The sequence below is a fragment of the Papio anubis genome, chromosome 6 (assembly GCF_008728515.1).
Source record: "Papio anubis isolate 15944 chromosome 6, Panubis1.0, whole genome shotgun sequence".
Taxonomy (NCBI): domain Eukaryota; kingdom Metazoa; phylum Chordata; class Mammalia; order Primates; family Cercopithecidae; genus Papio; species Papio anubis.
This window is the reverse complement of record NC_044981.1, coordinates 154,258,109-154,546,466: the sequence shown is the minus strand read 5'-3', so window position 1 is coordinate 154,546,466 and position 288,358 is coordinate 154,258,109. Positions and strand designations below refer to the sequence as shown.

Sequence of the window (288,358 nt, the reverse complement as noted above, 5' to 3'; positions counted from 1 at the left end):
TTTTATATTACTGCATAACAAATTACCATAAATTTAGTGGATTAACACAATACCTATGTATTAGCTCTCAGTTCTGTGGGTAAGAAGTCCCAACACAGCAAGACCGGGTTCTCAGCTCAGGGTCTAATGAGGCTGAAATCCAGATGTCAGCCACGCTGCGTATTATCTGGAGAAGGGACTGCGGGAGAATCAGCCTCCAGTTTCATTGAGCGTGTTAGCCAAATTTAATTCCTTGTGGTTCTAGGATTGAGGACCCAGTTTCCTTGCTGACTGTCAGCCAGGGGCTCTCAGCTCCCCAGAGGCCTCCCTCATTCCTTGCCACACAGCCCCCTCCATTTTTGAAGCCAACCAGAGAGAATTTCCCTCATACTGATTTCCTTTCATGTGTTGAATCTACGTCTCCAGGAAAAGCTCTTTCTATTTTAAGGTCTCATCTGGGTCAGGTCTACTCAGCATAATCTCTCTTTTTTAAAGTCAGCTGTGCCAAAGAACATAACTTAATCGTGGAGTAACTATCCTGTCATTCACAAATTCCAGGGATTATAAAAGATGTTTATACCCGGGAGGGGGAACGTTGGGGATCAACTTAGAATTCTGCTTACCACAGTGGGTAATAGCCTTACTATTACTATTACTAATATTAAAACATACTAGAAGATAACAGTTAAAACAGTAAGACACTCCAAGGTGAGTGGATTGCTTGAGCCCAGGAGTTTGAGACCAGCGTGGGCGACATGGAGAAACCCCGTCTCTACTAAACATAAAAAAATAAAATATTAGCTGGGCATGGTGGCGCACACCCATAGTCTCAGCTACTTGTGAGGCTGAGGCAGGAGGATCACTTGAGCCCAGGGAAGTTGAAGCTACAATGAGCTCTGATCGTGCCACTGCACTCCAACCTGGGTGACAGAATGAGACCCTGTCTCAAAAAACAAAACCAGTATGACACTGATGAACAAATAGGTCAATATTTATTGATCAATAAATAATAGATTCAGGGCTGGGTGCAGTGACTCACATCTATAGGAGTTTGAGACCAGCCTGGCCAACATGGTGAATCCCTGTCTCTACTAAAAATTGAACAAGACTGGGCACGGTGGCTCACACCTGTAATCCCAGCACTTTGGGAGGCCAAGGTGGGCGGATCACGAGGTCAGGAAATCGAGACCATCCTGGCTAACACAGTGAAACCCCAATCTCTACTAACAATACAAAAAATAAGCCAGGCATGGTGGCGGGCGCCTGTAGTCCCAGCTACTTGGGGAGGCTGAGGCAGGAGAATGGCGTGAACTTGGGAGGCGGAGCTTGCAGTGAGCCGAGATCGTGCCACTGCACTCCAGCCTGGGCGACAGAGTGAGACTCTGTCTCAAAAAAAAAAAATTGAACAAAAAAATTAGCTGTGCATGGTGGTACGTGCCTGTAGTCTCAGATACTTGGAAGGCTGAGGCAGGAGAATCTCTTGAACCCGGGAGGGGGAGGTTGCAGTGAGCCAAGATCGCACCACTACACTCCTGACTGGGCAACAGAGTGAGACCCTGTCTCAAAATAATAATAGTTTCTATAGATAAGTAGGTCTAAATTGAAAGTCAAGGAATAAATCCAAAAGCATATAGAGATATAGAACCTGAGAAAGATGATTTTCAAATTATTGGTGAAAAAGATAAATTATCAATTATTTCATAAGTGACAGCCATCTGGAAAAAGTAGAGTATGATCTCATGTTAATTATATAAAATCACATAACTGCTATAACAAAGCCCAGGTTCTCAATGGTTTCACATAATTGAAGTTCTTCCTTATGTATGTCATGTACAGTTGGCTGTTACCAGGTTGTATAGTCTCTCTTCCGGTCATTCAGGGAGCCAAGCTCTATTCATCTGGACACTCTCTAGAGCTGTGCTGTCCATTGTGTTGGTTACTAGCCCCAGTCCAAAGTGAGATGTGCTGTGAGTATAAAATACACATCAGATTTTGAAGATATAGTATGAGGAAAAGAATGTAAAATATCTCACTGATACATTTTACACTGATTACTTGTTGAAGTGGTAATATTTTTGATATATTGGGCTTAATAAAATATATTTTGACAATTCCACTTTTTTCTTTTTTTTTTTTTTTTGAGATGGAGTCTCACTCTCCATCTTCAAGTCTTCACCTCCATGGTGAAGATTTGAAATACCTAAATGTTGACAAACCTAAATGTTTGTCAATGTGGAAACAGTTAAATGCAATGGAATACTGTGGAGCCATATAAAGAATGGGGCCTAATATATATGTATGGTATGTATGGTCATGACTAGTATTCCATACTCTAGTCACAAAAGCAATGTAAAATAGTGGATAGTGTGGAAGGGTAGACAGAGATTGACTTCTGAGAGAGGAAGGAGAATATTTAGAAGGTAATCAGGGGCCAGAGGAAAGAGATGAGAGAGCAACTTTCCAGCCAGGGATGGTGGCTCCCACCTGTAATCCCAGTACTTTGGGAGGCCACGGCGAGCAGATCACCTGAGGTTAGGAGTTCGAGACCAGCCTGGCCAACACGGTGAGACCCTGTCTCTAATAAAAGTACAAAAATTAGCTGGCACATGCCTGTAGTCCAAGTTACTTGGGGGGCTGAGGCAGAAGAATCACTTGAACCCAGAAGGTGGAGGTTGCAGTGAGCCAAGATCGCGCCACTGCAATCCAGACTGAGCAACAGAACGAGACTCTGTCTCAAAAAAAAAAAAAAAAAGCAACTTTCCTTTTATAATATATCCACTTCAAAAACTTTTTGCTGTTCAAATTTCCTACAATGTGCATGTATTGGCCATTTTTAAAAGTAGATAATATATATTTAAATTTTGGAAGCAATGTTCTTCTTTGTGTTATTTGTGTCCTCTGAGATGCAAGTAATTTATTGGGGAACACACCTGTAATGGAAAATGAGGATGGAGCCAGAGGCGATGGGGAGAACACACAGAGTGTAATGAAGGTCTGATCCTGGAGAAGACAGGAGAGAGGGAAGGAAATTTTGACAAGGTCAATGAACATCCTTGAGCCAAAACTGCCCATCAGAAGAAGTGCCATCTCTCCCAGGAGAAGGCGTGCCTTCCTATTCCTGCTACACTGAGAGGTTGACTGGGGGCAGCCCCTGGGAAGCTCAGCCTCAGATGTGTTGATAGATTCAGAGCACAGCAGCTGGGGCCCTTGATCAGCGGCACTCCCTGCCGCAGATCTCATGGCTGTAGCCCCTCCAAAATCTGTGCTGATCACCTCTTTACTGAAGTTTGCAAATATTGCTCTTATGACTTCCTTGATTTTATAGTTACAGTGACTTGGATTCTTCTGATTCTAGGAAGTAACTTTTTTCTTTAATCATGTATTCATCCATTCATTTAACCAGTCTTTATTAAATACTTACCACACGCTATGTACTGAGCTAAGTGCTGGGGACACAAAAGTGAGCAAAACAGACCTGGGTCCCAGATTCATGGACTTGAGGATCTGCTGAGCAGGCAGAAATGAATCAAACAACCAGCCATATAACTTCCCACTCTAATGAATACGGCAGAGAAAAAGTGTAGAAAGTCATGATGCATCTGACACCAGTCTGGGAGTTTGGGGAAGGCTCCACAAAAGACATGAAATATTAGAAATAAATGCTCATTGAGAAAACAGTGTACAGAAGAGTGTAAAGTACAAAACTAGGCTAGGTGGTGGCTCATGCCTGTAATCCCAGCACTTTGGGCAGCTGAGGCAGGAGGATTGCTTGAGCTCAGGAGTTCAAGACCAGCCTGGGCAACATAACAACATCCTGTTTCCACAAAAAAATTTTAAAAATGAGCCAGGTGTGGTGGCACGTGCCTCCCATAGTCCCAGCTACTCAGGAGGCTTTGGTGGGAGGATCTCTTGAGCCAGAAGGTCAAGGGTGCAGTGAGCTGAGATTGCGCCACAGCACTCCAGCCAGGGGGACAGAGTGAGACCATGTATCAAAAAAATTTAAAAAAAGAACAAAACTAAAATCATTCATAATTCTAGAACCAGAAATAACCTCACCTAGCAGCTTTCTTTGTCTTTTACAAAAAAAAATGCAGTTGTCTAATACAGTACTGTTCAATAGAACAGAATGTGAGCCACATATGTAATTAAAAATTTTTAAGACTCTTGAGACATTTTATAAAACTTTTGGAGAAGTACTGTTCTCATTTGCATTGCTGGCAGTCCTCAGAGTTCGTGTCTCACTGTGACTCTGGCAGTGGTGACCAATGTAATTTCCTCTAAATTTGTTAATTTGATTTGTCAAATTTGGCATTTCCTTATTTTCACAAACAATTCTGAAGTCTTCGCATTCTAGAGAGACTGAACATTCTTTGTCCCTCTGCTCATTAGCTAATTCATTTCTAGTTTTACATTACTAATTTTCTTCTCTTAGAAGCGAATGAATGGTGCCTCTTACATTGAATGGAGTCAGATGAGGCCTGATACTTGTATTTATTTTCATATGCTAATATGGTTTGATTTCAAATCTCACCAACAAAGGTTCAGCTTTGCCGACTGGAAGACGCAGTGCTGAGTATTAGGGGAAATGCACTGAAAGCTGGAGGGTGCTCACAGGAAACATATGAGTCCTGGAGGAAAACGGCAGGTTGGGCACAGCAGCCGAACCATGAGGCTGTGCACACTCGGATGCCATGGGACATCTGGGTGCCCACGAGAGCAAGAGTGGGGCTGGGTAGTCGACTCTGGAGGGATCAGGTTCGTGGAAGCAGTGAGATTTGAAACAGACCTGGGGGAGAAGATCTCCAAGAGCAGGGTGGGGCGAGAGGAGCTGAGGGCTGGGCTGGAACAGTGAGTGTCTAACAGCAGGTGTGGGAGACAAAGCAGGAAGGTCTGCTGGGCCCCTGTTCCAGCAGAGTTTAAACACCCCCCTGAGGCTTTATTTTATAGATTTTGAGAACCTGGCCAGGCGTAGTGCTCATGCCTCTAATCCCAGCACTTTGGGAGGCTGAGGTGGGTAGATCACTTGAGGTCAGGAGTTCGAGACCAGCCTGACCAACATGGTAAAACCCTGTCTCTACTAAAAATGCAAAATTAGCTGGGCTTGGTGGTGCACACCTGTAATCCCAGCAACTTGGGAGGCTGAAGCTAATTTTGCATTTTTTAGTAGAGACAGGGTTTTACCATGTTGGCCAGGCTGGTCTCGAACTCCTGACCTCAAGTGACTTACCCACCTCAGCCTAAATCCCCACCTACCCTGGGGGGGAACATGAACTTGGCCTTCTTTAGAGCAGGCTGACCAATGGCTACCTCCATTCAGAAATGCTTGCTGTAACTCAGGACATCCTGTGTTGGCTTTGTCCCAAAGCCCAGGTGAAAATCTCCAAGCCCTCTGCCAATCTTAGGAAGGAAGAGGGACCAAGCATCGAATGAGGTCTCTGATCTGGGGAGGAGAAGCACCTTGAGGCAGGGAAAGCCTCCTTCCAGCACAGACAAGGCAGCCCTTTCTTTAGGGGGGTGTCCTTTTCAGAACCAGGTGCTGCTAAGATTTAAAAAGTATTCTGTTTGCTGATTCAACTGAAATCCACAAAATCTGCCCCCAGTGCTGGGTTCAACCTCTTTTTGCCAAGGCGGTTTTTACAAATGCTGATGGATCACTCCTTGTGGCTTCCTAGGCAAGCACATTCCTCCAGCATTTTGACACCTGCTAGTGATTTAAAGTCCGTTTGGTGCCATAAACAGTGGGGGCCGGCCCAAAGTGTTGACTGATTAGAAACCCATTGGGAAGGCTCGCCCAAAAGGGCCTGGGACTGGATTAGCGCTCCACCTGCCTTCCCTCCTTGGGTGAGGAGGAGTGGGGTGGAAGGAAGGTGAGAAGGTGGTGCCCCTTTTCTGGATCTCTTGATTTCCCTTTGACTCTCCATCTAGTATTGTCTGCATACACACACACTCGCACACACACACGCGCACACTCATACACGCATGCACACTCGTCTCTGCCTATGGCCGTTTGATATCTTGTTGAATAGGCTCTGTGAGGGGCTGGAGGAAGGGCACATGTTGGAGAGAATGCCTCCTTTTACTTCACTTGCAAAGATTCATCCCAAATTCTGTGGGGGTGTGTTGGCAGGGAGGGGAGGCAAGGCTAAACAGAGGGGATAAAAACTTGCATCAGCATGATTGCTTTTAAAAAATATGACAACTTGTGAAAGCTTTATTTTCTGTTTATAGCGAAAGGCATTTCTTCTTGCCATTTACAGAGCAATTCTGCAAGAGAGCTTCAGCAAAATTCCAAAACAATCGCATTGAGAGTCGGCACAACCCAGGTCTCCCGACTTTGGTTCCAAGCGAAGTTTCTTTTGTCGTTTGCTCGCCTCCAGGGATGCAGTCTCTACACTCTCTGTGGGACGGAGGGGGAACTTCAGTGGAGGGAACATTAAATATTAGGAAACCCGAAGAAAAAGCAAAAGCAACTGCTGTCTCAGGCTGCCCTTCCGAGGTTCGTAGTCCGGGATCGATGAAGGGAGACTGCCACCTATGGGCCAGGTTCCAGGGACGCCCGCACGTGGGGTTCTGTGGGACAGACGCAGTCTTAAGGTAGAAGGGAAGGCGTCTTCGTGGGACGGTGAGTCATCGCACACTCTGCTTGCAGGCAGAAGCACTCTTAACTCATTCAGGACAGATGAGATGAGCATTTTCTCAATTTAAAGGGCACACTTTTTTTTTTTTTTTTAAACAGGAGTGTGATCTTGTTAGCCAAATTCTATAATGCAAACAAAATAATGGAACTGACGCCCCAGGACCCACCATCAAAAATAAACAGATGTTCAGTTCACATTGTTTGGCTGCTAGGTTCCACAGTGGGATCCACTCCGGTACTACACCTGAAGTTGTATGGCTGCTTAATGAAAAGAATCAGCATAATGAATCAGAAACAAACATCCTCATGCCATGCCGTCCCAGTAGAAAAGCAACAGGATAAATAACAATTAGGCAACTATCAAACCCATTCCAGCAGATGCCTGTGAGTGGGACCACGGGAAATGAAAGTGGAATCAGGCACAAAGGGGAATATAAAAGGAAGCACAGTTGTAAAACTAGAGAGGGACCTCACACACAGTCATGGTAATGGGATAGGAACCGAAGAGTATAATTCAATCAACTCTGCTCCCAACGTGAAAAAGAAAAGTCCCATGCTCTGAGCTTGGCGAGTGGGAGACGGCTATTGTGTTATAATGGTTCCAATGGTATCATACAGTTGTCCTTTGATATTTGAGATCTATGTGTTCGTGAATAGCAAATCCTATTATTCCCATTGTCTTCCATTATAAAATCATATCTGCCACAGAATACCTATACAATACTGGATTTAGAGTAACCAAGCAGTCCCGACTCCTATTGCAGAGAAGGGAGTGGTGTAGGTATTTGTGTGTGCATTTTTTTGTCTGAGTTCGTGCATATGTGTGTTTGTACATGTGCATGTATATGAAAGCATGTGTGTGTATATGTGTGTTTAAACACGGAGCTCAGGAGGGATTATGGTTCTGTCATTCCAAACCAAAGGGGATTTAAAGACCCTTTGCCCAGCATTGTAGCACCTAGAGAAAAGCTAACCCTGTCCAGGGAGGCAGCTCCCCTGAACAGGCACATGTACTGAATAGGCACAGGTCCAGACCCATCAGAAAGGTAGAGTTGAGCTGTAGAGTCTTCAACAGAAATCAGCAGGTAAAATTTGGGATGCTAGAACGGTACTGTACTTTCAGCAACTGGCAAAGGAAACACAGGAAAGAATCCAACAGAAGCAGGATGGGAATTTTCTGGGCAAACTTGTAGGCTGGGTGAGGGAGAATAACCCAGTGTTGTATTGTGCGAATAATCCACATTTTGTTTGCCCATTTTGCTCCTGAAGGACCTGTAGGAGACAGGAGCTAGGCCAGAACTGTTCTCTTAGCCCCACTGACTGAGGGTTAGTAGCATCAGTTCCTAAGTGAAGAAGAACTGATACCAGAACCCATCAAATATCCTTTAGGGTTCTTTGTACATAAAAACATAAATAGTGCCAAATTCTCATTAGTAGCTCAGTTGCTCTTTTAAAAAACACTCTTTTTCTCTTTTGTGAAGTGTAAGTTCAAGGGTCTTTCTAGATGTTGTAACATTCAGACACCTGGCTTAGGAGGCTTCTCTCTCCCCTCTTCATAGATCTGAGCGATAACCAGGAAGATGTGGGTATCTTTAACATATTAGTAAATTATATATACTATCATTTCATACACTTTACATTTTATGTAAATTATATTGTATAAATATTTATGTTGCATCTTTCTAGTTTATCATTACACGTTTTAGATGTATCCACGTAGGTGATAAGGATCTAGTTCACTCATTTTAATGGCTGTGCAGCATTGCATTGCATGAATAATCCACATTTGATTTGCCCATTTTGCTCCTGAAGGTCAGGTAGCTTGTTTCCACTTTTAAGCTATTACCCAGAGTGCTGAAAGAATGTGCTTTTGTTCATATCTCCTTGGACCCATGTGTCTCTTGGGAACTTCTAGACATATAGTGGCAGAATTTTTGGTCATAGGTTATGCATTAACTTTACCGGGTGTTGCCAAATCACTCTCTACACTGGGTCTGTCATTTTACACACCCACAAGCAGTGAATGTAAGTATCCATTTCTCCATTCTCATCAACTCTTTGTATTGTCAGAGATTTTTCAAGAAATTCCCAGTCTAATAGGCATGAAATAGTATCTATTTGTTTTAATTTACATCTCCTTGACTACTAATAAAGGCGAGCACATTTTCATGCATCTATAGACCATTAAATGGCCTCTTTTGCCAGTTGCTTATTGACATCCTTAAGCTTTTTTGATGTTTGGTTGTTTCTCTTTTTCTTGCTTATTTGTAGGAACTAGCTATATATTTTGGATAGTAATCCTTGGTTGGAAATGTGGGATGTAACTATTTTCTCCAAGTCTGTGTTTGTCTTCTTGCTTTGCTATTAGTGCCATTTGTTGTTAAGAAGTTTTTTAAAAATTATATACTTCAACTTCTCACTTTTCCATGATAATTTTTTGCTTTGTATTGTTTAAGAAACCCTGTCCTCCTTGGATATCATAGAAATATTTTCCTATAGTTCTGTCTAAATGTTTACTTCTTTTCCTTAACACATCTGAAATTTATTGTTGTTCATGCAGTGAGGTATGAATCTAATTTTTCCCTTAGAAAATATTATTAGCCAATAGTCCTAGTGCCATTTATTGAATAGTCATCCTTTCCCTGCTAATTTGCAGTGTCACCTCTTATATCTTAAGTTCCTACTTATGTGTGTTTCCAACTTTTTCAGAAAATTTGCCCCATTGATCTATTTAGCCAAATGCCGATACCAGAATATTTTATTTTATTTTATTTTCCAGGTGTAATTTTATTCCACCTTCTCCAACTTCAGAGTTCCAACCTTAGAGGCAGAGCATTATGTGGAAGGAGGGTAAGGACTTGATATGAAAAAAGTGATAATGACATACCCCTGTCCAAGTTCATTTCTGGATTTCTTCCTAGGCCAATTCAAAACCTCCAGAATAACGTCAAGTAACACAATAGGCTCACACTTGCATCACAAGCTGTTTAGAAAATGTGCCTAGATCTCTGACTCAGACCAGATGTCCTCCCCACCATGGGCAAGGGCTGGTGGGGAAGACACTTCCAGCCTCCTTCCAGTGCTAATAAATAGCCTGCAGAATGAGCAGCGCTGGAGAGCTGGCCCTTGGCCCACCCATGCTACTGTTGTGGAGCCAGGCCTGCTTCATAGCCCTCTGTCTTTATGTCACTGAGCTCTAGCTCCTCATTTTGGTCAGAGGTGCGCTTGTAATGCTCCACCTTCATCTCAGGATCATCTTCAGGTGCATACACATTTTACAAGTAACTGTTTCCTGCTGGATCATCCATAATAAAGTGGGTCTTCGTGTTACCTTCAATGATCTGGTCCATCTTCTGGCTAAACTCCTGCAGTCTCTCCGTCTGGCCAGGATTGGAACTGTCGCCCAGTGTGAAAGGGCTTTTGGTCACCAGTTCCCACATATCTTTCAGTGGCCCTTCCAATGTGATGAACTTGCCCCCGAGGATGGCCATTCCCAGTCAAATTCTAGCTCTGGGATTTCCACACTACAAACCTCACACTTGAGGAGGTCTCTGGTCATATCTGAGGGAACTGTGATGTGGAGGGTGATCCTGGTGCCCAAGGATTCTACTGCTTCTCCAGATTTCACCTCATTGGTCTGATGCCTACAGTTCTTGCAGTTGGTAGCCATGATGATAACCTCCTTAAAGGGAGGGATTTGTACTAGCTTCATGTTGGTCTGAGCGGGGGCATTTCATTCTGGGCCGTTTGTGTTAAACTGGAGCACTTCATTTCTGACATCTTCCTCCTCTGGCTTCTCTGGGGGTGCTCTGCCTGGAGCCCCAGCATCTCTTCCTGCTGTCGGGTCCAGTTGTAGTGTGTGATCACCAGGGCATCATCTTTCTGAGCGGCACGTGGGTTTTCCACGGAGCTGTTCCCTGAGGGATCATCAATGATCAGAGTGAAAGGGGAGACTGCTTGCTTTAGCTCCTCCAGTTTGACAACGAACTCATCAATTCTTTCAGCTGTGGCATCTTTGTTTGCCCTTCGTGCAGGCTGGTCCTGCTCCAGGCCAGAGATAGCATGGGTGATCAATCCTTCAACAGTGGACAGAGCTCCTTTCTGGCTAAGGGCAGGAATTTGAAAATCTAGCTCAGGAATCCTTGTGGTAGCAGAGTCAGTCTTCACCATTTCTCTGTCATGTCCTACAGAGCCCTGAAGGTCCAAGTGTAGCGCACTCCCTGGTCCTGGCTCCTGCCTGCCGACCGGATCTCTGTGTTGTTCCAGCCACAGTGGTGGCAGGAAAAGGAGCTCACGATTATTTCTCAGAAGAAGGGATCTTGGTGAGCAGGAGGTGTATCATGCCATTGCGGTAACAGTTCATGCACAGACTCGATCTGAGTGGGATGCTGCTCCTCATCCTTGGCGCTGATGGGCCAGAACAGATGACCCAGGACAGGCGGTGAGGCTGGGGTGGGCAAGGGGGCGACGGCCGACCCCGGGACCCCACTTCCACAGCCCCAGTGGTCGCCGTCACCACCCCGTGCCCAGAATATTTTAATTACTGTAAGCTTGTCATAAGTTTTGCTATCTGTTGGGGTGAATCCTTTCTCTTTATACTGTCTCAAAATTGTGGCCTGGCACCGTGGCTCATACCTGGAATCCCAACACTTTGGGAGACTAAGGCAGGAGGATCACTTGGGCCTAGGAGTTTGAGACTGCAGTGAGCTATGATCATACTACTGCACTCCAGCCTGCGCGACAGAGCAAGATCCTGTCACTTTAAAAAAAAATTGTTTTGGCTGTTCTTAACCCCTCTATTTTTCTGGATGGATATTCTGATCTGCTTATCAAGGTCAGTGAAAACAGTTCTCCAGGGATTTTGAACAGAAGTTATGAAATTAGTAGTATAAATTTAGGAAAGCTGCTACTATTAAGCTGTTGTCTTTCCATACATAAACAGGGTATATCTCATCATTTTTTCAGGTTTTCTATCTTTCAACGAGATTTTAGAGCGTTCTTTGTAAAAGTTTCATGTCATTTGTTAGATTTATTTCTAGGTAACTTATAGTTTTTAAAAAACTATAAATGTAAATGGCATGTCTTTTTATTTCATCCTCATTCTTGAATGATAGCTTAGCTCTGTATAGAATTCTAAGTTAGCTATTTTCCCTCAACACTCTAAATAGAACTTCTCTCAGATAACTAGGAACATTCCTTGCTGAGCACAGCAGCTCACGTCTATAATTCCAGCACTTTGGGAGGCCAAGGCTGAAAGATTGCTTGAGCCCAGGAGTTTGAGGACAGCCTGGGCAACATGATGAGATCCCATTTCTAAAAAAACTTTTAAAACTTAGCTGGGCATAGTGATGTATGCCTGTAGTCCTAGCTACTCGGGAGACTGAGATGGGAGGATTGCTTGAGCCCTGGAGGTTGAGACTGCCGTGAGCCATGGTCACACCACTGCCCTCCAACCTGGGTGACAGAGCAAGATCCAGTCTCAAAAAACAACAACAAAAAAGAACGTTCTTTAACCTGAAAAATGGCATCTACCAAACCCTAAAGCAAATATTATTCTCAGTGGTGAAATCCTAAAAACATCCCATTTAAAGTCAGGAACAAGACACGGAAAATACTGGAATGCAACATCATTCTAATTATCAGGAACAAACAAGACACAGTTTTTTAAAAACATGACATATAGCTGGATTTATTTAAATTAACTAAGTCCTTTACCTATGAAGTTAGTCCATTTACATTATTGTGATTCTATACTGTGGTGGATTTATTCTTTAATCTTGCTTTGTGCTTCTGTTCATTTTTTTCTCCCTTTTTTTTGCCGTTTATAGAAGTGATCAATATTATCTTTCAAATGATTATATTTCTGTTTTTTCATATTTACTTTAAAATTGAACATACTGTTCAACAATTTTGTAGGCTAATCAATATCCCTTGGTTTCCTTTCAAGCAAAATAAGGACCTTAGGTTGTTTTCTCTCTTCTTCTTCTTTTCTTCTCGCACATTATTGTTCCTAGTATTTTAATTACATGTTTTTATGGAACCTCCATTAGTACTTTTGTTACTATTGTTTCATATAGTCAATGCTTGTTTAGATTTGACTATATATTTTTCAACTTTTTAATTCTCCACTGCTTTTCTAAAAACTTTTGAGGTGTAATTTATATATAATTCCTCCATTTAAAGTATACAATTCAATGGTTTTTAGTGTATTGACAGTTGTACAACTATCAGCACAGTCAATCTTAGTACATTTTTATGAACCTCAAAAGAAACCTCATAACCATTAGCAGTCACTCTCCATTTTCCCCCCAACCCAACCAGCCCTAGGCAACCACTAATCTGCTTTCTGTCTCTATAGATTTGCCTATTCTAGATATTTTGGAGCAATGGAATCATACGCTATATGGTCTTTTGTGACTGGATTTTTCACACAGCATATTTTCTATTTTTTTATTATACTTTAAGTTCTAGGGTACATGTGCACAACGTGCAGGTTTGTTGCATATGTATACATGTGCCATGTTGGTGTGCTGCACCCATTAACTTGTCATTTACATTAGGTATTTCTCCTAAAGCTATCCCTCCCCCAGTCCCCCACCCACAACAGGCCCCAGTGTGTGATATTCTCCTCCCTGTGTCCTTGTGTTCTTATTGTTCAATTCCCACCTATGAGTGAGAACATCACACAGCATATTTTCAAAGTTCATCCATGTTGTAGTGTGTGTCAGTACTTCATTATTTTTATGGCTAAATGATATTCCACTGTATGGATATACCACATTTTATTTATCTATTCATCAATTAAGGGACATTTGTATTGTTTCTACTTTTGGGCTACTATGAATAATGCTGCTATGAACATTCATTTGTAAGTTTTTGTGTGGACATATACATTTCATTTCTCTTGGATATATCTAGGAATGGAATTAGAGGGTCAAAGGGTAACTTTCAATTTAGCTTTTTGAAAAACTGCCAAACTGTTTTCCAAAGGGGCTGTGACATTTTATATTCCCACCAGCAATGTATGAGGGTTCCACTTTCTCTATATCCTTGCCAAAACACACCTGCCTTTTTCGTTATAGCCTTTCACCTGTGTGTAAGTGGTATTTCATTGAGGTTTTGGTTTCCATTTCTCTAATGACTAATGATGTTTAGCATCTTTTCATGTATTTATTGTCCATTTGCATATTTTCTTTGGAGATTCATATCCTTTTCCTCCCCTGCTGTTTTTCGAGACAGGGTCTCACTTTGTCACCCAGGCTGGAGTGCAGTGGCACAATCATGGCTTACTGCAGCCTCAAACTCCTGTGCTCAAACGATCCTCCTGCCTCAGCCCAACAAATAGCTGGGACTACAGGCATGTGCCACCATGCCCACCTTTGTCCATTTTTAAATTGTGTTATTTGCCTTTTTATTATTGAGTTGTAAGAGTTACGTTTTTATTGAGTTGTAAGAATTACATAGGCGATTATAGGTGTAAGCCACTGCACCTGGTTCCTACAACTATATACTTCTTAGAAGAAACATGGGCTTAAATCTTCATGGCCTTGGTTAGGTAAAGCCTTCTTAGATATGCCACCAAAAGCATAAGCAACAAAAGAAAAATATATGTAAATTGAACCTCATCAAAATTGAAAAATTTTGTGGTTCAAAGAACATCATGAAGAAAATGAAAAGACAACTCACAGAATGGGAAAAAAATATTTGCAATCATATATTAGATAAAATACTTGTATTTACTTACTATTATTGAGTTGTAATTCTTACAACTCCTGAGGTCAGGAGTTCGAGACCAGCCTGGCCAATATGGTGAAACCCCATCTCCACTAAAATACAAAACTTAGCCAGGCGTGGTGGCGCACACCTGTAGTCCTAGCTACTCTGGAGGCTGAGGCAGGAAAATCACTTGAACTTGGGAGGCAGAGGTTGCAGTGAGCCAAGATCACACCACTGCACTCCAACCTGGGCGACAGAGCAAGACTCCATGTCAAAACAAAAAACAAAAAACAAAAAAAAAACCAGGATATAGTTGTAGGTCTTACATTTAGGTCTGTGATCCATTTTTAGTTAATTTTTTTTTTTTTTTTTTTTGAGAAGGAGTCTCACTCTGCAGCCCAGGCTGGAGTGCAGTGGCACCATCTCAGCTCACGGCAAGCTCCGCCTCCCGGGTTCACTCCATTCTCCTGCCTCAGCCCCCCGAGTGGCTGGGACTACAGGTGCCCGCCACCATGCCTGGCTAATTTTTTTTGTATTTTTAGTAGAGACGGGGTTTCACCATGCTAGCCAGGATGGTCTCGATCTCCTGACCTCATGATCCACCCGCCTCGGCCTCCCAAAGTGCAGGGATTACAGGTGTAAGCCACTGTGCCCGGCCCATTTTTAGTTAATTTTATAAATGAAGTGACAAGGGGGTGCAAATTCATTCTTCTGCATATGTCTATCCAGTTATCTCAATATCATTTGTTGAAAAAGAGTCATGTTTCCTCATTTAATGTCTTGTACCCTTGTTATATTGAGAGTAAATGTGGGGCAAATAAAATATATTTAACAAAAATGAACTTATTATTTTATTAAAATAATAAAATTAAAATTAAATTTTATTTAAATTTTTTGTATATACATATATACACATATATATACACACATTTACATATATATATATATTTTTTTCCTTTTGAGATAAGGTCTCTCTCTGTCACTCAGGCTGAAGGCTGAAGTGCAGTGGTTCAATCATGGCTCATTGCAGCCTCAACCTCCCGGGCCCAAGCAATCCTCCTATCTCAGCCTCTCAAGTAGCTAGGACCACAGAAATGCACCACCACACCCAGCTAATTTTTAAAAAATCGTTTTAGAGACAGGGTCTCCCTACATTGCCCAGGCTGGTTTGGAACTCCTGGCTTCAAATGATCCTTGTATCTCAGCCTCCTAAAGTGCTGGGATTGAATGAATGAGTCACCACACCCAGCCTGTTATTTTTATATTTCTTAAATAAAAATATTATTTCAAAATAAAATATTTTGGACTAGGTCTATTTTATTAATCTATGTCTATTCTTAAGCAAGTACCACAGTGTCTTCACTACTGTAACTTTGTAGTAAGTTTGGAAATGAGCAGGACATGTGAATCCTCCAACATGGTTCTTCTTTTGAAACATTGTTTTGACTATTTTGGGTCACTTGCATTTACATATTAATTTTAGTATCATTTTCTGCAAAGGAAAGCCAACTAGGATTTTGATAGAGATGAACTCTGTAGATGAATATGGGAGTATGGCCATTTTAACAATATTAAATATTTGAATCCATGAACATGGGATGTCTTTCCATTTATTTTGGAATTCTTTAATTTATTTTAACAATGTCATAGTTTGCAGAGTACAAGTTTTATAGTTCTTTTGTTAAATTTATTCCTAAGTAGTTTGTTCTTTTTAATTCTATTATAAATGGAATTGCTTTCTTAATTTCTTTTTCAGATTGCTCACGGATAATTTATTGCTTCTTGACCCTTTTCTCATGGGTTCATATTTCCTAGTCCCTGGAGTATATCCTCGATTAATTCATAAAATAAATCTGCAAATACAATTCTCTTACTTTCCATCTGAAAATGTCTTTATTTCACTCTCACTCTTGAATGATAATTTAATTAGCTATAGAATTCTAGGTCAGTAGTTTAGAAGATATTTTCCTATTTTATTTTGGCCTTACTTCTTGTTACTGAGATGTCAACTCTCAGTCTAATTGTTTCTTTGCAGACAAAGTGCCTTTTTTTCCTGGTTGTTTTTAACTTGTCTTAGTTTATTTTTGAGGTTCCACAGTTTTATTTTATATATATATCAAAATGGAGCTTATTTTATTTATTCTATTCAATGTTTGTTGTACGTCTTCAACCTAAGGATTTGTGTTTTAATTCTAGAACATTCTCAGTGATTAATTTTTTTGAATATTGCATTCTCCCTAGTATCTCTTTCTAGAACTCTCAGGGATATACTTTCTCATTTTGTTCTCCCAGTGTCTATTTTTGTCATTTAAAATATCTCATTCTGGTTGGATGTGGTGGCTGACACCTGTAATCCCAATACTTTGAGATGCTGAGGTGGGGAGATCACTGGAGCCCAGGAGTTCAAGACCAGCCTGTGTGACATGCTGAAACCCTATGTCTACCAAAAAATACAAAAATTAGCCAGCCATGGTGGTGTGTGCCTATAGTCCAGCTACTTGGGAGGTTGAGGTGGGAGGGTCACCTGAGCCCAGGAGGTCGAGGTTGCAATGAAAAAAAAAAAAAAATATATATATATATATAAAAATTCTGAACTATATTTTTAGTACTTTTCAATTCTATATTCTAGTTCTTTTTAATGCAAAAGTAAAGGTTCCTTTCCTCCTCAAAAAAAAAAAAAAAAAAAAAAAAAACTTTAAAAGGGAGAGGACAGGAATTTCATCCAGGGGAAAAAACAATTTCCATAAAAGACATTATACTTCTTCCAATCATACTCCTTCAAAATAGCGAATGGCCCTAAGATGGCTGTTTTTTTAAACATAAATATTTGTGAGATGATTGTAGATTCATTACTAGGAAATATGTCCCTTGAGGGTAATGGTGGGGAAAGGACTGTATTTCACGATTATGATTTACTGTCCTGGTTTTGCCTGTTGAATCTGACAGTGTGGCAGGATGCAGAAGAGCATGTGCTTTGAGGTCAACCAGACTTGGGTTCAGGTGCCAGCTTTGCTAATAGCCAGTTATAGGACTTGGGCAGCTTATTTTAACCTCACTGAGTTTTTCTGAATCTTAATTTCATCATCTGTAAAATAAACCCATCAGTGTTGTTATGAAGTACCAATGACATGGCAGATATAAAGTGCCTTGTGCAAAGCCTGGCCAACAGCAGGTGTTTCATGCAAGCTTATCATTATTTCTGGTAGAAGAATCTTAATTAGAATTGGTGCCATCATGTAGGTTATCCTCATTTAGTATTTGAGACATTCTCATTAGTCATGTCCCATTGTAACCTGTTTGTTGTGATCTGACCTTCCTAGGATATACAGATTAATAATTAATCCAAGTAAGAGATGGAATCATTGCTTGTGGAAATGTTTGTACTGATATTTCCCACACTTTTCTTCTGCGGCAGTCCCCTTAGATAGCTATTGAAGACCCCAAGTAAAACATTCTGGGGTTCTTTCCTGCAGATGGTGTAATGCAAAGTCCATCTGGGAGGCACACCCCGTAAGAAAGACCTCTAGGACTCTTAAAAGATAAATGCTTAGAAAATTGATCCAATCAAAATGGAACTGTTATAAATACGCTTTCCCTGTAATTTTTCAAACTAATATATTTAATTCTGTCTGGCAGCATCCTCTAAATTGAATCCACGTGAGATAGATGAGACCATTGGAAGAATATAATATACTGACGCAGGAATTACTCAGCCTTTGGTGGGGGCAGTCGGTGTTTCCTGACTGCCTTCATGCTTGGCGTGAAGCTGCCTCATGCTTGGGGTATGATGGCAAATATTGCCTTCAGTAGGCTCCTCATGAATTCTTTCTGTTGTGAGATTCATGACAGGAAATGGGATTTTTCTGTAAGCACATTTTAATGACTAACATTCCTATATATGCAGTACAATCAGGTCTTTTCCTTGGGTGGGCTTCTTGATTGTACAACCACCTGAATGTCCACTTTTATTAAACAACATCAATTAACCTTACCCTGCAATGTAATATTGCACTTACCATCATTACCCAGAGCACAGAGAACACGTGAGCCACTAGGAGAATGGTGATGTCATTGTTAACGTCACTAAGCTATTTAAGGTGGGGAAAACCTCGATAATTTAGTGATATTAATAATTGCAATAGTTCATAGTTATATAGTCTCTGTGTGGCTGATACTATGCTAAGTGGACACCTCTATTAATCTGTGTTTATATTTATATGTGTTAAAGTTAGTCTTCACAATAGCCTTGTGAGAGGGGTACTGTGATTAGCCGCATGTTCTAGATGAGGAAAATGAAGCATGAGGCATGAAGTTACCTTGCTCAGGGTGGCACAGCGAGGCAGTGGGGGAGCTCGATCCGTATCCGGGTGGGCTGGCACCAAGAGGAGAGTGGCCTTACCTTCACCACATGAACACGAGGCCTGGAAGGTTCAGAGGGCCGCCCTCTCTGTGCTCAGAGATACCTGGACTCACTGATGTGCGAAAGCCATGCTTCGACTCCCCAGTGAGTGTAACCCCTCTAGATAGACTGTCCAAAAGGCTACATATAATTCAGAACATTTAGCTCCTCTTTAAATTGTATACTTGCCTTACCAACTCCACTGCCATTAGGGATTCTTTTTGTTCATCATTCCTTCCTTTCTCTGTCTTCACATTTGCTGGGTGTTTTGGGAACAAAAGGAGGAGGAGGAGAAACAGGAGGAAGCAGAGGAGAAAAAATTCTCTTTGCTTGGGAAGTTTGCATTTCAGCTCCGGCAGTGGACTCCATAACTGTGAAATAACTGCAGAGTGACATGACGGGGTTTGGTAACAAGTCGTTCACTCCTTAGATAGCTCAGGCGGGACCAGGTGAACATCTCCAGACTCTTCCCCACTCATTCAGCCTCTGCCTCACCTCTCCCTGGTGGGGTTAATTCACTATGTCCCTACTCTGTGGCCTTCCCAGCCAATTGCCCTGACTCTGTCATGATCCTCTTTACTTTGCCACCTCATAGGGCCTTCCTGATAGAGCAGGAGGCCAAAGTCCTCTGACCAAGTTTACAGAGTAAATTTGAGATGAAATGAAATTCCACCTCCTAAGGTGACAGAAGTCACAGTCAGAACATTAAATTGGCTTTAGCACATAGAATAATTCTTATATATTTTGAGAGGTCTGGAAACGTTTGCTTATAAGCAAGTGTTTCAGAAAGACCTCCTTATACTTTGATATGGTGATTATAAAATAAAAATATTTCTAGTCCATCCTCTGTCCAGGGAGAGGTGCTTTTAGCTCTTAGAAGCAGGAAGAACCACATGGTTCGTCTCCTGGTCAGCTTTCCTCTCTCCCAACACCTATCTCAGGTAAGTCAATGCTGTAAACAATATTTACCTTTAAGATCAGAATAACTGATCTTTCCAAAGTGATCACCTCTTACTTCTAATTTATGGAGCAAAGAAGGTATCTGAGATAAGCATTTATTCTATAAAACTTCTGAAGAATCTAGCTCAAACGTATGTTTCCTTAAAATTATTTTTTGTAATACATGCACAAAGCAAGAGCATAAAAGAACATAACATTTGTTTGTCAAAAACTCATTGAATAATATATATCAACAAAGTTGATTTAAATGGGAAAAAAACCCAGTCATGACATTAAAACTTAGTTTTTCTCACTTCCCTGTCCCCTAACCACCCTACCCCTCCCCAGAGATTACTGGAGTAATTGCTGTGATATTTTTTGAAGAGGGTGGCATATTGACTTCTAGAGAAGTTCCCTGCATGTATGCATTTATAATCTTTGTTTTGTTGTTGTTGTTGTTGTTTGTTTTTGTTTGAGACGAAGTCTTGCTCTTGTCCCCCAGGCTGGAGTGTGATGGCGCAATCTTGGCTCACTGCAACCTCCGCCTCCCGCGTTCAAGCAATTCTCCTGCCTCAGCTTCCCAAGTAGCTGAGATTACAGACGCCTGCCACCACGCCCGGCTAATTATTGTACTTTTAGTAGAGACGGGGTTTCACCACGTTGGCCAGGCTGGTCTAGAACTCCTCACCTCAGGTGATGCACCTGCCTCGGCCTCCCAAAGTGCTGGGATTACAGGCATGAGCCACCGTGCCCAGCTACATTTATAATCTTTTTAAACAACCTGCACATGGCAGCATTTTCTACACTCAGTTCTTGCTTTTGTCTCTTACTACTGTATAATGGAGACGGTTCCATATCAGTACAGTCAGTGCTGCTTCATTCTTTTGGTGGGCAACACAGTTCCCCCCTGCAAGGCTATAGCCTAATATCCATACCAGTTCTTTTTGAATAACTTTTAAGTTGTTTAAAATCCCTTGTTATTACAAGCAATGCTTATGTATAAGCATATCTATAGAATAAACCCCTATGCATAGAATTACTAGGTCAAATGGTATATAGACTTTATGAAATAGTTTAAATACAAAAAAAGTATAAAAAATAATGCAACTAACAATGTACCCAGCATTATTACATCTCAACAAGGAAAATCACATTTCATTTAGGAAGCACTGAAGTGTGAGGTCACTGAAGTCATGAGTTATTGCTAATTTATTTGGAATAAGGGAGTTATCTAATTTTGCTTTGAAATCTGGAAGGCTGCACTCCAATGCTGCTAGGGTTGTAAATGTATTCCATCTAGCGGGCTCAGCTGTGTCCAGAGTGGATTGTTTTTTCTAACCAATCACCTGTGTGTTCCTAAATTTAGTTCTTTGCTGTGTTTGACCCTGATCAATGAGATACACAGGCCTGGCCTGGCAAAAGGCCTGAATTAGCTCGAAGGTAACTGCTTAGATCATGTAGCCTACCCCAAGTATCCTGTCATACAAGTGACTTTACAGGGATTTGTTTTATTCCTCATTAGATGGAATGAGCTTTCCGTTTCATTCTTATCATTTAAGTGAATTGTGGCTTAATGTATTTGTGAAGGCATACCGTGCATCTATGCATATGTGTTATTTCCATTATGCTTTATCTCAGGCCTCATACCTTCTGCAAGGATTTTCATAATGTTTTTCTGAATGGGAAGCCAGGAGTTCTCTCTGTGCCTCAACCCCCTGCTCCCACAGCATTCATTCTCTTTGGGGGTTGCACATAGGGTTAAGGATTTCCAGTTTTCCTTTGAACAATGATTGCAGATTTAAACACAGCTTGGTAACTTTCAGCCTATTATTTGTGTAAATGGCTCTCTAGTGCTTTTAAATTTACTTAATTAAAATTCTAGAATGATATGATTCCAGTGGGTTACATTAGTCTCACCCTTAACTTCTTCAATCAGTTTTCTCTTCTAGCCTTTTTTTTGCAAGAGTTCTTATTGAAGACAACAACAGCTTAGCAGACTGCTCAACTCACAATTCATTACTTAAAAAAAAGTTAAAATAATTAAAAGCATTTGTTGTTGAGCACAGTGGAGTTAAACTCAGCTTGATATTCATGCAACATTGCACTGCCGCAAGAATGTAGCTAACATATCCTTAAAATGAAAAGGGAAAGGTTGCAGTTCCCAGAGATTTTCTATCCATCTTTTGAGCTGAAATTATTTCATAAGTTAACCACTGAGTTTGAATGTATCATCTAGGTATAGTCTAATAGGAGGGAACAAAGGATGCACATTATCTTTTCCCTTTATAGGCAGGACATAGTAAGATTCACACACCACAACTCATTGTCCAGGCATGCAAGTATTCCCATGCACGAACAGACCTCTTGTGTGTCTGTGTTTTTCCCTCCCTTAGTGACAGAAAATCCACTGGACTTCAGCAAGCGTTGAGCTCTGGCAGCCATTGGCCCCAGAGCTCTACCTCCTGCCTCTCAGTAGGTAGAGGCTAGCTAGGGAGGTGGCCAATCCGGTGGTTTGTATCCGGGAGAACATGGCACAGTTAGCTATTTAAATCCAACCAGGATGATGTAAGCGAGCGGGCTGAAAGGGTTAGGCGAAAGGCGAAAGGAAAGGAGAAATCTTGTCAGGCTGCATTATTTACAGTGAACTGGGCTGAGACTAACATGCCCGCCACCTGTACACTGAGCCAAACTCCTGGCACCTCCATGCTGCCTCCTTGCAGCCCTCGAGAAAGAAGGAATCACAGCAGAAAATTATCTGATGCTAAACTATGTGGGGCGAGGGAATGGTTTAATTTTTAATATTTTTTTTTAACTGGAAGAGCAGGTCTCTCTACTTAGATAAAAGCACACAGACCTGCTCAGGTTTGCAAATTACTGGAGTGTCACAGCAAAGCTGGGCTCTCTGTCTCTCTTGCTGATAAGAGAATAGTGTTTACTCTTGCCTCTGTGGTCCCAATAATCCCGAGTGAAACTTTGCAAAATGAGTTCTTGTTTTGCAGCATGAGCAAATGTTCAGGCTCAGGAAATGATGCTAAAGGCACTTTGAAAAATGTAAGATGGGCTTGACACAGCATTGGCACAGGATACGTGACAGGAAGCAACGTGGAGAGCGGTGATAACAGTCCCTGCGGCAGGCGGAGGGTTGGTTTCACACTCCAGCCTGGGTCCCCACAGCAGGAGCAGGCTCAGTGCACTGAGGCGAGAGCCTTGTTGCACTGCAGAATGAGGGGGGAAATCTGGCTGTGCTCCTAGGGGCCTTGGTGGGGGGAGTCCTGAAGAAGCAGGGGAGGGCCCTGAGAGCACCTTCTTACCACTAAGGGCTTGACATTCACCTGCACACACACCACACTTTTAAAAATCGTGTTGACTTTGGTTGGTTTTGGCCCTGCTCACACTACTTTTCCAAAGCACCTCCTGTTGACAAAGCTGGCTTTGGGACAAGAGAGGATGCATTTGTCCTTAGGGTCTCTCAGGGACAGGCCATGCAACACCACATACCCAGGTGCTCAGTAAGAATTAGATAGAGCGGACAATGCTGATTACTGTTAATGACGGGGTAAGTTAATAAAGGCAAGAAGCCTGTTTCCGGGCAAATCCGCCCCAGTGCGATGGAACCTGCAGCTGATCTGCTTAGGAGGGTGGCTTTTCTTCCAGATGGCCATGGCCTTTGTGTCAGGGAAGGGCTTTTTTTCGACGCATGGAGCACCCTGGTTGTGATGCAGATTAGAAATTCATTTTCATTTGCCACTCTTAAAAAAAAATAAACATTCTGGGTGCATGAAAGGGAGCTTTTGAACCCCGAGAGTGTGCTGTGTGTTTGAGTGCATGTGGCGGGACCCTCTCTTAGATCATTAGCAAGTGCGCCTGGCTCTGCGGCTTTATTCAGGCTTCAGCCCTGGCGTCGTTCCGACAGCTCTGTTCTTAAAGATGAACTCCCGTGCAGCCAGTAACTTTTGCTGTAGAGAGGGGAGAGGAAAACTTGATGGTATGGATTTAGAGCAATTATTTTACTAGGTTTGTGTTTCTCCTGTGCTATATTCTTCTTTTAAAGAGTCAGAAGGGAGAGATTGATGCCTATTTGCCATTGTTTCTTTAATGTTGTCATTGCTGGTGTAATTTGATGAATACTGGAAAGCAGAACTATTCAAACTGTGTGAGTTCTGAAGGGGTCACCAAATTTAAATGATACAAAAGGACCAGCGCAGGCAATGAAGTGACAGGGATGGCACGGAGGATAATTCCACAGTATTGCAAAACCAACAAACAGCATCTCATCTCTGTTGAGCACAGCCAAGCATAGGAAGATAGCAATCTTTATCTATGTCTAGAATATGATTCTTGCTTCCACGTGCTTAAAATCAAGTGAGGTAAACAGATATGTATACAAAGAACTCTAAGACAAGGCATGCATGTGACCAAAGTGAAGTGTAAACCCAATACTGCCCACATGCTGAAAAAGTATGACTTGTTCTGGTGGGTGAGGTCCCTGAGTTGAACTTGAATGAATGAGAAGGATCTCAATAGGCAGAATGGGGGATACCGTATCTGAAACTCTATAGCCTTGAAAAAAGAATATGCAAAGTCTATATGAACAAATATAACAAGATGTCTGAGACTGATCAGATGATAAAGGAGTTTACCCAGCAATATGTGTAGAACTCCTACTTTTAGGGTTAAAATACACACAGTATATGAAGAGTAGTTAAGCTTTTAAGCTCTAAAGACAGGCTGGTTAAAATCCCAGCTCAGGACTTTCAGTGGATTGTGTTACTGCTGAAAAATATTTACTGTCTCTCCCTGGGGGAAGGTTATTCGTTCCTGTTCATTAATAGCAGGCTGGTCCTAGAACCTGCTTTGGCTAAGAAATGAGAGCAGAAGTGATATATGACCCTTCTAAGTAGATGCTTCAGGAGCCACTGTTTGCTTCTGCTGTATTATGATGATCAGCTAAGTCCCAGATAGAGGGTGCTCCTTCAGCTTCATCCTGGGTCCTGGAACAAAGACAGCATGGAGCAGAGCCACAGCTGACTCTTAGTCGACATGATTCATTAGCATAAGCAAGAAATAAACCTTTGTTATTGTCAGCCACTGAGATTTTGAAGATTCTTGTTGGCTGGTCATGGTTGCTCATGCCTATAATCCCAGCCCTTTGGGAGGCTGAGGCAGGCAGATCACTGGAGGTCAGGAATTTGAGACCAGTCTGGCCAACATAGTGAAACCCTGTCTCTCCTTAAATAATACAAAAATCAGCTGGGTGTGGTGGCATATGCCTGTAATCCCAGCTACTTGGGAGGCTGAGGCAGGAGAATCGCTTGAACCTGGGGGGTACAGGTTGCAGTGAGCTGAGATCACACCACTGCACTGTCTCAAAAAAAAAAAAAAAGAAAAGAAAAAAAAGAAAAAGAAAGAAAGAAAAGAAAATGCTTGTTACCAGAACATAACTCAGCCTAAGTTGACTGAGAGTCATTTTACCACCTATGGGATCTTATTTGACCTCATTAAACCTCAGTTTCCTTGTCCATAAAATGGGGATAATAAAATACCTACCTCAGAGGATCATTGCGATGTTAAAATGAGTTAATATTAAAGTGCACAGCATAAAGGTTTGTAATCCATGCTAAGAATTCAGTAAGTATTAGCTATCTTTAAATACACATAGAAAAATCTCTGGAGGGATATATGCTGTCTTAGTCCGTTTGTGTTGCTATAAAGGAACACCTGAGGCTGGGTAATTTACAAAGAAAAGAGATTTATTTGACTCATGCTTCTGCAGGCTGCACAAGAAGCATGGCACCAGCAACTGCCTCTGCTGAGGCCATAGGAAGCTCCTACTCATGGCAGAAGGGAAAGGGGAACAGGTATCCCATGCTAGGAGAAGAAAGAAGGAAGACAGATAGGGGAGAGGTGCCATGCTCTTTTAAATAACTAGCCTCCATGTGAACTAATCGAGCAAGAACTCACTCCTCACCAGAGAGAGGGCACCAAACCATTCATAAGGGATCTGCCTTTATGACCCAAACACCTCCTGCTAGGCCCCACTTCCAACGCTGGGGATCACATTTCAGCATTGAGATCTGGAGGAAACTGTATCATATACCAACCTATTAACAGCAGTGCTCTGTTGAATGTGAGATTACAGGTGACTTTCATTTTCTATTTTATTTCTGCAATCAAACTGTTTATAAGAGGCATATGCTATTTTAATCATAAAAAGTAGGTAGTTTCACTTTGGAAAAATGAACAAAAGCACCTTGTACATTTCTCTATCACAATGCCTACTGCACCAAACTCAACTCCTTGAAAGAGGGAGCTGTGTGCGTTGCCCTGTGCTGCTAGTGGCTGGGTGGCAGAGAGTAGATACTCAGTAGATGTTTGCACAAGTGTAATTGATCAGCTTCTCATCTGGATGACTGAGTGAATGGCAGGTAATGACCTGCTCTGAGATGAGAAACACAAAAAGAATACTACACGAGGTACGAACTCAGAATGTTCACACTCTGAGTTTCTCATAGAAACAGTAATCAGGCAGCTAGAAATAGGAATTTGGATATCAGAGATATAAAGGTGGGGTTTATCAAATAGAGGCGATTACAGATTGAGCATCCCAAATCCGAAATCTAAAATGCTCCAAGATTTGAAATTTTCTGAGTACTGACATGATGGGCAAAGAAAATGCTCAATGGACCTTTTTGGGGTTTGGGTTTTCAGATTTGGGTTTCTCAATCAGCAAGTATAATGCAAATATTCCAAAATCCGAAACACTTGTGGTTGCAAGCATTTGGGATAAGAGATACTCAGCCTGTAGTCGAATCTGTGGATGTAGAGTGGAAGCGTGAGCTCTCTGCTTCGCTCTAGCCCTGTCACCCTAATTGTTCTCTCAAGACCAAGTCCAAGGAATTTTTAACAACAATATTCAGCCTATCATTTTTATTGAGTACCTACCACCTGCCAGGCACTGATGGTACAGAGGTGAACTATAAAATCAAATGTCTCTACCCTCAACCAGTTTCTGTTCTACAGTGGGGGCAGACAATAACCAATAACTAAATGAGTAAGATATAGAGTGTATTCTGTAGTGATAGAGAGAATGATAAAACAGGGAAGAAGGAAAGGGAATGCTGGGTGGGGAGTGTTACCATTTTCAATAGGGTAAGTCAAGGTAGGCCTTGCTGAAGAGATGACATTGGAGCATAAAGCTTTAAAAAAGCACAAGATATCTGTGAATCCTGAGAGAATGATCCAGATAGAGAGAACAGAAAGGACAGAGGCCTTGAGGTGGAAACATGCCCGTGCTCAGAGGAATAGCAAGGAGGTCGGTGTGGCTGGAGCAGAATGAGTAAAGGGGTCAGTGGTAAAAGAGTTCAGAGAAATAGTGAGGGGTGGGAGTGCGGATGGAGCAGTGGATAGCTCATGGAAGACCTTATCCCCAGGCTACTGAAGGCACTTTGACTTTTATTCTAAGCAATATGGAGGGGAAGCTAATGAAGTTTGATTAGAGGAACAATCTGACTTATGTTCTAAACTGACCAGCCTGGTGAGTATATTGAGAACAGACTGATGGAGGGGAAGGGTAGAAGCTGGGAGAACAGTAAGGAAGTTATTGCAGTCATAGGTGATGGGTGGCTTGGGCTAAAGTGGAGGTGATGAGAAGAGGTTGGATCCTGGATACATGTTGCAAGTGCAGCCACTGTAATATGCTCATGGATTTGATGTGGCACATGACAGGAAGAGAGGAATCAAGGATAAGTGCATGGTTTTTGTCAGTAGCAATTGGGAAGATGGAGTTGCTGAGACGGGAAGACTTCAAGAGGTGCAGTATTGGTGGGAAGTTAGGAGTTCAGTTTTAGACACGCTCATTTTGAGATGCCCTTTGACATCCAAGTGGAGAAGTAGGTGGATGGACATGTGAGCCTTCAGCCTAGGGGAGGGATTCGTGCTGGCTCAGGACATTTGGGGTTCTTGGTGTATAGGCAGTATTTACGCTGTGAGAAGGGTGAGATCCCTTAGGGAGTAAGCGCAGGGAGAAAAGGAGTCTGGGGACTGAGCTCTGGGTTCCCCCACATTTAGAGCAGGAGAGAAGAAGCAACCAGCCAAGAAGACTGAGTGAGTAGTCAGTGAGGGCAGAGGAGAATCAGAGGTGAGTAGTGTCCCAGAGATACATGAAGAAAGTGTTGGAAGGAGGTGGGCATGCTACTGCCAGGCCAGCTGAGATGGGGACTCAGCACTGTCCATTGGGTTGGGCCAGATGGAGGTCACTGGTGACCTAGCAAGAGCAAGGGAATGGGTGGTGGGGAGTGAGTGGAGAAGCCTGGCAGAAGGAGGTTTGAAAGAGAATTCTAAGAGAGGAATCAGAGAGAGAACATTTAAACAACTCTTTGGAGGAATTTTGCTGCAAAGGAGAGTAGGAAAATGGAGTGATAGAAAGAGGGAAAGATAGATATGAGCCCAAGAAAGTATTTTCTTTCTTTTGTTTTTCTTTAAGATGGGAGAAATCACAGTAGTTGGTATAACTCATGGAAAGACTCCGTTAGACGGGGACAAATTGCTGATGCAGAAGAAATAAAGAGGACGTTTTGTGCTATGGACTTGGATAGGTGAAAGGAGGTAGGGTCTATTGCACAGATGGAGAGACTGGCCTTAGGCAAGGTTCCAGCTCACAGTTCAGAGAAACAGAAGGCGGAGGCAGGGTGGCTGGACACAGGTGCAGGTAAGTTGGCAGATGCAGTGGTGGCAGTGTGGGGGTGGCAAGGGTGCACGTTCCCTATTGATTGCTCCTTTTTTCTCTGGGAAACGGCAAGCAAAGTCAGCAGCTTAATGACAAGATAGGTAAAGGGGTGTTGGAGATTTGAGAATGGAGGCAAAGGTATAATCTGGTGACCTAGGGGGGAGACAGTCCTGGGTGGTCTAGGGAGTATCAGGACAGCCCTTAAGGACCCCCAAGTTCAGTGGCCCTGAAGTCCAGTGAAATGGTCATCAGGGGTATGCATTAATTTCCACTGTGGATATGCAGTTACAGCATGGGTGGACAGGTGGATTTAACTAACTCCGAAGCTGAAGAAATAACCTGAAAGAGAGAGGAAGGAATGGGATCAAAAGCAGATGTGGATGGGCTAGGGAGTTGGAAAGGAACTGGGGAAGCATCTATTAGTTTGAGAAAGGAGGAAAAATAGTTATCTACTGCTATGTAACAAAATCATTACAAACTTGGCAACTTGAAACACACATTAATTATCTGACAGTTTCTGTGAGTCAGGAATCTGGGAACAGCTTAGCTCAGTCCTGTTTCAGAGTCTCTCAGAAGGCTGCAATCAAGGTGTCAGCCAAGGTGTCACCTCAGCTGGGGTCTCGTCTGAGGCTTGACTAGGGAAGGATTCCCTTCCAAGCTTATGTGGTTGTTGGCAGGTTGCAATTTCTTGTGGATTCTCAAAGGGCCTTACTTCCCTGCTGCGGTTAGCTGAGGGCTGCTCTCAGTTCTTGCCATGTGGGCCTCTCCATATGGTGCGTTACTTCAACAAAGCTAGCAAGGGGGAAACTCGATGGAGACAGTCTGCTAGCCAGATGGAAGCTACAATCTTATGTAACGTCATCACAGGAGCGACATCACCTCGCCCTGTTCTATTGCTGGAGACAGTCACAGGCGCCCTCATACTCCAAGAGGAGGAGATCCACAAGGGTGCAAACACCGGGAGGCAGGGATCATTGGGAGCCATCTTGGAGTCTGCCTGCCACAGGGAGAAATACACAACATGGCGGATTTTGCATAGCGAGAAGGGAAACTGAGGGAGCTGAAACACAGCAGGCAGCCTGTCTTCTAATGAAAAAGGGGACGGACTCACCCTTGAGAAAGAAAGGACCATGGGGGAATGTATGGCAGGTGTAGGGAAAAATATGTTTGCGATGAGGAGAGGGAGCCCAGGGGGTAAGTAGAAGGTTTCTGAGCAACACGGAGGGCCCACAAAGGTTATTATAGAAAGCACGGATTTGCTGCAGAGACAGCGGGCAGTGAAGCGATTTGCTGCAACAATAGATGGCACCCTGTTTTCAGCCAGAGAACAAATGGATGGAGCGATTGGCCCAAGGTTGGGTGTGTTAAAAGGTCAGGGTCAGGTCAGGTGTGGTGGCTCACACCTGTTATCCCAGCACTTTGGGAGGCTGAGGCAAGGAGATTACTGAAGGCCAGGAGTTCAAAGCTGTAGTGAGCTAGGATCACACCACTGCGCACCACTGGACCACAGAGGGAGACCCTGTCTCTGAAACAATGAAAAAAAAATTAAAAAAAAAAAAAAGATTAAACAAAAGGTCAGGGTCAAGAGAATCTACAGTGCTGGGTAAAAACAACAACAACAACAACAACAACAACAACAACAAAAACCCAAGTGACTCAGAGTCATTTTTCTACTTCCCACTTCCTCATTTCTACTTCGCCAATGATTCTAAACTAAGTGTGAGCCCCAGGCTGGCCTGGCTCTGTGAGGGTAGCAGTCCATCACGATGCAGACTCAGGCTCTGGCAGGAATTCCAGACGACCCCACTGGGGACCTTGCAGAACAGAATCTGTTTCTGTGGAGCGAGGATCCCCACTGGAGACCTCCGTGTCTCTCCCTGTCTCCAGGCACTTCCTGGCACTTCCGCTGGCTCTCACCAACACTCTCCCTAGGACCAGATCTTTCTCACCTGCACCCCCATGACCCTCTTCCTCTGCCTCCACACAGCGTTTGGCAAGCTCATCCTGGTGTTTAGCTCCTTTCCAGAAAGAGCTTTGAGTGAGTTATTGGTGCAGTCAATACACTGACCTCAAGTTCACAGCTGGTCCAGGAGGTTAAAATGCTGAAGTAAGTAGAACACACTGTGATGACTTTGTTAAGAAATTTGACTCTCAATTTCCAGGATAAACTGTTTTCTTCTTTACCATGTCACAACTTCAGTCTTGTTATTGTGTTGTAGAATAGGGCGGGACCAACAAATGACAAGAATCCAATGGCCCCTGAAGGTCATCCTGTCCAGCCTCCTGCCTTTGAGCAAGGATGGCGCCTGAAATAAGAATCCCTGTGGGAAGAGTTCAGGAGGAAGACATAAGGCCTTAGCTGCATGGAATTGTGATGACTGAGAAGTATTTTGTTTAAAGCTGAGAGTCAATGCAAATGTTTTCTTGCTTTAGAAAATTCTTAGAGAAAGGATAATTATTTCCCACATGAATTGAGCTATGTTGTGTCTCACTCATCTCGGACCCAGCCCATTGTGAGTCCATAATACTTGTTGGATAAACATTTGTTGAACTGAAATGAGTGGATCCAAGGGTGAGGCATTAGCAAATATGAGTCATCCCTGAATGATATGAAGTGAAAATTAGAAGAAATTCAGGTGCTTCTAATAGGATACTGAATATGAACACTTGGAGACTCACTCCTATGCAGACTCCTTCAGTCTTCCTGCATAAGACACTTTTTAAAAACAAAAGGTCCAGAACTATTTTTAAAAGAAAGCTTTGGGTTGAAATGTTTTCAATGCACATACATCTAGAGAAGAAAATAGCAATCACCCACACTCCCACTATGCAGAATTAAGTACTATTAACATTTTGGAATATTTGCTTCCAGCCTTTTTAGTCAGTACTCTATTTTTAAAACCTTTACTAGTGCAATTATGTGCTGAAAAATATGAGTGTGTCTGTGCATGTGCAGATGTGTGTATACTGTGAACTCACATGTCTCTGCTCACACATCTGTGACCTGTTGCTTGCTCTTCCCCAGAGTTTCTGCACTGGGAGGTGCTACATTGCACACTGCTATGGCAATAGTGGAATAATGAAGCCATGAATTTACATGTCAGTGTACAGATGCACAATCTGAATTACACATTTTTAAAGCATAAAAGCTATAAGGAATGCACACACACAGTTAAAAAAAAAAAAAAAAATTCTAACCTGACTCCCTGGCCTTCAGTCGTTCAGTTTTTCTCTCCAGGGGCAACCAGCATTGCCAATTCCTTGCAAATGTTTCCAGAAATATCATTTGCATATACAAACATGTATTTTCTATTTTCCTATACAGATGGTGGCATACAATGTATACTGTTTTGTACCTTAGCATAGGGTTTTGGAAATTTTGCAAATGCTTCTTAACAGTAAGCTTTCTGAATGTGCAAATTAGCAAGCAAGGCCTTCCTTTTTTCCTTAGTCTCAGACAGTGAACTTGGTGGTCAAAAAAATGTCCTTCACTTGCCAGACAGGTACCTTGAAATCACAAATTTCCACGTCATGGTTAGATGGCGTGTTCTTGCCCACTCCTGTTGAACTTACTTATTTAAACATCCACAAGAAAATCCTGTATATTTTTGGTAGCTAAAGCAAAATCCTGCAGAACACAACAAAACCAAACAGAGAGAAATTTGGGGCTCAGCTTAAAATACAGCTGGGCAAGCCTACACTTAGTTGCTGGAATAACAACCAGCTGGGAGGACTAAATTTAGCTTGGAGCCTTAAACACGGTCAGCCCTAAAGCCCACAACCCCCACACAGAGAACTTGGGCCCCATCTCCCAAGTTGGGAGACAAGAAGAAACAACAATGTTGGCCTAAAAGGCTGACTTTGCAAAAACCACCTAGTCAATCTGCTGTGATTTAATAGGCTGTAAAAGGTTTGATTTACAGCCAGTCAATAGGCAAGCAGCATGATTTGTTGTTAGGGGTATATAGAGCACAAGGACTAGGATGATGCCAAACAGTGAAAGAGGTTAATTAAAATGGTAATATTATTTTAAAACAATTTTTTAAAAATAATAGAACAAACTGGAACTAGAAGTGGGTCCCACTCTCGGGGCTGGCTTGCAGGGAAATGAAAGGCAAGTGGGACCGGTCTCCCACATGGAGCCTTCCTGGGACCCCCTTACCTGTGCACCACCCTCTCCTCCAGGGGAGGGCTGCAAAGGACAGAGACCCCCAAACACAGGCTCTTGTCTTGATATTATGACTTGGTTAGCCTCAGTTTCCTGGTTTGGTCAAGTAAGGTGGTTGGACAGATGCGCTCTGAGCCCCAATCCTCCAGGTCTGCAGTTTTCATTTTCTTGTGTCTCCTACAACTGCCTGGAGCCCCTTGGTTCTTTGAGTCTCCTCCTACAATCTGGGGGTGCCTTACACCACCCCCCATAGCCCTCTCCAAACCCAACCGGTGGTCTTGGTGCCTCAGGGTGAGACCACGTGTTGAAAATATATTAATAACTTGGTAAAGGAGGAACATGAGGGAGCTGGAAGCGTCTGGCGTCTCCCCTGAGCCTGAAGATGGCACCATGGAGAGCCTGACAACGCACACAGCATCACAGGCATCAGCTGGGCTCCACTGGAGAGGCCTGGGACGTAGTTTACTGAAAATAAACAGGACGAGGATGTCCCGTTTAGCTCAGGTGGTACCCAGGGAGTAGCGGGACTTCTGACTGATCATGCTCACATGTGCGAAGAAAATGTCTATTGGGGTTCTCACGAGTCCCCCACCCACTGGGTAGCAACAGAAATAAACTAGACAGAGTCCAAGCAGTTCAAGACTTAGATGCCATGATTTAAATACTGTGCCTTTAGGGTGACTTTGGTCTCCACGGTTGAATTGTTGTCTTCCAGATTCTTCTCCTGCCCTGCTCCTTTCTTAGAAGGTATTTGTGTGGGGTGTGAGGAGCAGGCTTTCAGGATGTCATGGCAGGCCTGTGTGTGAGAACACCCTTGGTGACCCCCATGCTGTGTGTGGGCTGGTTTGGTGTGCTACTGGTCTCAGCTGTCTGCAAACTCTTGCTGTGGTCTTTCTCAGCCCACTGGCCCTCCCTACGGATATGGCCTCCCCTTGCCTCACTCTATCATCACAGACATTTCTGAGTCCCTGCCACACTGTCCCTCTGGGTCCTGGCCCAGGTGGCCACCCACAGTCTGGGCTGTAGGGTTATTTTGCTCCCAGCCACATTAGGGCCTTGGCAAATCTCCTGGCTTGTGGGAGAAAACGTGTTCAAGAGTACACACTAGACCGCTCTCTGCGCTCCTAGCAATGCAAGGCTGCCTATCTTGACCTTCACAGCAGTCCCCACCAAGATCCCAGATGGGAAACGGGGCACAGCCCTGCCACTCGCAATGTTTCCTTCAACCTGATCTAAATGTCTCCTCCTTCAGGCCTAGAACAGAGAGTGGTGATCAGGTCCCAGAGCTGACTGATGGAGCACCTTTCACTGCCCAACGCTATTTAAGGTCTGAGGGACGGGACTGAAAACAAAAATTCCCATTCCTGTCTACCTGCAATTTCCCTCCCTCCCTCCCTCCCTCCCTCCCTCCCTCCCTCCCTCCCTTCCTTCCTTCCTTCCTTCCTTCCTTCCTTCCTTCCTTCCTTCCTTCCTTCCTTCCTTCCTTCCTTTTTTGACACAGGGTCTCTCTTTGTTGCCCAGGCTGGAGTGCAGTGGCATGATCATGGCTCACTGCAGCCTCAACGTCCCAGGCTCAAGCGATCCTCCCACCTCAGCCTCCTGAATAGTTGGTACTGTAGGCATGCACCACCACACCTGGCTGATTTAAAAAATTTTGTGGAGATAAGGTCTCACTATGTTTCCCAGGCTGGTCTCAAATTCCTGAGCTCAAGCGATTCTCGTACCCTGGCCTCCCTAAGTGCTGGGGTTACAGGCTTGAACTGTGCTTGGCCATGCAATTTCTGTGCTTGCCATGCAATTTCCATCTTGTAAAAAGTTCCATGATCTAATACTTCACCACACAGAGCCCTTAATATGTTACACAAGAACTAACGTTTTAGAAAACCTTTATTTATTTATTTTTTAATTTAACGGCCAACTTTCAAGGTTACTGTTTTGCTTCAAATCTTATTTTAGATACCAGAAGCTGAATATTAACTTTTTTTCTGTTTGCATTATTTCTGAAATAATCCTAATCCTCTGCTTCAGTAAGACCGGGGAGAAGGTCATGAGCTCATAAAAAGCAAACAAAAAGTAATGCCTGGTAATAATTTTCAAAATAGTATTCTGCATTAAATTTTTGTGTGCTTATTTACAACGTCTCCCCTGTTGAAAGGCATACTACCTGAGGTGGGGATGGAGGGACAACGCTTTAATAAATTGGTCTCATAAATTGCCGCCCTAAGGAACGTAGGACAGCAGAGTGTTGACAAGGGAAAATTCCAGGGCAGAGGCGTGACTGGGAGAGGGTGCAGGTCTAGCAGCTGACAGGACACTTAGGTTTATCCATCTAGGAGTCCAAAACTCACATAGGATCTGAGTCTATCAGTATGAGGGTTTAAGTAGAACACGAGTTAATTTGTCATTTATAGTCTCCTGAAACAGTGCTTCCCAGCTTCTAGCTGCATCAGAATCACCTGGAATGCTTGCCGAACCCGACCAGGCCTGACTCCCCAGTCTCTGATTCAGTAAGTCTCGGGTGAGACCTGAGGATCTGCATCTGTTACAAACTCCCAGGTGCCCATGATGATTGATGTCGGCCTTTCTACCACTGTTTGAGTGGCACTGTTCCCAAGAAAATGGCACAGGGACCAAGATAGAGACTACAAATGACCGCTAGGATCAGCAGCAAGCTGTATGACTTGCCTTAAGATTTTGTTCTGACAATTATAGGCAGTCGTTCGATTCAGACACATTATAAAGAAAAATAAGACAGGATCTAGGAGGTGATTTTCACACCTCTAGAAAGGAGGAAAATCATCATGCTAGAGCGTCTTAGTTAAGCTCCAGGTCAAGGATTTTCTCTTTATTTTATTTTAATTAATTAATTAATTAATTTAGAGACAGGGTCTCACTCTGTTGCCCAGGCTGAGGTGCAGTGGCACGATCTCAGCTCACTGCAACCTCCATTTCCTGGGTTCAGGTGATTCTCCTTCCTCAGCCTCCCAAGTCACTGGGACCACAGGTGTGAGCCACCACGCCCAGCTAGAGAGGATTTTCTTCTTACAGCCTTTATCAATCTGAGCTGCCCTTGGATGGGAGGAAAGGCAGGGCAGAAAGCCCCTTTCTTCATCCTGACTAATCTCCAGTGAACTAAGGGCACTTTTGGAAATACTTGCAGAGTGCCCGGGCTGTGGATAGGTGCCCTGTGCATTATGGAGGTGGCTGTGTGGCTGCCTCCCAGGCCCTGGGTGAGCAGCGGAGCCCCTGGAGGCCATGCACACTGTGCTCAGGAGTGCAGGCTCCACACCCAAGCCTCCCTTCAACCCTAGCTTTGGACTTGCCAATGCTGTGGCTTCAAGTGCAGGCCTTAACTGCTGCCCAATGAGAGAATAATATGCCCCTCACAGGGATGAATGCCGTGAGAGTCAATCTGACATTTTCTGTAAAGCAGTAGCTCCTGTTTTGAGGCAGGAAAGCTGGTGCATAGAGGAAAGTGTTTTTCCGGCTAGCAAAGCAGGGTCTGTGGGATTGTGTCCTAGCAATCCTTATTTTGACCTAGACCCTGCCCCTATACAGCTCCCTGCACTGGAGTGTGCCAAGGTTTTGCTTTTTCTGAGTCTATTAATGTTTCCATGGTTGAAATACCACTCTCTGATTATCTCAATAAGTCATTTTAAAAACAGCAAATTTTTTAATGATACCTAAAATGTTTTTTATTTTACTTTAAGTTCTGGGATACATGTGCAGGACGTGCAGTTTTGTTACATAGGTATGCACGTGCCATGGTGGTTTGCTGTACCCATGAACCTGTCACCTGCATTAGGTATTTATCCTAATGCTATCCTTCCCCTAGACCCCCATCCCCACAGTATGTGATGTTCCTCTCCCTGTGTCCATGTGTTCTTCTTGTTCAGCTCCCACTTAAGAGTGAGAACATGCAGTGTTTGGTTTTCTGTTCTTGTGTTAGTTTGCTGAGAATGATGGTTTCCAGCTTCATCCAAGTCCCTGCAAAGAACATGAACTTACCCTTTTTCATGGCTGCATAGTATTCCATGGTGTATATGTGCCACATTTTCCTTATCCAGTCTATCATTGATGGGCATTTGGGTTGGTTCCAAATCTTTGCTATTGTAAATAGTGCCACAATAAACATACATGTGCATGTGTCTTTATAGCAGAATGATTTATAATCCTTTGGGTATATATCAGTAATGGGATGGCTGGGTCAAATGGTATTTCTAGTTCTAGATCCTTGAGGAATTGCCACACTGTCTTCCACAATGGTTGGACTAATTTACACTCCTATCAACAGTGTAAAAGTGTTCCTATTTCTCCACATCCTCTCCAGCATCTGTTGTTTCCTGACTTTGTAATAATTGCCACTCTAACTGGCATGAGATGGTATCTCATTGTGGTATTGATTTGCATTTCTCTAATGACCAGTGATGATGAGCTATTTTTCGTATGTTTGTTGGCTGCATAAATGTCTTCTTTTGAGAAGTGTCTGTTCATATCCTTCACCCACTTTTTGATGGGGTTGATTGTTTTTTTTCTTGTAAATTTATTTAAGTTCTTTGTAGATTCTGGATATTAGCCCTTTGTCAGATGGATAGATCGCAAAAATTTCCTCCCATTCTGTAGGTTGCCTGTTCACTGTGCAAAAGGTCTTTAGTTTAATTAGATCCCATCTGTCAATTATGGCTTTTGCTGCCATTGCTTTTGGTATTTTAGACATGAAGTCTTTGCCCATGCCTATGTCCTGAATGGTATGCCTAGGTTTTCTTCTAGGATTTTTATGGTTTTAGGTCTTACATTTAAGTCCTTAATCCATCTTGAGTTAATTTTTGTATAAGGTGTAAGGAAGGGGTCCAGTTTCAGTTTTCTGCATATGGCTAGCCAGTTTTCTCAACACCATTTATTAAATAGGGAATCCTTTCCCTAGTGCTTGTTTTTGTCAGGTTTGTCAAAGATCAGATGGTTGTAGATGTGTGGTGTTATTTCTGAGGTCTCTGTTCTGTTCCATTGGTCTATATATCTGTTTTGATATCAGACCATGCTGTTTTTCTTACTGTAGCCTTGTAGTATAGTTTGAACTCAGGTGGCATGATGCCTCCAGCTTCGTTCTTTTTGCTTAGGATTGTCTTAGCTATGTGGGCTCCTTTTTGGTTCCATATGAAGTTTAAAATAGTTTTTTCCAATTTTGTGAAGAAAGTCAGTGGTAGCTTGATGGGGATAGCATTGACTCTATAAATTACTTTGGTCAGTATGGCCATTTTCATGATATTGATTCTTCATATCCATAAGCATGGAATGCTTTTCCATTTATTTGTGCCCTGTCTTATTTCCTTGAGCAGTGGTTTGTAGTTCTCCTTGAAGAGGTCCTTCACATCCTTTGTAAGTTGGATTCCTAGGTATTTTATTCTCTTTGTAGCAATTGTGAATGGGAGTTCATTCATGATTTGGCTCTCTGTTTGTCTACTATTGGTGTATGGGAGTGCTTGTGATTCTTGTGCACTGATTTTGTATCCTGAGACTTTGCTGAAGTTGCTCATCAGCTTAAGGAGATTTTGGACTGAGATGATGGGGTTTTCTAAATATACAATCATGTCATCTGCAAACAGGGACAATTTGACTTCCTGTTTTCCTAACTGAATACCCTTTATTTCTTTCTCCTGCCTGATTGCCCTGGCCAGAACTTCCAAAACTATGTTGAAAAGGAGTGGTGAGAGAAGGCATCCTTGTCTTGTGCCAGTTTTCAAAGGGAATGCTTCCAGTTTTTGCCCATTCAGTATGATATTGGCTGTGGGTTGGTCATAAATAACTCTTATTATTTTGAGATATGTTCCGTCAACACCTAGTTTATTGAGAGTTTTTAGCATGAAGAGCTGTTGAATTTTGTCAAAGACCTTTTTTGTATCTATTAAGATAATAATGTGGTTTTTGTCATTGGTTCTGTTTATGTGATAGATTCCATTTATTGATTTGTTGAACCAGCCTTGCATCCCAGGGATGAAGCAGACTTGATCATGGTGGACAAGCTTTTTGATGTGCTGCTGGATTGGGTTTGCCAGTATTTTACTGAGGATTTTCACATCGATGTTCATCAGGGATATTGGCCCGAAATTTTCTTTTTGCTGTGTCTCTGCCAGGTTTTGGTTTCAGGATGATGCTGGCCTCATAAAACGAGTTAGGGAGAATTCCCTCTTTTTCTGTTGTTTGGAATAGTTTCAGAAGGAATGGTACCAAACAGCTCCTCTTTGTACCTCTGGTAGAATTTGGCTGTGAATCCATCTGGTCCTGGGCTTTTTTTTTTTTTTGGTTGGTAGGCTATTAATTACTGCCTCAATTTCAGAACCTGCTATTGGTCTATTCAGGGATTTAGCTTCTTCCTGGTTTAGTCTTGGGAGGGTGTATGTGTCCAGGAATTTATCCATTTCTTCTAGATTTTCTAGTTTATTTGCATAGAGTTGTTTATAGTTTTCTGTGATGGTAGGTTCATTTCTGTATCAGTGTTGATATTCCCTTTATCATTTTTTATTGCATCCACTTGATTCTTCTCTCTTCTTTATTAGTCTGTCTAGTGGTCTATCTATTTTGTTGATCTTTTCAACAAACCAACTTGTGGATTCATTGATTTTTTTTAACGGTTTATCATGTCTCTATCTCTTTCAGTTCTGCTCTCATCTTAGTTATTTCTTGCCTTCTGCTAGCTTTTGAATGTGTTTGCTCTTGCTTCTCTAGTTCTTTTCATTGTGATGTTAGGGTGTCAATTTTAGATCTTTCCTGCTTTCTCTTGTGGGCATTTAGTGCTATAAATTTCCCTCTACACACTGCTTTAAATGCGTCCCAGAGATTCTGGTACGTTGTGTCTTTGTTCTATTGGTTTCAAATAACATCTTTATTTCTGCCTTCATTTTGTTATGTACCCAGTAGTCATTCAGGAGCAGGTTGTTCAGTTTCCATGTAGTTGTGTGGTTTTGAGTGAGTTTCTTAATCCTGAGTTCTGATTTGATTGCACTGTGGTGTGAGAGACTATTTGTTATGATTTCCATTCTTTTGCATTTGCTGAGGAGTGTTTTACTTCCAATTATGTGGTCAATTTTAGAATAATTGTGATGAGGTGCTGAGCAGAGTGTATATTCTGTTGATTTGGGGTGGAGAGTTCTGTAGATGTCTATTAGGTTCGCTTGGTCCAGAGCTGAGTTCAAGTCCTGGGTATCCTTGTTAATTTTCTATCTCGTTGATCTGTCTAATACTGACAGTGGGGTGTTAAAGTCTCCGACTATTATTGTGTGGGAGTCTAAGTCTCTTTGTAGGTCTCTAAGAACTTGCATTATGAATCTGGGTGCTCCTGTATTGGGTGCACATATATTTAGGATAGTTAGCTTTTCTTGTTGCATTGATCCCTTTACCACTATGTAATGCCCTTCTTTGCCTCTTTTGATCTTTGTTGGTTTAAAGTCTGTTTTATCAGAGACTAGGATTGCAACTCCTGCTTTTTTTTGCTTCCATTTCCTTGGTAAGTATTCCTCTATCCCTTTATTTTGAGCCTATGTGTGTCTGCACGTGAGGTGGGTCTCCTGAATACAGCACACTGATGGGTCTTGACTCTATCCAATTTGCCAGTCTGTGTCTTGTAATTGAAGCATTTAGTCCATTTACATTTAAGGTTAATATTGTTATGTGTGAATTTGATCCTGTCATTATGATGCTAGCTTGTTATTTTGCCCATTAGTTGATGCAGAGAAACAGCAAATTTTATGTTACTTCAATTAACAAATCTTCTGGTGATGAGGTTCATTTATACAGTAATTAGCAGACATTAAAATAAAGGAGGTGGTTTCCTCACTGGGCTCCGAGGTGGTGTATTAATCTGTTTTCATGTTGCAGACAAAGACATATCCAAGACAGGGTAATTTACAATTTAATCAGACTCACAGTTCTACATGGCTGGGGAGGCCTCACAATCATGGTAGAAGGCAAGGAGGAGCAAGTCACATTTTACATGGATGGCAGCAGGCAAAGAGAGCTTGTACAGAGGAACGCCTGTTTTAAAAACCATCAAATCTCATGAGACTCATTCACTATTGCAAGAACAGCACAGTAAAGGCCTGCCCCCATAATTAAATCACCTCCCACTGCGTTCCTCCCACAACATGTGGGAATTGTGGGAGTTACAATTCAAGATGAGATTTGGGTGGGGACACAGCCAAACCATAACAGGTGGATGGCAGAGGTATGGCTAAATACATCAAGAAGGTAGGAGTCATTGGTAAATATGGGACCCAGTATGGTGCCTTTCTCAGAAAAATGAAGAAAATTGAAATTAGCCTGCAAGTAACATTTTGCTCCTTCTGTGGCAAAACCAAGATGAAGGGGTGATGTGGCACTGTGGCTCCAGCATGAAAATGGTAGCAGTGGTGCCTGGACCTACAACCCCAAAGTAAAGTCAGCTATCAGAAGAATGGGATTGGAAGACCGGTAGAGGCTCCATCTCGAACATTACTGGCCTATAACAAATAGGTTAACTTATGTGATTATTTTTAAGGGATCATGTGACCCAGCATTGCCTTCCTTGGGCCACGATGCCCCAGGGCACAGCTTCTTCTGCCTTCGGTCCACTGAAGGTGAACACAGCAACTCCCCAAAGCTGTGCCTCCCAGGTCCCTCTTCTGTCACAGACTCTCCACTTTCCAAACCCTCCTTCCTCTCTTGAAGGAGGGAGCCTCCAGTCCCCCGCCAGCCATGTAGCCTTTGGCTCTATGAAAGGAGAAAGTAACCAACTTATTTACACAAAGTGCTACCTAGCCAATCTTTTGACTTTTATCTTTAACTGGAATGTGTCTTTTATCATCAACTGCTTAAAGGAGTTTCAGGCCTCAGTAGGAAGAGGTGGAGATGTTCCATTTTCAGGACATGGGCTCTGGGTCAGTGCACCTGGAATTGTCCCAGGCCTATCTGCTGATCTTGGGGTTTTAGGGAACCCTGGGGTAGGGAGCCAGAAGCCTAATGGTTCCCTGCTTCTTCCAACGGGGGTAGCCCAGCAGGATTGGGCCTGGTACCAAAAGAGCCTGTGGGAGGAGGAACTCCTGCCTCTTTTTGCCAGTCTTTCATATTCACTTCCCTACCTAAAGACAGATCTATCTGCTTCCTGTCTCCTTAAATGAGTCCTTGCCTTGCCTGTCCTTGACCCCAAGACTCTTAGCTACATATATTATCATACCACAGTATTTTAGATCATATTTAATCATTTCTTTGTACCAAACTTCCTGGCTGATATGGTTTGGATATTTTTCCTGTCCAAATCTCATGTTGAAATGTGATCCCCACTGTGGAAGGTGGTCCTAGTGAGAGGTGTTTGGGTCATGGGGGTGGATCCCTCATGAATGGCTTGATGCCCTCCCCACGGTAACAAGTTTATGGGAGATCTGATTGTTAAAACAATCTCAGCACTTTGGGAGGCTGAGGTGGGCAGATCATCTGAGGTCAGGAGTTTGAGACCAGCCTGGTCAACATGATGAAACCCCATCTCTACTAAAAATACAAAAATTAGTTGGGCGTGGTGGTGCATGCCTGTAATCCCAGCTACTTGAGAGGCTGAGGCAGGAGAATCATTTGAACCCTGGAGGCAGAGGTTTCAGTGAGCTGAGATCGGGCCACCACTGCACTCTATCGTGGGTGCCAGAGCAACTCTGTCTCAAAAAAAAAAAAAGAGTCTGGGACCTCACCCTTCTCTCTCTTGCTTCTTCTCTCACCATGTGACGCATCTGCTTCCCCTTCACCCTCTGCCAGGAGTAAAAGCTCCCTGAGGCCTCACCAGAAGCTGAGCAGATGCTGGCGGCATGCTTGTACAGCCTGCAGAGCCATGAACCAAATAAACCCCTTTTCTTTATAAATTACCCAGCCTCAGGTATTCCTTTATAGCAATGCAAAATGGACTAATACACTGGCCTTATTTCCTATCTCTTACCTCCCCTCTACCCCTGTGTTTTCTCTTCTCTTCTCTTCTCTTCTCTTTTCTTTCTTTCCCAGGTCTCTCACTGTGTTGCCTATGCTGGAGTGAGTGCAGTAGCATGATCTCAGCTCACTGCAACCTCTGCCTCCCAGGTTCAAACAATTCTCCTCTCTCAGCCTCCCAAGTAGCTGGGATTACAGGTGCCTGCTATCATGCCCAGCTAATTTTTATATTTTTAGTAGAGATGGAGTTTCACTTGTTGGCCAGGCTGGTTTCGAACTCCTGACCTCAAGTGATCCGCCTGTCTTGGCCTCCCAAAATGCTGGGATTACAGGTGTGAGGCATCATCCCCAGCACCCTCTGTTATTTTTACCTCTACTAATAAGATGTCTGCCAAGGAAATGTGTCACTGAAATTATTCTTTTTGACTTTGTAGGAAAGCCATGGCAGGCATTTTGAGACATAAAATGCAGCATCAGTAACATAACCAGAGCAAAAGTTCTGACTTGAGCATAAGAACTTGAAAGAGAACTAGAAACATATTGTTTCCTTAACTTTAAACTCTGATGACGTCAAGGAGGCAACTTAATTTAAGGGCTATTTCTGTCAGGGAATTTGGTAGTGTCAGAAAAGCTGCAAGTCTGAGGGAAAATTCAGTAAAATAAAAGGAAGCTTGTTGTGTAACAATACTATTAAAATGTCAGCACGCTTCTTGGAGGTGGACCCAGGCAGTCCAAATGAAAGCAGGGAGGTTCAAATGTCACATTGCTCCGCTAAAGGGAACTGCCCTCCCAAACGTGCTATTTGACTTCTGGTTACTTCTCTCCATAATTCAAGTTATTTATGTACCTTGTAGAATCAAAACAAGGCCGTGATGGCCCAAGAATAGACTGGCTCATTTTCAGTTTGCAGGAATATAAGTTGGTACTTAGACTTTTCATTTGATTTCTTATTTTTATTTTCATTCTTTCTTTTCTTTTCTTTTTTTCCTTTGGGTTTTTTTGTTTTGTTTTGTTTGTTTTGTTTTTTGAGACAAGGTCTTGCTCTTTTGCCCAGGCTGGAGTGCAGTGGCATGATTGTAGCTCACTGTAGCTGCCACTGCAGCCTCAACCTCTGGGTTCAAGCCATCCTCCCAGCTCAGCCTTTTGAATAGCTGAGACTATAGGCATGTGCCACCATGCCTAGCTAATTTTAAACATTTTTTGCAGATGAGGTCTCCCTGTGTTGCTTAGGCTGGTCTTGAACACCTAGGCTCAAGCCATCCCCCTGCTTCAGCCTGCCAACGTGCTGAGATTACAGGTATGAACCTCCATGCCTGGCTTCCATTTCATTTCTTTTTTAAAAAAGAGTTTAATGATTAGTTCAAATCCTAATCTGAAACCACGTGGTGTCTAAATAAAATTAAATAAAAATGCCATTGCTGTCAGATTAAACACACCACTCTCCAGCAGCTAATCCTGCAGTGGCTTCCCCTTATTGCAAAGTCGAGAACCAGTGCCTCTGTCCTGAATTCAAGGACCTCTATATTGGGTCTCTACAGCTGCCTTGGTTCTGTCTCACTGTTCTCCATTTGAAAATAACAACCTTGGCAAACACTGCTTCTCCCAAGAAGACTGCACCACTCTCAGCCCCCAAACCAGACCCTCTCCTGTTCTGCATTCACAGGAGTTCATCTGCCTTCCGGGTATCCCTCTCATTTTGTCTTGCAATATATGCATTTACTTATCTTTCAATCCACCTTCCAATCCTCACAGTGTAGGCCCTTGGAGCACAAGAACTGGGGTTACTTACCTTTTTCTTTTTTTTTTTTTTTTTTGAGACAGAGTCTTGCTCTGTCGCCCAGGCTGGAGTACAATGGTGCCATCTCAGCTCACTGTAACCTCTGCCTTCCAGGTTCAAACAATTCCCCTGCCTTACTCTCCCGAGTAGCTGGGATTCCAGGCACCTGCCACCACACCCAGCTAATTTTTGTATTTTTAGTAGAGACGGGGTTTTGCCACATTGGCCAGGCTGGTCTCGAACTCCTAGCCTCAAGTGATCTGCTCGCCTTGGCCTCCCAAAGCACTGAGATTACAGGCATGAGCCACCACACCTGGCCAGGGTTACTTATCTTTGTAATCCCCTGAGTGCTTGAGCAGAGATAACACTCAGTAAATGTTTGTTGATTGATGGCAAGTCACAAAAAATAATTTTTGTAAGGATATTATTAAGAGATTTGTACTCAGCCAGGCGCGGTGGCTCAGGCTTGTAATCCCAGCACTTTGGGAAACGAGACGGGCGGATCATGAGGTCAGGAGATCGAAACTATCTTGGCTAACATGGTGAAACCCCGTCTCTGCTAAAAATACAAAAAATTAGCCAGGCATGGTGGCAGGAGCCTGTAGTCCCAGCTGCTCGGGAGGCCTGAGGCAGGAGAATGGTGTGAACCCGGTAGGCAGAGCTTGCAGTGAGCGAAGATCATGCCACTGCACTCCAGCCTGGACGACGAGCGAGACTCCGTCTCAAAAAAAAAAAAAAAAAAAAAAAAGATTTGTGCTCAAACCATTCATGGAAGTTGTCTGTGCAAATTGTTTAAGCTGTTAGGGATAGGAATTCTGTAGCCTAACCAAGTGAGCCTACTTTTTATTTTAACCATGTTTCAGGACAAAACTTTCATTATTTTGGCAAACCAAAGTATGATTTTTCTGCAATATTACTCATTTTCTCTAATTTTAGCTTTAACAAAGTTAGAAGCTAGTTGAACAATTAAATCAGAATAAAAAGGCTAGTAGAGCAATTTGGTCTGGACAGGAAAGAATCCAAAGAAAACAAAGGAGACTCGGCTTTGGGGCAGGCAGGACATCCCTGGGTCAACATTGTTTTCCTACTTAAAAGCAAGCTCGTAGGCCAGGCGAGGAGGCTCATGCCTGTAATCCCAGCACTTTGGGAGGCCAAGGCAGGCGGATCACCTGAGGCCAGGAGTTGGAGACCAGCCTGGCCGACATGATGAAACCCTGTCTCTTCTAAAAATATAAAAATTAGCCGGGTGTGGTGGCAGGTGCCTGTAATCCCAGCTTGGGAGGCTGAGGTAGGAGAGTTGCTTGAATCTGGGAGGTAGGGGTTGCAGTGAGCCAAGATCATGCCATTGCACTCCAACCTGGGCAAGAGAGCAAGACTCCGTCTCTAAAAGAAAAAAAAAGAAAAAAAAAAGCAAGTTCATGGTTTACTCCACAACTCATTTGACAAAGGCTACCAAACAACTTCTTATCAGATAGAGATGCATACTCAGGCTGTTAAAAGACCATTTAAGAAGGTCTTCCTTATTTATTTCCCCCAACTTACTCCCAAAAGGATTTGAGTTGGCTTTATACAAATGCACACAATATATCAAACTGAAACAGACAAACAGATAGGGCAAGGGGAAGATAAAAGTGGAATAGTAAGATAAAGACAACAGTGAAGTTAGTTCACAGAAATGTCTGCCAGTAATTCTTGAGCTTCTAGATTTGGTTCTGAGCTTCCTGGGCACCAAGGCAAAGAAGGGAACACATTGGCTACACATTTCACAGAGTGTTTAAAATCAAAACCTAGTTCCCTAGCACCTGTGTGCCAGAGACTGCACCCCACCTCTCAGCGGTTCTCTTTACTTAGGATCAGTTATCTGGTGCCTGCTGAGGTGGGCCACATGTGTTTGAAACCATAGAGTAGCAGGGGAACCCTCAGATAAGCCTGTGGTCCATCTGTCTTTAGGTACAATGCCTATTCTTGACGTGAGTCAAGCCAGCAAGGCTAGCTTCAAGAAAGAACTCTTTCCCCAGGGCAGCATCACATACAAGATCTTCAGCAGTGGTCATGGTAGTGAGAGTTGCCACCAATAATGACCTTAGAAAAGTCAAAAGTGGAAAAACAGTCTTTAACCTCTTCTTGGCAATTGACATCTTCCTTGTTTCTGCCCTGCAAGAAACCAAGATACTCTCTGGTACCGAAAGCCCCACCCTGCTTCCCCCAGAGTCCTCTGCCAAGTGACCCTGGCTCCACATTGCTTCTCTTCTTCCCCACACCCTCCCAAAGATGACACATTTCTTTTTCAGATAGCTATTAGGAGGAAACTCATGTAAGTAAAATCATTAATACAATGATGTACATGACCGATATATAAGCCTCCCAGGAATGGATTTTATTTTTTGAGAGTAGCTTTTTAACCCACTTAAAACTCTAATTAACTGACTAGAGGATTGATTGAGTAATAGATTGTGGGTGTGGGTAGCACAGAGCCAGAGATTTTTTAACAATGGCACTTCCTCTGGTGTCTCTTGAATGCCTTTAAGGACAACTTTGTCATCCATCAAAGGCCAAGGATCTGGCAATTTGACATTGAACTTCTAAAAATTTACAACCATTGCCCTAGTGGTATGTGCAACAGACTGGAGTCACTTAAGCCAGTGACCTCTCTAAACCTCAACCTTAATTCATAAAGGGGAATAACAATAGAAGTTACTTGAGGAAATTTGGATATGAAAGTCATTGGCATATACTTTCTCTTCCCTCTTTTTCTATCATTCATCCTCCTTCGTTCACACTCTTGTTCAATGTAACAACCGGTTTCATGCTTGAAACTGAACCTCCTTAGCTGGGCACAGTGGCTCATGCCTGTAATCCCAGCACTTTGAGAGGCTGAGGTGGGCGGATCACAAGATCAGGAGATCGAGACCATCATGGCTAACACAGTGAAACCCCGTCTCTACTAAAAATACAAAAATTAGCTGGGTGTGGTGGCGGGCGCCTGTAGGCCCAGTTACTCGGGAGGCTGAAGCAGGAGAAGGGCGTCAACTTGGGAGACGGAGCTTGCAGTGAGCCAAGATCGCGCCACTGCACTCCAGCCTGGGTGACAGAGCAAGACGCTGTCTCAAAAAAAAAAAAAAAAAAGAAAAGAAATCGAACATCCTTAAAAGCACTTTTCATCCTACACTGCCTGCAGTTGCTGTGTTTCTGGACAGTACAGAGCATTGTCTTATGTATCATTCTACTGTCCACCTTCCATACAAATCTTTCCCATTGGTATTGTCTCATAATTAAGGCTATCAGTCTGCTGGTAGGCTAGTTTTGCCAAGAAATTACATGTGGGGTACTCACTGCTCATCGCTTAAGAGTTATTAGGTTGGTGCCATTAAAAGTAATGGCAAAACCGCAATTACTTTTGCACCAACTTAATACATGGCACATGCCACCTGCTCCAGACTGCTTTGTCCTACATCACCTTGCCAATAGGAATAGAATTGTCAGCAGCATTCATCAAGGGGAAACACCTTGTGATTATTTAAATAGGTTCTATATACTTTGTGTATTAAGGCCCAAATTATGCTTTACTTTCTCTTATGTATAGTTGGGTTTCAGAGTTGAGCATTTGGGTAATTTTGAGCTTCTCAATAAATAATTTCCAAATTTTGAATATATTTAAAAATAATATACAATAGTGACAGAGTACTTTGGTTGGACTAACCCTCCCAAACAATAATTATGACATCTGGGAAACATTATTTATAAAAACAACTATGAGAAAGCTCTGAAAAAGAACCCAAAGCTTCGAGAAATTAGACAGAGATCTGCTGTGGTAAGACTCACTCATTTGCAGGAGCTTTTTGCTTTCATTCACTTCCCAATCTGTGCACAGCTTAAGGACAGCAGAAATTCACAGCGTCAGTGGGTTGACTAGTCAGATGCAAACAACACATTTTATACAGGGGAAGAACAATACATATAACACCTTCTAATAATTGCAGAGGCCATGCTGGGCATGGTGGCTAATGCCTGTAATCCCAGCATTTTGGGAGGCCAAGACAGGTGGATTACCTGAGGTCAGGAGTTCAAGACCAACCTGGCCCAAATGGTGAAACCCTGTCTCTACTAAAAATACAAAAATTAGCTGGATGTGGTGGCATGTGCCTATAATCCCAGCTACTTGGGAGACTGAGGCATGAGAATCACTTGAACCTGGGAGGTAGAGGTTGCAGTGAACCGAGATGGTGCCACTGGACTCCAGCCTGCGTGACAGAGTGAGATTCCATATCAAAAAAAATTATTAATAACAGTACAGGCCAGAATAAAATGGAATAACATCTTTAAAGAACAGAAAGGAAAAAAATAATTCATTCACTGGAGAATTCTATCCAACATTTAACAAAGTAATAATACCAGCTTTAGACAAAATCCTTTATAAAACAGAGGGAGGAGAAATATTCTTCTTTTAGTAGGCCACATCTTCTTTTAGTAGGCCAGTAAAACCTTGATACCAAAATCTGACAAAAGCATTAAATGAAAAGAAAATTAAAGATCACTATATGTCATCAATAAGACACAATAATTCTGAACAAAATGATACATCATGATAAAGGAGGTTTTCTCCAAGAATGCAAGGTTGGTTTAATATTTAAAAATCAAACAGATCTTGGTTCCAAGATGGCCGAATAGGAACAGCTCCAGGCTACAGCTCCCAGTGTGAGTGACACAGAAGACGGGTAATTTCTGCATTTCCAACTGAGGTACCAGGTTCATCTCACTGGGGCATGGCGGACAGTGGGGGCAGGACAGTGGGTACAGCCCACCGAGCGAGAGCTGAAGCAGAGCAAGGCATCACCTCACCTGGGAAGCACAAGGGGTAAGGGAATTCCCTTCCCTAGCCAAGGGAAACTGTGACACACAGCACCTGGAAAATCAGGTCACTCCCACCCTAATACGGCACTTTTCCAAGGATCTTAGCAAATAGCACACCACGAGATTATCTCCTTCACCTGGCTCGGAGGGTCCCACACCCTCGGGGCCTCCCTCATTGCTAGCACAGCAGTCTGAGATCTAGCTGCAAGGCAACAGCGAGGCTGGGGAAGGGGCGTCCACCATTGCTGAGACTTGAGTAGGTAAACAAAATGGCTGGAAAGCTCGAACTGGGGGGAGCCCACCGCAGCTCAAGGAGGCCTGCCTGCCTCTGTAGACTCCACCTCTGGGGACAGGGCATAGCCAAACAAAAGGCAGTAGAAATCTCTGCAGATTTAAATGTCCCTGTCTGACAGCTTTGAAGAGAGTAGTGGTTCTCCCAGCATGGAGTTTGAGATCTGAGAACGGACAGACTGCCTCCTCAGGTGGTTCCCTTGCCCCCGACTAGGCTAACTGAGAGGCACACCCCAGTAGGGGCAGACTGACACCTCACATGGCCAGGTACCCCTCTGAGACAAAGCTTCCAGAGAAACAATCAGGTGGCAACATTTGCTGTTCAGCAATATTCACTCTTCTGCAGCCTCCACTGCTGATACCCAGGCAAACAGGGGCTGGAGTGGACCTCCAGCAAAAACTCCAACAGACCTGCAGCTAAGGGTCCTGACTGTTGGAAGGAAAACTAACAAACAGAAAGGACATCCACACCAAAACCCCATCTGTATGTCACCATCATCAAAGACCAAACGTAGGTAAAACCACAAAGATGGGGAAAACACAGAGCAGAAAAGCTGAAAATTCTAAAAATCAGAGCGCCTCTCCCCCTCCAAAGAAACGCAGCTCCTTGCCAGCAACAGAAGGAGAATGACTTTGACGAGTTGAGAGAAGGTTTCAGATGATCAAACTTCTCCGAGCTAAAGGAGGAAGTTCAAACCCATCACAAAGAAGCTAAAAACCTTGAAAAAAGATTAGACGAATGGCTAACTAGAATAACCAGCATAGAGAAGTCCTTAAATGACCTGATAGAGCTGAAAACTGTGGCACGAGATCTACATGACAAATGCACAAGCTGCAGTAACTGATTCCATCAACTGGAAGAAAGGGTATCAGTGATTGAAGATCAAATGAATGAAATGAAGCGAGAAGAGAAGTTTAGAGAAAAAAGAGTAAAAAGAAACGAACAAAGCCTCCAAGAAATATGGGACTATGTGAAAAGACCAAATCTACATCTGATTGGTGTACCTGAAAGTGATGGGGAGAATGGAACCAAGTTGGAAAACACTCTTCAGCATATTATCCAGGAGAACTTCCCCAACCTAGTGAGGCAGGCCAACATTCAAATTCAGGAAATATAGAGAAGGCCACAAAGATACTCCTCGAGAAGAACAACTCCAAGACACGTAATTGTCAGATTCACCAAAGTTGAAATGAAGGAAAAAATGTTAAAGGCAGCCAGAGATAAAGGTCAGGTTACCCATAAAGGGAAGCCCATCAGACTAACAGTGGATCTCTCAGCAGAAACTCTATAAGCCAGAAAAGAGTGGGGACCAATATTCAACATACTTAAAGAAAAGAATTTTCAACCCAGAATTTCATATCCAGCCAAAGTAAGTTTCATAAGTGAAGGAGAAATAAAATCCTTTACGGACAAACAAATGCTGAGAGATTTTGTCACCACCAGGCCTGCCCTACAAGAGCTCCTGAAGGAAGCACTAAACATGGAAAGGAACAACCGGTACCAGCCACTGCAAAAACATGCCAAAATGTAAAGACCGTCGATGCTAGGAAGAAACTGTATCAGCTAAAGAGCAAAATAGCCAGCTAACATCATAACGACAGGATCAAATTCACACATAACAATATTAACCTTAAATGTAAATGGGCTAAATGCTTCAATGAAAAGACACAGACTGGCAAATTGAATAAAGAGTCAAGACCCATTGGTGTGCTGTATTCAGGAGACCCATCTCACGTGCAGACACACATAGGCTCAAAATAAAGGGATGGAGGATGCTCTACCAAGCAAATGGAAAGCAAAAAAAGGCAGGGGTTGCAATCCTAGTCTCTGATAAAACAGACTTCAAACCAACAAAGATCAAAAGAGGCAAAGAAGTCCATTACATAATGGTAAAGGGATCAATTCAACAAGAAGAGCTAACTATCCTAAATATATATGCACCCAATACAGGAGCACCCAGATTCATAAAGCAAGTCCTTAGAGACTTACAAAGGGGCTTAGACGCCCACACAATAATAGTGGGAGACTTTACTACCCCACTGTCAACATTAGACAGATCAACGAGACAGAAAGTTAACAAGGATATCCAGAAATTGAACTCAGTTCTGCACCAAGCAGACCTAATAGACATCTACAGAACTCTCCACCCCAAATCAACAGAATATACATTCTTCTCAGCACCACATTACACTTATTCCAAAAATGACCACATAGTTGGAAGTAAAGCACTCCTCAGAAAATATAAAAGAACAGAAATTATAACAAACAGTCTTTCAGACCACAGTGCAATCAAACTAGAACTCAGGATTAAGAAACTCACTCAAAACCACACAACTACATGGAAACAGAACAACCTGCTTCTGAATAACTACTGGGTACATAATGAAATGAAGGCAGAAATAAAGATGTTCTTTGAAACCAATGAGAACAAAGATACAACATACCAGAATCTCTGGGACACATTTAAAGCAGTGTGTAGAGGGAAATTTATAGCACTAAATGCCCACAAGAGAAAGCAGGAAAGATCTATAATTGATACCCTAACATCACAATGAAAAGAACTAGAGAAGCAAGAGCAAACACATTCAAAGGCTAGCAGAAGGCAAGAAATAACTAAGATCAGAGCAGAACTGAAGGAGATAGAGGCACAAAATATCCTTCAAAAAAATCAATGAATCCAGAAGCTGTTTTTTTGAAAACATCAACAAAATTGATAGACCGCCAGCAAGACTAATAAAAAAGAAAAGAGAAGAATCAAATAGACAGAATAAAAAATGATAAAGGGGATATCACCACCAACCCCACAGAAATACAAACTACCATCAGAGAATACTATAAACACCTCTACACAAATAAACTAGAAAACCTAGAAGAAATGGATAATTTCCTGAACACATACACTCTCCCAAGACGAAACCAGGAAGAAGTTGAATCCCTGAATAGACCAATAGCAGGTTCTGAAATTGAGGCAATAATAGCCTACCAACCAAAAAAAGCCCAGGACCAGATGGATTCACAGCCGAATTCTACCAGAGATACCAGAGGTGCTGGTACCATTACTTCTGAAACTACTCCAATCAATAGAAAAAGAGGGAATCCTCCCTAACCCATTTTATGAGGCCAACATCATCTTGATACCAAAACCTGACAGAGACACAACAAAAAAAGAGAATTTTAGACCAATATCCTTGATGAACATCGATACAAAAATCCTCAGTGAAATACTGGCAGACCAAATCCCCAAATCCATCAAAAAGTGTATCCACCATGATCAAGTCTGCTTCATCCCTGGGATGCAAGGCTGGTTCAACATATACAAATCAATAAATGTAATCCAGCATATAAACAGAACCAAAGACGAAAACCAAATGATTATCTCAATAAATGCACAAAAGGCCTTTGACAAAATTCAACAGCCCTTCATGCTAAAAACTCTCAATAAATTCGGTATTGATGGAATATATCTCAAAATAGTAAATTACTATTTATGACAAACCTACCTTCAATACCATACTGAATGGGCAAAACTGGGGCATTCCCTTTGAAAACTGGCATAAGACAGGATGCCCTCTCTCACCACTCTATTCAACATAGTGTTGGAAGTTCTGGCCAGGGCAGTGAGGCAGGAGAAAGAAAGGGTATTCAATTAGGAAAAAGAGGAAGTCAAATTGTCCCTGTTTGCAGATGACATGATTGTATATTTAGAAGAGGCCCATTGTCTCAGCCCAAATTCTCCTTAAGCTGATAAGCAACTTCAGCAAGAATCTCAGGATACAAATCAATGTGCAAAAAATCACAAGCATTCCTCTACACAATAACAGACAAACAGAGAGCCAAATGATGAGTGAACTCCCATTCACAATTGCTTCAAAGAGAATAAAATACCTAGGAATCCAACTTACAAGGGATGTGAAAGACCTCTTCAAGGAGAACTACAAGCCACTGCTCAAGGAAATAAAAGAGGACACAAACAAATGGAAGAACATTCCATGCTCATGGACAGGAAGAATCAATATCGTGAAAATGGCCATACTGCCCAAGGTAATTTCTAGATTCAATGTCATCCCTATTAAGCTACCAATGACTTTCTTCACAGAATTGGAAAAAAACTACTTTAAAGTTCATATGGAACCAAAAAGAGCCCGCATTGCCAAGACAATCCTAAGCCAAAAGAACAAAGCTGGAGGCATCATGCTACTTGACTTCAAACTATACTACAAGGCTACAGTAACCAAAATAGCATAGTACTGTTACCAAAACAGAGATATAGACCAATGGAACAGAACAGAGCCCTCAGAAATAATACCACACATCTACAACCATCTGATCTTTGGCAAACCTGACAAAAACAAAAAATGGGGAAAGGATTCCCTATTTAATAAATGGTGCTGGGAAAGCTGGCTAGCCATAAGTAGAAAGCTGAAACTGGATCCCTTCCTTACACCTTATATGAAAATTAATTCAAGATGGATTAGAGGCTTAAATGTTAGACCTAAAACCATAAAAACCCTAGAAGAAAACCTAGGTAATACCATTCAGGACATAGGCATGGGCAAGGACTTCATGTCTAAAATACCAAAAACAATGGCAACAAAAGCTAAAATTGACAAATGGGATCTAATTAAACTAAAGAGCTTCTGAACAGCAAAAGAAACTACCATCAGAGTGAACAGGCAACCTACAGAATGGGAGAAAATATTTGCAAACTACTCATCTGACAAAGGGCTAATATCCAGAACCTACAAAGAACTCAAACAAATTTACAAGAAAAAAACAAACAACCCCATCAAAAAGTGGGTGAAGGTATGAACAGACACTTCTCAAAAGAAGACATTTATGCAGCCAACAGACACATGAAAAAATGCAAATCAAAACTACAATGAGATACCATCTCACACCAGTTAGAATGGTGATCATTAAAAAGTCAGGAAACAACAGGTGCTGGAGAAGATATGGAGAAATAGGAACACTTTTACACTGTTGGTGGGACTGTAAACTAGTTCAACCGTTATGGAAGACAGTGTGGCGATTCCTCAAGGATCTAGAGCTAGAAATACCATTTGACCCAGCCATCCCACTACTGGGTATATACCCAAAAGATTATAAATCATGCTGCTATAAAGACACATGCACACGTATGTTTACTGCAGCACTATTCACAGTAGCAAAGGCTATTGGAACCAACCCAAATGTCCATCAATGACAGACTGGGTTAAGAAAATGTGGCACATATACACCATGGAATACTATGCAGCCATAAAAAAGGATGAATTCATGTCCTTTGTAGAGACATGGATGCAACTGGAAACCATCATTCTCAGCAAACTATCGCAAGAACAGAAAAGCAAACACCACATGTTCTCACTCATAGGTGGGAATTGAACAATGAGAACACTTGGACACAGGAAGGGGAACATCACACACCGGGGCCTGTCATGGGGTGGGGGGAGGGGGGAGGAATAGCATTAGGAGGAATACCTAATGTAAATGACGAGTTAATGGGTGCAGCACACCAACATGGCACATGTATACATATGTAACAAACCTGCACATTGTTTACATGTACCCTAGAACTTAAAGTATAATAAAAAATAAAAATAAAATAAATAAAAATCCAACAAATGCATTCCTCCCAAGTAACAGAATAACAACACAGATTATCACAGTAGATACAGGAAAAGCATTTGACAGAACTTGACACTCATTCATAGTTTTTAAAAAAAACTCTGGAAACTTGGAATAGAAGATAACATCCTCAATCCGATAAAGGGCACCTATAAAAAATTTATAACTAATACCTATATCTATTGTTGTAAAGATAAATACTCTAAGATTAGGGAATATCTGCTCTCACCATTTTTAGTCAATATGTACTGGAGGTGTTAACCATTGTTCTAATTGTTAAATAAAAATTAGAAAAATTAGAAACAAAGTAAACCTGTCTCTATTTGCAGATGTCATGATTGTTTACTTAAAAAAACCCAAGGAATCAACAATAATAACAGCAAATATCTAAAACTAGAAAGAGAATTCAGCAAGACCTGAAGAAACAAAATCTATAAAGATATATAAGCATAAAAATTTATATTTCTGTATACTAGCAGGAAATAATTGGAAAATAACATAATAGCCCCAAATAATTTTATTTATAACAGCAACAAATTATAAACTACTTAGGACTAAATTTAATGAAAGATCTCTACATGAATGTAAAACCTCTACGCTGAAAACTGTAAAATATTGCTGAAGGAAATTAAGGAACCCCTAAATGAATGGTGAGTTATACTATGTTTATATACAAGATGACTTAATATTTTTAAGATGTTAATTCTCCCACATTCTCAAATGTACATAAAAATGCAAAAGACCTAAAATAGCCAAAACATTAATGAATAAGAACAAAGGGCTTACCTACTGTGGCAGGCTGAATAATGGCTCCCTAAAGATGTTCATGTCCTAATACCCAGAACCTGTGACTATGTTACATTAATAGGCAAAAGACATTTTACAGATGCATTGAGAATCTTAAGATAGGAGAATACCCTGGGAGAACATGCTAGATTACTTGGGTAGAACAAATTCAAGTGTCTTTATAAGAGAGAAGCACTAAGAGTAGAGTCAGAGATGGAAATAAGATGACAGAAGCAGAGCTTGGAATGATGTAGTCACAAGCCAAGGAATGCAGGCAATCTTTAGAAACGGAAAGAAGCCTCAAGAAGGAACCAGTCCTGCCAACACCTTGGTTTTTGCCCCTAACACTCATCTCAGACTTCTGACCTCCAGAACCTTAAGTGAATATGTTGGTATTGTTTTAAGCCACAAAGTTTGTAATAGTTTGTACTAGCAAGTTACAATACTGATATGGTTTTGATTTGTGTCCCCACCCAAATTGCATGTTGAATTTTAATCTCCAATGTTGGAGGAGGGGCCTTGTGACTGGACCATGGGGGTGGATTTCCAGTGGTTTAGCATCATCCCCCAGTGGTGTCTCATGATAGAGGTCTCATGAGATCTGGTTGCTTAAAAGTGTGTGGCACCTTCCCCCCATCTCTTCTCTTCCTCTTGCTCCAGCCATGTAAGATGTGCCTGTTTCCCCTTCTGCCATGATTGTAAGTTTCCTGAGGCCTCCCCAGTCATGCTTCTTGTACAGCCTGCAGAACTGTGAGCCAATTAAACCTCTCTTCTTTATAAATGACCCAGTCTCAGGTATTTGTTTACAGCAGTGTGAGAACAGACTAATACAGAAACTAACTCTTCTAACATATAAGACATATACTCTAATAGTAATATAGACAGTGTGATATTGGCAAAGAGATAGTCATATCAATCAACGAAAAATAATAGAATTCAGACATACAGCCTCACAAATACGGTCTATTGACTTTTCACAAAGGTGCCAAATAAATTAATGGGGAAAAAAAGTATTTTCAAAATGATGGTGGGATAACTGGATATCCACATTTAAGAAATAAACCCTGACCTCGGATAATACACAAAAGTTATTTTGAGATGAATTATAGATATAAACATAAAGGCAAAAACTGCAAAGTATGTACAAGAAAACACAGGAAAATATCTTTACATCTTTGGAGTTGGCAAAAAATTGCTCAGACAGGCTAAGGAAAGTGAAAACCACAAAAAAATTAACAAATTAGTCTTCACCAAAATTAAGATATTCTGCCTGTCAAAAGACACAAGATAGTTAATAGACAAACCACAGACTGAAAAATATTCATAAAACATGTATCTGACAAAGATCTTGTATCAGGATATATAAAAGAACTCCTAAAATACAATAATAATAAAAAAGAACAGCCCAGTTTTTAAAAAAGGAAAACTGTTTGAACAGACACTTCACAGATGAAGATATACACACATAACTAATAGCACATGACAAAGCGATCAGCCTCATTACTCACCAGGGGAATGCCAATGGAAAGAGCAATGAGGTGCTACTATATATCCACCAGAGTGGCTACAATGTAAAAGGCAGATAAAATGGAGTAACTGGAATTTTCATATGTTGATGTATAATGTGGAAGTTATATGTTGGACTATAAAATGGTTCAACCACTTTGGAAAATGGTCTGACAGTGTCTTATGCACAGCATAGAGTTACCCTTTGACTTAGAAATTCCATTCCTAAGTATTTATTGAAAAGAAATGAAAACATGTCCACAAAAGGGCTTGTACAGAAGTGTTCATAGCAACTTTTCTTCACAACAGCCAAAAGCTGGAAGCAACTCAATGTCCATCAACCAGAGGATAGATGAGCAAAGTGCAGTATTTGCTTGTCTAGTCCATTGTATTCTATAATGGAATACAACTCAGCAATGATAAAGGAGGAACTACGCAACAGCACCGACAACCCTCACAAATATTATGCTACGTGAAATTAGATTCAAAAAGTACACAGATAGTTCCATTTTGGTGAAGTTCTACAATAGGCCAAAATAATCAAGGTGAAAAAATGAAAGCAGTGACTTCCTCTGAATGGGGGACGATATAAAGGAGACATGAGGAAACTTTCTGGGGAAACAGAAATGTTCTCTATTGTAATGGGGTGTAGGCTACATGTCAGTATTCATTTGTCAGAATTGTACAGTTAAGATTTGTGCACCCTCTTGGGTAGAAATTTTACCCAAAAGGACTAAGTAAAAATTATTTATTTGAGACGGAGTCTTGCTCTGTCACCCAGGCTAGAGTGCAGCGGTGCAATCTCAGCTCACTGCAACCTCCGCCTCCTGGGTTCAGGTGATTCTCCTGCCTCAGCCTCCCGAGTAGCTGGGATTATAGGTGCCCACCACCGCACCTGGCTAATTTTTGTATTTTTAGTAGAGACAGGGTTTCACCATCTTGGCCAGGCTGGTTTCCAACTCCTGACCTCATTATCCACCCACCTTGGCCTCCCAAAATGCTGGGATTACAGGCATGAGCCACCGCACCCGGCCTATTTATTTTTTTGAGACGGAGTCTCACTCTGTCACCCAGGCTGGAGCTTACTGCAACCTCCGCCTCCTGGGTTCAAGCAATTCTCCTGTCTCAGCCTCCTGAGTAGCTAGGACTACAGGCATGTGCCAACACACTGGCTAATTTTTGTATTTTTAGTACAGACCAGGTTTTACCATGTTGGTCAGGCTGGTCTTGAACTCCTGACCTCAGGGGATCCACCCACCTCGGCCTCCCAAAGTGCTGGGATTACAGGCGTGAGCCACCATGCCCGGCCTAAGTAAAACTTATAATAACTGGATGTAAATGTGGGAGGGTGAAGGCGAGAGCTATAGATCAAAGAAGAATGGCAGAATATTGATAATTGTTGAGACTGAGGGTTGGCTAATGGGGGTTTATTCTACTCTTGTCCGCTTTGTAGGCACCGGAAATTTTTCCTAATAAATGTGTTTTAATAGTGATGTAGGCCAGGCCCAGTGGCTCACGCCTGTAATCCCAGCACTTTGGGAGGCCAAGGCGGGCAGATCACAAGGTCAGGAGATTGAGACCATCCTGGCCAACATGGTGAAACCCTGTCTCTATGCATGCCTGTAGTCCCAGCTACTCAGGAGGCTGAGGCAGGAGAATCGCTTGAACCCAGGAGGTGGAGGCTGCAGTAAGCCGAGATTGCACCACTGCACTCCAGCCTGGGCGACAGAGCGAAAAAAAAAAAAGTTATGTATAATTCCTTTTGACTACTATAAGACCCACTGAACATTATCTAGTATTTCTAATTAGCTGGAGGTTTAAAATGAGAAATTAAATGACTTACAGCATGAATATGTCTCTCTTTATTTCTTTGATCATTTTCATTTGTTTCAATGTACAGAAACAGAATAGAAGTCATTACTGCAATGTGGTCTTGAACTTTACAACTAACATTTCTTCAGAGAGTAGACAAAAGAATTTTAGTTTTGGCCGGGTGCAGTGGCTCACGCCTGTAATCCCAGCACTTTGGGAGGCCGAGGCGGGCGGATCACGAGGTCAGGAGATCGAGACCATCCTGGCTAACCCGGTGAAACCCTGTCTCTACTGAAAACTACAAAAAACTAGCCGGGTGTGGTGACGGCACCTGCAGTCCCAGCTACTCGGGAGGCTGAGGCAGGAGAATGGTGTAAACCCGGAAGGCGGAGCTTGCAGTGAGCTGAGATCCGGCCACTGCACTCCAGCCCGGGCGACAGAGCGAGACTCCGTCTCAAAAAAAAAAAAAAGAATTTTGGTTATACTTGAAAATTCACAAGCCTTCACATTAGCAAATTGTATAAGAATATGTTTAGTAAACTCAAAATATTAAACTAACTTAAAAAAAATTCAACGAAATATAATACTTAAAAGTTTAAGATGGATGGCTGATTGCAGTGGCTCATGCCTGTAATCCCAGCACTCTGGGAGGCCAAGGTGGGCAGATTGCTTGAGTCCAGGAGTTTGAGACCAGCCTGGGCAACATAGCGAAACCGCATTTCTACTAAAAATACAAAAAATTAGCTGGGTGTGGGGGTGCACGCCTGTAGTCCCAGCTACTCAGGAGGCTGAGGTGGGAGAAGCACCTGAGCCCAGGAGGTCAAGGCTGCAGTGAGCCAAGATCATGCCACTGCACTCCAGCCTAGGCAACTGGACTGAGACCCTGTCTCAAAAACAAACAAAAAAAAAGTGTTTAAGATGGAAATTTTATGTGTATTTTATCACAGTTTAAAAAAATTATGTAAGTTAAAAAAAATCCAAATGAAGGCTGAAATGGTTTTTTCTTTCATATCCTCAATATTTACTTTTCTTGCTTTTTGAGGTCACATGGTATTCACTATTATAGTTCCTAGAAATAAAATACTTTGAAAAATATTTCATATAATTGTCCTCAAGTTCCCGAGAAGCAAAGATCTGGGATACCAATATTCCCTTAAATTTTAAAACATAAACGTTCCATGAACAGTTGATTCATCCATAAACTTCTTCGTGAGTTTAATTTTAGCAGCTTGTTTTCTATCAGTCTTTTTATTTCATAACTTAAACACCCCAATTTTGACAGGGGAACAAGAAGAATAAATAGGATGAGTTACATGTATAAAGTTACATGTATAAATTCACTAACACAGTCTTTAGAGAAAGAGGTAGAATTGTAAAACCGGACTTTCATAACGTTCTGATTTGGATTTTCTTCAAGTGTGTACGCTTTCGTGCCGCAATGTCTCTAGCTGAGCTATTGGGGATGTTTTGTAATCTGTTTTCCGAGAACATGGTGGTTTTAGAAAGAGAACAGATATTCCTCCAGGGCAGCTTTGGGCAACCAGGCAGCTGGAACAACTTGGCAGTCTTGGCCAGATACCAGGGCTACAGTGGGAGTTTCTGGGATGAATGAACACCCACCACTATTTTCTATCCTTGAATCACTTGGTTGGAGACATAAAGTCTTGAGAGAAAGCGTCTGATTGACTGAGCTTAGGTGTGAGCCTGCTCCTGGCTGCGTGGGGTGATAGGAAGTATCTGCCAGAAAGAACCTTCAGGAACCCTTTCAGCCTCCTTGGTGGCAGGTCAGATTATTTCCATTTACTGAACATAATGGAGGAAAGGAAATTCCACAAAATGAAATCGGCTGCTATTGTAGAGGGAGAATGGATGCTGGGTCCACTTCTGAGAGGGACAGTTGTTCAGAAGGGACTTTCTGAATATGGCCATGCTTTGTATCCATTTTATTTTCATGGATACACATCCACAGGCTGCTCAGGTCCAAGGAGGTGGCCACGCCTTATGTTCCTGTCTATCACAATCATTTTTATAGGGCTGGACACGGAAGTAGATCACAATGCTTTGGGTGGCACGTAATAGGAAAACTTCAACTTAACTGGCCTAATCATTACAGAAATGTAATGTATGTTCCGGTGAAGGTGGAGGAGTATTTCACATAAGAAGTAATTCTGAGATGGAACAAACACAGGGTGGTTAATTCAGTGGCCAAGTAATGTTATCAAGGATCCAGATTGATTCCATCTTTCTGCTCTGCCATTCTAAGCGTGTCAGTCACTGGATGGCTGCGGCAGCTCTGGGCTTCAAATCCCCACACACCACTCTCCAGCGGCAGAACAAAGGAAGTACTGTGTCTTTGTGTCACTTTATAAGAACTAAGAAATTTTTCCTGGAAATCCCTCAGCAAATGTGTCTTCATGAATCATTGGTCACACTGAGTCACATGCCTCTTCCATGAGGTAACATTAAGGAAATGGAATGTCACAACTGGCTTAATCAGGGTAGCTGGGAAGGGGGCAACCTTCCCGAAAGCTCATGGCCACAAAGAGTCAAATGGACAGCTGGACAAAGTTAGGTAAGATTTTGTTAGCAAATAGTGAACATTTGTCACATTTGCGGCTGACTATATTTGAGAAATTTCCCACTTTAGGAGTCCTGCCCACCAAAGAGGAAAACAGAATTCACCTTCCCAGTCAGCAGGCATGTTTGGATAGAGGTATGTCACCTGGACTCCTCCAATCAGACACACCTGCATAATGCTTGAATTCAGAACAGAGAAAAGCATGGAATTAGGTGCCAGGCAGAATCCATGTTCCGGTGAAGGTGGAGAAGCACTGCAGAAAGACAGTCGACTTTTCGGAGACAGCTGAGTGGTAGCATCCTGTGCATAGCATCTGCGCTGTAGGCGGCAGCGGATGCAGGCCTCCGCTGGAGCAGCTTGGTAGGATAATTTGGGTATTGTTCCAGGTTATGTAGCCTTCCAGCCTTTATTTTCCAGCCTTCCTGGAAATTCTATGAGCTCCCTATGTTTCTGAAACAATTCCTTTCTGGCCTAAACTAGCTTGAGTGGGTTTTGTCGTTCATTACCAGGAATTCTGCAAGGAAGAAGTAGGCAAAACTGTGTCCACTACAGTAGGGGATCAATAGATACTTGACATTGCAAAACACCAGGGGGTTGTATGCTCTGTGGAGCACCACAATGTAGCACTCACAGACGATAAAGTATGAAGATGCCCCAGACGTTATACCCTGATGCCAAAGTCGGCTTCCTTTCTGCCATTGTCTTCCTTGTGATGCCCACTCACCAAGCTTTCCGTGGAAGTCTGCCTGGTCTCTCCCCTTGAGCCTTGCCACCAAATGGCTTGACACCCTGAGAGTTCCTCCCACCCCTGCCTAATGGGTAGCTATAACTTAATACAGTGTGGAAGTAATCATAGACCAGCCCAACCAAGACAAGCCAAGCATAAATGTAAAAGTTTTTAAAAACAAAACGCTATAATGTGACATATATGGGTGACACAATGGGTTACGGAGACACAGAAGGGGGTGGGTGGAGGGTGCCGAGGGATAAAAAACGATATATTGGGTAGAACGTACACTACTCAGGTGACAGGTGCACCAAAGTCTCAGACTTCACCACTATACAATTCATTCATGTAACCAAAAGCCACTTGTACTCTAAAAACTACTGAAATAAAAAAATTTTAAAAACATGAAATGCTATGTATGCTTAACTTTGTATCCTCTTACATACAACCAAAAGGTAATGTACCTACCCTGCAATTAATTTAACATTTTTATAAAACAAAAAACATTGTGGCAACATGAATGATACTTTAAATAGCAGAAGGAAAAACTGCATTTACAATTATGCTCCTCCCCCTGCCTCAACAGAACTATTTGTGCCTGTTAACATTGTGTCATTTGTATATCTCAATGCTTCTATTTTACCCTTACATTCATTAAATGGTTACAATGTATTTTACCTAACCACTACCACCCTCACTGGATGGTCAAGAAGCTTCCTGCTTGCAAATGTTCTTAGAGTAATTTTGTATTAAACAGGTGTAAAAGATTATGCTTCTTTGGATAATGCAAATCACTGAACCATGTAAATATTTCTAATAGCTTTGCATTGCTATTGGCAATGTAGGTGTGGATGAGTTTCACTACACCATCGCCAGCAATGGGTATGTTTCTAATATTCAATAGAAGCAAAATGGAAACTTATGCTGTTTTGTTCTGTAGATTTTAATATTATTGTTTTCCTGTGATTGTAAAGATGCCCTCATTCAGCATTGTCACAGAATCTTCGAAGACACAGGGTGAGCACCAGGCTCACGGGTTGTAACTGTGATAAAGATGTGCACATTATCAAGAACGTTTCAGAAAGTGCCATGTGGTTTTCTTCAGGAGCTGGTTTTAGGCAGAATTAATCCTTTTAGAGGGTTATTATATTGGATTGTCCTAGTTATGTCAAAGGATGGCCTGGGGGAGGGGATTTCTTCATTTGTCTGAACTTTCAAATTTTCTGCTTAGTGCATAATGAAGAATGTTCACCAAATTTGTGGCAGTAAATGTAAACTGCATTCTTCACATTTGAAAAATCTGAAATAGATTAATGTTACAGAACTATAGCAGTTCTCTGTGACATCCCTTCCCAAAAATAGAATTGCTATTTTTTAGATAAATTATTCCTCCTTTTCCCTCTTATTTTATCTGCTACAAATATAAGCAGTGACTTTAAAACAAATAGCCATGAAAGAAATTTACATTTTGGCAAACATGACTTAATTTTGAATGCTAGGATAGGCTTTCTCACAGAAAGCCAGGGTCCTGAAAAGCAATGTTCTTTTTTGAACTGCATTTTGAAAAGGGAAATTAATTGTAATTCTTGCTTTTCCAGGCCGTGCCATCCCTGGGGAGGACAAACAAAAAGTAACAAAAATAATTTTTGGCTTCAAGCACCCAACAATGGAAATGCTGAAACCCATGTCCTCTAAGTCCTTTTCTTCCCCTAGCAGAGGGCCCTCTGCCTACACGGTGCACCGTGGTGGCCATTTAATGTACTCCTGCTTGGTACCCACCTCTGCTCTGCCCCCTGGTGGTCACAGACACCATTGCTGCTGCCTCAGCACAGTTTGACCTTGCTGCTGCCAGGAGCCACCTCTCCTCTCATCACTGTCCCCACTCTCCTGCCATGCCTCAGGGGACTGCTGAAGCTGTGCTGGCAGAAGAGCAGTGGGCTTTGTTTCCTCAGCACATCATAGCAACCACTGTCTAATAAGCTCACATCCTCAGGATCTTACCGCCCCTTTTCCTGAAAAGCTCCACTCCGGCAACCCTGGCCCTGCATCATCGAAGGACATTTAAGTGACATAACATATTGTTACCTCAAAAAAGTTTCTCCCTCTTCAACAACTGGGACAACTGGATAACCACATGCAAGAGAATGATGTTTGGCCATTAACCACACCATACATAAGACTTAACTCAAAATGAATCAAAGACTTAAATGTAAAAGCTAAAACTCTTAGAAAAAAACAGGAGAAAATCTTCGCGACCTTGGATTTGGCAATGGATTCCTAGATAAGACAGCAAAAGCACAAGCAACACGTGGAAAAAAGAGACACATTAGACTTCATCAAAATCAGAAACTCTTTTTGTGCATCAAAGGACCCTATCAAGAAAATAAAAAGAAAAACTACAGAATGGGAGAAAACGTTTACAAATCATATATGAAAGGATCTAATATCCAGAATATTTAAGAAGTCTATGACTCCCCAACAAAAAGACAACCCAATTTAAAAATGGCCACAGGACTTGAATTGATATTTTTCCAAGAAGATACGCAAATGACCAACACACACTTGAAAAGATGCCCAGAGCTGGACATGGTGGTATGTGCCTGTGGTCCCAGTTACTCAGGAGCTGAGGCAGGAGGATCACTTGAGCCCAGGAGTTCAAGCCTGGAGTGAGCTATGATATCACCACTGCATTCCAGCCCAAGCAACATATGGAGACCTGGTCTCCAATATATATATATATATACACACACACTCAATAGTCACTAGTGAAATGCAAACTGAAACCACATTGAAATAGTACTTAACACTCCCTAGAAGGACTATAATTAAAAACACAGACAATAGCAAGTATTGGCTAGAATGGGGAGAAATTGGAATCTTCATACTTTGCTAATGGGAATGTAAAATGGTGCAGCAACTGTGGAAGACAGTTTGATGGTTCCTCAAAATTTTAAACAGAATTACTGTATGACCCGGTAACTCCACTCCTGGATGGAATAAAAACTTTGTCCACACAAAAACCTGTACGCAAATAGCAGCACTATTCATAATAGCTAAAAGGTGAAACAATCTGAATGCTCCATCGGCTGATAAATGGATAAACAAAATGTGATCTATCTGTAGAAAAGAGCACTACTCAGCCCTAAAAAGACAAAGGGAGTACTGATACATGCTGTAACATGGATAAGCCTTGAAAACATTATACTAAATAAAAGAAGCCAGACATGAAAGGCCATGTATTATATGATTCCATTAATACAGAGTGTTCAGAATAGGTAAATCATACAGACAGAAAGCAGGTGAATGGTTGCCAGGGGCTGAGGGGAAGGAGAAATTGGAAGTGGTTGCTTAATGAGTCCTTTAGGGGTGATGAAAGTGTTTCGGAACTAAATAGGGATAGTGGTTTTACAGCATTGTGAATGTACTAAATGCCACAGAACTGTGTACTTTAAAGTGGTTAATTTTATGTTACGTTAATTCCATCTTAACAAAAATACGAAAAGTTTAAAATTTGTTAAACGGTCTCCTCCAACACTGATGCGTATCCCCCAGAACAGAAACCTTCTGTGTCGGGTCTCCCAAGGCCCGAACATCAGTCCCAGGGGCCGTCTATCATTTTCTTCCAGAAATCTCACTGGGGCCTCACGTAAATGGAACTGGGAAGGGGGAGGGGAAAAAATGTCCCTTGGGCCACCTAGGTCTTACTATATAATGAAAGAAATGATTTCCAAATATGCCAAAACTGGAGAGCTTGTGTAACCAAGAAAACCCGTAAGGATGAAGGAGCAGAACAGAAAGTCAGTGGTTTGGGGTTGGTTACATTTGTGGTTAAGGAAGGGCAGGGAGAGGGGAGGAGAGGACTGTGGGAGGGGAGTAAAAAGAAGAAACAGAAACAGAAAAAGGAGACAGACAGGAAGGCAGACAGGAAGGCAGGAAGGAAGGAGGAAAAGAGAGAGAAAAGGAGGAGGCAAGAGAAGAGAACTCAAGATCCCTTTTCAAACTTTGAGACCCTGACAACTTTGCCTGTGGCATCTGTCCTGCTGTGAGGGAGGACTCCAAACTCAGTTTCATTTCCCCCCAGTGCAAGTGCATCTAAGTCCCTATTCTGTGGTTAAAGCTTGAAAAAAATGCAGAAACCCACATGTTGCTTTTTATTACAGCATTAATGCCGGTAGAAGATAATGAGTGATGCCAGCGCCTTTTCTGTCTACAACCTGGACTAGGAGTATGACCAGCCCCAGATAGGAGAGGTGCCTTTTACCTCTTTACTTACAGAGGCTGCCCTCTTTGGTGCTGAGGGTGGGCTGTGTCCTCCCAGTGCCAGGGTATCACTCCCTTGCAAGCCTTTCTTGGCTAAACTGATTTCCTCACCCCCTCCCCCGCTTCCTTCCTGCACCCCTTGTCTTCACTTTCTTCTCTCAATATCTCTTGGTACCACATAGATCCACTTATTTCACAGACCCAGAAACTGGGGCCACGAGCTCCCATGATTTCTGCCCCCATCACAAGTGGTTAGGAGCAGCAGCTGCCGTGTGAGCATTCATGTGAGTGGCCGTGTGAGACTTCACCAGACTCCGGGTCCTTAGCCGGGAGCTCCTTCCCAATCATTCACACCTGGCCTTGCTGCCTTTACATCTGGGAGGCTGGTGACCCCTGCAGGTGCCTGCAAAAGGAAGGAGTTTGTTGGTGCCAGAGGAAGAAATGGAGAGACCAGAAGCGAGGGGGCTAGCAGAGGTCTGTCCCTTGGCCAGGCCTGAGTGAGGGAGGTGTGGGAGGGAGTCTGAGGGCGTTTGTGACCAGCCATGTGAGAGTCTGGGTGGACGCAGTGCAGCTGTGCCCAGAGACAAGGGAGGCACGGATCTGGAGAGCCCACCCTGCCACTCCCACCTCAGAGTGTCCTAGGGGAAGGACAGCAGAGCCACGCCCTCCCCAAGAAAAGGCACTTGGAGCCACGGCAGTGAGGGGCCCTTGAGAAGGCGGGAATGGGAGGGAGAAGCGGGTTTGTTCTTGTGCACAGGTGAGGTGGCACCGCCACAGGCACTCCCAGAAATGACTGGCAGCCTGGGGAGGGGGAGGCGAGAGGGGTCTGGGGAGGTGACTGGCTGTGGAACTGCATCCTGGCACATAAGCATTACACTTGAGGACACTCTCACCCTGCATAGCATATCCTCAAGTTCACGTTCATTTGGTTGCTTATTCTACAGAACATCCATATGTTCCAGTTGGCATTCTTATGTGGAGGGCACCCAAAGGTGTGCAAGAAGGACAAGATCTCTGCTCTCTGGGTGTTCGCCTGCATACAGTTTAGCATCTCCATTCTTTTTTTGGAGTTCCCCGCTCCACTACCCAGCTGGACAAGAAGTGTAATACACAGTGGGAAAAAAAACACACCAATAACCGAAAAAGAGACAGTTTGGGGTAGCTTTGAAAACTTCCTGCAGAGGCATCATTAATCTTTTTTCTTGGTAAGATTCTTGAAAGCAAGGCCTGTATCTCTGCAAAGGACCTCCTTTACCAAGTGCTTGGCGGACATGAAATGATGCTGTTCCATTTCGGATGGGCTTTCCTCATTGCAGACATGACCTCAGGGTGGCTCCTGGTGGGAGACTCACAGGGGGCTCTGTCTGAAGCTGCTCTAGGAAACCAGCTGGTACAAGACGCTATCACAATTTTTTTTAGTGCACAGCCCGATTGGGTGCAAGGCTGCAGTGGGAGGTGGCGCATCACGTGGTGGGAAAGTGGTGGGGGTTGTGTGTGGGACCCTGCCACCTAATTAGAGGGCTAGGGAAGGTAGGATCCGTGGAGGGCATGAGCAGCGGCAGACAATGGACAGAGCCCAGCAGGGTCCTAGCAGAGCCAGGGCTCTCCACTCCCGATAGAAAACGAGCTGCTGTGGATACTGCCAGGGAGGCCAAGAACACCTGCCTTTGAGTTTGAGCTCTCAAAATAAAAATGAAAACAGAAACATTTGTTGCTTTCCATATCCTAATAAGAATGGTGATTGACACACCACCCTTCATTTTAACACTCTCTGGGTGTGAACGAAAAACACAAACAAAAAAACCAGAAAGAATAATTTCACTGAATGACTTTCAGCGCTGAAATTCACTTTTCCTGGGCAGTTAAGCCAAGCTATTGGTTTTCAAGTTTCAGAGGGAAATTGTTTTATCCACACTGCATTATGGAATAATCATTCTATTTATTTCCAGAATGGTATTTCCTCTGCATTTTAACTTTTCACCTATAAGCCTTACAGAGATGAAATAGTAAGCAAGAGAGTGAAGAGGTTTATTTTAAACTTTTTATTTTGAGATAATTGCAGAGGCATGTGCAGTTGTAAGAAATAATATAGCGAAATTCTAAGATGTCCTATGTACCATTTGCGCAGTTTCTCCAGTGGTAACATCTTGCCAAATTACAGTGCAATATCATAGTCAGGATATTGATTGACAGAATCCATCACCATATTCAAATTTCCCTTGTTTGATATGTGTTGTGTGTGTATACGGGTGTGTGTGTGTTTAGTTGTACGAAACATGAAGCATTTTGTGCTCTGATGAGGAAAAGTGCCTTCCAAGTACACAATGATTATCATGACATTTTGTTTGTGGCTATTACTTCTGCATTCTTTTGTTTGGTTGGTTTGGTTTTGAGACAGAGTCTGGCTCTGTTGCCCAGGCTGGAGTGCAGCGGCGCAATCTTGGCTCACTGCAAGCTCCGCCTCCCAGGTTCACGCCATTCTCCTGCCTCAGCCTCCCAAGTAGCTGGGACTACAGGCACCCGCCATCACGCCCAGCTAATTTTTTGTATTTTTATTAGGGACAGGGTTTCACCGTGTTAGCCAGGTTGGTCTCGATCTCCTGACCTCATGATCCACCCTCCTCGGCCTCCCAAAGTGCTGGGATTACAGGCATGAGCCACCGCGCCCGGCCTACTTCTGCATTCTTGGTAGATAATTTTGTAGATCCTATTTATGTAATATCTTCTATCTAATAACATAAAGACTTGTATGACTATTCTCACGTCAATGAAGATATGTGCTTAACATCTTTAGATTTTAAAGATCTTGCTATTAGAAGCCTGGATACATTCAGCTAGATTTGGAGCCTGCTAGGATTCCTTGAATATTTAAACCTGAAGCTGGACTCCACATTTCTTTGAATGATCACAGTTAAATCAAACTTTCCTTTTCTCTATTTAAATTGTCCTTCTTGTCATATTGCCAAAATAATATATTCTTGGGCTAGTAACTTAATAGCACATAAGTACATCGTTGTTATTTTGTTGTTGTTGTTGTTTTTTAACTGAATTTGAGAGCACTAAGGAGAGAAAAAAATAAGTGTCCTGGGGGATCTCCTTTTAGCCCGTGGGTCCCCAGACTGCCTAGGGGGTTCCTTCTAAGGGAAACTCACTGCTGTCATCACCCAAGAGAACCAGGGGGCATGTCTCTCCCGGAGCCGCAATCCCTGGGGGTCACTGCCTTCTCTGTGGGGTGGCGCATACAGGTCATTCTGTACACAGGTGTCATTAGCACAGCACAAGGGGCTTGAGATACCAACTACTGACAGTTCAGGCTTTCTCTCCTTCTGTCCCCTCCCTCTCTGTCAGTGCCTCATCTGGCCTCTTGGGACCTCTGACCTCCCCGACTTTCTCCAGGACAGTAACCAGCCAGGCCACTTCTTAGACCTCATCATCTGGCTCTCCCGTCTGAGCCACCTCCAAAATCTCTAACTCTCAGCCCCCTGACTACAACCTCCTCCCATGGAATCCCATAGCTAAGCAGTATCTTAAGGGTCATTGGGTTCAACTTCCACATCTCAAAGAAAAGCCATCTGCAGTTATTAAGTGATGTGACCACAGGCAAACAGCTGAGGGTGTTGCCTGTATGACCTGGGTAAGTGAAGAAACAAAACCTCAATTTCTATGCATGTAGAATGAGGGTAATAGTAGTACTTTAGGGTTGGAAGAGGAACTGATTTAAAGTGAGCAAAGCACTTTAGTGAGAGGCAGCATTTGAATTAATAAGATCTCCTGACTTTCCTTCCTCAAACTGCCTCATCTGCTCTGTTCCCGTCAGTGACCTCAGTCCTCCAGCCTCTCCCTAACCCTGCAGACCATTCCTCCTTCCCTCTTTACTTCCCCATCCAGCCTGTGCCTGTCGCCTGCCCCTTCAGACTTTGTTCTCTGGCCATCCCCAGCCCTGGTCATCCCCATAAACACAATTTCAGCTCCTCCTCCTGGGCCATGGGGCATTGCTACATAAAGCCATAAAAGGTGAGTGCTGACTGGATCCACCATGAACTTGACCAATTGATCTTTCTCTCTCCCGTGGACTACTTCAAGGTGAATTCCTCTTTGCAGTCCTTTCTGATGGGTGCCCAGTGCTGAGTAGACATGTTTGCTGAGTATCCCATGGCAGGGACCATTCAAAGCCAAGGCACAGAGGTGGTGAGATACAGCGGGTGATCAGGGAATGGCAGCAGTCTGGTTTGGCTGAGCGTGCAGTGTCTATAGTAACATGGCCTCCTAAGTCCAATGTGATGAGTAATACTGAGCATCAACTTGACTGGATTGAAGGATGCCAAGTATTGATCCTGGGTGTGTCTGCCAGGATGTTGCCAAAGGAGATTAATGTTTGAGTCAGTGGGCTGGGACAGGCAGACCCACCATTAATCTGGGTGGGCACAATCTAATCGGCTGCCAGCATGGCTAGAATATAAACAGGCAGAAAAACGTGAAAAGGAGAAACTGGCCTAGTCTCCCAGCCTACATCTTTCTCCCGTGTTGGATGCTTCCTGCCCTTGAACATCGGACTCCCAAGTTCTTCAGTTTTGGAACTCGGACTGACTGTCCTTGCTCCTCAGCCTGCAGACGGCCTATTGTGGGACCTTGTGATCATGTGAGTTAACACTTAATAAACTCACCTTTATATATATATTCTATTAGTTCTGTCCCTCTAGGGAACCCTAATACACATACACCCAACAAGCTGGGCTTGAATCCTAGATCCACCACTTTTACCACCTGTATGACCTGGGTAAGCGAAGAAACAAAACCTCAATTTCTATTCATGTAGAATGAGGATAATAGTCGTACTTTAGGGTTGGAAGGGAACTGATTTAAAGTGAGCAAAGCACTTAGCACAGAGCCTATGACATCTAACCCCCAAATAAGTCCTAGTTCTTAGAATAACAGAACTACAGGCTGTCATGCAGATCACGGAGGATCTGAGACTTGACTTGGTGGTCAGTGGGCAGACATTGAGAGCTCCTGGGCAGAGGGGTTGGGAGGGCATGTCCAGAACTGTGGTTGATGACACTCACTTTGGTTGCTGAGTGTAGCGTGAACAACACTCTTGGAGCAGGAAGGGAGTGGAGTGGGGTCAGAGGGGCCAGTTGGAGACTAGATTCAAAAAGTGCCCAAGATGGCCTGGTGACGGCGGGGGTTGGTGGGGTGGACATGAGGTGGTACACATCTTGGAAAGCACCATGAGTCTGTGACATGGGGTTTTTCATCTCTGGGTCAGGCATCAATTAGGCTCTTCTCCATCCCTTCTGTTCTGAAGGCCAGGGATTCTTCAGGCAGCTCTGCCTCCTGCTCGGTTGTGGCTGAGGTTCTCAGGCAGGGGAGCTCTGGCTTCACCAGAGCTGAGGTTCTCCAGGCTGGCTGTGCACACCACAGTCACCTCCGCAGCTCTAAACAGCTGGCTCCACTCCCATACTCCCACCTACCCCAGGCACTGAATCAGTTCATCTGAGTGGTACTGGGCGGAGATGGTGCTGAAGCTCTCCAGGTGACTCCACTGTGCAGCCAGGATGGAGCCGCAGTGAGACCAGGGACCAGGCCTCACCTGAGAGTTAGCACCAAGATAGAGCACCCTGCCTTGTGTTACACCTCCAGCTGTCTCCAGGTGGGACAAGCAACTGCCACAATCTCTTGATTCTCAGGACAACTCTCTATTAGAGAATCGAGAGATTGTGACAGTTGCCCATTTGGACTGGGGAGACCTGTCACCAGGCCACTGTGGCGGTCTTTCAGATCTATCCAACAGCCACTGCCCCTCCTTCCTGCTGAACAGAGCTCCAGTTTGCTTCAGGTTGTGGCAGCAAAGTATGCAAAGTGGGCTTCTCCCCGCCAAACCCAAAGGATGAACCTTGATGGATTGAAATCAACCACAGTAATGGTAGCCCCATCCATCTCTGCCAGGGCCTGGTGTGTGGCCATGTGACACAGCCTGGCCAATGAGATGTAAGGACAAGGTGACCAAGAGGCTTCTGGGAAATGTTTTCCTTCTCAGTGTAGAGATATACATAGAGAGGGCCCTTCCCCTTTCCCAGCTCAGTGTGGCCACCACTGTCTTGTGACCATGTGGGGAGACTTGACTGATCCTCCTTGGTCCCTGAGGTGTAGGGCCAATCCTGAAGCAGCCCAGTTCCAGTGACTGTTAAACAAAACAATAAATGTCCTTGGCGTGTAAGCTACTTTTGGTGGAATATTCTGTTATTTGCAGGCAAAAACTTCCAAAAGATACAGGCATGCTCACTAAGTAATGTCTCATAAGTGAGTTGTACAAAGAATATTGGGTTTCTCATTGTCTTAGTTGGTCTGTTTTAACATCCAAGAGTTGTTCAGGATGAAGTAATTCATAGTTACAATCCTACTGACACTGACACACTCCCTGAAAACGAGAACCTCCTCCCTTCCAGTGAAATGCAGGGTCCTTAGAGACTCTGTAATCTACTGGTAATTAAATGGACCCTTATTAATTAGCATTCCTGTCAACAGCTTGGCAGCTTGGTGGAGCACGTGGCCTGGGGTGGCAGGGGTGATACGGGATAGTGTACTTAAAGGTAAAGTAATACTTAGTTGTACAGGTCATAGCTGAGCCCCAATAAAGACAGGATTTACATAGACATTTTAGCTGATAAGTTTTAGGACAATTCCACAGTCTCATGTCTATCCAGTTCCATGAAGTTAGTTAATTTTCATTGAATTATAAATTTCCAGCAAGTTGCATTTTAATGTATTTGTGCCTTTAAATTTGTATACAAAGATTGCATAGGTTGTCAATTTGATGAACTCCTCACACTATATTGTGTGATACATATAATTAAAGCACCAAGATTCTATACCGACAAAAGCAGAAAGTGTCTTGAAGTGTATATTAGAATTCTAAATTGGCAATTTTCATTCCATGCCAGAAGTATTTTTTCCCCCTGTGAGTCACAGCTCAGTTGTAGTCATAAAAATCGGGGGAGGGGGGAGGGGGGTGGGGGGAGAGGGCAGTGGGGGGAATTGTGAACATTAAAGAAGTATTTATTTAACATGTATCTTTTCAAAAATATATCTAACAGATAAATTAGGATGAGCTATAGATATCAAATAAGAGGTATATATGATAGAAACTATGATATAAACTGTAAAATCTACTAGTAGAGTCTGGATGAAAAGCATCTATGAGTTCATCATTCTGTTGCAATTTTTGCATCTGAGACTGCATAAAACCATATCATTACCCAATCTCCTGCCTATATAATTCTTGCTTTAATTCAAAATCCAGAAATTCAGAAGGCATTTTCAAGTGAATGTAAAGATTCTTAAGTTCCTCTTGATCCCTATAGCCCCACGTAGCAAATACTCTGGGATAAGTGAGAGGAGGAAATAAAGAGCATAGCTTGACAGCTTCAGTAACCTCCAAAGTACCTTTCCATGCTGGAGACAAAATGCGTGTATAATAGCAGCATGGTGTACTGAACTTGGGCATCAAGAACCCCAGATCTCAGGTCCTTTTACTAGCTGTGTGCCTGTGGGCCGACCAGTTCACCTCCCTGAACCTCAGTTTCCTCCCATCTCAAATTGAGATACCTACTTTCCAGGCTTCTTATAAACTCCAAATTAGACAAAAGAAATGAAGTGTCCCAAATAAAAGCAATTTGGAAACTATAAAGTGCTTTATAAATGTCAGATACTTATAATACTTTGTCTTCCTCTTTAATCTCTCTAAAGTATATGAAACACGTCAGCAGTTTTGTTTCTAAAGCAATGCCACTTACAAAACCGATGTAAAATTCTGTAAAACAGCCATCAAGTAACAGTGGAGAAACAGCCAGGTCCATATAATACGCCACTGCTGTGACAGCCGAAGTATTTTCTCATATAGTGTCCTGCAGTGAGGTAAGTTGGGGAGCTTCATTGCTTTAAATAACTGCTTCCTCTAATTCTACCCATGTCATTCTTTTCAATGGTTCTAATTTGCCCAGCAGATATTTCCTGGCCAGCTGAGTTGGGTAGCATCAGGTTCCAGTAGCTTGCTTACGGTCTATTTTAGACCAAGATCCTAAGGTATAAGACCACAGCTAGTAATTGGCTGCACCAGAGGTTTTTAGGCTGATGTTTCCACTGAGATGGTAATTATGTAATCATCAGTTCCAAGTGAGGTGAGGCAGAGTCTCCGTAGGGCAGGTGACAAAGAAACCTAAGACCCCCTCAACCCCTCACCCAGGCTGCAGCTAAAAATAAGGGGTCAGAGAGTGGAAAGGGAAGATGTGTGGGGAAACTTCCTTGGAGAAAGGAGTGTGGGGAGCTATGCCCTTCATCTCAAGCCAGCAAGAGGGGCTTCCCCAGGGGCCTGGGACTGCCAGAGACTGTAGTTACGTGGCCTGGAGAACTGGAGCCTGACTCACTCTTGGGTAAGCTAAAGCTCCCGCCTATGGCAGCCTGGAAGGGGCTGCACCCAGACAGGCCTGAGCTCTCAGAATCACTAGGGTAACAGATGTGTGGGTTTTCCCTTGGGACCTCTCTAAAGGGGCACTGAAAGCTGGAATAAACCCTGTGTTTTTAGGATTTTCAGGAGCCCCCAGGAGGGAGGTGCCCATCAGTGGGAGACTCCAAAGGATCAGGAAAGACCTACATGAGCTGCTTTAACCACAGGCCAGCACAGCAAGCTTGAAGCTGCTCAACTACAGGAAGAAATGCTCCATCTCCTTCCTTCACCTCCTTCTCCTCACTGCCGGTTTGATCCAAGCTGGGTCTTAAACAACCTCTAGTGAATAGGGGGGCGGGTGGGGGTGGGGGGCAAGCCTAAGCCTAGTGCACCCCTTCAGGGAAGGCCAGCTAGAGAGCTTAAACTGGGGGCTGGAATGGAGGGAGGAAGACTTACTTTCTGTGAAGTCTGATGCATTTGTTTAAATCTTGCACCCAACATTATAGTTTTGAAATGAAGCTGTGGTTGAGATTTAGTTATGACAGGACTGTCAGTTATCTAAGAATGAGCAGAAAAATCCAGGGCTTTACCCCCAAATTTCTTCCCATCCAGGGACAGGAGAAGATAACTAGCACTGAATAAATTTTAAAATGATAGCGAGAGACCAAAATAAAGTGGCATTGTATGACGTCTCACAAGTTGTGAATTCAAAACACATAGTTTTATTTAAAATGGGCAACGGTCCATTTCACAATGGAGTCCACTGACCAGTAAATGGGAATTGTTGATATGTCATGTTGAGTCACTGGAAAATACTTTAATCCTGAAGAACACAAAATATTTTGTTTCGGGTCCTAAAATTATCCAATCAATGAATAGGTACTTATTTTCTGTTATGTTTGAAATCCTCCTGAGTATTTTGAAGAATATTTACATTCCTTTAGTTCAGGTTAGCATCATTTCCCACCTGGAACGATGCCTTACACATGGTATGTGCTCAAAAATATTTTCAATTTAGTTATTCTTTACAAGATGCTTAGCACCAAAGGAAGTGGCATTTTTCCAATGTTGATGACAAATAGCACTTCAGCTGGAAAATCCCCACATTTATAAAACGTGGTGCAAACCTGAATGGAGAGTGCTTATGATCTCACTTGTATTTAACACCGTAAAGTGTTGCTAAATGGTCTAATAGGAGAGAAGGGAATTTAAACTAGAAACACAGAAATGGAGTGCTTTTTGCCGTTCAACTGTGATCACGAACAAAAAACGATTGGCCACGGGGGACCTAGACTGGAATCTCCTTCTCCTGATCACTACACCTCAGGCCCCCCGTTTCTCTCCTGTGGATGGGGACGCCAGGCTGCCTCCTCAGATTCAGAAGGTACGATTACGTGCATACTCTGCGAACTCTGAAGTGCTCTACAAATGCAGGGGCTTAATAACAGCCAACAGTTTAATATTCGTTGATTGTCACGCGCATAGCTCTTTACATCTATTTTCTCATGCAACCTTCATAACAGCCCAAGACCTCCATAGGTACTATTATTAATATTTCCTGCCACTTGACATCGGAGGAAACAGAGGCTCAGTTATACAACCTCTGTATAACTCAGAGGTTATACAGACCCCTAACCTGAGCCAGTAAATCCTTCTTACCCGCAAGCATTAAGCTTCTGGCCTGCCTGTTGTTATTTAACAGATGCGCTGGGATCCGCTAGGGGAGCAACAGATGTGGCTCGGCAAATCGCTAATTTAAAAGCGGACACCTGCCCATGATGCCGGCTCTGCTCTGACCTCCCGGCCTCCAGCCCTCTCCAGGCTCCTCCCACCCGCTCCGGCCGTCGCCACGCCTCGGAGCTTCTACGCATGCGTTGGCGGGACCCGCGCAGGCCCAGTGGCCGAGCGGCGACCTGGGGCTACCCCGCTAGCTCCAGCGCCGCTTCCTTGGCCACTGCCTGGGGAGAGCCGGAGGATGAGCTGAACCTCGCAGCCGCTGCTATCTCAAGCGCTCATTACAGGTGCTTTGGGTCAGGCCGGAAGCCTCCTTCCCTGCGCCCTCGCCAAGCTCATTCCCCGGCCGGCTCCGCCCGCCCTGCAGCGGCCTGGCCCCGCAATCTGGCGGCCGGGCGGCGGGAGGTAGTTTGTGTACGGTTACCATGGAGACGCTGGCGGCAGGGCGAAGTGGGAGGGTGGCCGGGCGGGGTGAGGATGCTGCTGCGCTCTGCCCTGGCCGGGACCGTGGAAGAGCGGGCACTGCCGTGGGTAGGGGACCCGCTGTCTGCGCGGGAGGTGAGGTCTCCCCTGCGGCTCACCGGGGACCCCTCCTGCCGTCGTCTGCCTGTGTGTCCTCGGATAGGGTAGAGAGGCGATGTTGCATGTTGTCAGGGGTCCCTGTGCATGTTGTCAGGGGTCCGGGGCGGTTGTCTTTATTTATGTACTGTCGCACTTAGCCAAGTGCGTGGTGGTTAATAGAAGCCCAGTAATATTTGTTGAATGAGAGTGGTAGACTAAGGGGCTTTGTCTAGGCAGGCGGTGACCAGGCCAGAGTCATACAGTTTATATCTGGGCACTTTCAGGCAACAGGGCCTCAATAAATAAAAATGTATGTGTAACAATATTTAACATACGTTAAAATCATGGAGTGTATACATAATGCCTTTTGTGATCCATTCCCACAAGTAACACAACAGATCTTACGTCCCACCCTGATTTATAATTATTATACTTTAACTTGGTTGAAAAGCAAGCACCATTTATTATTTTTATCCTGGTTTCTTAATCTATGGGATTCTGGTTAGTTGTTGATGTTAATTTGGCATCGCTGATATTCAATAAAATGCTTAATAAAAATTATCTGTTTTCATAAAGGCAAGCACCACCACCCGCAGTTTAAAAGGAGAAATATCTAATGTAAATGAGTTGATGGGTGCAGCAAACCAACATGGCACATGTATACCTATGTATCAAACCTGTACGTTGTGCCCATGTACCGTAGAACTTAAAGCATAATAATAATAATAAACTTTATGTATAGAAACACTGAACAAACGTCATTCTCTCTTTTGCAGTTTCTTTTTTAAAATGCAGTTTTTCGTTCGTGGAAATGAGTTTGCTGTATCCTTTTATCATGTAGCACTTGGGCAATAATTGTTAACATCTGTTAACGTTAACATTTTAAGGGCCATATTAAAACACTGTGCTAATGCACTTTATATGTATTATATCATTTAATTCTTCAAACAATCCTATGAGGCAATTATTAGCATGCACCTTTTACAGATGAGGAAACTGATGCTTAGAGATATTAGAGGCATTGCCCAAGGTCACATGGCTGTGAATTGTCAGCATTTAAACCCTTACTCCAGCATCTAAGCACTTAACCACTGCCTCTTTGGATGCTCATATTAATACAAAAATGATTCAGAGTTACGGAAGGGTCCTGAGTATTTGATTTGCAGGGAAGGCTATGAAACTGGCCTGCTTTTCCCCTGTTGCAGACATCCTGGTAGCGCAGTGTTGCATTTAGCAAGAAGGCTCTGGTTCCAGTGGCTATTAGCAACAACAGTAAAGACAGGTCTTTATAATTAGTTATAAACGTCTATAAATTATGACTCTGAACCTTCCCCCAGACCAATAAGAAATATCTTGTTGAAAAAAAAGTTCTTCACTTTCAAATTTCCTACTGCTGGTGGTGGTCACCCTCTAGAGGTCCTGTGGATACGACAGACTCAGGATAGTGTGATGCAAGACAGAACTCAACCTCTTTCTTCTTTCCTCTTGAAGTCTGCTTCTCCTGTTTCTTTTAAAAGGCTCCTTGCCCTCTGGCTCCCCTAGGTTTGCATACCCAGTGTTGTTTCTGGCCTCTTCCTGGAATCATGGATGCCAAATCCTGTTAATTCTGTTCTCAGTTTTTAATTCTGTTCTCAGTGCACCTCACTTGTTCTCGTCTCTCCTCTAACCTGTGCTTCACCTTGACTCCTGTATCTCAGGCTTTCCATACTTCACTCATTCATCACAACATTGAGTCCTACTCTGTGCCAGGCAACTTGAAATAAAGGCAAGTCAGGGAAAGGAGGCTAAATCTGAACTCATCTGACCACATAACATCAAGACAGATTTGAAATAAGGTCCAGATTTCATAATTCACTGTAACAAATATCTCCAGTTAGAGAAACTATGCAGCCTTCATCTGAAAATGTCTTAGCTCAAGTCTATATTTAAAAATGGAGTCTAGTGATTATGTAAGTGTTGACCTTCAGCTGTGCCTCACGTGGAGGGTTGGGGCGGAGAGTCTCGGGCCGATACCACATGCACAGGCAATTCTAACACAGTGGGAGGGTGGAGTGGCAGAGACCAGCTGGGGGCCTTTGTGGAGTCTGGAGGAGGGACCCTTAACTCAGGCTAGCAGGGTGGGAGAGGCATGTTCAGGAAAGCTTCCTTGAGGAAATGACCTTTGAGAGTTAGCTGGGTGATTACATAAAAACTGTCCGATTTCACTACTTCTGATCTTTGCCCTCCTTTCCTTCCTGCCCATCTCTGCCAGATCACATCATCCCTCAAAATGTTGTTATTTGATCTGCTCATCAACTTTTAAATTCTCGCCATTTAATTTAGTTGGTTCAGCCCCAATCACCATTTTCAGAGTTCCCCTTGTCCACACACACCCTGTGTGTCTTGATGCTTTGCATTGGCTCACTTGCTGACTTTGTTGGAACTTCCTTCCCTACTCCAGCTCCAGTGCCAGCCACTGCCACTTGCTCAAATTCAGCCCTTTTTTCACAACCTAGCTCAAGCAACACCTCTTCCCGGAAGTCTACCTGATGTCTTCCCCCAATCAGAAATCTCTTCTTCCTTTGTGATCACATAAATAATTTGTCTCTGTCTTTTTTTTTTTTTTTATTGCTGCCTTCAGTTTCTACCTTGTATTTAAATCATTTGAGTATAAGCAGGGTAAATACTCAGCTGGTACATACCAAGAAGGCTGTTCCTGTTGGGAAAATATTGGGGTCTCTATGTGAGTGGGTTAATAGTTGCAGCCCCAATGCCTCTAAGTGCCCCACCTCCTACCACCCCATCTAGTGGGTAGGAGTTTGAATATTATCTGTGGGCAATGTATCATAGCTTTTTTCCTATTGCTTAAGACCCTGTCCAGACCATAGATTACATGGTGGCTCACACCTGTAATCCCAGCACTTCGGGAAGCCAAGGAGAATAGCTTGAGCCCAGAAGTTTGAGACCAGCCTGGACAACATAGTGAGACCTCGTCTCTAGTTATTTTTTTAAAAAGACTCTGTCCACCTTGCAAAATTGTTGTGGGGTTAATTGAGATAATGCAGTCAAGAGGACTTAGCACAGTGCTTGGTGTTAGTAAATGTTTATCTCATATTAGCGGTTCTTGCTTGAGAGTGAAGATGGTTTTGTGTTCCTTTTAGGAAACAGTTAATCAGTACTACTGGCTGAATGGATTTGCTCGACTTGGCAGGAAAATTTTGTAAAGTTAGAATTTCTGTAGGATTATTGTGTTATGGTTCAGGTATACTTTAAGTAGATAAGCTTTCAGGTCCTGAGTGATTAATTTTTCAAGTTGGCAAAACCCATCTATAATAATTTGTAGTTTAACAAATATCAATTTAAAAGTTCTCCGCCCAAAGCCCCACTTCTAATTCTTCTAAGTCAGTTCACATGTATTATTAAATATTTCCATGATTGATTTAGTGAATATTAACATATGATCGTAACATATTGTGCAGATTTTACATTATTGTACAAGTTTCTCACAATATAATTGTTAAAGTGAGATTTGGTGGAAAAAGAGAAGAAGGAGGATAGAGAAAGTTGTGTTAGAATTTTTGGTAAAAATTATAGACAAAAATATTTTTAGCCCTGTAACTACATTGTTTCTGTCAGTATAGTATTTGGTCAGTCTAAATTCCTGTATGCCCCCAGGTAATTCACAGAAAGAATTTGACCTGAGTGAGTGTTCCTGCTTCATCACTCTCTGAAAGAGTCTAGTTTTTAATACAAACTCAAAGAGAGCCAGAGAGAATCTTAGGTCAGGAGTGAGAGTCCGTTTTTACTCCCCACAGAACTTTCTGTAATCTTTATTAGATTTGCCAGATTACTTTTGGACATTGTTAGACTAATTAGTGCCATGTGAGGCCAAAGGGGTGGCAAACCTGATTTAGGCTCTGGAAGAAGCCTGTTTATTGTGCAGAAACCTCTTCTCACTTAGTGGCACAATTTCTTACTGCAGTAGGTCTTTTAGAAACAGACCAACAAACCTGTCATGGCCGCTTAAGTTAGATGTTATGGGACTGAATTTGTATTATGCATCCAAAAATAATATGCATATATGTAGATATAAAAAATTGTGTATATATTTTAAATAATTATCATTGAATATTTTAAAGTGAAAGCCAATCATTTCAAAATTATTAGAAATAAAATGTACTAGGCCCCTCATTGTTTTTGATAGTTATATTAATGAACATAATTGTAGGGACTGTGCTTAAATTCAAAATCCTGTATCAAAAATTCCTAAAATAGCATTGCTTATCAAGTAATTTTTTTACTATTTTAACTCAACACCTGGCATTTCCATATGAAAAGTATGACATATCGTTTATAGTTTTCATCAGAAACTCTTTGGTTGGGGCCTGTGTAGAGCTAAACAAATGTTCGTGTTGTCTATTGTTATGTAACAATGTTTAGAATCATAATATAGTAAATCTTTTTTGTCTAAGGAATCACCTGTTAATTCTACTTATAGAAATGGAATCTTTTTAGTTTCCTGGGGAATAGGTCACAAAGCAGTTTTCTGTTTTGCAGAAGTTATTCTAAAATTGGACAGCTGAAATAGGTGGAAAATCCATGTAGACCTCTGTCTCTCTAGAGATATGGCATTTTATGGGGTTTGAGTTTTTTTTTTTTTTAAGAAACACCTAATGCCATGTACTCATTAGAATTACGTTTTAAAAATCTGTCCTATTTTAAAGTTTAGATTTGTCTCCATGGAACACACCAACGTTTGAGAAGGATCTGCGTTCTCATGGCCCTTGTAATGACTTTAACTCTTTTAGAAAGGGGTGTTGGGAAAGGATCAGTTGGTATTGATATTTGGTATTTATTTACTTAGGTCACTACCTCAAATTATAGGTGAGTTGGATCAATTCATTCAGTTGTATCATGGACAAATGTGGGGCTGAACCATTCTCTGAGGTTTGTTGCAAAATCAAGTGTCCTTTAGAAATACAACATTTCTGTCTAAAATTTAACCTTACAGTATCACATAGTGTGGAGGGCAGTGGGGAAGAAAAGGAAACTGTAAACATTTTAACGGAACCCTCCGTGTTTTTTGCAGGCTGAAGACCATGAGATGATGCGCTCTTCCTATTCTGTCTTCTTTCATGATTAGTCTTTCTCTCTGGCTTTAGCTTTCATCCTGGGTTTCTTCCCTGCACATCTTTTTCCTCAGTTGTATATTTTTGAGGAAATTTTCCTCTCTACATTTTTGAGAGTTGTTCTCAGATCCTAACCTTCTAACTGCTTGGTGGATTTTTAATTAAAAATTCATTCAGATATTTAAAGCTTAATATAGAGGAATGGTTTAATATATGGATAGGCTTAAGCATTCATTTGTATAAAGTCCTGGATACAAATAATTAATGGGTTTTGTACCATGTATTTGCAGGGCATGGTGTCTATCTGAAGAATATTTTACTTTCAAAGGAAGGATGCTGTCTCCAGATGATAAAATGTTAGGAAAACTGGATCCATTTTATCGATCTTCAGTGTCCAAGCGGAAGACCAGTGCAGAAATCATAAGTGAAGCACGAAATGCGTTAAGAACAGTTAGAACCCAAAGACCATTTACACCACAGGAAGCCCAGAGAAAACTATTCGGACCTGCATCCTCAAGAACGTCAGAAAATAGACCTCCTTCCTCCTTCAGGTATATGGTATTTCGCATTCATGTTCACTCAGATATTTAAGCACCAGGTTATACTTTCCCTTAATTCTTATGGATAATTTTTAAAAATAGACTTATTTTTTAGAACAGTGTTAAGTTCACAGCAAAATTGAGTGGAAGGTACAGAGATTTCCCATGTACCCCCTACTACAACACATCCACAGCATCTCATTATCACCATCCCCCACCAGAGTGGTACATTGGTTACAATCGACGAACATACTTTGACACACCATTATCACTCAAAGGCTGTAGTTCACATTAGGGTTCACTCTTGGTGTTGTACATTTTATGTGTTTGGACAAATTTCTGATGACATGTAACCACTATTATAATATTATACAGAGTAGTTTCACTGTCCTACAGATTCTTTGCTCTGCTTATTTTTCACTTCCTTCCCCCACCCAGTAGCAATCACTGATCTTTTTACTGTCTCCACAGTTTTGCCTTTGCCAGAATGTCATGTAGTTGGAATATATAGTATGTCACCTTTTCAAATTGGCTTCTTTGACTTAGTAATAAGTTTCCTCCACGATTTATCATGGCTTGAATAGCTCATTTCTTTTTAGTGCTGAATGATATTCCATTGTCTGGTTATACCACAGTTTATCCATTCATCTACTGAAGGACATCTCATTTGCTTCCAAGTTTTGGCAATTACAAATAAAGCTGCTATAAACATCCATGTATACGTTTCTGTGTGGACATAAGTTTTCTTTTTTTTTCTTTTTTGAGACGGAGTCTTGCTCTGTTGCCCAGGCTGGAGTGCAGTGGTGCGATCTCGGCTCACTGCAAGCTCTGCATCCCGGGTTCATGCTGTTCTCCTGCCTCAGTCTCCCGAGTACCTGGGACTATAGGTGCTCGCCACCATACCAAGCTAATTTTTTTTTTGTATTTTTAGTAGAGACGGGGTTTCACCATGTTAGCCTGGATGGTCTCAATCTCCTGACCTCGTGATCCACCCGCCTTGGCCTCCCAAAGTGCTGGGATTACAGGCATGAGCCACCACACCTGTCAAAGTTTTCAACTCCTTTGGGTAAATTCCAAGGAGCATGATTGCTGGATCGTATGGGAAGATTGTGTTTAGCTTTGTAAGAAACTGCCAAGCTGTCTTCCAAACGGGCTGTAGCATTTTGCATTCTCACCAGCAATGAATGAGAGTTCCTGTTCCTCACATCCTTGCCAGCACTGGCATTGTCAGTGTTCTAGATTTTGGCCATTCTAATGCGTGTGTAGTGGTATCTCATTGTTCTAATTTACTTTCCCTGGACATACGATGTGGAGCATCTTTTTATATATTTGTTTTACATATGTGTGTATTCTTTGGTCAGGTGTCTGTTAAGGTCTGTGGCCCATTTTTTAAATGGGTTGTTTGTGTTCTTGTTGAATTTTAAGAATTATTTGTGTGTTTTGGATAACAATTCATTATCTTACATGTCTTTTGCAAATGTTTTCTCCTGCTCTGCGGCTTTTCTTCTTCTTCTCTTGATGGTGTCTTTTGCAGAGCAGAACATTTTAATTTTAATGAAGTCAAGCTTACCAATTTCTTTCATGGATCTTGCTTTTGGTGTTGTATGTTAAAAGTCACCGGAATACCCAAGGTTTTCTAGACTTTGTCCTGTGTTATGTTTTAGGGATTTTATAGTTTTGTGTTTTACATTTAGGTCTATGACCCATTTTGAGTTAATTTTTGTGAAGGGTGTTAGGTTTGTGTTTTGTTTTTGTTTTGCAAGTAGATGGTTGATGTCCAGTTGTCCTAGCACTGTTTTTTGTTTTTTTGTTTTTGTTTGTTTGTTTTTTAGGAATATGAGCCAAGGTTTTACTTGTCAATTTCTTGCATTTGAAGTACTCTTTGATAACATCCTTGGCTTGAGACTCTTTTCCGTAGTCCTACGATACAACTACAACCAACCATTTTATGGGGTTTCCCTCCCTGTCAGTTTTAGAGAAACCTACCCATTACCCTAGTTTCTTGTCATCAACCTTAGTTAGGTTGATTTGGTGTTCAGCTCAAAGGGCCTCCATCAAGTTGACATAGACAGGCTCATCACAGTTAGATGGAAGCAACAAAGATGGGCTTGGCTCTTGTCTGAGGCTTTGACAGCTTTGCAAATTCCATGTGCTAGGCTGTCCTGGATGAGACTGGTCTTCAGCACCTCTTTTAAAGCAGTATTAACATCCACTGCACCTCCAGCAGCAGTGTCTTCTTTGGCCATGGCAATGGGTTATGAGTGAAGGTGGATCTTGAATGCATCGAGCCTCCACCTCCGTGAAAGAGCCCAGCACCATTTTTTGAAAGAGCTATGTTTTCTCCATGGTATTGCCTTTGCTCCTTTGTCAAAGATCAGTTGACTGTATTTATGTCAGTCTACTTCTGGGCCCTCTATTCTGTTCCATTGATCTATTTGTTTATTCTTTCACCAGTACTATACTGTCTTTATTATTGTAGCTTTATAATATGTCTTAAAGTCAGGGAGTGTCAGTCCTTTAAATTTGTTCTTCTTGTTCAACATTGTGTTGGCTATTCTGGGTCTTTTGTCTCTCCATAGAAACTTTAGAATCAGTTTGTCAATATCTACAAAATGACTTGCCAGGATTTTGATTGAGATTGCATTGAATCTATAGATCAAGTTGGGAAGAACTGACATATTGACAACATTGAGTCTTCCTAGCCATGAAAATGGAAGCTCTCTCCATTTTCTTAGTTTTTTGATCTCTTTCACTGAGTTTTGTAGCTTTCCTCATCTAGATTTTATCCATATCTTGTTAGATTTATAAGTATTTAATTTTTGGAGTGCTAATGTAAATGATAATATGTTTTCATTTCAGTTTCCAACCTTGTATCTTGCAACTGTACTATAATCACTTATTAGTTCCAGGAGGTTTTGTCAGTTCTTTAGGATTTTCTACATAGATAATCCTGTTATCTGCAAACAAAGAGTTTTATTTCTTCCTTCCCAATCTGTATGCTTTTAATTTCTTTTTCTTATCTTATCACATTAGCTGGGATGTTCTGTATGATACTGAAAAGCAGTAGTAAGAGGGGACATCCTTGCTTTCTTTGTCATCTTAGTGGGAAAACTCTTTCTTACCGTAAATATGATGTTAGCTGTAGGTTTCTTGTAGATATTCTTAGAAGTTTTCTTCTATTCCTAGTTTGCTAAGAATTTTTATTATGAGTGTTGGATTTTGCCAGTTGCCTTTTCTATATCTGCTAATATGTATCTTCTTTAGCTTGTATTTTCTGTATCTTCTTTAGCTTGTGGTGTGATAGATTACATTGATTGATTTTCAAGGTAGTTGTCTTTTTAAATTTGAATTTTGTTCAAGATTCCTAGAAGTGATTCCAAACACTGGTTCAGGAAGTTACTTTGGAATGAAATGGTTACTAGCGGTTGTCCCATACCAGCCTTCTGAAGTGATATGAACAAAGCTTTTTAAAAAATTCCTCTATACACTTATTCTTTTCATTATTCAGTATATTTCAAACTTCCTAAATGTAATCAAAAGACTTCTTAATAAACTGTTTTAAGTACAATAACATTAAAAAATGTTTTTCCTTAAGGTTTATGCATTGCATCCTTTTACTTGCTTTTTAGCTAGAGTTAACTAATATATACTATAAATAAAGAAATAATTCTTCACAAACTAACACTCTGCACCATCTTTTATGCTAGCCTCCATGCATCCAGTTTTGAGTCATCTGATTCCAGGCCTATCTCTGGCACACGTCTTAGTCCACTAGAGCTGGTGAGTACTTTATATAACCACCAGTACTTTATATTATGTTGTGAAATGAAATTGGCCAAAAATACTTGGAATCAGTACTTATATATGCTATGATAATTATCATGTACACCTAAATAGACTAATAATTTAATATGAAAGCAGATTATTTTATATTATTCAAATGTAATGGGTAATATCTAATGAAATACTTCTATAATTTACCTATAGTTTGATAGTAAAGAAGAATTTTTAAAATATATAATAACTTGGTAAGCAATATTTCACAATATTTTTGCTTTCTTAGTTATACATACATATTTTCTTAAGTTGTATATACAAAAATTATATGTATAATTTATATGAAAGTTATATATCTTATACATGTATAAAAATCATATATTTATATGTAGTCTCTTTATATATACACATTTACATATAAATATATGTAGTCAAAGATTTATTACAAAAAAAGTAACAAAAATCCAGTGATCTCCTGTCCCCTTATTCTTCATTGTTCCCCTCTCAGTGGCTTTCACTTTAAGCTCTTTTGACGCATCCTTTTAGCATTTACATCCAGACTTCCCAATGCCACACTGTCTTGCTGCTTTCTGACTTATGAACTTGAGGAATTATCTAATGACTTCTAAGGAAGATGAAGATTTTGTTTCTGTCTTTTTGCCTCTTATCATAATGCGTTTCACCTTTTCTATTCCCATTATTTCTCCCATATAGATATAAAACTTTGGTTAGATCTGTTTTCTCTATGATTACATAAACCTGTTCATAGTTGAGCCTTGAATTAATGATAAATTCTCCTTTCCTGCACCACTTTTTGTTTTCCCTGGCATTAATAATTGCCTTACTTTTTAAGTTTTGTATTATTAGTATTTCAAATTTCAACCCCAGACTCATCCTCAGTGGTCTTAATCTCCTTTTATGTTCAGGCACATGAGGCATTCTATGGATTTACCTCCTTGGAGGACTCTTCACATGTCCTGCCCAACCACTTTCCCTGAGCACAGCTCTCCTGGGATGCCCCTCACCATCCTCCTGGGGAGATGGCTTCTCCTTCTTGTGCTGGCTTTTTCGTGGTTCCTGTGTCTCAAGTCCTCTTTCTTGATTTTCTATGGATTTGGTAGAGCATTCCCTCCCATAGTTTCTTGAGAAAGGGTACATGGGAAGTAAATTATTTGAAACTTTGATTCCTGTTTTTTCCTCTCTGGAAGTTTGTCGGATGTTTCTTTTTGTTTCTAGTGTTCTGAAATTTAATGACAATGGTCCTTTGTGTGAGTCTAATTTTATCAATCATGCTGGGCACGTGAAGGGCCCTTTCAATGTGGAATCTCATGCCTTTCAGTAAACATGGATATTAATTGAATATTTAATATCATTGTAGTGTCTTACCGACTTTTTTTCTGTTTGCTTTTTCTGGAATTTATTATTCAGATGTAGGACTTCCTGGGCCAGGCGTGGTGGCTCATGCCTATAATCTCAGCGCTTTGGTGGGCCTAGGCAGGCCGATCACCTGGGATCAGGAGTTCAAGACCATCCTGACCAACATGCCGAAACCCTGTCTCTACTAAAAATACAAAATTAGCTGGGCATGGTGGTGCGTGCCTGTAATCCCAGCCACTTGGGAGGCTGAGACAAGAGAATTGCTTGAACTCAGGAGATGGAGGTTGCAGTGAACTGAGATTGCGCGGTTGCAATCCAGCCTAGGCGACAAGAGTGAAACTGTCTGAAAAAGAGAAAAAGATGTAGGACTTTCTGGACTGACACTTCAGTTTTCTTATTTTCTCTCTTTTCTGTTTCACATCTTTTTGTGGAAGAGACTGTGTTCTGATCCCTTAGAGTTTTTTAAAATTTCTGCTATCATATTTTTAATTTTCAAAAGTTTCTTTCCCCTCTACGTTATCTCTTTGTATAGTAGTCTGTTCTTATTTCATGGTTGCAGCATGTTATCTGAGTATATTAGTGGTAGTTTTGATTTTTTAACTAAGTTTTCTCCCTTTATAGTCTCTGTTGCATTTTTGTCTCTGCCTTTTTTTTTTTTTTTTTTTTTTGAGACAGAGTCTCGCTTAGTCTTAGTCGCCCAGGCTGGAGTGCAGTGGCGCGATCTCGGCTCACTGCAAGCTCCGCCTCCTGGGTTCACGCCATTCTCCTGCCTCAGCCTCCCGAGTAGCTGGGACTACAGGCGCCCGCCACCTCGCCCGGCTAATTTTTTGCATTTTTAGTAGAGACGGGGTTTCACCGTGTTAGCCAGGATGGTCTCGATCTCCTGACCTCGTGATCCGCCCGCCTCGGCCTCCCAAAGTGCTGGGATTACAGGCGTGAGCCACCGCGCCCGGCGTCTCTGCTTTTTATACTAGAGGCTTCCTCTGATGCCTCATGCTGTTTGTTTGGCTGCTCTCAAGAGTAGTGGCGGCTGGGCACAGTGGCTCACGCCTATAATCCTAGCACTTTGGGAGGCCGAGGAGGGCGGATCACAAGATCAGGAGATCGAGACCATCCTGGCTAACACAGTGAAACCCAGTCTCTACTAAAAATACAAAAAATTAGCCAGGCATGTTGGCGGGTGCCTGTAGTCCCAGCTACTCGGAAGGCTGAGGCAGGAGAATGGTGTGAACCCGTGGGCGGAGCTTGCAGTGAGCTGAGTTCGCACCACTGCACTCCAGCCTGGGTGACAGAGTGAGACTCCGTCTCAAAAAAAAGAAAAAAAGAGTAGTGGCGTGTGGATTGGGTTGGTCAACCTATAGGTGGTATCTACCCACACCTATAGTTAGGGGGATCTGGCTGGGCTGTGTTGTTGATGACACCCCAGTGGCAGTATCTTTAGGACTTTTCTTACGGGCTAGTCATATTCTCTGTAAAGAAGTATCTTCCACGCTGTTTCCTGGATGTTAAAGTCTGGTTGCTAGCTTCCAGGTGCAGGAAGAAGGCGGGAATGCCCAGCATTTAGGATATAAATATTCAGTTAACATCCATGTTTATAATAAGTACTCTGACACTCAACAATAAGGGTACTTTTATGAAATTGGTATGTTAGTCAAGCGCTTCTCAATTTCTGTTACTCTGTGTGTGTGTGTGAGTATATGTGTGTGTGCACGCGCATGTGCTTGTATGAATGTTTGTTTTGAATGAACTATTTGAAAGTAAGTTGCAGACGTTGTGATACTTCATCCACAAAAATTTAAGTGTGCATCTCATATGAACAAGGATGGTCTCCTACATAGCCACAATACCATCATCTTAGCTCAGAAAATTAACATTACTCAGTAATATCATTTAATGTACAATCCATGTTCAAATGACCCCAATTGCCTCAAAATGTATCTTACATTTTTAAAGTGTTTATCAGATTGCCTCTGTGAGAAAGATTATACTTGTTCATATGTTGCAGATGACAAACATAAGATCCCAAGATAGCAAGCATGAACCAATATTGCAAGAAATAATTTGCCAGCTATTGTTGACACATGGCTTGTAAGTGTCTACAATCTTGGGAATCACTTGGGTTTTGAGCCAGCTACAGCCTGAGGACCCAGTTCGGCAGCTCAGTGGCTCTACCTTTTTGTAGAGTGGCTCTTTATTCTATGATTCTGTAGTTTGACTCCTATAAATTACTTTTAATATTACTTTAGTTTTTTGGGGACTCACTCAGTTTGGGTCTACCCTTCCCTTAAAAAAAAAAAAAATCTCATTTTCTAGAGATAACCTGGACCTTGTCAAACTGGTACAGTACTTGGACTGTAGGATTAGCTGTTGGGCTAAGACAAGATAGGCATTTATCTGTTTAGGGTCATTGAACTTAAATTTCCATACCTCTGAATGGTTGGGTGCTATGTTCAAAGTAAAAGTAGACGGCTAGGCGTGGTGGCTCATGCTGTAATCCCAGCACTTTGGGAGGCTGAAGTGGGCAGATCACCTGAGGTCACAAGTTCGAGACCAGCCTGGCCAACATGGTGAAACCCCGTCTCTACTAAAAATATAAAAAGTAGCCAGGTATGGTGGTGCACGCCTGTAATCCCAGCTACCCTGGAGGCTGAGGCAGGAGAATCACTTTAATCCAGCAGGCAGAGGTTGCAGTGAGCCAAGATCATGCCACTGCACTCCATTCTGAGCAATAAAATGAGACTCATCTCAAAAAAAAACAAACAAAAAAACAAAAAGCAAAGTAAAAGTCGTCTAAGAAGCTCCCATTTTAAGGAAAATGACTATTTAATTTGAGACTGTTGTTGTTGTTATTGTGGATTATGTGAGGGTCTTAAGTACATTTCATTTTAAACAGTAATTAAAATTTGGGGCCCCCAGTCAAAAAATTCTGAAAATGGCTCCACGCTACCTGACCTTCCACCTTTTTTCTTCTTTATCCCTTCATTTTTTAAAAGAACTCTTTGCCTCTGGTAACCACTAAATTGGCAAAGGGCAGAGATAGATAGATGAAGGGAGAGAGAGTGGAGAGAAGGAGATAACTGGAGAGAGAGGGAGAGAGAATGGTGGAGAAGTATCTCACAGTTAAGGGACACATTTGCTGAAAGAGTTTGTGAGGACCTAGCCCGTTGAATCTCAGTGCTTTTTGGATCTAGGACACTTTCTCAGACCAGTTTGCCTTTTAACAATTCCTCCACCAGCAGTCAGTCAGGGAACAGGGACTCAGACAGCAGCCTTTCACCTCCTACAGTGAGCAGATTAGCTCAACGCTGCTTTTGTACAGCTACCCTCTCTCTCTTTCTCCCCATCCTATGTGGCCTGTGCTCCCCACACACCCTCCAGCAGGCAATGGGCTGCCCACACTCAGGACTGCCCAGGGCTTCTGAGAAGAGGAAGAGCTGACGCTCATGGTTCCTGATTGTTCAGGCCCTGCCCTCCAGCCCCACTGGCCCAGGGGGTTCCTATTAGCAGAAGCACCCTGATTTGTAGTTTGTTTGTTTGTTTGTTTTCTGAGAGAGTCTTGCTCTGTCACCCAGGCTGGAGTTCAATGCCATGATCTTGGCTCAGTACAGGCGTGCACCACCACACCTGGCTAATTTTTGTATTTTTAGTAGAGATTGGGTTTTATCATATTGGCCAGGCTGGTCTCAAACTCCTGGCCTCAAGTGATCCGCCCACCTTGGCCTCCCAGAGGGCTGGGATTACAGGCATGGACCATTGTGCCTGCCTGATTTGTTGTCTTTCATTAACGTTTATATCTACCTGCTATATAGGTGTGCCAGCTTACATCTTTTTTCCTTCTTAGCAGCTCCCTGCCGCTCCACAGGAGCACTGAGACCTGGGGCAGTTGGGTGATAGTTACTCCTATTTTTCTTCTACTCTGGTTAGATGGTATTCAGATTTGTTTACACAGAGATAACTGCCCTCTTGCTTTGAATTGTATAAAGTCAGAAAAGAGATGTGACCCTGTGAATAAGCAGGAAGTGTTATCTTTCGTCATTATTTTAGTCAACAAGATAGAATTTTCTTGGTTTCCTAAACTTACCGAGTCCAGTTATATAAACCCCAAATGTTTTTATTCAACTTTTTATTGACACAGAAGAATTCAGCTTGATACATTTACACAGACTAAACACACTCAGTAACCAACATTCAAAAGGAAAAAATAGGTCACTACCAGCATCGTCAAATCGATAATTTCTGGGCTCTGAATCTGCCATCATGGCCCCTCTCAGCCACTGCCTTCTCTGGGCAACTACCAGCCCCACTTCTAACAGTGTGGATTAGTTTGAGCGGCATAACCAAGCTCCAGGTAATTGATAAGTGAAACAAAATTTAATATTTTTAAAAGAAAGGGACCTAGGAACTCATATAAACCTTGGGGATGGGCGATCCAGGGTAAGACAAATAGAGTAGAGCCAAAGCAGTGTTTTTTCTTTCATGATTGCTAAAACAAACGGTGACATTACAGCAGTGAGTCACATGCCGAGAGTGACAGAGGACCCCAGTGTACCTGTGGAGAAAATCATAGTAATAGAAGTGCACACAGAACTGCTGCATCACAAAGGTTCTGTGCTTGTGAGAATTTTTTTTTTTTTTGAGGTGGAGTCTAGCTCTGTTGCCAGGCTGGAGTGCAGTGGTGCGATCTCAGCTCACTGCAACCACTGCCTCCTGGGTTCAAGTGATTCTCCTGCCTCAGCTTCCGGAGCAGCTGGGACTACAGGTGCCCACCACCATACCCAGCTAATTTTTGTATTTTTAGTAGAGACAGGGTTTCACCATGTTGGCCAGCATGGTCTCAATCTCTTGACCTCGTGATCCACCTGCCTCTGCCTCCCAAAGTACTGGGATTACAGGCATGAGCCACTGTGCCTGGCCGCTGGCAAGAATGTTTAATATTTGCTTTCTGACTTTCAAGGTGTCTTTCGTTGCATGTGTGTGTGATCTGTTGCTTTTCAGATTAAATTGTGAGCACCAGAATTTCTGGGGTGAGATGTCCTGAACTCCCTTTTCCAGTTGTCATGTAGGATGTGGGGAGACCCTGTTGGGTGATCTGGAAGAGCCAGGGCAGAAACTGGCCAAGGTGACAGTGCTTGGAAGAGTCGTGGCCAGCCTGATGGATATGATACCTTAAACTTAGTTCCATGTATTGTGTCTTCTTTAACGGGGTTGTCCTGTGGAAATAGACTGTGTCTTCAATGGACTCTAACAGGTCCACCAGCCGGAACAGACCTTAAAATATGGCTGTGCCTGTGTCCTTGATTATGCTGAAGTCACGGGTTAGTGTCATGAAACAAAATGTGAGGTAGCTAAGGTTCTCAAGTGAATTTTTTTTTTTTTTTTGGAGACAGGGTCTTCCTCTGTCACCCGGGCTGGAATGCCGTGGTGCGACCTCTGCCTCCTGGGTTCAAGCAATTCTCCTGCCTCAGCCTCTTGAGTAGTTGGGACTACAGGCATGCACAACCATGCCTGGGTAATTTTTGTATTTAGTAAAGATGGGGTTTCATCATGTTGGCTAGGCTGGTCTTGAACTCCTGACCTCAGGTGATCCACCCACCTTGGCCTCCCAAAGTGCTGGGATTACAGTTGTAAGCCACCGCACCTGGCCCTCAAGTGAAAACTTAAACTTACTTGCAACATTCTCTGATTTCTAAAATTATTTGAATTTTATGAGAGAAACATGTTTGCTGTTTTTCTTTATAAAAGTCATTTTACTCCACAGCATGATAGAACATTTTGTAGAACTTGGCGTAAAAGAAATTGCTGAGTCATTTAGTTGTTTTCTCTTAAATAATTAAACATGCTTTACATATGTCACTTTATATTCTAAGTAGTCCCACGAGATGCATGTTTAAATGGGACACATAATTTATTAAATGTCAGTAGTAAAATGGAACCGAATTTTTGTTATACAATTACTAATTTTGCACTAAGAAAATAATGCCTTTTATTGAGGAGCATTTGTGGGACTTTTATCTTGCCCTGCAGAGAAAATTCAGTGATTCTCTTGTGGGGAAATTTGCTTTCCAAACCATGTTTTCCCTCTTTATAAAATCTTTTGGCTGAGTGTGGTAGCTCATGCCTGTAATTCTAGCACTTTGGGAAGCCAAGGCAGGAGAGCTGTTGAGCTTAGGAGTTTGAGACCAGCCTGGGCCACATAGGGAGACCCCATCTCTACAAAAAATAAAAAATTAGCTGGGTGTGGTGGTGCATGCCTGTAGTCCCAGCTACTAAGGAAGCTGAGGCTGGAGGATCGCATGAGACCGGGAAGTTAAGGCTGTGGTGAGCCATGATCGTACCATTGCACTCTAGCCTGGGTGACAGAATGAGACCCTGTCTTAAAAAAAAACGGTGGCTCAAGCCTGTAATCCCAGCACTTTGGGAGGCCGAGACGGGCGGATCACGAGGTCAGGAGATCGAGACCATCCTGGCTAACACGGTGAAACCCCGTCTCTACTAAAAATACAAAAAACTAGCCGGGCGAGGTGGCGGGTGCTTGTAGTCCCAGCTACTTGGGAGGCTGAGGCGGGAGAATGGCACAAACCCGGGAGGCGGAGCTTGCAGTGAGCTGAGATCCGGCCACTGCACTCCAGCCCGGGCTACAGAGCAAAGACTCCGTCTCAAAAAAAAAAAAAAAAAATTTCATTTAATACAGTTCGGGTGTCTGCAGAAGGAGCCGTTTGCTTTGTCTGCATGATTGTTATTTGACAGAGTTCTTGATCTTTGTTTCAGTTTCAGGGTACCTGCAGAATGCAGACATTTTGAGTTAAGAAAACCACACATCTGTCTTCAAAATTGAGATTATCCTCTGTATTTCATTTTTCATAATTGCACAGAAAACACCTATTTTCCTGTATTACACTCTCAGCTTTTCTGTTCCTATTAGCTTCATGTCCTAAGTAACATTCCTATGAATATTTTGCAACAAAGTGGGGAGGCTAAAAAGTAAAGTGACTATTTGTTAAACAAATATAATGCAATTTATGCAGACAAACAAGTGTTACCTACTTCAGAACAGACCCCTCAGAATGCAATATCTTAATTCTAGCAAGCCTGTGTCAGAGGCTAGGACCTTTACTTTTGGGAAGAGTTAAAAGGAACTTGGAACCAAACCTGATAAATAAGGGCTGAGAAACTTACATGGGGAAAGGAACTGGCATTTCTTGAGCCAGTTCCATTTAGGAACACATTAGTTCCATATAGCAACACATTCCATAGTAGGAATTGTGTTTATGGGAATGGCCCTGTAAGAACTGTCTCTGTGTTATAGCTGGGCGGGTTCAGAGGAGTAAATGACGTGCACAAGTTCACATAACTAGTGAGTGGGTCCTTCTCCAGGTCTCCAAAAGTGATTTATGCTTTCTTCCGTATTATGATGATTATTTTATTTACTGTTTTTTTCTAGCTATGTTAGAAAAATATGTCTTTAATATCATAGAACAGTTTTTTTTGGTCTGGTTTATAAACCGATCCTAAATACAAATGAACAAGAGGAAATAAACATTTTGAAGAATGTCATCATTATTGAAATGAACAACTTCTTGGAAGGAACACCCTAATATAGATGTCTATGTTCTATTCGTGTATGTGAGAAAACAAGTGTTTGAGATTATGCGTCATACGTGATAAATGACTTCACCCAATTTTCCAAATTATATGACTTGGAATTCACACTGGATGTTTCAAAAATTTGTTGATTAACTTATTGGATAGTGAGTTACTCATTCGCATATTATGAAAGTGACTTTAGGCATGTTAACTTGATTATTTTTGGTTACAGCTAAAAGCACTTGCTGCTATAAGGTTGTTCTTTCATAGGCAAATAACTGTGCTGATATTGGAGGCAGGAAGGATAAGAGCACCAGGTAACTCTAAAACTAGGAGCTTAGTCACCCTATGAGGGCACCAGGTCAGAGGCCACTCAGATTAGAGGGAGTTCTGGGTGGCACAGAACTTGGTGCAGGTGTTTTTAAAAAAGTTTTTAAGGAATTAGAATTTTGTTAGTAATGTTCCTCTACTAAGAGTATCAACATTGACACTTAAGAAAAGAAGGGGGTAAAAATAGAGAGTATCAGCATAGAATTTCTGAGATGTAAAAAGTAAAACATTTTCGGCCGGGCGCAGTGGCACACACCTGTAATCCCAGCACTTTGGGAGGCTGAGGTGGGTGGATTGCCTGAGGTCAGGAGTTCACGACCAGTCTGACTAACAGGGTGAAACCTCGTCTCTACTAAATCCAAAAAAAAAGTAGCCGGGTGTGCTGGTGCATGCCTGTAATCCGAGCTACTTGGGAGGCTGAAACAGGAGAATTGCTTGAACCCAGGAGGCGGAGGTTGCGGTGAGCCGAGATTGCGCCATTGCACTCTAGCCTGAGCAACAAGAATGAAACTCCATCTCAAAAAAAAACAAAAACAAAACGAAAATTACCTGGGTGTGGTGGTAAGCTCTTGTAATCCCAGCTACTCAGCAGGCTGAGGCTGGAGAATCTTTGAACCCAGGAGGCGGAGGTTGCAGTGAGCGAAGATCGCACCATTTCGAATCTCCGTCTCTAAATAAATAAATAAATAAATAAATAAATAAATAAAACACTTTCATATCATAAGTCTAAGACAACTTCTTGCTTTTATGTTTTATGACTTTTTCACCTAACTTGTTTAAAATTTTTGATATCATTAAAAAAATACATTTGTGGCATCCAAAATACGTAAATGTACCACTTATATTCCACATAATTCTTGGTACATATAGGTGCTGAATAAGTGTTTTCTGAACTGACTTGAACTCAGACATTTGCAAAGCATGTTGAATACGCTGTATGTAATTTTGTAGTCTTTTTTTTTTGAGATGGAGTTTGCTCTGTCGCCCAGGCTGAAGTGCAGTGGTACAATCTTGGCTCCCTGCAGCCTCCAACTCCTGGGTTCAAGCGATTCTCCTGCCGCAGCCTACTGAGTAGCTGAGACTACAGGCATACGCCACCATGCCCAGCCAATTTTTGTATTTTTAGTAGAGACGGAGTTTTACCATATTGGTCAGGCTGGTCTTGAACTCCTGACCTCAGGTGATCCACCTGCCTCGGCCTCCCAAAGTGCTGGGATTACAGGCATGAGCCACTGCGCCCAGCCAATTTTGTAGTCTTTTATACAGATAATATTGGTTGCTAGCATGTGTAAACTGTTTTACTCAAGTATGCTAATAGCACAACAGAGTAGTTAATACAATATGATTGAGAAAAACAATTTAAAAATGCTTTATATCTACATGTATCACATTATGTAAGATGGGCCAGTGAGCTGGTAGAATCAGGAAGCCAAGATGAAGCCAGGCAGATAGGCCTCATGCTCTTCTGGAAGGCTAGCTCTGAGGTAAGTGTTGTTTGAGACACAGAAAGTCATTCCAATTATTTAACAAATCTCTTTCCAGAAACCGAAAGTTCCGGCATCTCCCACCAGAGAGGAGGATTCCTGCTTTTCCTTTCCTAAGCCCCCAGTGGACCCTGCGAAGATTAGAAGAATAAGCAGTGCCAGGGCTCGCTTATTCAGGGCTGCCTCCCAGGGGGCCCTTCTGCCGGACAGATCCCTTCCTCCCTCTGACTGTAAGGTCATGTAACATCCTATAATCTCTGGGGACAGGCATGCTTCTTGAGTTTGCACACAAAAGCTATTTTTATAATGATTTTTCCTAACCCTGGATGATTTTTATATTAACTAAGAGTTAGTTAATATTGGGAAAAAGCTGGTTAAAAAACATTGTTCATATATTTTTCCGGGTGCTTATAAGGAATACCTAAATATCACAGTTGGTAGGAAAAGAAAATTAGGATAAGTGGCTGGGTGTGGTGGCTCATGCCTGTAATCCCAGCACTTTGAGAGACCAAAGCAGGCAGATCACCTGAGATCAGGAGTTTGAGACCAGCCTGGACAACATGGTAAAACCCTGTGTCTACTAAAAATACAAAAATTAGCCAGGTGTGGTGGCGTGTGCCTGTAATCCCAGCTACTCGGGAGGCTGAGGCAGGAGAATTGCTTGAAACCAGGAAGTGGAGGTTGCAGTGAGCTGAGATCGTGCCACTGCACCCCAGCCTGGGTGACGAGTGAGACTCCATCTCAACAAAAAGGAAAAAAAAGAATATTAGGATAAGTATTCCCTAGTGGATAGTTCACGTATATCGGAAATAAATAATTTTTAAATTAGAGTTCAAAAAGTTGTTAATTTTATTAGAAATTAATGAAAATGGTAAGATTCTTATTATGTTCATTAAGGTTATTTCTTTGAAAATACCCTTCTGATCCCATGTGAGCATGTAAGCAAAATTCCAATGGGACTTTTCCTACTGCCTAAGAATGCTGCCAGGCACCTAAACCTGGGAACAGAGAGGCTAAAGATCACAGCCCGAGGAGTCCTACCAACAATTGGAATCACTCCCCATCCAGGACATATTAAGGGTTTCTCAAACTGTGGAACAGGACCCAGAAGTGGGATGACAATCAATTTAGTGGATCCCACCAGCGTCTTTAAAAAATAAAGTAGAATGGAATATAATGGAAAGTGTCAGAATACGTAACACACAATAGGGGTAAGTTTCGCTTCAGGAGACTTGACTTTGGTTTTCAGTGTGTGTTCAGGGCCATATTACAAACGATTTCTGACTGTGTGTGGTCAAAACAAGTTGGGAAACCACTTTACCAGGAGCTGACAGAACTGGTTCTCCCTCCATCAACGAGATTTGATGAAGAGAGATAGGCTTACAGTCACTGAGAGATGGGGAGAGCCTGGAATATACATACCAAAGATCACAGCCCCCACCTGAGCATCGTACTTGATGGACAAGTATTTTTTTTTTTTTTTTTTGGGACGGAGTCCCGCTCTGTCGCCCAGGCCGGAGTGCAGTGGCTGGATCTCAGCTCACTGCAAGCTCCGCCTCCCAGGTTCCCGCATTCTCCTGCCTCAGCCTCCCGAGTAGCTGGGACTACGAGCACCCGCCACCTCGCCCGGCTAGTTTTTGTATTTTTTTTTAGTAGAGACGGGGTTTCACCGTGTTAGCCAGGATGGTCTCGATCTCCTGACCTCGTGATCCGCCCGTCTCGGCCTCCCAAAGTGCTGGGATTACAGGCTTGAGCCACCATGCGCGGCCTGAACAAGTATTTTTTTAAATTCATTTCCAACATTTAAAAAGTAGAAGAATCTCATGGAAGAATCCAGATTTATGACTCCTTGTGAAAAATCAGAAAATCTGGCAACACTGGGTCGCCATTCCATGTGGCCGCAATGGGGCATGATTGGAGCTGAGTGGTACCCCCATTCTGTGGCCAGGATATGGTCTGCAGTCACCATGTCCCTGGCTTGTGCCATTCACTTGCCTGTTTGGTCCCTGATGAGGCTGAAGAGGTAGAATAAAGGAGGAAAAAGAATGAAAGAAAGGAAAGAAAGAAAGAGAGAGAGAGAAAGGGAGGAAGCGGGGAGGGGGGGAAAGAGGGAGGGAGGGAGAGAGGAAGGAAGGAAGGAGCAAGGAGGAAGGAAGGGAGGGAGGGAAGAAAGGAGGAAAAGAAAGGAAAGAAAAAAAGAGGGAAAGAAGGAAAAGAGAGAAAAGAAAGAGAAAAAAGAAAAAGAAAAGAAAGAGAAGAGAGAGCGAAGGAGGGAGGAAGGAAGGAAGAAAAGAGAAGAGAAAAAACAAGACAATGAGGATGTGCAGGGTGTGTGCCTCACACTGTGATGCTGTGACCAAGTATATCATCAGGCAACTTGCTTTACCTCGATGTCCCAATTTGTTTCCTTTCTTACACTACCAGTCAGTCTGATATTTATTGAACTCCTACTAAGTGCCAGGCACCATTCTAGGCCAACAGAGTTCTGCCCTCAGAGAGCTTACTATCTAGTGAGAGGAGATAGACAATAACAGGAGAACAAATAAGATAATTTGAGTGCTGATGAATGCTCTGAAGAAGATAAACAAGATAATGGACTTGAGAGTGACTGTGGTGGGGTAGTTTGCTTTAGCTCAGGTGGCTCTGAAAGGTATCTTTGAGGAGCTGACAGCTGAGTAGGAAGGTGACTCATGAGAAGGAGGCAGCTGTGTAAAAATCCATGGACCAAGTGTCCACATGAAAAGCGAGTGCAATGACCAGGCACGAGAGCAAGTGCCGGTGGTGGAGGACCCAGAGGTCCGGTGGCTGGAAAGTGGCTGATCAAGGGAAGTTGCAGGGAGCTGAGGCCACAGAACTGCCCAGGGCCTCGGAACATGGGAAACACACCCAGCTGTGTTCTACTTGTAGTGAAAAGGTAGGGTTTACAAAAGGGAGAGGCAACATGACGTGTGTTTTTTCAACAACAGCAGTTCTCATCTGTAGCTGCCCATGAGAATCGCCTGAGGAGCTTTGCAAAAGCTCCACCCCCAGAGTCCCATGTCAGCTCAGGTAAATCAGAAAGGGTTGGTAATTGCAGGAGCAAAGGGCTTGCCAAGATGGGGGGTGCTGGGACCTGGAGGTGAAGGGCACTTCTTGTGAACAGGATGGCAGGATTGGTGCGAGGACTCCTACCTTGTTTTTCATTCTGTGTTCTTGCTTGTGAGGTTGAATACTGTGTATGTGTTTCATGCATTTTTAACTTTTGGGAGTGCACACTAGAAAACCCTGCTGCTTGCACTGATGTGAAAGTGACTGCAGAGATGAGTGCTTTGCCCACCATCCTCCTCCTCAGTGCTTCCCCAGTGACTTAGCTCCTTCCCCCCTGGGGTACCTGATTGTTGCCTGCATGCTCTGGGAGATGCCCTGTGCGGCTGTCATTTCCCAGCACTGAGGCCAGCTTCACACCTTCAAGGTGCACTGAAGCATGTTTTCATTGTGGCTCTTTTATCCACCCTGTTTGCAGTCACCCTCTTCACCATTCAGGTCATCCCTGAGGTCTGGGCCAGCATTCAGGAAATACTGGCAGCAGAAACTCGTTGTTATTTTAAAAGCACATGTCATCCAATTACAAAGTTATAAAAAATATTTGAGCTCTCCAGCCTTGGAATCATTGTCATTTGTATAACAGCTCCCTGGGTTTCATTTCAGATCCTCTCTATTGTTTAGAAGAGGTAGGCTTTGTGGGGTAACTGAGACTGTAGAAAAGGAGGGCATCCCTTCATTTGCTGTGAAGTCATTTGTGGCTGACACTACCCCACAAGCAGGGCCAGGGTGTGGTGGCAGGTTTGGAATTCCTGCTTTAAGAGAGTGAAAGAGGAAGAGATTTGTGTAGTCATCTCCACAAGGCCAGCAGTATAACTGCTTTGTGTTCACATAGGGCTTTTGGCTGGAGGCGGCACTGCTGTGAATGCTTCCCCAGTTATTCAAGCCAGACAAGAGGCCTGAGAGCAGTACCACCTCCTCAGCCATCCCTGTCAAACTCTGTGTCACCAAGCCCTACATGTGCTTCCTGACTAGCTCTTGAGTCTGCATTCTCCCTCACCACTGCCGTGGTGCCTCCATCCCTCTTGCCTCATCCTGTTTTGCTGCTCTTAAACCACCCTCTGCTCACTGGGGTGCTGTGATGGTCTGCAGGTCGGTGGATGCAAGGCCCTCAGCCCGAGGAACAGCCAGTGGAGCCTGAGGATGCTGAGCTCCCAACACGACATGGCTATGAGCAGCAGCGTTATCCCTTTATCCCAGGGGACCATGAAAAATGATCATTTTCTGTGTGTTCCATAAAGCACAAGAGGTCGGGAAGCAAATAAAGATCAGATTGCACCATCCTCTTGCTGAAAACCCTTCAGAGGCCCCGCTGTGCCTACAGAAGTGTTTGCCAAACTGAGTTCCAGGGAACTCCAGGGAACACTTTTGGCAAAATGTTAATAGCTTTTCTTTGGAAAAAGGTTCAGTGCTCAAATAGGTCAGGGAAACACTGCCTACCCCTCATCTTCTTGGAGAGTCTCTGTGCACATGAGTGTATTAAAGTGTTGGTAAAGAAATCTGTTTAATTTTAATTCAACATAGCATTTCACAAACCTGCTGGACTGTGGGATCTGTCTTTTGGGAAAACAATTTGCGAAACACTAGCCTACTATGGAAGTTGGCAAACTTTTTCTGGAAAGGGCCAGATAGTAAATATTTTAGACCTGGTCCCTATGGTCTCTGCTCACCCTCCTCAGTTTTGTATTGTAGGGTGGAAGCAGCCATCCGCCAATTTGTGGCCACTGAAACTTGAATTTCATGTAATTTTCACTTGTCACAAAATATTGTTCTTTCTTTGATTTTTTTCTAACCATTTAAAAATGTAAAAACTGTTCTTAATTTGCAGGCTACATGAAAACGAGGTGGGGAAGATTTGGTGGGGCTGTAGTTTGCTGAGCTCCGGTGGGGGTGGCGGGGGATGAAGTCCCAGCTCCTCCAAGTGCACAGCTGTGTTGTGATCCAGCCCCAGCCCAACATTCCAGGCCCTGCTCACGCCTGTCCTGGGCCTGCCCCCTCACGGTGGGTGCACCGGCAGGGTGGAACCCCTTTTTGTTCCCTACACCCACCCTGCTGTTTCAAACCTCAGGCAGAACCTGCTGTGTAATTTGCTGGGCCCAATGCTGAATGAAAATGTGGGGCCCTTTGTTCAAAGATTATTAAGAGTTTCAAGATAGCCACAGCAGAGCCTTAAAACAAGTGTGGGCCCTTCTAAAAGTGGGGCCCTGCCTAACTGTACCGGCAATACACACTTGAAGCTGGCTTTCACTCCAGACTTTTGTTCTCTTTTCTTCAAGCTGTTTACCTCTTATTAACCATTCAAAATGCTGCTCAGCCCCCACCTCTTCTGTGAAGCTTTCTCTGACCAACTCCTAACCCCTCAAGCTTTCTTCACTCTCTGCCCCCTCCTTACCTGACTGGGACCACACTGGGCTTCATTTATCTCTTTACACATCTGCCCCCTTTGTCTCCCCTACGAGACAGAGCAACGTCATTAAGAAAAGTGTTTTTCTCTATTTGTTGCCCAAGAGCCAATAACAGGGTGTGGTGTATAACAGATACCAAATAAATATTTGTGAAACTGAACTGGTCCTGCATGGTAAGGCTGCTGGGAGCTGTTTCCTTTTGAAGTTTACCCATGATCCATTACAAAATTCATACAATGTGCTTCTACTATCTACCAAGAGGATACAGACCATAGCTATGCATGCTCAGTTTCATCGGGGACATTCATCAGGAATGAGAGTGAGCCCCCCAGGGCAGCTCTTCGTTGTAGTAATAACTGACAAGCTTACTCCGGTAGATTTGAAGATAGACAGGTGTAGCTCCTCGACCAATAGGTATTTGGGTTCCCCTTCTAGAAGCTCCGTGATGGCCAGGACTTGTTCACCATGGCTTCATCCATGCAGTGAACAGCACCTGGCACATAGTGGTGGGTGCTTCATAAATATTCAGGGAGTGAATGAATAAGAAAAACGAATGCTAAAAGATAACGATAGGCTAAAAGTACTTTGTAATCGGAAACAGAATGTGTGCTTCATAATTCAGTAGTAAAGTCATTGAAGGTGGTGTGGTGGTATGGAGAGAGCCCTAGCCCAGAAGTCAGGATTCTTGGGTTCCAATCGTCATAATGACAATAACTTCTAGGTTTTGAGTGTGCTAGCACCATATAAGTCACTTTACTAGGCCACATCATTTTAAATCTCACCACATCCCCAAGAGGTGGGGACCACAGAAGGTGGTGTGTATTGAGCGTCCACATCACAGAGCCGGTGCTCAGGGGGGCCTGCACTCAAACCCAAGTCTGAGCCAAAGCCTGTGTTCTTCCCACCCCGTGGGCCTCGCTCTCCCTGTGACTTTAGGTCATTTAACCTTTGGATTCTCAATTTTCTCATCTGAAAAAAAAAAAAAATAAGAAGCCTAGAATCTCTAAGGTTCCTTTCAGTTTTAAAATTTAGTGTTTTGAAAGCAGGGAGTTTGGTCAGAGGGGTAGAATAGGTGGTTTTGTTATTATTAGTTTTTATTGGTTTGTTGGTTTCTTAGTAAGTACAGAAAAGGAAAGGAAACCTTGAGTCATTTTGAAAAATCTTGCAAAACAGTAGGTATTTTTCTACATGAAACTCATCCCCACCCCCCAACACACTGTATTATGGGAGATTTACTCTCTTCCCCTTTAACAAAATGTTTTCTCACAGACTACAGCCTTGTGGCAGCATAGACAATAAGCTATTCCTAATACCAATTTGCTGAAAAGGGAAGTGCTATATTATTATATGTCTAAAAATCTGGAGTCATAAACAAAAATGATGTCTTCTTGCAACTCTATCTTATCCCTCTTTAGAGGTATGTTTCAATGCCCTGTCCTTTCCATTGCAGAGTAGTGGTCTACTAGGCTAGGCCTCCACAATCCACCCCTCACCCCTCTAATCACCTCTCCTCCTCTTCGCCTCCTTGCACACTGCATTCCTGCTATTCCTTGAGCACCCCAGGCACAGTGGGTGCTGAAGAGTCCCCCACTTCAGCCTACCTTGGGGCCTCTGTACCAGCTGATCTCTCTGCTCAAAATACTGACCCTGGTGGCTGGATGCCTCACCCCAGAAAGGATTTGTCCTCCCTACCCTACTGTACCCACCCTATTCCCAATCCCCTTAACCCTTCCCCACTTTTATACTTTGCTTTTTTCCCATAGCACTTATTATCTTATAACACCATGTATACCTTATTTATTATGGTGATTGCTTGTTTTCTGTTTATTAGGAAAAGCCCTGTGAGATCAGGGATCTGTTTTGATGCACACCAAGTGCGTAGGACAGTGTTTGATATGGGGGAGCCACTCAGTAAATGTTTTTTGAATGAAAAATTGCATGATCAAATTCAGGAGGAAGAGCTGCTGTTATGGAACACAGGACTACTTCTGTGGACTAGGTAGTTTATAAGCCTGAAGTCGAGAGTTTGCCTTCAGGTAGACTCTAAGCTGATAGAGATAAGATTCTATACATTTTTACCTGCAGAATTGATGGTGCTAGGCTTAAGATACTGGTCTTGTGTATGCTCAGAAAGGCTTTGGCCATAAAATTCCGGACTTAATTATAAGCAATGTATAACTTTAAAATCATATAAATTCTTAGATTGAAAAATAACATGGAAAGGTAGTGATTCCTAAAATAAGAATAACAAAACATTTTCTTGGTTATATTGCAGCAAAGAAGACAGTGGAATCCAAAGACACAGTTATGATGGGGGACTCTGTGGTGAAAATAAATGGGATTTATTTAACAAAATCAAATGCTATTTGCCACTTAAAGAGTCACCCACTTCAGCTAACTTATGATGGAGGCTTCAGTGAAATAAAGGAGCAAGAAATGTTCAAAGGAACAACATCCTTACTGTCTCATCTCAAGAGTGGAGGGTCAGTATTCTTTTTATTTAATTTTCTGGTCAGGATAATGATGTCATTTACCAGTTTCATCTGTATCTTATATAGATGATTGGTTTGCTTTTTCTCTTTTATATAAGCAAATTTTATGTTAAGGGTACATGAATAGGAGAGACTACTTCTCATGGCCAAATCGAGTTGATTTTATATCATTCCTCATGTAATGCTCAAGAAAACCTTTATTCATGACTGTCACAGTGCTGCTTCTGTAGGACTATCAGAATAAGATTTAGTTGGACTATTCTAGCCATCCCTTGAGAGATAATCATTCCATTTGTGTGTTATTTGGGATTCTTGCATGGCCTGGAATCTCCTATTGTCTCCCTTTGGGTTAGTTCACTGTCCTTAACTCCGCAAGAGTGGACACTTACTTTATTCTTCAGTAGATCTTGGATTAAATATTTATTTTGCAAACTAATGGCTAAAACAGAAGAGTCCTATAGATTTCAGTTATCTGTGAGATCCCTCCATTAGTCCCTCATAAATGAATGATTGGGAATTACTTTATTTCATACCATGTTCCTAGATAGGGTTTTCTTGAGAATCAATCTTCCTACCATATTAAGGATCTGTGGAGAAATGCTTGCTGTTTGGACTGTGAATTCTTACCCTGGTGTTTTACTGAAGAAACCTTGAATAATTGGTGGCTGGAATGGGGGAAAGAGTGGAGAGAACAGGCTCTGTTTTCCAGTCCCAGCCAGTAATGATGCTAAGAGAGGCAGAACGTCTTGAACTGGACAGGTCACTCAGTTTAAGATATTTTTTTCTAGGACTTTCCATTGGGTCATCATGGATAACTGCCCAGTTCAGATTTGCTTAACAAGATTAAATTCCATGAGCCATTTTAAGATCAAGTATTTCTTACCCTCACGTTAGATTTCGAGTCTGATTTTGGCTTGGACACATGTAGCATGCTCAAAACGTTTCCCCCAAGTGGCTGCTTGGCAGCTTGTTTAGCTGAACCGACCTTGTCTGCTGACACAGCCTGAAGAGTGTCACACACACGGAATTTATATTAAGCAACCTAGTAGTCCTTGTAATGTCGTTTTGCATTCAGAACATTTTTTTAAATTAAAGGAAAAATGAAATGTCTCCTTAAGTGGAAGAGAATGACTTCAAATTGGGACTTTGGGAGTTGAGTAGAAAACATCAAACTGGCCATTGCAGACAAATCGTTTCCAGTTGGTGAATAAGAATAGGCTGTGGACCTCAGAGCTTAAACATAACAGGCAGCAGGAAAACTTGTGTTTCTTTCAGTATTTAAGTAAAAAGGAAACATTTATCTTGCTGCATCCATCCTTACAGTAATGAAAGTTGACTAGAAAAACCAGACAAGACCTATTTAATTTGTTTATTTGCAAACCTTCAGATGTGGCAGAATAATCTGGAAAGCCAGAGTTCATTATGTCTTCCTCATTCTGGAACTTCAGGGGCATTTTCAGTTACATGTTTTATCCCACAAACAGCAAAAGACAAATCAGTTAGCACTTCTTCCTCACTGTCCAAAATTATGAGGCGCTGGCAACAGCGCTAATTGTTTTCTTTGTGTTTTGTTAGGACGGCTTTTGTGTCATACAAGGATTGTGTCTAAGTTGGGTTTGCAATGTACCCTGGCAAGGTTAATTTTCAGTAACATTTTTGCTTTATGAATCTTTACCTCCTTTAATCATTGGGTGGAATTTTGTTGGAGTGGTGCCAAAAAAGAAAAAAGTTTATATAGTAGGATTAAAACAAACCAGAAAATGGAAACTCTTAGCAATTCTTTCATTAATGACATTAGTGAATCAGTCTGGGACACTTGATAATTGTTTCTTGTAAACATTTAAGTGACTAATTCCAAGAAACAATCTTTGCTATGCAATGGACTATTCCCAGTTTTGATGCTAGAGCCCTACCCTCAATTAACTTTTTTTCATCTTTAGACCATAAAGTGAAAATGAAGACTCTTGTCAGTGAGCTGGGCTGGCAGGAGCAGGGAGGGTTGAGGAGTGTGTAAGTAGACCATGGAAAGGGGACAGAGTGGGTGAGGACACACTCCTAGTGTGGGGACCTTGCAGGCTTGTCCAGTGTGAGAGTGGCCACCTGGGTGGTGTGTGTTTGTCTGGCTGGGAGAGGAAGGAGCATTTTATTTCCATGAAACTGCAGTAATTGTATACTCTCATTTAAAATATGGATAATTCAGATATGGGATGGACTGGAGTTCAACTTTATGCTGGTTATGGTGGAAAAAGGATTTGCTAAGCAAAGTATCATTGTAAACAATATTTTAGAGGACTATTTAACTTTACGAAAGAGAACACACTCTCAAGCACGTATGGAATGCCATCCTCAAACCTCGTGCCAGTTATAATAGTCTCCATATGCCCATTTAGGGATTCATTTAAGGTCTGGCAGACTTGCTCCTCAGCAATACTTCACCATCACTTGCTTTGTATTACTATATGGATTGAAAGTAATGCAGCCGCCATTAACAAAATGTGTGTATGCTCCATCCATTCATCCACCCATCCACCCACCGACATATCTACCCATACATTCACCCACACACCCATTCATCCACCCATCCACCTATCTATCCACCCATTCACCCATCTACTCATCCACTCATCTGCCCACCCATCCACCCATCCATCCGTCTACCTACCCACCCATCCATCATTCATCCATCTATCCATCCATCCATCCATCCATCCACTCATCTATATATTTACCCATCTATCCAACCCATTCACCCATCCATCCACCTATCCACCCATCCATCTATCTACCCATTCACCCATCCATATATCTCCATATCCATCCACTCATTCACCCATCCATCCACCTATCCACCCATCCATCCACCTATCCACCCATCCATTCATCCATCCATCCATTCATACATCCATATACCCATCTACCCATTCATCCACCCATTCACCTATCCATGCACCCATTCACCCATCACCCTATCCATCCACCCATTTATCCATTCACCCATCTATTCATTCACCTATCCACCTACCCATCTACCCATCTATCCATCCATCCATCCATCCATCCATCCATCCATCCATCCATCCATCCATGGAATCTCTTTCAAAGCAGATGAATCTCTTTACCTGCTTTAAAAATATTTTAAGGCTTTCTGTGTAAATGTTCAAACTGTCATGTTTTGGAAATGTGATCTTTAGGAGGAAAGCCCAAGAGCAGCCAACTGTTGTGGAGAGTCAGGGACTCTTCCTGAGGAGCCAGAATCTCTGGACTTAGGTTTGATTCTCTTTCAGCCACTTGATTTAGCTGTATGTGGCAAGTCTGTTAACACTTTCAGGGGCTCAGTTTTCTAATGTATAAAATGGAAATAACTCTGCTCTTTTACGGCCATCTCCTTCTAGCCCTCACTGTAGGTTGTGGAATGATGACTAAGGCTTGAAAGCCTTACTAATAAACTGTCAAGTGCTCTTAGTATTGTTGGAATAAAAAATAAGAAAAGAGGGCTTCTGGTTAAAGGCACAAAGGCATTCTCTAGTAATTCAATGAAAGCAGCAAAGAATGAAAAACAGAGAAGTAAATTTCATCAATGAAACAAAAAAATGGCTACGACCCTGAACTACACAACATGAAGCAAACTTTACACTGCAGTATGAGCTTGATGTTTGTTGGTCTGCCTGACAAACAGGCCTTCTTGCATTGTGTAATAAATCCTGCTCAATCCATATTTGGAGAAAGGCTAGCCCTGTCTTCCCTGTGTCCCTCCCAGGGATGGTTATGTGGCCCAGGGCTGGCTAATGAGAGTTCCAACCCCAGCTACAGCAGTTGATTCAGAGATGGGCACATGATCCAAGCCAGGCTGGTTGCATACCTCAATGGGACTTTCACCAAGGCCTTTGGGGAAAGTGCTCTTTCTCCAGGTTACAAACTATAAAGATGATGTGGTCTTGGAGCTGACAGTGGCCTTTCCACAGCCTTATGGAGAGAGGTTCTGAGAGGGAAGTGGTATATAAACAACAAAAAAAAAAACAAAGAATGAATATAATGATCAAGTTCAAGGATGATATATAAACCTCTAGATCCAGCTGTGCCTGAAGTCACCACATCAACATTGTAGAATACTATTTTGTGAGCCAATATGTTCCTTTTTCTCTCTCCTTCCTTCTTTTCTTTTTCTTTTCTTCTCTCTCCTTCCTTCCTACCTTCCTTCCTACCTTCCTTCCTTCCTTTTTTTTTTTTTTTTACGGAGTCTAGCTCTGTTGCCAGGATGGCGTGCAGTGGCACAATCTTGGCTCACTGCAACCTCCGCCTCCCTGGTTCAAGCAATTCTCCTGCCTCAGCCTGCCGAGTAGGTGGGATTACAGGCATGCACCACCACGCCAAACTAATTTTTGTATTTTTAGTAGAGATGGGGTTTCACCATGTTGGCCAGGATGGTCTTGATCTCCTGACCTTGTGATCTGCCCACCTCAGCTTCCCAAAGTGCTGCGATTACAGGCATGAGCCACCGTGGCTGGCTGGCTGGCTTGCTTTCTTTCTTTCTTTCTTTCTTTCTTTCTTTCTTTCTTTCTTTCTTTCTTTTCTTTTCTTTCTCTCTTTCTCTCTTTCTCTCTTTCTCTCTCTCATTCTCTCTTCTTTCTCTTTCTTTTTCTTTCTTCTTTTCTTCTCTCTCTCTTCTCCCTTCCTTCCTTCCTTCCTTCCTTCCTTCCTTCCTTCCTTCCTTCCTTCCGGGAGAGTTTGTGATACTTTAGATTAGGTTTTGTCACTTGGACCATTGCATTCATAAGAATCTAGTTAGCCTTTCAGACCCTAAGAAATCTAGATGATAACAAGGGGTAATTTGAAAGTAGACACATACCTTCTCAGACCTTGAGCAAGAAACAGATTTTACTAAAAGTGAGTCTCTTAATTTAGAAAGGTGTACTCAATATTTAATTAAAGAGATGAGATCTAACGATGTGGGCAGGCTGTGGGAGCAGGGAGTATGCCCTGTGTAAGGACTCCATTCAAGATCCAGATCATGAAGTGAGGGGGAGGATGGAGCTGAGGATGACAGACACTCCTGGTTACATGTGAGCCAGCTAGTTTGTGTGTGTGTGTGTGTGTTTGGGGAGAGGGGCTTGATACATTAGAATTTAAGGAACCCAGCATGTGAAAGGGCTTTTCCGTGCATCACAGCAACCTGCTCCACACAAACCAAGGGAACATACACTCCCAGGTCAGCAAAGGTAATGGATTTGGTGATTGCAAGTTTAAGAAAACGAACCACAGTTTAAGCTACAGAATACCGTCGTTCGCGCTTTCTATGGATCTTATTCAGTGTCAATAAATAAATGGCTCTGTTTAAAGATGAATACTATTAAGACAGGAATCAGCGTGGGACTCCAACTTAGATGTATAAGGAACATAGCAAAAGACAAATGAAGAAGCAGGTCACAGAAGGTATTACCCTCCAAAAACAAACAATTTTCCACAGTCTCAGAGAAATTATAGAGAACGTGATCATTCTCTTTAAAAAAAAAAAAAAAAGGTCCAGGTGTGGTGGCTCACACCTGTAATCCCAACACTTTGGGAGGCCGAGGTGGGTGGATCATGAGGTCAGGAAATCGAGACCATCCTGGCTAATACAGTGAAACCCCGTCTCTACCAAAAATACAAAAAAATTAGCCAGGCATAGTGACGGGCGCCTGTAGTCCCAGCTACTTGGGAGGCTGAGGCAGGAGAATGGTGTGAACCCTGGAGGCAAAGCTTGCAGTGAGCCGAGATCACGCCACTGCACTCCAGCCTGGGTGACAGAGTGAGACTCCATCTCAAAAAAAAAAAAAAAAAAAAGAAAACACTGTTCTTTGGGTTATAAGAATTTAAATTATAGATTATGAGCCCACATAAGGAGATGAAAAATAAGCTTACAGTACGCAAAAAAGAAATGAAAGAAAAATGTATCAAGAGGAAAGCCACATTAGGAATAAAAAATTAGAATAAAACAGCTGAAAATACAATAGGACATGGTGGACAGGCTAGAAGAAATTATACAAAAAGAAATGAATAATAATAAAGCTATGAAAATGATTGTTGAGATAGAGACAGAAGAATGAAACTTGTTTTCCTGAAGAAGATAATTCTCTTCCTTCACTTCCTCTGCTAACACTATCTTACTGTGAATTGCCAGACACTTTTCTAAGTGCTTTACATATATTAAGTCATTTAATATTCACAACAACTCATGAAGAATGGAAGAGATCAGAGCAGAAAGAAGAAAAATATTAAGACATAATAGAAGAAAACTTTCTAGAACAAATACTTAAATTTGAAGCTCAAATGGACACATGGTATTCTAAGAAAATTTGATATGGAATAATCCACACTAAGACATTTCCACCAGTGCTCAGCACTAGAACACTACCCAGTACATAGTACACACTCAGTGAATAATTGTTGATTGGGCGGGCAAATGAAGAAGGTTTCCTATGGCCATCCTGGCTGAACAAACGAGTCACATAAAAGGAGAAGGCGGCAGGCTGGCCCCTGGTTTTCTTAAAGAATCACTCAGGGCCAGAAGGCAGTAAAGTCCTGAGTATAATAAGGGGTAACTGAAGAATTGTATTGCCAGTCAAATTGTACAGAGGCAACAGATAGACACTTTCAATATGAATGAACTGAGGGAATATACTACTCATGCACTTTCCAGAAAACTTGTAGACAACAAAATGATGAGTCAAAATTCAAAACCTAGAAATGAAGAAGCTATGGTAAAAGCATTCATGGTGAGTACAGTAATGATTTTGTTTTCGTATTGGATTAAAACTAAACAACTCTGGTTATGGAAAAGAAACCTTGACTATGTGGTAGTAATAGAAATGACCAAAACCAGTACTTGGGAGGAAGTGTGAGTACTGATTTCTTTATTTTCATAATGGGGAATAGATTTGTCAGTAGCTAAAGTCTGAAATTGAAATATATACTTGAAAAAATAATGATTTCAGCATCCTAATGTTTTTCATTACTTTTTTCTTAACTTTAGAGAGATCTTTTAGAAACTATTATTTCTTTGTGAAGACCCATTCATCTGAAGTTCTACAGTTCCTTCAGTTTCACCTCAATTTCTGTTTCTCTGTTAAGTTCAAGCAAAATTTATACTTAATGCTTTTTTACTACAATATCATGTATGGTATGATACCGTTTATATGTATACATTTACCTGCCCTCCCTCCTGCCCTTCTGTTCTTTCATTCTTCTATCTTTTCCTTTGAACATATGCAGAAATATGTCTGGAATGATGTTGACCACATATTATGATGTTTATTTCTGGGTGGTGGGATCCTGGATAATTTTTTAAAAATCTTCTTTGTACTTTATTATATTGCCTGGCCTTTAAAAATAATAAATATATCATTTTTTTCAAAAACAATGAAGTCATTATTCTTTTAAGAAATTAAGAGCAATGTGGCTGAGAAACTTTCCATTTGGAAAAGACAAGACATTGGCCTGATTTTGTAGAGGCCCTTCTTGTTTCTGTCCGATAAGCATTTCCTGGTAAGCAATGCCCTGTGCTGAGGGTTTAGAAGACAGAGGAGTTGACCCTGTCCCTGAGGAGCTTACCAGCATGTCAGGCCTTGCTTCTCAAGTATGTTCCCTGGACCAGCAGCATCAGCATCCTCTGGGAGCCTGTTAGAAATGCAGAACCTCGGTCCCCAGACTTACCAAATTAGAATCTGCATTTTTATAAGATCTCCAAGTGCTTTGAATGCACACACGAGGTCTCGAAGCACTGTTCAAAGATGAACTCGAATGCTGGAGGAGTGAAAGGGGAACTGAAAGAAGGTATCCTGAGAGTTTAGAGGTCAGAGCAGCTAATTCTGACTTGAGGATCAAGGGAAAATTCCTAGAGTAGTTGGGATTTGGGGGTACATTTTGAAGGTTGATTTTCATGAGGGATGGAGCACTGTGTTCTTGGCTAAAGGAGGAGCATAAGCCAGAGGTGGGATTTGACGTGGCAGTGGCAGGAGGCATCCTGAGGCTGCAAGCCATAGTGCTGAGCAGCGTGTCTGGAAGGGAAGTTAGGGACACACGACAGATGGCCTTCAATGCCACTCCCAGACATGTGGGTCCATTGTTTAAATAAAGGTGCACCACTGAGAGGTGACTTTCGCTGTCAGTTATGTGAAGGACGAATGGGGAGAGGAGAGCCTGGGACAAAGGAAGCCATTGGGAAGCGGTTGCAGCAGTTCTAGCGTAAGGTGAGGGGAGCATGGCACCAGGGCATTCAGAATGGAAAGAAGAGATGGAACCCTGCATTGCACTGGTTACCACAGTAGCATGCTGCAGAAGAGGCCAGTCACAGCCACTGCTCCCTGTACTGAACGAAGTCCTCCCAGATGCAGCACTGACAAGTTACAAGGGCTTTTCACATGCAGTGCCTTGAAACTGTGGGGCTTTGAATGTTAAGGGGAGTATGAAACCATGAGCCTTTACTCTTAAGCTAAGGGAATTTAAGGTTAACTAAGTTAAGCTAACGTGGATAGCGACAAAGCAATATATCTAATCGTGTATATATATATATAGAACTTTAGTAATAACCAGTTAGTGATTATTGAAAAAGGTGCCAAGGTTGTGTGTGTGTGTGTGTGTGTGTGTGTATTTTAGTCTTGTGCCCAAGCCAACACTATTAAGTACCTTGGAGGACTTTCTTAAAATTTTGATCTTACAGACATCCCTTTAAAACCATGTCCTTTAATTTCAAGTGTTTCTGTATAGCTGTTTAAGTAGAGTGTTTAAGTTTAGTAATTAAGAAAAAGTGATAATCTGACTGGATGCAGTGACTCACACCTGTGATCTCAGCACTTTGGGAGGCCGAGGTTAGGAATTCAAGACCAGCCTGTCCAACATGGTGAAACCCCATTTCTACCAAAAATGCAAAAAAATTAGCTGGGTGTAGTCCCAGCTACTTGGGAGGCTGAGGCAGGAGAATTGCTTGAACCCAGGAGGCAGAGGTTGCAGTAAGCTGAGATCGCACCCCTGCACTCCAGCCTGGGTGACAGAGTGAGACTCCATCACACACAAAAAAAGAAAAGAAAAAGTGATAATCTGGAAACTGTATATCTGGTGCTTTAGGCTCTGAAACATGCTGAGGGGACCCTCCCTCCGTTGTCCACCCCTCCGTTGGTATTACCAAATTGCAGTCGAAGTATTGAAGAGACTATAAAGCAGGATCAGCAAACTAAGGCCCGTGAGCTAAATCCAGCCCATTACCTGTTTTTATAAATACAACTGTATTGGAACACAACCACACTCATCATTTACCTACTGTCCATGGCCATCTTCCAGCAAGAGTTGAGTACTTATGACAGAAACTCTGTGGCCCCAAAGCCTAAAACATTTACTACCTTGAACCTACACAACTTGAATCTAGTTTGAAAAATGAAGTGTCTTTTTCTTATGGCAAGGATAAGTTTAGTTCAAAAGTTGCTAAATTTTCTCTTACCCATAAGCATCCTTTACAATTTCCTTGCATGTCATTTTTTCCAAAGTGGAAATAAATTTATTGACTTTTTAAACATTCCAAATCCTTCTATTTAATCTACTTCTTAATATTTGTTTATTCCTCTAAAGTAGGAATAAACAAACTACAGCCAGCCAGGTCTGGTGGCTCACGCCTGTAATCCCAGCACATTGGGAGGCCAAGGTGGACCAATCACCTGTGGTTGGGAGTTCGAGACCCACTTGGCCAACATGGTAAAACCCCATCTCTACTAAAAATCCAAAAATTAGCCAAGTGTGGTGGCACATGCCTGTAATCCCAACTACTTGGGAGGCTGTGGCAAGAGAATCACTTGAGCCTGGGAGGTAGAGGTTGCAGTGAGCAGAGATCACACCACTGCACTATAGCCTGGGCGACAGAGCAAGACTGTCTCAAAACAAACAAACAGACAAACTACAGCCCAGGAGTGAAATCTGGCCATCCATCTGGTTTTTGTTTGTTTGTTTTGTTTTTCTTTTTTACAGCCCTTGAGCTAAGAATGGTTTATATACTTTTTAAAATCATTACGTTTTAAATGGTTGTGAATGTAGCCACGTAGTACCTGGATTTTCCCACTTGGCCTACAAAGTATGCAGCATATATTATCTAGCTCTTTAGGGAAAAAGCTTGCTAACCTCTGACTAAAGAACTTTAGTCATAATAATTAGAAGAACTGTCAGAATTACAGCAAAATCTGAATTTTTAGTTTTTTTTTTTTTTTTTGAAACAGAGTCTTGCTCTGTTGCCCAGGCTAGAGTGCAGTGATGCAATCTTGGCTCACTGCAGCCTCCGCTTCCCAGGCTCAAGCGATTCTCCTGCCTCAGCCTCCCAAGTAGCTGGGATTACAGGTGCACGCCACCACACCCAGCTAATTTTTGTATTTTTAGTAGAGATATGGTTTCACCATGTTGGCTAGGCTGGTCTTGAACTCCTGACCTCAAATGATTCACCCACCTCAGCCTCCCAAAGTGCTGTGGTTACAGGCATGAGCCACCATCCCTGGCTAATTTTATAGTATTTTTAAAGAAATATACTTGTATTTCTTTGGGGTGCATGTGGTCCAGAAGTAGATATTTTCCACATGATTGACTCATGGATGGGCAGTGGTAACTCAAGTCACTCCATGTATAGCACTGCCATAGCCACAGATTGGTTCTGGCTGTTCAGAGTGAAATGCAGGACCCTCCTCACTGATTGCAAGAGAAGACTTTGCTATTGCTCTTAAACATGTAGGCTGAGGAAGAGAGGCCTGGGAATGCTGTACCCATTTTGCTTTCATCAGAACTCCACCCTGGTTACAGCTGGAACTGAGGGAAAGGCAGGGCTAAGAGAATTGTAGAAAGATGCAGCCAAAGGTCTGATTGCACCATGCCTAAAACCCACCCTACCTGTCCACATTCGGGTTATGTGAGTCAATAAGTTCCATTTATTGTTTAAATCCATTAAAATTAGGTTTTTGTTATTTGTCGGTTAAGATATCCTAACGAACAAAACAGTGCCTATCTGCCTCTACGAAGAATTTCACAGAGGAGCTTTAAGAATTAATTTCTGAAATTATTTTTGGTACATGAAAAATCATTGCAAAAAAAATGTAATTACAGTCTTTAATAATATGGAGCAGGAAACTAGGAAGAACAATTTTGCTGGATGACTGAATCAAGATCCAAAAACATCTAATAGGCAGGAATTCTTTGCCAAATGCAGCACTGTGGAATTTAGGAGGAATGAGCAAAGGCCCAACCTGGATGGGAAAATCTGTCTTAGTGCACATGCAGGAAAAGATTAGAGACACCCACCACTGTGATGTGGCCACCAAACTGCTAATGCCATTTTAGGCTGAAGTGTTACTTAGAACATCTCTCTGTCCTCAAGCAATACTACCTTTGGCTGAGTGCTGGGTTCCAGACTTTAAATGGGATCCAGACAAGCAAACACTCACTTCAAGTAACTGAGTATCCTAGAAGAGATTTGAAACGGTATCATGTGAGGAACAGTTGAAGGGACTGGAGGAGTTTGCTGATGACATCAGCGATGACCACAATCATAATAGTAAACATGGATTATTTACCCTGTGCCTGGAACTGTGCCAACCAATTGCACATCCTATCATTTAGTCCTCACAACAGTCTCACATTGGGGGATAGTGTTATTTACCACCCCCTTATACAGATGAGGAAACCAAAACTTACCCGAGGTCACACAGCTATAAGTGGTTGAACCATGGGATTTAAACCACAGGAGATGACTTTATGTGGGGAATGCAGCGTCTTTAAATATGTGCAGGATTATCAAGAAGGAAAAGGACAAAGATTTGTTTCATGCAGTTCCAATTAGTAGAACCAAGACCAATGAGTAGAGTTTACAGGAAAACAGATTGCTGTTGAGTACGTAAGTCCATCTGTTCTTCCTTTTCTCCTTAACGGAGTGATTTTCTTTTCTTGATGCCTCTCTTCCCCATTCAGTCTTACCGTGGGACTTCAGCTCTATGGCTGTGTGGAAACCCTGGTAGGCTTCCCCTGCTATCCTGTTCCTCCAGGGCTACGTTCTGTTCTTTCCTCTGCCTGAAATCCTGCCAACCCTTGATTTGTAGAACTTCTCGAATGTGTTCCTTCTTCTCCAGTTCCACTGTCACCCTCAGATTAGTCCTTGTTCATTCTCTCCAAGTCTCCTAAATACTCCCGTCGTCGCACACCCCCAAATCCCATCACTTCCTTGTATAAGAACCTATGACAGTTCCTTATTGCCTGTCAAATCAGATTCATTTACTCAACCCACAGTGTGGGGCAACAGTTCCCAATACTTCTCAGTAGAAACCTTCTATGACTGTCTTACTTGCCCTGGGCACTTATCCCCTGCCCTCAGTATCAGGCTGCTTATGCCAGTCTTTATTTTCACTTGTGCTATTCCCCTTCTGGGAGTAGTGTTGTCATTTGCTGGTTTAACTTTTATTATTTTTTTATTATTATTTTTTGAGGCAGAATCTTGCTCTTTCACCCAGGCTGGAGTGAAGTGATGCAATCTCAGCTCATTGCAACTTCCACCCCTCTGGGTTCAAGCGATTCTCCTGCCTCAGCCTCCTGAGTTGCTGGAATTACAGGCGCCCGCCACCAGGCCTGGCTAATTTTTGTATTTTTAGTAGAGATGGGGTTTCACCATGTTGGTCAGGCTGGTCTTGAACTCCTGACCTTAAGTGATCCGCCTGCCTCAGCCTCCCAAAGTGCTGGGATTACAGGTGTGAGCCACTGCACCCTGCCTATTATTATTTTTGAGACAGGGTCTCACTCTGTCACCCAAGCTGGAATGCAGTGGCACAATCACAGCTCACTGCAGCCTCGACCTTCTGGGCTCAAGCGATCCTCCTGCCTCAGCTTCCAAAGTGGCTGGGGCTATAGTTGTGTGCCACCATGCTAGATAGTATAAAAATTTTTTTTAGAGGGAGGTCTTGCCATATTGCGCAGGCTGGTCTTGAGCTCCTTGAACTCCTAGGCGCACTCACCTAGGCCTTCCAAAGTGGTGGCATTACAGTCGTGAGCCACCATGCTGGCCAACTTTTACTCTTTAAAGGCCCATTTTGTGGTCCACTTCTCCCACTCACTAATCACTTCCTTCTTAGCACCCTCTAGTTCTTGCAATCTGTTTAACTTCACATTCTAGCACGTTATTAACAACTCTATTGGACTTTTCCATGAAAAAACAGTGGTTCCTTAGTTCCTCAGAGTAGATTTTAAACTTCATCAGGACAATGCCATGCACATTCTTTAACTCAATAAGATTTGGCTCTGGACCGCTTAGATTAGTGATTATTGACTCGTAAGGAAAGAGAAAATTAATCTCAGTTTATTAAGTTCTTCCAACATCAGTCGCTGTACTAAGCAGAGTCACTGCATTCGATTTAAGATGAGGAAACCAGGCTCAGCACAGTGGCTCACACCCGGCAATCCTAACACTTTGGGAGGCCAAGATGGGAGGATTGCTTGAGACTAGGAGTTTTAGACCAGCCTGGTCAACATAGCAAGGCCCCCATCTCTATTTAAATTTTTTTTTTTTTAAATGATGAGGAAACCAAAGCCAAGTAAAAGGTCACAATGCCGATAAAAGTTAGACCCAGGACCCAAACTCAGGCAGCCTGGGTTCAGAGACTACACATACCCTCCACACCATAAGGATCACATAGAACAGCAGTTAATCCCAGTCCTGTGCTCTTTTTTATTTCTAGCATTATTATTACTTTTTAAAAATTATACTTTAAGCTCTGGGATACATGTGCAGAATGTGCAGTTTTGTTACATAGGTGTACGTGTGCCATGGTGGTTTCCTGTGCACATCAGCCCATCATCTACATTAGGTATTTCTCCTAATGCTATCCCTCCCCTAGCTCCCCACCCCCTGACAGGCCCCAGTGTGTGGTGTTCCCCTGCCTGTGTCCATGTGTTCTCAGTGTTCAACTCCCGCTTATGAGTGAGAACATGCAGTGTTTGGTTTTCTGTTCTTGTATTAGTTTGCTGAGAATGATGGTTTCCAGCTTCATCCATGTCCCTGCAAAGGACATGAACTCATCCTTTTTTATGGTCACATTGTATTCCATGATGTATATGTGATACATTTTATTTATCCAGTCTTATCATTGATGGACATTTGGGTTGGTTCCATGTTTTTGCTATTGTGAACAGTGCCACAATAAACATACGTGTGTACATGTGTCTTTATAGTAGAATGATTTATAATCCTTTGGATATATGCCCAGTAATGGGATTGCTGGGTCAAATGGTATTTCTGGTTCTAGATGCTTGAGGAATCTCCACACTGTCTTCCACAATGGTTGAACTAATTTACACTCCCACCAACGGTGTAAAAGTGTTCCTAAATTTCTCCACATCCTCTCCAGCATCTGGTGTTTCCCGACTTTTTTTTTTTTTTTTTTTTGAGACGGAGTCTGGCTCTGTTGCCCAGGCTGGAGTGCAGTGGCCGGATCTCAGCTCACTGCAAGCTCCACCTCCCGGGTTCACGCCATTCTCCTGCCTCAGCCTCCCGAGTAGCTGGGACTACAAGCGCCCGCCACGTTGCCCGGCTAGTTTTTTGTATTTTTTTTAGTAGAGACGGGGTTTCAACGTGTTAGCCAGATGGTCTCAATCTCCTGACCTCGTGATCTGCCCATCTCGGCCTCCCAAAGTGCTGGGATTACAGGCTTGAGCCACTGCGCCCGGCCTATTTCCCGACTTTTTAATGATTGCCATTCTAACTGGCATGAGATGATATCTCATTGTGGTTTTGATTTGCATTTCTCTAATGACCAGTGATGATGAGCTTTTTAAAATATATTTGTTGGCCGCATAAATGTCTTCTTTTGAGAAGTGTCTGTTCATATCCTTCACCCATTTTTTGATGGGGTTGTTTGTTTTTTTCTTGTAAATTTGTTTAAGTTCTTTGTAGATTCTGGATATTAGCCCTTTGTCAGACGGATAAATTGCAAAAATTTTCTTCCATTCCGTAGGTTGCCTGTTCACTCTGATGATAGTTTCTTTTGCTATGCAGACGCTCTTTAGTTTAATTAGATCCCATTTGTCAATTTTGGCTTTTGTTGCCATTGCTTTTGGTGTTTTAGTCATGAAGTCTTTGCCCATGCCTATGTCCTGAATGGTATTGCCTAGGTTTTCTTCTAGGGTTTTTATGGTTTTAGGTCTTATGTTTACATCTTTAATCCATCTTGAGTTAATTAGTTCTGTGCTCTTCTTGAGAACTGGGAGACTCAGCACTGCTGAGCTTTTGCATATAAGAAGGACACTTCGTTTTTTCCCCTAGAAGTGGGGATACATGCGTGTGGTATTTATGTAGGCAACCTCATCACTGACCATGACCGCAGGGAGAGTGGACCATTGACTTTGGAAGCCCGTCAGTTGAAAAGTATCTTGCTTGATTTTAATAGTTGTATAGGGCAGTTGTATATATTGAAAGGAAGGCCTTGTCCCTAGTCTCAAACCTTCTCGTTATTTCTAGGGGTCATAAATATGAGAACTTCCTTGGCTCCACACCCTGACAAACTTTTGGTATTTTACCTTTACCAAAATCAATCATTTTGGTATTGATTCTTTTCTTTCTGCCTTCTTTGAGAGGTCCCTATCCCCATAGCCATTTTTGATTGGCTTGGGACATTTGCTATCATGTATTTTTATTATGTACAAATAAAGCAGTTGTTTCTGAATATTAATTAGATAATTTTTGGAAAATTGGCTTAATCTTTTTCCTGTTTTATGATTAAAGGATGTGTTAAGTGTTTTTTTTTTTTAAAGAAAAAAAGGTTGGGAGTGGCTGATGAGCGCTGTGGCTCACATCTGTTATCCCAGCACTTTAGGAGGCCGAGGCAGGCAGATCACCTGAGGTTGGGAGTTCAAGACCAGCCTGACCAACATGGAGAAACCCCGTCTCCACTAAAAATACAAAATTAGCCAGGCGTGGTGGCACACGCCTGCAATCCCAGCCACTCAGGAGGCCGAGGCAGGAGAATCCCTTGGACTTGGGAGGCGGAAGTTGGGGTGAGCCGAGATCACGCCATTGCTCTCCAGCCTGGGCAACAAGAGTGAAACTCTATCTCAAAAAAAAAAAAAAAAAAAAAGTTGGGGGGGAACATGTTTATGAGGTAAAAAATGGTATTTGGAGAAGCTAATCTTCACGGCGGTAGGAAAGGCCAAGGGCTAAGCTGCAACACAGCATAGTCACTGGGGGGCTCACTACACAGGAAGCAGAAGCCACCGGCACATACAGATGTCCACGGGACTATCATATGTATAGGCCTTCTCTGTGAGCTTTTTGGGACAACTATTATATTTGATGGCCAAAAAGAAATTTTGATATAAAACTTGCACTCTGCTTCTCCTGGTGTTTTTTTACTTTGGAATTTTGTGCAGATATTTAAAAGTCAGTACTTCTAAGCGTCAGCTCTGGCTAAAGAGAAGCTGTATCCTTCAGAGATGTTCTCTACATTAAATAAAACTTTTTAAAAACCTGAGTATATAATCCTGCTATTGGCCAGCCACTGCTCTTTTGTTTGGAATACAAAATATTTGTCATCTGGACACTGTCCAAATTTATTTTCAGTTTTTTAACGTTTAAAATATTTCTAAAAATAAATATTTTCAGAGAGTATTAATTTAATTTTAAAAATGGAACCAGGACACATTTTTATGTAGTGGAAAGAGAAGTGAATTTATTAATTATGAGACCTAGGTTCCAAATGTGTCTTTACTGTGTGACCTTGGGCACATCTGGCCAGCTGGAACATAATTTCTTTGTCTGCAGGGTTGAGGGGAGGGAGGAAGAGAGAAAAAGAGACAGAGGTCTTTCCCAGCTCCCGAAGGCTAGGCTTTTGTAATCCAAGCATCCCAGAGTTCTTTCTTACTGTAACAGTGACCTCTTGTGGTATATATCCTTAACCAATTTTGTTTTGATTTGCAATTAAACTGGATTTTTTGTTCTTTCTAGTAACTGTATTTCATGTTGTTAGGCAAATATGACTTGTTTTAAAAAGATAAATCTTACTTGGAAATCAAAGGTAAATTAAAGCAGCATATCAAGGCCAGGGTGGTGGCTCATGCCTATAATCCCAACACTTTGGGAGGCCGAGGCGGGCAGATCACTTGCGGTTAGGAGTTTGAGAACAGCCTGGCCAACATGGCAAAACCCCGACTCTACTAAAAATACAAAAATTATCCGGGCATGGTGGCGTGTGCCTGTAATCCCAGCTACTGGGGAGGCTAAGGCAGGTTGCAGTGAGCAGAGATTGCGCCACTGCACTCCAGCCTGAGCAGCAGAGCAAGACTTCATCTCATAAAAACAAAAACAAAAACAAAACAGCATATAGAGCACCAAACCCCACCTTATAAACAATTCTCGATGGTTTCTTCAGAACCTGTATATTGGCCGGGCACAGTGGCTCACTCCTATAATACTAGCATTTTGGGAGGCTGAGGCAGGAGGATCACTTGAGACCCAGAATCACCAGCCTGTACAACATAGTGAGACCCTGTCTCTACAAAATGTTTTTTAAAAAGTAACCAGACATGGTGGCATGTGCCTATAGTCCCGGCTACTCGGGAGCCTGGGGTGGGAGAATCACTTGCTGAAAGGAGTTTGATGCTGCAGTGAGCTGTGATTGCAGCACCACTGTACTCTAGCCTGGGTGACAGAGTGAGACCTATCTCAAAATAATAAAGAAGAAACTGTATATAGCAGACTCTTGTCATTTACAAAATTAGAAGTGTTTTGACGTTTGTGCTGAGTGTTTTATGTATTTCTCCTAGGGACCAGGGGAAGAGACATGCGAGGGCCTCATCACGCCCCAGTAGCTCAGACCTGAGCAGGCTGCAAACCAAAGCAGGTGAGGGATCCCCACACTCCTTCATCTGCAGCATCTCCACTTAAAGGAAAAATGTTTGCCCTGAAGATATCTATGTTGGCTCACTGAAAACTTCAGGAAGTTTGTCCAATTTGATCACAAATCAACATTTATTTTTATACATTTTTATTATATTCATACAATCTTACCATCTTACCACTACCCAACTCAGATGCCTCAAACGTCTGTAGATGGCAGTCTTTTTTTTTTTTTTTTTTTTTGAGACAGAGTTTCTTGCTCTGTCGCCTAGGCTGGAGTGCAGTGGCGAGATCTCGGCTCACTGTAAGCTCCACCTCCCGGGTTCACACCATCCTTCTGCCCCAGCCTCCCGAGTAGCTGGGACTACAGGCACCCGCCACCACGCCTGACTAATTTTTTGTATTTTTAGTAGAGATGGGGTTTCACAGTGTTAGCCAGGATGGTCTCGATCTCCTGACCTTGTGATCCACCTGCCTCGGCCTCCCAAAATGCTGGAATTACAGGGGTGAGCCACCACGCCCGGCCTAGATGACAGTCTTAATGGTTTTGTAGAAATCATTTTGTGAAAGCATTTGGAAAGTTGCAAAACTTAACATTAACATAGTTCTTGGGTTAAAAACTTGAGTTCGAGGCATTGCTTGGCTGGACATGGTGGCTCACACCTATAATCCCAGCACTTTGGAAGCAGGCAGATCACTTGAGGTCAGAAGTTCAAGACCAGCCTGGCCAACATTGTGAAACCCCATCTCTACCAAAAAAAAAAAAAAATACAAAAATTAGCTAGGCATGGTGTGAGGGAGTGGGGTACCTGTAATCCCAACTACTTGGGAGGCTGAGGCAGGAGAATCACTTGAACCTGGGAGATGGAGTTTGCAGTGAGCCTAGATCACACCACTGCACTCCAGTCTGGGCAACAGAACGAGACTTGTCTCAAAAAAAAAACAAAACAAAAAAACAAAAAACATTGCTCACTTAAATGAAACTATATTAACTTTACTAAGACCGTCCTTTGGGCCTTTAAACGGTTTAATTGAGAAAATATGTAACAATATAAACCACAGTCTAGAAATGATACAAAATGTATTCATGCAATAGAATATAGTTGTTAGAAAAGTGAACTCATGGGCTTTTGTATATTGTAATATTGAGTAAATTCAGTATAAACATAATACGAGATGAAACAAGTTGCAAAAGCAAAGACATATATTGTTTGCGGATACACAGCCATGTGGTAAGCATGTGAAGTCAAGTGTAATCATAGTAACCAGTGGATTTAGGATGGTGGTAACCCCTAGAGGGAGAGGGAGGAGGGGAATGGATGCAGGGAGCCACACATCTGTAATGTTTCATTTCTTTAAAATAAGGGAAAGGATAAAAATTTGGCAAAATGTTAATATCTGACCAAACTAGTATGGGGTACACTGGTGTCTGTTATACTCTTCATATATTTTTGTACACGAGATTTTACAATACTGAATACTAGATTTTAAAAATTGTTATCTTCAAAACTTAGTTTTTTATCAATAAAATGACTTTTGTGCCATTGGGAATTTCTTTACTCAGGAAAATCTTAGATATAGTAATTTTTGAGCCAGCATAGTTGCTAAGGATTTTACATTTACATGCTAAAAACATCAGCCAATCCAAACATTGTGTCAGGTTTTTGTGTCCAGAACTCAAAGCTGTGGTTAACAACTATAACCACTGAGACAGCAAAATCTTCAAAAACATGCTGAAATTTTTGCTTGACTTACCCAATTTCCTGTTGAATCATAATGTTTATATTTAGCAAACTGTGAACCTAGATGAAAGTGCTTTCTAAAATATTAGATTGTTGCCCAAGATTGAGACAACCTTTTTGTTATTTGTGTGTCTGTGTGTATCTTAAAAAGCAGTCATATGATTCCATGCTTCATTTTCTAGAGTAACTCAGGGATTGTGTATAAAATGGAGGCAGGGGGAGGCCCAGGGTGAGTGAAGAGGTAGAAAGGCTATAGCCAGACACAACTGTGCACTTTGAAATTCCTAGGAGAGGGTTGGAAGGAAACCCTCATACCAGTGACTCAGTAACTTCGGTTCTGAGGAGAAGCCAATCTCAGAAACATTCATAAGGGCCCGTGAGGGTTAAATAAATAGTTCTGTGATTTCTGACTCACCCCTGTAATTTAGCTCTTTCTGAGGTGAATAAGTTATCCATTTTATTTGTCCTGAAAAACAGTTGATAGTCGTGGTTTCTCATAGAACTTCTGTATTAAGCAGCATATTGCATAGGAGGTAAAAAATGCAGACTTGAACTTACTGGACTCAAAGTCTAGTTTCTAGTAAATGTAAGTGTGTCATAAATATGTGTGGATTAAATAACTTGCCTGACTTATTTTCTGGCTTTCACTTGCCTTGATAGATGTTTATTTTATTTTATTCTTTATATACTTTGGACTTTGAATAGGTTAATTATCCACAAATATGAGAAACTATGTTTTTTGTATTACTTGAATATTCATGTTTATTTTTAGAATCCACATCCATGAATTATCAAAGTTAAGGCAGATTCATAAAAACAATGATCCAAAAGATTGAGATGGTAGTCTACAAACTATCTGTAGTTCCAAAATCCCTGAGCCTGATGGGAAATCAGTTAGAGTCTTCATTTTGTTACTGTGAATATTCATATATTTTGCTACAGGGTGCTGCTGCAGAAGGCCCTACGGGGGTGGTTTGTAATGTGCAATGTGTATACCATATTGACTTTCTAAAATCCATGTGTTTCCGAATCCCAAACCATATCTGATTCCAAAGGTTTTGGATAAGGGATTGTGAATCTGTACTGATGTGGACTAATTTGTCCTAAAGACAATTCAATTTAGTATTTTATGGTGAAGTCTTGTACTGGGTTAGATAGATTATCTGAAACCTTGCTATTAAGGCTATTTACTGCACTGCAAATGTTTAATAATAGCTTTGTTGACAACCTCTTTCTATTTACTTTTGCTGCTTAGGTGATCTTGGATGCCCTGTGTGGGTCAGCTGCTCTTGGCAGTGGGAAGGGTTGATAAAAGGCAAGCCTGGACTTGCTGCAACTGAGAGTGGCCATTTCTAGCATGTAGTATAACAGGGGAAGGCCTCTGTGTTGGGCGGGTTAGGTAGATTGTACAGTGTCCCTGCTTCTCCTGCGTGACATCAGCACCATTTGATGGTGTGAGTATTCAGAATTCAAATATATCTCTGAATTCAAATGAGTTTTTCAATACATGCCATTATGTGTTATCTATGGATTTCTCTGCTATTTGTACAGATAATCGTCAAGGGATTTTATTGGATTTCTTGATGCAGAGAATTTTATTTTAATCCATATTAATATTAAAAAATATTAATATGGATATGTACTAAGGTATTACACACATTTAATATGTGTTGTATATATTTTTCTCTTCAAGAATAATAATAATGCATTAGAGGCATTGGAAAATACAGAAGAGCACAAATAAATTAATAATCCTAATCACAATATTTAGAGATAACCATTGTTACCCCATTTTACAGAAGAGAGGTGAAGCAATTTGCCCATAGTCAACCAGCTAGTAGGTGGCAGAGCTAGGATTCAAACTCGGATGGTGACTCCAAACCTGTGCTATTAACAGGCCTCCTGCTCAACTTGTCCTTTGTTTAAAGTAACCTGAAAATATATGGGCTATATACCCTTTTGCTCCTCTCTCTGTCTCTGTCTCTTTGTCTTTCTCTGCCTCTTGTCTCTCTCTCTTCCAACCTCTCACCCTCTGATTGTTCCTGATTTCTAACTCTTTATGTGACATTTTTAGGGTCCAGGCACCTTCTGTGTGTACACTTAATTGGTACCAGGTCCACCCTGCCCCGAGAGGGCGTGGACTCCCTGACTTGATGTAGACCAAGTGCCAGATAAAGGATTTAAAGGTGGTCTTCAGAGAAGGGAGACTGAGGAATACATCTCCAGCACTGTTCAGTAATGCCTCAGCACAGCAATGCCACCTCCAGCTACAGTCAGTGTTTTAGATCTTGAGATACTGCCTGTGTGAAATATAATCATAATTTGCAGTTTCTAATGCGAGTTAGATTCCCCCCAATGTTACCCTTTAGTTGGCTAGTTTGCTGCAAGTCAGCATAGCTTTGAGGTCAAGTGCAGAGGCTGGGGAGCTATATGACCCTGAGCAGATAACTTAGTACACCTGGGCTCCACTTTCTTCACCTGCAAAATGGGGATTGTTTGGGAACCTCCTCGTAGTGTTACTGCAAAAATGAAATGGAGGCCTCCTGCATCTAGAGTACACAGGCAATGGTTGCTATTCCCTGCAACCCATATTCACAGGCAGCATCTACTCTTGATGGCTTGTTAGTATCACACAGGTATGAGATACTGCAGGGGTGATTACCTGTTTGTGTGCTTGTTTAATCAGGGAAATGAAATTAATTATATACTGTATATTGCTAAAGGCTTGGCACTGAGCTCAGAGCTTTACCTATACCATATATTTTAATTCTTATACCCTCGAAGGCAAATATTCTGTTCTGCTGATGAGGAAACAGAGACTCAGAAAGGATAAAAAACTGGACCCCAGTCACTCACCATGTCCTTAACGGAGTTGGGATTTGAACTGAGATTTGTCAGCCCCCAAGGCCCCGGCTTTTCTGCTGCACCACACAAAATCACTTGGCGTTAATGCTACTGGCCCCATGTTAGTGTGGATATCTTATTTCTATAGAAAAGAAAGTCATTTTAGGTCTCCCTTTTAGAAAATTTTTCATTACACATTTTCAAAATCCTTATTCTTTACATATCTATAGTTATTTATTCTGTATTACAGAGGGATACGTTTAAGTAAAAATGAACTCAGAACTGTTTGCCTTACTGACAGTCATCAGTATTTACAAAGCTGACTACTTTATGAAGTGACCAGATCATATTTTAAAGTTCTGACTTGTTTACGTTATCCAGTCTGAGTTTAATTTGGGGTAATTTGATTAGAAGACCTGTAGTTCTAATGAGAAATAGTCAGGCTTGGGGAGCAAAGGGTAATTTAATTCTCTAGTTTATTAATTGTAGTGATGAATAGTAAAGGCTTTTGACTGTGCTTCATGACAACTCCTTTTTCATAACTTTTTCTCCTGTTCTGGATTTCTTTTGCAGTCCCAAAAGCTGACCTGCAAGAAAAGGACGCAGAAATAGAAGTAGACGAAGTCTTTTGGAATACAAGGATTGTACCGATTTTGCGTGAATTAGAAAAGGGTAAACAAACAAAACAAAACAAAAACCTGTTTTTGTTTTTTTTAAAACAATACCTGTAGTTATTTATGTGTTCCCCATTGCCCTGATATTTTTAGTAAGTTTTCACTATCATTTCTGTGAACATGTTCAAAAACAAATGAAGTCATCTATTTATTTACCCTGTGTGTATTAAATAATATATGCACACATAATTTTTAGTAAGATTATGCTTTACGTGCACCAAGAGAGCCAATTTCTAAAATTTCCTTTGTAATATAAATTAATTATCATTTCCTCTGCCCAAGGAAATGCTGGCTTAACTTCTCTCAGGTGGCTGTTCATACTCAAGAAAGTAAAAGATTAAAACAGATTTCAGGCTTGGAAGCTTAGTCTCATAAACTGGCGTCCTTGACAGGTGTGCCCGTGGTTTCCTTGGTCCAACTGGTATATGTCCTACTCTCTTGAAGGGAGCACATCTGTCAGGAATGCCACCCACAGCATGGGAAATGGCCTGGGATGTGTCCCACCCTTGCACTCTGAACTGTCCCAGAAGTGAAGGCCCATGATCGATGGGTCCCTGCAAGGGGAGGGAAAGCGTGTCATGGGATGGCCCTCCACTTTCTCCCTCTTTGCAGCTCCTCAAGGATTCTCTTTCTGAAGTTGGACCAGGCTCCTCTGGAGCAGTGGTCATTGCCCTAGGGCGAGCCCAGTGCCTGGCACACAGTGCACAGTAAGCCTTTGCTAGGAGGAGTTGGTGAGCAAACCAGCTTGGTAGCCACAGGAATATGCTCTAAGAGAAGCAGGGTAAATGAATCCTCTCCAGCAACCAAACAGGGACGTGCTGCAAAAGACCTGATTCCCGAAAGGTTCAAATGACCTCACCCCTACTCTGCTCCCCATTGGTGCTTGGCTGTGTTCATGGTTAATGTGGGAGCCCTGGACAGGGTTTCTGGTCCCGGTGCTGCTACTTGCTAAGCATATGGCCATGAGGAGTCACCTAGACTCTGTGTGCAATAGTGTCCTCACCTGCCAGACGAGGTGGAGACTAGGTTATCTCAAAAGGCTTCTGCAGCCCAAAGTCCTAAGGATATGAATGTGATGACTTTTTCCCCTCTAGAGTTACTATGTTCCCCCTCATATTAGTGTGCCAGGTTAGCTTTGGGCCCTTTATCTTAGGAGATAATGTGCAAACAATAGTGAGAAGAACAATGAGTCTGGGTAAAGGTTACATAAGAAAATATATTGCAAAACATTGAGTGGGGACACTGAGTCAGTATTGTGAAGGCCTTTCTTGTAGGAAGTCTTCCTACAGGAAAGAAGGATTTTTTTTTTTTTTTTTTTGAGACAGAGTGTCGCTCTGTCACTCAGGCCGGAGTGCAGTGGCACAATCTTGGCTCACTGCAACCTCTGCCTCCCGGGTTCAAGCTATTCTTCTGCCTCAGCCTCCTGAGTAGCTGGGACTACAGGCGCCTGCCACCACGCCTAGCTAATTTTTTTGTATTTTCAGTAGAGATGGGGGTTTCACCATATTGGCCAGGCTGGTCTCAAACTCCTGACCTTATGATCCACCCGCCTTGGCCTCCCGAAGTGCTGGGATTACAGGCGTGAGCCACTGCACCCGGCCGCCAGGAGTTTTTTTTAAAGAGAGGGGTCTCACTAATGCTGCCCAGGCTGGCCTTGAACTCTTGGGCTGAAGTGGTTCTCACACTACAGGCTCACACCACCATGTCCAGCTCAGCCGGAAGGATTTTAAGAGGGTGCTAAGGGCTCTGCCTACCATGCACACTAGTAGAGAAAATTTAACAGGAGTGGGGATTTGAAATGTGAATGAATCTCCCTTCTCAGAAGAAGGCTTATTAAACACGGAAATATGGCATCTCTCTCCCTAGATAACATTAAGAACAGCAAATGGATCAGGCGTGGTGGCTCACGCCTGTAATCCCAGCACTTTGGGAGGCCAAGGCAAGAGGATCACTTGAGCTCGGGAGTTTAAGACCAGCCTGAGCAACATAGAGAAACCCCATGTGTACAAAAAATACAAAAATTAGCTAAGCATGGTGGCATGCACTTGTAGTCCCAGCTACGTGGTAGGCTGAGGCTGGAGGGTCACTTGAGCCTGGGAGGTCGAGGCTGCAGTGAGTCGTGATTGTGCCAGTGCACTCCAGCTTGGGTAACAGAAAGAGACCCTGTCTCAAAAAACAAAACAAAACATCAGTGAATGGTGGCAGGGCTGGATTACTTGATCCCTTGAGAATTTTTTTCTTTTTCTTTTTTTAACTTTTGACATAATTTGAGACTTACAGAAAAGTTGCAAGACTGTCACAAAAAATGCTGTATATTCTTCATCCAGGTCCCCCCAATAGTAACACTTAGCCGCATTTGCTTTCTCATTCTGTCCCTTCCCCGTCCCTCTCTTTTTCTCTACCACTACACAGTTTTTAATTTCTTTAACCTTTTGAGAACAAGTTGCCAACCTAATGTCACATATTCCTAAGTATTTTGGCATGCATATTTTAATTTTTTCTTTTTTCTTTTTCTTTCTTTTTTTTTTTTTTGAGATGGAGTCTCGCTCTCGTCACCCAGGCTGGAGTGCAGTGGCACGATCTTGGCTCACTGCAACCCCCACCTCCTAGGTTCAAGTGATTCTCCTGCCTCAGCCTCCCGAGTAGCTGGGACTACAGGTGCCCACCACCACGCTTGGCTAATTTTTTTTTTTTTAGTAGAGACGCGGTTTCATCATATTGGCCAGTCTGGTCTTGAACTCCTGACCTTGTGATCCACCCACCTCGGCCTCCCAAAGTACTGGGATTGCAGGCGCAAGCCTGGCCTAATTTTTTTTTCTTTTGAGACAGAGTCTTGCTCTGTTGCCCAGGCTGGAGTGCAGCGGCACGATCTCAGTTCACTGCAACCTCCACCTCCTGGGTTCAAGCAGTTCTTGTGCCTCTGCTTCCTGAGTGGCTGGGATGTTAAGTGTACACCACCACACCCTGCTAATTTTTTGTATTTTTAGTAGAGACTGGATTTTGCTATGTTGGCCAGGCTGGTCTCAAACTTGTGGCCTCAAGTGATCCACCTGCCTCGGCCTTCCAAAGTTTTGGGATTACAGGTGTGAGCCACTAAGCCCGGCTGGCATGTATATTTTTTAGAAACAAAAGCATTCTCTTATATATCTGGAAATTAACATACAATACTATACAAATCTTACTCAGATTTTGCCAATTTGTCCCAATACTTTCCTTTATAGAAAAAATAAAAGCCTGGATCACAAGTTCTCATCATTTGCCACATCTCTTTCGTGATCTTGATCTATTTGAGGAATATTTTACAGACTGTCCTGCAGATTGGGTTTGTCTGATGTTTTCCCCGTGATGAGCTCCAGGTTAGCGTCTTGGGCAGGCAGAGCACGAGTGCCACTGTGTCCCTGTCAGCGCCTCCTGCCAGGAGTACACAATGCTGCTGCGTTCTGTTGCTGGTGGTGTCCCACAGCTGTATCCACTGTCAAGTTTTTATTCTTTCCTTTGTGATGAATACATATATTGGGGGATAGAAGTTACTCTGAGATTATGTTACTCTCTGTTACACATCAAACTTTTACCCACTAGATTTAGCCCCTTGCAAATCTTGATAGTTCGTAGATTCAAGTTGTCTTTTGCAGCTGTAGAGCATTTATAACAAACTATTTGGTATAAAGGATTGATTTGATCAATAGTTTAAAATTTGACTCGTGAGCCTTTCTTCTAACCTCTTTTTTAAAGCTAAAAACAAGTATTCTTGAATAGAACCTACCAGGCTGAAGAGTTTGTGGAAGGAAGTGTTAGAAAAATACCTGGAGGACCACCCACTGCCAATGAGTGGCCCAGAGCCTGGACTTAGGGTTTGTAAAGAAACCGCCAGTCACAGAAGAATAAAACAACAAAACACAAGTGTTTCATACAATAGGAGTTCAGGTTTTTCCCTTTTTTTAAAGTTAGTCTAAGTCATTTCCCATCAATTCATTCATTTAAGTGCATAACCGAAAGACATTGAAGGTTACTTAGCTATTGAGGTTTAAAATTTTTTCTTAGATGTTATTGTTGAAAAGAGCTAAAAATGGCCTGAGTCACTTCCTTCTGCAGGCACACACTTCCTCTATGTGGGCTTCTAAGAGCACATTATGGTATTTATTTAAGATTGGTTTCCTACTTTTAAATTTCATGAAGGAATCTATCAGAGGTAATATTATTCAACAGAATATGTTAGATTATTTTATTTCCCCTCATGTTCCATTTATTGTGCTATTTTTCTTCTTTGTATGCCAATTAGTGTGGCTACCACTTTCAAAAATTACTTTCCTAGGCTGGGTGTGGTGGCTCACACCTGTAATCCCAGGACTTTGGGAGGCTGAGGCAGGTGGATCACTTGAGATTAGGAGTTTGAGACCAGCCTGGGCAAAATGGCAAAACCCCATCTCTACCAAAAATACAAAAATTAGCCAGGTGTGGTGACATGTGTCTGGAGTCTCAGCTACTCAGGAGGCTGAGGCAGGAGGATTGCTTGAGTCTGAGAGGTGGAGCTTGCAGTGAGCCAAGAATGCGCCACTGCACTCCAGTCTGGGTGACAGAGTGAAACTCCATCTCAAAAAAAAAAAAAAAAAAATTACTTTCCTCACAATCATAATTATAAAATGAAAGGTTCTAGATCTCCCTGTTTCCTAACTAAAATATTCTTCTTTTTTTAAATTTATTTTTTATTTTATTTTGGAAGTAGGATCTTGCTGTATTGCCCAGGTGGCGTTGAACCCGGAATCAAGCAACCCTCCCACCTCAGCCTCCCAAAGTGCCGGACGACAGGCGTGAGCAACCCCAAAAATCTTTTTATTCTCTTGTTTTCTAATAACCACCTCCAGATAACGGTGGATTTTGTGACATTTCAGGCTTTTGTTCTATTAGAGCCCTCTTTTCTTAGATGATGAGCATTATTCTCATAGGAAAATATTGGTCATTGTTTTTGTCAACAGATATATTAGAAAATGAATATGTATGAAGTTATGCTATATACAGTATTCTATCCAGTATTCTCACTGTACCATGTGCTGTTGATAGATATGTAAGACTGGCTCACTTAGCATGACATCTGTTTGAGGGCACTGGTCATGTAACACAACACACACATATGTACATGGAAAATAAGTTACCTAAGGTAATGTTTGTGAATGTGGAACAGTGCGTCTTTTCTGAAGCAGCTACAACATAAACAGAGCCTCGAAGGACCAAAAACAGTAGGAATGAGGGTTATGGAGAACATTTTAGGCCAATAGAACTATGCAAAAAAGAGTTGAAGGTCAAGATGCAAGTGGCGTGCATCTGTGAGACTGAGCAGAGGACGGGCTGAGGTGGAGGGCGTTTGGAGTAAAGGAGGCCAACTGAAGCAGGTAGAAGTCCCATTCTCCAATACCTCTTTGAAAGACTGTGTATTCTAGATAAGCTAATGACTGATAAGTAATAAGTCAACATGGTAGGAGATGGATCAAAGGGATGAAAAAAATCGGGTAGATGGAAGCGATAAGATAAGGAAAAAAATAGAGTTCAGGAATTTGAAGATATCCAAGGAAATAATGACAGGGTTTTTACTCACACTGTGTTTGACACACTGGAAAACTTAACCTTAATTAGTAAGTGTTGCTTTACTCTCTTTGCTCTGACAGAAGAAAACATTGAAACGGTTTGTGCTGCTTGCACACAACTTCATCATGCTTTAGAGGAAGGAAACATGCTTGGAAATAAATTTAAGAGAAGAAGTATTCTCCTGAAGACCCTATGTAAACTAGTTGATGTTGGTTCAGACTTGCTCAGCCTTAAACTTGCAAAAATAATTCTAGCAGTAAGTTTTTCTTTCCTCTGGTCTAGTCGACTATATCACATAAAAGCTTTGTTTAATGCTTTATTTGTAAATATTACAAAGAATATTAGAAATGTAGTGTATTTGTTTAGAATCTTGGAAAAAATTAAGGTAATAAACTGACATCTCAGAATTTGACCAGGAAGTATTATCTAAGGAACTAAAGCTGAGTACATAGAAAATGTTCAAAGAAACTCTTAACATTTTTGGACTGCGACTAAGTTTAAAAAAAAAAAAAAAAAAAAGAAAAGAAGGAAGGAAAGAAAGGCAAGAAAGAAAAAGAAATAACCGTAGGCAAATACATTCGAAACGGTTGCTCAAATAACTTGACTGGAGATCAGTAGCAGATGGTGCAGGCTGTGGTTTCTCTTGGATGTTTGATTCTGTCATATGATTTAATAAATAACTAAGTAATTTAGGCCACAGTCATAATAAACCAGGTGCTTTAGGAACCAGTGTGAAACCGAAAAACAGCTGCGTGTGGTCACAGGAAGGTACCTCAGTGGTCATAGAAGGCTTTCACAAGGTGTGAGAAGAAAAGGCCAGACACCAAAAAAAAAGTCTGTAGAAACTCTGTCTCAAACAAAATGATATCATTGTTTGAGGGGAGCACTTCATTGTCTCAGCCATAAACAGTTGGAACCAAAAGATAAGCCACAATTATTATAGAATGTTCTAAGAGAGCCGCGAAAACAAATGAATGAAGCTTTGTTTTCTTGGTTTCATACAAGTAAAAGCTTTGTGCTAACACTCCATAATTTATAGAATTTAAAATCTTATAGTATACAGTGAAGGTAAGTGTTGCCATACTTACTATTAGTTAATAAGAATGCCACCTTTTCTTACACTGGTAATGAAGTCTTTCATAAAGCAGAATTTTCTGAGCATATATCTGTGTAATATCAGGGGGAGGCTACATTCTTATTTAGCTGTCAAACTATTAACTCTCTTTTTAAAAATTGTGATATGTGGTGAAGAAAGCAATACTTGTTTGAAATAGTGATTTCACTCCACGGCTCTGGTGGTGCAGCAGCTGCCCAAAGATTGCCTTTGCTATTTTAATCCGGATCCTAGACATTTTGTTCCATACCAAGCCAAAGAAAGAAAGAGTGAGGGGGAAAAAAAAAGAAAGAGCAAGAAGGAAAGGAAGGAGGAAGGAAGGAACATGAATTCTTTTAATGCTTTGCAGAGAAAATATTATTTTGGTTATTAATGGTGTCATTCAAATTAATTATCTATATATGGCACAAATTTTATTATTTTAGGGCAAAAGGCTAAATGATCTGCCAGGCAGTGAACATGTTTTGAACTAAACATATGATTAAATAAAGCCCTCTTGGTGACATTGATGGCCTTGCTGAATCAGGAGCAAGATGCTGGGCTAAAACTCCAGAGTGCAGAGCTGGGTGGGTTTGCCTTCTGACTAGCTGCAGAACCAGCATCAGAAAGGACCTTCAAATCCATCAAGGCTAACTTCCCATCTACTGCCTCGATCTCCTGTAACATTCCAGACAAGGTCTTGTTTAGCTTAGACCTTGGTGATGGGGTTCTGTGTAAAATTTTAGAAGACTACATCGTAAGAACCGTTGAAGAAGAAAAAATCAGCAAAAACTAAAGCTATATGGGACTAAGAAGTTTTTCACAATTTCTCTCTGCCTATTTATTGGCAAATACTGGCAAATGAAAGTTTTCCAGACTGTCATCTTAATTTTAATCTTTGTGTCAAAAGCTCTTACAAAATAATATACAAAAATATATAAGCTTAAATGTTACTGTATTAAGTTTTTTTAAAAGAGTACAAACAAATATATACAGTACGAATGTGACTATATTTAGGAGGGAAAAAAGTCTAGCACCCTTTGTACAGGGTAAAAAAAGAAAAGAAATACCAATAGCAAGTGTGATTATACATAGTGGCACTATTATGAGTGATTTTTTAACTTCTCTTACTTTAATTTGCCAAATTTACTTTAAATAGAATAAACTACTGTTTTTAACATAAGAAGAAAACTACCCTACCACAAGAACCTACTTTGTGCCAAGACTCTTTTTTGTTTTCTTTCTTAAAGACAAGATCTCGCTCTGTCACCCAGGGCTAGAGTACAGTGGCAAGATCACAGCTCACTGCAGTCTCAAACTTCTGGGCTCGAGTGATCCTTCTGCCTCAGCCTCCCGAGGAGCTTAGGACCACAGGCATGCACTGCCACACCTGGCTGATGTTTTAAAAATGTTTTATAGAAATGGGGTCTCGCAGGCCGGGCGCGGTGGCTCAAGCCTGTAATCCCAGCACTTTGGGAGGCCGAGACGGGCGGATCACGAGGTCAGGAGATCGAGACCATCCTGGCTAACACGGTGAAACCCTGTCTCTACTAAAAAATACAAAAAACTAGCCGGGCGAGGTGGCAGGCGCCCTGTAGTCCCAGCTACTCAGGAGGCTGAGGCAGGAGAATAGTGTAAATGCGGGAGGTGGAGCTTGCAGTGAGCTGAGATCCGGCCACTGCACTCCAGCCTGGGCGACAGAGCGAGACTCTGTCTCAAAAAAAAAAAAAAAAAAAAAAGAAATGGGGTCTCGCTATGATGCCCAGGCTAGTCTCAGACTCCTAGCCTCAAGCAGTTCTCCCACTTTGGCCTCCCAAAGTGCTGGGATTACAGGTGTGAGTCACGCACCTGGCCAGAGACTCTTCTTGACACTGGGAATACAAGTGAATGAACTAGCTCCTGCCTCTGGGGTTGCCACTGTAGCAGGGCAGACAGACAGCAAACACAGCAGATACCAAAGGAGATAATGAGAACTAAGGGAGAAACATAAAGCAGAGCAAAGGAAAGGGAGAGTAACAGGGAATTTTAAAAATACGATAGTCTACACCCCTTGCATAAATGTAAGATTTTATTATCTTTTTATGTCTTAAAGTCATAATTTTACAGTTAACAATGGAGCAGCCATACAAATTTGCTCTGAGTGTAAATTGACATTACAGCAGGCCTGGAAATTGTGGTTGTCTTTTTTCTTTTCTTCGTTTTCTTTTTTATTTTTTCTTCTTGTTATTTTAATGAAAACTCTGATACAAGAGTTTTTTTGTTTTGTTTTGTTTTCGTTTGCCACTTTTTACTAAAGATGTAAGATTTGGTGGGGGAAAGGAAAGTGAGTTTTATTCATTTTTTTCCATGAAGTTTTATTAAGTATGGAACTCATCCTACATATTACATATAGAAAGAGTAATAAATGGTAGTTTTGACCTCAAGGACTCACAATCTAGTAGAAGATAGTCAGCCGATTCAAATATATTCCCAAATATTAGGAATAATATATATTTCCATCAATATAGAAATGTTCTTCTGTTTTCTTAAGCCCTCTTATTTTCTGGGGGTTTTAAACAATGTTATTTTAAATACCTAATCATTAAACATGTATTAAGGTTCCCATTTCCTATTTTCCTCCTGGGAACAGAAGGAATCTCCATTCTGCCATGTATTACAGTTTCTGAAGCTTCCATAACAGTGTTTCCCAGACCTCAGTGTGCACATGCATCCCCTGGGGGTCTTGTAAAATGCAGATTCTGAGGCGGTACTGCTGGGTGGGGCCTGAGATTCTGCATTCCTAATGCATGCCCAGGCGATGCCGAGGTGGTTCTGTGACCTCTCTGAGGCATGCACTCCTCAAGTGCAAAATGGGAATGACAACACCGAATTTGCAGAGTTGCTCTGGAATAACTTTTGTAAGTGGCCTCTTGCAGGAGGGCATGCAGAAGCTGTACCACAGGCAGTGCTCGCCTCCTGGGGCCGCTCCAGCTGGGGGCTGACCATGGCCATCTTGGTGTCTTCTGCAGTGAGCAGCACAGTGCCTGGTACACATCAGGTGCCCAGTAAATATTTGTGGATCAAACACAGAACAAATACTTAACAAATATGCCTGACAGATTCCATTATGTTTTTTTAAGTAACTGAAAACTCATTAATAAATATTATTAAAAATAACTTTAGGCTGGGCGTGGTGGCTCACGCCTGTAATCCCAGCACTTTGGGAGGCCAAGGTGGGTGGATCACTTGAGGTCAGGAGTTCGAGACCAGCCTGGCCCACGTGGCAAAACCCCATCTTTACTAAAAATACAAAAATTAGCCGGGCATGGTGGCACGTGCCTGTAATCCCAGCCCCTTGGGAGACTGGGGCAGGAGAATCACTTGAGCCCGGGAACAGGAGGTTGCAGTGAGCCAAGATCATGCCATTGCACACTAAGCTGGGGGAGAAGAGCGAAACTCCGTCTCAAAAAATAAATAAAATAACTTAAAAGATAGTTTTTAATAATAAACTAATCACCTATATGTCATCCTTTTCACACAGAAATAATTTTTTGTTCAGATGACTTTATTCCTACAAACACATTTTTACACCTTTGCAATGAGGGCACATAGTATTTCCATCTAACAGTAGGTTATAAATGTTTCCCTCTTTAAACATAGTGTTCACAGTTACGCTTTTTTGTGACTGCTTAATGTGAATAGTATTGATGTCCCACAGTTTATTAAACTATTCCCTAATATTGGATATTTAGGGTGTTTTTTATTTTTCTTTTTTACTACTTTAAATACACAGCTAATTTAGACCATTTGATTCAGTCAGTCATCCTATACTTTGCTTTTTTTTTTTTTTTAAAAAAAACCAACTATATTTCCTTATCACCCTGTGTTTAGTTTACTTAGATCTTTTTGTATGATTTAGAAGACCATTTTATTTTCTTTTTTCTTTCTTTTTTTTTTTTTGAGACGGATTCTCGCTCTGTCACCCAGGCTGGTGTGCAGTGGTGCAATCTCGGCTTACTGCAACCTCCGCCTCCCGGTTTCAAGTGATTCTCCTACCTCAGCCTCCTGAGTAGCTGGGATTACAGGCACGTGCCACCACACCCGGCTAATTTTTGCAGTTTTAGTAGAGATGGGGTTTCACCATATTGGTCAGGCTGGTCTCGAACTCCTGACCTCGTGATCCACTTGCCTCAGCCTCCCAAAGTGCCAGAATTACAGACGTGAACCACTGCATCCAGCCTAGAAGGTAATTTTCAAATTTGGATGTTACTTGTGATTATCTCAAAGCATTCCAGAAATAGACCTTAAAAAGAAATATGTGTGTATTATCAAATTAAACAGTATTAAGTTTTCTTTTATACAAATGATAAAACCAAAAGCTTCCCCCTTTCTTTTCTTTCCTTCGTCTCTACTATGTATTCTTTTCTAAATTAATGTGAAATTTTGGTATTCTTCTTTCTCTACTTTTGTGTTTTAATGCAATTACTCTAATTAAATGTATTAGCAGTATACTGCACCCCTTTCTTCCTCATATACTCCTTTAAAAGTAACTAATAATCACACATATAAATATGAGACTTGGCTGGGCGTGTTAGCTCACACTTGTAATCTCAAACTGGGAGGCTGAGGTGAGAGGATTGTTTGACCTGCTAGTTTGAGACCAGCCTGGGCAACATCTCTACCAAAAAAAGTTGAAAAAATTAGCCAGGCACGGTGGCACATGCCTATAGTCCCAGCTGCTCTGGCGGCAGAGGCAAGAGGATTGATTGAGCCCACGAGGTCAAGGCAGCAGTGAGCTGTGATGGCGGCATCACGGCACTCCAGCCTGGGTGAAAGAGCAAGACCCTGTCTCTGAAAAAAAGAAAAGAGAGAGAGACTTTATGAAGTAAGAAATAAGTAAGGAGAACAGATTGGAGGTTCCTCAAGAAACTAAAAATAGAGCTGCTGTATGATCTGGCAACCCCACTGCTAGGTATATACTCAGAAGAAAGGAAATCAATATATCGAAGAGATATCTGCACTTCTATGTTTATTCCACACTGTTCACAGTCGCCAAGATCTGTCATTAAAATGTTTATTCTAAAGATCATTTATATTGTATTTACTATAATTGAGTTAATTAGATACCACAGTTAGCAAATATGTGGTCTAAATTTTTCAAAGTTGATTTCTTTAGAACTTTTCTTCATGTTTAAAAATACTCTTGCTGCACTTTAAAAATAGATGTTTGTGGTTTATTTTTTTAAAATACAGCATATCTTTATTTCCTTCTGCAATAGAGATGTGTTTCTTTCTCTGCAGCTTAAAGTGAGTAGAAAGAATCTTCTTAATGTCTGCAAACTTATATTTAAAATTAGCAGGAATGAGAAGAATGATTCTTTGATTCAAAATGACAGCATTCTGGGTGAGTGTCATTCAGTGCTACTATTGAGCAAATGTACTTGAGTAAAAATTAGGTATCTGGAGAGAAAATGTATAATCAATGATAGCAGGAATATTTTGTTTTGTAGAAACATGCAGAAGTTTTGCGATGCTCATTTTTACTTTGTCCTCCTCTGTTTTCCACATTCAGTTGAATGTGTCCTGTGGTAGTTTGCTCTTTTCTTTCAACACCTGTAGTAACATTGTGTGATTTACAAAGTGTTCCCCATTTAAGAATTCATTTCCTGGACTTGGATTTAATATATAGAAAAATGCATGTAATAGTATTTGACATAATTGAAAATTTTAGTCTTTAATATACTAGGAATGACTGAAAGTTGAAAGACATCTATAACTGTTATAGAAACCTGACATCACAATGTTTCAAATTTGTAGGTAAGGAAGTTTTATTACACCTTGTCTAGCTCATGCCTAATTTTTGTTGTACTTCTAAAAAATTAAGATACCTAGTTACCTAAATGGAAATGTTTTTATGAATTAATATTGCTGATACAAGAAGAGAAGATACAAAGTATCTTCCATGCAGCAACATGGAAAATATTTTGAGTTCTGTTTTTGCAACATAGGATAAATTATCTTTTCATCTTTCTTTGCCTCTGGCAGACAGGGACAAAACCAGTACTGAAAGAAATGTCTAATGTTGAATCAACTAATTAAGAATTGTAGACTGAAAACAATCATCTCAAATTATTACATGGGCATTAATGTAATTAAATGTGAGATATGTATTATTAACCTTATTGGATTTGCCTGGATTACTCGTAAAACCAAGTAGTGGTATGTTATTGAACAAATGTTCTTAAGTTGTCTTGGGAAAAGGATAGGTGTTGTATTCAAGTTATCTTTTTCTAGGGTGATTGAGATTTTTTAAAGCTCCTGTCATGGATTTCCCACTAATAATACAGAAACAAATATATTCTTAAAGACTTATTGAAATTTAACTCTTAAATTTGTTAAATTATTAGTATTCTATGACTCAAAATTTTTGTAACAAAAAATAAAGGCCAATAAATAATTAGTAAGAGGCAAGGAATGACATTAATTAAAATAATACTTTCTCTTATTTATTAATAATCCCATCCTTTTGCTGAAATTACTATTACAGAGATTTGTCTTAACTAAAAGTAAGCTTTTCTCTTTATACGATATAACTCTTAACAAGCACTTGAATGTAGATTTTGGTAAACATATTTTACAAAGTGTATTTTATGTTCACACGCAACTTATTTAATATATTTATCTCCCGCTGTTATACTCAGACATTTATAATAATTCATCTCTTTGACAGAATCATTGTTGGAGGTACTAAGAAGTGAAGACCTGGAAACTAACATGGAAGCTTTTTTATACTGTATGGGGTCTATAAAGTTCATTTCTGGAAATCCAGGATTTCTTAATGAAATGATCAGCAAAGGTGCTGTGGAAATACTGATAAATTTGATAAACCAAATAAATGAGAACACCCAGAAATGTGGTACATGTTTGCCTAATTCGGGCCACTTGCTAGTCCAGGTAAGTATTTTACTTGAAAAGATTAGACGTGTAAAATTAGTTTTCACATTGCCTAATGCCAGTTTTAAAAGAATGGCATGCAAGAGGCCCCTATAGCCAGGTATGGGTGCCCGGCCTCCAAGGGCAGCAGCCACAGCCCACCTCCACCCCATGAGGACCTGGTGCCTGTTGTCCTGGACGGGCTATTCCATGGCTATTACCAGAGCAGCTCTCCACACAGTATGCACTTTCACTGCCCTGCAGAGAAAGCAGGCCTGGAAGAAGGGAAAAGTTGTACCTCTCTGCAAAACAATTGCATGTTGGAGTCAAATTTTAGCAGGCTGTTTAGTATTGAAGATGGGCCTGGCCCGGAGATGATTTATGATGATTGGTAGCTAATGTCATTACTCTTGTATCTTCAGTAAGAAACCGAAGGTAATGGGATTGAGTGGACAGTCATTGAGGTGGGTATGTAGATACCAGGCAGCCCCGAGACTGTAGGAATGCAGGGAACAAAACTGGATGCACTGAATATAAACAGAGCAGGTAGACCAGTTTTGTTATGTGTTAGGGTTTTGTTGCTTACGTTGTAGCAGATTAAATTTCATAGTTAAATTATTTTCACTGGAGCTGCTCTGGCTTGGATACTCTTTTTTAGATGAGATTTTATCTTTAATAGCATTTGTATGTCAAATAATGGCATCTTTGATGTAATAATTCATAGGATTTGAAATGTGCTTGTCAGTTAATGAGGATTGAGCACTCAGAGCACTCTAAGCTATTAGGAAACTGTTAAAAATTAGATTTAGGCCCTGTCTTCAAGGTGCTTAAAGTATTTGGATGATGATTAATTTTGGACTTTGTGGTCTGTCTCCATTTTGAAGAAGATTGTGAAAACCTCTTTGAGTCATAAATGTGCACAGTTTTTCTGTGTGCCCTGTTTTGGCTAGGAAGGCTTCAGAAACATTTTCCATGCTCCCAGTGTCATTGAATCATTCAATTTTTTTCCCTCAATGAAAATAGTAATTTCTGATTATAGACTAATTATATTTCCTGTTAAAATGCTGAAAAGTATAAGAAAGAATATAAAAATCACCTGCAATGGTTTCACCCTCAGATAACACCTCCAGCATTTTGGTGGTCATTTATATACATGTACATAATTTAATAGAATTCTCACTTTTTTTTTTTTTTTTTTTTTTTGAGACAGAGTTTTGCTCTTGTTGCCCAGGCTGGAGTGCAATGGCACGATCTCGGCTCACCGCAACCTCCACCTCCCAGGCTCAAGCGAATCTCCTGCCTCAGCCTCCCTAGTAGCTGGGATTACAGGCATGTGCCACCACGCCCGGGCAATTTTGTATTTTTAGTAGAGACAGGGTTTCTCCATGTTGGTCAGGCTGGTCTCGAACTCCTGACCTCAGGTGATCCGCCCGCCTTGGCCTCCCAAAGTGCTGGGATTACAGGCATGAGCCACCATGCCCGGCGAATTCTCACTTTTTAAATAACCTGTTACTTTTAATAGTCACTTTTGTTTGTTGTCTATCATTCTCTTCCCTCCCTGTTTCTCCTTAACATTGTTCACACTGATGTGTTCAGCACCTTTTAATACACACACAGGATTTAACAAATGGAATATTCTATGCCCTTCTCTCTCCTCATTTAACAATACGTAGTAAAAATCCCTTGAGTTAACCCTAAAAACTTATTTAATTTTTCTTAACAACTGCATAATATTCTGTGATTAGGATATATCTCAAATTCTCAACCATTCCCATATTGAGATATTCACTCTGTTTTAAATTTTTATGTAACAGCTTATGGGATTCTTGTCTAGTTAATCTCTTTCCAACCCCATCTTATACACATATAAATGTTTGCTGTTTGCATCAACTATGTCACGGGTGTGTGTGTGTGTGTGTGTGTGTGTGCATGCGTGTGTGCGCGCGTGTGCATGTGTGCACAGTTGAGTGTTACTGTTACCAAAAATATATCAAATCAAGAAAGGGGACCTCTGGTGTCTCTGGTGTGCACATACAGTATATTGCTGCCTGTGTTACTCTTTTATTTCCATTTTCCCTGGATTCAGCATCCTCAGGTGCAACCTGATTCAACAGGTCAGATCCCCTCTCCTTTCCTGACATTTGTGTCCCCTACCTCTAGGGGGCACTGTAGAAGTTCCTCCTCACTGCCCACCACCACTTGCCACCACCTGATGGCAGTGGGCTATGTCATTGTCTCCAAAGCCTTCCTTGAAACCAGCCTAAGGCCTGGCATATGTGGCCCATACCCCTGTCTAGCAGGAGAAAATGGAGCCCATTATGGCATCCACCTGAACTTACTCCAGCTGTGATCACCAAATGCCATTTGTATCAACTGTATCACTGTGTGTTTACAGATTTGGGGAGGAAGGAGACATTGTTTTCGTCTTTATCATTTGCAGAATTCCCTGAATGGGACACTTCCTCATATTTAATGAAAACAAAAACTGTTTTGTATCATATGAATGATAAAATGTAAACAACAAGACTTCACTCCAAGAGCAGATGAAAGTCTCTGCTTTTTTTTTTTTTGAGATGGAGTCTTGCTCTGTGCCCAGGCTGGAGTACAGTGGCGCAGTCTCAGCTCACTGCAAGCTCCACCTTCCAGGTTTCACACCATTCTCCTGCCTCAGCCCCAAGGAGCTGGGACTACAGGCGCCCACCACCACACCTGGCTAATTTTTTGTATTTTTAGTAGAGATGGGGTTTCACCGTGTCAGCCAGGATGGTCTCGATCTCCTGACCTTGTGATCTGCCCGCCTCGGCCTCCCGAAGTGCTGGCATTACAGGCATGAACCACCGCGCCCGGCCGAAAGCCTCTGCTTTTGTGAATGTGTAACACTGACTGACTTTTCACCAGCTGGTTCATGTGCAAATTCAGCCAGACAGATCTGGCCACAAGCAGAAGTGTCTGTTTACACCAGCTTTGAGAACCTGGTAACTCCAGCTCAGGAGGCTTTTTTTTTAATTTTTTTTTTTTTTTTTTGAGACAAAAAGCCTGTCACCCAGGCTGGAATGCAATGGTGTGACCTCGGCTCACTGCAACCTCCACCTCCCAGGTTCAAGCGGTCCTCCTGCCTCAGCCTCCTGAATAGCTGGGATTACAGGGGCCCGCCACCACACCCGGCTAATTTTTTTTTTTTTTTTTTTTTTGGTATTTTTAGTAGAGACAGGGTTTCACCATGCTGGCCAGGCTAGTCTCAAATTCCTGACCTCAGGTGATCTGCCCACCTTGGCCTCCCAAAGTGCTGGGATTATAGGTGTGAGTTACTGTGCCTGGCCAGGAGGCATTTTTAAAAGCGGCTTTTTTCAATTGAAAAGATAAATTTACTTATGGCTGTAGTAAGAATAAAATAATGTCTGCCAGCCAGAGAGAACATGACGAGGGCAAAAAAGATACAAGCAGGCCACATCTAGTGGCGTGACTGCTTTTCTTCTACAACTTTCAACCCCAAGAACCTCAGTAGCTTCGGAACACTTTCTGGGGACCTCATATTACAAAACTTCGCTTGCTTTAACATCTGGCACAGCATTAGAGTCATCTTGTTTTCCAAAAGCAGTTCCATTGGACGCATGGAAAGAGTGGAAAACATCTTCCAAAGCTGGACGTTGAAGATTGTACAGGATTTGGGAAACTAGAATAAAGGGAAAAGGATGTTGAACACTCAAGTGGGAAATAAATAAGGTGTGTTTGGGAGGTACTGAAGAGGTAGGGCTGTCTAGAGTAGGGATTCTGTGTGGGCATCTTGGAAGGTGAGATTCAGAAGGTACAGCCATGAGTCTCGGATACCAGCTGCCAAGAGTGGACTTGGGGCAATAAGGAGCAGTTGGAGGTGAGTGCATAGGGGGACGAGATGAGATCAGAGTGGCAGAAAGATGAATGTGCACAAAATGTGAAACTGATAAAGACCCAATAGCTGAAAAGTGATGGGAGGAGAACGTATCTGTGGTACATGACAGATTGGAGGGCTAAGATCTCAAACACAGCAGCCCCAGTTAACAGGCATTGCTGCAGTTAGATTTTAGACTGATTAGAGTGGAGATAAAGGAATGGGTATGAAGGAAAAGCTCCTCCAAAGCACATGGACTAATGTTGCTTAGAGGAAAAAAAAAAACCACAGTGTTGAACTTCGGAAGGTCTTCTTTGTGTTGTTTCTTACATATATGTATCTGTATGGCTGTATGCATTAATATATGTTTATCACCTGGTGGCTGAAATCAAGAGACACTCATTGCACAAGTTTTGTGGCGTGGCTGCTCTGTGCCAGGCATCTTCTGGGTGGTAAGAAAGGAGAGCTGCCAGTAGGCACCTACTTTTTGATGATCCCTGTATCCAGATAATAGTATTCCAATGCTTATTCTTCTGCAAAATTATGGTACTTCCACATGGCCAACATTGCACTCAGTTCTGCATGTCAGACATGTAATAGCATTTTGAGAAGGACAAGATACTCAGAGAAACTGGGTGCTGCCACCTGTGCATCAAGTCAAAGTGTGAATAGTCCCAGGCTGGCAGAACTGGAGATGCGAGTTTGTCTGTAAAATCATAAGAGTAAAGCAGGTTAAACTGTGCCTGTTCACTGAACTCCAGAACCCTAGAATTTAGGGGGAGCTCCCTGGAACTTGGAAAAAGAGAAATATAGGCCAACTAACAAGCAAGGCCCCTAAATGCCAGTAGTAAATTGCACCACCAAGGAGGTGGCACAGATGGAAAGAGGAGCTTGTCAGTGTTGCTCTAGAATGGATTATCGTGAGGTGTTAGGGTTCATCTGTGGCCTTTGAAAAGCAGCCATTGAGCAGGCATGACACAGGAGCTGAGGGAAACTCCTGGAGTCACCTCCATCTGAAAGTCTATTTTGGTCTCCCTTGTGCCCTTTCCTGGAGAACAGAGAAGAGTCTTCTATGTCACAATCACAACCAAGCCCAAATTCTCCCAGTGTCTCCTTTGTCCTCTGTGTCTTGAGAACATCATGTACAAAGCTGCTTTGCTGTAATTGAAGGAAATCTCAATGTACTTATGTTAACAGCTAGGTAATTTATAGGTGGACAATGTAACTATTAAAGCTCAGATTGACGTGAACTTTCATGCCTGTTTTTTGGATTCACTTGTACTTCCAATCTGTTTTTTCTTTACAGCCTGACCCACTTGATTTTGAATTCAATCCTTAGAGAAATGTATCCTTTCCCTGCTTTAGATATACTATTTTTGAAGTTAAAACTGTTCTGCAGCACCCCAGGTAACATGGTTTACTTTTCCTCTCCGCAGCCCCCACCCCCGCTTCTCTGGCCCCTAAGCCTGCAGACACCTCCCTAGCGGCTCCCACAAATCCAGATCCTCTCCCCCTTCCTCAGTACCATACCACTGTCATATTCTTCCTTTTTCTAAATGGAAGTTTCTCAGGAAGGTCGGTCCTCCCACCTCATCAGTCCTTTCCTTCCTTCACTCGGTTCCTTCCTTTTGTTTTTAGGGTTTAGGGTATAGGAAAGTGTATTGAACAAAGAGAGCTGACTCAGACAATTTGAGCCTGGATAGTTCAGAAAATGATAAATGATAGTATCATGAAATTAGAGAAATTAGAGAGTTATAGACAGGAATGGATTTGGTGAGAGGAGGAAAGAAAATTATGGGAAGAAAATTATGTAATTAGCTTTATTTTTATTTTTTAATTTTTAATTTTTTTTTTTTTTTTTTTTTTTTGAGATAGAGTCTCACTCTGTTGCCCAGGCTGGAGTGCAGTGGCGGACTCTCGGCCCACTGCAACCTCTGCCTCTCAAGTTCAAGTGATTCTCCTATCTCTGCCCCCAGAGTAGCTAAGATTACAGGCACGTGCCGCCATACCTGATTACATTTTGTATTTTTAGTACAAAACTAAAATTGTTTAGTAGGTCTCTAGTAGAAACAGGGTTTCACCATATTGGCCAGACTGGTCTCGAACTCCTGACCTCAAGTGATTCACCCGCCTCAGCCTCCCAAAGTGCTGGGATTACAGGTGTGAGCTACTGCTCCTGGCTGAAATTAGCTTTAATATAAAACTTTCAGATGCCAGCAGAATAGCCATGCAGGCCTGTCGAGTAGGAAGTAGGAGGTATGAGCTGAGGCTTAGAAGAGAAGGTAAGACCAAAAATACAAATTTAGGGTCATCTACATGGAGGTGATGGTTGAAGGTAGAAAAGACAATGAAATTACCCAAGGAGAGAGTAGAGAAAGAGCAGAGGGACTGACGACAGATGGTGTGGAATGGAAAGAGGAAAGGAAGTGACCAGGAAATGAAGGGCAATGTACAAGAGTAGAGATTTTCTCCGAAAGGATGGGTCAGCTTTGGCAAATGCTGCAGAGAGCGTGTAGGGGAAGAGGAGTCCCGCCACTTTGTTTGGAGCAGTGTGAATAGGCGAGCGAGGGGTGTGCGGGGGCCATCTCCTAGGACAACAGTGTGCTCTCTTGCTCTCTTTCAATCGTATAATTCTTTATCTCTGTATTTTTTAATTAAAAGGTGTTTTGATATACTTGGTTTTGTTTTGTTTTGTTTTGTTTTTTAAATTTCTGAGCCCTAGAGTGAGCTCCCCACTTTGGCTGAGCTGAGCTCCATCCTGTATTCAGTGTTTGCCATCAGGAACCCTGATGGTTCATTCAACCCTGGACTGTGTTGGGGCAGGCCCAGTGCCGCCGCCCTGCATGGTCCAGTGAGGAGAGCACCGCACTGGAGCCCCCAGCCTGAGCTGGACGCTCAGCTGGGACACTGAGCCCACCTTACCCTCTGAGCCTCACTTTCCTGTCTCTAAAGTGCTGACTATGCCTGCCTTAAAGGGCAGCTGGGAAATGAAATGAGATGATCCAGTAAAGCGCCCATAACAGGGTAAGGCACATAGTAGGCACTCACCAGAAAGCCATTCAATAAAATAAGATCAGAATTACCCAAACCTGAAGCTTCAAAGAGCAATTACTTCTGATAGGATAAAAACGTAATCACAAGAAACTTAAGAAGACAGAGTCCAGGATGGATTTCACATCTTTAATCTTTTTGTTGTTTGGGCTTTGATAAGCAATGTGGAGAAGAGCGCCAAAGAGAAACTAAAATTGGAGGAGGGTGTTAGAGTAATGTATGAGATTCTGGGTAAATGATGGACCCCAATTCTCAGAGCCTACTATTCTCTGCTTCAAGATTTGGGGAATTTAAGAGAGGCTTTCAACTGAAGTCTGGGGATTTGACCAAGCAGTGACTTAAGTTATTATTAGTAATTAAGGATTGTATCAAGGTGGCTGGGGTCTTTTAAATCTTGCTTCAGTTATGTTCAATAGTTTTAAATGCAGAGATTAATGCATTTGTATTTAGGTGTTTAGATAATTATAGGTATGCGTACTTATGCTGGAAATTATGTTAATTCTTTCTCTTGCGCCACCCCACCTGTTGGGAGCCTGCCTCTTCAGACTGTGGAATCAGAAGCAAGGTAGCAGTGTCTGCCAGTAGAACTTTGCTCTGATTATTGGAGGAAGTAAACTGCTTACCTATAAAATGGCAGCAAATAGCCCCATGATTTATTTCCTAAGTTCTTACAGATAATTTTTTTGGAGATTTGATAATTTAAACCAAATTTAAAGCATTTATTTTGAAGGTTTTGCTTGAATAGCAAGCAGCAGATGAGGTTTTTTAATTTTCTTGTTGTTTTAATTAAGGTATAATCTACATCCAATGACGTGCTTAGATCTTATATGTTTGATGAGTTTGACAAAAGTAGAAAGCCACATAGCCCCTACCCTTATCAAGATACAGAAGGTTTCTGTCACCTCAGAAATTTCCTCCCACCTCTTCTCATTAATCCTCATTCTTCTACCCTCCTCCCAGAGGGAACCATTCTTCTGATCTCTTTCACCATAGATAAGCTCTGCCTGTTCTAAAACGTTATATAAACGGAATATACAGCATGTACCCTTTTGTGTCTGGCACCTTTTTAAACTTTTATTTTGAACTAAGTATAAATCCACAAGATGTTGCAAAAATAGTACCGAGAGGTCCTGTGTACCCATCACCCGGCTCCTCCCAGTGGTGATATCTTACATAACCATTGTACATTATCAAACCCAGGAAATTGATATGGATATGCCGTAGTTACCTAGAGTACTATATCTGGCTTATTTTGCTTAGCATATTGCTTTTGAGATTAGATGAAGCATTTTTAGGGGTTAGTCTTTGGTATTGATCACTACACTGGCTAATTTTTGTTTTGTTTTTGTTTTTAGGGATGGAGTCTTGCTCTGTCGCCCAGGCTGGAGTGCAGTAGCGCGATCTCGGCTCACTGCAAGCTCCACCTCCCGGGTTCAAGCAGTTCTGCCTCTGCCTCCTTAGTAGATGGGATTACGGGCGCACGCCACCACTTTTTTAATGATGTATTTGTTAATAAGAAGGGGACAGCTATTTTCTACTTATGGGGTTTCCTTCCTATAAAAGAACTGCTGGCAGCATAACTAACCACTCACGTGCCCAGTTGCCACAAGAGAGTAGGCATTCGGGGCCCAGGTTCTTCCTCTTCCCTTCTCTTCCCTTTCCTAGGAAGGAGCTATCTATAGGCAACTCATGTTCTCTGATTTTCCAGGGACAGCAGAACTGAAGATCTGAGAAGACTCAGAGACCTAAACATGTAATGCCTTGGGTTTTTTACTTGGAAATAAGAGACTAAGGAGGATGGGGATGGGGAGAAAGTTATCACTGTGGTTGGAGGATGTGGCTTATAGCTGAGGCAGGCATGCTTTCTAACCCTGAACCCTAGAATTAGATTTACCCACCCAGTCACAGACCTCTTCTGTCCCTGGAGGAGCAGAACACCTGTGTTCTGATGGCAGCTCACTTCTGAAAGAGGAAGGGAAGAGAGGGACCAGGTAGGGGCTGGACTGGGAGTGTCCGATTCCTATCCCAAACTCACCAATCAGGAAGTGAGGGTAGTGGATGGCCAGGAGTGTTATGCTAAAAGACAGATCAAGGGTGGAAAATGAGGCTCCTACTGTGTCTGGGGAGAGCCATTTGCTCTCCATTAGTGCTCTGCCTGCTCAGCCTCCTTTCTTCACTGTAGATATATTAGTTGTGGCAGTAAGGAAATGTCACTAACTTTAGCATTTAATTGTGAATAGTGGTTTCATTGCTTGGTAGGTCTTAACGCACTATCTTTTTCAGACTCCTTTTTCTTGTTTTGCTGCATTGCCATTCTAAATTGTTTGTATGATATTCAAAATTTCTCCTGTATTGATATATACATAGCCACAGCTGGAAGAATCAGGTACCTACTCATTTTAGTGAGGTAACTGACATAGAGGCAGTAAATGGAGAAACAACAATAAACAGAGCCAAAGGGTTTAAGGAGGACAGAAGCATTTCCTGCTAAGTCGGACACCCATGGTAGGGATATGCCAAGTAGGCCTGTGTAGCCAGGCACCAAGTGTTATCAAGGATTCTTAATTAATGTTACCTTCATATGCATATATCTTAATGAATTCCAATAAAAGCTTAGAAATGTTTGTTACCAGTGATTTCACATGTCTAGCAGCATCTTGTCATTGGTTTCTTTTGTCTTAGCCAGAACTGTACAAATCATACATGAGACAATATGAAACTTCTTGGGTTACCACACAGGCTCTGGTTTTGGCATATATGTGGCCTCAATTGGGCACAAATTCAAAGAAATGAATGTGCTTTTATTAATAGAGGGAGATGGTTTAGCTGAGGTTGGAAAATAGTGGCTTTGGTCATAAATCATTTCACACTGTTTGTGGTCTCTGGCGGCTGTGTTTATTCTTTTACATCATTAGTGGGAAGTCAACCATTTTGCAGTTGGCAGTTAAGTTGAGACAAAGCTCGAGGGATTTCAGATGTGGATATTCCAGATGATTGCAAAATGTTTTTAGAGACCAGTGCCAAATAGAGTAGGGAGGCAATAGACCAAGAAACGGAGGCCAGGGCACTAGCCTACCTGGGAGCTGATAGACTTCTGAGCTTCAGTGAGTCACAAGCTCCTCTGATCTGGGGCAGCTCTGATGGCAGGTTGCCTTCTAGAGCAGAATCTGGTGAGTTCCTTGAGGATGGAGTACTCTGATGGAGGAAGGGCACAGAGGGGAAAGAGAGGGCCATCCACTCTGGACATGATCAGTGTGTGTGGAGGTTGCCCCCCCTTGCACCCACCCACTGCAGTAGAGAATGCAGGAATGAGACCACAGCTGCTGGGCCTGTGTTGTGTCCTCAAGTCCGGTGATCCAAGTCAGGAGAACCACCCCTCCGCTTTTTTTTTTTTTTTTTTTTTTGTCTTGAGACAGAGTCTGACTGTCACTCAGGTTGGAGTACAGTGGTGCGATCAAAGGCATGGCTCACTGCAGCCCCAGCCTCTGGGGTTCAGGTGATTCTCCTGCCTCAGCCACGAGAGTTGCTGGGATTACAGACCTGAGCCACTGGGCCCAGCCCCATATTTTAAGACAAAGATTTCTTGTGTTTGCTAAGGTTTCTCAACTAATTAATAGTTGAAAACACAATTTGAAATTGGTAATTAAGTACCTATAGTCAACTTGAAAAAAACAGAAGCTAAAGCTTTTGAGTTCTCATTTTACTGTATTAAAATGTAGTTGTACATTTATGAATGATCTAATTTCTTCTTAGTACATTTTTTCTCTTTAAAATGGGTCTCCCAATACTGACTGCACAATGAAAACGTTGAGACTTACATAATTCAATGTGAGCTGGGTAGCTTTGCCAACTCTTCGGGTGTTTTACCTGACTGCGGGTGGTACCTGTTATGATCAAAGAATTTGGGGAACGTGGAAAGAAGCTGCCTCAGAAAAGTGAGCACCAGAAGGTTGTCGAGTGTAGCGCAGTTATTTTTCAGCAGTAGATTAGTGACCAGAAGCAAAATGGAGTGTTTCTTCCTGGGTATCTGCCGAAACCCTAGTTCCCCTTTTGCCCTAAACATCACCTAACAATTGCTAATAAGCAAGGAAACTTACATTTTTATTAGTCCTCTTTGTGGATTATCAGTGTCATTTTCTTCTCTTTTTTCTTCTTCCTACTGGCTACCTTCAGGATTGCAAGTCCCACAGGATTGCAAGTTAGGAGATGGGGAAAAAGATGGGAATTAAAACTTGTGTTTTTCAGTGTGCTATTTCTTGGTGAAATGCTACGTAAGAGGTTGGGAATTTCTCTACTAAGTCCTTTAGAGACTAAACAAGTATCTAGGTGTTCATTTAACTTAGACTTTTTTAAAGTAAGGGATTTGAGGTGGTTTGAAAGATGATATACAATAAAAAAGAAAAATGTGTGTTTAAGTTTGTGCGTTTATAAATAATACAAATTAGAATAGAAAGTTAAGAAAGAAATGGATGCAGACCTCCAAGCATAAAAAGCTTGGGCTTTGGTTAACTCCTGCTTTGGGGGCGGGCCCAGTGGGTGGGCTTTCCTTGGGGGCGGGAAATAAAGCCTGTGCTGTAGGGCACAGAACTCATTGATAATTCTCACAGATTTATCTCTGTTCAACTGACAGTTCTTGTGTTTTGTTTTGTTTTTTTTTAAATTTTCACTTGTATGTAATGAATTCAAAAGTTGGAGCACAATTCAGAGTTAAATGGGTCGGCTTGGAACTTGCCTTTACTGTGACCACATGATTTAGCTAGACTCTCCTCCCCACACCTCCCCGCCGTTTTGTTTTTTTTTTTTTTGCATTTTTTTTCCAGAAAAGGCTACTGGTCTGAGCATTCAGGGCCCCACCATCACCCCACAGTGAGATTGGTGGCTCTCAGAGGTTGGTGACAAGTCTCTCAAGATAGAGGGCCATCAGAGCTGCGTCTGAGTGGTGGCCTCTTCCTGATCCTTCACCCTCAGGGCTTTAGGCCCTGGTTCACCCAGGCCTCTGCTAAGCTCCTGCACTTTCTTGCCAGAGGTGTCTTAAAGGGAAAAACCTCCCTTTTGTCGCTCCTGTCCCTTCTTTCTTTCTTCCCCCTCCTCATTCCCCTGTTCCTCCCCCTTCTCATTCACTCATCCAGCCCTCCGGCAGCTGAATATTTAAGAGCTTTTTATGAGCACATTTGTTGTCCTCTGAGTAGAAAGGGGAATAAGAAGTGGTTTGTACCCTAGAGGAGCTCACCATGGGAGAGAAGATGCCTGAAGACAAGTGACAATGCTTCTGTGATGGGCGTTGTAGGGGCAGGAACAGGATGCTTTGGTAACTGGAAGAGGAAGTGACTGATCAGCCTCGGAAAGGATTTCGTAGAGAAGTTATCTTGAACTGGGTTTTGAAAAATGAGCAGGAGGCCAGGTGCAATGGCTCATGCCTGTGATCCCAGTACTTTGGGAGGCCGAGGTGGGCAGATCACTTGAGGTCAGGAGTTCAGGACCAGCCTGGCCAACATGCAAAAACGTGTCTCTACTAAAAATACAAAAATTAGCGGGGCGTGGTGGTGCTTGCCTGTAATCCCAGCTACTCAGGAGGCTGAGGCAGGAGAATCGCTTGAACCTGGGAGACGGAGGTTGCAGTGAGCCGAGATCGAGACTCCGTCTCGAAAAAGAAAAAAGAAAAGAAAAATGAGCAGGAGATGGCCAGGGGGAAAAGGGGTGGCAGAGTGTAATCGAGGACACTCTGGACGGAGGAAGCCGCCTATTCAAAGGCATGGCGTCATGAAGGGATGAAGACCTCGTGTGGTGCAGTCTGAAGGATGGCCAGGTGGTGCGGAGGCAAAGGAGATGAATTTGGAGGGATGAACTGCACTTCAGAGACTGAGGAACCATTAGGCTATGGGTGCTACTGGCTGGGCCAGAAGTCACAGGAGGCCTTTGAACAGGGAAGGCGTGGCTTTCAGATGCCCCCTCTGGCAGCAGTGAGCAGCTGTGGGGGTGAACTGTGGAAGGAGCCCATCCAGGGGGCTGTAGAGTTTGGGTAAGAGATAAAGTAAGCTTAAACTGAACCAGTGACGCTGGTGATGGAGAGAAGGGGTGAACGTGTGACCGGTAAGGTGGGGAAAGGGGTAGGGCCTGGGAGGGAGTTTAGGAGCCTGGGAAGGGGCTGCTGTCAGAAATGAGATAGGCTAGAGAACAAATACACAGAGGCCAGTCCCCTTCCAGAGAGTTCATTTTTCTTTCATCCATTATTTTTCACTCCTCTGCTTTAAAACAAATCTTAAAATCTGTCTACCTCAGAGATATGTCTGCTTAGCCCATAGTGTTCTGATATCCCAGTCTTTCCTTTGTAGATGTTATCCCCTTCATTCATTCCATTAATAAATGCCTATTGAGCGCCCACATGTACCAGGCACTGGACCTGGAGCTGGATGCACAGTGGTGAAAAGGATGAACAAGGTTTATGCCCTTACTGAAGCTTCTAGTCCGGAGGAGTAGACAGATAGTAAAACGTAATATTAAATAACCTAGCATTAAGTAGAGTTTATGGGGGCATATATGGTATGAGATGAAGCCTGATAGTTTGAGAAGGACCAGATCTGTTGATCCTTGTAGACCATGGTCAGGGAACTGAATATTATCCTGGGAGCTATGGACAAAAAGCCAATATGGCTTGGAGTGACAGAAAGCAGAAAGCCTCCTAGGATTCTGGGATGTCTCTGCTTGAGCAACTAGGTTGATGGTGTCATCTATTGAGCTATTGCTGTGTATTTTTCAAATGCATGGTGTATGTTTCATGCACGTTATTTCTACCAGCACCACAAATGACAAATTTGGAAATATATGAGGTATTGTATCAACTCAACTGTGTGTATCACGTGCAGGTAGGGATTTCAATCAGATGACATGTCACATATAAATGTGGACTTTCTCTCCTGACTTGGGTTATTTATGAAAGTTATGTATGTGGGGCAGAAGAACCTTGAACTGTCTAAACTTTTGCTAATGAGGTGAGAATAAGGCCTGAGAAGGAGAAAAAATTGAGATTGAAACAAGAAAATAAAAGCTCCTAAGGAAACTATAGTCCTTTCTGCTGGCAGTGTCCCTTGCCAGAGGTTAGATGTGGGGAGCGTGAGGATGACTATGGACTGGGATGCCCCATCTTTGATGCCTTGGGGGCCAGGGAAAAGGAACTGTTGGTGTGCGGTGACTGGAATGGGTATTTCATGGTTTCCTATGGTGTCCGTCTGCCTGGGAGTCAGGCATCTGTACTCTTCGGTCTCCATGGAAGAGAGTTTTGAGGCATCCTCTGAATTAATGTAAACCAGTAGTGCTCCAGTGCCTGGGCTGTCTCAGGAGAAGAGGTAGAAACGGGGTCAGATGATGAGACTTTTCCATTTTATGACAGCAATGGAATTCCTAGAATGGTTCATTAGTCTTCACAAAAGATCGATTCCTGGCTGGGTGCAGTGGCTCACCCCTGTGATCCAAAAGGTTTGGGAGGCTGAGGTGGTTGGATCACTTGAGGCCAGAAGTTCGAGACCAGCCTGGCCAACATGGTCAAACCTTGTCTCTACTAAAAATACAAAAATTAGCCAGGCGTGGTGGCACGTGCCTGTAATTCCAGCTACTTGGGAGGCTGAGGCACTAGAATTGCTTGAATAGGGGAGGGAGAGGTTGCAGTGAGCCAAGATCCTGTCACTGCACTCCAGCCTGGATGACAAAGGGAGACTCTGTCTCCAAAAAAAAAAAAGAAAAAGAAAAAGTCAATTCCTTAGCTTAGAAGGCTATATTGTTATATTGTGCAGATCTGTGGAGTTAAGTGGAATACTCAAAGTAGTTTGTTTCACCTCCAGTGTTTGGGATATCTGAAACTTTCAGGGAAGAATTTACAGAATCATTGTATAATTGAATTGATTGCAAAAGACTTGTACACATTTATTTGAAGCATTTTTTTTAAAACATTTTCTGTGTTTTCAGGGTAGTCAGTTATATTTTAATGTATCTTTTTGTTGCTGTTGTTATAAAGAAAAACTAATCACATCATCTTAAGAACTGTTTTTAGAAGTTTATATACTATGGTTATAATGATGCTTTATGTTTACATGATGCTTTACAGTATTAGATAAGTAATAAAAACAGTGCTACATGGTTCCATTTGCTACACACAACCCCCCCACCCCCAGAGGTGAGCATTGCTTGTCACCTGCTTTTCACAGATGAGGAAATGGGGAAGTGGAGGAAGGAGTGGCTGCCCCTAGGCACTTCACTAGGAAGAGATGTGGGACTTGAATCCCTGTCATTTGACTCTAAAGTGATGGCAGCAATGCCATTCACACATCTCATCTCATTGAATCCTCACAACTACTAGGCAAGTATCATCACCTCTACTTTATTGAATGAGAAAAATGTGCTCTGGGAGGTTAAGTAACTAACCCAGGCTGATGGGTGGTGGGGCTGAACTGGCTCTTAACCAGTAGCTTGCCTGCAGTGTCCCACAAGGAAGGAGCACACTGCATATTAAAATTATTAGATAACAACATTCATTTTATGATTTACTAAACTCTTCTCTTCTTGACTCTTTGACAAAGGTAAAGTAGATGCTTTCCTGAATTTTATTTTATTTTATTTTATTTTTTTTACAAAATAAGACAAATTTGTGAGATCTTAATACTTGCCTCTTGGGAGAGAATGAGAGTAAAGATCTTAAATATTCCTTGGCCACATCATTACCTGATGCTATTTATAAAAGCATAGAACAATCAGACAAGAATACCTATAAAATTAAAAAAAAAAAAAGAAAGAAAAACAGAACAAAAAGTTTCTAATCTGCAGAACTGACGTGGCTATCAGGGGGCCAGCTGAAGATCTTAGGACTGTTAAACCTAGATGATGATTTGTTTAACCCTGGGTTTGGGGTATACCAATTGCTTACAAAGATTAATATTTCATTCTTTACTTTTCAACCAAATTAGGCTTTCTTTGTTTTCATTTGTTGCTACTTGTGCTGGTGGAAAAGGCATAGGGGGAGCTTCACTTAGCTACTGATAGAAGAAAATTTATGAGATGAATTGTACTCTGCTGCTTCTTGTGGTTATATTTTTTCAGTTTAAAAAAAAAATGGCACAAGCATGCTTTTATCCTAGGTGACTGCTACGTTGAGAAACTTGGTTGATTCACCATTAGTAAGAACTAAGTTCCTAAGCATCAGTGCCCTTCCCCAGCTCTGCACGGCGATGGAACGGTACATGGGTGACAAGGACGTCTGTACCAATATTGCCAGAATATTCAGGTGGGTAGACTAAGATGTGAAGTAGCCTTACAAAAATGCTCATGCTTAGATTTTGGGTTATCTTTAATATTTGCTTGTGTGACTGGCAAGCAATCCTTTTTCTTCTTTTTACTTCACCTACCAGAAAGGGTAAATCTAGTGGTCCAAGTTAAAAATGAACAATTCAAACAAATGACTCCATTGTCTACAGGATTCTATGGTGATTCTAAAGTCGTTGGTTGTTAAGTCATTTTAGTTCTTTGGTGAGTGGTGAGCTCCGTGTGTGTGTTTAATCTTCCTCTCAGTTTATTTGAGATTTAAAAAACTATATACAAAACAAAGCAAATGTTCCAATTTGCTAGGAAATAAACAAGAGTTTTAACTCAGAGAAGGGGATCAATGCTTAGAAAGTCTGATCTGACTTTGTAATAGAAGGTTATTCTATTTCAGCTATTTGAACTTTGGCTCAGGCTTTCACTGGTCATGTCTACACTTACTTTATTTCTTCCAGAAATAATGATCATTTGAATCCAGGTTGCCTCAAAGCGAGATGTTGTTAAATTTCAGAGCTGTCTTTAAATTATGCATTTCTGTTTCCTCCCACTGCTCTTTGTCAGTATTTTTACATAATGATTCTTCTCGGGAGCCTGGGACTTTTCTCTTGAATTATAACGTTGTAGTTGTAAAGAAAAGCAAACTTTCCCGAAGACTGAATTGGTACTTGTCCCCAGGACCCCTGTATGAGGCTGTGAGTCCAAATCTGATGTTTTTTAAACGAATGTCAACTTGAATTGTAGATTAAATGGTACACAGGTTTGTTACGTGGGTAAACTGTATGACGTGGAGGATTGGGGTCTCAACAATCATGTTACCCGGGCAGTAAGCATAGTACCCAACAGGTGGTACTTCAGCCCCAGCCCCCTCCTTCCCTCCAGATCTAATCTTTTTCTACTGCACTTCCCTGAGCTTTGTTCTGGATACCCTGCCTGGCCTTCAAATTTCTCACTTTTTTTCTCCCTTAAGATCCAAACTCTTGGTCAGGCACAGTGGCTCATACCTGTAATCCCAGAACTTTGGGAGGCCAAGGTGGGGGATCACTTGAGTCCAATAATCTGAGACCAGCCTGGGCAACATGGTGAAACCCCATCTCTAGCGCCCCCCCCAACCCCTGCCAAAAAATTAGCCAGGCATGATGGTGTGTGACTGTAGTCCCAGCCACTTGAGAGGCTGATGTGGGAGGATTGCTTGAGTCTGGAAGGTGGATGTTGCAGTAAGCCAAGATGGAGCCACTTGCACTCCAGCCTGGGCAACAGAGCAAAACCCTATCAAAAAAAAAAAGAAAAAGTCAAAAGAAAAAAGAACCCAAACTCTTCTTGTTCTTTTCCCTTCCTTATGAACTTATTATTTTGTGTGGATATCTCTTTAAAAATATTTACTTATTTATTTATGTATTTTAGCTGTCTGCTACAGGAAGGATATCCAAGAATCTTGATGAACATTAAGACTAGGAGTTTGTCTATAGATGCTCTTGAATTTTCTATGCAAATTATCTGCATATAAATTTTTTTCAATTATTGTAACCCTTTCCCCATCCTCATCTCTTCTTTAGCGCATCGTTTAGGAGTTCAATACAACATTGTGAGTGTTGGGCCTGTTGTCTTTCTTCTGACTTTAAAGGAAATATTTTCATGGTTTTACTAGTTGAAAATAATATTTGTTGTAAGTTTTCATAACTACGCTTTAGAAGATTAATGATTTTTTTCTTATTAATGGGTATTAAGTTTTGTCAAATGCTTGCCCTGAATCTTTTTTTTTTTTTAACTTTTATTTTAGGTTCAGGGGTACATGTGAAGGTTTGTTACATAGGTAAACTCACGTCACAGGGGTTTGTGGTACAGATTATTTCATCACCCAGGAATTAAGCCTAGTATCCAATAGTTAAAAGAGTTATCTTTTCTGCTCCACTGCCTCCTCGCACCCTCCACCCTCAAGTAGACCCCAACATCTGTTGTTTTCTTCTTTGTGTTCTTAAGTTCTCATCATTTAGCTCCCACTTGTAAGTGAGAACATGTGGTATTTGCTTTTCTTTTCCTGCACTAGTTTGCTGAGCTAATAGCCTCCAGGTCTATCCATGTTCATGCACAAGACATGATCTCATTCTTTTTTATAGCTGTATAGTATTCCATGGCGTATAGGTACCACATTTTCTTTATCCAGTCTGTCAGTGATGGGCATTTAGGTTGATTTCATGTCTTCGCTATTGTGAATAGTGCTGCAGTGAACATTAGTGTGCATGTATCTTTATGGTAGAATGATTTGTTTTCCTCTGGGTATATACCCAGTAATAGGATTGCTGGGTTAAATGGTAGTTCTGCTTTTAGCTCATTGAGGAATCACCGTACTGCTTTACACAATGATTGAACTAATTTATACTCCTACCAACAGTGTATGAGTGTTCTCTTTTTTCTGCAACCTTACCAGCAACTGTTATTTTTTGACTTTTTAATAATAACCATTCTGACTGGTATGAGATGGTATCTCATTGTAGTTTTGATTTGTATTTCTCTAATGATCTGTGATATTGAACTTTTTTTCATATGCTTGTTGGCCACATGTGTGTCTTCTTTTGAAAAGTGTTTATTCATGTCCTTTCCCCACTTTTTTTTTTTTTTTTGGAGACAGAGTTTCGTTCTTGTTGCCCAGGCTGGAGTGCAATGGGGTGATCTCAGCTCACTGTAACCTCTGCCTCCCAGATTCAAGTGATTCTCCTGCTTCAGCCTCCCAAGTAGCTGGGATTACAGGCACGCACCACCACACCCAGCTGATTTTTTGTATTTTTAGTAGAGACAGGGTTTCTCCATGTTGCTCAGGCTGGTCTCGAATGCCTGACCTCAGGTGATCCACCCACCTCAGCCTCTCAAAGTGCTGGGATTACAGGCATGAGCCACTGCACCCGGCCCTTTGCCCACTTTTTGGTGGGGTTGTTTTCTCTTGTAAATTTGTTTAAGTTCCTTATATGTCCTGGATATTAAACCTTTGACAGATGCATAGTTTGCAAATATTTTCTCCAATTCTGTAGGTTGTCTGTTTACTCCGTTGATAGTTTCTTTTGCTGTGAAGAAGTTCTTAAATTTAATTAGATGCCATTTGTCAATTTTTGCTTTTGTTGCATTTGCTTTTAGTGTCTTTGTCATGAAATCTTTGCTCGTTCCTATGTCCAGGATAGTATTGCCTAGGTTATCTTCCAGGGTCTTTATAGTTTTGGGTTTTACATTTAGTCTTTTTTTTTTTTTTGGAGACAGAGTCTAGCTCAGTTGCCCAGGCTGGAGTGCAGTGGTGCGATCTCGGCTCACTGCAAGCTCCGCCTCCTGGGTTCACACCATTCTCCTGCCTCAGCCTCCCGCGTAGCTGGGACTACAGGTGCCTGCCACTACACCCAGCTAATTTTTTTTTTGTATTTTTAGTAGAGACGGGGTTTCACGTGTTTGCCAGGATGGTCTCGATCTCCTGACCTCGTGATCCGCCCATCTCAGCCTCCCAAAGTGTTGGGATTACAGGCGTGAGCCACTACGCCTGGCTACATTTAGTCTTTGATCCAACCTGAGTTGATTTTTGTATATAGTGAAAGGAAAGGGTCTGGCTTCAGTCTTCTGCATATGACTAGCCTGTTACCCCATGATCATTTATTAAATAGGGAGTCTTTTCTCCATTGCTTGTTTTTGTCAGCTTTGTTGAAGATCATGTGGTTGTAGGTGTGCAGCCTTATTTCTGGGCTCTCTGTTCTGTTCCCTTGGTCCATGTGCCTGTTTTTGTACCAGTACCATGCCGTTTTGGTTACCATAGCCCTGTAGTATAGTTTGAACTAGGCAATGTGATGCCTCTAGCTTTGTTCTTTTTCCATAGGATTCCTTGGCTTTTTGAGCTCTTTTTCAGTTCTGTGTAAATTTTAAAATAGTTTTTTTTTTTTTTTTTCCTAGTTCTGTGAAGAGTGTCATTGGTAGTTTGATAGGAACGGCATTGGATCTGTAAATTGCTTTGGGCAGTATGGCCATTTTAATGGTACGAATTCTTCCTATCCATAAGCATGGGATGTTTTCCCATTTGTTTTTGTCTTCTCTGATTTCTTTGAGTAGTGTTTTGTAATTCTCATTGTCGAGATCTTTCACCTCCCTGGTTAGCTGTGTTCTCAGGTATATTATTCTTTTTGTGGCGATTGTGAATGGAATGGCCTTTCTGATTCGGCTGTCTGCTTGGCTGTTGTTGATGTATAGGAATGCTAGTGATTTTTGTACATTGATTTTGTATCCTGAAACTGCAGAAGTTGTTTATCAGCTGAAGGAGGTTTTGGGCTGAGACGATGGGGTTTTCTAGAAGTAGCATCATCTGTAAGTGTTGGACCTGTTGTCTTTCTTCTGACTCTAAAGGAAATAGTTTCATGGTTACACCAGCTGAAAATAATATTTGTTGTAGGTTTTCTTAAGTACCCTTCTGCAAACAGAGATAGTTTGACTTCCTCCCTTTTTGTTTGGATGCCCTTTATTTCTTTCTCTTGACTGATTGCCCTGGCTAGGACTTCCAATACTATGTTGCATAGGAATGGTGAGAGAGGGCATCCTTGTCTTGTGCTGGTTTTCATGGGGCATGCTTCCAGCTTTTGCTCATTTAGTATGATATTGGCTGTCGGTTTGTCATAGATGGCACTTACTGTTTTGAGGTCTGTTCCTTCAATACCTAGTTTTTTGTTTTGTTTTGATTTGTTTTTTGAGACGGAGTCTCACTTTGTCATCCAGGCTGGAGTGCAGTGGTGTGATCTTGGCTCACTACAACCTCTGCCTCCCAGGTTCAAGCGATTCTCCTGCCTCAGCCTCCAGAGTAGCTGGGATTACAGGCACGTGCCACCACACCCAGCTAATTTTTGTATTTTTAGTAGAGATGGAGTTTCACCGTGCTGTCCAGGCTGGTCTCAAACTCCTGACCTCAGGTGATCCACCCGCCTCAGCCTCCCAAAGTGCTGGATTACAGGCGTGAGCCACCTCACCCAGCATCAGTACCTAGTTTATTGAGAGTTTTTAACATGAAGGAGTGTTGAATTTTACTGAAAGCCTTTTCTGTGTCTATTGAGATTATCATGTGGTTTTTGTCTTTAGTTGTGTGTATGTGATAAATCACATTTACCTGAATTGCTTTTGATTATGGATTTTCTTTTTTAAATCTGTTAATGTAGTAAATTACATTAATAAAGTTTCTCAAGTTAAGCCATTATATATTGCTGGATTTGGTTAACTAATATTTTGTTTAGGATTTGTCATTGGTGGTCATGAGTTACATTGACCTATATTTTTCCTTTCTCCTATTGTCCTTGTCTGGGTTTAGTGTTAAGTTTATACCAGCCTCATAAAATGGGTTGGGAGGTAATCCAATTTTTTTCTCTTTCCTAGAAGAATCTGTAAAAAGCTGATCTGCTTCTTGAAAAGTTTTAAAAACTTGCCCAAAATGCTATTTTTATCCAGGGTATATGTGTGTGTGTGTGTGTGTGTGTGTGTGTGTGTGTGTGAATATTGTTGACTGCTGATTCCATTTCTTCCTACGTGGTTATGTTTCCTATTTCTACTTGGTTCAGTTTCAGAAAGTTACGTTTTTGTAGGAATTTGATAAATTTCTCTTAAGTTTTCAAACAATATAAAAGTTGCTCCAACTATTCTCTTACTATTATTCTAATCTCTGTTGTATCTCTAATTATGTTGCCTTTTATTTATTTTACCCATTTAACAGATATTTGTATAGCACTTACAACATGCTAGGCAATATTCAGAATATTTTCCTAATACGAATTCATTTCATCCTTATGACAACTTTTTAAGATATGTGTTATTATTGTCATTATCTTTTTACATATGAGGAAATCGAGGCATGGAGAAGTTTAGTTATTTTCCTGAGATCACGTAACTAGTATGTCATAGAGCTGCAGTTCAAACCGTGGTCTGGCTCTAGAATTCATACTTTGAACCACTGTGTTACCCTGCTTCTTCATTGTTAATATTGACTTTCTTTCCTAATTTTGATTGTTCGTGCTGTTTTTCTTTTCTCTTAGTCTTGCTAAATCTTTCCTATTTTATTAGCTTTTACCAAGAACAAATATATTTATTGATCCACTGTATTGTATATTTGCTTCATGTCTTATTTTTTCTGCTCTTATCCTTATGAATCATTTTCTTCTACTCTTTGAATATATATTTTTCTTCTAATTATTTTAGTAAAAAACATAATTCTTTTCAGCCTCCTTAAACCTATAAAATTTAAATACTAATTTGGAGGAATTGCTTAGTATTTGTTTTTGTTTTGTTCTTTTGGTTTTTCAGGCCAGGTCCTCTCGCTCTGTCGCCAGGCTGGAGATGGGTGGCCCGGGATCTCAGCTCACTGCAAGCCTCCGCCTCCGGGGTTTTTCCACACCATTTCCTCGGCCTCCCGAGTAGCTGGGACTACAGAGGAAAAAGCCCGCCTCGCCTAGCTAGTTTTTTGTATTTTAGTAGGAATGGGTTTCCTGTAGTAGCCAGGATGGTCTGCGTCTCTGACCTCACTTGATCCACCGTCTCGGCCTCCAGGGGCGCGGGATTACGGGCAGGCACTGCGTGCCTTTTTTTGAGACAAAGGTCTCCTCTGTTGCCCAGGCTGGGTGCAATGTTGTGATCCTGGGCTCCACTGCGGCTTTGGCAAATTTCAAAGCGATTCTCCTGCCAGCCTCTGCAGTGGCACGGGATTCCCGGTGGCATCGTCCTGCACGCCCAGCTAATTTTATGTTTTAGGTACAGGCCGAGGGTTTCATGTGTTGGCCAGGCTGGTCTTGAACTCTAATCAGGTGATCCCTCCTGTCACCGGCCTCCCAAAGTGCTGGGATTACAGGCGTGAGCCGTTCATGCCTGTTATTTAGTTTGTAATATTTTTATTACTTGTATTTAGGTATTTCTTTTGTAATTTTCATGCTTCTTTGACCTATAAATTAGGTGTTCTTACATTTCCAAAAAAAAGTTTTTTAAAAATTTATTTTTTAAATGGTGTCTAATTTAATTGCACTTTGACCAGAGAATGTGGTCTTTGAGATACCAGTTCTCTGAAAATTTACTGAGGCTTATTTATGGCCTGGTATGTGGTCAAGTTTTTAACATATTAATGATGTTTTACCTATTGATTCATCAGTTAGGAAGAAATATATGAACATCTCCTGATTTGTTGTGGGTTTGTCAATATTGCCGTATGGGTTTTGTTTGCTTGCTTGCTTTAGAAATTCTGAAGCTGTTTTCAGGGCTTCCTGCCTTAAGGTCGGTCTATTTTGCCTAATATTAATACAGCACTATCAATCTACTGTATTAAAGCAGGTTTGTTTGTTTGTTTGTTTTGAATGTATAGGTTTGTTTGTTTGTTTGTTTTGAGGCAGAATCTCTCCCCATTGCCCAGTCTGGAGTGCAGTGGTGCAATCTCGGCTCACTACAACCTCTGCCTCCTGGGTTCAAGTGGTTCTCTTGCCTCTGCCTCCAGAGTAGCTGGGATTACAGGCACATGCCACCACTCCCAGCTAATTTTTGTATTTTTGTAGAGATGGGGTTTCACTATGTTGGCTAGGCTGGTCTCAAGCTCCTGACCTCAAGTAACTCACCTGCCTCAGCCTTCCAAAGTGCTGGGATTACAGGCATGAGGCACCGTGCCTGGCCTACTAAAGTAGTTTTACATTTGCTTCTGATGTGGTGCCAGGAGACTCACTGGTATCCAACCAGATTTCATATAAATTTCATGTAAGTTTGTGTTTTCTGAACTACATGGATAGTGTAAATTCATACCACATAGATATAAGTTACCTTTTAAATTTCTCCGGATCCGTCTCTCTAGAGTTTATAGCAGATAGCAAGCCTCCTTGCAGCTTCCCTGAACTGATATGTAGAGTATTTTTAGACTCCTTTTCTTGAACTGGGCAATGTCTTGAAGTTCTGCATTTAAAGTGATACTATATGTACTTGAATTTTACAGAAAAACAAAGTTTACCTTTATTTTCCCATTTGGCATTTCTGCAGCAAACTTACTTCTTACCGTGACTGCTGTGCAGCCTTGGCCAGCTATTCCAGATGTTATGCCTTATTTCTGAATCTAATTAACAAATACCAGAAGAAGCAGGTCAGTTCTTCCTTCATTTAATTCTTCAGTGAGTCTTTACACTAATGTATTTGTGTAAGCCCATGTTGAATGTCTTTATGTTTTGAATGTATAGGTTTCTATAAGAAACTTCCAATAAATGTATAACGGGCTGCCCCGGGAGGCAGTAAGTTACCTATAGGAGTTGAAGGAGTAGTTTGAGTCAGAAATGGAATGTTGATGTTCTAGGAAGTTTCCTGATTTAGGAAGGAAGGTAGTAGATTGTAAAATATTTTTCCTCCCACTGATCTGTAGACAACCTACATGGGAGTCACCTTGGGGTGGGAGTGGGGCTATAACCCCACCCCAAGGGTTATTTCCGTAATGGTTACTTCTTCCAGGTTTCATCCCAGGCTACTGAGTCAGATGGGTAGGGTAGGACCTATCTGGCCATCTGCATTTTAACAAGAACCACAGGGACTTCCGATGCAAATTAAGGTTTGCAGTTCCCCTGCACTGGATATTCCCTGAAGATTCTTCTAGCCCTTAAGTTCTCTAATTCTTTGACCCCATTATTTTACTTAAAAGGTAACATTTCTAGGTAAAGTGCTTAAATGAAATAATTTAGTTTTAATGAATCAAGGCAAAAATGTATATAGTTGTTTAAAAAAGGAAGAACTCACAAATGATTTCTCATTAATCAAATCATAGTACTTCATACAGACATTAATTTTTTTTTTTTTTTGAGACGGAGTCTCGCTGTGTCACCCAGGCTGGAGTGCGATGGTGTGATCTCGGCTCACTGCAAGCTCCACCTCCTGGGTTCACGTCATTCTCCCGCCTCAGCCTCCCAAGTAGCTGGGAATACAGGCGCCCACCACCATGCCTGGCTAATTTTGTTTTTGTATTTTTAGTAGAGACGAGGTTTCACTGTGTTAGTCAGGATGGTCTCAATCTCCTGACCTCATGATCCGCCCGCCTTGGTCTCCCAAAGTGCTGAGATTACAGGTGTGAGCCACCACACCCGGCCACAAACATTAATTTTTATTATAAGTTTTTAAGTATTTGTTAAAGCAAAGTCGACTTTTATTCACTTTCATAAATTATTAAAGTGACATCAACTTAGTGAGATATTTTGTCCATTTATACAATAAGTGTTCGTTTTAAATGTGGTACATTTTCAACATCCTATAGTAAGTTTTACCAGTTTATGGACCAAATAATTTATGTATATACTAACAATATTTTAATCTAAAGCTTTGTGTTTGTTTTATTAACCATATTAAGACCACCTCAAAACATAATCTCTGTTTGTTACTGACTAGTGTTGAACTTATTTTTACCCAGCCAAAGACTTCTGCTGAGAATTGTTAAATTTGTCAGGTTTTATCCCAGCTTTAGCCTCCCAAGTAGGGATTACAGGCATGTGACGCCACACCTGGCTAATTTTTTTTTTTTTTGATAGAGACAGGGTTTTGCCATGTGCTGGGATTACAGGTGTGAGCCACTGTGCCTGGCCCAAAAGAATTCTTTTTCATGTTATACTCAAAAGAGATCTATTTATATATTTTATTTTGTAATTTAATGTTATGAATTTTAATTATAATTTTATTTTCCCATCACTACCTTTTTTTTTTTTTTTTGCTTTGGTGCTTTGATCTTGGGTGATTTAGATGTCTTTAATTAGAGAAGATTTATTTGCCTTGCCACTAGAATTTTCAAAAATGGACAAAAGAAAATACTTCCGTTTAACAGTTTGATTTTGAGTTATGTTATAATGTATAATTTTTTAAGGAAGAAAATTCATTAATTGAGTACTCACAAATAGTGCTATTGTTTTCTAGCATTACTAGTAGATACTGTTTGTTTCTCTGATTGGAGCTTAGATGATGGCCATATGGAATAAACCAACAAAAATCCTGGTATCTCACCAATATGAGAGACTAGAGATATCAGTATGGCTAAGGGTATGCTTTTTCTAGTTTGAGTAACTAAGTGTCCTAAAGTTTTTTTGTTTTTTGTTTTTGTTTTTTAAAATAAAGATGGGAGTCTCACTATGTTGCCCAGGCTGGCCTGGAACTCTTGGGCTCAAGCAATCCTACCACTTCAGCCTCCCAAAGTGCTGGGATTACAGATGTGAGCCACTGCACCCAGCCTAAATGTCCTAAAGTTTAAATTGGCATAAAATTTTACTATACTTTTTACTAAACTACTTTTCACATTAGACCAATGGTTATCTGAAAAGCAAAACTCATGTTTAAGAAACCACATTTTTCCCTATTGATGTTAATTACCATTTTATGTTCCTATTGATGTGGTTTGGATCTTTGGCCCAGCCTAAATCTCATGTTGAATTGTAATCCCCTGTATTGGAGGTGGGGCCTGGTGGGAGGTGACTGGATCATGCAGGCGGAGTTCTCACGGATGGGTTAGCACCATCCCCCGGTGCTGTTCTCGTGATAGTGAGTGAGTGAGTTTTCATGAACCCCGGTGCTGTTCTCGTGATAGTGAGTGAGTGAGTTTTCATGAGATCTGCTTGTTTAAAACTGTGTAGCACCTCCCCCTGCTCGCTCTCTTCCTCCTGCTCCGGCCATGTAAGATGTGCCTGCTTCCCTTTCACCTTCCACCATGATTGAAAGTTTCCTGACGCCTCCCCAGAAGCTGAGCAGATGCCAGCAGCATGCTTCCTGTACAGCCTACGGAACCATGAGCCAATTAAATCTCTTTTCTTGATAAATTATCTAATCTGAAGTATTTATTTGGAGCAATGCGAGAACAGACTAAAACACCTATTAAAATTATTTTAGTTTCCAAAGAGGAATATAGAGCACCTTGTAAACCATGTACAGTAACATGTTTATTCAGAACCATCAAAGAAATGCATGTTATCACTTTAATCACTAAATTTAATCATTGTGGCAAAAATCATATTCAAGTATATTACATGTTTCTCTTCCTTCTTAGAAGATATTAAAACTAACTTAACCTCTTGATAGCAAAGGTCATTATTATAAGCATTAATTATTGCTCTAGAGGCTATTTGTCCCACATGGGAAACCTGAGTCTGTTGATGAGGTTCTTTAAATGTCTGCATCTTCTTTGTAGATTTTCTCTCTCTTCTTTTTCTATTGGTTGCTACCTCTGCCTTTAGTAATCTTTACTTGCTTTTTTGCAATTATTTGTTTGCAGTTAGCAAGGGAACCTCATAACCAAGCTTATTAAAATTAGCCTGTAGTCCCAGCTACTCAGGAGGCTGACGCAGGAGAATTGCTTGAACCCGGGAGGTGGAGGCTGCAGTGAGCCAAGATCGTGCCACTGCACTCCAGCCTGGGCAACAGAGGGAGACTCTATCTCAAAAAAAAAAAAAAAAAAAAGTAACACTGAAACGGCATCACTGTCGGGGGTGACACCTGAGGTTCGTTGCCTCATGCCAAGGAAATCAAGGACATGGACACATGTGGAGTGAGGTTAATTGCGGAGGTTTAATAGGCAAAAGAAAGAGAGAGGAGAATAGCCCTCTCTCCTGTGCACAAGAGGCACCCGAGTGGGACTTCTGGCCTGTGCACAGGGTTTTATAGACAGCCTTGAGGAGGCCATGTCTGATCTACACAGGGCCCAAAGATTGGTTGGACCAGGTGTGATGTTTACATAGCACGCAGAGAAGCTGGCCACCCCACCCTAATCTTCTTATTATACAAATGGGATTTTTGCTTGGCCGGCACCACATTACCTGCTCTTTACTGCACATGTGACTGGCAAAGAGAAGGGAAGATGGAGCTGCCATAGTGGACATGCCTAGTCCCAGGTACCCTTTTTCCTATTGGCACAGCTGGCAACATTCACCCGTGCAAGCTTCTAGCTTGCCTTTCTATATCTGCAGCTTGATTTTACAGGCTGCTCTTTGTTAGAAAAGAAATTATTTGAGGGCTGCTTTTCATTAAAAGGAAAACCTTGCTGAGGCCCTCCTTACCCTCACTATTTGCCTAAATAATTTCTTTTTTAACTCCAGTATCAACACATAAGCCAGGCGTGGTGGTACGAGTCTCTAGTGAAACCAGTTGTCCAGCTTGGGCAACAAGGTGAAATCCTATCTCAGAAAGAGAAAGAGAGAGAGAGAGAGAGAGAGAAAAGACTGGCAACATAGACCCCATCTCTATAAACAAAAAATTAGCTGTGCGTGGTGGCACATGCCTGTAGTCCCAGCTACTTGGAAGGCTAAGGTGGGAGGATTGCTTGAGCCCAGGCTGCAGTGAGCCATTGATCACTAGCTAGCTGGCTAGCTAGACAGACAGATATTTTAGACTAAAAACCCTAAAATAAAATTGAATATGAACAGACTTAATGAGAAGAGCCTAAGGGGCTCTGATGAAACTTCTCTGTGACTTCTCTTCAAAGCCAATTCCATATTTCAAGTCGTCATAACTCTCTTGTCTGCTCCTCTGTGAGGCCTCCCAAGCAAGACCAGTCAATTTCTCCCTCATCAGTGCAACGTTTTTAAGACTTTAACACAGCTAGTACCCCAGCTAGTACACTCAGAGCTGAGAACCCAAGCAGTATGTGTATGGCCTTAACCACTTCACTATTATTAAGGAAAACTATACAAATCTTAGAGATAAGGTGTGGAATAGGTGGAGGCATGTCCTGACAAAGGCATGCCAGGGCATTGTTTAATGGCCCAATCAGGGATTAATTCTCTAGGCCAGTGTATTGGTGTTTGGACTTGCTGTTTACTATTTGGTTAGATCCCAGACACAATAAACTTATACATTAATTCATAGGTTTCAGTCTGGTAGACAGGATCACCTCAAAAGTTATGGTTTTATTACTTTGTAGGCATTTGTCAGGTTTGTATATAACCTAGAAATCTTGAGTGCTTGTGAATCCCCAGTTCTTCAATTGTGCTTGGAACAAACTTTACCGTGGTATTGGCCCCCTCATTAATGAGTTAAATACTTTTTAAGTGTGTTCATTTCATGAGCCTATGAGAGTCATGTTTTTAATTTTTAAAAAATTATACTTTGACTCAATACTTTTACTTATAATAATGATTGAAATGTTGTAGTTTTGGCCGGGCGCGGTGGCTCATGCCTGTAATCCCAGCACTTTGGGAGGCCGAGGCGGGCGGATCACAAGGTCAGGAGATCGAGACCATGGTGAAACCCCGTCTCTACTAAAAATACAAAAAATTAGCCGGGCGCGGTGGCAGGTGCCTGTAGTCCCAGCTACTTGGGAGGCTGAGGCAGGAGAATGGCAGGAACCCGGGAGGCGGAGCTTGCAGTGAGCCGAGATCGCGCCACTGCACTCCAGCCAGGGGGACAGAGCAAGACTCCGTCTCAAAAAAAAAAAAAGAAATGTTGTAGTTTTGACTCATTACTTTGATTTTTTTCTAGTAAGAAAAATACATAACTCATATTTTCCTCAAAACCAAAATATTTTAGAAGAGCAAGGAAAGAGTTTAGGCTACAAGGAAGTAGCTGTGTGTCCCAACCACTTCCTAAAATCATTAACCAGAAGTTCCCATTAGTCTTCAAAAACATTTCTTTAGTGGTTCTCCAAATGGTTATTATTATGTAGCTGCCCTACCCACTACTGCAAGTTCCTAAACAACACAGACTTTGTCCTAATAGACCGAGATGATGCTTGGCAAAGTAAGCTTGTAAGTGCTGAAAGAAAGAATTTTGAGTATGTGAAATGCTTTGCCACCTGTAAGGTGTTAAAAAATATTTTTTTCTAATACTCAAGTGCTTCCTCCTTAAATATGTACTTTCTTCTTCCTAGTTTGGAGGAGGATATAATAAGAATTTTTTCCCACAATTTTCACATGGGTGGGCTGCCATAAACAGCAAAACAGAATTCCTTCAGAACAGCATGGCATCTTAGTTTCATGTTTCCCGTGGCCCAGGTGGCTGATCAAATGCGATTTGTTTTTCCTCTTAACGTTCTGATGTGAGTGTATTGATCTGCAGTGGTTAGACACTTCGCTGCACCTGGGATTTACTTGCATGTTGAGGCTTAGAACTGATTGTGGAAACGTGAACCAGCCTTCCAGCAACTTAATTAAACAGAATTATTACTTCCTATAATAATTTTTTTTTTTTCAGCTCTAGGAAACATCCCTGCAAGACTAACTTGGGTTGTAGAGAAATACTTTGGAAGCTTTGTAGTCTCTTAATACACATAGCCATTGCCAAAGGATTAGACAATCAGAGTCAGTAGACCTTCCCTGTTTTTGTTCTGGGAGGTTAATATTGCTTCTGTCTTGAAAGCCTGAGGACTACATTTAGAATCAGCATAGGTTTCATTTTTCTAAGGTGCACTTTTAAATCAAATCATGTTTATGGCTAATCGCGTTTTCAAAAAACGTAGAAACAGAAATCTAAAAAGAACAAGAAAGAAAAGGGAAAAAACCCTTTATAGTGATAAATGAAATGTCACCTACACACGCCTCTTGAACTGATCTTATCAGCGGATGGGGAGCTTCACAGGAAGCTGCTGGTCGCTGCTGCCGTCCACCAAGGGGGAAATCCTGTTTTGAACCAGGTAGCACCAGGGCTGGTTGCTGTTGGAAGAAAGTAGAATATTTCCTCTCCATCTGCTGTTGTTTTCCATCAAAGGGGAAAAAAATTAGAATTACATGAGAAGATACCAAAAGTCACAAAATTTTCCATTATTTTTACATTCTTTTTCTCTTGTCAAGGTAAAGTCTGATTTCAACATATGAGAAGTCTGAATATACTTTACATATTCAAGTATATAAAGTCTAAATCAAGTCCATCGACAGGAGGGGTTGTGCAGTGGTTTCACTTTTATTTTCTACACACCTATACTCTGAGGATTATTGAGGAACGAGGATTTATATTTACAAGAATTCATATTATTTTTTAAAAAGCATTATTACAAAGACAAATAATGGGTATTCAAGTGGTGAGATTTCTAATTTGTTCTTGATTTAAATCAGAGTGGCTCCCCAATTTGACTTATCGTCAGATTCACCTGGGGAGCTTTAAAAATACAGGTGCTCAGCTGGGCACAGGTGGCTCAGGTTGGCCTGTAATCCCAGTGCTTTGGGAGGCTGCGGCAGGTGGATTGTCTGAACTCAGGAGTTCGAGACCAGCCCGGGCAACATAGTAAACCTCTGTCTCTACAAGAACAATTAAAAAAAAAAAAAAAACCCTGCAAAAATTAGCTGGGTTTGGTGGCCCATGCCTGTAATCCCAGCTGCCTGGGAGGATGAGGCAGAAGAATCACTTGAGCCTGGGAGATGGAGGTTGCAGTGAGCTGAAATCGAGTGACTTCACTGCAGCCTAGTTACACAGTGAAACCCTTTCTCACAAAAACAAAACACGCCAAAACAAGAAGAACCCTTAAGCCTATTTTCCACTTAAAATTTGGGTTTAATTAAAAATTTTGTTTTAATTTAAAAATAGAAATACAGGTGCTCAGGCCCTACCCAGAGAGATTCTGATTCACGTCTGGATGGGGCCCAATAACCTACTTTTAAGAGACTTCTCAAGTGACTCAAATGAGCAGCAGATTTTGAGACCTATGGTATAACTTACTAAGGTGGTTCTTTAAAACCATTTTCTCCAGTATTGACAGCAGAGGGGTTCCCATAAAACCTCAAAAGATTTTAAAGTGATTAATCAAATCAGCCACACAGGGTCAGTCTTTCTCTACAGGAGCACAGCTGACAGTGGCTCTTCCTGACAAAGTAGGAACCAAGTTGACAAGACCCACCAGGTGCTGATATAGGCTTCCCAGTAAGTGGTAAGAACCACTGGCCCTTTGCCTTTTGCACAGGCAGCTGAGGAATGATTTCTTAGCTGGAGAACACAGGATGGTACATTAGTCTTTTCCACAAATTTTCGCTGCCAGACTTGTGTCAAAATAAGTCCTGGGACGAAACCTAGTTTGAAGGTGCCCATCACACTGATGAGGCTTTAAGCACTGGCCAGAGTGGCTCCCCCAGGAGAGAGGAGCACAGGCTCTACTCCTCAGGACCCTTAGAGCCGCCTGTCCAAGGGAGGGCGTCTTCAGTTCAGTTGGCTAGACAAGCCACGAGTTGTTGGTTCATTTGTTAGGTTGAACAAGCACCAAATTTTGTCTTTAAAATAGTTACTATTCCTGCAGGTGCCCTGTTTTGAGACAGTGCAGTATATACCCATATCTAAATGCTGTTGTTTGCAACAGTTAAATTGAGAGTGATGAGTTCACTTAGAATATGGTCCGCTTTACACTGCCTCTGTTTGCACAATGGCCCTCAGTGAAGTGGGCCTCCGTTTCTATCTGTATGTGATGGTTGTGTGCATGGCCTGGGTTTCTGGCTCACCAACAGTCTCAACGAAAAGGCGTCTACTCCTCCCAGCTCCTATAAATGACTTCCACAGGGAGAGCAAGGGAAACTTCTTTGGCTCTTATCTATGTAGTTAATTTGTCCAAGATCCGTGATGCAACTAGTAACTCCAGTTCCCACACACACACACACTGAGATGAAACAGCCCCTCGGTCGGCTTGAGGCTGTATGAAAGCTAAACTTTAGAGTTAGGTAAAATATCTATTAAAAACGCTGGCCAAAAATCAATTAAATGACAAATCTCGTTTAAGAAATGTGCACATATTGTCTGCTTTATGGTGTAAACTGCATTTGGTACAAAACAAATGTGCAAACAGATGGGCTTAATAACGAATGAGGGAGTGGGGTTGCTATCAGCCTTTGGGAGGCAGAGCCTGCCTCAGGAGGTGCCTCTGACGTCAGTGTTGCTACATTTAGCATCTCAGGAAAATACGTTTGGGTTTGTTTTTTGGAGGAACATGAAGGGATTTTCCCCATTTCTTCTGTAAATATCTGCTGGGCAAGAGATCTGGTAAAATGCCTCAAATAAGACTTTCAAAAGACTGGCAATATTTTTCAAAGGTCATGATCAAAAAGAACAATCTTTGTCTACATTCCTATCACATGTATCCATTGACCCACTGTCTATTTAACTCTCTCCACATGTAGATATGGTTAATTTCTTGTTTCTTTTACCACAGAGCTTCCAGAGGCAGCAGGACTGTCGTCAGAGTCTTTGCAAACCCTGGGAACTGCCAGACTCATTCTTGGTTGTGCTGCTCTTAAAGTCCCACCTCTCCTTCTGTTTAGACTGCTATAGGCATAAGCTGCTGTCTTCAGCCATGTATGCATGCACAGTGAACACTGATTTGGAATGCTTAGCCATCGTGGTGTCAGAAATGAGAGCTGGAATGTCTGAACAGTGTGGGCTGAAAGTAAAACCAACTGCCATTTTTCTAGCTGTTCATCTTGAATATAACCACAGCCTTTCAGCATTCCAGAAAGAAGGTGCCTTCTCTTTCCCTCCATCCTCTTTGGGCCATTGGATTGGTTAGGAAGGTGCCTCCACCCCTTCCCCTGGTGCCTTTGTAGGGTGACTTGGCTCCCAGCTTGCCCTCTGCCTCCTCCCTGACAGGAGCACGCCCTATGGCTGTCTTCCCAGCCCCTCTGCAGGCACATTCCCAGTGGGTGCCGAGAGCATTTGACTGAGCTTGCTCCTTTTTTCAGCCTTGGCCTTGGTCTGCGCCCCTGACCGGGCAGGCTGCACAATACGCCCTTAGCTTGTTCATTCTTTCCAGCTCCTGCTGGCTTTGCCCTTGTGGAACTGGCTCTTTCCTTGCTCAGCACGGAATCCAAATGCCTGATTTATGTCTGCTGGCTTGAAAAAGAACCGAGCACAGTGAAATTCTAGCATTGCCCTGATACTTTTGAGTGACATTCAAAGGCATATCGTGGGTGCTCAATAAATGCCGATAGAATGGATAGATGGATGGGGGAATCAAGCATAATCTCTTCTGGTTTTAAAATGATTTTCTACTTAGATTCTTGGCTTTGAGTCTCCAACATTTCAGATTCTTCTATTTTATGTAGTTAAACACGTAGGCAAACTCTTGACCCACTTTCGGTGCCCTATGGTCAGTTAGCATTTTTGCGGTAGTGCACAGTCTGTCTTCCAGTTTGCTAAAATTTATCTGTTCTTCAAGCCACCTGCAAGCTCAATTAATGTTTGGGTTTTGTTTGAGGGTGGGAAAGTTGGATAAACAAAGCAAATTGTAAATCCTGATTCAGCTCTCAGGCACGAGAAGTTTGTAACCATATTTTAAACAGGGCATTTTGATTAATTTTCTGGTTAATAGAGGTTTCAGATTGTAAGCATATTTACATCCCCTTCCATTTCAACCCATTCTTACAAATCTTCCTAAAATGTGTTCCTTTACTTAGTGGAAGCAGTTCCCTCCTAAGTGGAGTCTGCTGAACATAGTTTATTCTTTCTGTGACAGCTTGATATTGTTTCTTCCCCACAGTCAACATTATGCACAGGAGTTATTTTAAGGTACGGTAGGAAGGGTGTGGGAGTCGGGGAGGAATGTGTTCACTTTGGCTGGCTGTGGGCAGAGAGTAATGTGAGGTAGCACAGAAGTGGTCGCACGGGGCCAGATGGTGCATTAGATGCTGGCTTTGACATTCATTTAATAGGCAGTAGATGTTTTTGAGCAAAGGGAAGAGCTGTGCTTCAAGAAGTGGTGTTAGGGTTGACGGCAGAGGGAGGAGCCTGGAAAGGGCCTCTGACAACAGTCTACAGGCAGATGAGGTCCATGGGCAGGAGGGAGCTGGGGGTCATTTTGAGACAACAGGTTTGAGGAGACTTGGTGACTGCTTGGTGAGGGGATGAGACAGAGAGGAATCAGAGATGCTGGGGCTGGGGGACGGGGAAAATGATGATGATGAGCAATGAGGAGTTGGGCTGAAGGTGGTTTTGGAAACCATCTGGGTGTACAGAGATGATTGTTCAAGTCCTGCCTCTTCTCTTCACCAGTGTTTGACTTTGGGCTTACTTAATGAGTCTCCTGAAGCCTCAGTTCCAACATCTCCAAATAGGGGTAAAAATGTCTTTCATTGGCTTTAGGCCAATGTCTCTCCCATGGAAAATAGCATTCAACGGCTGCTGCCCATGCTGCCACCATTGGAACTCAACATAGACCATCCTGGTGAGCAGTGCCCTGTTCCTGGTTTTATTCCAGTTAAAGTAATTTCATTCACAGGCTTGTGGGGCCCATTCAGATTGAGTAACTTGCTTGCTCACTGGGGCACAACATCTGCGAAACTAATGACAATATCCCCCAGGCTCTAACTGGAAAGCTCTGTTGAGGTCAGTCTTCTTCCTCTAGGTGTATCTGTTTGTCTAAGCTCTGGTTGGCTGTAGCTGTTGCTAGGCTGATTCTGTTTTAAGTAAAATTAGAAAGTCGATATGAACTGGTTATACTAGACTGCCTTCTTTAGAAAAAAAAAAAGATCTCTCTTGATTCATCTTCATTTTGCTATTTCAAAACCACATAGTTATGATATGAATATGCAACATTGTGTTAAATTTAATAAAAATGCTATAAAAGTGGAGTGTTAATTTATAGATGATTCTCAGATATTGTCTAAGAATAAAGGAGAGAATCTGTGGCTCAAAGGAGAGCTGCATATTGATGAAATCGTTTCTGCTGTGGAATTGGTGCTCTCTCTAAATAGATGATTTTGGCCTTGGTTTAATTTTTACAGATCTTTATAGAATATTAAGTAATATTTTATAGACTTGAGATGGCTCGGGCTGTAGAACAGTAGATAATCTCTTCATGATCCCGCCCAGCGCAGACCTTGGTTCGGTTGGGAGGACCTTGGAGTGCACAGTTTGGGAGCAGAGGCCACCCATGGTGAGGAGAGGGGCCCTGGAAAGCTGTCTTGCTCAGCCTCCTTCAGGATTCCAGACGAGTCAAGACAAGCCCTTGCATGGAGATAAGAAAACACTACCTCTGCTGACCTCCTGTGAGTCGGCTTCTATTTTGGCCTCTTCCATGCTCCCTAGATCCATGTAGAATATATTTAAGAAAGGTGGGGAAAAAAAGAAAAGAAGAAGTACCATAGCCAACCCTGAAAAACAGGACAAAAACTGTAAGCAGAGATAGCAGTTGCTGGAAGTTTGGTGCTGCAGACGGTGCAATCTGCCATCCCATTTGTTGATCTCGCATGCCATGCTTCAGTTGGCACCACGGCTGCCAGGAACCACCCCCTCCTTTTCCATCTGAAGCAGGAAAAGCGGTATTATAACAGTGTTAACTCTTCCTGCCCTACAGCCTAGAGCTGCTTCTTCTGTACTGGAGGCTTAATAATCTTGGCCACATTAGGACCTACAGAGATGACAGAATGGGAGAATTTTAGAAGAGTAAGGGGCCTGAGGGAATTTTTAGAAAAAGAAAAGCAGCACTTAGTCTTCCCAGATTAGACTGCATGTGACAATGGGGAGAGGTCATTTGAATTTTGAAGAATGATGCCCACTGAGGAGATCTGTTTTTACCAGGGATCTGATCTAAATCCTGGCAAATCAACACTGACAGCGGGAGGTGGGACAGAGCTGGAGAAGCCTACTGAGCTGGACTAAGAGAAAAGCAAGATAGGTAGATGGAGGTGAAATGGCAAGGCCTAGGAAGAAAAAAAAAACAACAATCCAGCACCCTTAGAAGATGCCATGACATTTCAGGAGGTAAATCATTTAGTCCTGGTAACAATTTAGGGTGTAGAATGCAGCTATTAATTAAGTTACTTAAGCAATCACTTAAAATCACTCATAATGCATTTCCTGTCTTGTTTAACGTGCTTTTATGGAAATGAGAGAAGAGAGCCCAATTCCAGGAACATGGTGAAGTCCAAAACTTATTAACATCACTGTTATCAAGTGTACGAGGGAGACTGTGGTTTAGATTGTAAAAGATACTGTGAATAGCTTTGTTCAGATGAAAGAAGTGGAAGTTATCAGTGTCAGTGAATTAGTTAATTTGTATATGTAAATGCTTAGGACAATGCCTGGCACAGCATAAGTACTAATAAGTACTATGTGTTAGTTGCTGCTACTACTGTGCTGCTATTGGTATTAATTATTAGGATTTTCAGAACTAGAACTCATATAGTCTTTCAGCAGAAAACATGTATCAAAGTTTACACAAAAATTGTATTTATAGTCCTCAGCGTAGAAAATATCAGATGAAGTTCTTCTTTAAGATGCTTAATTCTTGGAAATACCCTCTGTCGTGGTTGGAAAACTGATTTTCTGCTTCTCTGTTGGGTCTGATCAGGGTGGAGGAGAAGCCACCAATTCAGAGCCCAGGGCAGGGCCTTTGCCACCAGCCGTTACTTGAAGTAACCCTCTATTTCATGTGAAGTGGGATTCAAGTATTATAATCAGATTGTGTGTGCTTGTTTTAGACTTAAGGCCCATAAATGTCAGCTTCTTTAGGGAACAGTCAGGTAATTGAAGAATGAGAAGATGCCCCCTGGCTGAGGAAGGAGATAGTTCCAGATACTCTCTCAAACCAATCCTCTTCAAACCGAAAACAGGCTGGGCACACTGGCTCACGCCTCTAATTCCAGCACTTTGGGAGGCCAAGGCGGATGGATCACTTGAGGTCAGGAGTTTGAGACCAGCCTAGCCAACATGGTGAAACCGCGTCTCTACTAAAAGTACAAAAATTAGCCAAGTTTGATGGTGCATGCCTGTAATCCCAGCTACTTGGGAGGCTGAGACAGGAGAATCACTTGAACGCAGGATGCGGAGGTTGCTGTGAGCTGAGATTGCACCACTACACTCCAGCAACAGGGCAACACTCTGTCTCAAAAAAAAAATCCCATTATTGGGTATATACCCAAAGGAATATAAACAAATCGTTCTACCATAAAGACACATGCACACATGTGTTCATTGTAGCACTATTCACAATAGCAAAGACACGGAATCAACGTAAATGTCTATCAGTGGTGGATTGGGTAAAGACCGTGTAGTACATATACATCATGGAATACCATGCAGCCATAAAAAAAGAATGAGATCATGTCCTTTGCAGAAACATGGATAGAGCAGGAGGCCATTATCCTTAGCAAACTAACGCAAGAACAGAAAACCAAATACCACAAGTTCTCACTTATAAGTGGGAGCTAAATGATAAGAACTCATGGACACAAAGAAGGGAAAAACAGACACTGGGGCCTACTTGAGGGTGGAGGGTGGGAGAAGGAAGAGGATCAGGAAAAATAACTATGGGGTAGTAAGCTTAGTACCTGGGCGATGAAATAATCTGCATACCACAGCCCCATGACTCAAGATTGCCCATGTAACAAACCTGCTCATGTACCCCTGAGCCTAAAAAGTTAAAAAAAAAAAAAGAGACTTTTCTGCTGCCCACCCAACCCCATGCTCCCCTCCACATCTCTCTGCATCTCACAGCTTCCAGGGTTGAACTCAAATTCTTCCGTGATAACTCTGCTGAACCTGACACTGTTCCCGGAGCATCCTCTTTTCGAAACTCTTGTAAGACTACTAGGCCTGCACCACCGAGTTTATTGCTATTAGTTAGCATTTTATTGCTAGGACATAAAAAGAGTTCACAGCAGTGCCCTAATCATTGGTCAATACAATTTGTGCTTTGCCTGTTGTATCTCATGTGATCTCACAGTACGAATTGTGTCTCCATTTTGCAAATAAGTTAATGGATGCACAGAGAGGCCAAGCACCTGTGTGAGCCCAGCCTGCCTGGCTCTGGACCTGGGACTCATAATCCGCTTCCGCATCTCGCTTCTTCGTTTGCCGTTTTAGTCTTTGCTGTTTCCCCACGTATGTTAGCTTTGTCTTCTCAGTAGGTGAGAAGCTCTTCAGAACACTGACTCTCAGACTTGGTTATGTGTGTGTATTCCTAGGCCCCTGGCATTAAGAACTTATCTGAGGACTAACATTCCATTTCCTGGGGTGGAGTCAGGAGCAGGGTCTCCTAACTGGATGACCACTGTGGTTGGTTGAATGCTGTGAGTTGAAATGTCTCCGAAAATGAACTCTCCTGGACCATCTCCAGTTTTTGCTGTAGCATTAGCCGCCGTCCTTAATGTTTGGCAAATGGTGTCCGGTTGTGCAAGCAGCAGCCTTGCTTCTCTGCAGTGAGTGTCAGGGAAAACTTTTGGTTCTTTTAGCAAGAACAAGCAGGAACAAGTTGGTATTGGCCGAGAAGGCCTAGGTAAATCCAAAAGTTGTACTTTGCTCCCAATCTTCCCCAATTTCCTGGCCACACCCGACACCCTGGCATCACACCTGGACATGTGCTCCTCGATGAAAATGTGCCCAGCCCTTGCCCCTTTGTCCCCTTTTCTTAAGGCTGCTGCTAATTACTGACCCGATCAACAAAGTCAGGTTTATGATTGTCCCTTCTGGTGACATATTTGCATTTTAAAAGGAGATAATTCTTTAACTGTTCTGCAAGAAGGCAAAGGAGGAGAAAAAGTACATGACACCCTGTATGGGAGGCAGATGTTAGTGTAGAAAGGACTCTAGAGTCTGGGTAACCCTAGAATCAAATCCTGACCTTACCCCTCACCAGCCATGTGACCTGGGCGGCTTCTCCAGGCCCTAGTTTCTTGTCTATAAAATGGCACAGTGCCTGGTACTGTATATATAGATATAGATATAATACCATCCAGGCCAGTTGTAGCCCTCCAATGAGTATTCATTTAAAATCTCCTCCTCCCAGGTCACCTTCGTTGACACCCATGGGGAAGGCTGATCTGGACTCATATCTGGACAATGTTGTCAAACTAAAAGCACAGTGATTTTTGTATCTTGTTTAATTTTAAAATGGTCTCAGCTTAGGGTTTGTAAAAACATTTTAAAATTGTAAAATATAACCTATATACAGAAAAGTGCATAAAACAGGTATGCACAATTCAGCAAGTAATTATAAAGGTGTCACTCATGTAACCACCACCCTGGGCAAGAATTGGTAGATACTGCCTTAAAGTAGTGTAGCTACGTAACGCGGCACTTCTCCACGCTGTGGAGGGGCAGTTTTGGCTGTCACATCTGGAGAGGTATTGTCATCTAGTGGGTGGAGGCCAGGGATGCTGCTAAATGCTCTACAATGCACAGGACACCTCCCCACAACAAAGAATTATCCAGTCCCAAGTGTCAATCCTGCCCAAACTCAAAAACACCATGCTTCAGCAGGAGATGAAATTTTAAGGAAAGATTTGGAATTTCAAGAAACCGGCTATTGTCAAAACTTAGATTTCCATGACACATTTTTAGTAATGCTGTCCCACTCAACTAATTGTTCTCTGAAGGAGAGAAAGAAAGGCGAGCCAGAATTTCAGATGAAGGATCTGAAGGTAAGAGGCGTTGCTGGTCGCATCAATCAGTTTGTAGTCTTTCATTGCTGCCAGGTGCTTATAATCTCCTCTGTCACTTTGCACTGCTCTTGGGAATCAAATACTGTACCAGTGAGTCGAAGCCAGATGTGTTCCATTTTACTATTAATGCAATTGTGAATAAATTAAATACTATCTTCTGCCCCACAATGCGTTCCAGCCCCCTTTGCACTTGTGACTCTGTCTTTTGTTTATTGCAGGATTTAGTCGTCCGTGTTGTTTTTATTCTTGGCAACCTGACGGCGAAAAATAACCAGGGTCGTGAACAATTTTCCAAAGAGAAAGGGAGCATCCAAACTCTGCTGTCATTATTCCAGACGTTCCATCAGCTGGATCTGCATTCCCAGAAGCCGGCGGGCCAACGAGGCGAGCAGCACAGGGCGCAGAGGCCGCCGTCAGAGGCAGAGGACGTGCTCATCAAGCTGACCCGCGTGCTGGCCAACATTGCCATCCACCCGGGCGTGGGCCCGGTACTGGCTGCCAACCCGGGGATAGTGGGCCTGCTCCTGACCACGCTGGGTGAGAACTGCGGCCCACTGGCTGCAGCAGGCACAACCAACTTTCCCGCAGCCCACAGACAGTTCTGTGTCTGGGGTGTGATAAGGATTTTATTGGCACAAGTGGCTCCCTATGCAAAAGTCTTAGCTGTATGAAGGAAATTCCCTCTTCTGTTCAGAACTGTCTTAAAAGTAATCCAGATTTTTAGAAAAGGAAAAGAAAACATAGTAATAGAGATTATTACTAAAACCCACCAAATTGTACACTTTAAAAGGGTGAATTTTATGCTTTGTGAATTACATTGCAATTTTTAAAAAAATTATACTTAGCAAATGGAGAAAACTTGGCCAAACTAACCACAAAGAGTTTAAAATTCCAAATATTTGAGTTTAAAATCCCACACCCCAAATATTGTGGGCAATCCACATAATTAAAATTAATTCCTTTTTTTTCCTCTTCAGGTTCTTACATTATTTGTAATTACAGTCCCCAGTCATTCAAGTCCTATTAATTCCCCTTGTATTAGTGCAGATTGCCATAACAAAATACCACAGATTGGGCAACTTTGTCAGAAATTTATTTCTCATGCTTCTGGAGGCAGAGAAATTCAAGAGTAAGGTGCCAGACAGTTCAGCTCCTGGTGAGGGCTCTTCCTCCTGGCCTGCAGACAGCCACCTACTCACTGTGTGCTCACATGGCTATTCCTTGATGCAAGCACTTGTGGAGTAGGCGACAGACTTTCTCTCCCCTCCCTCTTTTTATAAAGTCACCAATCCTATCACATTAGGACTGTACCTTTATGGGCTCTGTAACCTGCTATATCTCTTCAAAGCCCTATCTCCAAATACAAGCATATTGGGAGTAGGGCTTCAACATATGAATTTTGTTGGGCACACAATTCAGTCCATGGCAACCCCTACACTTTTTAGGCCTGTCATCTCCCACAGGCACTTCTGCCTGCTAGTGTGTAGGGAAATTAACTGCAACCCAAGGTAATCAATTTTGCCACTACTAGCTGGGTCTGCTGGCTCAGGCCTGTAATCCCAGCACTTTGAGAGGCTGAGGTGGGTGGATCACAAGGTCAGGAGTTTGAGACCAGCCTGGCCAACATGGTGAAACCCCCTTCTCTACTAGAATACAAAAATTAGCTGGGCATGGTGGTGTGCATGTATAATCCCAGCTACTCAGGAGGCTGAGGCAGAAGAATCGTTTGAAATCAGGAGGCAGAGGCCGCAGTGGGCTGAGATCGTGCCACTGCACTCCAGCCTAGGTGACACAGTGAGGCTCTGTCTCCAAAAAAAAGAAAATTAACTACTACTAACCATACTTGTGAAAAATGTTGTTGTTTTGGAAGGAAGCTTAATGCCTGACACAAATGATGTTTTGGAGGAGCAAACTGTGAACTCCCTGCTCCCCCTCGCCTCCACTATTCAACTCAAGAGCCATTTCCTGAGCTCTTTCTGGGTAATGAGTTCTGTGCTATGCATTCAGTTTTATTTATTCTGCTCCGACTGCCATAACAAAATCTCATAAACTGGGGAGCTTCAACAGACATGTATTTTCTCACAGTTCTGGAAACTGGAAGTCCGAGACCAAGATGCCAGCAGGGTCAGGGTCTGGTGTGGGCTCCCCTTCCTGGCCTGTGGTTGATTGCCCTCTCACTGGGTCCTCATGTGCTGACGAGAGCACATTCTGGGGTCCCTTCTACTTCTTGTAAGGGTACCAGCTCTACTGGATAAGGGCCCCACCCTTCTGACCTCGTTTAACCTTTATCACTTCCCCACAGGACCTAGCTCCAAATACAGTCACATTGAGGGGATAGGGCTTCTACATGTGCATTCTGGGGGACACCAACATTCAATTTAGAACAAGGTTTTAGAAATGGAGGCTGGCATGTGCTTTCAAGGAACTCAGTGTATATGGTAGAGGGACGTCGGGTGCACAGACAAGAACCACAGTTTCTGAGAAGGGCAGAAGCGAGGCACACACAGCTAAGGGACGGGTGGCAGAGCCCGGCTGTGGGCGTGTGAGTGACAAGGCCGTGCTTCACTATGGAGCTTTATGGTTGAAAACGCATTTTCATATCTGTTAGCTCACAACAATGTCAGGGCACGTTTTTGTTATTTTCATCATTTCACAGATGAGGAAACAGGCTCCGCGAGATATAGTGACTTTCACAGGTCACAAAGTGAGCAAGTGGCAAAGTCGCTGGGCCCCTGACCTGTGCTTCCCCGCACCCCACATCACATGTCACCCGTCTAGAGAAAGGACTCTTCAATTCTGACTGGGATCTGCACCATGACTTACCACTTCCGTGTAGATAACTCAGCAATCTCTGTGTTTCGGCTTGAACTCTTTGCCAAGCTGCTGACTGCACATTAAGCCGCATGGAAGAATATGCACATAACAGTGAGAGAAATTCAGTTTCTGTTCCAACCTCAAAATGTTCAGCATTTGCTCTGTAGCATGCCCGTGTCTGCTGAAGCTCCTCTCCCCTTCCTGAGATCCACTCACCACACTGAGCAGGGCTTCTCAGCCCAGGACCAGGGATGTGACTGCTGCAGAATCAGCTGTGGGACTCATTAAAATACCCTTTTTGGTTTCTGGCCCTTGCCCAGAAACTGCCTCTATAAAATGTCATTAAGTCTTGAAATCTGCCTTTTAATGCCTCCTCTGCCCCCAGGTGAGTCTTTTGTCCATTAAGTGTTGAGACCCAGTGCTTCAGGGAACCACGCTGGCTTTTCTGGCTCCTCAGAATCTAGCAGAAGCCTGAAACCCACTGGGCAAGTTCTCATCTGTTGCCGAATTAATGCTTTTGCCTGACTGTGGCTGCCCAGGAAGGGCCTGAGGACCAGACCTCGAACACCTGGACTGGGGGCGCACGGCTGTGAACAGCCAAGGAGTAGAGTTATGCATGATTCATGATCCCACAATTGTTAATATTCACATATAAAGTGAAAAAACTCCTCATCTTATAAATATTTTATGAGCTTAGAAATTATATTTCTACCTATAAAGGAAGAGTGAATAACTTGCTTTTGACTCAAAAGAAAGTGATGCTTTGGGGTAGGAGAAAGAGGCAAGAGGCTGGGCATGGTGGCTCACACCTATAATCCCAGCACTTTGGGAAGCCAAGGCAGGCAGATTGCTTGAGGCCAGGGGTTCTAGACCAGACTGGGCAACATGGCAAAACCCTGTCTCTGTTAAAAAAAAAAAAAAAAAATTAGCTGAGTGTGGTGGCACACGCCTGTGATCTCAGCTGCTCAGGAGGCTGAGGTGGGAGAATTACCTGAGCCCAGGAAGTCAAGGCTGCAGTGAGCCATGATCGCACTGCTGCACTCCAGCCTGGGCAACAGAGTGAGACCCTTTCTCAAAAAAAAAAAAAAGGTCCAGGCGTGGTGGCTCACACCTGTCATCCCAGCACTTTGGGAGGCCAAGGCAGGTGTTATCATGAGGTCAGGAGTTCGAGATCAGCCTTGCCAACATAGTGAAACCCCGTCTCTACTAAAAATACACAAAAATTAACCAGGAGTGGTGGCAGGTGCCTGTGTAATCCCAGCTACTTGGGAGGCTGAGGCAAGGAGAATCGCTTGAACCTGGGAGGCAGAGATTGCAATGAGCTGAGATTGTGTCACTGCACTCCAGCCCAGGCGACAGTGCGAGAACTCTGTCTAAAAAAAAAAAAAGGCTGAGCGGTGGCTCATGCCTGTAATCCCAGCACTTCGGGAGGCCGAGGCGAGTGGATCACTTGAGGCCAGGAGTTCAAGACCAGCCTGGCCAACATGGCAAAACCCCGTCTCTACTAAAAATACAAAAATTAGCCAAGCATGGTGGTGGGCGCCTATAGTCCTAGCTACTCAGGAGGCTGAGGCAGGAAGATCTTTTTTTTTTTTTTTTTTTTTTTGAGACGGAGTCTTGCTCTGTGCCCCAGGCTGGAGTGCAGTGGCACGATCTCGGCTCACTGCAAGCTCCGCCCCGCCGGGTTCACGCCATTCTCCTGCCTCAGCCTCCCAAGTAGCTGGGACTACAGGCGCCCGCCACCTCGCCCGGCTAATTTTCTTGTATTTTTAGTAGAGACGGGCTTTCACCGTGTTAGCCAGGATGGTCTCAATCTCCTGACCTCGTGATCCGCCCGTCTCGGCCTCCCAAAGTGCTGGGATTACAGGCTTGAGCCACCGCGCCCGGCTAGGAAGATCTTTTGAACCCAGGAGGTGGAGGTTGTAGTGAGCCAAGATCATACCGCTGCACTCCAGCATGGACGACAGAGTGAGACTCTCTCTAAAGGTCCCTGGCTGCTCCCGATACAGGTGGTCAAGGGCCTCCCTGTGAGAAATGTTTTAGTCTCTGTTTTAGAGCCTGGTACCATATGAGGTTGAGCAGAAGTGAAGAAACCCTGCTCTCCCGTGATGGCTCAGGCCTCTTGCCTCCTATGTCTTAGGCAGTTGTTTGGACAAGCAGGTGATCCTTTCTCTATTCTCTCCTGAAAGATTTTATCTCCAAATAAAAGTTTATAGAAGAGCAAAAGTCCCCTTCTACCTTCCCCTTACATGACTCGACTCCTGGGTGAGTTTCTGAGCCCTGCTAAGCCCTTTCTACACTGGTCTCTGGGGATTTCCTACCTGTTTTATCTGCATCGGTGTGGAGTGGTGATCACATTCCAGGAACGGCCTCCTGCCCCCTCCGACAGGCCTGGCAGCTTAGAGCAACGCAGGGCCAGTGCTGGGCTGTGACTGTGACTATCGAAAGGGCCTACCCAGGGCTTGGTTGTGCTGACTGAAGTCAGAGTTGCTGCTGTCCTGTTTACCCTCAGAGCTGAGCACTCCTCCCAGCCTGATGGCTCTTGTGGCATGGCCCCCTTGCCTAGTCATGTGGGAAGGGCATCCCTTGGGTTTTTTTCTTCCTACCTCCCTCTAGCCCTGCACCCTTCACAGGGAGTTGCTTGTACCCCAGGACTTGCCTAGAGAGGTCAGCCTCATTGCAGAGGGTCTTTTAAAAATCAATAATGTTTCTAGTAAGAACTGACCCTCTCAGTATGCCACCAGACTCAGAGATTTGCTGACTTAGTGGCAAGTCCAAATTCCAGATTTTCTTGTATCCGTGAGTCAATTATAGAGAGTAGGATGGTTCTGTCATGCTTTTTTGGAAGCAGTCTATTGCCCCAACTAGCTCCAATGGGAACTCAGCAACACTGCGTCCTTGACTTCAGCAGGGTTCTGTGGAAAGAGTAGGATAGTAGGGTCAAATAGACCTGGATTCAGATGTGTGCTCTGTGAAGTCAGGCGAGGTATTGAACTACTCTAAACCTCAGTGTTCTCATCTGACCCCTACATTCATCTTTGAAGTCCTAACCCCCATGTGATGGTATTTGGAGATGGGGCCTTTGGGAGATAATTAGGTTTAGATAAGGCCATGATGTGGGGCCCTCATGCTGGAGTTAGGGCCCTTATAAGAAGAGACACCAGAGCCTGACCGCGCAGGCTCCCTGATCTTGGACTTCCAGCCTCTGTAACTGTGAGAAAATAAATTTCTGTTGGCTCAAGCCACCCAGTTTATGGTATTTTATTATGACAGGCCAAGGTAACTGAGACAGATGCACCTTTCGAGAATGAATTATTGTGGGTGTGAATTCTTGTAAGTGCATGTAAAACTTATTAGTAGCTGACTTTTGGGGGTTACATGCATGTAAAGTGCCTGGTGCTGTTCATGATAAACGCTTAGCAGCTGTGAGGACCTACCCTCTAGTTCCAGGTACCGGACACCACTCCTGCTAATCAAACGTGTGGTTCTTTGGGAGGTTAGACACCTAAGAGCTACCCTGCATGTTCTGGACAAGCTAACGAATTCTCCTACCAAGGCAAGAGAAATAAAACAGATCCCCAAACACTGCCCAAGACCTAGTGTCATCAGTCTGAGGCTGGAGGAAACCAGGGCTGTAGACCCTTTGCCCAAGAGTTAGACATTCACCTGAGCCGCCCCCCATGAGCGGTCATTCTGGATGGCCCATCTGTTCATTTAATAAGCACTTACTTAGCACCCACTATGTGCCACGCATTCATTTAAACCCTTGAATGCATTTAAACTTTGTAACAACTCTAGGTGCAATGATCATGCTCACTTTACAGTCAAGGAAATTGAGGCTCAGGGAGGTTAAATAACTTGAGTAAGGTCACACGGCCAGTGAGTGGAAGCACAGGGTTCTGGCTTCAGAGTCATGGCCAAAGCAAGAGGGAAGAATTTTGGAGGTCCTGTGTCCCTTCTTTTACCATAACTAGGATATTTCCTTACAGTAGAATCCATATTGATAACCAGAATAATTCAGTTCCTTATTCCCTTTTTATGTACTTAAACTAAAACACAGGAAGTCAGGTCTTTCTTTATTCTTTTTCCAAGTATCCATTAAGTGTCTACCAGGTACTGGGCCTATGCTGGCTGCTCTAGCGGGAGGGGCCCCTGGTGGAAGGAACAGTGTATGTCTTCTGCAGCCTACAAATGACTGAGCGTTCCTTTCAACATCGTAATTTATAAAACGGCTGTTCTCTTTAATGAACAGGAAAAGATGGCCCAAGGGGGCGGCACTTAAGTCAGAGAATTTAAGAACAAGCACAGTCCTCTTCCTTAGCTCATAGCCGCCCTGCTTGCTCCCCGAGGAGAAACTTCGGTTTCATACAGGAGATGGGGCTGCCCTCTGTCACTCAGCCTGCAGTGCAGTGGTGCAATCTTGGCTCACTGCAACCTCTGCCTTCCAGGTTCAAGCAATTCTTCTGCCTCAGCCTCCCAAGTAGCTGGGATTACAGGCTTGTGCCATCACGCCAGGCTAATTGCTGTCTTTTTAGTGGAGACGGCGTTTCACCATGTGGCCAGGCTGGTCTCATACTCCTGACCTCAAGTGATCCGCCCACCTCGGCCTCCCAAAGTGCTGGGATTACAAGCGCGTGCCACCACGCCCGGCTAATTTTTTGTATTTTTTGTGAAGACAGGGTTTTGCAGTGTTGCTCAGCCAGTCTGATTGCCCAACTCATATCCAACTGCCTACCCCTCCTCTCCTGGGGGTGCTTCAGAAGCATATCTGAAGCTGAACTCATGACCTGTCCCTGAACTCGGCCCTCCTCCTGTGCCCTTAATTCACGCATCTACCCAGTTATGTGCACCCAGGTGATTCCTCTCCCTCACACCCCATCCAGTCTCTGCCAAGCACAGTCTCCACTCTGCCACATCTCTGCCATTGCCCATGTCCGTGCTATGTTGAGGTCACTGGGACCACTCCCAGCTGCAGCCCTGCATCTGCTCTTCCCCATACTGTGGCCAGAAACGTCAACAGATGAGTCTGGACACTGAGTGGGAGGCAGAGACAAAAACCACTAAGGGCCTTATGTGCTAAGCCAGATGATCAATTATTCTTGCATCCAGCACTCACTATGTGCCAGGCACTGTTCTAGAAGCTGGGAATGCAGCCATGAATAAAACAGATACATCCCTAGGCCTCAGGGAGCTGACATTTTAGGGCTGAAAGACAAACATTAAACACATATATAACATCAGGTGGTCATATGTGCTATGGAGAAAATTAAAGCAGGGTAAGAGAAAAGAGAACAGGTGCTATTTTAAATAGGGAGGTTACAGAAAGTATGTCCAACAAGGCGGCCTCTAAGCGACTGCTTGGAGGACGTAAGGAGTGAGCCAAGTGGCTAACTGGGAGGAGAGTATGTTCCAGAAGAAAGTTCAGCAGTGCACGGGTTCTCAGGCAGGGGCATGCTGGCATATTCCAGGAGGCCAGGAGGCTGCTGTGGTTGACCCTGGTGGTCTGGGAGTAGGAGGAGCAAATGAGGCCAGAGAGGTAAGGCCTGGAGCTGCCGGGTAGGTCTTGTGGACCAGACAACGTGGACTATTCATGGGTTATGAGGTGGGTGGCATTAACTGACTTGCTTTTAAAGGATAACTGTGTTGAGAATAGATTTAGGGAGGCAAAAGTGGAAGAAGGGAAGCCAGCAAGTGCTGAGAAATGAATTAGGGGGTGGTAGAGGAGGCCAGAGGTGTCTTCTAGAGTTCATAGTCACGGACAGATCATGACCCCAGGGCCATTCTGTTAGGAGGCGGTGTGCGAAGTAGGGCAGAGACTCCAGGGAGGAGCCCCTGGGAGAGCCTGAGAACCCAGAAAACAGGCGGGAATAGAGATGGCTCCGCCCACTGCCATGTTGGCCCCTTTGCTTTACTTCAGACACAGAGCCCAGATCAGCCGGGCTTTTCCAAACCTCCTGGCTGCAAGGATTGAGTTGACAGTATCCTCTCCACTCTGGCCAGGAGCTGGCCCTTGTATTTGGGGCATTTCCGTGCAGGAGGAGTCGGGGGAAATCAAGTGGTAAAGCTGCCTCTCCAGGGCCTTTGTAGGGACCCTGCCGTGACAGCAGCCTGCTCCTGGCCCTGCTGTTGCTGTAGTTACAACGTGCTTGGTTCTACTCCTGCAATGGGTCTTTGACTCCCTTATCCTCACTTCATTTCAGAATACAAGTCACTTGATGATTGTGAGGAGCTGGTGATCAATGCTACAGCGACAATCAACAATTTATCTTACTACCAAGTGAAGAATTCCATAATTCAAGACAAAAAGCTATATATTGCTGAATGTAAGGTTCAGAGTCGGATGTGGATAAATGAGTGCTCATTTGAGGTTTCGATTTTATTAACTAAACACAGAGCTGGAGACATTACTATCTTCTGCCTTCTGATACAAAAATGTCTTACTTAGAACCTGATGATTCTAAGAAATTAGAATATGGGGAAACTAGAAATGGGAAAAATTAGTTTCTTAGTTCTTGCTAAAGTCCCTTACAGTTTGTATTTTATTATCATTTTAAAATTATCAGTATTTAGTATGATGTTGATTTCCATTAACCTTTAAGTTAAAACTTAAATTCACTGATTTAATTTCTCTGGTCGCCAAATCCAGTGCTCTTAAAGCTTCTTGTCAGTAACAACATGGATGGAATCCTGGAGGCTGTGCGTGTTTTCGGAAATCTCTCCCAGGACCGTGATGTCTGCGATTTCATTGTGCAGAACAATGGTGAGTTAATGACACTAGAATTCATAAACATTCACTTCTTGCCAATAATCAGCGGAGTGGTTTTGGAGCTTGAGTCATTACAGTGTTGTACTTGTTTCTGCTTTGAGATTTGTAGAGCTCCGTGTTTAAGGCTCCTGGCTCAGGATGCCAAGATGGACCTAGGCAGTGTTCCCCTCTCCCTTGTGAATGGGCTTCTGTGCACCAAGATGGGGTGTGTGTATGTCTAACAGAAACAGTGAATCTTGAGTCATCACTTCTGTCTGGGGGCATATTCTCAAGAAGACATTCTCTTTTATGTACTAGAATGTCTATTACATTTTGCTTATAATAGCAAAAAGTAGAAACAACCTAAATGTCCCTCAACAGACAAGAGGACAAATTCATTATGGTATATTCACGCAATAAAATGTTCCCTAGCATTCAAAAGCAATAGGAGGATATATACAGAGGAATGCCATGAATATACGTTTTAAAACATACAAAACTATCTTGGGTATTGCTTCTGCATAGGTATTCATGTAGTAATGCTATACAGTATAAATAGTAATTGGAAATAGTAAACTCCAATTTAAGACAGGGTTCAGGCTGGGTCCAGTGGTTCAACCCTATAATACCAGCACCTTGGGAGGCTAAGGTGGGAGGATTGCTTGAGGGCACAAGTTTGAGATAAACCTGGGTAACATAGTGAGACACTGTCTCTACAAAAATTAAAAATTAGCCAGACAGGCACATGCCTGTAGTCCCAGCTACTTGGGAGGCTGAGGCAGGAGGATCAGCTGAGCCCAGAAGTTCGAGGCTGCAGTGAGCCATGATTGTGCCACTGCCCTCCAGGCTCAGAGACAGAGTGAGAACCTACCTCTGAAAGATAAAGATTAAAAATTTAAAAAAGACCGCATTCACCTTTGGAAGGAAAGGGATGTCCAAAGATTATCATTAGACCTATAGTGTTATTTATTATCAACAAATAAGAATTGTTTATATTTATTATGTTACATGTTGTTTGGAATGTAATGTTTTATTTCTTAAACTGAGTGGCAAGTACCCACATGTTTACACCCTTTGTATGTCTCAAATATTTTTGTATGTCTCAAATATTAGTATACTTTGACTCTTTGTATGTCTCAAATATTTCATGTAACAATAATAATTTTAAAAACATAACTTCCATGTTCATAATGGAAAATTTCAATAATACAGATATAAAAAGCAGCAGCAGCAAACCATGCTCCAGCTCTCACTACCTACAGATAACTGCACATTTTGCTGGGCACTCTTTAGCCTCTTAAGAGCACATATGTATGTGATGTTGCCTCTGCCAAGCTCACTGCCCAACCCAGTCGACAGGGCCGGGGCTAGAACAGGGCAGCCCCTCTCAGGTGCACGCCCCATGGGAGAGGCAGAATGCACACTTTACCCACTCTTCCCCAGCCCTTTGCTCAGCATCTGCTGAGGGATGAGAAAACAGGACAATCGGTTCCCAGTTGCATTTCCTAGGAGTAAGGGAAACTGGTTCCCCAGAGGCGGGAGCCTGTGCTGCCCTGAGATGGCCCTACACTGGAAGGCCTGCCTTGCCACAGGTTGGTTTTCAGCAGTCTGAGTCTTACACGTGGCCCTGGGAGACTTCAGGAATGATCCCACCGGGAGCCAGCTCCCCGCTCCAGGACTGTGTATTTAAAGACAGTTGCTGCTGGAGGTTCAGGAAAACCCTTGAGAACAACTGGCAGTTAGATGAGTGTCACCTGTGCTCCCTCGTATCCACCAGCAGGGACTCTTTCACTGCCGTGGAGAAGCAGCTGCTGCCTGGGTCAGGAGTTGCAGTATCTGGGGATTGGGGGAGCCGGCTCTGGGAGTGGTGGGTATTGGGGAACCCACTGCCGGGTGATGGATAAAGCCTTAGGAAGAATGAGTTAAGTCCCTTAACAGGGATTCTGGGTTTGCAAACCACTCCCCATTTCCCCTGTACCATCTGTAAAACAAGAGACAGCTGGGAACCCTGGGCTTTTACTGGGCTGCGTTTGCGCTCTTCCCTCGTAGTCCACAGGTTCATGATGGCGCTGCTGGATGCTCAGCATCAGGATCTCTGCTTTTCTGCCTGTGGTGTTCTCCTCAATCTCACTGTGGATAAAGACAAGCGTGTCATCCTGAAAGAAGGAGGTGGCATTAAGAAGTAAGTTTCCAGGTGTAGGGTACTGACTCGGGATTTGAAGGACATCGTGTTCTCGGGAGCTTGGGTCCTCTCACCATTCCTGTGGGGCAAAGGGATTTCAACATTGGGAAGCCCCTAAGCTGAGGCTGAAGAGGGAGTTTAGATTCCACTGGCTACTTAAAATGGTGCAGAAATAGGCCGGGCACGGTGGCTCACGCCTGTAATCCCAGCATTTTGGGAGGCCGAGGTGGGCGAATCACTTGAGGCTGGGAGTCCGAGAGCAGCCTGGCCAACATGGTGAAATCCCATCTCTACTAAAAAGACAAAAATTAGCTGGGCGTGGTAGCGCATGCCTGTAATCCCAGCTACTTGGGAGGCTGAGGCAGGAGAATTGCTTGAATCCGGGAGGCAGAGGTTGCAGTGAGTGGAGGTTGCAGTGAGCCGAGATCCAGCCACTGCACTTCAGCCTGGGCAACAGAGTGAGACTCTGTCTCAAAAAAAAAAAAAAAAAAAAAAAAAAAATGCAGAAGTAGATTATTGCTACTTTGTAACCACTTAATTTTATAAATAAGGAATTATTTTAAGTGATCTCTGGATTATACTTACGTATCACAGAAGAATAATCATGCTAACAATATTAAAGACAGATTCTGACCTAATAACTTCTCAATTTGAACTTTACTAGGTTAGTGGATTGTTTAAGAGATTTTGGTCCTACTGATTGGCAACTGGCCTCCTTGGTTTGTAAAACTTTATGGAACTTCAGTGAAAACATCACTAATGCTTCGTCATGTTTTGGAAATGAAGACACCAACACACTCTTACTCCTGCTCTCATCATTTTTAGGTAAGGCTCTTGACTATGGAGAGTCTGTGAGTTTTATCAGAGTGTGAGATAGTTTTTTTCTGTGACCTGTTCAGATAAATAGTAGTATGCATTTGGGTGACTATATTTCTATAAGCAACAAGAGTATTTCTATAAGCAACAAGAGTATAGTAAAGATTACTATAATTTGGAACTATCTGAAGAGGCTGAATGCTGTTTACGATGGGGACAGAAGGACTTTCAACTCATTAGATACAATCATGATTTCTTCTGTGGCTTTTTTGTTGTTGTTGCATTTTCTCTAAAGTGCATAAATATAAGACCTCAGCATAAATGTATTTCTCTTGTTCAAAAGCATATAGACACTGTTGTAATTGAGAAAATAGGGCTAAAAATGGCTAAAAGCAACTCAATTAAGTCATGCTTTTAAATGAAGCTGTACGTTTTAATTAGCTACGTTAATTGTCATGTGGGTGAGGGCCTGTGAGACTATTTGGCATTACAATGGGGTTTATATCCTTGAAAGGAAGGAAATCACTGATACAAATCAAAGGAAAGAAGATTGTTTCTTTCTTTGCTTGTTGCTCTGTCACCCAGGATGGAATGCAGTGGTGCGATCACTGCTCTCTGCAGCCCTAAACTCCTGGGCTCAAGTGATCCTCCTGCCTCTGCCTCTCAAGTAGCTGGGACTACAGACACATACCACCATGCCCAGATAATTAAAAAAAATTTTTTTTTGTAGAGATGAGGTCTTACTATGTTACCCAGGCTGGTGTCAAACTCCTGGGCTCAAGCGATGCTCCCACCTCAGCCTCCCGAAGTGCTGGGATTACTGGTGGGAACCACCTTGCCTGGCCAGGATCATTTTTTACATTTAAAAATTTTTTATAATTTTAGAATAATTTTTTTTTCATCCTGGGTTAATTCTAAAAACAATGATTTGGGTCAGTAAGTGAGTGTTTTTAATAATCCTTTTTCCCAAATAGAGGAGATGTACCCATCACTGCCCAGCCACCATACTGGATCCGGGAGGCCATGTGGAAAGGCTCAAGGTCACTCAGAAGCCATAGGTGCTGAGTTTTTAAAGTTTGAGTTCAACTTCTCCGCAACCTGAGAAAGCTTAGACACCTTTCCTTTACACTCCTTCACCAACCAGAGCAGAGGCTCCTAATCCTAGCTGCATAGCAGGCTCACTTGTGGAACTTTTAAAAACACAGATTCTCAGCCGCTCCGAAATGATATGTTATCATCTCCAAGATGAGGATAATTAATGTCCAGCTTGCAGGGTGATACATGAGCAGATGTGTACAAAGAGCCTAAACACAGTGCCGGCCACATAGCAAGTCCTCAGAAGGTGGCTGACGTGCTCTGGAAGCTCTTAAGTGTTGTAACACTATGCCACTAAGCAGGAACTGGAACTCAGGAGTTGTTTGAAAGAATTGGGTGTGCTAGGTCGATGTGAAATTTGGTTTTTCCAGGTAAATATAATTTTGTATATGTGTTTTAAAACAATAAGGAAAAAAATTAAGCATTTTCTTTTAATCATTGAGCTTCACAGTTGGCTCCATGAGCATTAAACTGTCTCAGGTTGTAGGAAGCAGAAGTGCATGTTCAGGTTGCCTTAATTCAGTTCTCGATGGTGGTAGAGCATTGAAATCAGCCGTGGAGTTAAAAACCCCCAAAAACCAGAAACACCTTCCCGGCCCCAGCCCTAGGAATTCTGATTCAGAAGCTCTGGGATGAGGCTGAGAATCTGTGTTCAGAGTTCCACAGGTGAGTCTGATAATAGCTAGGATTGAGAGCCCTTGCTCTCGTTAGCAAAGGAGCTTAAGGGAAGAGTGTACAGACAAGAAAGAAGCCAGGAAACAAGATACTGCTCAAAGCCTCCCAGAGAGCCAGTCAGGAGCTGGGAGTCCCAAGTGACCCCTCAGCCGCTGGCGTCATGAGCTCCGCCCCCTGGGCTCCACCATTCTGGAGACGCAGCTGTGTTGTGTCCGCTGTTAGGGAAAGAATTTTCTCCCCACTTACTCCCTCTAGGCTCCTTCTAGATCATGGCTTCAGCTACCTCCAGGCTTCCACTTGCTGCCCTCCCTGTGTGTGTCTGTTGCCAGGGCACTTTCCTATGTCACCCACTCAGGGAGAAGATACGATTGGCTCAGTGAGTCACTGTCCTGTGGCCCAGGGCTTTCCTGCGTAGGCAGCAGCTACCCGGTGACAGGCTACGTGTGGTTTCCTTTGTTACCCAAGTCTGCGGCAATCAGCCATAAATAACAAGGATGGTGGGACTGTGGGGCCGTGTGGCACAAAGATGGATCAGAAGGAGGTGTGGGCATGGCTGGCTTCTCAGCAGGGGCAGTGTACCTGGAAGGCACTTCATTTCAGTGGGCCCTGCTGCCTGTTACAGTCCCCTCTTGGTATCTGGGGGGATTGGTTTCAGGGCCTCCCTTGGATACCAACACAGATGTCCAAGTGTCTGATATAAAATGCCATAGAATCGGCATTTCACCTACACACATCTTCCTGCACATGTTAAACCATCTCTAGACTACTTATAATACCTACAATGTGAACGCTTTGTAAATGGTTGTGGTGCTGTGATTTTTATTTGTATTCTTTTTATTGTTGTCGTTGTTTCAAATATTCTCTATCTGTGGTTGGTTGAACCTGTGGACGTGTGGCCCGTGGATGCGAAGGGCTGACTGTGGTCCATTCCCAACTTTTCCGTAGCCAAATTGGACTTCTGGTCGTGCTTTTCCCACCTCTGTGCCTTTGCACATGTTCTCTTCCATATCCTACCTGCTCATCCCAATCTGCCTATCCAGGTGCAGGCCCTTCCCACATAGCTTCTCAAGCCCACAGTCATAATCTAGTCACAGGAAATCTAGACTTCTTATATAGCAATCAATCATGAATTGTGGAACTTGTCCTGTAATTATCCTGTATTATTATTTTGTGAGTTTTATTTCCCCTTTCCAACTGAACCACCTTAGGGAGAGGATATTGCCTCATACAAAGAAGGTACTTGATAGCAGCATGTGGATTGGCTACCAATGGTGGTACCTTGTTTCAATAGTGCTATATCCCTTTAAAAGCATGTTTATTCTATTTTTGAAAGATCTCTCTGAGGCCATCAGCTAGGTGACAGATAAGGAAAGTAGGTTTTAGGACAGTTAAGTGGCTTGCCTGAAGTCATACTGTAGCAAAGGCAGGACTTTCCATCCAAAAACAACCAACTAGCCCTGTGTTGCCTAGAACACCCTTACTCCACCCCACCCTTGCCGGGAGACTGTGGCATGGATAACAGCAAATAAACACAGCTCACTCAGGGAGCCGAGTCACTGTGCAGTGCATCCCAGGTTTCTCACGTGATCGAGAGCTCCTCTTCACGAACCGTGGGGACTGGGCCTCGTGGGCTGGGTGCTGGGCTGTGCTTTTCTCTCGGCAGTGGGCACTCAGACCCTGACTTCTGACAGGCTGTGTCTGGGCAGTGGGACTGCTGCAAGTGAAATGGGCATGTGGGTGAGAGTATATTTGCATTTCAATTCTTTTACAAAGATAGCTAAGAAACAAAACAAAACAACAACAACAAAAAACAAAAAACAGGCCATTTTGGAAACAGGATGAGCTATTAAATTACCGAGGCCCACGTTGAAGTATGAGCACTGTTTTTGGAAATACTGGTATGGCAATTTCTATAGTAATGTAAGTTACCTAACTTTTTCTTGCCAAGTGACTAGAAAAAAGGGAGAAGTAATATATCAACATCGTTGGAATGTTGACAGTCTTTCTGGAAAGTGGCTTTAAAAGAACGTGGTCTGAAACTGTCCACTATATTCCAGTTATGTCTTATGAGCTCATAAGCAGTGTGTTGATGCTGAAGTTCTTAATGGTGTACTGAGCACTCCAGTCTACCACGAGCCCCTCTGCGGGGAGCTGGCACCTAATGACCATGTGTGCAGTTTATTGTTGCAAATGGGAAGTACACTAGGCTGTTGTATGTTCATCATAAGTTATGTGGCAGTGGGCACTTAGGTTTTGTGACAAGGGTAGAGTGGAGCCCCATGTTCAAGTTGGAGGATCATATCAACCTATGCTGAAGAGCTATCAGGTGCTTCTAGAACATTCGACAACTTTACCTTATAAGAGAATGGTCAGGGCAATGATAAATCCCTTAAACAGCCACCTGCTGCTGAACAGCTAGCTAGGAAATAGTGTAGTGAGTAAAGAAAGCTTTTATAGATGCTACAGGACACAAACTTCTAATAATGATTGTGTTGTAATGATCATTGATTATTGTAAGGTCTTTTAATCCTTTCTAATACTTTGCCCCAAATTTTAGTATTTGGAAGCATGCTGTGCCTAAAGAAAGCTTAAGAATGATTGGTTATCTAAATAAGCACTTTTCACACTGCAGGTTAGGAAATCAATTTAGTTGGTTGTGACCAGCATCTTTAAAAAATGAATTAACAAAGAAAGAAAATATCACAATATATTACATGTAGTAAGGACAAGTATTGTACTTGAAACATTTATTTGTATGTAAGTAGGTATATGTATACAGAGTCATGATGCAAAATACTTACTATGACGCACAGTTTCTAACTTATGATGATTCAAATCTTAAAAAGAATTAAAGACTGAGTGCAATGGCTCGTGCCTGTAATCCCAGCACTTTGGGAGGCCGAGGTGGGAGAATCACTTGGGGCTAGGAGTTTGAGACCAGCTTGTGCGACATAGTGAGACCCCATCTCTACTAAAATTAAAAAAACTAGCTAGATGTTTGTGTTTGTAGTCTTGGCCACTCAATTGAGGTGGGAGGATCACTTGAGCCCAGGAATTCTAGGCTACAGTGAGCTATGATTGCACCACTGCATTCCAGCCTGGGTGACAGAATGAGACTCTGTCTCTTAAAAAAAAAAAACATTGAATCATAGATCTAAATTTTTACTCAATCAACCTCTGCTACTCTTTGCAGTACAAGTTCCAAAATTTAATACCCCATGTGATATGGCACTTTTAATGTATGTCACTGTATTTACTTTGAAACTTTAGACCTCATTTCTCTTACCTGTAGCTGTTTGGCTATTCTTGTTATCTTGTCTAACCCAATTTAGAATTAATATGGTTTGTGGGTGGATTAACTATAGGCTGGGCCTCAAGACAAGTAACATGGTCTTGACATTAGATTTTAAAAAGCCACACACCCAACAGAGATTTTGCTAAAACCACTAAATCCAACCAAAGCCCTGGGAGGAAGAAGGGACTATGACATGCACAGGCCATACTGCTCAGCCGCCAGCAGCTTGGGGAAGAAGGACTTCTACAACAGAATTAATTTTCTTTCTTTCCTTCTTTTTTTATTATTATTATTTTTTTGAGACAGAGTCTCTCTCTGTTGCCTAGGCTGGAGTGCAGTGGCATGACCATGGCTCACTGCAACCTCCGCCTCCTGGGTTCAAGTGATTCTCCTGCCTCAGCCTTCCAAGTAGCCGGGACTACAGGTGCCCAGCACCATGCCCGGCTAATTTTTTGTATTTTTAGTAGAGATGGGGTTTCATCATGTTGGCGAGGCTGATCTCGAACTCCTGACCTCAGGTGATCCACCAGCCTCAGCCTTCCAAAGTGATGGGATTATAGGCGTGAGCCACTGTACCCAGCCCATAATTTATTTTCCATATAACAGAATTCATTTTCTATACAACAGAATTTTATTTTTATACAGCAGAATTCACTTGTCAACAAGTTTCATGTTCAGAAAATCTGGAAAACAGTGAGTAGGAAGATGGTCTAGAAATCTGAAATCACTGGCTGGGTGCGGTGGCTCACACCTGTAATCCCAGCACTTTGGGAGGCCAAGGTGGGTGGATCACCTGAGGTCAGAAGTTCGAGACCAGCCTGGGCAACATGGCAAAACCCCTCTCTACTAAAAACACAAAAAATTAGCCTGGCCTGGTGGCACATGCTTGTAGTCCCAGCTACTTGGGAGGCTGAGAAACAAGGATCACTTGAATCTGGGACATGGAGGTTGCAATGAGCCGAGATCACGCCATTGCACTCCCGAGTAGACTCTGTCTCAAAAAACGAAATGAAATCTGAAATCACTGGGACTACCTGACTCTTTTTGTCCGGAAGTAGCCAAACAGGAAGAGCTTTGAAGGCACCAAACACTGCCTGCATTCTCCTCCCCTCGGGGCCCAGTTGTCTCATGGGTGGGGAGATCTAGGTTTGCTTACAGGGTCTCTATGGAGCTGCTTGCCGAAGTGTTTGTGTCTGCTTAGAGTTTATCTTAGAACTGCATAGTTGACCACTTGGTTGTGATGAGAGGAAGGTACAAACTGGGATTCCAGACTCCCTTATCTTATTTTGGGTGGTGACACTAACACCCCTAGTGCCAAAGGACACAGTGAATGTACACAAATATTCAGTATAGAAAATCTGATATCAACAGAGTCATGAAGCATTTTATAATAGGATTTTAATTGGCCCTATAAAAAAGTGTTGGCAGCTGGGCGCAGTGGCTCAAGCCTGTAATCCCAGCACTTTGGGAGGCCAAGGCAGGCAGATCACTTGAGGTCAGGAGTTGGAGACCAGCTGGGCCAACATGGTAAAACTCTGTCTCTACTAAAAAGACAAAAATTAGCCGGGTGTGGTGGCACATGCCTGTAATCCTAGCTGCTCAAGAGGCTGAGGCAGAAGAATTGCTTGAACCTGGGATTCAGAGGTTACAGTGAGCCGAGATTGCACCACTGCACTCCAGCCTGGGTGACACAGTGCGACTCCATCTCCCCCCCCAAAAAATAAAAATAAAAAAAATAAAATGTTGGCAATGTAAGTAACAACATCTGTGGTTGTTTTAGGATTTAGTGGTTACCATTTAAGAAGTTGGCCTCATGTCACAGATGTAGGAAGTGGCAGAGCTAATCTGACTGGCAGGTCAGTGTACTTTTCTGAAGTCTGTCACACAGGGTGTGAGGCTCAACATCAACACATAAAATTGTTGTGGCAATGAGCACAGAAACCTCAGTGGCCATTTATCTTCCTACTTGGATTGAATATATGGTGTTCCCAGAATTCAGGATGCCCTTGGATTAGAAATCGAAGTTGTACTTTTGCATTTGATTCTTACAAGTTCTTTTCTGCATTATCCATGGGCTCACCTGGGATTCTAATATTCCTTAGGATTCCCAAGGCCTCCTAATTTTCAGTTTTGGAGAGAGTAGGGGGTTGGAAGGTTGTCTTTTCAAAGGACTGCTTCCCTGCTGCTGTGAAGCCAGCAAAGTTCTGAGTTTCAGTAAAGTTTAAAGTGTCAAATTTAACTGAACTACTTTCCTAAAAGATTTCCTGATTCCTTTTGTATCTAACCTTTGAAGTAATTAACTTTTCTATGTACACATAAGGAAGTAATTCTGAGAAATTGTGATCGAACTTTTAGATACAAACTTACATATAAAAAACTAAGGAATTAGTTGAAATAAAGGTTCAGTTCAATCTCAGATTTTTTATTTTTTGAGACAGGGTCTTGCTGTGTCGCTTAGGCTGGAGGGCAGTGGCACAGTCATGCCCCACTGCAGCCTCAGTCTCCCGTGCTCGAGCGATCCTCCTGACCTCAGCCTCTTGAGTAGCTAGGACCACAGGCACATGCCCCCATGCCCAGATAATCTTCTGATTATTTTTTATTTTTTATTTTTTCTGAGCTGTCACTGTGTTGCTCAGGCTAATCTTGAACTCTTGGACTCAAGCAATTCTCCTACCTCAGGGTCCCAATGTGTTGGCATTACAGGCATGAGCCACCACACCTGGCCAGATTTTTTTTGAAAAAAATATTGCCCATTTAAATTAAGATACCAAAATATACTAATTGTAAAGTAATGGGCTTGGAGAGGTAGGTCACACCTGTAATCCCAGCACTTTGGCACGTGGGGAGGTCAAAGTGGGAGGATTGCTTGAGGTCAGGAGTTGGAGACCAGCCTGGGCAATACATGGAGACCCTGCCTCTCCAAATAAAATAAAATAAAATGATGTATTCATAAAGAACAGAAGAGAGTAAAGAACTTCTCTGAAATCCTATCTTGTGTTATGTTGGTATTAAAGGGTGACCCAGGGTGAGTTTAACTCATATCATCAAAATTAAATGATATTCAATAGGATTACATTTCTAAATAATGCTGTAATTTAAATTTTTCTAATACAGATGAAGAACTAGCACTGGATGGCAGTTTTGATCCAGACCTAAAAAACTATCACAAACTCCACTGGGAAACAGAATTCAAACCTGTGGCACAGCAGCTTCTCAACCGAATTCAGAGACATCATACCTTCCTAGAACCCCTGCCCATTCCCTCTTTCTAACGAGATGCAGGTGAACAGTAGAAACAGGAAGTCACGTCTCCCTCATTCTTAAGAACTGGTAACAAATGTGAACATTTTTCAGGATTAACAAACATGGAAAGTTTTTCAAGAACTGGTTTTAGTGAGTAGCCGAAGTATTTTTTAAAAATAAGCATTTCTTCTTGTTAGGTATTATGGAAAAATGTATATACATGTTATATTTCCTGTTATGAGAAATGTAAGATGAAAATATATGCATTTTTAAGTAAATGACTTTTTCTTCTATTCTCTATTAAACAATTTAGTTCTAGTCTTAAAATCTTGATTTAGCAGTTTTGGAATTAAAGTGTTCATAAGTTAAATGAACTGTGCAATGAAGGCTGTTAGATTATATAGAAAGAAGGGTAGTCAACATGAGTGGAACATGTTACAACATAGGATCTATACTAATTCTTACTACGTCAAATAATAAGAGTTCTCATTTGGTACCAGTACCTTTTTGGTCCTCATATTAAGAGAAGGAGTAAGCAGAAAAACTTAAAGAAAACTGCTTTGGGCCATTTGTTTATTAAATAAATAAAATAGATTAAAATGAGAGTTATCTTTTCATTTGAAATAAAATGACTGGACTAAGACAGTCCTACTAATTGTAACTCTCCGTGTTTGACAGGTGACGTAATGTATTAGAAAGAATGCAGGCTTAGGTGAATGGTAGACCTGCATCTGAATCCACGCTCTCCCCTGCTACCTTTGGAGCAAGTAACTTAATTTCTTGAGCTTCAACTGTAAAATGGGAATCATATCTATTTTACTGTAGTGTAATTTGGAACAAACCATTAAATGGACAAATGGCCCAGTCCAGTGTATGATGTGGAGTGGGTGTTGAAAACACCAAGCACTTTCTTAGTTTGCCATTCTTTGTAGGATGAGTTCGGCCTTTGAATAAATGATTAAAAAACAAAAGATTGAGATTACTATTGTTATCCTATACTAGCCAAATGAAGATGAGTTGGAAATAAAAATAAATTTGCTGACTCACACCTGTAATTCAGCACTTTGGAAGGCTGAGAGGGGAGGATCCCATGAGGCTAGGATTTCAAGACCAGCCTGGGCAACAAAGTGAGACCTCATCTCAACAACAACAAAAAATAAATTTACTACTCTGCTTGGAGAAAGGATTTTATTAACAGCCCATTTCTCACCCTACAAAACACCAAAACTCATGAGATGAGAGCAGGCATCCCAGACTGAATGGGTTCTTGAAGCCTGTTAGAATAAACCAGCTGGGCATGGTGGCTTACACTTGTAATCCCAACACTCTGGGAGGCCGAGGCAGGCATATCACCTGAGGTTGTGAGTTCGAGACCAGTCCAGTCAACATGGTGAAACCCCATCTCTACTAAAAATACAAAAATTAGCTGGGCATGATGGCACATACCTGTAATCTCAGCTACTTGGGAGGCTGAGGCATGATAATCTCTCTCTCTCTCTCTTTTTTTTTTTTATTATTATACTTTAAATTCCAGGGTACATGTGCAGAATGTGCAGGTTTGTTACATGAGTATACATGTGCCATAGTGGTTTGTTGTTGCACCCATAACCCATCATCTACATTAGGTATTTCTTCTAATGCTACCCCTCCCCTAGCCCCCCATCCCCTGATGGGCCCCAGTGTGTGATGTTCCCCTCCCTGTGTCCATGTGATCTTATTGTTCAGCTCCCACTTATGAGTGAGAACATTGGTTTTCTGTTCCTGTGTTAATTTGTTGAGAATGATGGGTTCCACATTCATCCATGTCCCTGCAAAGGAGATGAACTCATCCCTTTTTATGGCTGCATAGTATTCCATGGTGTGTATGTGCCACATTTTCTTTATCCAGTCTATCATTGATGGGCATTTGGGTTGATTCCAAGTCTTTGCTATTGTGAACAGTGCTGCAGTAAACATACATGTGCATGTGTCTTTATAGTAGAATGATTTATAATCCTTTGGGCATATACCCAGTAATGGGATTGCTGGGTTAAATGGTATTTCTGTTTCTAGGCCCTTGAGGAATTGCCACACTGTCTTCCCAATGGTTGAACTAATTTATACTCCCACCAACAGTGTAAAAGCATTCTGATTTCTCCACATCCTCTCCAGCATCTGTTGTTTCCTTACTTTTTAATGATTGCCATTATAACTGGTGTGAGATGGTATCTCATTGTGGTTTTGATTTGCATTTCTCTAATGACCAGTGATGATGAGCTTTTTCTCATGTTTGTTGGCTGCATAAATATCTTCTTTTGAGAAGTGTCTGTTTACATCCTTTGCCCACTTTTTGATGGGGTTGTTTGTTTTTTTCTTATAAATTTGTTTAATTCCTTGTAGATTCTGGATATTAGCCCTTTGTCAGATGGTTAGATTGCAAAAATTTCCTCCCATTCTGTAGCTTGCCTGTTCACTCTGATGATAGTTTCTTTTGCTGTGCTGAAGCTCTTTAACTAGATCCCATTTGTCAATTTTGGCTTTTGTTGCCATTGCCTTTGGTGTCTTAGACATGAAGTCTTTGCCCATGCCAGTGTCCTGAATGGTATTATTGCCTAGGTTTTCTTCTAGTGTTTTTATGGTTTTAGGTCTTACATGTAAGTCTTTAATCCATCTTCAGTTAATTTTTGTATAAAGTGTAAGGAAGGGATCCAGTTTCAGCTTTCTACATATGGCTAGCCAGTTTTCCCAACACCATTTATTAAATAGGGAATCCTTTCCCGGTTGCTTGTTTTTGTCAGGTTTGTCAAAGATCAGATGGTTGTAGATGTGTGGTGTTATTTCTGAGGGCTCTGTTCTGTTCCATTGGTCTATATCTCTGTTTTGGTACCAGTAGCTGTTTTTTGTTACTGTAGCCTTGTAGTATAGTTTGAAGTTAGGTAGCGTGATGCCTCCAGCTTTGTTCTTTTTGCTTAGGATTGTCTTGGCTATGTGGGCTCTTTTTTTGTTCCATATGAAATTTAAAGTAGTTTTCTCCAATTCTGTAAAGAAAGTCAGTGGTAGCTTGATGGGGATAGCATTGAATCTATAAAATACTTTGGGCAGTGTGGCCCATTTTCATGATATTGATTCTTCCTATCCATGATCATGGAATGTTTTTTCATTTGTGTCCTCTCTTACTTCCTTGAGCAGTGGTTTGTAGTTCTCCTTGAAGAGGTCCTTCACATCCCTTGTAAGTTGTATTCCTAGGTATTTTGTTCCCTTTGTAGCAATTGTGAATGGGAGTTCACTCACGATTTGACTGTTTGTCTGTTACTGGTTTATAAGAATGTTTGTGATTTTTGCACATTGATTTTGTATCTTGAGACTTTGCTGAAATTGCTCATCAGCTTAAGAAGATTTTGGGCTGAGACAATGGGGTTTTCTAAATATACAGTCATGTCATCTGCAAACAGAGACAATTTGACTTCCTCTTTTCCTAACTGAATATGCTTTATTTATTTCTCTTGCCTGACTGCCCTGGCCAGAACTTCCAACACTATGTTGAATATGAGTGGTGAGAGAGGGCATCCTTGTCTTGTGTCGGTTTTCAAAGGGAATGCTTCCAGCTTTTGCCATTCAGTATGATATTGGCTGTGGGTTTGTCATAAATAGCTCTTATTATTTTGAGATACATTCCATCAATACCTAGTTTATTGAGAGTTTTTAGCATGAAGGGCTGTTGAATTTTGTTGAAGGCCTTTTCTTCATCTATTAAGATAATCATGTGTTTTTTGTCTTTGGTTCTGTTTATGTGATGAATTATATTTATTGATTTATGTTTGTTGAATCAGCCTTGCATCCCAGAGGTGAAGCCAACTCGATCATGGTGGATAAACTTTTTGATGTGCTGCTGGATTTGGCTTGCCAGTATTTTATTGAGGATTTTCCCATTGATTTTCATCAGGGATGTTGGCCTGAAATTTTCTTTTTTCACTGTATCTCTGCCAGGTTTTGGTATCAGGATGATGCTGGCCTCATAAAATGAGTTAGGGGGGGATTCCCTCTTTTTCTATTGTTTGGAATAGTTTCAGAAGGAGTGGTACCAGCTCCTCTTTGTACCTCTGGTAGAATTCGGCTATGAATCCGTCTGGTCCTGGGCTTTTTTTAGTTGGTAGGTTATTCATTGCTGCCTTAATTTCAGAACTTGTTATTGGTCTATTCTGGGATTCGACTTTTTCCTCGTTTAGATTTGGGAGGGTGTATGTGTCCAGGAATTTATCCATTTCTTCTGGATTTTCTAGTTTATATGCATAGAGGTGTTTATAGTATTTTCTGATGGTAGTCTGTATTTCTGTAGGATCGGTGGTGATATCCCCTTTATCCATTTTTTATTGTGTCTACTTGATTCTTCTAATTTTTCTTCATTAGTCTCGCTAGTGGTCTGTTTTGTTGATCTTTTCAAAAAGCCAGGTCCTGGATTCATTGATCTTTTGAAGGGTTTTTTGTGTCTCTATCACTTTCAGTTCTGCTCTGATCTTAGTTATTTCTTGTCTTCTGCTAGCTTTTGAATTTGTTTGCTCTTGCTTCTCTAGTTATTTTAATTGTGATGTTAGGGTGTTGAATTTAGATCTTCCTGTTTTCTCTTGTGGACTTTTAGTGCTATAAATTTTCCTCTATACACTGCTTTAAATATGTCCCAGAGATTCTGGTATGTTGTGTCTTTGTTCTCATTGGTTTCAAAGAACATCTTTATTTCTGCCTTCATTTCGTTATGTACCCAGTAGTCATTCAGGAGCAGGTTGTTCAGTTTCCATATAGTTGTGCAGTTTTGAGTGAGTTTCTTAATCTTGAGTTCTAATTTGATTTCACTGTGGTCTGAGAGACTGTTTGTTATGATTTCTGTTCTTTTGCATCTGCTGAGGAGTGTTTTACTTCCAATTATGTGGTCAGTTTTGGAATAAATGCGATGTGGTGCTGAGAAGAATGTATATTCTGTTGATTTGGGGTGGAGAGTTCTGTAGATGTCTATTAGGTCCACTTGGTCCAGAGCTAAGTTCAAGTCCTGGTGGATATCCTTGTTAAGTTTCTGTCTCATTGATCTTTCTAATATTGACAGTGGGGTGTTAAAGTCTCCAACTATTATTGTGTGGGAGTCTAAGTCTCTTTGTAGGTCTCTGAGAACTTGCTTTATGAATCTGGGTGCTCCTGTATTGGTGCATATATATTTAGGACAGTTAGCTCTTCTTGTTGCATTGATCCCTTTACCATTATGTAATGCCCTTCTTTGTCTCTTTTGACCTGTATTGGTTTAAAGTCTGTTTTATCAGAGGATAGGATTGCAGTCCCTGCTTTTTTATTTTTTTGCTTTCCATTTGATTGGTAAATATTCTTCCATCCCTTTATTTTGAGCCTGTGTGTGTCTTTGCATGTGAGATGGGTCTCCTGAATACAGCACACCAATGGGTCTTGACTCTTTATCCAATTTGCCAGTCTGTGTCTTTTAATTGGGACATTTAGCCTGTTTACATTTAAGGTTAATATTGTTATATGTGAATTTGATCCTGTCATTATGATGCTAGCTGATTATTTTGCCTGTTGCAGTTTCTTCATAGCATCAATGGTCTTTACAATTTGCTATGTCTTTGCAGTGGCTGGTACTGGTTGTTCCTTTCCATGTTTAGTGCTTCCTTCAGGAGCTCTTGTAAGGCAGGCCTAGTGGTGACAAAATCTCTCGGCATTTGTTTGTCTGTAAAGGATTTTATTTCTCATTCACTTACGAAGCTAAGTTGGGCTGGATATGAAATTCTGGGTTGAAAATTCTTTAAGAATGTTGAATATTGGTCCCCACTCTCTTCTGGCTTGTAGGGTTTCTGTCAAGAGATCCACTGTTAGTCTGATGGGCTTCCCTTTTTGGATAACCCGACCTTTCTCTCTGGCTGCCCTTAACATTTTTTCCTTCATTTCAACCTTGGTGAATCCGACAATTATGTGTCTTGGGTTGCTCTTCTTAAGGAGTATCTTTGTGGTGTTCTCTGTATTTCCTGAATTTGAATGTTGGCCTGTCTTGCTAGATTGGGGAAGTTCTCCTGAACAATATCCTGAAGAGTATTTTCCAGCTTGGTTCCATTCTCCCCGTCACTTTCAGGTACACCAATCGACGTAGATTTCGTCTTTTCACATGGTCCCATACTTCTTGCAGGCTTTGTTCATTTCTTTTCATTCTTTTTTCTCTAATCTTGTTTTCTTGCTTTATTTCATTGAGTTGATCCTCAATCACTGGTATCTTTTCTTCTGCTTGATAGATTTGGCTATTGATACTTGTATATGCTTCATGAAGTTCTTGTGCTGTGTTTTTCAGCTCCGTCAGGTCATTTATGTTCTTCTATAAACTGGTTATTCTAGTTTGCAATTAGTCTAACCTTTTATTGAAGGTTCTTAGCTTCCTTGCATTAGATTAGAACATGCCCCTTTAGCTTGGAAGAGTATGTTATTACCCACCTTCTGAAGTCTATTTCTGTCAGTTCGTCAAACTCATTCTCTGTCCAGTTTTGTTCCTTGCTGGCAAGGAGTTGTGATCTTTTGGAGGAGAAGAGGCATTCTTGTCTTTGGAATTTCAATCTTTTTGTGCTGGTTTCTCCCCATCTTTGTGGATTTATCTACCTTTGGTTGTTGATGTTGGTGACGTTCAGGTGGGGTCTCTGAGTGGGCATCCTTTTTGTTGATGTTGATACTATTCCTTCCTATTTGTTAGCTTTCTTTCTAACAGTCAGGCCCCTCTGCTGCAGTGCTGCTGGAGTTTGCTGGAGGTCCATCCAGACCCTGTTTGCCTGGGTATCACCAGCAGAGGCTGCAGAACAGCAAAGATTGCTGCCTATTCCTTCTTCTGGAAGCTTTGTCCCAGAGGGGCACCTGCCAGATGCCAGCCAGAGCTCTTCTGTATGAAGTGTCTGTCGGTTCCTACTGGGATGTGTCTCCCAGTCAGGATACACGGGGGGTCAGGGACCCACTTGAGGAGGCAGTCCATCCCTTATCAGAGCTGGAACGCTGTGCTGGGAGATCCGCTGTTCTCTTCGAGCCAGCAGGCAGGGAGGTTTAAGTCTGCCGAAGCTGCACCCAGAGCCGCCCCTTACCCCAGGTGCTCTGTCCCAGGGAGATGGGGGTTTTATCTGTTAGTCCCTGACTGGGACTGCTGCCTTTTTTTCAGAGATGCCCTGCCCAGAGAGGAGGAATCTAGAGAGGCAGTCTGGCCACAGCAGCCTTGCTGAGCTGCGGTGGGCTCTGCCCAGTTCAAACTTCCCAGTGGCTTTGTTTCATGAAAATCTCTTGAACCTGGGATGTGGAGGTTACAGTGAGCTAAGATTGTGCCACTGCACTATACCTGGGCAACAGCACAAGACACTCTTTCAAAAAAAAGAAAAAAAAAAAAAAAAAGAACCTACATTTCTAGGAACAAATAGACTTTCAAAGAATGGTTCTAGTCTGGGGCTCATACCTAATGTGGCTCAGCAAAATCCTCTAGGGACACTCACTTTATTGTAGTCCATAATGTAAGTATATGCTGGTAGATTCACTCCAATAGATGAAATCAGTTTAAGTCACAGGGGCTAATTTATCTAAAACATTCACAGATATAATGTATTTCATTCATAGCAAGCTATTTATTCTACTTTTAGGGAAAAGAAAAATCAAACTCTCCCCTCCCTAAATGGCCCCCTTCATATTTATGACTAATATAGTAACTCATGGTGGGATCCCATTATACCTATTCTCTTCCATACTTAACTGCTCCCCTTAGACCCACATACAAGCTGGACCATTTGGAACCATCTACTTAAACAAAACCTGTGGTTAAAAAAACACGTAAAATCTACCATTTTAACTATTTCAAGTGTACAGTTCAGTAGTTTAAGTATATTCACATTGTTCTGCAACAGATCTCTAGAACTCTTTCATCTTGTAAACTAAAGCTGTATGCACCAAACAACTCCCCATTTTCACCCCCACCAGCTCCTGGCAACCATCATTCTGTTAATACTTTCGGTTTCTATGACTTTGACTACTTGATATCTCATATAAGTGGAGCCATACAATATTTGTGTATGTATGTGACTGGTTTATTTCGCTTAGCATAGTATTATCAAGGTTCATCCATGTTGTTGCCTGTGATAGGATTTCCTTCCTTTTTTTTTTTTTTTCTCTTCCCTGAGACAGAGTCTCTGAACAGTCTCTGTTACCCAGGCTGGAGTGCAATGACATGATCTTGGCTCACTGCAACCTCCGCTTCCCAGGTTCAAGTGATTCTCCTGCTCAGCCTTCTAAGTAGCTGGAATTACAGGCATGCACCACCATGCCTGGTTAATTTTTGTATTTTTAGTGGAGATGGGGTTTCACCATGTTGGCCAGGGCTGGTCTTTGAACTCAGGGCCTCAAGTGATCCACCTGCCTCAGCCTCCCAAAGTGCTGGGATTATAGGTGTGAGCCACCTGTGCCCTGCTGCTTTCTTTCCAAGACTGAATAATATTCCATTCTATGTATATACCACATTTTGTTTATCCATTCATCTGTCAGTGAACATTTGGGTTGCCTCCATATCATGGCTATTGTGAATAATATTGCCATGAATATAGGTGTGCAAATCTCTTTAAGATCTTGTTTTCAGTTCTTTTGTGTATATACTCAGAAGTGATGTCTTCGTTCAAGTTGACGTAACAAAAAATATAGTTTGGGTGACTTAACAAAAGTTCATTCCTCACAGTTCTTAAGACTAGGAAGTCCAAAGTCAAGGTGCTGGCCAGTTCACTTTGTGGTCAAGGCCCTCTTCCTGGTTTGCAGAGGGCTGCCTTTTTGCTCTATCTTCATATGGTGGCGAGAGAGATCATCTCTCATCTGTCTCTCCTTATAAGGGTTTACTGCCACTCATGCGGGCTCCACCTTCCTGACCGAATCACTTCCTGAAGACCATAGGGCTTCAACCTGTGAATTTTGGGGGAACACAAATATTCAGTCCACAGCAAGTGGAATTGCTGTGTCATATGGGAATTCTATTTTTAATTTTTTGAGGAACCTACATCGTGTTTAAGTGGTGATTATCATTTTACATTCTTACCAATACCACGTAAGCATTCTGATTTCCCCACATCCTCACCAACACTTATTTTGGGATTTTTAAAAATAGTAGCCATCCTGATGGGTGTGAGGTAATGTGTCTTTGTAATATTGATTTACATTTCTTATAATTAGTCATGCTGAGCACCTTTTCATAATTTTTGTTTGTTGGTCATTTGTATATCATCTTTGGAGAAATGTCTATTCAAGTCTTTGGCCTTTTTTTTTTTTTTTTTGAGATGAAGTCTCGCTCTGTCACCAGGCTGAAGTGCATGGAGTGCAGTTGTGCAATCTCAGCTCACTGCAATCTCCGCTTCTCAGGTTCAAGCCATTCTCCTGCCTCAGCCTCCTGACTAATCCCAGTGGGTTACAGGTGCACACCACCACACTCAGCTAATTTTTGTGTAGAGACAGGGGTTTCACTATGCTGGCCAGGATGGTCTCGATCTCCTGACCTCATGATCTGCCTGCCTCGGCCTCCCAAACTGCTGGGATTACAGGCATGAGCCACCACTCCCAGCCCCATTTTTTAGTTATTTGATTTTTTGAGTTGTAGGAATTCATCATATATTCTGGTTATTAACCTCTTATCGAATATATAATTTGTAAATATTTTCTATCCCATAGGTTGCCTTTTCACTCTGTTGATTGTCCTTTGATGAACAAATATTTTTAAGTCTGATGTAATTCCATTTTTTTCTTTTGCTGCCCATACTTTGTGTCATATCTAAGAAATCATTGCCAAATCCAATATTGTGAAACTTTCCCCCTGTGTTTTCATCTAGTTTTACAGTTGTCAGTCTTACATTTAGGTCTTTGAGTTTTTTAATACATAAGGGTCCAACTTCATTCTTTTGCATGTGCGTATCCAGTTTTCCTAGCATCATTTGTTAAAGAGACTGTCCTGTCCCTACTGAGTGGTCTTGGTACCTTTGCTAAAGATCATTTGGCCATATATGTGAGAATTTATTTCTGGACCTTATTCCATTGGCCTGTATGTTTGACTTTGTGCCAGTTCCACATTATTTTGATTACTGTTGCTTTGCAATATGTTTTGACATCAGGGAGTGTGAGACCTCCAACTTTGTTCTTTTTCAAGATTGTTTTGGCTATTCAGGGTCTGCTGAAGATTCTAGATGATTTTTAGCATGGAATTCTCTACTTCTGTGAAAAATGCCATTGGGATTTTGATAGAGATTGCATTGAATCTACAGGTCACTCTGGGTGACCATGAGATGTCTTTCCATTTATTTGTGTCTTTAATTTCTTAGTAATGCTTTACAGCAGGGGTCCCCAACCCATGGACCAGTATTGGTCTGTGGCCTGTTAGGAACTGACTGCACAGCAGGAGGTGAGTTGTGGGCAAGCAAGCATTACTGCCTGAGCTCTGCCTCCTGTCTGATCAGCTGCAGCATTGGATTTTCATAGGAGCTGGACCCTATTGTGAACTGTGCATGTGAGGGATGTGGGTTGTAAGCTCCTTATAAGAATCTAATACCTGATGATCTGAGGTGGAACAGTTTTATCCTGAAACCATCCCCCACTGCACTGTCCACCCTGGGTCCATGGAAAAACTGTCTTCCATGAGACCAGTCCCTGGTGCCAAAAAGGTTGGGAACTGCTGCCTTACAGTTTTCAATGTGTAAGTCTTTTGTCTTAGTCTGTTCAGGCTGCTGTAACAAAATACCTTAGACTGGGTAATTTATAGGTAACAGAAATTTATTGCTCACCAGTTTTGGAGGCTGGAAAGTCCAATATCAAGGATTTGGTGCCTAGTGTCTTCTTCCTCACAGATGGCATACTCTAGCTCTGTCCTCACATGGTGGAAGGGGAGCTTCCCAGACCTCTATTAAAGGGCACTAATCCCATTCATGAGGGCAGAGCCCTCTTGACCTTATCACCTCCCAAAGGCCTACTTCTTAATACCACCACATTGAGGATTACATTTCAACGTACAACATACATCAACATACAAATGTGGGGGGAGACACAAACATTCACACCATCGCATATCTCCTTGGTTTATTCCTGAGTATTTTATTCTTTGTGATGCTATTGTAAATGGAATTGTTTAATTTTTTTGGATCATTCATTGCTACTGTATAGAAATACAACTGATTTTTGTGTGCTGATTTTGTATCCTGCAACTTTGCTGAATTTATGCTTCCTCTTGATCACACTATCCTCTGCTAGGGAAGAGCTAGGGTGAGCAAAATCCCCAACTTTCCTAGCCTTTAGGTGCAGCCTTTTCCTGGCTTTGCATTTGCCTTAGTGCTGCAGTTTCCCAGTTGGTTTCTAGAGTTCTCACAAAGATATTCTGGCCCATATATTGTTAACTTAGTGTCTCTGGGAGAATAAGGACATGGAATTCCCAAGTCCATCATCTTGCTGACATTACTCCCATCTACTAGCATTAGCAAAAAAAACTAGTATGATTCGTATATGATATTCACATATACAAATATGCTAATAAAATTTCTGATTCATATATGATATTCACATATATGAATATGCTAATAAAATTTCAGAGTATATTGATAAAAAAATGCTTATCCAACAAGTTTTACTTACCTACTTATCTCCCGGTGGTCTGTATCAAAATCAACCTCATTCTTAGAGATGATTAAGTTTGGCTTAATAAAAATTTTCCCAAATATGGCCAAAAAAACTCATATTTTAACTCTTGAATCCTGGGAACCTCAACCAGAAATCTTCTCATATTATTTTAGAAAAAAATTTTCCTCTGGTTGGGGAAGGTTTTGATATCCCCAGTGTAATGTACCTTCCCTAATTATTTTGAAAACTACTGGTTTCAAAGATTATATAGTAACATTAGAAATCCTGTGTGTTTACTTTTGAGAAAACAAACAGGAAGCACCTGTTAAATGGGAGGCATTGAAACATTAACTTTGTATCACATGCACTCTTACTACTTTAGGTAACATATTTTTTAACTCATTGAAAGTTTGATTTCAATTTCTAAGTGATTATAAGTTCCAGTGGACTAAATGCATTCTAGTTGATCTTGTTTTGTGATCACTCTACTGCTGATTAGAATCTCTACTAGAAATTTTGTATTTTCAAGAGGAGGAACAAAGAACAGAAATGGGATAAGTAAAATTTTAACTATCTTATTGGGTTCAATTGTATTGCTATAGTGAGAGAACTCCATAGCAGGCAGAAGAGGACAAAGGCGTGATGCATATTCGATGAGTAATGTACTTATAAGTTTCTTTAAATATAAAACATATTGAAGATAATACTCTATTTTTAGCTAAGGTTATAGTCTTGTCTTCTCACAAGAGTAAATATCCTTGACGACAGGTACCACCTCTATTCAAAATTGATTGCTCCCAACCTTCACTTCCACACTACCCCATACATTTGGAGGCAGGCACTAGATTGAGCTCAATAAATGTTTTGAGGAGTAACAGAGTTATCACAACCGCTTCAGTCAAACTTAGAGCTATTTCTACTTGTCTGATAAAGTGTCATTTTTTGTTCTGCAGTCTCTCCCTAATGAATCCTTCTTTCTAGTAATTCTTAACATTCTATTGGAACTCTAAAACAGTTCAAAAGAGAGCAGGCATAGGGGCATACCAGTCATTTCCAAGATAAATAAAAATGGTCTTACATAAGATTCTAAAGAAAGTCCACTCTTCTTTGTATCTATCTTTCAAAATGGCTTCAAGTGTTTTGCCATTTAAAAGCAGTCTCATCTGATTACAGCATTATTTAATTGGCTTATGAAAGTAGGTAGAAACTCAAAATTATTACTAATAGTGAAGTCATGACTTTTTAAGAGATTGAGACAGCACATAAAATTGGAGAAAAATTCTTCTTTATTGAAAAATACCAGTAATACTGACAGACTTCAAAAGCAATTCACGCTTCCAGAATACAAAGTACTTAATACATATTTTCAAACCTGTTTGCATTTCAAACAAAGTTAGCGTTTTTGTAAATCAAATGTGATAACCCAACTAAAAATGTTTTCCAGCTTTATTATTTAAGGAGCTGCACAACCTTTAAAGGGGGGACCAGGAGGCAGGCAGAGGCAGAGACACAGAATGCACCCAGGACTGCGCAGCAGTCTACAGCAACATATCCCACAACTTCGATGCTGGAAACACAACTACTGCACAAGACAGCTGCCCTCCAGTGTCAGGATCCTGTGAAACAGCATATCAGAAGATCGCCAGCTTCTTGTAATTTACACACTTTCATTTAGGATTGCTTTTTGAAGAAAATCTTTAAGAATGCCATTATAATTTAATATCCAGAACCCTGAATTTAAAAAACTAATGAGAGAAATTAACTGTTACCATCAAAATGGTTGTTGCTGAGCTGTGTGAGTAGGAATTCTATGCTTTTTTAGATGCAAGAAAATTAACACATAATGCAAGTTTAATTTGAAATCACACAAGTTATGTATGTAGGCTCAGATAGTAGCAATGTTCACTTTTATTACTAATAGCTTAACTGAAACAGCCATCTATTCATTCCTCCAGCAGGAATAGCAGCACCAAGATCTTCTAAAATTCTTTATATATAAAGCTTAAGTCATTATCCAAGTCCCATCTTTGCATGCTCCAATTCTTGTTATCTTATTTAACATAAAAGCAACAGGATTTGGAGAGTTACTATTTGCTGTATTAAAACAGTTACACAGCATCTTGTACTGTCAAAAAGCAAAATACTTGAATGGCAGCCTGTCTTCACAGCTCTAAACTTGAAGCTGCCAAACAGTCACTGCTTGTGCCAGCAGTGGGTTTTCCACAGAAAAATAGCAGAAACTAAAGGAATCATGGCACAATGGATTTCTGAATTATTTTGTCTACCATTGGTCCTGGGGTTTAGTACCTTCCCCTTGTAGACTATATCTGCTGATCATTCCAGAATCATCTTTAATGAAGGAAAGGCATCAGGTCATATAGCGGGTAATGGCTCTCAGAGCATAAAGGAGTTCTGCTTGCATCCTAGCTTCTATAAGAAGCAGATTAACATGAACCTGAATATAAAATACAACATCATATAAGGAAGGGTTACAAACATTCACAATCAGTTTTTCAGTGAATCTAATGAACACATAAAATAAGTACACGTCCTACACTTCCTATGTAGTACAGAATAACTTATCCTTGGGTTTGTTGAACAGATTATCAATTTCTCAAAACAGCTGTCTTTTTTTTCCTGATACACAGTTTCACTCTTTCCCAGGCTCAAGAGCAGTGGCATGATCTTGGCTCACTGCAACCTCCACCTCCTGGGTTCAAGCAGTTCTCATGCCTCAGCCTCCCAAGTAGCTGGGACTACAGGTGCATGCCACCATGCCCAACTAAGTTTTTGGTATTTTTAGTATCACCATGTTGGACAGGCTGGTCTTGGACTCCTGACCTGAAGTGATCTGCCTGCCTTGGCCTCCCAAAGTGCTGGGATTACAGGTGTGAGCCACCATGCCCGCCCTAACATTATTTTTGGATAGATGGTTTGAGCTTTCATTTATATTTTACCATATTTCTTGGAGGTTTGTTACATGTCAGAAAATCTAGACACTGTTTTATCAGAATAACAACTTCCCCTGCCAAATCATTATTCAGTAATTTCTATAAAGATGTTTCAAAGAGAACAGACACTTCTACATATACACAGCTTTTATAAAACAGTCTTTCTTCTACATGCTGACAGCCATGCCAGCACTTCTGAAGATGGGCCAGCCCACCTGTGCTCCCTATCTTTATTCTTTTACTCTATCACCATAATGAGGTTCCCTTCTGAAGGGGTACCTGAGACAGCTGTCCTGGAATGTTTTTCTTTGGGTTGGGAGGGGTGATGGAAAGGGTTTCAGACCAATTAGGTTAGGTGAAGGAGACTACGAATCATTGCTAAGTTACAGAGTAAACAAGCCACAATAGGCACATACCTTCTCAGAGTGCTTGAATTGCCTCCAGAAGCTTTCATACATTCTTTTGGTAACCTTTTCAGGAGTACAAACAACAGTTTTGATATAAACTTTAAAGCTACGATCCAATAGCTGGTTAATTTCACCGTAGTCATAATCATCGTATCTGTTGAAAGACATAAGGAGAATTATGATATTTTCAGTGTATAACCTGTTTTCATGTTACAAAAGTATACACATCAATAATTAATGCTGTATTTTTTCCCTCTTTGTGTAGGCAGCTGTCCCCAAAAATGATAGAGCTTTACAACTGCAGGTGGATGAGTGAGTATAAGGGATAAGAAACAGAGTACTTAGGGAGAGTAACAGAACATTTTCTACTACCCAAGTAAATCATTCCTGAAAGCTGACAATATTAACGTAGCACTGGGTACCAAGCAGTAGTGTACATTTGCAATCATGAATATGCAGCCACACTGAGGAACGAACTATTATTGAGACGGAGTCTTGCCCTGTCGCCCAGACTGGAGTGCAGTGGTGCTATCTTGGCTTACTGCAACTTCCGCTTCCTGGGTTCAAGTGATTCTCTCACCTCAGCCTCCTGAGAAGCTTAGGATCACAGGTGTGTGCCACCATGCCCAGCTAATTTTTGTATTTTTAGTAGAGACAGGGTATCACCATATTGGCCAGGCTAGTCTAAAACTCCTGACCTCAAGTGATCCACCCGCCTTGGCTTCCCAAAGTACTGGGATTATGGGCATGACCCACTGTGCCTGGCTGAACAAATTCTGAGAACAGATTTTGAGTATTATCAAAATTAAACAAAATAATTATGTTTGTTATTGGTAGTAGTACATTCTCTATATATACATATAGAGAAATTCACTTGTGTAAATAAAAATAATTAGAATTACCTTACTCATGTTTCTAGGAGTTTCTGGGGTCAAATGAGAAAAAAGGCAGGGGCTGTGGGCAGAAGGATGGTCTATACTTAGGAGAGCCTATCCTGTTTTAAGCCAAGATGGCTCTGCATGTACTAGTTGTCTGCTTTGCTGCACTGGGTAATGGATTCCTGATGACATAGGTACTGAAGTCTCCTATTGAGTTTTCAGGGGAAAGAGGAGAAAGGTCTTGCAAAGCTGGTTCTACAACCATTCAGGAGGCTAAAGTCAATAGTCTGGCTACTGATTAGTGGGAAATTAGTTTAAAGTTGGTCAGATGTACCTCAAATGCCAGATCAGTTTAGAGTAGATTAACTAGGGTTTGTAGGTTTTGACCAGAGCCTCTAATAAAATGAATAGAAAGCCTGATTTTACAGTGAAAATAGTTAACTAGTAAGCACTGTAGCTCGGAGTTTGTGTGCATGTGTGAGAAGGTGGTATACAATGACTGCATTTTCATTATAACATAATAAAAACGTAACAGCAAGGACATGAAAGTTTTGCATTTTTATTAGGTATTATTGAGAGCAAGTAATCCTCAGAGGGAGCCTAAGAACAGCCAGAGGGGCAATATAAGGGTACTAATTTCCAAGGAGGTAGAAACATAAATGTATCAGGAGACAGATGATATGAAGAGAAAAGATACTAAAGGTGTTCAGTGACAAACTTTGTTCTAGGACCAGCTTGCTTGTCCTCCCTTTCCTGGAGGCAGCTGTCATTCAACTCTTGTCAAAGTCCCTAACTCTCCCTCCTGCCTAGCTAGGAAAGAGGAGAAAAAACTAAGTTGCAATAAAGTGGTTCTTTGAAGCATAAATAGCATAAAAATAAGTTATAGGGGAGGGGATGGGTTTTGATTATGTGTGTGTCCATGTGCACATGCACTCCAAGCACTTGAATAATTTGGCCCAGAGGAAAACATCTTTTTATAAATACAGAAAGAAGACTAACCTTATTCCAAACATGCAGTGAATATAGTTCCAAATTGCCCGCCTAAGCATTGAGGTATCAACATCTTTGTGCATTGCCATTGTATTATAAGTAAGATTGTAGGCAATGTGAAATTTTTCATCAATCAACTGTCCCACATCTGGATAAAGGCGATTTACCAAAGAATAACCATGATCTTCCCAGCAATAGTCCTAAATACAGGGAATAGAACAAATGTGAATAATTAAAATGTGGTCAAGTACAATTCTTTATCTACAGCTCTGTAGTATGATTGTCATTTGGTTGACAATCCAACTGGCTTTCATCCCTAACTCTCAGCTTCTTGCACTCCAATCTTTTTTCAATTTCCATACTGTAACATGCAAAAGGTTGTGTTTTATAACTCAGTGAGTTTAAAAACTAATAGTCTCATCTGAAAAAAAAAAAAACCTAGTAGTCTCCTCCCTTTACACAGCGGCCTTTCTCTCTTTCACTCTCTCTCCACTCAGCCCCCAGATGTGACCATCTTGGGAGTCCCCTCTCCTTTTCCATTGCTGCAGCCATTCAAAATGGCATTCAAATAATGAGTAAGTGTGTTTTAAGAGACAAGGTCTCACTCTGTTGCCCAAGCTGGAGTGCAATGGTGTGATCACAGCTCACTGCAGCCTCCAATTCCTGGGATCAAACGATCCTCCCTGCCTCAGCCTCCTGAGTAACTGGAACTACAGGCACAGGCCACCTTGCTTGGATACTGTTTAAAATTATTTGTAGAGATAGGGTCTTGTTTGGCTGCCCATGCTAGTCTTGAATGCTTGGCCTCAGTGATTTTCCCATCTTGGTCTCTCAAAGTGCTGGGATTACACGTGGCAGCCACCAGATCTGGCCAAATTTTGTGAATTTTTAATTCAACACATCCAGCACCCATTCCTTCTCCTACCCCCACTTCTGCCTTTTAGCCCTATTAACTGAGTCTCCTAATTAGTTTTCCTATATTAAATCTCCTTGCCTCCTTTCTTTCCACATGAAACAAGACTTAATAAGCCCCTACTTCTTTGTTGCTTTTCTAAAAACACCTCTTTGATATTATGCCATCACTCTGGTCAAAGCCTACAAACCCTGCATAATCTACTGTAAACTGCTTTCACATTTAAGGCACACCTAACCAATTTTAAACATACACCACTAATCAGAAGTAGGAATCTTTAGCGTGAAGCTCTCAGCAGCCAGCCAATGTCTTTGTAATTCCTTCCTTCACTCTATCCCTCAACCTAAGCTTAATTATTGTCTATTCTCTTCTACTTACAATACCCTTTTTACTATCCAAATTCTTCAAATCCTAATGTCTCTCCATAAAATTTCCAGTCCACATGATGTCTTCAATTTCTAATCTATTGTATAATTATTCTGTAACTCTTCCTTGTGCCTAAATTTTGTCCCTTAGTTTATTTTTATTTTTTGAGACAGGATCCCACTCTGTCACCCAGGCTGGAGTGCAGTGGCTCCATCAGGGCTCACCGCAGCCTCAACCTTCCAGGCTCAAGTGATCTTCCCACCTCAGCCTCCTAAGTAGATGGGACTACAGGTACACACCACCACACCTGGCTAATTTTATTTTATTTTTGTGTGGAGACAAGTTTTCCCCTTGTTGGCCAGGCTGGTCTTGGAATGCCTCGGCTCAGGCGATCCACCTGCCTCAGCCTCCCAAGGTGCTGGGATTACAGGTGGGAGCCAGTATGAGGCCCCTTAGTTTCTTGAGCAAAGAAACAAAATCTTATGGTTCTCAAATATTTTCATAATTCTGGTAAAATAGTTATTATTTAACACTGGCCCCTAATAATATTTGGGAATGCTGGGAGTATCAACTCATCTGAATTAAATACTTACACAATAAAAATTTTAAGATACACATACATTGAAACTACAGTATGATTCCATGGATGGATTAGAAACAGTCTTTCAGCTTTTATTCTGAAACAAGAAGAGATACTGCCTGGAAAGCACTTAGCATAGTTCTTAAATCTAAGTGGCTCTTTTGTATTTTAAGTCAGACTGAGATGTTTCTAGTCAATCATGCACATACAAGTTGCAATTTTACCTGGACACGAAATGTTGGAACATGCATCCCATGTCTAGAGAAATCTTTATACCCATAACTAGTATCCTCAAAATGACGAGATACATCTCTTGCTGGTGTAACTTCATCATCATCTGGGGAAAAAGGCCATTGAAAGGTTTTTAAAAATGGGATGCTAGTTAAAATTGACTTTACCCAAAGCAAGTAAAAATGGCATAACCCTTTCTCTGTTACTGAGTAACCAGTATCAACCAAAATAGTCTTACAATTATACAAAGTAGTTTACTTGCTAGTAAATAGAATAAAGGAGATTCTCTGTTATAAAATGAAAACTCATAGTCGAATTCTCTATGCCTTTTATTGCCTCTTTCATAGACCCTCTCTCTCTCCTCCCATTCCAATTTATATGTATTAGGTTCTACTTATTCAAAGTATGAACATACTTTTGGATAATTTTTAAGATAACTATAAAAATCAGCTATGCTTCAAAATTTAGCATTTATTTTTGTTGAATATTAATGACATATAATATGTAACATGATCAAAGAAAGAAATCCCATGAGTTAACATTTTTACAGTGCTGCCTGCACTGTGCCTAAGACTTTCTGAACTATCATCATGTTTAGAAGTTGATGAGATTATAGTTTCATGTAAGTGTAGCATTAGATGACAACTCTACATCTTTAGGCATGGAAACAAAAATTTTTCCTGGAAGAAAAACAAGCTAACGTCCAACCTCCATTTAAACAAATCTGATTGTTTCTTTGCTATTAAGAAGCTTGGTGCTCTTTCTCCCACTCTATTATTGTCAAAATACATCTGGAGACATTTTATAAGCTGTTTCTCCTTTAAATTACCTGGTTTATATATTATCTCCTGTAGCCTGCATATAGATAAAGGTTAAACATAGAGGATTTAGGTGGTTGTTGGTTATTTAATAAATATCTCCTTTTCACAAATGATACTTTTTGTTGTTGTTTGTTTTTTTAGAGACGAGAGTCTTGCTAGGTTGCCCAAACTAGTCTGGAATGACTGGCTTCAAGGCGATCCTCCCACCTCAGCTTCTTGAGTGGCTGGTACCACAGGTACAAACTACCATGCCCCCAAAAAATCACAGAATTTTAATGCTGGAAGCAGTCTTGGGACTATTTCCTCATGTTAAAGAAGAGAAGCATGGGCAATATAGCAAGACTTCCATCTCTACAAAAAAAATTTAAAAATTTACTAGGCGTGGTGGCATATGTTTGTAGTCCTAGCTACTCAGGAAGCTGAGGCAGGATGATCGCTTGAGCCTAGGAGCTACAGTCACGCCACTGCACTCCAGCCTGGCAACAAAGCAAGATGCTGTTTCTTAAAAAAAAAAAAATGAGAAAAAAGACGGCACTCATATGTTAAGTGACTTAGCCAAGTTCACAAAGGTTATTAGAAGTAATTTTAGTACCAGAATCCAAATTAAATGTCCTCCCTCTTAGTCTAGGCTGTTTTCACTTATGGCCTTTTCTTAGTTGCTTGCTTTAAAAATTATTTGTAAATAGGAATATCTATGCAATAGCCTCTCTAAAAGGAAGGACATATTTAGATTGATGCTTTAAAAGTCATTTAAATTCCCTAAATAAAAAGTTGAGTTTGCAATAATTATATTGACTATGTAATGGTTGTTCTTACCTGAAGAGAAGACAAACATGCTCTCTCTTTTTTCTATTTCAAAACGTGAAGCCATCTCTTCCTGACTTGCCTCTTCTTCATCTCGACATTCCTGTAACTGCCTCATCTTTTCCATGAGGGCTTCAACCTCAAAGAAAGAATCACTCACCTGAAGAAAAAATACAATTAATGTTATACGTGGCAGACACAGAATATATATGAATTATCTTTTAAGTCTGTCTCATAAGAATTTATATCTTTTATTTCTTTTTTTGAGACAGAGTCTTGTTCCATTGCCCAGGCTGGAGTGCAGTGGCGAGATCTCGGCTCACTGCAAGCTCCGCCTCCCGGGTTTACGCCATTCTCCTGCCTCAGCCTCCCGAGTAGCTGGGACTACAGGTGCCCACCGCCATGCCCGGCTAATTTTTTGTGTTTTTTAGTAGAGATGGGGTTTCACCGTGTTAGCCAGGATGGTCTCGATCTCCTGACCTTGTGATCTGCCTGCCTCAGCCTCCCGAAGTGCTGGGACTACAGGTGTGAGCCACCATGCCTGGCCACAATTTATGTCTTAATAGAATATAGGGAAAATATTCTTATAATTTTAATGTACATTAATGAATAAAAAATTATTTTGGCCTATTAGGAATACAGACATGCAGATTTTAAAATATAAGAAAAACATGATTTTAAGAACACATTCTAATGCTTTTACAAGATTAGCAATAATGTCATTACTATTTATGCTGTTTTAAAAACTAAACACTACTTGTCAATTTAAAACAACTGCATAAGTTAACTTCTACTTGCTTAACCTTTAAATAAATAAGATACACAAAGTATAAGTGACTTTGCATCAGCTGTGTACACTGGGCATACATATTGTCAATGTGTCTATCATCTTTAATAATTAGCTCTATTTATACAGTTTACCAATTAAACATGAAAGATGTCTTTACGTGGCTGGAGTTGGCCACTGACCTCTGCAGATGGATCTGGCAGCTGTCACTTGCTGGGGTGACTAGAGCAGTGTCACACATAGAGTAACAGGTCTGACAAAGGACTGGCCAAGTTGTTTTGCACTAGTCAAACCGGTTATACTTCTATACCCTGCTGCATTCTTGCTACAAAAGCTAGATCAAATCTATACAATTTATATCTTTCTTATAAATAAAATGAATATATTAAGAAGTCTAGGTTGGGCTAGTGGCTCACGCCTGTAATCCCAGCATTTTGGGAGACCAAGGCAGGAGAATCACTTGAGCCCAGGAGGAGTTCAAGGCTGCAGTGAGCTGTGATTGTGCCACTGTACTCCAGCCCGGACAACAGAGAGAGACTTTGTCTCAAAAAGAAAAAAAAAAAAAAGTCTTAGTCTCAAATCTCAATGTATATATACAAAATTAATGTTTCCCCTTTTATGAACTGATTTTGCTAGGAATGTTTTTAAGACCTCTATCTCCCATTTTTCCTGGCTTCCACCCATTGATCCTTTAGGTAGCAGCTTACATCCTTCTAAACACTATCATTTACCCCACTATCAAATTAGATTCTAACACAACCCTCTCCTCTTTCCTTCAGAGGACCAATCATAATTTATAATTGTTATTTGCATGATATTGATTTAATGCTGGCTCCCTTCCCAGACCAAACCTTCATAAAGGTAGGAGAGGTAGGAGATCTGTTTGGTTTACTTGTATATATCCCAAGCCTAGCAGAGTACACTTGGTACATAGTAGATATTCAAGAAATACTTGTTGGAGAATGACTGTCAGGATAATTCTACATTAAGAGACAATCTATATCACTTGTGCTTTACATTTTCTTTTGATCCAAACAGTTATGCTGAAATGCCCAGTATTAAGCCCTTCCTCTAAGACTTTCATGATGGGAAGTGTTTCTGCGATGGTACTGAAGATTCTTCTGGCGCATGCATGCATTTTCCCCATAATTATTCCTGACACATGGTCAGTAACCAAATAAAAAATGAGCTGAAAAGGATTAGGTTTCATGATAGGATGACTCAAAGTTTAAAAAAGGTCTCCATCAACTCACATTATCTCTCACTAATTTATTTTGTTTACCCATTCTCCTCTTAAAGAGCCCAAATTGTAAGTATTCTTAGGAAAGATAATTCTTGATATTATATTGAAATAAGAGGGAAACGAAACAAAGTAGGTTTCTTTGTTCCTTGACTGATCTGCCAAAGTTGTTAGGATTAAAAAAATTACGGCATTTCATTTTAATATTAAAATGTTAAAACTGTGTAAGAATTTTTTTTTTTCCCTTTATAAATTACCCAGTCTTGGGTATGTCTTTATTAGCAGCATGAGAACAGAATAATACACCAATACTTAGAAGCAACCAACGTGTCCTTCAGTAGCTACTGGAATAAAGAAACGTTGGTACATCCAGAAAATAAAAAATTATTCAGTGCAAAAAAGAAATTAGGTATCAAGCCATGAACAGACATGGAAGAAGTTTAAATGCATATTACTAAGTGAAAGAAGCCAATCTGAAAAGGCTACATACTGTATGATTCCAACTATATAACATTCTGGAAAAGGCAAAACTATGGAGACAGTAAAAAAAGGAGTAAGTAGTTGCCAGGGTTGGGAGGGATGGAAAATTCTTGTTTGTTTGTTACCATTTGTATCTGAAGAGCTGAGTCAGATACTGGATATGTACCTAAAAAACAAGCCATCTCAGCTCACTGTCAGGTGTCATCAGTGTGGGCCATAAACCTTCTAAAAGTATCCAACTTACCTGGGAATAGGAAGCTTATCTATTAGAGAAATAAAAATCATCTTCTTTCACTATTCATTCTTTTAATAGAAGGAGAACTAGAAACAATCAAGTACTTTTTTCTTTAGCCTTGTACTAAATGATTGGTAGCAAGGACAAGAATCCATCTCCTAGCATTCTAGCAACTGAAAACTCTCTCTTGGATCCTCTTCTGACTGCCAAGCTTTGACAAATAATCAGTGGCTATATGCAGGCCTATAACATGAATCTAGGCAGCTCAAAGGATGGTGAAACTGATGGTCTTTGGCAGTGTCAGGACAGTGCTATGATCAACCTTGGGGAAATTATTCTTTCTTGTGCTAATTTCACCATATGTAAATGCTACCTCTTATTTAGCACCTCACAAATGCTCAGTGCTGTACTTGGCATTTTACTTCTTTAGAGACGTTTCATTTAAACCTCACAATAACTTTGTGTTTTACTTTTATTTAGATATGAAATAACTGAGATTCAGTAACTTGCCCGAAGTCAAATATGTAAGTTAAAGGCAATTCAACCTGTCAAATCTATTTCAAAGGGATAATATAACTCAGAAAATGCATGCAAAGCATTCAGATGGCTGTGATACTGCTTCTAAAATTTATTTTTGAAGCATAAAATAAACACCTGCTTTTTTTTGCTACAGCAAAAGAATGCAGGAGGGGATTCTGATTCATCATATATAGGAATTAAAATTTGCTTATAGAAAACTGAACTTGCTCTGTTTCAAAGGAGTAACAAAACTGAGAATATATAAAAGCCAGGAAGATAAGGAATAGAGGTGAAAGCATTTTAACACATTTACATTCACCTGATATCACCTTCTATATTGGTGCAAAGTTAAACATGAAAAAGAATTTTAAAGAGAGAAATTTCTAGATCAAAGTTGATTAAATCTTCTGAAAGATAAAAAATTACGAAGCCAGACTGTTTATTTTGTGCAAAAGAGAAGAATGTGATTGGCACAAAAAGTCTTCACCACTAGGCCACACTATTTTCAGCCTTCCCTCATGTCACTGTAGTAGCCAGTCAATATTATTTGGCCCTGATGGGACACATGCTGTTGGCTCCTGATCCTAAAATTATCTAACTGTAAACTCCTAGAGGGTCTTAGAGTTTTGTACGTCACTTTTGTATAATTTTGTATATCACCTAGACTAGTGATGAGCATGAGGCAGTCAATAAAACCTTACTGAATGAATCGATATAGGGGCCCAATATCACCACAGTCTTAACAGGGTGGGTTTTTCTAAGAAGCCAATTGAAGAAATAATATAACAGCAATTATTGTGATTAGTTTTATGACAATCTCATGACAAATAATACTTACAGAAACATTTTCTGCTGAGTTGACCGGCATCTCATCCACACTGTGATTGCCATTTGTAATGTCACAGATGCAGTAGTTGCTAACAGAAGGAGGTCTGAATGTGTGGCCACCATCACAATGAATTTCTGGACTGATTCCACAGCCAAATGTGAACGAGGCAAGAGAATGATAGTGTGTGAGTAAAACTACTGCATGTACCAATTCCGCAAGGGACCAGCTGTGCTCTTCAGCTTTTAAAAGTCCCTTAGGGGGGAAAAAAAAATATATTTTTGTAGTGGGGTGTGGTAAAAGTATACAGTTCATTTCAGTATTTAATTTATTGAAAACATGAGTCACCATACAAAGTCTAGTATAAAATTATCATTTGAAACATGTAGAACCCAGAATTTGCTAGTTTTTATAAATATGCATTCACAAATACAACTTAACATAATCTGTTAAGACATGCACTATTATTTTGATTTTCTGAAATATTGACTTAAAATATAAGAGAATGCATTTTGCTTAAAAGTGGTCGCTGTATTTCAGATGCTGGATTATGAATGAATTACTGTGTTGTTAGTTCAAAATCTCAAAGCAAATGTAATAAATTTGTGTTTATAAGTAGAAGCTGCTGTTTGAGATGCCTGTGCTTTATTATAAGGCCTCCTCAAGGAATTTTTAAGATAGTGGCTTGAACAACTTGATTAAATACTCCTAAATCATCAAAAAGTTATACATAAATTCTATAATTCTTCCACTTCTGCTTCATTATCTGTTTTGTAATCTTGTATAATTTTTCCTTACTTGACAATATATAATAGGCATTGTATTAATATATTCAAATCTTTATCTTCTTGATAATATCTTTAATTATCTAATAGTATCTATTCTATAAAATAGATAAGACCAAAAGATGCATCTTTAAGAATTTTTTTTTTTTTTTTTTTGAGACGGAGTCTCGCTCTGTCGTCTGGGCTGGAGTGCAGTGGCCGGATCTCAGCTCACTGCAAGCTCCGCCTCCCGGGTTCACGCCATTCTCCGGCCTCAGCCTCCCAAGTAGCTGGGACTACAGACGCCCGCCACCTCGCCCGGCTAGTTTTTTGTATTTCTTAATAGAGACGGGGTTTCACCATGTTAGCCAGGATGGTCTCGATCTCCTGACCTCGTGATCCGCCCGTCTCGGCCTCCCAAAGTGCTGGGATTACAGGCTTGAGCCACCGCGCCCGGCCGCATCTTTAAGAATTTATAGTGCATGGTAGACAATTTTAGAGAACATCAATCTACTTTTACTTTATTACCTCTATTAATAAATAGAATCAGAACAAACTAGTTTAACATGACATTTAAAACATAACATAAAGATGCGTAACAATGAGATGCCACTTCACACTTATCAGAATGGCTGAAATCCAAAACACTGACACCAATGCTGGCAAAGATGTGGGCCAACAGGAATGCTGCTTCACTGGTGGTGGGAATGCAAACTGATACCACTTTGGAAGACAGTTTCACGGTTTCTTACAAAGGTAAACGTACGCTTACCATATTACCCACAAATTGCACTCCTAGTTATTTACCCAAATGAGGTGAAAACTTTTGTCGACCAAAAAAAAAAAAAAACCTATACATGAATGTTTATAGCAGCTTTATCTGCAATTGCCCAAAACTGGCAGCAACCAAGATATCCTTCAATAGGTGAATGGATAAACAAACTATGGTATAACCATACAATAGAGAATTATCCAGTGATAAAAAGAAATGAACTATCAAGTCATGAAAAAGCATGAAGAAGCCTTAAATGGATGTTACTAGATGAAAGAAGCCAGTCTGAAAAGCTACATACTTTTATATGATTCCAACTGTATGGCATTCTGGAAAAGGCAAAACTATATAGAAACAATAAAAAGATGAGTGGTTGCAGGGGTTTAGGGGAAGGGGAAAGGGATGAACAGGTGGAACCCAGGGCATTTTTAGGGTACTAACTATTCCATATGATACTGTAATGGATGCGTGACATTATTTGTTGAAATACACCATTGTATGGTGTAGAACCATACAATGCAAAGACTGAACCCTAATGTGAACTATAGAGTTACTAGTACTATATCAATTACAGCAAATGTACTACAGAAATGCTATAACAGAAGAAAATGTGCACCTGTGGGAAGAGGCTCAGGGGGTAGAAAACAGGAACTCTCTGTACTTTCTGCACAATTTTTCTGTAATCCTAAAACTGCTCTAAAAAAGTATGAAATGACTCCCAAGATAGATTACCCCACTGCTTATTCTTACCTCAATATGTTCTTTGGTAATAAGCCAAGGTCTATGGGCTAACACTTTGTTAAGTTCTCCTAAATTCTGTAGTTTTTGAGGAGCATTCTCTAAACCATTGAGCCACTTGGGGTCCCCACCAACATGAAGGAAATCATTTACATGCAGGTTCACTAAGTAGGAACACTGATGTCTTGCCGCAGCCTTCAGAGAAAACAAAAAGATTATTCTAATTATAAATATTAAAACCTTGAACTAACTATTTTTTATTTACAACATGCAAAAGAGCTAATTAAGTTTATTAGTATGTTTTCAAATTTTCCATAAACTACAGAAATGCAGTTTTTATATAAATATTTTAAAAATTCAAATACAGTAAGAACCTTATAAATATTCCAAGAACAAAATATCTGATTAAAGTATTTGAACTTTAGACATTTTATCTATATACTTTCAGAACTTCCGATTAAGAAGAAACTTCAATTAAGGTGCCAATCATAAAATAATGGAATATTATTTACAAATTGAACAGGAAGCACCACTTATGCCAATGTGAACTATTTATAATGATGAAACAACTTTTGTTCTACTTATTTAATGAAGAATGGTTCTCAGCAATGAGAAAAAGAACAACTATAAATACTTGTTTCTTTTTGTTATAATTGAGAGCATACTTATTTAAAAATAGGAAAAACAGAGACTATGTAACAGGAATCATATTTACATCATAATCTAAGTATTTATCCCTGTGTTTAAAGCACTAACTGTCTCTTAAAGAGATTAATAAAAATAGCAAAAAGAATTTTTCACTGAATGTTTACAAACCATTATTCCAATGTAGTGCCGATAATGTAGGGGTAACGGCCCATCCATTTGCAGTAGATAGTGTTGAGTTTTTAAGAAACTTTCTAAATATTGTGGGTGGAAAACCATCACTAATGTAATGTTATCCAAACGGCCCAAAGCAGCAAAAGAATCTGCAAATAAAGCATGCATCTGTGCGTCTTCACTCCCCACTTGGAGGATCTGTAATGAGAGAAAAACCATGGTTACTGAAATTGTAAATTGGTGTTAAGGGAAGAAAATATACATGGGCTGTACTCTAAGTATCATTTAGAAGCAGATTAAATTTGGCTTAAGAAAGAGGGGTTACAGATTTAAACTCAACTGGTGGAAAGATACAGAAGAATAAACACTTACATATTATATAGTAGGGGATAAACAACAAAGGCTGAACATTAAAGGCCATCTAGATAGGCTGCTTGCAGTTGGCCAGAATCCAGATAAAGAAGCAGATTTAGATTATCAAACTTGCAGAGCTTGCAAACACTAAAGCCTTTCTTTACAAAACTGCCTACTCTCGCTCAATTTAAGGAGAACTAAAATTAACTAATAGCATACAATCCTTACAAAAATAAAGCATAGATGCTTTTACACATATATAGAATTAAAGATCCAATCTAGCATTGATATCAGCCTGTGGAGATGGTCAAGACTAAGTAACTCAGGTTATAGGCACACCTAAACAACATCTAAATATAAGCAGATGGAGTATCATTGGTCAAAAACCAATCTTGGCTTTACTTGATTAAATATGGGTGTTAAAAATACACCATGAAATACTAGAAATCAACACAAGTACAACAGCTTTTTATTCCCACACATTCACTGCCAAAGCATGATTAACTGCAACCAACTCTGACTAAAACATGTTGTTGACCAACAGTTCTTCAGATGCCAAGATGTGGGTCATGAAAGCTCTTCCTTAAAAGCATACAGTTCACTATGTACTTTCACAAACAACATACCTCCTTTTCTGGGATGAATCTGCTTGGTCCCTGTCCTAGTGGTCGAGGAATTCTAATGCCAAGTTCCTAGAAAAGAAAATTACACCATCTCAGGCCTCTGGCAGTAAACAAAATGAACTGAGGCTAAAGGAATGGGAGGGAAAAACCACCAGTTGAACAGAGACAGGCTTGTTTTGGTGGTTTGTTTTCATGGCTGTATATACATACCAACTCTTCTGTTAGCATTGCATAGCTAACAACAGCTTATAATACAACTCTGACTAAAAACAATAAAACCTGTTTCACTAAAACCAGAGTTTTGCATAAAGTACTTGGCAGAAAGTCTAGAACAGAAAGTTCAGCACATAGCAGCCAACCAACCCTGTGGATCATCAGTGATACAAAATAAGACCAGTGTGTTTGTACATCTAAAACTCAACCAACCCAAATATCAATCCCTGTGTGTCGTCAGAAAATGAAAAAGCAGTACTTCCACCTAGGTGTCTTAAACTAGAAGTGTAACTATTATTACATCTAAAACAACACCTCACAGAATGTAAATTTACGAAAAATAAAAACTATATTCACAAGAGACAGCATTACAGGGCATGTTTTCTCTGTAGTTAAATAATTTTAGAGAAACTCATTTTGTTTGTAAGTTTGCCTTAAGTTTTTTTTTATTTTTAGGATGTCATCAACCTTGCCCATATTATATTTTAGAGAAGCTCAAATAATTGAGAAATAGTTTTCTGACATTTGACACAGTGACTCTAGAATCCTGTACCTTATGTGACGGTATAGTATGGTTAACAAGAACTGAAAATCTGTTAGGGTTTCCTTTCCCTCCCTCACCCTCCCCATATAGTGTGCTTACAGAAACAAAACCAAAATAATATATTTCAACTTTCTGTTGTTGTTTTGAGGTATGTCCTATCTAGTGTCATTTAAAAAATTTTTTAGAATTTATACAATTAAAGATTAACCCCTTCACTCATATATATTTTATATATATATAATTAAATACTCATATAATTCTACTCTCTCCTTACTGCTTTTAAAAGTTCTTCATGATATAAACCAGGTATCTGCCTTTTAAAGAAAAAAGTGGGGATGGGTGGATTCACAGAGAGAAGGACATGTGGCAGCAATCCAAGAAATCTGGTCCCAGCAAATGAAAATCTTTAAAGCAGAATAGACTTTTTAAAAGTAAGCAGGAAGGACAAAAGTGAAGATAATCTTTATTAGGAGAAATCAAGATTCAAAGTAGTCTATATTTGCCAACAGAATTCATAAAATAATATTTAAATAAAATAATCTTATGCTGGAGGTTGGTGATTTCTCCTTGGTTATTCCATCCTTACACTGAAGATAGTAATGCTTTAACATTATACCCTTCATTAGAGGAGGCACTTAATTCACTGGTCTGGCCACGTATTTGTTTCAATTTTAATATTCTGTAATAAATGCCAGAGGACATCCCTGTTATTCAATATATAATTTTGGTACCAATAGCAGCCATTTATATACAATGATGACTCTTAGCTTTTCTAACTGCTGAATTTCTGATCCAATTACATACATTTGAAACAACAACTGTTGGATAAAACTAAGGCTAAAATTAACGTTTATCCCCTCTAATTTCTTTAATCTTGAAAACTGTCTTTAATAAACAAAATGTATTTTAGGAAAATGCCTGTTTCAAGGGTTTATTACTGTTTTATAACTAAGAGACTTGGGACTTTAGTATACGAAAAGGTGTCATTTCAAATGGGGAAAAATGAATTATTCAACAAATGATCTTGGGACAACTGGATAGCCATTCAGGAAAAAAGTGAAGCTGGAACACTAGAACATGCTTTACCCCACAATAAATCAGAGTTAAATATAAGAAAAAAATGAAAGAAAGAAAGCAAAAAAAACATTACAGTACTAGAAGAAAACACTCATGGAGTGCAGCAGGCCTAAGAATGCCACAAAAGCCAAAAGTCACAAAATATAAGATTGATAAATTTAATGACATAAAAATAAAGACTTTCACATGGGAAAAATAAATATATACAAAGTCAAAAGTAAACAGAAAGCTAGGAATTATATTTGCCACTCAAATAACAAAGGGCTAAATTTTAAAGAAAGACTACTATAAATCAGTAAGAAAATCCCCAACAATCTTTTTTTTTTTTTTTTTTTTTGAGACGGAGTCTCGCTCTGTCGCCCAGGATGGAGTGCAGTGGCGTGATCTCGGCTCACTGCAGCCTCTACCTCCTGGGTTCAAGCGATTCTCCCGTCTCCCCAGTAGCTAGGACCACAGGCATGTGCCACCACACACGGCTAATTTTTTGTGTTTTTAGTAGAGATGAAGTTTCACCATGTTAGCCAGGATGGTCTTGATCTCCTGACCTCGTCATCTGCCCGCCTCGACCTCCCAAAAGTGCTGGGATTACAGGTGTGAGCCACCGCGCCCGACCAACAATCTTATTTTAAAAATGAGCAAACAACATGGACAGTTCAAGGAAAAGAAAATAAAATGCTTGACACTCAAAGATAAAACAACTGCAAGTTAACTATGCTGAGATACCATCTTCCTCCAAAAAGATTGCTTAAGATCAAAAAGTTCGATCACAGGCTGTATTGGAGAGACGGTAGAGAAACAGTCATTAATTGTTTGTATACTGCTGATGAGAGTGTTTTGAAGTATGAGAAAAAAGAGTATAGAGTATATATTACTACAACCTCTAGGAAGGGCAATTTGCAATAGTGATCAAAATTTAAAAGTCCCATAGCCTTTGAATCAACAATTCCATCCTAAGTGTGTTAACCTATAGATGTGCTCACATTTGTGAAATGCCATATGTAAAAGGATAATCACTGCAACACTGTTTCTAATAGTACAAGGCTGAAAACAATCTCAGTGTTCATCAATAGAAGGCTGTTTCAATAAAGTTCAGCATGACCATAATAGAGTAGCATGCAGTCTTTAGAAAAGAATGAAGCACTTCTACATGAGTTGACTTCAAAAGCTCTTCAAGTTATATTATGATAATGGGGGAGGGGAGGAGAAGCAAAGTGCATAATATGTAAAATGTTATCTGTAAGCAGGAAAAAAACCCTCACCGATTCAATTTCTAGGCCTTTATCTTACAAATACATTAGCAGCATGAAAGGTAGTCATCTTTTTAAAAATGTGACCAGATTGACAGCACATAGGTTTAGAAACAAAGAGGTATACAAATTATATTATTCTGGTTTTATTTCTCTACCAAATATATAGTTTATATGCCAAATTATTATAAAACCACAGGTTTACAATTCCAAGAAGGTGGCTATGAATGCTTGAGAAACAGAGTATTTCCTATATTTATGGCAAGGATTCTATGTAATTCTTGTCTTTATAAGTCCATCCTATTGCTAAATTTAGTGAGCATATTGATAACACTGTCTCCCTTCTTCCTTAGCCTCCAAATTGAAGAGTCCTAATCTGTAAAATAGGGATGATGACAAAATAATAATACCGTCAATCCCAACTACATCATATTATAAACTATAGAATATTTTACAAATTATACAAAAGTGAGTCTTTTATGATAGATTCTAGTCTTATTTTAGGTATAAGGTCTAACAGATTTGGCTGTTTAATTTCTCAGAAGTAGCACAGGAAGAGAGGGTAAAGTGGGGTTTCTAGACTGTGGCTGGTACCCTAACACTAGTCAATGATATCTGAGAACCAAATTGCCTTTAAATTTTCTGCTTATTTCTTGAATAACATTGAAAAAGCAACTAGGGCTCATAATAATGAATAGCAATAGCAGCAGCAGCAGCTAGCACAAAGTATTTATGAGCTGAGCACTGTTTTAAATTATATTACCTGTAAACAAAGACCATGTGTCTATGATACTAAAGTTTAGAAAGAGTATTTGGTGTTCTACAATATTCATGAAAAAGTCGAGTCTTAGATTAATCCTTACCTTAATCTATGAAGCAGGTACTATCATTATCTCCATTTAGCATAACTAACTGATGAAAGTCCTGAGCTTTTTTTTTTTAACTTTAAAAAAATTTTTTTAAATTAAACTTTAAGTTCTAGGGTACATGTGCACAAAGTGCAGGTTTGTTACATATGTATACATGTGCCATGTTGGTGTGCTGCATCCATTAACTTGTCATTTACATTAGGCATATCTCCTAATGCTATCCCTCCCCCTCCCCCTACCCCACGACAGGCCCCGGTGTGTGATGTTCCCCACCCTGTGTCCAAGGAAAGCCCTGAGATTTGAACCCAAATATTCTGGCTTAGTCAGTACTAGTGAGTGGTGGAGATGGGGGCTGAATCCATGACATCTGGTTCTAGAGTTGGTATCTTTCATTATTACTCTTTTGAGCCTCTTTAAGACTTCTTGATACCCTGGAGATTCTTATAGATACCGCTGTTATTATACAATAGTATTCTTGGTTTATAAAAAGTTTCCATTTTCTAGAAAACTCACTTTTGAAACACTTCTTGGTCACATGTTAAATTGGTTACAACTCTTTTCTAGTAGATGCTGATCAAAAAAGGCACTGCAGGTGTTCGATGGGGTCATCATAAGCCAAACTAAATACATTTCATAACTTCCTATTTAGGTTAATTCAATTATTCCTTCATCTGTAGCTGTAAGAAACTTAACTACAGACTTTGAACAAATTTTGGCCAATCCAGATTCTAGGAGGCAGAGCTGCCACCAACAAATGGCCTTGTTGAAAAGCAGATGTAAATACTAATCACAGCACTAACCTCACAGGCTCTATGTGAAGGTGTGGCTGGAAAACTAACATGAGAACTAAGAGACTTTTCCCCTCAACAACCTAATAACCATCTTTGAAAGAGACAACAACAGTTTCCACCATCACAATATTACTTCTGATATGTCGCCTCAGTGTATAATGCAAAACACTAATTTTCAGAGTGAAAATTCTTAGTGAATGTTGACAGTAGTACCACAGAAAGACTATGTATTTATTGTATCATTGTGCGAATCAATGTCTGTGGACTGAAAAGAACTGTTCCAGTCAGACGTTTCAAATTTGTGAGATACATTTATGCATCTATACCAATATCCTTAAGTGAAATAACGAATGACAAGTGCAAAATGAAAGCATTGTTGGCTTTCAGTATCTACCCACCTGCAAAATTAGTTGAGAAGTAAAAATACACAAATAATTTCAATCATTTTGTTTTCCTCACTACACTATCACTGTTGTGATTATCACAACATTCACAGTAATTTTATTTTTTAAATTCAAAACCAGCATGTGTTTTTTGAAAAACATTTCAACAAGGTAAAGATATGTTATATAAAAAGTGAAAGTTCCCATCCCACTCTCCCTTCTCTGAGAGATTGCCTATAGCTGGGTGCTGGGCTTTTGACATTCAAAAATGTTAAATAGAAATTGAGAGATCTAGAAGTGTTAGAAAGAAATATGCCCACTATAGCAAAGTGTACTGATAATTGTTAATATTGTCATTAATACTAATAGGTAATTCAGAAATACTGAAAGTCCAGGTACTTTTTTTTTTTTTTTTTTTTTTGCCTTCTATGAACTGTATTTTAGAAAAAAACTTACTTTAAGTTACTGCATTTGTAATACTTAGGCCATATTTGTGCCCTACACTTTGCTCAGGAGTTCCCTTTCGGGAAAGTGTTTAATTTAAAAGCATTATGGAAGCTAGCTATTTGAAAGAATTGTGTTATTCTTTTTGTAAAGTGAATAGTTTTCCTACAAAGCATTCCTTCTTAATTTATCTTCCCACATGTTGGGATGTGTTAAAAATGAAATACAACTATACAAAGTTTCCTGGTTTCCTGAACACAGTCCCATAAGTGCTGTAACAATACGCAAGCCAAAATCTATTTCTTTATCTTTTAGTTTACACGGCTATCTTTAGAAATTCCAGATCTGGGCAAGAACCAGGACTCTGCACACAAACATCAGCAGAAATAACAGATCTATTCAAGCATGATGATTGGGGCTCACTTCTACTCAAAAAGAGAAAAGATCTATTATGACCCGCAAACAGAAACTGTAAATGTTAATTCAACACTTTCATACTGTTTTCACTTTTGGTAAAATTTCCAAAGCAATATTGTAAGAGACTTTCAAAGATTGTTTTATCATCTGTAAACAAGGAACATGTAATATGTCCATAAATGTTAAAATCTCGAAAAAATATTTGGTGCTTTACAACCTTCATGACAAAGTGTCTTCATTTAAGTTTCTATGAATATACATAGTATACTGATAATAGACTCCATTAAAGAAATTACGAAACCACGTCATTTTAGTGGGCAAAGCTGCAGAGAGAAGAATTCACATTTAGATTTCTTGAATTAAGGCAATACTCTCACAGCATCTGATTTCAATTCAAATTTAAGGTTCGAGTTTTACCTAAGGTTACATTAGTAACTTTCAAATGGTTTCCTATTTGCAACCACTTAGAAAAAAACACAAAATGTTACAATTAAGTACCTCTTTCTGAAGGCCAATTCAGAAAAGGGATGGCTTAATACGCAAGAGTATACCCTGTGTATAACGTCATAGAGCTTGCAGGACACACTTATTCCAGGCAACATCAGCTCTTCCCTGAGTCAAATGTGTTTTTTTTCTGTGTGTGTGTGTGTTAAGTAGGAGGCAAAGGGGGTGAAGGTGGCTAAATAATCTGTTTTGACAAGACATCGAGGGGCCATATCCACAGGCTGTTTCACCCTCAGACTGAGGTCTGTTGGGTTTCTGACTTGTGGAGACTTGTCCAGACGACATTATTATTTACGTTTTGGAGACTTTCATTTACATGACCGGGGTCGCAGTCTCTCCCAGCTTAGCATCTTCTTGCCCACGGACGACTCACGGTGCGCCGGTCTCCCACCCACCGCAGGCAACCCCTTCCCCGAAGGGCGCAGGAGGGCCGGGACGCTGCTCCCCGGGCGCCCGCCCGCCCTACCTGGGGAGCGTTTTCGGATGCTGACCGGCAGCGACTGTGAGGAGGTGACGTGACCTCCGTGTTGCACAGGGCAGTTCGGCCGGGTGCTCACCCGCCCAGGTACCCAGCCGCCCGCTCAGCCCCTCGCCCAGGTACCTCGTCGTGGTCGCGGCCCCCGCCGCACTGCTTGCAGCCCAGCAGCTCCGAGACCGCCAGCGGGGCCGTGTACGCCTCGTTCGCGGCGGTGGCCAGGCGCATGTCGGCGCGGGGACGGCTGCGGACGCACGGAGGCGGCGAGCGCTGGGAAGCCGGCCGCGGTTCTGGGCTGCAGCGCCTCAGTCAGCACGGACGGCGGGGGGCGGGGCGGCGCCGACAAACAAGCCGCGCGGCCCCGCCCGGCGCCCGTCACTTCACCACCCTGGCGGCCACGCAAGCCAATGCGGGCCCACGACTCCGCAAAGCCCCGCCCCCCGGCGCGGAGGTGAGGAGCTGGCCGTCTGAGGCGACGAGGTGAAAATCACCTCGGGGGCCCAGGTCCCCCACCAACTGCTAATTCTCAGGTACGGAATGGGCTCTGGAAGGCAGCGAGGTGAGCGTGCACTGTCAGGAAGGTGCAGCACGAGTCTTCGGGCTTCAGGGACAGGGGAATCTGCCCGCTGCACCCCCGCTTGGCCATTTACCTAGAGCCAAACAGCAGCCAACCTCGAGACTGACCCTGACAGCACCAGAAGTAATGAAGTTCTCTGTAAATTCGATAAACTATTGAAATTTCCCTTCTTCCTTTCCCATTATGCCCAAACGACGCTAAATGCAGCAACATGTACGGGACCTTGGCTTATAATCAATGCAAAATTCATTTTGGTAAGCTACGTAAAAGCTATAAATATCACTCCCCTACAGAGATAATAAACCTTGGCAGCCTATCTTTGAATTGTCTTTTTCCTCTCAAGTATATTCGAAGCCTTTAAAATTTCTAGTATTCCTTCATAAGTGCCCTCCCTGGGTTATAAAGACAGAATTTCAATCTCTGAAATCGGATGAGGAACTTGGGAAAATACAGGTTACAAAGGAGAAAAACAACATTGTTGGGCCCAGAATGCAGATCCCCACAGTCCTATGTCAGTACTATTTCTTTACATAACTCTATTCTCTCTCTTTAAAATAAATAAATTCCTAAATTAGATCTCTTTTTGCATGTTTATGCTGTTTTCAAAGCTTAAGTGCTCAGGTTAAAAAACAAAAAAAGTTGGAACATTCTGACAAGGAAACAAGTGGAATTCATAGCAGTAGTGATGGCCACAGAACAGGACTCATAAATGAAAATAAGTTTCAGTCTTAGAAGTGACGCTACAGTGTCTCAGTGAAGACTAAGTTACTCTTTTAGCTCTTCAACTATCATGTTTAAAGTGGCATGTCAAAATGGTTACTTTTTATTTATCTCCTAATAAGATAAATGATACATGTTCTCTATACTGCTTTTAAAATATAGCTAAAGCACCCAAAATATTTTTTACTGATCAAAAGAAGCAATGTTGAGTTAATGTCGATATAGAAGAAAAGGCTACAGAGGCTTCCAAACTCTCATCCACTGAGCACAGCCACAAAAATAAACAGTATGATCAAATGCCCACTCAGCTGTAAGCAAATACAAAAACAAAACAAACCCAGTACATCATCCAATTTGCAGCAATATGACATACGCTGAGAAATAAATGGGTTGTAAATGAATGACTTGGAAACATAAACGCACTTGATGTATGGGATTGTGAGCTACAAAAGCTAGTTAGGTAGAAGTATGTGAAAAATGATGACTGGTTCTAGAAGAATTGAGGTATGATTTTATTTCTGAAGGAATCACACTTTTAGTTGTCTAGTAGGGCATAATCTTAGTTATGACATTTGTAAAATGAGGAATGCTTATCTTTCCATTTTCTAATGAGAGGCAAGGGAAAAGCATGCATTCGGGTAAATCAAAAGTGGCTTAAAATAAGTAAATGCAAGTGAAAACTGCAAACTGCATACATACAGTAGTCTGATACTTAGTGCTTGATAAATATTTATTGAAGAAATATTTCAGATATACTGAAATTGTATAGGAAGCTCCAATTAGGATTCCTTTTTCCCCCAGATAGTTTCAAATAATTTGTTGAAACTAAAAAGAAAAAAATAATTTTAATTTAATATTCTAATTTAGTGGTTTATGGAGAACCTTCAAGCCATTAAACGTCAGGATTCCTTTATGGTCTCTATAAAGACTGACCTAAATTCCTCAAAGAGTACTAATTTCTTGTTCTCTGCTGTAGAGCACTAGAGTGAATTAGTCACTCTATTCTCCAACATAAAAAGGTTGCCTCCAAATAAATTTACAGTAACCAAGAGTTCCAACAAATGCATTTTTAAATTTTTTTTTTGGGACAGAGTCTCGCTCTGTCAGCCAGGATGAGTGCAGTGGCATTATCCTGGTTCACGTTCCCTGCAGCCTTGACTTCCAGGGCTCAAGTGATCCTCCCACCTTGCCTCCTGAGTAGCTGGCACTACAGACAGAGGCCACCACACCCGGCTACTTTTTAAATTTTTTGTAGAGATAGGGTCTCATTATGTTGTCCAGGCTGGTCTCAAATTCCTGGACTCAAGCAATTTTCCTGCCTTTGCCTCCCAAAGTGCTGGGATTACAGGTGTGAGCCACCATACCCAGTCCAACAAATATATTAATTAACCAGCAACTATCATTGTGCAGATTTAACTTTTGAAATGTTTTGTTTTAAACCACTCAATAAAAAGTATTTTCTAAGGATTTCGAAGGTAGGCCAGATGTCCTGAAGGTGCTTCTCCTCTCAACCTCTAGGGCTGAGCACATACAGGAATGCAATAAACATCTGCTGAAAAGATGAACATCCTGAACACAGAACAGTGATTACAAAGGGCTGTGTTTTTGATATTTACCACAGGTTGTCAGTATAGGCCAGAGCTACCTTACAAAGTCTGCTATTTAAACACTTCATTTTGATATTTCTTTTAGGAAGAATCTTGACATTTAATCCAAGAAGTAATAGTAATTCTGAAATATTTCCTTTCTTTTAAAAAGATTTTGGTCAACTTACTGCACTGTATCAAAGTGAGGTTCATGGCCTCTACATCTGTCCTTAGCAGTAATGCACTCAACCTTATTTTTCTCAAGAGCAAGCTGATAATCTGTGTAAAAGCAGAGTAGTGCAAAATGACTTGATTTTAACAGAGAACTATGAAACATTAGGGAGTCTGCACTTGGAATGGTGGTTCAAGATAGGCTTCCTGAAGGAAAAAGATACCTGAGCTACAGCTTAAGAGTATTAGTAGGGAGGCCTCGGAAAGAAAATTTGGGGGAGAGTTTGGGAGAATAGACACAAAGTTCTAAGTAAAAGATCTAGCATATGCAGAGGCCCAGAAAAAGGAGAGAGTGATCCATTAGGGAAGCAGAATACAGGAAGCTCAATGGGTCTGGAACAGAGGGTAAGGAGAGTTAACAGAAGGAGTTTAGGTAAAAGATAAACAGTAGGCCGGGCGTGGTGGCCTACGCCTGTAATTCCAGCACTTTGGGAGGTCAAGGCGGGCCTCCCTTGATCACAAGGTCAGGAGATCGAAACCATCCTGGCCAACATGATGAAACCCCGTCTCTACTAAAAATACAAAAAAATTAGCTGAGCGTGGTGGCGCACGCCTGTAGTCCCGGCTACTCGGGAGGCTGGGGCAGGAGAATTGCTTGAACCTGGGAGGCAGAAGTTATGATGAGCCGAGATTGCACCATTGCACTCCAGCCTGGCAACAGGAAAGGAAAAAAAAAAAAAAAAAGATAAACACTAACGAGAGATTGTTAAGCTTCATTAAAGAATACGGATTTCATTCTTAAGGGTACTGTGGAGTTACTAAAAGTTCTAAACTATAGAGTGACATCAGATTTGCATGTCAGCTAAGGTTTAGAAAAATATATTGGAAGGGGCAAAACTGGGGACAAGGAGATGAGTTAGTTAGAAAGGCTGCTGAGGCAATCTTGGCAAGGCAAGAGGGCAGTCTTCGGAACAATGGGAAGGGAGAGAAGTGTAGAAGATGACAGTGGATTTTGTCTCTCCAGTATGGTAGTAAGTTCCTTGAGGGAGGCAATCATGCCTCAAACTCTTGTTTTTGAAATTTAGGAGACAAATCTCAAATCATCTGCTTTCCCAATCAAGTGGCTTCCCTGAACTCATTAGGTCTTTAGAAACTATAATCAATTCATGACAAGGAATAGATATATTTTAGTAGAAAAAGCAGTAATTAGGCTAAAAGGCATAATCATACTTTTATGGACCACATGTTAAACCCTGTACTATAGATTTGCACATCTCCTCATTGGAATCAGAATTATACTTAATGCAGTAATTGGTTAGAAAACATAGAGTGATGGTTTTAGCCATTAAACCAAAGAACTCCTTTAAGAGTGGGAGTGGGAGTTGTTAGATTTATGTGGTTTAAGCATTCTTGAAAAATCCCCTATTGTCATTTAAAACGTTTCATTTAGAACAAATGCTGGTTTATAAGACTACTTCTGCTTACTAATTTTGTCTAGATTTTTCTCCTCCAGCTCATATCTTCCTGTTTTTATCTACATAGCTTGTCTGCTAAGCACTTTTTCCCTTTTCAACATCATGTTTTGGGTACATTAAGATCCTTTTAGCACTGAACTTTAAACTGATCCTCTTATTTGCTCTATACTTTTTTTTTTTTTCAGTTCTTCAATTTTTAGAATTATATCACTTTAAAGGAGCAAGAATGTTGACAAGTCTTTGGTATTTTCCTCTCATTTAGGGTTTCTTCTTTTAGAAATGTACAGTGTTTTAACTTTCTACATAGCTATTTAGAAATATGAGGCATCACCAATATTTGTAAATAGTTATTATTCCAAGAAGTGTCAGTGCTTTTAAATTAAAAAGTTGCTTTTACCCCTAAAGAAACAATGTGTTAAATAATGGTCAGGTGTTCTAGGCTGGTAATAATAAGACCACTAATTTGTTAACTCCTGTGTATCAGACACTTAACCCTTTACATGTATAAAGCAGATGTAATTATTTTTATTTTACAAATTTGTGACATAGAAACTAAAAGTATGGGCAACTTGACCAGTTACAAAACTTGCAAAATTCAGCCTGGAATTGGAACTCAGGTCTGTCAGAATCCAAAGCAGCAGTCACTATATGAGGTTGCTGCTTTTACTGAATATATATTTAAAATTTTGGTAACTGTGTATTCACCTAAGTTCTTGATTCTGGAGGCAGGAAAAGAGGGTAGGAGGAAAGAAAAATTTATCTCCCTTACTTTTACTCAGGGTGAATTTTTTTTTTTGTCTTTTTTCTTTTTTTTTTTTTTAAGAAATCATGGAATGGGTGATCTTGGGTTTTGAGAGCTTCTATCCTCCATATTTCTGTCACTCCTCTCTGTCTCTTTCTGGGCCTTTGGTGGCCTCGTGCTACCCAAAGCCTCTTCACTACATATCTCACCTGAATCTACCCAACCTCCTACATGTTCCTCACATGACCCCCATTTCTCAAAAAGTGGTAGGTTTTAGGAAGAAAGCAGGCTTCTCAAACTAATCACACTAATTTTGTAAGTTACTGGTATCTCCCATTTATTTATTTAGTTTGTCTCAATAGGATGTAAGCTCCATAAAATCAGAATGTTTGTCTTTTTTGTTTACTGCTGTATTTCCAATGTCCTAGTGCCCTGCACACTAGGAGACCCTCAAATTTTTGAGGAGACCCTCAAAAATTATGTATCGAATGAATGAACTTTGAGGAGATGTTTCCATTAAAACAATTATTTAAGCTTAATTGAAAGCCTAATAATGAATTTCAAGTTCACTCTTCAGGTAAACATTTTTGAGGCTTAGGGGCCACAAAACCTGCCTGTTTATAGGCAGGCAGGCTGGCTCTGTGAGGGAATCAGCTTTTACTGGGTTCGGCTCTGCTAAGCACTGTCTTTCAGAGTCTCTCTACTTCTCCTTGGAACTCACAGATATCTCCTTGGAACTCCTTGGGATTACAGGTGTGAGCCACCGTGCCTGGCCCAAATATATGCATTTCTTAAATCATATGATATCCAAGCTCCTTTGATTTTTCTTTGATATTTCTGTGACTGCTCTCCTGCACTAACAGGTAAGCAGCTATACAGGGTCTGACAGAGGCATCTATGGATCACTTGTTAAGTCAGGCATGTACTTACAAGTCAGACACTTCCTGTGTCTGACAAGATACCATTGTTTGACAAGATTATGGAACATTTTGTAACCAAGTTTGGCTTTAAATAATCCTTAGGTCTATCCAAGGTGAAGTGATAGAAAATAAAGTGTCTGTTGAAATATAAAAATTAAGTGGGAGAATTCATGCAGACATATTACAATGTTCAGAGGCTACTTTTCAGCATCATCACTGAGTTAAGTAAGAAGGAATGGGTTTAATTTAGAATACTATGAGGTCTATGAAAAAGGTGAATGTGAGGGGGAAATGGACAGTTAGGACTTTAAGCTATATGTTACTAGGTGCTACTGAAGGTTTTAAAGAAGGAGAAGGAAATATACAAACTCAAAAAAAGGCAACAAAAGATACTAAATATATGCAAGTAGAAAATATTTCTCAGACTGAATATACTCTGCGTCGTATAATTTTTCTAACAGTTTCTGAGGGGATGGATTTCATCTGTACCTAAACAATGTGAACACATGAAATGATCATAGTGCTTCTATTTGTGGGCACAGGCCAAGAACTGGTTTAGTATGTAACCTATAATTTTAAATACAAGGAATTAGCCAGGCATAATACTAAAAATTATCCATTCAAAATAGATTAAAACCAAACCTAATATATTTAACTTATCCTGAACCCACAGACTTGATGGAACTGAACTAATCCCATTTAACCATAGGATTTTTACCCGTGGTCAAAATGTTTGGGCTAAATGCATATTAATGAGTCATTAGCTTAATCATGACTGAATTTTAAATGCTTTGTTTATACTAAAGATAATTTTTATTCAAAGAAACAAATGACAATATTCTAAAGTTTTAAAATCCAGTTGTTTTTTGTTTATAACAGCTATCCTGCCTTCCCTATCCATGCCTCCCTACCCTATGATTTTTACTATCAAGTGGTGAATAGAATTCTGCAATGTGTGCTTTTCTTGCACAGTGTGAAGAACTCCTACTCAGTTCCTTTTTGATGATCTTTAGTTGTAGGTCCTATAATCCTTTAAACCACCTTCTTTTTCTGCCTCCTTCGGAGGTCTCTTGCTTTCCAAGAGGGTATCAAGTTGTAGATTCTTAACCTGAGCACAAGTACAAGGCCACATCTGGAGACTACTAGGAGGTTATTATGTATTTTAAAAATAAAATGCTGTTCACTGAACTTTCCTGTCTGTTGCTCTCCCAAATTCTCACTCTGTGGGCCATTTTCCCTTTTACCCAAAGGGCATAGATACATTTAGGGGACTACAGTTCATCAAATAAAAATGTTTATATTTGCTTATCTATTCTAGCTTTCTGTTTTGCTAAAACATACTCTCAAAAAATAAAAGATATAATACCACTTAAAAATGTATGCTTTTTACAGGAATTCAGATTTGAATGGAATTCAAGATCATTTTGCTTATAGTAATAGAGAATATGATCTTCTTAAATTTTTGCGTTTTTATTTTCTGGCAAATAACTCAGAAATACTAAAATAGTATTTTTTTCAGATGATACAAATTGGAGAACGTAACATTCTTAATTTGTTATGAGTCTAATTTTTAAAATATATGTTCGTATAAGTTTACATTGGTAAAATAATACTATTACTTTACCAATTAACAGAAAACTTGATACTATGTAACCATTTAGTATTCATTCATTATTTGTAAATATTTACTAAATGTCAAATATATGCATTTCTTTTTTCTTTTTTTTAAAATTTTTGTTTTATTTATTTATTTTTTTGAGATGGAGTCTAGCTCTGTCGCTCAGGCTGGAGTGCAGTGGCATGATCTTGGTTCACTGCAAGCTCCGCCTCCTGGGTTCACACCATTCCTGCCTCAGCCTCCTGAGCAGCTGGGACTACAGGCGCCTGCCACCACACCTCACTAATTTTTTGTACTTTTAGTAGAGATGGGGTTTCACCGTGTTAGCCAGGATGGTCTCAATCTCCTGACCTCGTGATCTGCCCGCCTTGGCCTCCCAAAGTGCTGGGATTACAGGTGTGAGCCACCGTGCCCGGCCCAAATATATGCATTTTTTAAATCATATGAACAAGCAGAAATCTCTTAATTTGAGATTGGGATTTAAGGTTAGATTTAACCACTTACATAAATCATACAGATTAGTAGATAGCTTGGGATTCTGTTAGGAAGCATTAAATGGAGGGTCATCTAGTTTATTATCTTTGCAAAGAAAAAAAAAGCCTGAAAACCTCTCTAGTTGTAATCCCTTTAAATTTAAAATGAAACTGAACTGAATGATCTCTCAAACTTTATTTCAACTCTAAAGTTCTAATCTTTTAATATAATTCCTGGCTAGGCACAGTGGCTCAATGCCTGTAATCTCAGCACTTTGGGAGGCTGAGGTGGGAGGATCATTTGAGGCCAGGAGTTTGAGACTAGCCTGGGCAACATAGCGAGAACCCTGTCTCTTTCTATAGAAAAAAAATAAGAAGAAGAAATAGCAAAAATATAATTCCTGATTTTATACAGTTACATGCTTTCAGCTAACTAGAACCTGGCCCATTCCTGCTCTGGAATTTCTTGTATATTACCAGTTTTCAAATTATATTTCTTAAAATCCATTCCTTACACATACTTTAGAGATATTATAAAATATTAGATTTGAACTTTCTTTTTCAAAGTAACCTACAAATGTATATCAACATTAAATTCATTGGAAGACTGCCACAACAATTTGTTGCCACTAATAATTCAGTTATTAAATAATTTCTCTCCCACCATCTGTGTGAGCACATTTGAACATTCTCATACATGTATAAATGTGTCAGTGATTAGGAGGGGTATAGTTTATGTGTTCCAGTCTTTTAAAATACTCATGCCTGTCTACATCAGCTCAAGTAAAACTACAGTAGTGAGTGAACTGCTACAGCAAGTGGATATTTGGCTTTAAAGATGCCAGGAGAAGCTCAGGCACATTTGCTTGGTACATGCTCCTGAAAGGGTGTAACTGTCAATTTTGTAAGGTCGAAGGAATAGATTGCACATCCCATCATGATTCCTTAGTTTTAGTGGATATTGTACATTTTGGTGCTTATGTTTTAACTTTTATATTTATAATAAAGAATGCAAGTAGTTGTTTGAAATCAACCATTCTTTTCACTTTTTTGTTCAAGCTTCTGGATCAGTTTAACTACAGAGTATCTTGAGAATGCAAGGTGAACTATTTAAAAAGTTTTCACTCAAAACCATTTATCTAAGTCTATAATTTCAGGGATGACTTCTATAGTTCATTACTAGAGAAGTTTCTCTGAACATATAGAGCACAATAAAAAATGAAAGTATAAAGATATTTTCAAAAACCCAGAAAAGCACTTACCTGTGTGAATCTAGATTTTCTTGATAGTATGCATACAAGAAAATATATAAATATTGCAACCATCATTCATAACCCCTTAATTTCAAATTTTCTGAAAATATAAAATAGCCCCCGTGTTTTCACTAATTGATTTGATAATTAATTTTCTTATTTGAATTTAAATAATTTATTGATAAAACACTTTTACAGTTTTAGATACTACATACATCAGAATTCTGATAATATTGTTTTATTAAAGACTAAACTGACAAATTAAAACACATTTTTTACACACACACACACACACACACACACCCTCTCATGATCTGTATCCTGGAACTCACATTAGGTTTGGAGGATCCAAGCTAGTCTGTGGCTCTCTACATCACTCACCCAAGACTTGGGTCAGGCTTTAAGGTTCAGAGAATGCTCCAATCATTTCTACCGGTTCCAGCAGAGTGTTTGGGGGAATCTAGTTCAAAGTCTTATTCTCATCAATGCCAAATAGAGCCTTAAAGAGAAAAAGCTGTTGGAACTACAACAGTTCATGTTTGTCTACTGAATTACAGACCAAACTCACTTTCACAATATAACTTTCATTTAGCCTGTCCTGGGTCTGGTCTATAACCGAAAGCATTATCAATCTTTTCAGCCTTCTTCAAGAAAACATAAATAAAGTCACTCTTATCCTTTTTGACATACATGCCAGTATGAGCAACAGTCTTTATCCTAAATCATAAAAATTTGACCTAATAACTATTTTCATATTACATTTCAATTGAAAAAAATTAAGTGAAATAGTTTGGATTTGTTCTTATTAACAAAGATATTATTGATATCCAGATAATTTTTAGTATTTATAATAGGCAGGTTTTAAAATGCATTTGCTTTCTACAATTAGAACTTGCTTTATGTCAATAAATTCAACTTTCAAATATTCAATTAGATTTTAAAAATTAAACTACAGTAGTTTGTAGATCACAAATACACATTAAAATGTTACAATCTTCAAATATTGCACACTAAATTTATACATAAGTGGGTTTTTAAAAATCTAAACTCAAAAGATGCCAGAAAAAAGTATGTGGATCAGGGGAAAGAGCAAAGCAGAGTCAAAAGCAGCAGGATGCAGTTCAAATAGGTCACACTCAACTTTTAACTTTCCCTAAGAACAAAAACACAAGCTTAGCAACAGCTTTTAGCCAATCACAAAGCAGACAAACAGGTAAGGACTCAACTGCTCCAGATACCAATGAGGCCTAAGCTTCTCTCTCTTTTTTTTTTTTTTTAAATTATATAGTGTCACAAGAGAAAACAACAAATTATAAAACAGGATATATTGTCCTAGGTTAAAAGTAACTGATAAAATCTTCTCACCAACCCTTGGCAAACAGATTAGATTTTAGTATTGTAGTGATTATTTGTTTCATATTTATTATGCCAAATACCGTATACATCAAGTTACCATTAAAATAATAGGGTATTTTTAGTAGGAAAAAAAACACAACAGAATTTTGTGGGAAATATTCTTTCTTGCTGGGGGTAGAAAATAAAGGTAGAAATATCTATTAAAAATTATTATTCTCTTTTTAAATTCTCTAGCATCCAATTTCTAAAAAACACAGGGGGAGAAACACTGATGATGAAATGCTACAGCCCAAATCCAAAAATATAAAATACTAGTAAAAACAACCATACCACAAATACAACTTTCAAAACAAACGCAGGATCAAGCAAACTGAACAAATTGACAGTGCAATTCTATACAATTTTTTCCTCTTTATTTCTATCACTCAATACATATCCTTCTTCTTGGAGAGAAGAAGGTTTTCAGAGGATTTAGAAGGGATTTTCAAGAGTTACAGATTTCATCACTGTTATATTTAGCACAGACCTCAGATTTGCTCAAACTGACAAAGCATTACCTGCAATATAGACACAAAAACGTTGTGAAACAATAGTTAACAGTTTTCTTCATTTTGCTTCAGTTTGCCAAATTTATATTCTAAAGCAGTTTCCAATATTTTCTGTGACTATCTTCATGAACAACATTTCTTTTCTCTTCAAATACTACTTAAACCATTTGATGGTTTTAGTTCCCTAAAAAAGGAATTAAAGTAGAACAGTTTGCTTTGTCATTATCATTAATAATCTCCTTCAACCACCATTTTAGGAGACACTTTTATTTTATTTTTTAGAGATAGGGTTTTGCTCTGTTACCCAGGCAGTAATGGGGTGATCATGGCTCACAGCAGCCTCGAACTCTTAGGCTCAAGTGGTTCTCCCACCTCAGCCTCCTGAGTAGGTAGGACTACAGGCATGCCACCATGACTATCTTAATATTTTAACATTTTTGTACAGATGGGTCTTGTTATGTTGCCCAGGCTATATGGACTCAAGTGAACTCCCGCCTCAGCCTCCAAAAGTGTTGGGATTACAGGTGTGAGCCACTTTGCCCAGCCCACCATGTACTTTAAAGCAAAGGAGGTTTGCTAATAACATTGTAGGATGCTGTAAAAAAAGTGTATAGATGTATATTTCCCCCAATATTTCATTGTTTTCCATACACCCCTAGAGTAGGGGAAAAGTTTAGAGACTAGCTCTAGGTTTTATTTATCAGTCATATCTTGCCTCGTCCTTCTCTTTTTTTTTTTTTTTTGAGATGGTTTTTGCTCTGGCACCCAGACTGGAGTGCAATGGCACAATCTCAGTTTACTGCAATCTCCGCCTCCCGGATTCAAGCAATTCTCGTGCCTCAGCCTCCCAATTAGCTGGGATTACGGATGCCTGCCACCTAGCCTGGCTAAATTTTTTTTGTATTTTTAGTAGAGATGGGGGTTTTCACTATGTTGGCCAGGCTGGTCTCGAACTCCTGACCTCAAGTGATCCACCCACCTTGGCCTCCTACTGGGATTATAGGCATGAGCCACCATACCCAGCCTCATCCTTCTCCTTTATCTTCAGTTGTCACAGATAACTAAGCTATGTTGAATCAGAAAAAAAGGTAGTTCCAATATATCATTTGGGGAAGAAACATCAATTCTATATCAATCTCATGTTTTTGGGGGGACTTTTAAACCCTAATAATTCAGAACAGTATCCATCCAAATATTACTGAAAGTTTCATTAATACATGTATACTATACATAAAGGATTGGTTAAATTTATAAAAATTTATATATGTGGATATACTAGTCTTACTTATTCATCATTCAGTCAACCAGTGTTAATTAAGCCCCTACTATGTGCCAGGCATTTTTTTTCTTCCCAGTAGATATTTTTTTGAGAACAACATCCATATCTTCTTCCTTTCTCCTTTCTTCTTTTAATTTCCTATAGTGATGCACCCACTTGAAGTTTTTTCACTCCTAAAGGAGCATCTGGACTGAGGAATGCCTTAAGCTACAAATGCATGTAATGCTGAAAAGCTAATTGTTATTGTAGCAGTTAGGTAAATGAATGTCAATTGATGGAGAGCTTTTAATCTAGTAACTCAGATTTTTAATCTAAGATATGATTCCAGAAGCAGGGCAATGCTATACTTCATAGTTTCGATTTGATATTAATAGAACGTCTAAAACACGTATGCATCAGGCATTGTTCTAAAGCTTTTTTTTCTTTTCTTTTTTTTTGAGATGGAGTCTCGTTCTGTCGCCTAGGCTGGAGTGCAGTGGCGCGATTTCAGCTCACTGCAAGCTCCGCTTCCTGGGTTCATGCCATTCTCCTACCTCAGCCTCCTGAGTAGCTGGGACTACAGGCACCCACCACCACGCCCGGCTAATTTTTTGTACTTTGTTTTCGTAGAGATGGGGTTTCACCGTAGCCAGGATGGTCTCAATCTCCTGACCTCATGATCTGCCTGCCTCGGCCTCCCAAAGTGCTGGGATTACAGGCATGAGCCACCATGCCAGGCCGTTCTAAAGCATTTTAACTCATTTAACTCTCAAAACACCTCAGGTACATGCTATCTTCATTTTAGAAATGGGAAACTCAGAGAGGTTAAGTACTCAACCCAAGGCCACACAGCAAGGGGCCTGAGGAAAGGTTAGAACTCAAGCATATTCTTTCTACTATACCATAATGCTGCCTGATAATGTTTTAGTTTTGTTAATGTTAATATTCCAGTGATGGTGTGCCCATCGGAAAGAGGCCAAGGGATGCTAACTCCTACCATCTTCTCCTGTCTTCCCCTGCACTATGTTCCCTGCAATCTGCTCTGTATGACTGCTCACTCCACCCTCTGTGACCACCCAAATCAGTAGAACACTATGCCTCTCCAGTAAATCTGAACTGATTCCCCATTGAGACAAAATAAAAATGTTTTATAACATCTCTCAATATATCTTCTCCCTAATTGCTGCCCTCCTCATACATGTTAATCCTATCCCAACTTTCTTGATTCCATTTACCTATTTATGGTTCCCCATTGAAACTTATACATTTCTCCCTGACACTTGAAAACATTCTTCTCTCAGAGTTTCATTAAGGACACATTATTACAACTTCCTTCAAAAGTCTTCTAAAATTTCATCTTCTGAACAAAAGTTTGTAAATTTTATCATGCTAAATAAGGAAAATCTTCTACCACTTGACAGTCTACCATGTTAACAGTGACTGTTAACCTCCAAAATATGATCCACTATGTTTTTGATACTTTTATAAATAATGTTAGTGGATGTGCCTATGTTGTGTTCAGTTTTAAGGCACAACCACAGAGTATTTATAAGCCCCTTTTGGTCGATGTTAAGAGTACATTCTGTCCCAGGTGCAAGGATTTGGGGAAGTATGTTTGGGGACATATGTTTATCTTACTTTGAAATTGTAACTACTGGCACATCACATACAAATAGGTACTTAAACTACATTTTGATTATGTTACAGGCTTTGCATATAGAACACTAAAGAGAAAGCAACAGGTTTGGATCTAACAAAATAAAATGAGTAAAATTACCATTTAGCATAAACAAAATGTAACATTTTATGTAAAAGGAAAAATATAAAAACATAAATGAAGACTTACATTGTCAAATAATCATTATTAAAGTCACTTTCATATATTTAAAGCATGAGAGAATATTGTAGATTGTTCTTAGTGGCTAATTATGTTACTGCCTACTCCAAGAATGAGTGATTTTTTTTTTTTTTTTTTTTTGTAGAATGAAATTCAATGATCACACACACACACACACACCCCCTTAAAATGTTTTCCCACACATTTGAAAATCAGTAATTTTTGTCAAAATAGATGTTGACTATTGATATAGCAACATTTCATTATATCTCAATTGACTTTTTAAAAAACAATCTCATGAATCTAGAACAAGTTAAAAAAAAGATGTAAAATAGATGTCACAAAGTTTACATACCACAGCATATGTACTGTATTTAGTGGAAAACCTTTCGCCTGCCTCTCTTAGAGACAATTTGCTTTTACTTGGTACAAAATTATAAGAAGGTTCTTTATCTAATTTCTAAGTTCTCTTAATCACAAAGGAAGAACCAGAAAAATTCTATCAAGCAGAAACAAGAACTTGGATATCACAGTAGCAGGAAGCCATTTTCTATAAGAGTAATGGTCCTATAAGCCTTAAAAAGCCCTGAGAGCATCGCTGTCTCCCAGATGAGGTTAAAAACTGACCTCGATATTAGTGCTTCTTACTCATGTTGGACAAAATACCTAAAAATATTTTTATAGATACTTCTCAATTTACAATGGGATTATGACTCAATAAGTTGAAAATATAAGTAAAAAATGCATTTAATACACCTAATCTACATTATAGTCTAGCCTAGACTACCATAAATGTGCTCAGAATGCTGACATTAGCCTACTTTGTCAAAATGTGGGCAAAATGTGGGCAAAATCATCTGGCAATGTGGTAGAGTATTGGTTGTCTGCCTTTGTGATTATGTGGCTGAGAACTGTCACTCGCTGCCACTGCCCAGGATTGCATCGTACTACTTTCCATAGCATTTTTCTACTGAATGTGTGTTGCTTACCCACCTTAGTAAAGTCAAACAATTGTTAAGTGGAACTATCGCAAATTGGAGACCTGTGTGTAAGAAATATTGCTTAAAATGGCTGAACTGGCAAAGTAACAGAAATCCTAAGAAACCAAAACCCACCAACAGGAGGAGTCCAGGGAGACAGTCAGCACTGAGGCTGGCAGCTGTGGATCCTTAGGGACCTAAAGCAGCAGCACAGAAAACAGAAGGCAAATCCTAGGACTTGGGAAATTAAGAGGTGGATCAGAGACCCCATCACAAAGCCAAACTCCAAGGGGCTAAATGCTCAATGAAAGCATAAAGAAGGAAAAACACCCCATTTACAAAAGAAGACAAGATTTGCCTGTTTTAATGTTTATTCTTAGTGGAAGGGGTACAATCTCCCCTGAATATTCATAAACACAAGGGGGATCACACATGAGGAGTTGGTGGATGAATTCCCTTATTACCTACCTGCTCTTAAAAGCAAGGCAAATATTTAGTGTAAAGTGGGCTGGTTATGTCCCCCAGGTTCCAGTTAGAAATAAATATAGATTTTCTCTGAAGGAGATACAATTCCAATGAATATAAGCTTACAATAATAAAAAGTACTATGCAAAAAGATGCCATTAGTGAGGACTATAGGAAACAATAATCACCTAAGACTACAAAGTCAGATGCAGTCTGACTGCCAGAAATCATCTGTAAAGACTTTGGCTACTAGATACAGAAGACCAGTTCAATATGTTTTTTAAAACTTTATAGGAAAGTATGGGTGAGAAACAGGAAACTATCAAAAAATAACCAGACAGATTTGAAAACAAATGAAATAGTTTTTATAATAATTAAAACTTAAAATTCAACAGCATATTCAGTATAGCTGAAAAATTATTAGTAAACTAGAAAGTAAATCTGAAGAGTCCAGAATATAGTACATACAGCAAAGAAATGAAATTTATGAGAGAGAAAATAAAAGACATGGAAGATGAAATGAAGGTCTAATACATATCTAATTGGAAGGAGAATACAGAAAGAACAGGACAAAGGTAATATTCTAATACATGATGGTTAAGGATTATCCAGAACAGATTAAAGACACCAATACTCTTTTTTTTTCCCCAGGAAGCACAATGAATCTCACACAGAATAACTTAGAAAAATTATACCTTAGCCTACAGTAAAACTGAACAGTTTCAAGGAAAGAGATCTCAAAGTCCATGAAAGGGAAAAGTCAGATTATCTACAAAAGGAAAACTAAGCTGACAGCCTAATTTTAAAGAATGGAAGCCAGAGGATCAAAATGCTGAGAGAAAATGACCATTGTTGAATTGTATTTAACACATGAAACTATCTTTCATAAAGTGAATGAAACACATTTTAAGAGACAAAAACTAAGAATCTACTACCAACAGATCCTCAACTGAAGGAGTGTCAGTTCAGGAAGAAGCAAAAAGATTTCAGAAGGAAGTGTGAAAAAGACCAAAGAACAGTCAACAAAGAAAAAGTTCTTTGTACTTAAGATTTTCATTTTATGGGTAAAATTCTCACCTACCCAGAACAGTACATTCTGTATGAATTCTGAATAGCTTTGTGTGAACATATGCTTTAATTTCCCTTGGCTTGGAGTGGAATGGCTAAATCATATAATAGGTGTAGGTTTAACTTTTTTTTTTTTGAGACGGCGTCTCTCTCTTTTGCCAGGCTGGAGTGCAGTGGCACAGTCTCGGCTCACTGCAACCTCCTCCGCCTCCCGGGTTTGGTTCAAGTGATTCTCCTGCCTCAGCTTCCCGAGTAGCTAGGACTACAGGTGTGCACCACGTCCAGCTAATTTTTGTATTTTTAGTAGAGATGGGGTTTCACCATGTTGGCCAGGATGATCTCGATCTCTTGACCTCGTGATCTGCCCACCTCGGCCTCCCAAAGTGCTGGGATTATAGGTGTGAGCCACTGCGCTCAGCCAGGTTTAACTTTTTAAGTAACTGCCAAACTGTTTTCCAAAGTAGTTGTACCATTTTATATTCTCACTCATCAATGTATAAGACATCTTCTGCCAGGTATGGTGGCTCACACCTGTAATCTCAGCATTTCAGGAGCCCAAGGCGGGTGGATCACTTGAGGCCAGAAGGTCAAGACCAGCCTGGCCAACACAGTGAAACCCTCTCTCTACTAAAAATACAAAAGTTAGCTGGGCATGGTGGCACATACCTGTAATCCCAACTACTCAGGAGGCTGAAGCATGAGAATTGCTTGAGTCCAGGAGGTGCAGGTTGCAGTGGGCTGAGATTGCACAACTGCACTCCAGTCTGGGTGACAGAGAAAGACTTTGTCTAAAAAACAATAAAAGACATCTTGGCCGGGTGCGGTGGCTCACGCCTATAATCCCAGCACTTTGGGTGGCTGAGGCAGGCGGACTGCCCGAGGTCAGGAGTTCGAGACCAGTCTGGCCAACATGGTGAAACCCTGTCTCTACTAAAAGTACAAAAAAATTAGCCAGGCTTGGTGGCATGCGCCTGTAATTCCAGCTATTCAGGAGGCTGAGGCAGGAGAATTGCTTGAACCAGGGAGGTGGAGGCTTCAGTGAGCTGAGATTGCGCCATTGCACTCCAGCCTGGGTGACAGAGGGAGACTCTGTTTTGAAAAAAAAAAGAGACATCTTTACCAATGCTCAGCATTGTCAATCTAAAACATTTTAGTCAATCTAATGGGTGTAGTGCAGTTGCTCTTAACAAGTGATTTTTTTCTCCCATGGGACATCTGATAATTTCTGCGTATACTTTCGATTTTCACAACTGGTGAGGAGCAGGTTGTTACTGGTATGTAGCAGGTAGAGACCAGGGAGGCTGCTAAATATCCTACTATGCACAGGACAGCTCCCCCTCCCATAACCAAGCATTATCTGGCCCAAGGTGCCTAATGTAGCAATATCTCATTGTGATTTTAATTTGCATTTCCTTGATAACTTTTGATACTGAACATGTTTTAATGTGCTTATTGGTCATTTATATACATACAGATATTTTTGTGAAGTATCAGTTCAAACCTTTTGTCCATTTTTTATTGTGTTGGTTATTTTCTTGTGCTGTAAGTATTCTTTATATATTTTGAATACAAGTACTTTGATATACGTGTTACAAATTTTATTTCAGTCTGTGGCTTGCCTTTCATTTTCCTAATGGTGTCTTTTGAAGATCATGTTTTAATTTTGATATGATCCAATTTGTCAATATTTTCTTTAATGTCTCATGCTTGTATTCTAGATAAGAAACCTTTGCCTACCCCCAGGTTGTACACTTTTTTTCCCATCTGTTTTCTTCTGAAAGTTTTATAACTTTAGGTTTTAATTTAATAGGTCACATAAATTTTATGATATTTGAAAATAAAACTGCTGAAGTTTCTCTTCAGGGAATGGGATTATGGGTGAATGACATTCACTTTTTAAATACATCTGTTGTATCTGACAATAATTATTAAACATTCTACAGTACAGATAACTTTTTGGAGTAAGGGAAGAATGGGAATGAGAAGTTTATATCTAATGGGGCTAATTTGTTGTTGTTGTTATCACAGGGACCAAATTTGACCTTAAAGTCTTCTGGTACATTTGCATGTATGTATGTTAAATTAAGTACTGTCTGATGAGTTTCTACTACATTAACTCCATGCAGCAAAAAAGTAAAGTGGTTTTTCTTCCAGAGACCAGTGCCTTTCTTCCAGGCAATACTAGGGGGTAAGATAGGGTTAAACAAGATGGTTCTACTTTTAGTACCCTTGGGTCATAAAAAAGCATCTCTTAAAAATAGTATTAGTTGATGCCACATGGAAGACTGGGCAACACAGACCATAGAAGCAAAGAGAATCTACTACTTAAAAATAATTGCCCCTATCTCAGAACTGGCACAGAACAAAGACTGGGTCATGAAAGCAGTGCACTGGAAAAAGAGACTATTTTAGAGAGCCTCCTAGTATCAGAAAAGAACAACCCCCCAAACTTTCCAATAAATCTTCAGCTGAAGAAATGAAAAAATGGTATAGGATTGCACAGTGGTGCATATGGTGACATGAGAGAGGGTATCTCTGAATTGGGTTTGAAGTTTACCTTTATGTATATTAACTGTCTCATAGAGATTTAGTCTAAATTGTTCACTTCATAAGTAAAAAATTCTTATAGCTTCATGCCTACTCTGAAACAGATTTAGTGTTTGAAGATGGTTTTAGGATACTTTTCTACCTTCTCTTCTTAAGGAAATTATTTACTGTGGAAGATCTGCAATAATGTAAGCAGTAAATGAAAGACTAAAAGAGGAGGAATGGTCCTAAATTTTACAAAGAATTTCAAAGACCTACAATTTCTAAGCATAATAGAGCTCTGTGTCCCAGAAAGACTCTTCCCAGCCACTGATGACTAAGGACACTATTAGGAACAATAGAACCACGGGTTAAAACACAGTAATTGAACCAAAAAGTTGGTCTCCAGACTAAATGCACTTGATTTATGGCAATTGTACTATTCAGAACAATTCTTACGAGAAGCAGGAATGATTTTGCTTTATTAAATCTTTTTCTTGAGTGTAAATTATTGCTTAAAATGCTGTGAATACTGAATTTTAAATGTTGCCACTCACTTCCTACGACCTCTCCCTCCTCAATCCACTCCTTTCCTCCAATAACAAGCAGATTTGTCTATTCTGTTTCTCTTTTCTTTTCTTTAAGATGGGTTCTTGCTCTGTCACCTAGGCTGGCGTGCAGTGGCATAGTCATATCTCACTGCAGTTTTGAGCTTGGGGCTCAAGCGATCCTCCTGTCTTAGCCTCCCAAGTAGGGTTTTACAGGTGCATGCCACCACACTCAGCTTTTTTTTTTTTTTTTGTAGAGACAGAGTCTTGCTATGTTGCTCAAGCTGGTCTTTATCTCCTTGCCTCAAATGATCTTCCCACTTTGGCCTCCCAAAGTGCTGGGATTATAGGCATAAGCCATCACACCCAGCTGCTGTTTTTCCTAGTGAGGAAGGAAATGTTCAAGTTATTTTTCTACATAAGTTTGTATCTAATTACATTAAAATTGCTGAGCTCCTTCAAGCTCTTAGAACTCCTCAGTAAGGTTCTTAGACATTATTAACATGACAGATAACATAAGGTCTGAGATATTACGATACCTAACCCTCAAAATGTTAAGTATCTCTGCACCCAATGGAAGTGGCAGGTAAAAATAAAACAGCCTTTTAACTTGGCCATAGCTTTTGGAGACACTTGGGTCTTAGACACATGTGTCTGTTTCCTCTGATTCTCTCCTCTCTAGTCCTGCATTAGTATAAGCAAGATCCCTAGCTCTGAACCCTCAAAATCAGCACTTTAGTACCTAACAAGAAAGCCATTGCTAGGACCCCCCCGATCTAAGAATCTGGTCTAAGGAGAGATATGACAATCAAGAATAAAAAGAATGGTTCTGGAAAAGCAAGAATATCAAATAAATTTCTAAGGACTGTGAATGCCCACAAAAGCATGATCAAGGCTCTATGTCCAGAGCATTTATGTAAAGGTATAGATTGCTAGTAGTAAGTTTCTTCCTATGCATGCAGAGTATACCAAGGGGAAAAGACAGTAGAAGATTTCTCCAGTGTATCAATAGATGAGGCACCTGAACTTCTCATGTCTCAAAATATTCTATGCTCAGCTGCCTAAAGTTACTTTATCCATAAGTTTAAGGATGCAGTGAGAATAGGTGAAAAAGAGGAAGAATAAAAATAGCTGGGATGTGGCTTAGAGAAAAATATGTCACAAAGGAAAAAAATAAGTCTGGAATCTTCAAGATTCTAAGGTCTGGAAAGGAATCATAAAAATCTCACATTAAGAAATGATTATGGTTCTACCTAGGGACTACAGAATAAAATGTAAGATGTATGTAGGGTTTTATGGTCTACAAATTAATTTCCCATAGAATGACTTGTACAATTTCTTACAACAATCTTGTAAGATGTATCTCATTATTCCTGTATTACCCATGAAGAAACGTCACACAACTGACAAGTGGCAGAGCTACAAGTCCAATGCAGGTCTGCTCTGACTTCAGGTCCAGTGCCCTTTGCTTTCCACCACTCAACGGTTTAAAATGCAGCTTCAGAGCCGCTCTTAGGGGGCTTACAATCCAGTTGATCATAAAATACTCAGAAACAATTAGAGAACACTTCTAGGCAACGTGTAATTTTGTATTAAATTATACACCACCAACTGCAAATATCCAGAAGTAGGGAGTCAGTAAAGGCTTAAAAGATGGGTAAAGGGGAATGACATAGAGGAGAGAATAAACTGGATGAACTCAAGAGACAGTTAAGAGATTTCCCTGGCTCTGGCAGGAGATGAGTGAGTTAGTAGTGGGAAACGGTCAGTTTTAGGTAATCTATAAAATCAGTAGAAGTGATTAGATACGGCAAGGGGTAATAAAGGAGCCCTAAAAGATTTCTCAGCAGTGATATAAAGGAGTGAAAGCAGTGACTGTGCATGAGGAGCTCAAGGCAAATTAAATATGTGCACTTCAGTGGAAGAGGTAGTGCTACCATTCCACCTCCTCTCCAGCCTCACACCACCACCAAAAGTCCACCTGCTGGAATCACTCCTAGACTTGTGTATGTGCTCTTCCCTCTAAGTTCAAGTCTTTCCCCTCTAATCATGGCCCACCCCTCATCTTTGGCCTGAAGTTAGAAGTCATTGCCTTGAAGAACCCTTCCCTGACCCCTCCTGGTCTGAGTTAGATCTCCTCCTTTGAAAATTTCCTCTGTGGCAGCACTTATCTCTGAGCACTATAATTTCCAGTGAGCTAGCCAGTCTCCCTTATTAGGCTGAAAGCTCCCAGGGTAGGAAATGGCCCATCTTTTTCCAGCATTGAAATCCCTTGGTACATAATGGGTGATTTAGAGGAAGCAAAAAGAAGTATATAGTCAGGAAACAGATTTAGGGATTAACTTCCCCTAAGATTACAGGCTGAGTATCCCCTATACCAAATGCTTGGGACCAGAAGTATTTCAGGTTTTGAAATATTTGCATATATATAATGAAATTACGGATGGAACCCAAGTCCAAACATGAAATTCATTTATGTTTCATATACACCTTATACACATATCCTGAAGGTAATTTTTTTTTTTTTTTTTTTTTGAGACGCAGTCTTGCTCTGTCGCCCAGGCTGGAGTGCAGTGACCGGATCTCAGCTCACTGCAAGCTCCGCCTTCCGGGTTTACGCCATTCTCCTGCCTCAGCCTCCCGAGTAGCTAGGACTACAGGCGCCCGCCACCTCACCCGGCTAGTTTTTTGTATTTTTTAGTAGAGACGGGGTTTCACCGGGTTAGCCAGGATGGTCTCGATCTCCTGACCTCGTGATCCGCCCGTCTCGGCCTCCCAAAGTGCTGGGATTACAGGCTTTAGCCACCGTGCCCGGCCTCCTGAAGGTAATTTTATACAATATTGTAAATAATTTTGTGCATAAATAAAAGTTTGTGTTAAGTACTTATGTGTGGAATTTCCCATGGATCACCTGAGGTCGGGAGTTGGAGACCAGCCTGACCAACATGGAAAAACCCCATCTCTACTAAAAATACAAAACAATTAGCCAGATGTGGTGGTGCAGGCCTGTAATCCCAGCTACTCAGGAGGCTGAGGCAGGAAAATCACTAGAACCTGGAAGGCGGAGGTTGCGGTGAGCCGAGATCATGCCATTGCACCCCAGCCTGGGCAACAAGAGTGAAACTCCGCCTCAAAAAAAAAAAAAAAAAAAAAAAAGTCTCAGAGTTTGGAGCATTTCGGATTAGGGGTGCTCACCCTGTATATGAAAAGGTAAGGCTGGGCGCAGTGGCTCACGCCTGTAATCCCAGCACTTTGGGAGGCCGAGGCGGGCAAATCACAAGGTCAGGAGTTCAAGACCAGCCTGACCAACATGGTGAAACCCTGTCTCTACTAAAAATACAACAAATTAGCCGGGTATGGTGGTGCATGCCTGTAATCCCAGCTACTGGGGAGGCTGAGGCAGGAGAATTGCTTGAACCCAGGAGGCGGAGGTTGCAGTGAGCCGAGATTGGGCCACTGCACTCCAGCCTGGGCGACAGAGCAAGACTTCATCTGGGGGGGGGGCGGGGCGGGGGGCGGGGGGAAGAAAAGGTAAGAAGACAGATACATATATAATCATGCTAATATGGAAGAATATAAATTGGACGATGGCCTCTTGTCTCAGTGATGGAGATATTCCAAGCCTTCTTTTCTTTTGTCTACCCAAGCCCCTTAATGAAGCGGAGGACTGGATCAGGGTCAGAGCTAAGATAGGAAGATATACCTTTTATAACCATCACTTGAGGACAATAGGCTATAGTTTTTTAAAAAACAATTTTTTCTTCTGCTAAAAGGGAACAAAGAATTCAACAACTGTCATTTGAGAGCACAGTGCTTTGCAAGAACCCACACAGGTATTTCAGTGTATACAAAGATGAATCATAATTCCAGCCCTAAGGAACCTTATAATCCAATTTAAAAAAACCCATGAGGTAAAATTACGTTAAAGGTACAGGCAATGCTATGGATTCAGAGTAGGGGAAAAAGTCAAGGGATTATTAAAACTGTTGCAAGCAGGAACATGAGGTGATTGAGCTGTGATTTTGGAAGACGAAAAGAAACCTCTAGGATAGTCTGAGTTGTAGGGAGAAGCTAAAGACAGACTTAAAGCCAAAGACAGTGCAGTGGTCTGGTTAAGAAGTCACAAGGATATAAACCAGTGATGCCGGTGGAAATGAAATGAAGTAAATTTAAGTAAATGTAAGAAGGCAGACTGTTAAAAACTGATTATTAATTAGAAGAAAAAAATTTATTTCCCAAGAAGCCTCTTGCTTCTAACTTTATACCCAAACAAATATAAGCAAAGGTGGCATTGTCAGAGGTGGTTTTGATGGAGATGCTTATCAATAGGATGATAAGGTTATTTTTATTTAAAACCTGTTCACTTCTAGACAGGATGCCTCCAGCTGTTTTTATTCCACAATGTCCCTCTGCAATTATCTTCAGCGCTTAAGGTAGCACAATTAAGTAGAAAGAATCTGAACTTTGTAAAACTGAGATCTAGATTGCAACCCCAGCACATTATTTTATCTCCTCATGCCTTAGATTTTCATTTGTAAAATGGGAGGGGCCATACTTCATAGGATAGTTCTAAGAACAAAATTTGATAATATGAAAACTGCTAGAAACAGGCAAGTTACTGTATGACAGTGCCAAAATGCTGGATTCCGGTTGCCATCTGGACAGGAGAAATATTTATAATAAATTAAGAACAAGCTTTTAGTTAACAGTGCCTCTCATAACTGATTCCAGCCATGTTTCTGTTAGTGATAAGATTGACAATCAGATGGACTTAAGCATTTGTAAAGAAGCGGAGGCAAGGCTCAAAGCATCAGCATTAGAGCCTAACAACCTGGGATACAAGGATAAATTAAATCTCTCTTAGCCTCAATGTCCTCACCCATACAATGGGCATGATAACACAGCAGTCTTAGAGAGCCACAGGATTACATGAAACCATGCACAGCGAGTGGTTAATAGTAGGTGGTCAGTAAATATTAGTTGTGGGACCTACCTCGTAAGAGCTACAGTACATTGAACCAACTGTCCTGTCTTACTTGGAATATAAATTAATTATTTAGCACAGCATTTTTGAAACACCCCTGATTTTACTCCTCCTCTTTGTGTTTTGGACTTGAATAATATGTATTTAAGATAAAAATTATTAGGTATTTATGTATTTTTAAAAATTTGGCATTTGTAATGGTATAATTACTTCTCTCAATTACAACATTTACTAAGTATCTATAAATAATTTAGTATTTACTAAATTATTTAATTATACCATTACAAATACCAAAATTTTACTAAATAGTAAAACAACATTTACTAAGTATCTGTAAATAATTTAGTATTAAGTACAATCTACCCTCACTGATTTTATATATTATAGAATCTGTATTTTAAATACAATATTGAATATTATCTCTTATTTATCAATTCTGAGTATCTTTCATTATTGATACATTTTCAAGAAAATTTACTGATCAACATCGTAGAAATGTGTAGTTGTCCTTAGCATCTATTCTCTCCTTCTTCCACGGTTAATAAAAGCTCAAATCTTTAGCTGGGCACATTACCACTCAGAATGAAGACCATATTATCCAGCTTTCCTTGAAGCTGGGTGTGAGTTACTAAATTACTAAGCTCTGACCAGTGAGATATAAAAGGGAATGGGAGTGTGCACAGTGAATGTCACTAAAGTGAGAAAGCATATGCTTATTCTCCCAGTAAATTCTTCCTCTGTCTGAAATGTGGATGTGATGGCCAGAGCTGGAGCTGTCTTAGAGACAGAAGCCACATCTTGATGCTGTTGGAACAACAGAGAAGGGATTTGAGTTCCTGATGATTATGGAGCTGCTAAACCAGTCCTGTATGGCCTTTATTTACAAGGAAGAAAAATAAACTTTCCTATTTAAGAACTTTTATATCAGGGTTTCTGTCACTGGCAGCCTAATCTCATCCTAAATAATACAGAGAAAATGAAATCTGAATTTCAATTTCACTTATTTTCTTAATAGGTTTTTTCCTCAACTTACGGTAAGAAAGGGGGCAAGAGGATTCATTCAGCTGCCCCACCACTGCTAGAGTTCACATCATATTCCTAACCTGTCTTTTACCCCTACCCATTCTAGGGTCCATTTTGCTTCTTCATCCTCAAGTTCAATTCCAAAAAAGAACTGACCCCAAAACAGCATTCATTTGTTCATTTCTCACTCAACAAATGTCTGCTGAGCATCTAGTGTGTGTTAGATGCTGAATAAAACAGACCCCTAACTTCAGAGAGCTAAGTCAGGCATTTTAAGAAATGTACATTAGGCCAGGTGCGGTGGCTGAAGCCTGTAATCCCAGCACTTTGGGAGGCCGAGATGGGCAGATCACGAGGTCAGGAGATCGAGACCATCCTGGCTAACATGGTGAAACCCTGTCTCTACTAAAAAATACAAAAAAAAACCTAGCCGGGCGAGGTGGCGGGTGCCTGTAGTCCCAGCTACTCGAGAGGCTGAGGCAGGAGAATGGTGTAAACTCGGGAGGCGGAGCTTGCAGTGAGCCGAGCCGCGGCCTGCACCCCAGCGCGGGGGAAAGAGAGAGACAGTCTAAAAAAAAAAAAAAAAAAAAAAAGAAATGTACATTAAATTTTCCTCTGTTAATTTGTACACTACACCTGTGTGGTCCCAAATTTTCTTACAGGATTGAAGTAAAAGACTGAGTATAAAAGGTTGGGGGAAAGCTGACATATGGAGTGGTAGGAAGAACCTTAGTACTGGAAATTTAGGAAATAAGGTGTTGAGGACTCTCGGGGACAAAGGCAAAGATGTGACTACTCAGCAGAGAAAAAAAAAAGGGAAAAGGAAAAGAACACATTCATTGACTCTTACTGGGCTTCATATAGCCTTAGAACTTGTTATTTTTTTTGAGAAGAGGTCTCACTCTGTTGCCCAGGCTCAATCATAGTGCATTGCTGCCTCAAATTCCTGGGCTCAAGTGATCCTCCCACCTTGGCCTCCCCAGTAGCTGGGACTACAGGTGCATGCCACCACACCCAGCTAATTTATTTTTATTTTTATTTTTGTAGAGATGGAGTCTTGCTATGTTACTTAGGCTGGTCTCAAACTCCGGGCCTCAAGTGATCCTCCTGCCTCAGCCTCCTGAAGTGCTGGGATTACAGGCGTGAACCACTGCACCTGGCCCTCTGTAACATATTAATAATAGGGACAAGCTTATTACTAAACTTCTGTAACTTCTAGAGCATAGTGATTGCCCTCTTTATTGTATCTGCCCTTTGCATTGTTAAAATCAAAGACTTTCAGAAACCCTCAAGACTCCCCACCATTCTTTTCCAATTCTAGGCCCCACCCTCTTCCAGCCTCTTATTAGGACCTTTTCCTACCAATGTACACTTAGGGAAGAGAGGAGTCATTAGAATGGGGAGGGAGGGAGTGTTGCTGGAATTCTCAGTTAAAATTTAGTTTTTTTCATAGAAACATTGCTAAAGTAGAATCTAAATGTCATTTCTGCTTCCAGCTTTATAGTTCAGCAAACCTATGCAGTTAAAATCAGCATTTGTGAGTTGGCTTTAGGATTTCTCTGAGTGAGAAAGTAAGTTCAGAGTTTCAAATAATTAATATGAATTTTAACTTTAGACTGTAGTCCTTTTGTGAGGAATGGAAAGCTTAACCATCATTCTTTGCCTAATAGAAAGATGGCATGGCACAACTATTATTACACACTTGGCTCCAGGAGAATGAAAAAGAAATGAACCAATTTCTGATGCTGGGATCTAGTGCTTTTTGTTTTTATCTGAGGTTTGAGGGAAAGTGTATTTATCAAATACTACTAACCCAGATTAACTGTGACAGGTAGTTCTTAATACACTATAATATGATATGATAAAATTTTTTTTCTTAGGTTGTGGTTTTTAACACTTCACAAGCAGTTTCTTTTCCTGTTAACTTTCAGACAACTCTGCTTAAGCCTCAGTTAAATACCTGGAGGAAGTGCTACCACAATTTTAGCTTTCTTGTTTCCAGTTGAGCTATTATTCTCACCTGTTCCCCATTAGTAAAGTATCATATGTTCACTTACAGCTCTCTTTCTAGCCTAATAAAAAATGCTCTTACAATAATTACAGTAAAATAATAAAAGTCATAAATCTGAGAGAGAAAAATAGGCATACTGCCCCATCAGTACTAACAAAAAGGTTTACAGATGTTTAAAAACTTTCTTTGGCTTTGGTTCAGCACCTCAGTTAGGAAACTTACCGATCAAGGTCCCTTGTCTTTTTCTACAGGGCCTGTGCCAATAATGTGCTGCCAAAATATAGCTGTTATATTCCTGATACAGCGTAAAAAGGCATGAAAACATTCTAAGTAGTAAAGACAATCTTTCCCTCCCCAATGGGCCATAAGTCCAGAAAAACAAGTTACCTCACTTATGAACCATGCTATTTAAGACTCTGTGATGCAACAATATTGCACTACTATTTTCTATTAAAATGTACTTTTCAAATCAAAATCTTAGCTAAAATGTCCATCAAGGTTATAAAAATCTTGTTTTTTCTCTTATCCTTTTAAATTGGAATTTAGGGCACAGAAAAGAAGTATGTTTTTATTTCACCTAGGAAACATTACCAGGCCGTAGAAACCATAATACTCCACTAATTAGTATCTTTGTATAGCAATAATTAAAGCAACCTTAATTCACGGGGATGATTCTGAAATATACCAAGATGTTAAAATTTCCTCCATTAAACAATGCAATTATTAATATATTCTGTATCTAGTCCAATGTGATGTAATAATTACAGAATTTCAGAGCTAAAACAATTATAAGTTGGGTGAAGCTAGAATAGATTTGGAGCATCTAAGTATTGATACTTTCATTCTATAGATGAAGAAATTGAGAACCAGAAGGAAAATATATGGTTTTAATGTTGAGATATTTATCATATTATAGTTTTTAGAAACTTGGACAATCATCAATAAAATCAGGGCTGGCCTTATTTGCTAGAGTATATGGCTGCTTGCTTGGTATAATTTCAGAAGGCTATTATAAAAAAAAAAAAGGCATAGAAACTTGTCACCCAAATTCTTCCTGAGATAAAAATAGTAAAATGATACCTAGTCATCTTCCATTTACATATTTAGTTGATGTTCAATGATGCCTATAATTCTATAAGTTGACTAATTCCATTATCTTTTGTTAACATGCAAGTACCCTGAAAAAGAGAAAAATCATTAAGCAATATAATAGATTCAAACCTTAGGTAGGCATTTAAGGTCAAAATCATGTCTATATGAGTATTCTTGAAAATCTCTTCTGGATGGCTCCATGCTAGAACTGACAGTCCACTTCTTAAGTAAGGCCAAAGTAGACATTTTGTCCTGCAGCATTAGAATAGATGACTTTATTTTCTAGCACTAGTTGGAGTCACTGGTATTTAGGGGCTTTGTATAAAAAAGCACAAGTCAGCTGGGCACGGTGGCTCATGCCTATAACCCCAGCACTTTGAGAGGCTGAGGCGGGCAGATCACTTGAGGTCAGGAGTTCAAGACCAGCTTGGCCAAAATAGTGAAACCTTGTCTCTACTAAAAATACAAAATTAGCCAGGTGTGGTGGCACACACCTATAGTCCCAGATACTTGGGTGGCTGAGGCAGGAGAACTGCTTGAACCCAGTTGTCGGAGGCTGCAGTGAGCTGAGCTGAGATCGTGCCACTGCACTCCAGCCTGGGCGAGACAAAGCAAGACTCGTCTCAAAAAAACCCAAAAACCAAAAAACAAACAAAAACAACAACAACAACAACAACAAACACAAGTCTTTAGCACCTGAATTACCCACAGCACAATGAGATGTTGACTCTAAGAGAAGCAAGCAGGAATTCAAGGCCAAAGGGAATACAACACATTTCTGTTTCTCATTTCACACTCACTTAGGGGCATATGCTCTCTAAGTGGGATGTGGGACAGAATTGCCTATGCAATTTATATTTAAAATATTTTCTGCCCTATATTAAGAAATTTTTGATAAGCAAGAATAGTTAAATTTGCATAAGTATATGAACGAGGTAATTCCATTGTAGGGATCAGCTACTTCCCTAAGAACAGATTTTGATGGCCAACTGGGGCAGAAAGAAAGGAAGAAGAAGAGCAAGAGGAGGAGGAAGGAGAAGAATGAAGAGGAAAAGAAGGAAGAAGGAAGGAGGAGGAGGACAAGAAGAAGAGAAGAAGAAAAGAAGTGGGTAAGAATAAGGAGGAGGAGGAGGAAGAAGAAAGAAGGAGAAGAAGAAGGAAGAAGGAGGAGGAGGAGGAAGAGGATGAGGAGAAAGAGAAGAAGAAGAGAAAAAGAAGAAGTCAGAGGAGGAAGAAGAAGGAGGGAGGAGAAGGAGAAGGAAGGAGAAGAAAGAAGAAGAAGAAGAAAGAAGACAGAAGACAGAAGAAAGAAGAGGCTCTGTGCCTGAGGGCAAGGAACGGATACTACAGAGGGCAGGGAAGACCATGACCAAAGATACATTTTGCCTACTTCACAAATTTGTGTGGAATATAAATTGTATATGCTGCATAAAACATTTAAGTCATAATAGCTTATTAACCATACCATCTTACATTCTCAAACATGATTACCTGAGAATTTTCTGTAATTTCCCTTTACTTTTACAAATAGTAACTATTAATGTCCAAGTGTCATCATTGTATTTCACGATTTTCAGTTCAAGATGAGGTCCAATTTAAGACAATTTGGAAGCAAGAACATCAAATCTGCAAATCACAGACCTGTCTGGTATCTTTTCTTACTGAGTACTGCCAGCAAGCACTGGCTATCTTTATCTTGAGAAGCACTGCTAAAACATCTCAAGTGGAGAGGTCATAGTTCCATCACTGGGATTAAAATCCCTAAGTCACCAAAATATATAAAAATGACTTACATTTGTAGATTCTAAACTTGCTAACCCAAATAGCGAAATGAGTTACTAGAAATGAGAACCAGTATTTTCATAAACTACAAATTTTCTAGTAAGAGTTCTTTTAGCTACCAATTCAGTTTTTTACCTTGTTGATTTTTCTATTTTCCTAACTAGAGTCTTGTTCATATAGAAAATAAGTTAGTCAAGTGAATTATTGTGGCTTCAACTCTGAAAAGGAAGCAGGATGGGAGAGAGGAGAAGGCACAGTTGAGGGGGATTATTTCCTGGCCACAGACTGCAACACAGCTGTGGCTGGGATTTCACAAATGTGTATGTACCATCAGACAAATGAAGGACAGTGAGAGAATGTGGATGGCTGAGCTCACTTAGGAACCACGACTGGGGAAACAACTACCTGGAAAGAGATGGCCTACTGATACCAAGTACAGTATTATCTTTAGCATGAAAACTTCAATCATGAGATTAGAGATTATTATTTGAATTGCTAGTCTTCAACTACAGCACTAATAAATGTTAAGCAACAATGACCCCCACCACAACCCCCAACTCTCCCTTCTTTCACAAGAGAAAAAATCTAGTTTGGCAAGTCTCTTCTCCTTTATATGACATTCCTTTTTCTTATATTTAAATACACGTTTTTGAATAAATTAGGCAGAAAAGTATTAGGACTGAGGATTTTTTAGGGGGAGTAATAAATTACTGGGGTTGAGGAAGGATTAAAAGGTTTCATTTATTGTTTGGACTTTTGATTTCTCTGTCAATTTAGTTGTTAAATATGGGAAAGTTACTATGAATGTATCGTTTTAGTTGTGCCATTCTCATTCTTTGTGTACATACTGTCCAAGGACTCTTGGGGTAACGCCAGCAAATTACATCAGGTGTTTCACTACAATGATTAAATTAAAACAGGAATTCTTGGTGTCGCTTCCTTGATTTTAACTTAAAAACAAATGAACTGTTAACCATATATGTGACAAACTAGCATAATTTTTATTTTTTAGATGGAGTCTCCCTCTGTCGCCCAGGCTGGAGTGCAGTGGTGCAATCTCGGCTCACTGCAAGCTCCGCCTCCCGGGTTCAAGCGATTCTCCTGCCTCAGTATCCTGAGCAGCTAGGACTACAGGCGCCTGTGACCACGTCTGGCTAATTTTTTGTATTTTTAATAGAGACAGGGTTTCACCGTGTTAGCCAGGATGGTCTTGATCTCCTGACCTCGTGATCTGCCTGCCTTAGCCTCCCAAAGTGCTGGGATTACAGGTGTGAGCCACCGCACTCAGCCCAAACTAGCATAAATTTTTAAAATAATATATCCTCAATTTACAGAGTGTGCATCATTTCAAATTGCAGGCCGGGCACGGTGGCTCCTGCCTATGCTCCCAGCACTTTGGGAAGCTGAGGAAGGAGATTAGTGTGAGCCCAGGAGTTTGAGATCAGCCTGGGCAACATAGTGGGACACTGTTTCTATTAAAAAAAAAAAAAAAAAAAAAACTAGCCAGGCATGGTGGCATGCACCTATAGTCCCAGCTACTTGGGAGGCTTAGGCAGGAGGATTGTTTGAGCACAGAAGGCTGCCGTGAGTTGTGATTGTACCAGTCTGGGTGGCAGAGTGAGACCCTGTCTCAAAAACTAAATAAATAATAATTTTTTTAAAAAAATTGCAACATAAAAATAGCAGATGACCTTTTGCTATTTCTCGTCTCCAACAACAACTCAGCAAATCTACCAAACCTACTTGTAAAAGTACTCACGCCACCAACAAGTAACTATGAAGCCAAAGGAGCGATTTTGAGGACAATGAAAAAGTGGTAGAAGTTATTTACCATAATTGTTGTTTTACTACATTTTTTGAAAAAGCAGGAATTGTTGCATTAATATCAAATAAAGTAGACTTCAGAGCAAAGAAAATTACCAGAGACAAGGAGGGACATTATATATCATGATAAAAAGTTAAACCCACCAAGAAGATATAGCAATCCCAAATGCACATCCACCAAACAGAGCTGTAAAATATATGAAGGAAAACCTGATAGTACTGAAAGAAGAAATAAACAAATTCATAATTATAGTAAGAGACTTCAACATTCCTCTCTCAACAATTGCTAGAACAACTAGACAGAAAATCAGCAAAGATGTAGAGGAACTCAACAATATTATAAACCATCAGGATGTAATCAACATTTATAAAATACTCCACCTAATAAGAAAATACACATCCTTTTAGCATGCTCAGGGAATATATACCAAAACAGAATACATCATGGCCATAAAATAAATCTGAATATATTTAAAAGAACAAAAATCATGCAAAGTATGTGTTCTCTGATTAAAATAAAATCACACTAAAAATAAATAATAGAAAGATAATAGGAAAGTGGAAGCCTGGACACATTTGCAAACTAAACACCACACTCAGAAATGATTCATGAGTAAAAGAGGAGGTATTGGGGAGATTTAAAAAATACATTGAATAGGATGAAAATGAAAATACAACATATCAAAATTTGTGGAACACAGCTGAAGCAGTGCTGAGAGGGAAATTTATAACACTGCATGCATACATTAAAAAAATAAAAAATTCAGATAAATGATCCAAAATTCTACTTCAAGAGCCTAGGGAAAGAAGAGCAGTATAAACTGAGAATCAAGCAGAGGGAAGAAAATAATAAAGAACAAACATCAATGAATTTGAAAACAGAAAAACAAAAGAGTAAAAGAAAATCAGTGAAACCAAGTGCTGGTTCTTTGAAAAGAAAAAAAATGGAAAAACCTCTATCAAGACTGACACGGAAAATAAGAGAAGACATAAATTACCAATATTTATTGGGAATGAAACAGAGGATTATTGCAAAAAAAAAACCCCTGCAACGACCAAAAGATAATAATGGAATACTGTGAACATTCTATACTTATACATTTGACAAGTTAGACAAAATGGGTCAATTCCCACCATAACTCACCTACTATGAAATATATCACTTGAATAGTCCTATTACTATTAAGAAAACTGAATTTGTGATTTTTAAAAACTCCCCCAAAATAAATTTCCAAATCCAGTTTCTTTCACTGGATAACTCCACCAAACATCTAAAGAATTAACTCCGATTTTACATAGTATTTTCCAGAAAATAAGAAAGGAGGGAAAATTTTTCAATTATTTTTATGAAGCTAGTATTAGCCTAATACCAAAACCAGACAAAGACAGTACAAAAAAAGAAAAATACAGTCCTCATGATAATGGAGGCAAAAATCCTAAGCAAAATATTAGCAAACAGAATTCCACAATGTATAAAAAGCATTATATATCATGATTTAGGGGGATTTATTCCAGGAATGCATGGCTGGTTCAACATCTGAAAATCAATCAATATAATCTACCATTTTAACAGGCTAAGGAAGAAAAACCATATGTTCATATTAATCAATGCAGAAAACCATATCAGTAAATTTAACACTGATTTATGATTTTTAAAAACTTTCAGAAAAAAAAGAACAGGGTGGGAGTTACCTCAGCTTAATGAAAAACTTCTACAAAAACCTACAGCTGTTTTTATACTTAATGGTGAAAGATGGAATGCTTTCCTCTTAAGATTGGGAAGAAGGAAAGAGTATTTACTCTCATCACTCTTACTCAACATAGTCCAGGAAGTTCTAGTCAGGACAATAAGGCAAGAAAAGTAAAAGCCATACAGATTAAAAAAAAAAAAAAAACGGAATAAATACAACTGTCTCAACTTACAGATGACACAATGATGTACACAGAAAATCCCAAGGAATTTATAAAAAACAACGAACTCCTAGAACTAATACGGGAGTTGAGCAGGTTGCCGGATACAAAGTTAATATACAAGAGTGAATTGCTTTCCTATAGACCATCAATGAACAATTGGAATTTGAAATTTAAAAAATTACAATAAAAAATAAAATAGGTATAAATCCAACAAAATATGTACAGACTCTATACACCAAAAACTACAAAACTCTGATCAAAGAAATCCAAGATCCAAATAAGTGGAGAAATACTCAATGCTCATAGATTGGAAGACTCAATACTAGTAAAGTGTTCATTTTTCCCATCTGTTAAGTTCAACATTCCAATTAGAATCCTGGAAAGCTATTTTGTAAGTATCAACAAGCTGATTCAAAATTTTATATGGAAAGGCAAAAGACCTAGAACAGTCATACTGTTTTCATGACTCACTATAAAGCTATCATAATCAATACAGCATAATATTGGTGAAAGGCCAGATACACATATCAATGGAACAGAATAGAGAGCCCAGAAATAGACTGATAAAAATATGGTCAACTTATTGTTAACAAAGAAGTGGCCAGGCATGGTGGCTCTCACCTGTAATCCCAGCACTCTGGGAGGCCAAGGCAAGAGGATTGCTTGAGCCCAGGAGTTCAAGACCAGCCCAAGCAACACAGGGAGACTCTATTCCTACAAAAACAAATATATATATATATATATAGATAGATAGATAGATAGATAGATAGATAGATAGATAGATATAGATATATCTCCAGGCATAGTGGCACATTCCAGTGATCCCAGCTACTTGGGAGGCTAAGACAGGAGGGCCGTCTGAGCCAAGGATACTGGCACTGAGCCGTGATTACACCACCACACTCCAGCCTGGGTGACAGAGTGAGAACCTGCCTTAAAAAAAAAAAAAAAAGGGGGGGAGCACAGGCAATTCAGTGGAGAAAGGATAGTCTTTCCACCAAGTGATGATGAACTAATAGGACATCCATATGCAAAAAAAAGAAAGAAAACAAAATGACTCCAGACACAAACCTCATACCCTTAACAAAAAGTAACTCAAAATGGATCACAGACCTAAATTTAAATTTAACATATAAGACTAAAAAACATCTAGAAGAAAACATAAGAGAGTATCTAGATCTAGATCACTCTGAATGATCTCATTCTTTCATCACTGACCAAACCTGTAATTACATCTCAGTCCTTTCTCCTGAATCTGAGGCCTATTTCTCTATCTGCTTAAAATATTTAATCTTGATGTCACACAGACATCTCGAATCAAAAAATAAAAAATAAAAAGCTGAACTCAGCCGGGCACAGTGGCTCACATCTGTAATCCCAGCACTTTGGGAGCCCGAGGCGGGCAGATCACCTGAGGTCAGGAGTTCGAGACCAGCCTGACCAACATGAAGAAACCCAGTCTCTACTAAAAATACAAAATTAGCTGAGCGTGGTGGTGCATGCCTGTAGTCTCAGCTACTCGGGCAGCTGAGGCAGGAGAATCAGTTGAACTTGGGAGGCAGAGGTTGCAGTGAGCCGAGATTGCGCCATTGCACTCCAGCCTGGGCAACAAGAGCGAGACTCCATCTCTAAAAAAAACAAAAACAAAAAGGCTGAACTCATCACCGTCCCCAAACCCATTGCACTACGCTACCACCTTTTATATTCCCTATCTCCACGAAGGCCTTATTATACCTCCAGTTGTCCAGTGCAGACACCTGCAAGTCTGTGCCTAGCTAGGCTCCTCTGACACCCTTACTAACCTCTTGTCAAGTTCTGAATATTCTACATCCTAGAAACTGTCAAATCTATCCCCTATCTTCAACCTCACTCCCAATCCCATCAAAACAGCTCCTCACCATGTCTCTCCCGGATTAGAACAATAGCCTCCTTTCTGTCTCAATGCCTTTGCCACCTTCTAGCCTATTCTCTACACTGGAGCAGTCTTTCCAAAATGCAGATCTGATGATGATATAACCCTTGATAGGTTCACCCCTAACTTTCAAAATAAAATCCAGATTCTTCACATGGCATATAATTCCATTTCAGATTTCATCTCTATCTATGTCTCCAATGATACTGAGTTCAACTTACTTACAGTTCTTCAAACACAGTAAATCTCATGATTCTGTACTTTTGCACATGCTAATCTCTCTGACCAGAGCACCTTATCTCTCACTTCTTCAACTGGCCTCTCCTTAGTCAGGTTTCAGGAGCCAGCTGAGGCATTACTCTTCTACAGAGCCTACCCCGACTACTCCCTTTCTGTGTCCCCTCATCCCCAACCATCGAAAGCTTTTACAGAATTCTCTTGCATGGCACTTATGAGTATATACCGTAACTGCCTGTTTATCTTGCCCACCGGTCTGCGAGCTCCTTGAGAATGAGATCATTGCCTTATCTGTTTCTCCAGTGTCTGGCATGGAATATTATACAGAGTAGATAATACATGTTTCTGAAATAAATAAATCTGAGGCACGATATGGAAGAACTCTAACTGAAAATAAGAATTTGATTTTAAACCTGTATGGACTGAAAAAAAGTGTATTCTGTCCTTTGCTCTAAATGAAAAACTAATGCCTCAACCTTCAATAATTCATATACTTTGGAACATAAGTAAAAATATTACATTTACAAGCTTACAAAAATCTAATGCAATATTTTTGCTGTCAACATTCACTGAAACAGTGACAAGAATGACCTTCACAAATGCCCTCCCTTTATCTTTTGTGTTCCAAGATCACAAAGGCCTCAATAAACATTCAGCTACCTTCAACTGACCCTGCTTGTATGTGGTGCAGGCAGTTTACCACAGGTGAATAATCTGAGGAGCCACCTTCCTGAGACATTCATTCCTCCACCTCCCTTGTTTACTCGTCTTGAGATCTGCACCACAGTATTGCACGGTGGGTTTAGTTAACAAAAGTAGTGAAAGTATTTTTAAAGGATTACTGTTAAAATGTAGTGACTGCATAGGAAATACCAAGGCTGTGCTCTGAAAAGGCAGGCACCTTCTCACACAACCAGGTTTATTAGAACAGATAGAAGGGCTGCTACAAAATCTTTCCCAGAGGACCTCTAACCTCTGAGAGGAGTGAACTCCTTCCACAGGGGATAATATGATGACGAGCCTGTGACTAGATGGCCACAAGTAGGAGAATTTTTTTATGTCAAATTTAAAAATCTTATTCCCTAATAGAGCTATGCTTATTTTTAACCTAAAATAATGCTTTTCATTACTTACCAGCTAAATTACCTACCTCCTCCTCATCCCTGCCTCCCATTCCCCCGATTCTAAATTTCAGGAAGATATGTCACAATTTATTCTATGTGTTCCTGCATACCCTGGGATATGGCCATATATCGCAGGCTGTAATCATACTCCAATGTGTGAAGTTCAGAGCTATAAAAAGTGACGGGATGAATACTGAAAACATAACAATGGCTTCCTTCTCTGTTTCCTCCACTAAACAGCAAGTCTCTCTAGGACTTAGTGTCTTTGTCCTTTTTGCTTAGCACGCTTCTTTGCACAGAGCTAGCTTTCAACAAACACCTGTAGAACCTATGTATGAATGAATAACAGCTATGATTTCTGCAAGGCTTTGAGAACATCTTGGCACATAAGACTAGGAAAAGTTGGTATCAAAAAAAAGAGGATGAATGGATTTTTAAAATGTGTTATATACACACAATGGAACACTATCCAGCCATAAAAAAGGAATCCTGTCATTTACAGCAACATGGATGGAACTGAATTTATGATAAGTAAAATAAGCCAGGAACAGAAAGTTAAATATCATATGTTCTCACTCATATGTGGCAGCTAAAAAAAAAAGCTGATCTCATAGAAGTAAAAGTTAGAAGAGAGGTTACTAAAGGCTGGGAAGAGTAGGGGGAAAGGGGGGAATATGAAGAGATCTGCTAAAGTATACAAAATTATAGCTAGATAAGCAGAATAAGTTCTAGCATTCCATAGCACTGTAGTATAACTATAGTTAACAATATTACATATTGTCAAATAGCTAGAAGAGAGGAAACTGAATGTTTCCAACACAAAGAAATGATAACTGTTCGAGATGACGGATTTGCTAATTATCCTGATCTGATCACTGCACATTGTAATTGAAACACTACTATGTGCCCCATAATTACGTACAATTATTATGTGTCAGTTAAAAAATAAAAAATAAAAAGGAGGAGAGGGGACATATATTTATATTAATATATTATCTACTAATATTGGTGTATAATATATATTATGTTGAAATCATTACATATATATTTACATGTATTTTTTAATAACATAGAACTGAAAGGAAATTAACTTACCAAAAAAACCCTCTTTAAAAAATTCTCAAGAAAGTTGCATCATGAGAATTAAATGTCAAAACAAATAAATACCCAGAGAAGAGGAAGTAAATAATTCTACATGTCTGACTTTGGCTTGAAACATAGGCAACAGCTTTAAAAGAAATTTTAAAATGAAGATTTATAAAACAATGTTGAAAACACAACAAAGGAAAGGCTGTAAGTAAAGGAACAACAACTGATTTTTAAAACTCTGTATATGAAGTAAAAATATTGGCCAATTTGGTGAAAAAGCCAAACTGGTGAATAGGCATCTGATTTAACTACTTTTTCACTTTTCAACAGGTTTATGGTATGAGATAACCTTGCTCTACTCACAATGGAAGGGAGAAACTTCAAATCTAAACATGTCCAAACAGCAATAACGGGCCCAACTCAGATCTGTTCAAAGACTGACCAATTGTGCTACAACAGCTGAAGGTGGCATCTGTCTGCAACAGCGCCATTAAGTAGCAGTCAAAACATTCAGGGGTTAGAAGCAGAGAACACATCTCCAGCCTAGAAAAAGACACACAGAATGCTATTTTTTAAATTGTTAAAAAAAAAGTCATTTTAACGTATAGTGAATCATAGACTTTCCATCTTGCTAAGAAGACAGTATGGCAAGTCTTTAAATATTAAAAATAGACTTTAAATATATAAAACTGATTGAAGGAGGAAAAATTAGTTGGACTGGTCTGAAAGACTGATGAAATTAGCTTCCTAAGAGAGGCAGGCAAACATCAAAGCAGTCTCCAACTTTCAAATAACCTATCTATATACAAATGGGCAGGCAGCAGAAGTTCCCTCCCATTCCCAAATCACAATACAGACTTAAACACAATCCTTAACTAAGGTCTCTCAGCCTAAAGGCAAAAGCTGATTTCCAGTCTGACCATAGGAAGAACAACCCTCCAAGAGAACTATCTTCTTTTAGTAATCAAAAGGAATTAAAAAAATACTGCTGCCGACAATCACTCATTTACCACTAGCATCCCTTCCTTTCCGTTCTTACTTTCTGGTCTCCAGGTTCCAGCCTAGCAAGGTAAGGTGAGAAGGAACAAACACAGCTTCTACTGCTTAGGTAGGGAAAATGTGGTCCCCAGCCACCCCTCCATAGAAATAATATTGTTAAGTGGAAGTTTGTTATGGTTCAAGTTGTTCAATTAGCCTGACTTCAAGTAAGAAGGGCTGAATACCTTTTTTGAACTGATTCCTTAAGCTAATCACCAAGTATTAATACTGCTTAGACACAGAAATATAGCCTGAGTCCTAAACAACTCATTTGCAAACTAACTTCAGAAGCAAACAGGAAATCTCTTAAAAAAAAAACAAACAAAACTCATTTCAGAAATCAGTTTCACGATAGCTTAAAACTTCTTTTGGATCAGTAGCTTTAAAATTGGTTTTATGAAACAGCAGGGTGCCATGAAATTTCACTGAGGATCAGATTATAAAGATTTTTAAAAAATTGTTTATTATTGAAACTGAGTCAGACAATAATGGTGCTACTTCAGTGAAAAATGTAACACATCAGTTGTGTATTTTTTTTTTTTTTTTTTTTTTGAGACGGAGTCTCGTGCTGTGGCCCGGGCTGGAGTGCAGTGGCGCGATCTCGGCTCACTGCAAGCTCCGCCTCCCGGGTTCACGCCATTCTCCTGCCTCAGCCTCCTGAGTAGCTGGGACTACAGGCGCCCGCCACCGCGCCCGGCTAATTTTTTGTATTTTTAGTAGAGACGGGGTTTCACTGTGGTCTCGATCTCCTGACCTTGTGATCCGCCCGCCTCGGCCTCCCAAAGTGCTGGGATTACAGGCGTGAGCCACCGCGCCCGGCCCAGTTGTGTATTTTTAACATAAAAGGAGTTGAACAAACTGCAAGACTATATATTAGTGAGTAATACTACATGAATGGACTCTTTGAAGGAGAAAATGTAACCGTTCAAGGAATGTTTAAATAGGGTCCTCTTATTACATTTTTGCTTACCATTAGAAGTCAAAGATGGGGTTCTAAAGTATGAAAAACATTTAAAAGCTTGTAAAATTACAAAGAGTTTGGAAATTGTGGTCACTGGTTTTCTTTTTTTCTGTAATTGAATACAAGATAAAAATGATAAAACATTAATGTGACATTGTCTTACTCCATTTTGTGCCACTGTAACAGAATACCTGAGACTGGGTAATTTATTTTAAAAATCTTTTGTTTTGTTTTGTTTTCTCTTACAGTTCTGGAGACTGGAAAGTCCAGGGTCAAGATGCTGGCATTTGGTCTGATAAGGGTCTTCTTGCTATCTCCTTACATGGCAGAAGACAGAAGAACAAAGGCAAGTTAGCCAAACCCTGGGTGAAGCCTGTTTTATAAGGACCTTAATTCCATTAATGAAGGAGCAGTCCTCTGGCCTAATCACCTCTTAAAGACCCCACCTATTTCACCTCTTAATACTATCATATTGACAACACCTAAATTTTGTAGGGACACATTCAAACCACAGCAGACATCAATGGCTTTTTATTAGGTTGGTGCAAAAGTAATTGTGGTTTTTGCCATTACTTTTAATACGACAGATGTAGAAGATAAGTTTCAAACCAAAGTCAGACAGGTAGCTGCAAATACATCAAAATGAAAATTCAACAAAGACAGGAATTGTTGCTTATTTATAATCTCATCCTCTTAGCCTAAAACAGTGGTTGGCACTTTGTAGTTGCTCAGTAAATAATTGTTAGATAAATGAATGAATGAAGTTTCCCTCTATAAATTCCAGAAATATTTGAGAAAATTTTAAAGATAATTTTTGTTAATGAAAAGTGATGTTTTACTGTAAGAAAGTATAAACTATACTGATATAAATATATAAGCATAAATACAAAATGATTAAAATTGATCATAGTCCTACCACTCAGAGAAAGCCACTACTATTATAACATACTGGTATATTTACTTTCAGTTCTCTTTCTTATGTATATTTTTAGACAGCTGAGATCAAACATTACTTAAAATAGTTTATCTAGACTTCAATGTTCACTTAAAGTTTTAATGTAATCCTTTCCCAATGTTATTGAAAATGAAGGTATTCATTATATACTTTTTAAATGTTGTATTTAAACATTCCAAAAGACCTGAAAACAATTTTTATCGACAAACAGGTTTTATATAAGTTACTGGCAGTAGATTACTCTCTAGTCATTGATACTTAATTTGTGATTAAAGACAAAACTATACTACAGGAAACATTTCAACCATTAAGTATGCAGTTTTGAGAAGAGATAGAATATTTCTTTAGTTCATTCATTTGTCTCTACACTTGACAAATATTTATTGTTGACTTAATCCAGACTAAGTACTGAGAATACGATGAGCAAAACTACACAGCTACTACCCCACAGAGTTCGTAATCTAGTCAAGGGAGACAGATATTAATCAAACAATCAATAAATTAATTGAAAGTTATAAATGTTAGGAATAAGAGGTACATGGTCATATACGTCACTATTCAATAAAAGGAGTTGTTCTAGACTGGGGTGCGTGTGTGTGTGTGTGTGGGTGTGTTGTGTGTGTGTGCGCACAGCAGGGAATTGGGGGTAGGAGGTAGGTTGGAAACAATTTTGTCTAACATTTAACAAGTACTTCATTCAGTGTTAGTCAGGCCTTGTATTGGAAACATATGGCTTCTCTCATTTTCTTATTTAATAGTCACAGTATCTTATGAGTAACAGTTATCTTCCCTCACCTTACAGATAAAGAAATTCGGACTCAGAGATAAGTCAAATAACTTACTTAAGATTATACAGCCACTAAATAATGAACTGGGATGCAAACCCAGACAATAAGACAGCAGAGCGCTTAAGTCATATGCCACAGATCCCACTTCCCTGCGTAACTGACAATTACACTAAGATATAAAGGATAAGCTGGTGTTAATAAAGCATGGTGTGGAGGAGGGGAAGACAGAACATTCTATGCAGACTGAGAAACATGAGAAAGCCCCAAGATAGGAGAGACTGCGATAAATTAAAGTGGGAACAACAGCAGTAACAAAGTCAGTGAACTAAGTAAGAACATAGAGAGCAAGGGGAAATACGGAGATGAGACTGGGAGATGAGGCTGGGCCAGTGAGAGCGCTCATGGGCCACATGAAGGCATTCCTAAATGCAATGAGAAGGCATTAGATGCTTTCACTGCTTTTATTTGAAATTCAAACACTTAAGGGAAAGAAAATTCATAAAGGGTGGATTTCATGAATCAAGAACTAGAAGGACGAATACTCGCTCAGTTTTGAAAATATTTTCTAGGACCTATCATATCTGTACTAATAAATATGCATACTTCAGGAATTTAAAAAGTGGTAGCTTTTAAATACCCTTTAAAATAAACCAAATGTAGACAAATTTAACAGGTTTGGGTTTTCCTTCTGGGTCTGGGCAATTACATTTACTTTGTGCAATTTTAGTAGTTTTCATCTTTATTTTGGAATTACTTCTTGTCCCAGTTTTACCCTAGTCAATTTTTTATATTTTTAATATTATTGGCAAGACATTTCTTTTCCTTTTTTTCTTAATTTTTTTGGGGAGAATCTGGGAAAAATTCCCTGAACACAGATCTAAGTAATTGTCAATTTAATTTTCTGCTGATTATTCATACTAATGATGAACAACAAATTTACTTAAATATAGAAACTAAGACTAACTCTAGAAGTTAGGATGATGGAATAGAACTTAAATGTCATAAATCTTAAGAATATTAAAATAATAACCTAACAAAAATAGGAGGTAAGAGGAAGGAAAAAACAAGTTCATTAATTTTCTCAGTTTAACAGAAGAGAGTGATACCGTCTAAAGGTGAAACACACAGTTTCAAAAGATATTTTTATACCTGATTTTTTATAATTCTTAAAAAATACAGTAAAGAATTCCTTTAGAGCTCTATTGGGAATAAGTATTATTTTTGCCCTAAGTGGAATTACTGATAAAAAGATAAAATTGTGTTACACCAATTTACGTGTCTATAAGCAGTGTATAAGAAAGCCTGGTTTATAACATCCTGACCCACACGAGGATTATCTCCTGAAAGACAATCTACTAAGATAGCAGGCACAAAAGAAATAATAGTCCCCCAAAACATTTCTTCTGTCATTGTGAAGCTGAGCTTTTTGGCACACTTGTTCAAAATTTTTATTTATAACATCCATTTCTCTATTTTTGTCTTTTGCTTCTTCTTATTGATTTTATAAGCTTCTTTATACATTAAGAATATTAACCTTTTTCATACATGATACAACTCATTTTTCCAACTTATGGTTTATATTTTAAATTTAAGGTACTTTTTGATGTACTTAATTTTTATGCAATCAAAACTATCTTTTCCATTAAAGCTTTCTTCCTTTGTTTTTATGCTTTAAAAGACCTTCCCTAACTGAAGGTCAAATTAAATAGCAGTTCTATTTGTTAGTATGCGGTAGGTCCAAACTTCATACTTTTCTTCAAGAAGGTGAACAGTTGTTCCAGTATATCTATGGAACCAGCCTTTTGTCCGGGACATATGGATACGTTTTTGAGGCATGACATCTGCCCACACAAGGTTCTAATCCTCACCTCTACCTGCTAATAGCCACGTGCTTCTCCTTCCTGAAGAGAGAATCCTCTTTCTACCTGGTCCCTGGGTGAAAAGAGGAAAGGGAGAGTAGGATAATCCTGGTCCTCATCTCCCTTCAATTTATTTTTTGCATCTAACTCTCTTCACTTTCCTCTCCAATCCTTCTTGGGTCCCTAGTTTTTCAGACTCTACTTTCTTGTTTTCAAGTTGTGTGGTATTTTTCAGAAATGTAATTTGGTATTAACTAATGAAAGAATATATAATAAAAATAATGGTAGCCGGGCGCAGTGGCTCATGTCTGTAATCCAAGCACTTTGGGGGGCTGAGGCGGGTGGATCACGAGGCCAGGAGCTCAAGACCAGCCCGGCCAAGATGGTGAAACCTTGTCTCTACTAAAAATACAAATAAATTAGCCGGGTGTGGTGGCAGGCACCTGTAATCCCAGCTACTTGGGAGGCTGAGGCAGAGAACTGCTTGAACCCAGGAGGTGGAGGTTGCAGTGAGCCTAGATCACGCCACTGCACTCCAGCCTGGGGGCAACAGAGCGAGACTCCATCTCAAAAAAAAAAAAAAAAAAAAAAAAAAAGGAAACCAGAATGGTTATTTCAATCAACAATATGGTTCACAGAAGTCTAGTAACCATTACAAAAAAATTATCACTAAGTAAGATAGTGCCTAACAGAGATTATTTTTAAATTTCCAAAAATTGTGTAAGATCTATACTAATTGTCCATGATATATGGTAGGTACTCAATATGTTTGTGGTTGGGAAGAATTTTTCTTTTTAGATCTGAAAACATAGGCATTGGGTATAGTTTTAGATTTCAGAATTTTTACTGCCAAAATATTTTATGCCAACAAATGTAGAAGAATACAAAGGAGAAAACAACCTAAAATTTCCTCGCAACAAACTACTTATGATTCACAATTTAGTAACCTTTAGTTATTTCTGTTAGCTAGGTGCCAGTGAGAACTTTATTTCTAAAACAACTAGAGAAACCACCACACTTTTAAAAAGGTAATTTTCACTGGGTGCAGTGGCTCATGCCTGTAATCCCAACACTCAAACAAGCCTTCAGAGGACTGCAGCCCCAGCTGGTATCTTGACTGCAACCTCATAAGGGACCCTGAGCCAGAACCTCCCAGCTAAGCCATTCCTGAATTTTCAACCCTCAGAAACTATGTGAGATAATTAATATTTATTGTTTTAATCTGATATGTTTTAGGGAAATTTTGTTACACAACAATAGATGCCAGAAATATAGTGATGCCTGAAGGTACAACAGCCTTTTTACAACCTTGATACAAATCACATTCTAAGGATGGCAGTGGGCTTTTATTAATGTAGTTGAACATCACATCAGCTCTGGACTGCCTAATTAAGACTTCTTGTGGAGGCAGACCCCTATCTGTTTCTACTACATAGTAGGGTTTTTTGTTATTTGCAGCCAAACACATTCCAGACTGACATCAATTCCCAAAACTCAATTGCTGTTTCTAAAGAAAGGTTCCTCTTATTGAAGGATCTGCCTCTGCTCAGAAGTTCATACTTCTCTTATCTTCTGGAACCCAGTTGTTCATTTCATGATCCAGAAAAAATATTCAGGCTGTCCTGCAGGAACTCCTAGTATTTAAAGGCAGTCTCAAGGATTATCCCCTTCATTCAGCAAGCAATTACAATACTTTTAGTAGAATGCCTACTTCTTAAAACATGTCTCCCTTTGACATACTAAAAACTTCATTCAGCTATACCCCAAAACACAAAGAATTCAGAAATGTATTCCAAGCTGCTGGATCATATAATCCATAGGAAAATGAGTTTCTCTTGATGATAATCTGCTATATCACATGAATTCCAGGAACATGTTTCAGCCCAAGAGAAGGAACTGGCTGTCTCTAGATGAGATTCAATCATGTAACACATGATGTTTCAGTCAATGATGCACTGCATATGCAACAGGGTCCCCTAATATTGTATGGTATCTTTTTTTTTTAACTATACTTTTCCTATGTTTAGATATATTAATTAATTAATTTTTTGAGGCAGGGCCTCGCTCTGTTGCCTAGGCTGGAGTGTAATAGCCATGATCACAGCTCACTGCAGCCTTGACCTCCTGAGTTCAAGTGATCCTCCCACCTCAGCCTCCCAAGTAGCTGGAACTACAGGCACACACCACCACACAGGACTAATTTTTGTATTTTTGTAGAGATGGGGTTTCACCATGTTGCCCAGGCTTAGATATATTTAGATATACAAATAATTACCATTGTGTTACAACTGCCAGTGTGTATTCAGTACAGTAACATGCTATACAGGTTTGTAGCCTGAGAACACTAGGTTACACCACATAGCCTAGGCGTGCGGTAGGCTATACCATCTAGGTTTGTGTAAGTACACTCTGTGATGTTTGCCCAATGACAAAATTGCCTAATGACATTTCTCAGAACGTATGTCCATCATTAGGAGATGTGTGACTGTACAGAAAGAGTGAGAATTCAGCTCAGAAAAATCTCTCTTAAATAATCCCACATTCTCCTCCTAACTGCTTATCTCTTTCTAGATGCCAAAAGCTGCCAAACATTGTAACACATAACAGAAGAAAAGTTTCATTTGGCACAGAAGTCAAAGTAATTTACATCTAGTGACCTTGCTTTGTTTTTTCTTTCCAAGTGAACAATTGCTCAGAGATAGAAGCAATGCATCCCCAGAAGAGGAAGAAAAATGACAGGAAATCCCGATCCACACTTGACCAAAATCATCAAACAATCTAGGCAACTGGTGTTCACTTGTATGACAGCTTTTTAAGTTGTCAGCAATTCTTGGCAAATACAAGAATAGAAAATAACTTCAGTAAAACTCTGAGCTAAAAGGCTTAATATTCTCATGGGTGTCTTGCCCTTATAAAGGGTGGGTGGGTGGGGGGGGGGTACCTAAAGAAAGGAAATTTAGTCAGAGAATAAACCTGCTGTAAGAGATAACATAATCCAAAATATCAAGTATACTATATTTGAGGAAACACCAAATTTAAAATGAAGTTTTTCAAAATTTATGTAACTCCATATATATCACTTCATATATATATACAAACACACACACATATAATTTACAGATAATAACTTCTTAACATTTAACCAACCTAAGGAAGCTATTTCTTAAAATTTAATTTTAAGATAAATTCATTTTAACTTTGAGATTTAAAAAACAGTCTAAGATCTTTGAAGCTAGCCAGAGTACATTCCTGGATTCTAATAGTACTGCTTAATCATAGCCAAGTAGACACAAAATGGTGTTTCATAAAAGTGTGATAGTTGCTACTGCAATGATCAGTAGGTTTGCTTTTAATGTTTATTCAGTTGCATATTTTCAGAACATGACATGGATTGCTAAAGCCTGAAACAGCTCCTTGATTTCAAAACATGGTCACTTCCATAACGGCTATATATAAAAAAGCAGAATAAGAGGGCAAAATTTTGTTTGCATTTTTATTTTTAAAATATGGAATGCTTACACATTTGCATGTCATTCTTGTGCAGGGGCATGTTAATTTTCTCAGTATCATTCCAACTTTGGCATATGTACTGCTGAAGCAAGCACAAGGCGGGCAAAATTTGAAATGCTAGTTCCCATCCCACAGAGACCCACACAGTACTCCTTACATCATACTTAGAGAAGCTGTCATATTCATGCATATTTTTGCTTTTGATCTATGAAATTAATTTAGGGATGAATTCAGTTCTACTTTTTTATTTTTCCTTTGCTGCCCCTACTGGCTCTTCAAATAACTTACAATAACATATTGTTTTAAAAAGTTACTTATGATAATATTCCCGAGACTTTTCTGCAATTTGACGATGTCGTCCACTCACAGGAAGACAGGCCTAGACTGTAACAATGAAAGTGAACTCCACCAGAGGCAAGACAATGTGACTAAACTCAGGGACTTCCCCTTTGCTACACCATGGTACTCTTTGACCTACTTTGGTTTTCTACAAATCATCCTTTTAGTTCTAGCCTGAAAGCACCAAAGCTAGGCCTCTGTTAATCATAGATTAACAAACAATAACAAACAACAAAAAAGAGAAACACACATACGTGGACACACACACACACACACACACACACACACTTTAGACGAAGGAGTAAAAGGATAATTTTTTTTCTAGAATAGATTCTAAAAAATTTAAAAGGAGA

General features: G+C 41.0%; 2 protein-coding genes, 1 non-coding gene and 3 pseudogenes across 10 annotated transcripts; 2 read left to right on the top strand and 4 right to left on the bottom strand.

The window, feature by feature from the left end:
- Positions 1–9,756: 9,756 nt before the first annotated feature.
- Positions 9,757–10,994, bottom strand: LOC101026775 (annotated as a pseudogene).
- Positions 10,995–40,571: 29,577 nt separating this feature from the next.
- Positions 40,572–41,030, top strand: LOC108585640 (annotated as a pseudogene).
- Positions 41,031–77,028: 35,998 nt separating this feature from the next.
- Positions 77,029–204,732, top strand: ARMC2 (armadillo repeat containing 2). 8 transcript variants are annotated; one of them, XM_003898341.5, is made up of 18 exons: positions 77,031–77,180; positions 82,853–83,113; positions 86,809–86,881; positions 97,712–97,883; positions 105,415–105,622; positions 123,431–123,507; positions 128,663–128,761; positions 134,424–134,599; positions 140,717–140,819; positions 142,146–142,369; positions 158,393–158,538; positions 166,581–166,680; positions 183,115–183,433; positions 191,911–192,033; positions 192,357–192,470; positions 194,505–194,637; positions 195,302–195,462; positions 203,633–204,732. In XM_003898341.5, the coding sequence occupies exons 2-18, from the start codon at positions 82,896–82,898 to the stop codon at positions 203,788–203,790; spliced, it is 2,604 nt and encodes an 867-aa protein (XP_003898390.2). In that variant the 5' UTR covers positions 77,031–77,180; positions 82,853–82,895; the 3' UTR covers positions 203,791–204,732. The 8 variants fall into 8 exon arrangements, with proteins under 8 accessions (XP_021793720.2, XP_003898390.2, XP_003898391.2 ...); XM_009206324.3 differs by having other exon boundaries at positions 77,090–77,451; positions 203,633–204,042; XM_009206325.4 differs by lacking the exon at positions 77,031–77,180 and adding an exon at positions 82,085–82,317 and having other exon boundaries at positions 203,633–204,042.
- On the bottom strand, positions 83,142–85,347 carry LOC116275226 (annotated as a pseudogene).
- An 11,916-nt stretch (positions 204,733–216,648) lies between the features above and the next one.
- SESN1 (sestrin 1) lies at positions 216,649–239,760 on the bottom strand. The gene is made up of 10 exons (XM_003898339.4): positions 239,569–239,760; positions 232,482–232,547; positions 231,499–231,699; positions 230,695–230,877; positions 228,421–228,663; positions 224,334–224,481; positions 222,690–222,802; positions 220,616–220,806; positions 218,748–218,892; positions 216,649–217,835 (listed from the first exon to the last, which is right to left on the bottom strand). Exons 1-10 carry the CDS (start codon positions 239,668–239,670, stop codon positions 217,749–217,751), a joined length of 1,479 nt encoding a protein of 492 aa, XP_003898388.1. The 5' UTR covers positions 239,671–239,760; the 3' UTR covers positions 216,649–217,748.
- A 47,896-nt stretch (positions 239,761–287,656) lies between these two features.
- Positions 287,657–287,761, bottom strand: LOC116275514. Its single transcript, XR_004184641.1, has one exon. It is a non-coding gene; the product is annotated as a U6 spliceosomal RNA (small nuclear RNA).
- Between the last annotated feature and the right edge of the window lie 597 nt (positions 287,762–288,358).

Bases quoted from the DNA above. Each gene is read 5' to 3' on its own strand.
- ARMC2 (XM_003898341.5), top strand. From the start codon at position 82,896: ATGCTGTCTCCAGATGATAAAATGTTAGGAAAACTGGATCCATTTTAT. The intron at 86,882-97,711 runs GTGAGTACTTTA...ATCTCTTTCCAG, and splicing joins GTCTTAGTCCACTAGAGCTG to AAACCGAAAGTTCCGGCATC. The intron at 195,463-203,632 runs GTAAGGCTCTTG...TTTCTAATACAG, and splicing joins CCTGCTCTCATCATTTTTAG to ATGAAGAACTAGCACTGGAT.
- SESN1 (XM_003898339.4), bottom strand. From the start codon at position 239,670: ATGCGCCTGGCCACCGCCGCGAACGAGGCGTACACGGCCCCGCTGGCG. The intron at 222,803-224,333 runs GTAAGAACAACC...CTTTTTCCCCAG, and splicing joins CATGTTTGTCTTCTCTTCAG to ATGATGATGAAGTTACACCA. The intron at 217,836-218,747 runs GTATGTGCCTAT...TTTTATATTCAG, and splicing joins AATTCAAGCACTCTGAGAAG to GTTCATGTTAATCTGCTTCT.